We start from the raw sequence: 235,345 nt of genomic DNA on the forward strand, positions 1-235,345 counted from the left end.
GAATGGGTGCGATTATTCGCAAATGGAAGAAACACAAAATAACTGTCAATCTCCCTCGGCCTGGGGCTCCATGCAAGATTCTTTGTCAGTGGGCAAACGTACAAAATCAACAGGGGATCAAATACTTTTTTCCCTCACTGTATCGGATGAACCGTTTAGAAATTATAGAAGCTTTTGTACATGGTCCCCCCCATTTTCGGCCATCAAAAAACATTGGACAGTTTAACATAATGTAGAATAATGTAATCATTGTTAATATTTGGTAGCATATCCTTTGCATGCAATGACTGCTTGAAGTCTGCGATGCATCGACATCACCAGACGCTGGGTATCTTCCCTGGTGATGCTCTGCCAGGCCTGTACTGCAGCCATCTTCAGTTCCTGCATGTTTCGGGGACTTATTGCCTTCAGTCTCCTCTTCAGCATGTAAAATGCATGTTCAATTGGATTCAGATCCGGTCATTGACTCTGCCAGTCAAGGATTTTCCACTTTTTGGCCATCAAAAACCCCTTCGTTGCTCTACCAGTATGTTTAGGGTCATTGTCTTGTTGCATGATGAAGCGCCATCCAATGAGTTTGGAGGCATTTGGTTTTATCTGAGCAGATAAAATATTTCTGTAGAATTCAGAATTCATTGTTCTACTTCTGTCTGCAGTCACATGATCGATGAAGACAAGTGAGCCTGTTCCACTGGCAGCCATACAGGCCCAAGCCATAACACCCCATCCACCATGTTTCACAGATGAGGTGGTATGCTTTGGATCATGGGGATTTCTTTTTTTTCTCCACACTTTCCTCTTTCCATCATTCTGGTACATGTTAATCTTTGTCTCATCTGTCCACAATACTTTTTTCCAGAACTCTTGGGGCTCTTTTAGGTGCTTTTTAGCAAACTGTAATCTCGCCTTTCTGTTCTTCAGGCTTATCAGTGGTTTGCATCTTGTAGTGTACCCTCTGTAGTCCTGCTGGTGTAGTCTTCTACGTATGGTAGACTTTGACACATCTACACCTGCATCCAGGAGAGTGTTTTTGATCTGTTGGGCTGTTGTCAGGGGGGTTTTCTTCACCATAGAGAGTATTCTCCGGTCATCCACTACAGTGGTCTTCCTCGGTCTACTGGGTCTTTTGACATAATTGAGTTCACTGGTTGATTTTTTCTTGTTAATGATGAACCAAACTGTTGACTTGGGCATGGCCAGGGTTTTTGCAATGTTCCTGATTGATTGATTTTCATTTCTGAGCCTTATAACGGCCAGCTTCATTTGCATCGACCCGGCTGTCTTCCTCATGTTGTCACACCCCAATAACAACCTCCAAAGGCAATAGCAAAGTCTAGAATCAATACTATTCATCAACAGCTCTCCTGCATTCACTAACGACACAAATGAATACACCTGCCTAACGACACACATCTGTGAAGCCAATTTAACAAATACTTGTAGTACCTTAAAATGGGGGGACCATGTACAAAAGGTGCTGTCATTTCTAAACGGTTCATCCGATATGTATGAAAATACCCTCAAATTAAAGCTGACAGTCTGCACTTCACCCTCATTGTCATTGTATCCTTTCAAACTCAAAGTGCTAGAGTACAGAACCAAAATAACAAAAAAATGGTCACTGTCCGATGAATTATGGAGCTCACTGTATATTAGTGTTCTATTTTTAATTCATTCTTTACAAATGTTCAAATTGTTCTTCCACTTTGACATTACAGAGTATTTTGTGTAGATTGTTGACAATTAAATCCATTTGAATCCCACTTTGTAACACAACAAAATGTAAAAAAAGTCAAGGGGTGTGAATACTTTCTGAAGGATAGATAGATCTGGGAGAAATATGTAATATCCGGAATCCAGAACTGCTCTGCCAGTCAAGACAGAAACCAAATAAATCAAAGAAATGGAGTGGCGCTGGTCTTTCATAACAGAGCCTCTCAAATGAAAACATCCATCTTGAACGTACAGTGAAAAATTATTGTTGCCCCTCAAACAGCTTTACTCAAGGTCATGAATATAGCACAGTATGTTGTTTGCCTGGTAATCTGAATATGACTAACGAAACAGCTAGACAGAGATGACCAAAAAATAAACATAAATCTGCCATCTGAAGTACCCAGGGCAGGATATGAGGAATGTGATGAAACATCAGTAATACAATGCGTTTACTGTAACTTGCCCAACTATACCCAACGCAAAATTAGTGTATCCCATCTGATGAGTCAGAGTTTGTGTGTTTCCCCAGGTAACACAATGGTCTGTGCAATAACACCAAAACGGACCTGTAAAAAAACCATCCCGTTGGCATCTAATTAAAGGGCCTCACCTATTGAGGTCTGTTTTCATTTCTTTCCTTTTGAAAATTGTTTTTATGAAAATACCTCCCTCCCCAGCATTCCCACTTCCACAGCTCCTTCCCAAGACAAACACAGCCCCCCATAGCAGAATGCTCCATTAATCACTATAACAGAGGCGACACACTGAGGGCCTTCTGAAACCATGCCAAAACACATTCCCTTAATCAGGGGGAAAACAGCACAGATTGAAATCCTATCATGTGCATATGTGAAGCCATCCACCACACAATAATGCCCAATCACTACAAAAAACAACACAGGTTCCCCCCAAGCCCACTACTATACAATGCTATTCCGAGACCCCTTGCCCCAAGAAGGTGAACTGTAGGCCACGTCCAAACCTCCTCTCAACTAGAAGCAGAACAATGGGACGGATGCTGTTTCCACAGTCAGACTAGCTGGAGCTTCACCACACCTTTAGGAAGTATCACAGACCAAGGCAACAATAAGTACAGCTAAGTAAATAAAGACTACCCCGAAATTGGACTTGGGAACTCCAGGGGTGAGAAAGAAACACTGTGTGTTAAGACATTCAGAGTTCCAACAAACATTAGCAAGTTCCTCTCCCAACGGTAATGGAGGTTTGGGGGTTAAAGGGAATTTACATTAATTCACTTTTTATATTATACTGAAACTCCTAAAATCTGTTTAGACTTCAGAGTGCAAGAGTGTTTCAAGGCAGAATGAGGTCTAGAAATAAAAGCCCTCCCATTTATCATCTGATTCAGACCACAGAACCCCCCAAAAACTGTAATACTGTAACTGCATTGTCTTAAACAGACCTCCCCTGTTGCCTGACATTGAAGAGAATGGCCTGCAAATCAATACAAGGGAAAACAAGGGATGGGATTACACATGAATTCATTCATGAATGATGTGGTAATGTAAACCATACAAGACCGCTGCAAATGTTGCCACTGTTGCATTAGACCCAGACGAGTTGAGACTAAACCAAACTCTGCGAGTTCACCACAGATCTGAGGATGGCCTCTTGGTGCTGACAGACAACAGGAAGTTGTGATGTCCCAACCGACGCAGCCAGCGGGGTCCGGGAAACCAGGATTAGCGCCACAGCCTGCCACAAACATGTGTTTGTGCTCATAAAATGCCGCGTCATTCCTCTGAATTGATTATGGCAAAGTGGTCTCTGCATTTTTACCATGCCCCTTTGATGGTTTCAGCACTGCGTTCTTTCTGTGTTCTCTGACCCTTTCCGATGCAGTGGTAACACGTGTGAGCTGGTTTCTCTTGGCCTAATGGTTGGCATACTTGTCAAATACATTTTCGGTGAGGACTAGGATGTTTTTGACAGATCTTGGACCAAATCCATCATGTACAAGTCCAGTTCAGACTGCAGTCTAATATTTTCTTGAAAACTGTTTCACCCAATGGCATGCCTGTCAGATACAAGTAAAGACGGACACAGGCATTTCATTGTTCTACTCGTCTGTTTTTCTAAATCTTTCTTTAAAATCCTAATTGAACTAGAAATACCACAACACCCCCTGGTGGCTCTCCTGGGGGCAATTCGAGAGGGCACAGACGGAAGGGGTTAAAATTAGATTTTGCAGACTTTGCTCACAGCCGCCATTAAAAGCCATTACAATGAATTGGTTAAAACCCAACCCCCCCCAACGTATAACTCGTGGCTGCAAAAGGTTTGGGAACTGAATGAGACGGAAGAAATAACACATTCACTTAGATTATAAAGCCCTACATTTATTAAAAGTTGGAGCCCAATAATGGGACTATTAATATGCCATTTAGCAGACGCTTTTATCCAAAGCGATTTACAGTCATGCGTGCATACATTTTTGTGTATGGGTGGTCCCGGGGATCGAACCCACTACCCTGGCGTTACAAGCGCCGTGCTCTACCAGCTGAGCTACAGAGGACCATGAAATAAAGCCCCCCCCCCCCTGCTCTTTTTGTTTATAATAATGATTATCTCTGGCTGGAAATGTTTTATGATTTCTGTTATGTTAATTTACCACCTTATATATTTTCACTTATTTTACCATGTACCATGAACTGTACCAATCTGTACTCATATTTGTCTATATTAATCTGCTTTTTGAAAAAAAAAAAGTAGAATCCTAATTGAACTATGTCCATCTCATCTCTCTAATGCACAACACATGAATGGAAAGGAACCTAAATAGAATGGGATCTTTGTTTTAGTTTATTTTTAAGAGCATTCAGTCTTGAAATGAGCATGCTCTACAGTACATTTGTAGAACACATGCATATCATGCTCTGTTTTTCTGCATTCCCTTTAGCTTGTTGTCATTTTGTCATATCCAGCTCATTCTATCCTGAGCAACAATGGCCTAGTATTTAGACAAAGCTATTTGATGGAATTCAATACTTGTAAAACTATTATTTACCACATTTGTCAGTAGCTTGTTTTACATGATGACTACAGCCTGTGAATAAGTTGTTTCTCTCACTTAAAACAGTGTACATTAAGTTTAATCAATCTATGGGTGACTAGGACATGAGTTAGTGGAAGTGCAGCTGTTTATACACATACAGTAAGTACATTGTGCTCTGAGAGGGATGTCTTCAGCTTGAAGTTTCCTGCACACGTTTCCTCTCTGAAAATCCTTTACTTCTTTAAAAAAGACATCTCCTGTCCTGTAGACACACAAAATGTTTATTGTAAATCTTATGATAACACACTGGGCTGTTTCAACAAGCTAGCAAACACCCTTTCCTGTTATCCCCTGAAGAAAATGATTGAAATACTTTAACCTGAGTTGGGCTTCAACAAGCATCCGGTTTGAACTTGAGAGTGCATGTGAAGATGTTACATCCAATCAACAAACTGAGAACCAGTGTCTCTTGCTCTATCAGTGACATATGGGTCAGTCAGAGCAGCATCTATAGAATTACTAGGTCACAAGGTCACAAGGTCATGTTTTAGCACTTATCCTGCAGTGAAGTCCTGTGGTTCATCTCAACATCTCTGGACTTATGCAACCAACAAAAAACTTGTGCTTCTCCAACCTCATGTCACTGCCTTTAGAATAATTTCTGGTCAATATTGTGATGGTTCGAGTTATGGAAGCAGAAACATACTTTAATATGAATCTATTGGACCTATGGAATTATTATTTTGAGACCACATTACTATATATTTTGTGTTTAATTGCCATAGTGATTTTGAGTTTACAAAGAGAGAAGAATCAAATGTGCAAAAAGGGGTTCACTCTGTCATCACCAGAGGGCAGTCACTGACAAGAAGTAATGCAGTCACAGGACGCAGCACAAAGTACACTGCAGAAAAGAACAACAACGAGGCTATATACAAGGAGTACCAGTACCGAGTCAATGTGCAGGGGTACAAGGTAGTTAAGGTAATTGAGGTAATACAGTATGTACATGTAGGTAGGGGTAAAAGTGACTAGGCAATCAGGATATATAATAAACAGAGTAGCAGCAGTGTATGTGAAGAGTGTGAAAGTGTTTCTATGTATGAGTGTGTGTGCGTGTGTGTGTGTGCGTGTGTGCGTGCGTGTGTGCGTGCGTGTGTGTGTGGCGTCAATATGCATGTGTGTGTGAGTGTATGTTATGTGTCAGTGTAGTATGTCAATAAACACCATTGCATACATTTTATATGTACATGTATTTATAACTAAACTCCTTACATAAATGTACAATCCAGTGGCCCAATAATATAGAAGTAACTCTGACACCTCCTGTAATTACACATTGTACAAACCTATAGAATGCACTTATCAAGGTCCATACAGAGGGATATCAGCTGATGAGTTGGTTTCAGTAGGGGAAAAAACATATATGTAGATTTATTTAATGAAGATTCTGTTTGCTATTCTGCACTGGAATAACTTGTACACCACATAGGCCAACTGTAAAGCAATTCAGCTTGTATTGTAATATACACTCAGCACTTCAGAACTGTCAATGGCTCTGTAAGTGCCTTTGCTGAAGGCATCAGTGTTTTATGCACAAATTGCCAAACATACTATAGGGTGCACAGTATCTCATTCCCTGGTAGATGGTGCCCTCTTGAGGAGACTACCTGGCAGTTGTTAGGGCTGGATTTAACCTCTGGTAGGCCACTAACTGGAGTTCTGTGTCCATCCACAAGGGAGCAGTGGCTGTCAATTATCTCAGCTCAAATATCCTTCCACCAGAGCCTGGGGAAATAAGCAATTTTTTGGTTACAGTCAGTCAAGGCACCTGACCTGTGTCAATGTGGCTTTACTTTGTTTCGAGTTTTTTGCCTATTTAGTGTATGGTCAATGAGATTCAGAAGCCATACTTCACTTTGAAATATGAAATAAAATTCCTGTAAATGCAGTAGACCCAAATGGACAGATCTCTCTATCTGTAGCATATGTCCTCTGATTTTTTTTACATAAACCAAATATTTGCATTGCAAGGCACTGGCATGGTCATGGCTTCTTGATCACCTTTCCCACCCACCCAAAAAGGAAAACATGTCTCCTGTTCAATATCTGTTTCCTACCTTTAACACACAAAAAAGCACACTGGAGGTCAACCTTTATCTCCTTTGGGTTTATTTGACACTAGATGACTCCAACTGTCTGACTCCAACTGTCTGTTGTGAAAAAACTATTATCAGTCATATATAAAAACATCAAATGCTTTAAAATAAATAAATAGGCCTATTTGTAGGCCTAGTAAAGTACATGTGTTAATAGTAGGCCTGAGACTAGGCTTATGTTAGACAATTGTACTTCGATTCGTTTGGATTGTTTTACGATAGATATTGCAATTGATTTTAGACTTATTATGCCATCTCTTATGTAAAATAGGGACGGATAACAACTAAGATCATGCCTAATATATTGGCACGCACGGGCGTAAGACCACATTGTCGTTGAGCGGGTGTCATAGGTTAAACCGGAATTAGCTGTGAAGTGCGACCTTGAAGTGTCGAAGTGCGAACTAAAAGGAATGTGAAAAGTTCGCCTTGCTACAGGAGAAAGTCTCATCATACTTTCTACCTATTTTGCAAGTGAATATCTTTAACAAATACGATCAGCTTCCGAAAGCGTGAAACGTGTCTGGGGACATGGGAGACGTTGCCTTCCCATATTAGCAGGTTTAGCCCCAAATACATTATTCAACCAAAGTAAAGGAGAGTGTGGCGGTTGTGTTGGACCATCACCTGAACTGTAAATGAGGGTTTGGCCCGCGGGTGGTTTTATTTGTCCCACCAAGTTTTCAGAGCATAAAAAAAAAAAAATGGTTTTTTTTTGTTAGAATTTTCATTTTTGGACTCTAAAAACACCAGGAGATCAGCTCCAAGTTATTTTAATTTTAGAAATCTGTTCCCAAGTATTCCCATGCATTATATTATTATATATGTCATCATATAAGTCGCTCTGGATAAGAGCGTCTGCTAAATGACTAAAATGTAAATGTAAATGTAATTTTGTTCTGGCCCCCTAACCATCTGCTTAAGAAAAAAATAGGCCTGTGGCTGAATCTAGTTGATGATCCCTGCTGTAAATAGCCCCGTGTAAATAGCCCCGTGTAGCTCAGTTGGTATAATAATATGCAATTTAGCAGACGCTTTTATCCAAAGCGACTTACAGTCATGTGCCCATACATTTTTACGTATGGGTGGTCCCGGGGATCGAACCCACTACCCTGGCGTTACAAGTGCCATGCTCTAGCAATTGAGCTACAGAGGACCACATAGCTCAGTTGGTAGAGCATGGCGCTTGCAACGCCAGGGTTGTGGGTTCGATTCCCACGGGGGGCCAGTGTGAGATTTTTTTTTTTTATGCACTCACTAACTGTAAGAGCGTCTAATAAATGTTTAATGCTGTTTGTTTTATTATTCTCTGACACAAAACAGAATGACATCAACACAATCAAGAAATTGACATCTACAATTGCACGTTATATAATAGCCTATATAATAGCCACGTTATATAATATAATAGCCTACAAATAGCCTAGCTTATTATAGCACAGTAATAGTCCTGTATTAAAATAAGGCCAAGGCTGTCACATCTTTATTTCTAATAAAGAATAATGTATGCAACTTAATAGGCCTAAATAAAAAATATTGTTGAAAATAGAAAATATATTGCAAGCACACTTAAATTGGCCTGAGAGATATGTATAAGGCCTAACGTGTTCAGAAGCATATCCATTTAAGCATATTGTTTGTTGCAATTCACTTTTGCGATTATATTTTGATTCATGGCGCCAATATTTCAGAGTTGGGAGTGGAGTTTGCTCTTTTTGGGGTGATGCGTAAAACAGGCGCTAGAGGACAGTGGGTTTGGCAGCATTATTGACTCGTCATTTGAATGCAAATCTTCGGGATTTGAAGACTCTTCTGACGTCAGGAAGGAAGACCTTAGTATACCTTTACCACCACCACCACCTTGACAACAGAGCCACATCCTGTGAGAAAGTATCACGTCAGGAACTACTTCGCAATTCATTTTGGGGAGCACCATTGGACTACACACAACAGAACCACAGCAAGAGGATTGTTATTAACATTTTTTGACGCAGTTGCAGGGCAACTATGTCCACTTGAAAGTCACTTTTGTCTTTTTTTTTCAAATCATGCATGTGGGATACCTTTTGGATAAAGAAGGCAGCATGTATCACCAAGGACCTGTAAGACGATCGGGCATCAACATCCCACCACAGAACTTTGTTTCCACGCCACAATATTCCGACTTTACTGGATACCATCATGTGCCAAACATGGATACGCACGCACAGTCTTCGGGGGCTTGGGGAGCTCCTTATGGCGCACCGAGAGAGGACTGGGGCGCCTATAGTCTGGGGCCTCCTAACACTATTCCTACGCCCATGAACAACTCCTCGCCAGGACAAGTTTCCTATTGCTCACCTGAATATAATCCCATGCACGCGCCAGGGTCAGCAGTATTGCAATCACCTCCAGATAATATTTCTGTTGCTCAACTTTCCCCGGATAGAGAAAGGCGCAATTCTTCTTACCAGTGGATGAGCAAAACGGTACAATCATCTTCCACGGGTGAGTAAGGTCACAAGCTTGAGCCAATAAATGCATGACACTGTTAAAATCATTCGTGCAAGAGCACAGCATCAACTCATGCCAAACTACATCTTCATATTTTGCTAAGAAGAGACGAAATTGTTGTGTTTTTCTCTTGTGCTGTGAAATATGCTGGTGTTGGCTCATAAAAGTTGTGCAAGTGCAACAGGTAGTATTTAGAGAATTGATACAGTATAAAAAATAATTGCATAATTTAAGTGATAAAGCTCACCGTAAAAACGAATAACCTCATGCATAATGCGTAATGAGTGCATTTTGGTCGAATTTAGGAGAGATTCGTAAGGAATAAAAGGAAGCACTAACATTACATTATCTAATCATGTTTTAAATTAGATGTCACCAAAAGTACGCAGTTGCATGTAAAATGTTTGTATTAGGCACATTTTGAAAACTGTAAATTGCAACTTCAAAACAGAAGCGAAAGGAGGAAAATGATAGGCTCTAGATCGAATTTGTCGAATTCATTATTGACAATGCAACTGTAGGCCTACAATTGCGATACTAGTCTGATAAACTATTATATTAATTAAAACGTTAACATCTTAGTTATTTTCTGATACAGGCCTATAGCCTTATGGAGGAAACGATGAAGGTGTCAAGATCAGAAACGGCGCCAGGCGCACTTGTAATGCTAATTTCTCAACTCCCGTAAACTAGATGTGAGGTCTACTTTTCCTGCTACATTGTCTCAGGTTTTGAGGTTATCCGTCATATTCAGGCTGCGGCCTCGTTTAACACCTCATTTTACTTTGATATGCACCAAAGTGTCTTCATCGGCTCCCATTCTTCGCGTTCTATTGCCGGAAAGGGTGACGTTTTTCACAGCAAATAAAGAAAGGTCTTTGACGAATATAAACAAAGCTTTATAACTTGGCAATAAACCACAACATCTCTTAATTCTCTAGACATTAAATATGTAGAAAATATAACTCTTTACTTTAGGCCTATATTTCTCAATTAGACTGTTATAGTAACATAAACCTAAATTAACTCGTAGATGTCGTTTGATAGCTTATTAACTTGGCTATAAAACGAACCACTGTAATATCCAGAAAATATTTTAGCCTAGATGTATTGTTTTGTATTTTTATTATTAGGCTAGCTTATCAAACGTGTTGTCAAGTATTTAATTATAGGAGGCTATCCCTGGCCTTGTCAAACGTATCAAGCATGACCTATATATATAACTATGAATATCAACATGTTTCAATGTTGTTCAAAACGACTAATATTATTGTCTACCTGATAAAAGTTTATGTATTTATAGTATATTGATCAACAAAAGCAACCTGATCCATGCTAGATAAATGTCTGAGATAGTATTGCCTTGTCACTCCTTTGAGTGTCCTGTGTTGCTTCTTAACACATCAATGGAGTTTAGGTAATATCTCTGAGACTCTTTGTTCTGCAGTTTGTTCAAAAAGTGAGATCAAAAGATCAGTTGCGCAATTTGCATATCTACCAACAAAGCAACACAATCTAGATTAACATGATAGCCACCACTTCAGTTGATAGAGCCTAAAGATGTTTCATACAAATTTTGAGATGTATTAGATAAACGAAGCATAAAGTTTAATAGGCATTTTGATAATTAACCTGTTGATTATCTTATTTCTCTAGTATTAAGCCCACTTGCTATAAATACTCAAAATTACTGCTTTAAAGGTGAATTTAAAACAAGAATGAACTTCGGAGTTTAAATAGCCTATTGCCCCTGTATTTATCAATAATTTGAAAACCATTAAAATTGCATTATTACTTTGCATCATATTCTATGTTCATTGTGACTAACCTATTTAAAAATTAGGCCTATGAAGCATATTGAATTCTCATAACTTCTCATAATTTCAGGCAAAACAAGAACGAAGGAGAAATACAGAGTGGTTTACACCGATCACCAGAGACTGGAACTGGAGAAGGAGTTCCATTTTAATCGTTACATCACTATCAGAAGAAAGTCAGAACTTGCAGGGAACCTTGGCCTTTCAGAACGACAGGTAGGTCTATACCGATGAATGATAGAGCATTAGGGCCCTAGACTTGACAAATTAAATGATGAATCAAATATAAAACGAAATACAAATTTTGACACATTTTTCTTTTACATTTACAGGTGAAGATTTGGTTTCAAAATCGCAGAGCCAAGGAAAGGAAATTAATCAAAAAGAAAATGGGATCTGATGGCAGCGGAGGATCAGTGCACAGTGACCCCGGTTCAGTCAGTCCTCAGCCGGTACCAGGCTCACTCAGTCCGTCGGATATTCACGGCTCTCTCTACCCACCCCCCGGAATGAACACCATGCCATCTATTAGGAACATACAGCAAGTTACTGTCACTCAGTAGAATTGAATTTGGACCATCCAACATAACTGAGCACTCCGACACGCTGAAAGGACAGTTCCGCAAGACTTGGCTCCCAATGGATTATTCAGACGTCCTGAAGCACATGTTGTGGATTACGAGAAGTCGAGAAACAAGATGATTTATAATTGCAAAGAAATGCTGGAGGCTCTTCAAATATACATTTTATAGAATAGTTCTAATAATAAAATAAAAACATACAAAAATCAACTTATGGTTCAGAAATGTAGGCTTAATGCTTAACTTGTTTGTTTGTGTCTGAGTTATTGAGATAGGCAATATCCTTTTTTATATGTGATTAGGTGTATAAGTGTTTGTTAATAAAATGAGAAATCAGGTAGGCAATACATTTTATTTTAAGTTTAACTGGACAGAAAATGCATATTATTCATTTGGAGCTTCTGTTTGACAAACTTTTTGCATTTCCTGCTCCAATTTGATTGCAAAGCACACTTCCTTAACCTTTTTCTACAGGGACAAGTGAGGCAGGTTTTAAGAGTGATACGGGTAGAACGTTTGTCTGATGGCAACGTTCAAAATGTAAATAAAATGTGTTTTTTACAATAACGTTATACCGTTTTCTACTTATTTCATTGACTGGAAAAGCATACTTTTGCAAAATTACAGGAATGTGAGTGTGCAAAGGCCTACTGTTTTCTAAAACACTATTGTTGATGTATATATTTGATATTTCACAACCATACAAATTATTTATCAAGAGCTTAATTCATTAAGCGATTACAGTGTACATGCTCTTAAATTGTTTATTACCCTTCTATTTCGTTTTCCAAACTATAAGGATGGGATTAAAGTAAATTCTGACTGCCCAGCATGTGTCAAAGGCAATATTTGATGATGATCTGTTATTGGCAGAGAGGTTTGGAACTCTCTTTCTTATTGGTCTATTAAGTAATTTACAGCCTGGTGATGTCACCAGGCAGGCCAAAACTCCATCCCACCAAAACAGGCTGGTTTCCCCTCCCCACTCAGACCACTCCCAGACAGTCCTAGAAAAATTCTGTCTTGAGAATATGCTCTTTGCTAAGGAGCAATTTTTGTTTCTTTTTGACCATTTTAATTGAAAACAATCACAGTAAGGTACTTAATTGTTACCCAGAAATTATTTGATATTGAGATTTAAAAAATGGCTGCAATGGGCCTCTAAAATTGTCAAAAATAAACATAAATTGCTTCTTAGCAAAGAGCAATTTCTCATGCAAGAATTTTGCTAGGACTATTTGGGAGTGGTCTGAGTAGGGAGGGGAAAACTGAAAACGAGCTATTATAGATGCAGTAAAAAGGTCAATGGAACTCTGCCAAAACAATGGAATTGCCATGGAAACGCATGGAGGATAAGATACTGTGGGGGAAAGATCCCGAGTCTCCTCATTGCCCCCCAGCAAAATTAGCCCACATTTAGGCTATTGTTTATATGTGTATCTCACACTATGTTGAGGTAAAAATCTGAGTATAATGCTTGTATGGATGTCAACCCCAATACATGTTAATGTCATCGTCACCAATCAACTGCATTACAGTTAAAAATGACTGACTACCACCACCGATTTCTCTATACTAGCTATGCTATCAGCTTATACGAGCGGGAGTTAGCATTTGTCACTTCTTCTAAACCTGAAAAGGGACTACTTCTAAATGTTATGCAGCGAAAGCAACCAAATACATCAAAATCAGACTTTAGTAACCACATTGTGGAACTGTTACAATACATCAATCATGGCATATTTGATGAATATCCACTTTGTTAGATCAGATTTGTTGAATGTGCACCAATCCAGCATCCCAATGGGCACACACTGGTTGAATCAATGTTGTTTCCACGTCATTTCAACGAAATTAAGTTGAAACAACATGGAATAGACGTTGAATTGACGTCTGTGCCCAGTGCAGTCCTTTCCTACTTCTATCTCCCACAGTCTGCGTTCCATTGACCTCTTTACTGCATCTATTGGCAGAGAGGTTTGGAACTCTCTTTCTTACAGATGTCACCAGGCAGGTCAAAACTCCATCCCACCAAAACAGGCTGAAATTCCAGGCAGTCTTTTCAAACAGCTCTTACACTAAAATGGCATTATCATAATTTTCACAATTTCACAGTATTATTCCAACCTCATAGTGTGGAAATATAAATAAAACACAGGAAAATCAAATTTTTGAGTGCACTGGGCCTTTAACAATTAAATTGTTTTGTGAAGCTTACATTCAATTGCCACTCCCATGTTGCAATTAGTGGCTGATTTAAGATGAAATCGTCAACCTTGTTATGGTCAACCCTGTTACTTCATTTGGCAGTTAATAGGCACATACTATAGTCATATTTTATTTAACCTCTTGTTTTTTGTGAAGTTGAACATGTGCTCTTTATGACAAAAAGAAAAGGTACCAAATTGGTGGAATGGCCCAGGGGCAATATGGGCATATGCCTAATCTATTTCCATGAAACACTATGAACACTATGTGAGTGTGTAGCAGAGGTGTCATGCCCATAGGGGGCACAGGGGCATGTGCCCCCTCTGATTTGCCCTGTTTAAATACAGTGCCTTCAGAAAGTATTCACACCCCTTGACTTTTTCCCCCCAAAACTGTGTTACAGCCTGAAGTTAAAATTGATAAAATGTTGATTTTGTGTCACTGGCCTACACACAATACCCCATAATGTCAAAGTGGAATAATGTTTTTAGAAATGTTAACAAATAAATAAAAAATGAAAAGCTGAAATGTCTTGAGTCAATAAGTATTCAACCCCTTTGTTATGGCAAGCCTAAATAAGTTCAAAAGTAAAAATGTGCTTAACAAGTCACATAATAAGTTGCATAGAATCACTCTGTGTGCAATAATAGTGTTTAACATGAGTTTTGAATGACTACTTAATCTCTGTACCCCACACATAAAATGATCTGTAAGGTCCCTCAGTCGAGCAGTGAATTTCAAACACAGATTCAACCACAAAGACCAGGGAGGTTTTCCAATGCCCCGCAAAGGGCACCTATTGGTAGATGGGCGATACAGGCGTCCTTCCTAACTCAGTTGCTGGAGAGGAAGGAAACCACTCAGGGATTTCACCATGAGGCCAATGGTGACTTTAAAACAGTTACATAGTTTAATGGCTGTGATAGGAGAAAACTGAGGATGGATCAACAACATTGTAGTTACTCCACAATACAGGAAAGGAAGACCCAGAGTTACCTTTGCTGCAGAGGATAAGTTTATTAGAGTTAACTGCACCTCAGATTGCAGCCCAAATATATGCATCACAGAGTTCAAGTAATAGAAAAATCTCAACATCAACTGTTCAGAGGAGACTGCATGAATCAGGCCTTCATGGTCAAATTGCTGCAAAGAAACCACTACTAAAGGACACCAATAAGAAGAAGAGACTTGCTTGGGCCACGAAATATGAGCAATGGACATTAGACCGGTGTAAATCTGTCCTTTGGTCTGATGAGTCCAAATTTGAGATTTTTGGTTCCAACCGCTGTGTCTTTGTGAGACTGAGAGTAGGTGAACGGATGATCTCCGCATGTGTGGTTCCCACATGAAGCATGTAGGAGAAGGTGTGATGTTGTGGGAGTGCTTTGCTGGTGACACTGCCAGTGATTTATTTAGAATTCAAGGCACACTTAACCAGCATGGCTACCACAGCATTCTGGAGCGATACGCCAGCCCATCTGGTGTGCGCTTAGTGGGACTATCATTTGTTTTTTAACACTACAATGACCCAACACACCTCCAGGCTGTAGAAGGGCTATTGGACCAAGAAGGAGAGTGATGGAGTGCTGCATCAGATGACCTGGCCTCCACAATCACCCAACCTCAACCCAATTGAAATGGTTTGGGATGAGTTGGACCGCAGAGTGAAGGAAAAGCAGCCAACAAGTGCTCAGCATATGTGGGAACTCCTTCAAGACTGTTGGAAAAGCATTGCAGGTGAAGCTGGTTGAGAGAATGCCAAGAGTGTGTAAAGCTGTCATCAAGGCAAAGGATGGCTACTTTGTTGGTTACTACATGATTCCATAAATGTTATTTCATAGTTTTTATGTCTTCACTATTATTCTACAATGTAGAAAATAGTACAAATAAAGAAAAACCTTTGAATGAGTAGGTGTGTCCAAACTTTTGACTGGCACTGTATATATATATATATACAGTGGGGGGAACAAGTATTTGATACACTGCCGATTTTGCAGGTTTTCCTACTTACAAAGCATGCAGAGGTCTGTAATTTTTATCATAGGTACACTTCAACTGTGAGAGACGGAATCTAAAACAAAAATCCAGAAAATCACATTGTATGATTTTTAAGTAATTAATTTGCATTTTATTGCATGACATAAGTATTTGATACATCAGAAAAGCAGAACTTAATATTTGGTACAGAAACCTTTGTTTGCAATTACAGAGATCATACGTTTCCTGTAGCTCTTGACCAGGTTTGCACACACTGCAGCAGGGATTTTGGCCCACTCCTCCATACAGACCTTTTCCAGATCCTTCAGGTTTCGGGGTTGTCGCTGGGCAATACGGACTTTCAGCTCCCTCCAAAGATTTTCTATTGGGTTCAGGTCTGGAGACTGGCTAGGCCACTCCAGGACCTTGAGATGCTTCTTACGGAGCCACTCCTTAGTTGCCCTGGCTGTGTGTTTCGGGTCGTTGTCATGCTGGAAGACCCAGCCACGACCCATCTTCAATGCTCTTATGTATGGGTGGTATGCACGCACGACTTACAGTCATGCGTGCATACATTTTTGTGTATGGGTGGTCCTCTGTAGCTCAGCTGGTAGAGCACGGCGCTTGTAACGCCAAGGTAGTGGGTTCGATCCCCGGGACCACCCATACACAAAAATGTATGCACGCATGACTGTAAGTCGCTTTGGATAAAAGCGTCTGCTAAATGGCATATTATTTTATTATTTACTCTTACTGAGGGAAGGAGGTTGTTGGCCAAGATCTCGCGATACATGGCCCCATCCATCCTCCCCTCAATACAGTGCAGTCATCCTGTCCCCTTTGCAGAAAAGCATCCCTAAAGAATGATGTTTCCACCTCCATGCTTCACGGTTGGGATGGTGTTCTTGGGGTTGTACTTATCCTTCTTCTTCCTCCAAACACGGCGAGTGGAGTTTAGACCAAAAAGCAATATTTTTGTCTCATCAGACCACATTACCTTCTCCCATTCCTCCTCTGGATCCTCCATATGGTCATTGGGAAACTTCAGACGGGCCTGGACATGTGCTGGCTTGAGCAGGGGGACCTTGCGTGCGCTGCAGGATTTTAATCCATGACGGCGTAGTGTGTTACTAATGGTTTTCTTTGAGACTGTGGTCCCAGCTCTTTTCAGGTCACTGATCCCTCACCTTCCTCATGATCATTGATGCCCCACGAGGTGAGATCTTGCATGGAGCCCCAGACCGAGGGTGATTGACCGTCATCTTGAACTTCTTCCATTTTCTAATAATTGCGCCAACAGTTGTTGCCTTCTCACCAAGCTGCTTGCCTATTGTCCTGTAGCCCATCCCAGCCTTGTGCAGGTCTACAATTTTATCCCTGATGTCCTTACACAGCTCTCTGGTCTTGGCCATTGTGGAGAGGTTGGAGTCTGTTTGATTGAGTGTGTGGACAGGTGTCTTTTATACAGGTAACGAGTTCAAACAGGTGCAGTTAATACAGGTAATGAGTGGAGAACAGGAGGGCTTCTTAAAGAAAAACTAACAGGTCTGTGAGAGCCGGAATTCTTACTGGTTGGTAGGTGATTAAATACTTATGTCATGCAATAAAATGCAAATTAATTACTTAAAAATCATACAATGTGATTTTCTGGATTTTTGTTTTAGATTCCGTCTCTCACAGTTGAAGTATACCTATGATAAAAATTACAGACCTCTACATGCTTTGTAAGTAGGAAAACCTGCAAAATCGGCAGTGTATCAAATACTTGTTCTCCCCACTGTATATATATATATATATATATATATATATATATATATATATATATATATATATATATATATATACTACCAGTACAGTTGAAAAATATATGGCAAATAGAAATCTAATATGGATGGTGTTAAGAGATAGATGGGTGGTGTTGAATGGAGTTGAAGGATGGGACTAATAACAACTAACAACAACTAATAACAACAAGATAACTAATGTAAAGCATACTGTGTCCATAATAAGTATATAGGTTATAGGTTGAGAGCTTTTGTGAAAGAGCACAGTTAGAAAGATATGGCATATAGAAGCAAACCGGATGGACATCATGAAAATGATCGGAGAGGTTGAGGGTAGAGGAAGTTCAGGAGTAAAAACAAACAAAATAGAATATTTGTAAAATTGACTGTGTCCATAAAATGTATATAGTATATATAAGCTGGAAGTAGAGGCCTAAGCATTGTTGTTCACTAGATTACTCCAATTAGGGAAGGGGTGGTGGGGTTGGAAAGTAATAAAGGGAAATATATATTTTTAAAGGATATGTATATATATATGTATGCATATGTATTTATATGTATGTATGTGTATATGTATGTATGTGTATATGTATGTGTATATTTACATTTTACATTTACGTCATTTAGCAGACGCTCTTATCCAGAGCGACTTACAAATTGGTGCATTCAACTTATGATAGCCAGTGGGACAACCACTTTTTTTTATGGGGGGGGGGGGGGGTAGAAGGATTACTTTTACACTATTCCAGGTATTCCTTAAAGAGGTGGGGTTTCAAGTTTCCACCATTGGGGTGCCAGAGCAGCGAATAGCTTTGACTGGGCTGAGCGGGAACTGTGCTTCCGTAGAGGTAGGTGGGCTAGCAGGCCAGAGGTGGATGAATGTAGTGCCCTCGTTTGGGTGTAGGGTCTGATCAGAGCCTGAAGGTAAGGAGGTGCCATTCCCCTCACAGCTCCGTAGGCAAGCACCATGGTCTTGTAGTAGATGCGAGCCTCAACTGGAAGCCAGCGGAGGAGCGGGGTGACATGAGAGAAAATGGGAAGGTTGAACACCAGACGGGCTGCAGCGTTCTGGATAAGTTGTAGGGGTTTAATGGCACAGGCAGGGAGCCCAGCAAACAGCGAATTGCAGTAATCTAGACGGGAGATGACAAGTGCCTGGATTAGGACCTGTGCCGCTTTCTGTGTAAGGTAGGGTCGTACTCTGCGAATGTTGTAGAGCATGAACCTGCAGGATCGGGTCACCGCTTTGACGCCAAGGTTCTTTGCACTCTGGGAGGAGGACACAATGGAGTTGTCAACCGTGATGGCGAGATCATGGAGCGGGCAGTCCTTCCCCGGGAGGAAGAGCAGCTCCATCTTGCCGAGGTTCAGCTTGAGGTGGTGATCCAACATCCACACTGATATGTCTGCCAGACATGCAGAGATGCGATTCGCCACCTGGTTATCAGAAGGGGGAAAGGAGAAAATTAATTGTGTGTCGTCTGCGTAGCAATGATAGGAGAGACCATGTGAGGATATGACAGAGCCAAGTGACTTGGTGTATAGAGAGAATAGGAGAGGGCCTAGAACTGAGCCCTGGGGGACACCAATGGTGAGAGCACGTGGTGCGGAGACAGATTCTCGCCACGCCACCTGGTAGGAGCGACCTGTCAGGTAGGACGCAATCCAAGAGGAACTTATCAAGGCGTCAAGCTCATTGATGAACTCTCCAATGGAACCTGGAGGGCGATAAATGATAAAGATGTTAAGCTTGAATGGGCTAGTGACTGTGACAGCATGGAATTCAAATGAGGAGATAGACAGATGGGTCAGGGGGAAAAGAGAGAATGTCCACTTAGGAGAGATGAGGATTCCTGTGCCACCGCCGCGCTGACCAGATGCTCTCGGGGTATGCAAGAACACATGATCAGACGAGGAAAGAGCAGTAGGAGTAGCAGTGTTTTCTGTGGTAATCCATGTTTCCGTCAGCGCCAAGTCGAGGGACTGGAGGGTAGCATAGGCTGAGATTAACTCTGCCTTGTTGGCTGCAGAACGGCAGTTCCAGAGGCTGCCGGAGACCTGGAACTCCACGTGGGTCGTGCACGCAGGGACCACCAGATTAGAGTGGCAGCAGCCACGCGGTGTGAAGCGTTTGTATGGCCTGTGCAGAGAGGAGAGAACAGGGATAGACAGACACATAGTTGACAGGCTACAGAAAAGGCTACAATAATGCAAAGGAGATCGGAATGAAATTAACTAAACATCTGGGAAAGTGAGAGAGCGGAGCCTCCCTCACTTACGTTTCACTGAAACACTCAAATATAACTCTCCCAACTTCCACTTTAGAAATTATAATTGTTGTAAACTACATTGGTTCAATGTTTTCTAGGAATAGACTCTAACTTAGTTTATTCAGCTAGCTAACTTGGTACAGTATTCTTCCGTGAAAACCGCCCAGGGCACCGTATCCTACGCCATAGCTAACTAGCATGCTAGGTTCCAATAACACGGTTTAGCACCAATACTCGGTTACAACAAACTACCAATAGTGTGTTAACACGCTAAACAGATCATTTGTGTCCGTGTCTAATGTTGTGTAAAGTTATTGGGGTTAGTTTATATATATATATATATATATATATATATATATATATATATATATATATATATATATATATATATATATATATTTGCGAGAAAAAAACAACATATGAGGGATTGGAATTGATGCAGACAATTACATTGATGGAAGTTACAATCTATTTGCAATATTAAAGCTGATCTACCCCCTAAAAAAATATATTAAAAAAAATAAATGTTGGTAGCGGTGCACTGAATAATTATAGCTAGTTGGCTAAGCTCTGATCAGCATGGATCTCCGAAAATGGCTGAGCACTTCCAAGAGCAAATAAACTGAGGACCACCATGTCGAGAGAAATGCCAAGCTCACCACCCAGCCTGCAGGCCTGACCACCGAGGTTGATGAGCCAAGAATCAAATGCCCACCCCCCACAAAGCCTGCTGACCAACAAGATTGAGAAGAGCCAGGGCCTAGCAACATCAGCAACAAGCACCTGCACATCCGTTACCCCAGCAACTAGCACCTGACGACCTGTTGAATCTAACCAAAACGGAACCAGTGGAAGCAGAGTTTGTTGTGGCTTGCACATTCTTGCAAAGTGAAATCGCAACCACAGCCAGCAACAACAAATGGACCCCACTCAGTGTTCTTCAAAGATACAGCAAGCCTTTGTCAGCAATATCGACTGTGCTGTTGGCACTGAAACATGATTAACATTTTTGGGGCATCTACAGCAATGTGCGAAAATTCGTTCTCCACCCTGAAGAACATATTCCGTGAACACAGACTCTGAACACATCAAAGAAAAGCCCAGCTTGGCCAGCTGGCATTTGAGAGGGACCTGACAAGTAAACTTCTCTGGGAAGGAGAATGTAATCAGAAACTTCTCATAAGGTTCAACACAGCATCGAGGAGGCTGCAACTCGTCTAAATGGTAAGCTACAACCTTTTTTAATGTAACCTTTTTGAATGTAATGTATAGTTTAGGCCTTTGCTTTTTACTTCAATGCATATTTTAGATGTATCTGTGATTCTTAATGTCATTACTTCATTTTGCGGGTCTAATTTCTATTCATAGATATTTAGCTTTGCATTATTTGATTGGTATAGGGACAATGACCAATGTAGCCTAATTGGTTGTGCTGTGAGGTGAACCCTGGCACAGTGCTCCTGTTGTCCTGCTTGTCCACTCCGGTGGTGCTGAAATTGGCAGTGCATCTTACATTATCCTTTCACCGTGCTGACTGGCGGTAGCCTTCTGTCCATAGTCCTGAATCGATGGTTATGGTGTGTGCTGTTTTAATTAGTGCATCTTGGGCTACCAGTCTTTGTGAGGCTTCTGTTCAACATGGCGTGCTTTCTTGTGGCAAAATGACAGTTGTGTGTATATGGATGCATTTCAGATAGGCCTCCATTTTGTTACATTTTGTATGTCGCACTAGTAGGACCAATACCGTGTGTAGCCTACTAAAATAAGTAGGCAAATGTTCACTCTGTTATCATTCATTTCCATTACACAGTCGTTGTGTGGTAGGCTACTGTAAAACCGATGTCAATACTATGAAAACGACACATAGCCTACTTTTTCACCCCCTCCCTGCTCTCTTGCTATAGAGTGTGTGTGTGAAACTCTCCCACACAGAAAATATTGCGCACCTGGAGAGGTGGCGGCTTGGTTACGTTCAATGCGAAGATAGCATAGTTTCACATATTTGACAGCAATATAGCCTATAGTTCTAATTATTTAAGTTTAAATCTGTACTGTGCATAAATCGCTCTGCCATTTCCTGGTTGCTAAAATTGTAATAGTTCGCCTAATTTCAGTTTATGTGACAAAACAAGCATGTATAGTGTAGAGAATCATTGTACCATCTAAACCGCTGTGAAATATGTTTTCCATAACCCAAAATATTGTATTTTCAGCTGTTTGAAGCTGGTGTACAAAACTGAAAGTAAAAGACACAAAAACGAAAATGTAAGAAGGGGAAGAATAGAAATAGCGCACATAGAACATATCTACTGCTTCATAAACTTGCTTTCAATTAGAATGATATATCTATAACTCACATTTCTATGTGAATTTGGTGGGTCGCAGAAAAAGTTACATATTACAGCTTTAAACTATGAAGCCTGCAAGAATCTTTGATAGCCTAGTGGTTGGTGCTCATTCTGTCGAGTTGATCTGTGCGTGTTGGTAGTCGCAAATTATGTGTAGGCCTACCGCAGCTACAGCTGCATTTCAGATACACATGTATGTCATAGTGGGGCACATACAGTGGGGGAAAAAAGTATTTAGTCAGCCACCAATTGTGCAAGTTCTCCCACTTAAAAATGTAAGAGAGGCCTGCAATTTTCATCATAGGTACACGTCAACTATGACAGACAAAATGAGAAGAAAAAAATCCAGAAAATCACATTGTAGGATTTTTAATGAATTTATTTGCAAATTATGGTGGAAAATAAGTATTTGGTCAATAACAAAAGTTTCTCAATACTTTGTTATATACCCTTTGTTGGCAATGACACAGGTCAAACGTTTTCTGTATGTCTTCACAAGGTTTTCACACACTGTTGCTGGTATTTTGGCCCATTCCTCCATGCAGATCTCCTCTAGAGCAGTGATGTTTTGGGGCTGTCGCTGGGCAACACGGACTTTCAACTCCCTCCAAAGATTTTCTATGGGGTTGAGATCTGGAGACTGGCTAGGCCACTCCAGGACCTTGAAATGCTTCTTACGAAGCCACTCCTTCGTTGCCCGGGCGGTGTGTTTGGGATCATTGTCATGCTGAAAGACCCAGCCACGTTTCATCTTCAATGCCCTTGCTGATGGAAGGAGGTTTTCACTCAAAATCTCACGATACATGGCCCCATTCATTCTTTCCTTTACACGGATCAGTCGTCCTGGTCCCTTTGCAGAAAAACAGCCCCAAAGCATGATGTTTCCACCCCCATGCTTCACAGTAGGTATGGTGTTCTTTGGATGCAACTCAGCATTCTTTGTCCTCCAAACACGACGAGTTGAGTTTTTACCAAAAAGTTCTATTTTGGTTTCATCTGACCATATGACATTCTCCCAATCCTCTTCTGGATCATCCAAATGCACTCTAGCAAACTTCAGACGGGCCTGGACATGTACTGGCTTAAGCAGGGGGACACGTCTGGCACTGCAGGATTTGAGTCCCTGGCGACGTAGTGTGTTACTGATGGTAGGCTTTGTTACTTTGGTCCCAGCTCTCTGCAGGTCATTCACTAGGTCCCCCCGTGTGGTTCTGGGATTTTTGCTCACCGTTCTTGTGATCATTTTGACCCAACGGGGTGAGATCTTGCGTGGAGCCCCAGATCGAGGGAGATTATCAGTGGTCTTGTATGTCTTCCATTTCCTAATAATTGCTCCCACAGTTGATTTCTTCAAACCAAGCTGCTTACCTATTGGAGATTCAGTCTTCCCAGCCTGGTGCAGGTCTACAATTTTGTTTCTGGTGTCCTTTGACAGCTCTTTGGTCTTGGCCATAGTGGAGTTTGGAGTGTGACTGTTTGAGGTTGTGGACAGGTGTCTTTTATACTGATAACAAGTTCAAACAGGTGCCATTAATACAGGTAACGAGTGGAGGACAGAGGAGCCTCTTAAAGAAGAAGTTATAGGTCTGTGAGAGCCAGAAATCTTGCTTGTTTGTAGGTGACCAAATACTTATTTTCCACCATAATTTGCAAATAAATTCATAAAAAATCCTACAATGTGATTATCTGGATTATTTTTCTCATTTTGTCTGTCATAGTTGACGTGTACCTATGATGAAAATTACAGGCCTCTCTCATCTTTTTAAGTGGGAGAACTTGCACAATTGGTGGCTGACTAAATACTTTTTTCCCCCACTGTATCTTTCTTGTGTTATTCTGGGTGCTTTCGTAAATTCAATCTGGAGTGTCAGAGGGCGCTCATAGTGTGCTCTGGGCATTTGTAAATTCAGAGCGTTGTCAGATTGTCCATTCGTAAATTCAGAGCATTTTGCTCTCGGGGTGTTAAGAGCGCACACTGGACGCTCTGGCGGAGGAGTAGGGTTGATCCGAGCGTTCTGACCTCACAACGGCAGTCAAGCAACGTTGGCTAACTTGCTAGCTACTTCCAGACACAAATGAGAGAACACCTCACTCACTCTGACCATTTTACTCCCCCTAGCAGAGCTGGTTTGGCTTTCATGTTATCCAGAGCGTTGGTGACTGTAACTGTGCTGCTGGCAGCAATTTAATTACGCTTTTTTTGCTAACAACACCGGCAATATTCAATGGGTATTGAGCCTTGTAAATGCATCAGTTATTCTGCGCTCTGGCACACTCAGACGAGAGTGCGCTGAAATCGGAGTAGACAGCCAGAATTAATTTACGAATGCACCCCCTATAAAACGACAGTTGTTGATGTGTAAGGCTACATTTCAGATACATTTTTGTACACTTGAACAGTAGTTGGAGGACCAATCTACCTTGTTTTAATAGGGCTCTAAAGCAATACTAGTTGTGTCCCCCCATGGATTTAAAATGCCCTCTCAGGAATGACATCCTGGAGCAGAGCCTGCAAAAAGCAATTTCAAGCCATCAATCAAGTAGCTAGCTTGTCTAACTATCTTAGCTGGCATGCCTGCTGGCAAGGTTGGTAGACTTCAGAAAGCAAGCAATTACTAAATGTACTGAATAAAACTTACATTCCTTTCAATCTTTTATGCAGATTTTAGAAATGATGCAGAGAAGCATATTTCGTTTCTTTAAAGGCCCAGTGCAGTCAAAAACATGATTTCCTTGTGTTTTATATATACTGAACAAAAATATAAATGCAACATGCAACAATTTCAAGGATTTTACTGAGTTACTGTTCATATAAGGAAATCAGTCAATTGAAAAAAAAACATTAGGCCTTAATCTATGGATTTCACATGATTGGGAATACAGATATAAATATGTTGGTCACAGATACCGTTAAAAAAACGTAGAGGCAAGGATCAGAAAACCAGTCAGTATCTGGTGTGACCACCATTTGCCTCATGCAGCACGACACATCTCCTTCGCATAGAGTTGATCAGGCTGAGGAATGATGTCCCAGTCCTCTTCAATGGCTGTGCGAAGTTTCTGGATATTGGCAGGAACTGGAACATGCTGTCGTACATGTCGATCCAGAGCATCCCAAACATGCTCAATGGGTGACATATCTGGTGAGTATGCAGGCCATGGAAGAACTCTGACATTTTCAGCTTCCAGGAATTGTGTACAGATCCTTGCGACATGGGGCTGTGCGTTATCATGCTGAAACATGAGGTGATGGTGGCGGATGAATGGCACGACAATGGGCCAGGATCGCGTCACGATATCTCGGTGTATTCCAATTGCCATCGATAAAATTCAATTGTGTTCATTGTCTGTAGCTTATGCCTGCCCATACCATAACCCCACCGCCACCATGGGGCACTCTGTTCACAACATTGACATCAGCAAACCGCTCTCCTGACAAATTCTCTAAAATTACGTTGGAGGCGGCTTATGGTCGAGAAATGAACATTCCATTTTCTGGCAACATCTCTGGTGGACATTCCTGGAGTCAGCATGCCAATTGCACACTCCCTCAAAACTTGAGACATCTGTGGCATTGGGTTGTGTGACAAAAATCCATATTTTAGAATGGCCTTTTATTGTCCCCAGCACAAGGTGCACATGTGTAATGATCATGCTGTTTAATCAACTTATTGATATGCCACACCTGTCAGGTGGATGGATTACCTTGGCAAAGGAGAAATGCTCACTAACAGGGATGTAAAGAAAATTGTGCACCAAATCTGAGATAAATATGCTTTTTGTGCGTATGGAATGTTTCTGGGATTTTTTATTTCAGCTCATGAAACATGGGACCAACACTTTACATGTTGTGTTTATCTTTTTGTTCAGTGTATATTTCCACACTGTGAGGTTGGAATAATAGTGTGAAATTGAGAAAATTATTATAATTTTAGTGTAAGAGCTCTTTGAAAAGATCACCTGAAATTTCAGCCTGTTTTGGTGGGTTGGAGTTTTGGCCTGCCTGGTGACATCACCAGGCGTAAATGAGTTAACCAGACCAATAAGAAAGAGAGTTCCAACCATCTCTGCCAATAACAGCTAGTTTTTAGTTTAACCCTCCCCACTCAGACCACTCCCAGACAGTCCTAGCAAAAATTTAGCTTGAGAGAAATTGCTCTTTGCTAAGAAGCTATTTTTGTTTCTTTTTGACCATTTTAATTGAAAACAATCACAGTAAGGTACTTAATTGTTACCCAGAAATGATTTGATATTGAGATAAATATGGCTGCTTTGGACCTTTCAAAAAATAATCAACACTCAGGAGGATGCAGATAGCTGAAGAAGTATGCTTAGATATGCAGAAAAATTAACATATTTTGAACATAGAATTCAGCATAATGATTATGTCTCTAGAGTGCAGGAAAAATATGTTTCAGGGTTTTGGAAAATGCTAAATTCTCCAACTTCCGGACTGGGGGCTTACATACTTTGTACCCCCAGATTTTTGGGTGCATGACGCCCCTGATGTGTAGCCTGCTATTGATATCTGTATTATTAATTAGGGAAGCCTATTTTATTCTATTCTTTCAAAATGATAAGCTTAGGTGATATTAAATTATATCCATCACTTTTCCATACACACTGTGGCACTCCAACACAGGGCTTATGAGAATGGGCGCCGAGGCTGAGTTCGGTCAAATCATGACTTCTGTGATCTTCAGGTCGGAAAGTCGAAGCTCTAGAAAGAGGCCCGAGTTCCCGAGTTGGAATTCCGAGTTGGATGACGGTTCATAAGATTTTCCCCAGTCGGAACTCGTTTTTTTCCCAAGTTCCCAGTTGTTTTGAACACACTGAAGTCGGATGTCGGAGATTTCAGTGTTTCCAGTTCCGAGTTCCCAGTATTTTTGAACGCGACATTACTGGTTGTTGACGTCATGCTGGCAGCGACGAAGACGTCATGAGCGTTTTACCACCCAACATGGCGGATTTTGATACCATCTATGAGTTAGACGAGGAAGATGAACGTGTAGTGAGTGAAGAACACCTTGTTAGATATTGCCCAGAACCTGTGATTATGCGAGGGGCCGGGCACATCACCGTGTAAGCAATTCAAAGCGCAGTCATCATGATTCGTTATGTTGTCCTGCCTCATCAGCTCGCTAGCTAGCCTGCCAACAAAAATGCCTGCTATGAAATACAATTTACTACTAGGCCGTGGCAATAACAGTCAACTGTGTGGTCTTATAGTAGGACAAAACTGTTACCTTTGTCTTTATTGATGAGGCTATGGTGATCTATTGCGTACCTGCTATTCCTGCTTTATAGTTTACTAGCTAGTTCGCATAACTATAGTTGTGCGAACTAGCTAGCTAACGCTTTAGCTAGCTACACTGGTTGTCAGCAAACTAGCCTGACAAGGCATCTGCTGTAACAAAAATGACAAGCCAACATGACAACTACTGTAACTAGTGAATATTTTGACAGGGCTGGCTTATTCAAATGGTGGTGATGAACCAATAGTATTTCCAGCAAGCTTGCTAGCTACCATCCATAGATGTATCATTCTGTGTTAAGATACTCCCTGCTTAAAGCTAGAATCAATTTTGAACTTGGCTATAAATGTATGATATAGCGTTACCCATTAATTATTGAAGAATTTAACTTATAAATGCCTCATGAGTTTAGTTCAACTGTTGTACGCCATCAGAACGCAAAATAAGCTTTGTTTGTAAACAATGTAGCTAAATGTAAACAAACACTGTATAGCCGCAAACATGGTTAAAACTGTAATTTTGATATCATGGATGGTCAGTCCTTGCATCCATAGCTCTGTCTATGCATTTGAGAGTGCTTACATTTCCCCAGGCCCATCCCTCAGCTTTTTACCAAAATAGAGGTGGTGTACCTGCTTTGTTATTGTTTTAACTGCGGATTCTAGCTTTAACAGCTATGGACACAACAAAACATTATTACTTTGCCAAATGATAACGCAATAATAGTCAAGTATACTTCCTCTAGTGTCTACAACGGCATTATGCATATGATGTGTCCTTGTCATCCTATTGAATTGTCTCAACAGGGGAAGCTATTCACATAATGAAACAAATTACAGCTTATTCAGGAAATTCATTTTTTGTTTGTTTTGCTGTCTAGACATTGTAAAGTGTTAGGTACTAGGTCTACATTTGTATAGGTATTTATATTTATTTGTAGAGAGTTCAAAGCGTTTGTTATTCCGTCCCCATTAAAAACCTTGCCAGGTTTCCCTTGTGACAGCCAACAGTCACAGTACAGTACTTTTATAAATGTCCAATGGAAAGTTTGTTTCATCTCTTTACCATTTGTATGTTTCTTTTTGACAGGTTTGGCTTAAGCAACAAATTTGACACAGAGTTTCCCTCAGTTCTCACGGGAAAGGTACAGTAGCCCAATTCATTAGTATCGTCTCATGCACTTCTCCAAAGCAATGTTTTGTGCTTGCCAAATGATTTGGATTGGGATGCGAATTAAGCAATTTAAGCTATTATGGTGGCTCCATTGTTCTATTTGCCCTTTGACAAATCAGACCATCCCTGAATTACCTCTGTCAAGTTTCTTAAGTGCTTTTGATCTGATGGAGCAACACACCACGGTGCATCCAAAGCTGAAGTGAAGGTCTGTCAATGAGTAAGCCGTCTTTGGAGCCCAGTTGGTCAGGGGTCCAGTGTTTCGGAGGACACAGCTCCAGGTGATAAAATAATGAAATAAAGACTGTGCCATGCACAAGAAAGGGCAGCTTCCTGGGTCAGACACTGCAACACAAGAAGGCTGAAGGGATAAGAGCAGGCCGAGGGAAGTGCAGGGCAATAAAAAGTCTCTCCAGTATTGTGGCCCATGGTGACATGATGGAAGAGGTCACAATTATGATGATTGAAGGGTGCAGATCAGCAGGCCCTTATTCCTATTCTGTTTGCAAAGAGACCTTTGCATCCTGTCATAAAAGATTACGACCCCAGTTTTATGGTGTACAGACCCAGAGAGGAATTAGCATCCATTCATGTTGTTTGTATGGCCGCTGCCACAGGCACTGAGCTTATCTCTCCCTTTAGTCCCTCTCTGCCGTGAATAGACAAGAGATTGGTTAGCAAGTTGCAGTCGTACTAGTGAGAGATCCGATCTCTGGATAGCATCTCCAAATATCTAGGCCACCTGTTTGTTTTCTAAGGCTGTTTGATCCTGTAGACTACAGTACAGGTTTTTCCTTTTAAAAAAATTTGTGGAATTTTGCAGGAAATGGTTGCCTTTCTCCTACTTTCCCTTTCAGAAGTCTGTTTTTGGTTCATATTGCTGAGCAATTAGTGCTTTTTGAGGTCGTTTCGATTCAAACAAAATAATCACGGTTTACGATTTTGGTTTTAAACATGAAATGCACTATGCATTATGTGGGTTGAATGCTGCAACAACACAGAATAAAACAATTATAAAGTCCCATGATGGTAGTGACTGCCCATTACTGCTTATCACTTATTAACCAGCATTTATTCACATTACTTTACTTTAATAAAATATTTTATTTATTTGATTACTTTATTATTTCATTCCAAGTCATCATCTCATCTCTAAAGAGCTGCTGCCTATGCTGTCTGACAATATCAACATTTTTGTAGTTCTTCAAAGTATACTGAACAAAAAAGTGTTAGTCCCATGAGCTGAAATAAAAGATCCCAGAAATGTTTCAAACGCACAAAAAGCTTATTTCTCAAAAATGTTGTGCACAAATTTGTTTACATCCCTGTTAGTGAGCATTTCTCCTTTGCCAAGATAATCCATCCACCTGACAGGTGTGGCATATCAAGAAGCTGATTAAACAGCATGATCATTACACAGGTGCACTGATCATTACACAGGTGCACCTTGTGCTGGAGACAATAAAAGGCCACTCTAAAATGTGCAGGTATGTCACACAACACAATGCCACAAGTTTTGAGGGAGCGTGCAATTGGCATGCTGACTGCAGGAATGTCCACCAGAGCTGTTGCCAGAGAATTTAATGTTAATTTCTCTACCATTTCTCTACTAACGTCGTTTTAGAGAATTTGGCAGTCTGTCCAACCGGCCTCACAACCGCAGACCACGTGTAACCACGCCAGCCCAGGACCTCCACATCCGGCTTCTTCACCTGTGGGATTGTCTGAAACCAGCCACCCGGACAGCTGATGAAACTTTGGGTTTGCATAACCGAATAATTTCTGCACAAACTGTCAGAAACCGTCTCAATTAAGCTCATCTGCGTGCTCGTCGTCCTCACCGGGGTCGTGACCTGACTGCAGTTGCTCACCTTCGATGGCCACTAGCACGCTGGAGAAGTGTGCTCTTCACCGATGAATCCCGGTTTCAACTGTACCGGGCAGATGGCATGTTGGTGAGCGGTTTGCTGATGTCAACGTTGTGAACAGAGTGCCCCATGATGGCGGAGGGGTTATGGTATGGGCAGGCATAAGCTATGGACAACAACCACTATTGCATTTTATCGATGGCAATTGGAATGCACAGAGAGACTGTGATGAGATCCTGAGGCCCATTGTCGTGCCATTCTGTTTCAGCATGATTCGGAAAGTATTCAGATCCCTTGACTTTTTCCACATTTTGTGACATAGCCTTATTCTAAAATGGATTCAATTGTTTTTTCCCCTCATCAATCTACACACAATACCCCATAATGACAAAGCAAAAACAGGTTTTTAGACATTTCTGCAAATTTATAAAAAATATCAAAACTTAAATATCACATTTACAGAAGTATTCAGACACTTTACTCAGTACTTTGTTGAAGCCCCTTTGGCACCTTTGGGTATGACGTTACAAGCTTGGCACACCTGTATTTGAGGAGTTTCTTCCATTCCTCTCTGCAGATCCTCTCAAGCTATGTCAGGTTGGATGGGGAGCGTCGCTGCACAGCTATTCTCAGGTCTCTCCAGAGATGTTCGTTTGGGTTCAAGTCTGGGCTCTGGCTGGGCCACTCAAGGACATTCAGAGACTTGTCCCGAAGCCACTCCTGCGTTGTCTTGGCTGTGTGCTTTGAGTTGTTGTCCTGTTAGAAGGTAAACCTTCGCCCCCAGTTTGAGGTCCTGAGCGCTCTGGAGAAGGTTTTCATCAAGGATCTCTCTATACTTTTCTGCGCTAAACTATGAAGAATATTGGCCTGTTGGAAACTCCCTACTACATCGCACAGTTCGGGCTTGATCTGATTTAGCTCTAGAGAAACTGCGCATCGAGCTCACAGAAAAACCCTGAATGAAATAGAATTCCAATAATTTAACCGATATCAGTCAATTAGTCATTTAATAACTGACATTTTGGTTAATTGCTCAGCACTATTGCTTCAGATGAAAAACTATTTTAAGCTCAAATGATTGAAAACAATTATGAGCTGATTTGTCTCGGAGAGAATGACCAATTACAAAATTTCAACCACATTTCCTCTGTCTGACTCTTCCTATCCATGTCTTCCTCCCTTCTCCCCCTTCTCCAGGTGGCTCCAGAGGAGTTTAAAACCAGCATCAGCAGAGTGAACGCTTGTTTGAAGAAGAACTTGCCTGTCAATGTGAAGTGGCTTCTTTGCGGCTGCCTGTGCTGTTGCTGTACGGTGGGCTTCAGTCTGTGGCCCGTTATATGCCTCAACAAGAGAGTAAGTCTCAATCAGCTCTCGTGTGATGTGTGCTGCACAGTCCCACTACCTAAGTCCGCAGGCCCACTCATTACTCATGGGCTAGTTTACAAATCCAGCCGTATTGGTCTTAAGGGGGCAATAGGGCAATAATAACCTGTGTGTAAAAATTGTACATTGCACCACTGAAGGCCAGTCCAGCTGAAGGGTACGTCACTGAAAGGTGGTGCCTCGACCCAGTGTTATTCTAAAGTGGAAATTACAAGCTGGTAAAAGTACGAGTTCAGTCCATAAACATGTATCTTTGTCTCATAATACTGTGGTTGCTGTTATTATCATTTGTAAAAGAGTGTGAAGTCAAGGTAATTACTAGAAAATATTTCAATCTTGCATGTGCATATGTGCTCCTTTACCAACAGGCAAACAGATCTATTCAGAAGTTGTTGGAATGGGAAAACAACCGACTATATCACAAGGTAAGAACAAATTGCATATTAGCACTTGTCTGAAAGACCATAACAGTTATGTCATTTGTGAAGGGTTAAAGATGCAATCGTTAATGGTGAAACAGCGATGTCCATTTGCGATATTACAACAAAGACGTTACTGCAAACAACGAACACTGTTTTTTCCTTCTCTGACATCACACGCGCGATAGAAGAGCACAATATGTACTGCAATATTTTTGGCCATGCTGGAGGACGCTCCCTCAGCTCGGAAACAAAAACAATAACAGCGGGGTGGGGCGGTCAGTGGCACTGTTTCCCCCTACTGCGCATTCCGTCTTTAAGCGATGTTAAAGTAGCAGGGTTAAAGTCCGGAGACTGAGATGGCCATTGCAAAATGTTGATTTTTGTGGTCAATTAACCATTTCTTTGTGAATTCTGATTAGTGCTTGGGGTTACTGTTTTGCTGGAAGATCGACTTGTGGCCAAGTTTCAGCCTCCTGGCAGAGGCAACCAGGTTTCTGGCTAAAATGTCCTGGCACTGGGTAAAGTTCATGATGCCGTTGACCTTAACAAGGGCCCCAGGACCAGTGGAAGCAAAACAACCCCATAACATCAACGATCCACAACCATTTCTTACAGTCGGTATGAGGTCATTTTCTTCATATGCTTCTGTTTTTCAACACCAAACCCACCACTGGTGTGCATGGCCAAAGAGCTCTTTTTTTTTTTGTCATCTGACCATAGCACCGGTTCTAATCCAAGTGCCAATGCCGTTTATCAAACCCCCAGGTGCTATGGTCAGATGACATGAAAATACAGTGGTGGGTTTGGCGTTGAAAAACGGAAGCATATGCAAAAAAGAACCTCATACATACTGTAAAATGTGGTGGTGGTGCATCAAAATCCACAAAGAAATGGTTAATTGACCACAAAATCAACATTTTGCAATGGCCATCAGTCTCCGGACTTGAACCCTGCTACTTTAACATAGCTTAAAGATGGAATGCGCAGTAGGTGGAAACAGTGCCACTGACTGCCCCACCCCGCTGTTATTGTTTTTGTTTCCGAGCTGAGGGTTGAATTGAAGAGGGCAGTCCATAAGCGCAGACGAAGGATATGAAGGATCTGGAAAGATTCTGTATGGAGGAATGGTCTAAGATCCGTCCCAATGTGTTCTCCAATCTCATATAACATTTTAGAAAAAGGCACAGTGCCGTTATCCTCGCAAGGGAAGGGTGCAGGAGAATTGAAAACCGCGGCCTATATTCTGACCCCTATCTTTTTTTAGATGTTTTTGTATTACGTGTTAAACAAATCTATTTCATTGAGCAATCGTATAAGTATAAAATAATATAATCTTCCAATTTTTGGACCATACAATATCACTCAGTATTTGTATTATGTTTTATAAACCTTTATCAAGGTTGCCAATAATTATGGACCACACTGTAGTTTTAAAGCCTTTCCTAAATTCCCCTCACACTAGGGGATATCTCAGACAGATTTGTTAACCAGACGGGATGTGGGTGTCTGTGCGGTGTTAAGTCTGTCCTTACTTTCACCTCTTCTATTTAGCTGGGCCTGCACTGGAAACTCAGCAAAAGGAAATGTGAAAGCAGCAATATGATGGAATATGTAAGTATGATGCATTCATGCTCCCCTAAAGCAGAATATGATTCTTGCCAACATATTATGGAGTATTACAAATCGCAAATCGCAACAGACGCAAAATATATGGTCATTTATGCAATGTACAATAGAGCAGTGCCTACTGGAAAAAGAGCGTCTGCTAAATGACTTAAATGTAAATGGAAAGATTCATTTCTGAAAGAAAAGTGTAAAATGAAATGAATTAACTTTTCCCTCCACAGGTAATTCTTATAGAATTCTTACCCAAATATCCTATATTCCGACCGGACTGAGCTGAGGAGGCTGTTGGGAGACCTGCAGTGTGGGCCCTTGACTCCAATCCGTAGTGCCTTGTATATATGTTGGAATGAGGGTCTGCACCGGTGTCTAGAGATGTCCCTTACAACTCCCAGTACCCTGTACAATAGAAATTGCAACACTGTCACTTTGCTTTAGAGCAGATTTTGCACAGTTCCTTTCGAAGTATAAAAATGCCCCCTTTTGTTGTGTAATACAACTAGTGATTGCACAAAAATATATTGTTGAAAAGTGCATTTATCCCAAAGAGCCAACATCAATCGAGCCTATGTATCATATCAGTATTGCTTTGGAAAGAATTGGACACCACCTAGAGCATCATTGCCTTATGTAAAACAATAAACCATTTTATATATAAGACCGGAGGAGACGAGCATTTTGTAGCCCACCAAGTTCAAATTCTGGTTATTGGGGTTACTTTCCTCAATTCAATTCTTCTTTTTAACAAAAAGTAGATGGGATGCTTGATTTGCCTAACGTACTATTTAACAGCATCATGTGTTTCTTTACTTTGGAAATGACCCTCTGTACAGGAGAAGTTACAAAACCAACCTGTAAATATGTTAGGAGAAACTGTACAGTGGTATGCTGTTGTTTACGTTGTTATTTAGATCTTTGATTTGTTTTTGCCAAGATAATGCTGTACCATAGTTTTGTTTATGAAAGATGTCTCTTACCAGTTTATATGGACCTGTTTACCTAGTAAGCCATATCATTTACAATGTATGTGATGCCAGAGTTAGGACAGAAAATTGCACTTAAACTTGTCAGGATTTCAGAGGATGGTCAAACTGAGGTTAGGAGTAATTTTACAATGACACTAGTGATGCATGTTATTTGTGTGGTTTTGCCAACTAAGGAGAAAAAGGTAAAAGTGTCATCCAGTTTAGCGTGAGATGGCTACTTATCTTTATGATGTACTGTTGGAAACAAAGACTCCAACTTGGTACTACCATGTCAAATTTTTCGTCAATCTTTTTATTGCAGCTTTGTTCATTTTATCATTTTGTATTTTCCTATAATGTGTTTTGTCCTTGTTGTTAAAAAACACATACAGCCTAGAGAACATTACATATTGAAATAAATGTTTCCTTAGTTATTCATTTTGTTCAGAGTTAGGGCTCTATTCAATCCGCATCGCTGAAGTTCAGCTTTACAGCGTGATTGAAATTTAAAGGCAATGTTTCCACTTTAGTGGAGACAGCATTCACAGTAACACTGCATATGCCAGCTCAATCTGAAATGACCTTTGAATTTCTATCGCGGAATATGTAACCCTTCAGCTTTACATATTGAAGAGAGGCCTTAGTGTTGTGTCCTTCACTTGTAGCTGAGAGTTTTGCTGCGTTATAGTGCCACTGGAATGTTCGATGAACCACAGTCAGAGAACTGGTGTACTGGTTGACATATGCTCACTTGTATTGTGGAGTATTGGCCCTGTTACAGAGTACTTGTAAATGTTTGTCATGACAACTCAATCCCTATGGAAAGCTAAAATAAATTGTTGATTTTGAATTTTCTCCCAGAGTTTTTTTTTATTTTTTATTTTTATTTATTTATTTATTTATTTTTTTTATTTTTTTATTTTGTCATTTAGCAGACGCTCTTATCCAGAGCGACTTACAGGAGCAATTAGGGTTAAGTGCCTTGCTCAAGGGCACATCGACAGATTTTTCACCTAGTCGGCTCAGGGATTAGAACCAGCAACCTTTCGGTTACTGGCACAACGCTCTTACCCACTAAGCTACCTACCTTACTGCCATATGGTAAATTCAGTATCATTTGTTATACAGATCATCTTATTTCATCTGTGGTAATGTACTTTACCCACAGCCTGCTACTGAAACCTGGCTGTTTGTCATGTTTAACAAGGTGCTGAATCGTTAACTTAAGATGGCCTGTAATTACTTGACACATTTGGAATACTATTACCATAAATAGCTAGCACATTTAGGGCATGGAACTGTGGCCCCTGAGTTTGTGGCCAAAATCTAATAGGTTACTATATCACAACCCCCATACATACACTGGAGTGGTGGGCTTCGTTGTAATGAGTAGAGGTTTGTTTTATAGACCCCCTTTGTTCTTGGCTTTATTGTTCACATTGTCCTGTTGGAAGTTGGGATGAGGGAATAAGGTCTAGAGCACTCAACTCTGGACCTCAAAGCCAGTCCCACTTCATCTTTTCATTGTTGCTCTCTAATCAGGGACTGATTTAGACCTGGGACACCAGGTGAGTGCAATTCATTACCAGGTAGAACAGAAAACAAGCAGGCGCCGGACCTCATAGGGTAAGAGTTTAATACCCCTGGTCTACAGGATCAAGGGAAGTTGGCTTACTTTACTCTACCCCTACTGTATTAAGCACCCCTCCAATCTAACGGAGTACCACTTTGGGTTATGTAACTTGTAGCATCCTTTGCAAAAGCATAATATTGATGTCAAAGATCATACACAATCAATTGAGGGGAGTTTGACCATGAAGAGGTGGAGATGGGTGAATGGGTCTCTCCTTCCCTGTCCTCCAGAGGGCAGACTGACACACCACGATGGGAGAGGAGCTGTGAGTGTTATGTAGTGTACAGCTGGTCTAACCATTTTGGATTCATGTAATTCAACTCTTGGTTTAATCTCTGTCACATCTCGGCTAAATTGTCTTTTTGAATAAAACCCTTATACATTTCCAATTTTCCTGATACCAGTATGAGACGAAGAAGTGTGGGCCAATATTCACCCACAAACATAAATAATAAATAATAATATGCCATTTAGCAGACGCTTTTATCCAAAGCGACTTACAGTCATGCGTGCATACATTTTTTTTTTGTGTATGGGTGGTCCCGGGGATTGAACCCACTACCTTGGCGTTACAAGCGCCGTGCTCTACCAGCTGAGCTACAGAGGACCACATGATTTATATGCTATCACATATTGAGTGTTGAAGTTAATTGATTGTACTTGCAATCACATTATTATGTAACAAATGCATCACATTACTTGTGGGGAAAGAGAGGGATTGATTTTGCTATGGTCCAGCGGCATTATCTAACCAAGAATGTTGGTCTCATTTCAACTGAAACGCTTGCATTTTAGGTATTCAATGATCGAAAGCTAAGGGAATAACTGTTTCTGTCAGTGTCTCCGTATGCTTGCACAACAGCTGTTTCTCAACATCCTCTGCAGGTGCCAGCAACCACCCATAACTCCTGATTATGTTTTCATTAGGTTGCAGCAGGGGCGATGTGTTCAATAGGGCGATATGGGCGACGCACTGCCAAACGGGAAAAGGAAGGGATTTTTTTTCTAATCAATTATATCACGGCAACAGTAGTTATCAGTGTTGTAATCTAGACGTCTGATCTGCCACAGTGCCACTAAATGTCCAATCAGGCTAAAGTCGTGCTTCAAATGCCCCCCCCCCCCCCCTTTTGGGGCGATTTCAGTCAGGTTGAAAATCGCCCAAAAGTCTGTCATAGACTCCCTTGTAAAATCTATTTTTTTCAAATATCAGAGCTTTCAATACAATCTCTATGGGTTTCTGAGGGCTTGCACTTACGCGCTTTCGTCATACGTAACATAATCATGAACGTAACTAAGAAAAGAGCGGGTAGCCTCATCAATCAATTCACTACTACTGTGAAAATGGCTAGGCTTCAGTGCAACTCGATTGTGTCTTTGAAAGAAGTTCCTTTTTGTCGGCGAACAAATGAAGATAAATTGGCAACGAAACAATTAGGACCTCCCAGACCAAATTTAATAATTCAACAGGTTTCTACTAAAGGGGGGAAGTCCTACACCCGAGGATTTTCCAAAAATTGGTACGAACGAAAAACCTGGCTAGCAGGCTGCGATGTAGCTAATGCAGTCTTCTGCTACCCCCTGCTTACTCTTTCACCCTGAAGGCGGCACGGCAGACAGCACCGCTTGGACAGCGACTGGTGTGTAACGGACATGCACCATCTTTCAGGAAAGATTAAGAAACATGAGCTGTCAAAGACCCACATGGATAGCTGTTTGAGATTGTCTGCTTTGGGGAGAGTGAACATTCCCACTCAACTGGATGAGGGATACAGGCTAGCTGTCCGCCGCCACAACGATGAGGTTAGTGTTGATAATCACAAGTTTACTGGAGAACTGAAACTGACAAGGCTGACAAGATAGGACCCTTTTGTCCATTGTTATTGGATAGGAACAGAACTTATAACCAGCTCCTGACCTAAATAGATCTTAGCACAACATTTTACTCAACATATCATATTCCATATTCACTATAACAAATATATTTACTACGACATTAGCAAGAACCGCCACATCCTCAGCCGGCTAATCCAGTGTGTGAAGTTTTGCGGAGTGTTTGAGTTAGCTTTGCGAGGCAAAGATGAAACTGAGGGCTCCACCAACCCTGGTAAGCCAACACTTTTGAGATCAGTCAATAAATGCTTCTGGTATTGACTTATATGCTGCCCCTGTCTTCATGTTGTTGCTGGACATATATTTTTTAAAATGTGTGTAGGTCACCTAAATCATCAGAAAAATTGCCCCCCCTGAGAATTTTTTCAGGAGCCGCCACTGGGTTGCAGTAATGATACGAAACAAGAGACAAGTATAAGCAATTTATTTTTCAATATAGATATTAATATAACCGTTTCTAACCAACCATTTCATCCCTTATATTTTTGACTGAGCTGAAATTGAGGCCCTGACCCTTGCTGGAAATCCAGGGATGATTTAAAGCTGTCATGGAGTCCTCTGCTGCTTGCTCTGTGACTCCACCGTCCTCATTTCCATTCTTCCTAAAGCTCTCCTGTGGCCACACGCCTGGCCCACTCCCCCTCATGCCACTCCAGATGACTGATATCCCCCCCAGCCACAGTACAGCCAACAGTAAAGCAAGGCCCATTGAGAGGATAGCATGACAGGCACTAGGCCCCAGAGCCTGTGGAGGAACAGACATGGAGGAATATACTTGTTTTTTTAAAGTGCTGGACTTTAAAACACACTCAATCCCATGCTTTAAGTGCTTTGTAAATATTATGTATAAAATACAAAAGACACAGATATTATTTGAGGTTTTAGAACATTATGAAACTGGGGATGGTCCATTACACAGGATAAAATGCCTACACTTCTCTTAAATATTAAACTATACAGAGGGCTTCCATCACATTCACAGTGTTTTATGACACCCTGAAAAGAATAGTGGAATTAAATCTAAAACTCCAACTAAGGCCAGCAGCTCTGATCTCCTCCTGGCTCTTCCTGTGAACATTATAACTAAATTGTGCTAAATAACATTGAACAGATCGTCCCTCCGCTTTCTCATTGGTAAGAAAATGAGGTGGGAGCTTTAAGAAAAAAATAAGGTTGTGGCAATTAAGGCAAGTGTTCGAACTTTGATTTGTCCTTCAACATGTACAAGGCACCCACATTAATCAAAGACATTCGGTATGAGGCATTGCACAAAAATGTAAGAGATTATTACAGTACAGTTAGGAAATAAATCATTCATAAAAACCAGAAGCCACTAGAACATCCTAGTATATATATGGATAAAACAACACAGTATCTGTTATAATCTAAAGGCTGAAGGTGTTGGAGAGGATGGGTACATGTGACTTTGGCATCTTTCTACATAGTCAACTGTCACCCTTTCCTAATCAATTTGGTATATTAAATCAATTTTCTTATTTAACTGTGGAATTATAGAGATATGTTTCATAGCCTAAAATAGGCCCTTTTCACATGAAATTTGAAATCTACAAATATATCCCATCATTAACAAATATGGGGGGGGAAACAAATGGGCATTGAACAGGTAAGCAAAATCTGCTAAAAACTAATGTTTAAAGCGTTCAAGACAGGGTAAAAACAAGAATTCCAAAACAGTAAAGATCCTTCCAGTTTACCCTTAAAGATGGAATCCGCAGTAGGGAAAAACAGCGCCACTGGCCACCCCACCACCGCTGTTATTGTTTTTGTTGTCAAGCTAAGGAGTGTCGAGCAGCATGGTAAACAATATTGCAGTACATGCCATTCTATCGAGCGTGCAATGATGTACGAGGGGAAAAAAACAGTGTTTGTTGTTTTTAGTAACTTCGTTGTAATATCGCAGATATACACTCACCTGGACAGTTTATTAGGTACACCCGTCTAGTACCGGGTCAGAGCCCCCTTTGCCTCTAGAACAGCCGGAATTCTTCGGGGCATTCTACAAGGTGTCGGAAACATTCCACCGGGATGTTGATCCATGCTGACGCAATGGCATCATGCAGTTGCTGCAGATTGGACGGCGGTACATGCATGCTGTGAACAGGCCGTTCCATCTAATCCCAAAGATGGTCTATTGTGTTGAGGTCTGGGGACTGTGCAGGCCACTGAAGTAAACTGAGCGTTCTGAGATGCCATTCTGCACACCACTGTTGTACTGCGACGTTATTTTTGTCTGTTTGTGGCCCACCTGTTAGCTTGCACGATTCTTGCCATTCTCCTTCGACCTCTCATCAACAAGCTGTTTTCTCCCACAGGACTGCGGCTGATTGGATGTTTTTTGTTTGTCACACCATTCTTGGTAAACCCTAGACATTGTCGTGCGTGAAAAGCCCAGGAGGGCGGCTGTTTTTGAGATACTGGATCCGGCGTGCCTGGCACCGACGATCATACCACGCTCAAATGTCACTTGTTTTGCCCATTCTAACGTCCAATCGAACAGTAACTGAATGCCTCGATGCCTGTCTGCCTGCTTTATATAGCAAACCACAGCTACATGACTCAATTTGTGAACGGGGTGGTGTACCTAATAAACTGGCCAGTGTGTGTGTGTGTGTATACATACATACATACATATACACACAGACATATATACATGGATGTGGCTGTTTCGACCATTAAGGATTCCAACTTTTAATAGTTCATTGATTGTCAATTCATCCTTCACCCTGATAAACCCAATTTGTTCAGCCAGACAATCAATGGCCCTTTTGAGTAACAACAACAATAACCAAAGCAGTGAAACAAATCAAATGTGAAATTCAGTCACACTAGTCAGCTAGAGCAATGTGCAAATTGACAATCTATATTACAATCCACATCAGAAGAGATTATCTAGTGAAATTAACAATAAATCGGAGAAGTAACCATCTTTCCAAGAATGTCACAAATGAGATTCTAGGGTGTTGTGTGCAGAGATGACAAGAGGCTCAGTGGAGACAGGAGCAAGGCAGGGTGTGCGTCTGTGTGTGTGTGTGTGTGTGTGTGTGTGTGTGTGTGTGTATCTTTGTGTGTGTGTGTATCTACACCAGGCTCCCCGGCCAGGACACCACAGTCAGTGGAGACAGGAGTAAGGCAGAGTGTGTGTGTGTGTGTGTGTGTGTGTGTGTGTGTATCTACACCAGGCTCCCCGGCCAGGACACCACAGTCAGTGTGACTTTATTCTTCTGCAGCTTGAGCATGGGTATGAGGGATGAGTTGTTCATGCCCACCGTGGTGGCTCCGTTCACAGCTACAATCTCATCACCACACCTGGAGACAACACAGAGGGACAGTCCGTAAACATGGGGCACAGAGATGGGCACAATACATGTAACACAATGACCTACCCTCCACCATAATCATTCTCCTAACAGCTGTGCAGTAAGGTCTAAATATGATGGCCTTCTACAGGGGAATCACATCTAATGAGCACTGGATACCAGGCTGGCTCCATCTCTGCTCTCAGTTTAATTAAATGGTAACACCAGGTATTTCTGTTAAATCCTGTCCTTGGGGAGGCAAGTTTGCACAAAAGGGAGTACATGCCTTATCAAAGAACAGGGCAGACTTACCAAAACATAACCCCCTTCTCACTGCTCCTACACTTCTTCAACCTCCCAGATAGTAACCACATGTGTTTTCTCACTGAGGTTTATGATAATAAACTAGCACTGCCAGTGTGAAGCAACTCACTTGAGGCGTCCGTCGAGGTGGGTGGGTGTACCAGGCACGATGGTCTTGATGAAGAAGGGCTGCTGTCCATGGCTCTCCTCGTAGCCGCCCACAATGCTGAAGCCCCAGCTCTCCTGATTGGTCTTCAGCAACACAATGTCACGGCACCAGTGCATGTGACTGTAAGGAAGAGGAGAGGAAGTTACACTCAAAAGTGTCTGTGTGATTTCATAAGCACAAATGTAAGACCTCCATGTTTTAAATGGCCGCCTGAAACAAGTGATAGGGTACTTTTCCGATGCAACAGACTAGCTGTACTCATGACACAGATGGATTTGAAGGAATGCAAAGTTGAGGTCATGCAAACTTGAGGCGAGTTATTTTCCAACCAATGATTAGTGTGTGTGCTTACCTGGGCAGGCCCAGCCAGCGGGTCCACTGTGGGGCCCAGTTGGCGTCATCCTCCCTTGGGTTCTCCACAGATTCCATGGCATCCTTGGTGGCCTCCCCCTCGTCCTCTGGCTCCTCTGAGATGGTCTGGATGACCCTGAGGACCACTTGGGCCTGAGCCGTCTGAGCCTTCAGCACCGACACCGCCTCATTGTAGGTCAGCTGGGTCAGATCCACGCCGTTGATGCTCAGCAGGACATCCCCTGGGCAACAGAAACCAGAACCATGTCAAGAAAACCTAGCCTCTGCATGCAAAGCTGGCCTTACTTCAAAAGGTCTTCCCGTTAAATGTGCAAGAGGTATGCATTGTCTACCCCTTCACTAACAGAATTATCCCCTTAGGCATTTAAATCTGAACATTAGCCATGCTACATGGGGTCAACGTATGGAATGAAAACGGTAATGTCCTATCAAAACCATGACTGATAATGGTCACTGGTTTGGTGGTTGTATGAAAGCATTTATCCCAAGTGTACCTTTTTTGATAGTGCCGTCTCGGTGTAGGCAGCCGACAGGCTGGACACTGGTGATGTAGACGGGCAGGCGACTGCGGCAGTCCCTCCCCCCAGCGATGGTGATGCCCAGGGAGAGTCTTGGATCCTTCTTCAGACTCACCGTCTTCTCCTGGCTGGAGAAGCCCCCTGGAGGATCCTGGGAAACACCAGGAAGAACACTTCATTTGCTTTCCATTGATGAGGAGCAGTAGGCTATTTAGATTTACTTCCTGTTCTTAAGACCAAAACGACTTCTTAAGAATTATTTCTGGTCATCATAGAAAAGACTGCCATCAAAGAAAACTAGCACTATATGCCTAACTCGGCATTCCTTCTCGGCTATGCTGCCCATCATCTTCCCCTCTCCATTTCCTAGAACTGAGAAGGATCTTTTGACCTAATTGATTCCTCGTGAAACCGCTTGTCCAAACCAATGTAAGCAGCAACATCTCAGATGCAGCTGCGGACTCAAACCCAGAGGATCGACACTCGGCTCTCTGGTGCACGTGTCGAAATCCACAGCTCCTTATTGTTTTGCTCTGGAGTCTGTAAACCTTCAGAGGGGGCTGGGGAGGGGAGGAGGAGCGCCCTCCCTCTTCCTCCCCCCAGCAGGGAACCCTTCACCCCCAGCAACACTCAAAGCCTGGGCTCTGCAGGTGAAAGCTAACCATCACCGGCTTTGATCCTCTGCCACCCGAAGCTATAAACAAACAAAACGTGGTAGTGGCCCCGCAGCGGCAGAGGGAGGCAGCACTCTGGGCCTTTTGATCAGGAGTGAGCAGGCCCCAGAGAAGGGCTTTTATCTCTGGACCAGGGACACGTGTCGGTCTGCTCCCAAGGCCCCTTTCACCTCTGTCTGAGTGAGGATGGCTTCTGTGGACGTGCTAGGTAGCCTGGACTGGTGACAGAGGGCTGGGATGGGACTGATCGATCGTGGTGCCATGATTACATTATGTAAACATGACAGGCTTTTAGGATCATGTGTGCACACACTAACATTACATTACATTTGAGTCATTTAGCAGACGCTCTTATCCAGAGCGACTTACAGTTAGTGAGTGCATACATTTTTCATACTAACATACACTAACTGAGATATACAGCAGTTTGTAGTAAGTTCTAAACATCGGGGGAGGAGATTGTTTACCTTCGTGTAGGTGGAGGGGCGTCTGAAATTCTGGGGTTCTGGAGCCCTCCTGGCCACTCGGCCCTCCCCCGCTCCACCGCTGCCCCCCTCCTCCTGGGGCTCCGGCTGCCTCATCACCACAAAGTTCACCCGCACCTCACTGGCCTGCAGACACACACATTATACACACACATACTTCGGGCCTCACATTCATTACACAGCCAGCAAATATACCCTGGGAACCTCTGCTAACATGAAAGTCAATGTTTCCGTAAGAGATTATAATGAATCCTATTTCCATAATGTCTCGTGCTTTGGTCTGCATGGAATAGCCGTGCTGTAACTTGTCTACTATAGAAGACATACCTGTATGATCTGTGCTGCGCTCTCTGGGGTGCCGTGTCTCAGGTCCTGCCCGTTGATTGCCAGCACCTTGTCATTGTTGCATAGTTTCCCGTCCTTGGCCGCCAGCCCCCCCGCCAGCAGGTCCAGAATGAAGATCCCCGTCTCGTCCGACTTGCGGATCAGTTTGATGCCCAGCGGCTCCGAGCGGTCCCTCTTCACCAGCGTCACCTGGATCACCGTACCCTGGCTGTGAGCGGTGCCGTGGGGACTGTGAGTGGGAGGGGAGGCGGTGGCCGTGATGGTGGAGGGGGGCGTGTGGTGCTCGAGGCCAGGGCGTTGCGGGTGACGGGGGTTGAAGCCCTTCTCCTGCATGACGATGAGTCTGAGCAGAGGGCATGGCCGCCGCAGCGCGGAGATGGCCCGGCCGTGTGGGATAGACGCCAGGCTGACGTCATTCACCTAGAAACACAACACCACACGGTCAGCAACACTGTCAATGATACAGCAGCCCTCTGGAACACTGCAGGTGGACTAAATATACACAGAGTATTGACAGCTGTGGGAAGTGACTGGTCCCTGCCTTGATGGATAGCCAAATTAAAATACTTTCTCCTGATCAAGATATAATTATGTAGAACAATACATCATAGGATGGAGGTGTAACTCTAGTTCCTTTTAAACTGGTATTGATTGTTTGGCCTCATGGAATCACCGTTTTTAACAATAAGAAAATCAATAGAAGTAGACATACAACTTTGAAAAGAGTAAGAGCTGTGCCTCCATCTTTGACATGTACAGCCAAAAACCACAGGTACCTCGACTCATGTTGGTCGATGCATTGTATTGATGCATTGTATTGAGGCATTGTATCGACCTTTGGTAGAGTAGGTGTAAATAATTGGACCCATTTTAGACCAATTCCAGCTTTACAAACCTAATCTGAGAGAAGCCCTTCTTAAAATCAATACATCGACTCAGGGGGAAGCGAGGGATTCAATTTCAACAAATTAGGAATTCAATCTCCGCTCTGTCACACATATCTCTTTACAGCCACTAGCTGTCCACAAAGGACCCCAAAAAGTGAGCAGTTATACAGTGGGGAAAAAAAGTATTTAGTCAGCCACCAATTGTGCAAGTTCTCCCACTTAAAAAGATGAGAGAGGCCTGTAATTTTCATCATAGGTACACGTCAACTATGACAGACAAAATGAGAAAAAAAAAATCCTGAGAATCACATTGTAGGATTTTTTATGAATTTATTTGCAAATTATGGTGGAAAATAAGTATTTGGTCAATAACAAAAGTTTCTCAATACTTTGTTATATACCCTTTGTTGGCAATGACACAGGTCAAACGTTTTCTGTAAGTCTTCACAAGGTTTTCACACACTGTTGCTGGTATTTTGGCCCATTCCTCCATGCAGATCTCCTCTAGAGCAGTGATGTCTTGGGGCTGTCGCTGGGCAACACGGACTTTCAACTCCCTCCAAAGATTTTCTATGGGGTTGAGATCTGGAGACTGGCTAGGCCACTCCAGGACCTTGAAATGCTTCTTACGAAGCCACTCCTTCGTTGCCCGGGCAGTGTGTTTGGGATCATTGTCATGCTGAAAGACCCAGCCACGTTTCATCTTCAATGCCCTTGCTGATGGAAGGAGGTTTTCACTCAAAATCTCACGATACATGGCCCCATTCATTCTTTCCTTTACACGGATCAGTCGTCCTGGTCCCTTTGCAGAAAAACAGCCCCAAAGCATGATGTTTCCACCCCCATGCTTCACAGTAGATATGGTGTTCTTTGGATGCAACTCAGCATTCTTTGTCCTCCAAACACGACGAGTTTAGTTTTTACCAAAAAGTTATATTTTGGTTTCATCTGACCATATGACATTCTCCCAATCCTCTTCTGGATCATCCAAATGCACTCTAGCAAACTTCAGACGGGCCTGGACATGTACTGGCTTAAGCAGGGGGACACGTCTGGCACTGCAGGATTTGAGTCCCTGGCGGCGTAGTGTGTTACTGATGGTAGGCTTTGTTACTTTGGTCCCAGCTCTCTGCAGGTCATTCACTAGGTCCCCCCGTGTGGTTCTGGGATTTTTGCTCACCGTTCTTGTGATCATTTTGACCCCACGGGGTGAGATCTTGCGTGGAGCCCCAGATCGAGGGAGATTATCAGTGGTCTTGTATGTCTTCCATTTCCTAATAATTGCTCCCACAGTTGATTTCTTCAAACCAAGCTGCTTACCTATTGGAGATTCAGTCTTCCCAGCCTGGTGCAGGTCTACAATTTTCCTACAATGTGATTTTCTGGATTTTTTTCCCTCAATTTGTCTGTCATAGTTGACGTGTACATATGATGAAAATTACAGGCCTCTCTCATCTTTTTAAGTGGGAGAACTTGCACAATTGGTGGCTGACTAAATACTTTTTTTCCCCACTGTATTACTGCTACCAAGGCAGCCAGTAGAGGTGAGATGAGTGTTTTCATTCCAAATGTGTGATTGGTCAGCCCAGAGGAAGAGATGGGCTCAGGCACCCCTGCCATACAGCTGGGGGAGGAGAAATCCAAGGAGGAGAGAGGGAGCAGGATTGTGGGAAGAAAGGAAGCTGTATCTTTGTGAAAGCCCTTTCAAAGATATACTATCTCTGTACCCTAGTTCTACCCTCTGGATGGAAACCAGGTTTGAGTTTATTTTGGATTTTTACAGGAACAGTGCACATTAAATCAAAGTTTCAGTAAATGTCCCTGGGCAAGTTATTTAAAGCAATTACAATACAGACAGACAAATAGCACATGCAGAGCAACATAGGACAAGCAACACGGAGCACGCAGACAGACAGAGCAACATGGAGCACGCAGACCATCAAGCGAGTGGACTCATGTGTTGAGACTTCACCAGACACCCTCACCACTAGCATTTCATCTTGCTTAGCCTTTTGGCTAATTTACAACCAGGACCATAGCCAAAAGGTCACTAGACTACGTGTCATAATCAGCCCTTTCTGTCCAAGAAAAAGAAAACATTGAAGAAAACTAGACAGAGCCTGTCTGCAATCATGTGAACTTTGGCCTTCCAGAAGATGGGGCTCGGCCTGAAGGGGCTCGGCCTGAAACAGTGTTTCATGGGCCTGCTTGGACAACAGAGCTCTGCCACGCCTGTTACCATGGAGCCAGAGACCCGTTCATCCCGAATATCTGCTTCCCCACCAACAAATGCCTCTATTTACTGAGGATCATGGGAACCAAAGGGAATAGGGTGTTTGTGTGGAATATCCTGACTGCATAGGTCAAAGCTTCTCATAAAGCACAATCTTCACAAAGTGCAGCCATTACCATCGTCAAGGTGGTCATTTGAAAGTATACGGCTACAGCACTAAAGCTACATAAGAGGATGGGAAGGAGGGTAGAGGACTGAACATATTTTTCAGGTGACCTATCCCTCTATTATTTGCAGTGAAGAACCTGTCTCACCTCCAGAATGTGGTCCCCTGGGGCCAGCCTGCCGTCACGGGCCGCCAGTGAGTCACGGATGATCTCCTGGATGACTATGTTCCCCAGGGGCGTGTCCTTTCCTCCCACAATACGCAGGCCCAACTCCTGCTCTTCCCGAAACATCTCCACCACATTGGCCTCGGCCACCAGGCTGGACCGCAGGGGGGTCTCTGTGGGGGGAGAGAAGGGGGCAGACAAGGGCATGATGATTTTGGAGGTACATGTTTACATAAACAGAGACAAACAACCTGACGCGCGCACACACACACACCGAGATTCATATATGCTCAAACATATATCAATGGTCCATGGTTGCCTGTTATTGTGTGTGCAATGCCAACACACACCCCTGGTTCTGATTCATGTAGGGCGAGTGGCAACCTATTCCCCAAGAATCACTCATGATGAGCTAATCATTTCTGTGATAACAATCACCAGTATTGCCAGGTAACTTTGTTTTGATGGACTTTGTTCCACAGTACTGGATTACAAAATGTCAGGAGGGGTTCTAAGTCTAGACCAGACAGAGGTTAGGTTGATACCAGAGGAGGCTGGTGGGAGGAGCTATAGGAGGACAGGCTCATTGTAATGGCTGGACTAGAATGAAAGGAACGGAGTCAAACACATGGTTTCCATATCTGGTTGATACACGTTCTGAAGGTTCAGACGAGGTTTTGGCCTGAGTGTCTGAAATCCTAAGCCCCCAGCTAAATGATCAGCACTCCTCTTCTCCAGGTCTGGCAACGCTCTTGCCAGGGATGGCCACATCAAAGGGGCTTTGGGTTTTCCCTAAAGTTAACACAGCTGACAGACTGTTTCCTGTCCCGTCCTTTCCCCGGGTGCTTTCCCATTCTTAAAAAGTATCGTCTTTTTTCAATGGGAGCTCACTGCTATTCACTTAGACTGACAGACTATCATTATCATCCACCTATAATCAGACTTCAGACATAGTGACGTTAGTGTGACGTCTATCTGGTTTGTGTTGCGGGCGGAGTAGGACGTGAGTGACGTGTGACATCTTACCGTCCTCACTCTCTTCGAAGGCAGGGTTGATGAGGCCAGGCTCGGGCAGGACGCCCCGGGTGGGGGTACGGGTGTGTTTGGTATCAACGCCCGACTCCCCCTCACCCCTGTTCCCCTTAAGCTCATTCCAGGGGGGTCTCTTCCTCCTCTCTGCCTCCTCCCTCAGCCTTCTGAAAACAGGACATCTGAAAGAGGGAGGAGAGGGAGAAAGAAGGAGAGAGAGGAAAAGAGTGAGAGAGTTAGATCAACAATCCTCCTTTTAATTAACCCTCATGACATTCATCCAAAGCTGTCCATGAAGGTAACCTAAAATATCGTGAGTGAGCACACACCACCTACATTTCTTTAGATTCTGTGTGACCAGCAAAAAAGGGAGTTCGATCAATGTTCATTCATTTGTTTCAGTGAGGAGGAGGAAAATTCTAAAAAGCTAGAGGTGTGGGAAATGGGAATGAATAGATTGAGTGACTGGTGAGGGAGTCAGAGAGAGTGAGACTATGAGAAGAGGAGAAGAGCTATGCAGATGAGGAGGCTTTTTTACTGCATTGCAGGGAGACTGAGGGGGGGACAGGTCGAGTGTGATTAAGTCAGAGAGAGAGCTACTGCTGCTGGTCCTGCTGTCTGAACTCTGCCTCCTGTCTGTTTGCACTGGACGGATGGCAGCAGCATGACCAGCTATCACAACATAACCTTTACCCACTACTGACTGCGTCATAGCTGCTAGCTAACCACTAAGACGATAAGCACCATACCACATTGGCCACGTGAGGAAAGGGAAGGCTAATCCACAAATTACAAAGATCTCGGGGATATGACATTTGAGACTGAACCTCTCCTTTGAGTCCAGGCACTATGTAATAAAAGCTATTTCATGGGAGACTCTAAACCTGATTGACTTATGTTCTGTGAATCCATGTTAGGTTAACATTTGACCCATTAACTCAAAATGTATTGCTAAATTCAGGCATAGGAAAATAAATAGACCAGCCAAATATAAACTACAGCAAACAGACAGGTACTATTTTGGCTTACTTACTCTTGTTGCAAAGCAGACATTTTAAGCTCAACTAAACTTTCCCATCTCCATCTCCCTCTTCCCCGGCCCATCACCCCGGTGCCCCGGCCATAACCCTCTTTACCTGTTGTGCAGGTGGGGCTGCAGCTCGCAGCGCTGCATCTGCTGCTGGCACTCAGCTTGGTGTGGGCAGAGCACGGTCAGCTTGTCCAGCAGGTTCCTGACCAGCAGGCTGGAGGGCCGGCACTGGTGAAGCTGCAGCTGCTGGCGGTCCACGGGACAGAAGTCCTGCTCCTTCAGGAAGCTGCTGAGGCACTGGAAGCAGTAGGTGTGTCCGCACGGCGTGTCCATGGGCTGCAGCAGGGGCTGCAGACAGATGTGGCACACCAGCTCGTCATCTACCTCATCCTGGTACTCGTACAGGTGGTTCTCGTGGCCCCCCTCGTGCTGCTGGCCACACTCCTTGCACATCTTTGCCCATGTCAGGCCAGCACTGCTGCTGCCACTGGGGACCATGGGCTCAGTCATGGCCACAGGCTGGAGTACCTAGCTAGCAAGTCCAACTTCCTTTGTTCCACTGTCCTACTTCCTCTGTGCCCCCCTCTCCCTGAAAGGATATGCTTCGTTTATTTCATAAGGGGGCAAACATTCCAAAGTTAAGGTGAGGTTGAAACCCTGATCCACCGCGTGTCCTCTCCTCCTCATGTCTTCATCCTGGATTTCTGTTGAGGGGAGCACAAAAGAGGTCTGCCGTTAGAGTTGGGACTTTTCCTACTCATATCGACTGGCTCAACAGGAAATGACAAATCCACAGAGCGGCAACAATATGGAGGCCGCAGCAGCTGTTTCCTCTCAGACGGTTTCCTGAGGGATTGAAGGAATTCTCCTTTCGGCTACGTGTCACTGTGCGCTTCATTAAAATGGGTAAACCCCCATGAAATGAGCTGAGAAAGGGCCAAAAATGACTAAAAGTAAAAACCGTGCTAATGGGAAGGAACAGACATGGCACTAGAAGAAAATGAGAACTGAATGAACTGGGCAGAAATGCAATCCCCATCACTAATGACCCCCTCAGCAGAGGTTCCTATCTCTCTGTGAGGCATCTAATCTCTCCACTAATTCCCTGTCTTTAGCAGAGGCTGACTATAAATGCATTCTTCGCTTTTAGCAACATACTCTACACATGTGCAAAGAAAAGGAGCTGATTTGTAAGCTTCAATCAAAACTCTTGTCAAATGTATCGTAAAACCAGCAAACTGCAGCACAAACAAACAAGTATACATGAGTGTGGCGTGAACATCTCACAAAGTACACTGAGGAGGAGTATCTAACCAACATTACTGATGCAAATACTGAGCTGTTTGCGTGCCACCTTTTCTCATTCCCCTTTGTCACATGATAAAAACCCAGCCAACAGAATGATGTACACAGACCAGCTTCCCTGCATTCACTCACCAGTCCCTGCACTACTCTCTGACCCCAGTCGAGCGGTCAGCAAGGCAAAAGAGCAGACTGATTCTGTATCTTGTTTGTCATTAGCTTTGTTCCACCTACCTGAGAAGCTGATATCAGCTTTGCCAGGGGCCCCAGCCAGGCGGCAGCCACCGCATGCAAACAAGAAACTCAGAGCCAACAGCTGTGCTAGCTGCCTGCAGACTGACTGAAACCAGAGCTCTACATCCCCGACACACAGTCAGAGGATCTGTGTGTGTGTGTGTGTGTGTGTGTGTGTGCCCAGCACTGCACCGGCTGTGTGGCAAACTGAGGGGGAGTGGTGTGACTAGGCTGGGGGGGTGGGGGGGGACTCAGACTGCTGATGTTGCACTAGCGCAGGCAAAACACTGAGGCCAAACCCAAGGCTGAGCAATTACACCAAGGCAGTAGTGTACACACACACACACACACACAACCTGAGGTCAAACAGGACAGCCCACTCTCTCACCGCCTTTCTTTCTCGTTACTCAAGTGATCTTGTAATGGATAAGGGTCACGGAGCCCCACTTCTTTGGGAATTCACATGACCAGACTCAATGGCTCTACAAATATTCAATCTGATCTGAGATTACTTCAGAAGATGGATGATGAAGTCAAGTGTGTCCCATAATTGGAATTCTGTGTAAAACAAAACAAACACTTGACTGGAGTAGATGGAATGCCTCCTTATCAGCACATGCATGTTTAGACTTGCCTGGCCGAAACAGAGATTAGCCTAAATAAAATTCCTCCTAATCTTTGGTATGCATATTTGTCATAGCATAAAAGCACATAGTCTATAAATGTTTAATAGGAGAGAGCTGGACAGAGAATGTGGCGGAGTGGAAGGGTCCTTTGAGTTTCATTGAGGATGCAGCATGGGTAGTTATTAAAGGCAGTGGGCTGCTGAGGAGCCAGGCAGGCAGGGACCTTGGATGTGAGACTAGCGACCATACAGCATCCCCTGATTAATTCTACTGCCTTTACACGTCCCCTGGTTCTACGTAGGCCTTTCCTTGGTTCTTCTTTCAGAGGATAGCTTTATTAAGTCTGTTCAACTACTTATCGCCTAAAAGGGCATGTTCACATGTATAACCCATTTAATGTTCCATTGACCTTTAATGTTTAATTATATTAATCAATGTTTCATATCATATAACAAAGACATGAATCATATATTTTAATCAATGGTTTCTAATGCCTGGAGGAAATAACTAGGAGGAAACTGCTTTGAAAATAATTCCCAGTGGTATTGATGTCTTCAGTCAATCATTATCCCGGGCTAAACATGCTTTGATAGCAGTGGTATGCAATGCTATACATTGTAACGTTGGCAACGTTGCATTGTTAAGTACTGAACTTTTCATGTGTAGTTCTGGTATAAGGCGTGTTCTAAAGATGACAAGGTGACCTTAACGGGGGAAATACCTCAACATCAATGTGTAATCATGTGACATTCAAAGCTTTCTAGGAAAAATGTCTTGGCTCAACATGAAAGATTAGCCTTCCATGTGCAGGTGGCATTGGAACAGTCACTCATAGACAGGTGAGCTTTTAAGTCAAACAGGACTGCCAGCTGTTCACTTACTGTGGTTATGACAGACAATAACCTCACCTCACCAATGTTTCCATTGTGTCTCCACAACAGCAGAGGTGAGTCACATTTTCCGCACACCCTCGTTAAAAGTGAAGGCAGGTAAATCCATGAGGCAGACAGAAAAGAGAGATGTATTAGATCAGCTAAAAGGGGGGTGTCCTGACTGATTTGACTGTCCGTTATGATTGACTGAAAGTGAAAATACAGGGAACGCCAAAACAGTATACTTGCCCCCTAAAGTTCACATTGCTTCATAATCTACCCACTCCCTTTCTACACCAGACAGTTGTATGATTGCTAGCCAACCTGAAGCCTTGAGCATGGTACCCATTGGTGCCACAGTCTCCACTACAGAAACCCATCCAGGCTAAAGTCACAGGCTGTAATCCTCCCACTGTTCAGCAGCAGACCACTGTCAGAAAAGTACACACCACAATGGGCTCCAGAAACAAGGCATCAACTTCTGATCAGGAATATCCATCAATGAATAGAGATATGGCCTCCATAGTCATTGGTCACATAAAGCTCCTTAGGTCTGCTATTCAATACAGAGAGAACGAAGAAGAAAAGCAGTAATTATGATCCATTATTTAAAGGAACGTACCTCTTCCAAACCAAGTACCCCTATAGCCTATGTCATTTGACACAAACAACCTCTTGATTTAGGCTCTTGGGAACATGACACCAGTTTCCCATGGAGCAGAGCTCACCACTAACAATAAAACAGTCATTAGCCAATAGTCACTACCACCTCAAGATCAAATAGGACTGTCTGAACTTGACATGCACATCCAAGCAATATACACTCAGTGGCCAGTTTATTAGGTACACGAAAATGGTTCGCTCCTACAGACAGTGAATCATGTGGCTGTGGCTTGCTATATAAAGCAGGCAGATAGGCATCAAGGTATTCAGTTACTGTTCGATTGAACGTTAGAATGGGCAAAACGAGTGACCCAAGTGACTTTGAGCGTGGTATGATCGTCGGGACTAGGCGCGCCTGTTCCAGTATCTCAGAAACGTCCGGCCTCCTGGCCTCTAGGGTTTACCGAGAATGGTGCGACAAACAAAAACCGTCCAGTCAGCGGCAAGTCTGTGGGCGAAAACAGCTCGTTGATGGGAGGTCGAAGGAGAATAGCAAGAATCGTGCAAGGTAACAGGCAGGCCACAAACAGGCAAATAACGGCGCAGAACGGCATCTCGGAATGCACAACTCGTTGGTCCGTGTCACAGATGGGGTATTGCAGCAGACGACCACACCGGGTTCCACTCCTATCAGCTAAAAACAAGAAGAAGCTGGTCCATTGGGCACGTGATCACCAACACTGGACAATTGAGGAGTGGAAAACGTTGCCTGGTCCGACGAATCCCGGTTCCTGTTGCATCATGCTGATTTCAGAGCCAGGATTTGGCATAAGCAGCATGAGTCCATGGCCCCATCCTGCTTGGTGTCAACAGTACAGGCTGGTGGCGGTGGTGTAATTGTGTGGGGAATGTTTTCCTTGCACACATTAGGTCCCTTGACACTAATTGAGTAATGTTTCCATGCCCCGAAGAATTCAGGCTGTTCTGGAGGCAAAGGGGGGTCCGACCTGGTACTAGATGGCTGTACCTAGTAAACTGACCACTGAGCATATATTGGTTGTATGAGCAAATCTTCTGTTACCTCTCTATTCATATGATGTGCCATTGCAATACTCAGTATAATTTCAATAATCACTGTCAATGACATGGCTTTGTACTATAGAATAAAACCTAATCATATTCTATAATTCTACATCATTCACCAGAAAGTGCCCACTTCTAATGCCCGACACACAGGCTTTAGCACTATGGTGTTACTGTAGAAAAGAGGCCATCATTGAGGGCTGGTCTATTCCTTGGTCAGAAACCATAAATAATCCAATGTCCCCACTGACACTGACAGCTGATGACGAGGTTAACAACCGAGCAAACTTTCCCCCTTCATTCAAATATGCATTGCACACATGCGCGGTAAATCCATTGAGTGTCACTCCTCCTATACATTTTATGGCATATTACTTTGTTTACTCACGTCACTGGAAAATAATGCTGAGAATTCCGCACTCTAAAAACAAACTTCTTGACCATATTACTTCTCACCTTCAACAACACAACCTGAGATATGTTAGGCTTTAATTGGTTGGAATGTGTTAGACTAAACTGTATCTTCATACACTTATGTTAATGGTAGGCTGTATAAAATGTGTGAAAATACACCTAAAAAGTGTAACACTATTTGACGAGAGAATAGAATATACAGGAGCCGAGCCATCGAGATGGCCGAGACTGAAACTCGTCTTCTTACCTGTGTGAAGGGCTTTTTCCGGAATAATAAAACAAATACGGTCGTGAACTCGTGCTATGACTAAAGTAGCCTATAGTATCGACAAACTCCGATAATAAAGCGAGAAACGATTAATATAATCGTATACGTTACATGTCTGGGTGAATAATACAGCTCATTCTTCACAGGGCGCCGACTCAGTTGTTGTTAGACGTACAGGTAATATTCCTAACTTCGAACAACAAAACAACTATCCTAGAATCTGACGTCTCTAGAGGAAGTCCATGCAGGTGATATTCAAACTAGGCAGGTTACTTTCCAACACCCCACGTGGATTGCGTGATTCACTGCATAGGCATTCATTCATCCTTTAATTATTGAACACTTGGCCTATATGTGTCATCATCTGCATTTCACGATATTTTACAATGGGCAGTCCCTTCTTCAGTTTCGGTTTTTACATAGTAGCAGCCTACACTACCGGTCAAAGGTTTTAGAACACCTACTCATTCAATGGTTTTTCTTAATTTTTTACTTTGTAGAAAATTAGCGAAGACATCAAAACTATGAAATAACACATATGGAATCATGTAGTAACCTAAAAAGTGTTAATCAAATCAAAATATAAAGATTCTTCAAATAGCCACGCTTTGCCTTGATGACAGATTTACACACTCTTGGCATTCTCTCAACCAGCTTCATGAGGTAGTCACCTGGAATGCATTTCAATCAACAGGTGTGCCTTCTTAAAAGTTAATTTGTGGAATTTATTTCCTTAATGCATTTGAGCCAATCAGTTGTGTTGTGACAAGGTAGGGGGGTATACAGAGGTCCATATTATGGCAAGAACAGCTCAAATAAGCAAATAGAAATGACAGTCCATCATTACTTTAAGACATGAAGGTCAATCAATACAGAACATTTCAAGAACTTTAAACGTTTCTTCAAGTGCAGTCGCAAAAACCATCAAGCGCAATGATGAAACTGGCTCTCATGAGGACCACCACAGGAATGGAAGACCCAGAGTTACCTCTGCTACAGAGGATAAGTTAATTTGAGTTACCAGCCTCAGAAATTGCAGCCAAAATAAATGCTTCACAGAGTTCAAGTAACAGACACATCTCAACATCAACTGTTCAGAGGAGACTGTGTGAATCAGGCCTTCATTGTCGAATTGCTGCAAAGAAACCACTACTAAAGGACCACAATAAGAAGAAGAGACCTGCTTGGGCCAAGAAACACCAGCAATGGACATTAGACCAGTGGAAATCTGTCCCTTGGTCTGGTGTCCAAATTTGAGATTTTTGGTTCCAACCGCCTTGTCTTTGTGAGACGTGGTGTGAGTGAACGGATGATCTCCGCATGTGTATTTCCCACCGTAAAGCATGGAGGAGGAGGTGTTATGGTGTGGGGGTGCTTTGCTGGTGACACTGTCTGTGATTTATTTAGAATTCAAGGCACACTTTACCAGCATGGCTACCACAGCATTCTGCAGCAATATGCCATCCCATCTGGTTTGTGCTTAGTGGGACTATCATTTGTTTTTCAACAGGACAATGACCCAACACACCTCCAGGCTGTGTAAGGGCTATTTTACCAAGGAGAGTGATGGAGTGCTGCATCAGATGACCTGGCCTCCACAATCCCCTGACCTCAACCAAATTGAGATGGTTTGGGATGAGTCGGACCGCAGAGTGAAGGAAAAGCAGCCAACAAGTGCTCAGCATATGTGGGAACTCCTTCAAGACTGTTGGAAAAGCTTTCCAGGTGAAGCTGGTTGAGAAAATGCCAAGAGCAAAGGGTGGCTATTTAAAGAATCTCAAATATAAAATATATTTTGATTTGTTTAACACTTTATTTGGTTACTACATGATTCCATATGTATTATTTCATAGTTTTGATGTCTTCGCTATTATTCTACAATGTAGAAAATAGTCAAAATAAAGAAAAACCCTTGAATGAGTAGGTGTTCTAAAACTTTTGACCGGTAGTGCTATACTGTAGCCTATGAAGTAATAAACACATTTTGGCAAATATTTTATTTTAACTAGCAAAATAAACAGGTAATGTTAAATTAAAAGTGAAGACTATTTTATGTTAAATTAAAAGTGAATACCATTTTTCTGCTAGTAGCCTACCATGTAATTATCAATTAAGGATGAATTGAGGATGAATGATCAATTGAGGATGCTTAAAGACTCCAGAGTTTGTGTAACAGTTTTATGAGAGAAAATTGTAACTATGTGCATTTCAATTGTAATTACATTATCAGTTTCTCTCAACTCTCCTTGCATTAGATGGTGAGAAAAGTGACACACAATACAGTATTTGTAAGCTATGTTTTCCCTTCAGTTTCTCCCTTCCCTGATTTATTGGTAAGACTTATATTGAATACAAAGGAGCCATCTGAATGGTGCCCAATAAAGTAATAATACTTGCTTTGGGACCCTACCAGTTAAAAGGCTTTTGACACATGAACAGTGTTAGCTTCATACCCCCTGCAGGATGGAAGGGAAGTCTCTGCATCATAAAACCTCTCTGTTAGGGCCTGTTCCCCTGTGATTTATAGGCTTGCTAAGGAAAAGCTACAGCCAAAGACTGACATGTTGTGCCCACTGGATGTGTAACAACGCTTCTATCCAGGAAATGTCTACATTTTAGTCATTTAGCAGACGCTCTTATCCAGAGCGACTTACAGGAGCAATTAGGGTTAAGTGCCTTGCTTAAGGGCACAGACAAATTTTTCACCTAGTCAGCTCAGGGATTAGAACCAGCGACCTCTCGGTTACTGGCACAACGCTCTTACCCATTAAGCTACCTGCCGCCGTCTAGTGTCCTACTTCTCTCAAACCTTAATTCACTGTCAATATCATGTATTTCTGAACAGTTTTATGATAACATCACAGCCTCCTCAGAAAACATTTATAACACTGTTATTAATTGTAGCGTAGATCATTTTTTGTTTCTTACCACCAACAGATCCAATGGAAGAGACCTAGATATCTAAATATTTAGAGATTTACGTGATAGGGTACAATTGCAATATCCAGGAGCAGGAGGTATTCAATTGTAAGTCACTGTGAAGACCACCGGAATTGAACAGAGCCCCTTGTTAAGACTGTCACATTGCTTGAATCTAATGAGCTTTGATGAGTAAGAGTGACACCATGTGGTCAATTGTAGCATGACTAACACAAGTTAATGACCAAGTGTTGCTGTTTTGCACTGAACCAAGGAAGGGTACCTCTCTAAAGGATATTTTGGTTGAACATAGGATATTTTGGTTGAACATTTGGTCTTTTTGAAGGTGTTATACATTTTCACAAGTTACTGCGAGACTGAAAGTTGTTATGCACAAATTACTGCATGACTGCAAGGTGTTATGAGGACTAAATGGCAATCTTATTTTATTTGAATGAATTCATCTGTTTTGCTGCTATTAAAAAGCTCTATGATGAACCACACCAAAACCCACGGGACAATAAATCTGGCATGGCAGCTGACGGGAAATGGTGGAAGTAAAGAGAAGGTGGTAAGGAGGGAAGAAAAAAGAAAGAGACAAGATAAACAATGCAACACATCCTCTCTCTCTCACAGAAATTAGCCACGGCCCTCTGTTTGAGCTAGGGGGCCCACAAACAAGAATGAAGCTGTTTGTCTTTCCTGAGATCGGTAAACATCCTCAACACAAACACTTTCTTGGCCGCACCGCCAGCGAGAGAGGAGAAGCTCACACCGTCAGGTAGGGCAGCTGCACTCTCACTCCACCAGGGCCTTTGATGTCTTTAGGACAAAGCTGATCATTAAGGGCCCTTACATCTTAATCCTTTTAAGTGGAGCTTGGCTGTTATAAATTGATACGCCACGTCTGTAATGGGATACTGTACGTCTTTTAAACGGGCCAAATAGAGTACACAGAGCACAAGTCTATCTGGTTCTGTCAGTTACTGTTAAATGGTGTTACATATGGAGTTAAGGGAGATTTGTAGGCTGGCCTTAGTGGCCTATGAATTTGCCTTTAGATTAGGGCAGTAAAATGCAATGTGTACTGTTGTATTCAGAAATGTACGCTCCGAAGGAAAGAAGATGGTAGAATGTGAGTGATTCTGTCTCTAGACTGTTTTACACATAGGAGGATGTCTGCACACACACACACACACACACACACAGACCTAGGCACAGGTGCAGGGAATATCTCTCTATTGCTTAACTGTTGCTAGGGGGAAACTGAGGGCACATTAACTTCACATGCAGCCCCCTACCCCCGCTCCTCCTCCCCTACCCCTGGGCTAGACAGCAAGGCATCTGTTTCAGGCCACAGCTTGCACCCCCGACCCCAGGCTCTGTCTGGCCTCCACATGCAGGCCCTAAATCAGTGACCACAGAGAGACTACAGAGGTCACCCCCCCTCACCCCCCACATGGCCATATTGTGACGTTCAAGTGTCGCTTCAGACTTGTGGTGTGTGGAGTCGGCTCCTGACTCGTGGACCGTGAGACAGAAATACTGCCTTCATTTCCTTGTTCTTGACATTTTTCGACGTCTGTTTGTGTGTTTCTCCTCCAGCTTTATGAAGACCTATAGAAAACAATGTAGTCATTGTTCATGCAGAGAGGTTAACCTATACTGTGGAAAGTTGTGTGCATACCGTGTTAAGCATAATCCTTTTGGTGCACAGAGCCCCTAAAGAATTTGCTGTTACAGTGTGTGTGTTATGAGAGAGAGAGAGAGAGAGAGAGAGAGAGAGAGAGAGAGAGAGAGAGAGAGAGAGAGAGAGAGAGAGAGAGAGAGATGTGTAAAACCTCACTCTCCCTTAATTTGACCAGTGACCCAGGAGTATGCCCTGTGTAATTGTTTGCTGTCCTCAGAGCCTGCTGAGGGGCCCTTAGAGTGCTTGTTTGTACCTGTCATGTCGCTCTGCTCGTCCGCCCAGCATGTCACTCTGTTACCCCTCAGAGATTGCTATCAAGTAATATCCCTCTCCTCCTCTCCTCCTCCCTTCTCAATGCAGCCTCCCTCACAGCACTGTGTTGACCTGAACTGCCCACGCCGCTCCTAGTGGCACTTTGACCTTTTCCTCCTCTTATCAATATGAAGGGCTTGCCTGGATAAGGTAAGCAGTCCCTCCTAAGGAATGAGGGTGCTGCCCTTTCCAAACTAAATAGACTCCTTCTCCGTATTTATTTGGACAGTGAAGCTAAAACGTTTAATTTGGCTCTATACTCCAGCATTTTGGGTTTGAGATCAAATGTTTCATATGTGGCGACTGTACAGAATGTTGTTGATCCATTTGCAGTTTGTTTTGGTTGTGTTTCGGATTATGTTGGGCCAAATATAAATTAATGGTAAATAATGTCATTAATGAGAAAGTTACAGAGGCATACATTTCATACCCCCCCAAAGATGTTGGGAGGATATGATCTTTGTGCCTCTGTAACTTTCTCACTCATCATTATTCCCTAATCATTCATGATTATCTGTAATAATGGTAGCATCCAGTAGTGTTCAGAAACATATTATATTCTTATTTACAAAAAAAAATGTGACTCACAAATGACACAATACATTATTTACCATTAATTTCTATTGGACACAACATAATCCGAAACACAACCAAAACAAACTGCAAATGCATCCAACAATGTAGTCATTGCGTGCTAGGAATATGGGACCAAATACTAAACTTTTGACTACTTTAATACACTATAAGTGAATTTGTCCAAATACTTACGACACCTTCAAATGGGGGGACTAGATACATAAAGTGCTTTCATTTCTAAACGGTAAAACAGATATGTACGAAAATACCCTTAAATAAAAGATGACATTCTGTACTGTCACCTCATACAAAATGTTTGATCTCAACTCCAAAATGAAGTAAGTAGCCTTGAGCCGGAATGGCTCATAGGAGCAGGAGCCTATCTCCTGTTTCTTTAGCTTGAGGCAGCTTGATGTACAAGTACACCCCCTGGACAGGACACTAGTCTATCGCAGGGCCTTACCCCAAATCTCCTTAATGCTGAGTGCCAAGCAGATGCATCTGGTCCCATTCTTTGTCTTTGATATGACTCGTGCCGGGGATCGAACTCCCATCCTTCCAATCTCAGGGAGGACACTCTAACCACCAGGCCAAATAAATACAGAGGGGAGAGTAGTTGGGCCTATATTTCATGTTATCTGAGAGGCTATCTTAGACCGGTAAGTCTGGTTGTATATTTAAGCAATAAGGCCTGAGGGGGTGTGGTATATGGCCAATGTACCATGGCTAAGGGTTGTTCTTATGCACGACGCAACGCGGAGTGCTAGGACACAGCCCTTAGCTGTGGTATATTGGCCATATATCACAAACCCCCGAGGTGCCTTATTGCTATTATAAACTGGTTACCAACGTAATTAGAGCAGTAAAAATACATGTTATGTCATACCCATGGTATACGGTCTGATATATCACGGCTTTCAGCCAATCAGCATTCAGGGCTCGAACCACCCAGTTTATAATTTACATTCTATAAGTACAATTAGAGCTTTTGACATGTCTCTCACTTTGACCATGCAGATTCAAGGAAGACCCAGACGTGATCTGCCCTACCATGCCTCTCTACCAGATGAACTCAATGCATTTTATGCATGCTTTGACAATAACAACACCTTGCCGTGCGCGAGGGCCCCCACCGACCCAGAGGACAGTGTGATCTCGCTCTCCGAGGTCGATGTGAGTAAGGTCTTTAATCAGGTTAACACTCGCAAGGCCACGGGGCCGATCGGTATTCCAGGGCGCGTTCTCAGAGCATGAGCAGAACAGCTGGCAGGCATATTCACGGTCATTTTCAACCTCTCCTTGTCCCAGTCTGTAATCCCCACAATAACTCTAAGGCTTCATGCCACAATGACTACCGCCCTGTAGCACTCACATCTGTAATCATGAAGTGCTTTGAAGGCTGGTTATGGCACACATCAACTCCATCATCCCAGACACTCTAGACCCATAGACGACGCAATCTCAATTGCACCACACTGCCCTCACCCACCTAGATAAGAGGAATACATATGCTAGAAGGCTGTTCATTGACTACAGCTCAGCGTTCAACACCATTGTCCCCTCCAAGCTCGTCACCAAGCTTAGGACCCTGGGACTGAACACCTTCCTCTGCAACTGGATCCTGGACTTCCTGACGGGCCACCCCTAGGTTGTGAGGGTAGGCAACAACACATCCGCCATGCTGACCCTCAACACGGGGGACCCACAGGGGTGTGTGCTTAGTCCCCTCCTGTACTACCTTTTCACCCACGACTGCGTGGCCATGCACGACTCCAACACCATCATCAAGTTTGCTGACGACATGACGATGCTAGGCCTGATTACCAGCGACGATGAGACAGCCTACAGGGAGGAGGTCAGTGACCTGGCAGTGTGGTGCCGGGTCATTAACCTCTCCCTCAACGTCAGTAAGACCAAGGACCTGATCGTGGACTACAGAAAATGTGGGGGGAGCGAGCACGCCCCCATCCACATTGACAGGGCTGCAGTGGAGCGGGTCGAGAGCACGCCCCCATCCACATTGACAGGGCTGCAGTGGAGCGGGTCGAGAGCCTCAAGTTCCTCGGTGTCCAAATCACTAAGGACTTAAAATGGTCCACATACACTTGCACAGTCGTGAAGAAGGAGTGACAGCGCCTCTTCCCCCTAAGGAGGTTGAAAAGGTTTGGCATGGGCCCTCAAATCCTCAAAAGGCTCTACAGCTGTACCATTGAGAGCATCTTGACTGGCTGCATCACTGCTTGGTATGGCAACAGCACCGCCCTGGATCGCATGGCGCTACAGAGGGTGGTGCGGACAGCCCAGTATATCACTGGGGCCGAGCTCCCTGCTATCCAGGACCACTATATCAGGCGGTGTGAAAGGAAGGCCTGGAAAATCGTTAGACTCCAGCCAACCAAGCCATACACTGTTCTCTCTGCTTCCGCATGACAAGCGGTACCGGTGCATCAGTCTGACAACAACAGGCTCCTGAACAGCTTCTATCTCCATGCCATAAGATTGCTAAATAGCTAACTAAATAGCTAACAAAATGGCTACACAGACTATATGAGTTGACCCTATATATTTGTTTTTTTGCATTGTCTCTATGCACACTCTCAGGACTCTAAACACACACACATACATACACACTTACACACACACACACACACCTAACATGCACACACATTTATACTGACTCTACACACACGCACACACACACACACACACACTCACATACAATCATCTTATTCGCTGCTGTTACTCTGTTTATCATATATCCTGATGCCTCACCTTACCCCTATACATATCTACCTCTATCACTCCAATATCCCTGCACATTGTAAATATGGTATTGGAACTGACCCTGGAACTGACGCTGTATATACACTACCATTCAAAATGTTGGGGTCACTTAGAAATGTCCTTGTTTTCCATGAAAACATACATGAATTGAGTTTGAATAGGAAATATAGCAAAATGCATAGGAAATGTAGTCATTGACAAGGTTAAAAATAATGAATTTTAATATAAATAATAATTGTGTCCTTCAAACTTTGCTTTTGTCAAGGAATTCTCCATTTGCAGCAATTACAGCCTTGCAGACCTTTGGCATTCTAGTTGTCAATTTGTTGAGGTAATCTGAAGAGATTTCACCCCATGCTTCCTGAAGCACCTCCCACAAGTTGGATTGGCTTGATGGGCACTTCTTACGTACCATACGGTCAAGCTGCTCCCACAACAGCTCAATAGGGTTGAGATCCGGTGACTGTGCTGGCCACTCCATTATAGACAGAATACCAGCTGACTTCTTCTTCCCTAAATAGTTATTGCATAGTTTGGAGCTGTGCTTTCGGTCATTGTCCTGTTGTAGGAGGAAATTGTCTCCAATCAAGCACCGTACACAGGGTATGGCATGGCGTTGCGAAATGGAGTGATAGCCTTCCTTCTTCAAGATCCCTTTTACCCTGTACAAATTTCCCACTTTACCACCACCAAAGCACCCCCAGACCATCACATTGCCTCCACCATGCTTGACAGATGGCATCAAGCACTCCTCCAGCATATTTTCATTTGGTCTGCGTCTCACATTTACATTACATTTACGTCGTTAATTTTTGGGGGGGGGGGGGGGGGGGGGTAAGGGGGGGGTAGAAGGATTACTTTATCCTATCCCAGGTATTCCTTAAAGAGGTGAGTTTCAAGTGTCTCCGGAAGGTGGTGAGTGACTCCGCTGTCCTGGCATCGTGAGGGAGCTTGTTCCACCATTGGGGTGCCAGAGCAGCGAACAGTTTTGACTGGGCTGAGCGGGAACTGTGCTTCCGCAGAGGTAGGGGGGGCAGCAGGCCAGAGGTGGATGAACGCAATGCCCTCATTTGGGTGTAGGGACTGATCAGAGCCTGAAGATACGGAGGTGCCGTTCCCCTCACAGCTCCGTAGGCAAGCACCATGGTCTTGTAGCAGATGCGAGCTTCAACTGGAAGCCAGTGGAGTGTGCGGAGGAGCAGGGTGACGTGAGAGAACTTGGGAAGGTTGAACACCAGAATGGCTGCGGCATTCTGGATGAGTTGTAGGGGTTTAATGGCACAGGCAGGGAGCCCAGCCAACAGCGAGTTGCAGTAATCCAGACGGGAGATGACAAGTGACTGGATTAGGACCTGTGCCGCTTCCTGTGTAAGGCAGAGTCGTACTCTCCGAATGTTGTAGAGCATGAACCTACAGGATCGGGTCAACACCGGGTGTTGTCCAGGTTCACGCCAAGGCTCTTCGCACTCTGGGAGGAGGACACAACGGAGTTGTCAACCGTGATGGCGAGATCATGGAACGGGCAGTCCTTCCCCGGGAGGAAGAGCAGCTCCGTCTTGCCAAGGTTCAGCTTGAGGTGGTGATCCGTCATCCACACTGATATGTCTGACAGAGATGCAGAGATGCGATTCGCCACCTGGTTATCAGAAGGGGGAAAGGAGAAGATTAGTTGTGTGTCGTCTGCGTAGCAATGATAGGAGAGGCCATGTGAGGATATGACAGAGCCAAGTGACTTGGTGTATAGCGAGAATAGGAGAGGGCCTAGAACTGAGCCCTGGGGGACACCAGTGGTGAGAGCACGTGGTGCGGAGACAGCTTCTCGCCACGCCACTTGGTAGGAGCGACCGGTCAGGTAGGACGCAATCCAAGAGTGAGCCGCGCCGGAGATGCCCAGCTCGGAGAGGGTGGAGAGGAGGATCTGATGGTTCACAGTATCAAAGGCAGCAGACAGGTCTAGAAGGACAAGAGAGAGAGTTAGCTTTAGCTGTGCGGAGAGCCTCCGTGACACAGAGAAGAGCAGTCTCAGTTGAATGACCAGTCTTGAAACCTGACTGGTTTGGATCAAGAAGGTCATTCTGAGAGAGATAGCAAGAGAGTTGGCTAAAGACGGCACGCTCAAGAGTTTTGGAGAGAAAAGAAAGAAGGGATACTGGTCTGTAGTTGTTGACATCAGAGGGATCGAGTGTTGGTTTTTTGAGAAGGGGTGCAACTCTCGCTCTCTTGAAGACAGAAGGGACATAGCCAGCGGTCAAGGATGAGTTGATGAGCAAGGTGAGGTAAGGGAGAAGGTCACCGGAGATGGTCTGGAGAAGAGAGGAGGGGATAGGGTCAAGCGGGCAGGTTGTTGGGCGGCCGGCCGTCATAAGTCGCAAGATTTTATCTGGAGAGAGAGGGGAGAAAGAAGTCAAAGCATAGGGTAGGGCAGTGTGAGCAGGACCAGCAGTGTCATTTGACTTAACTAACGAGGATTGGATGTCGTCAACCTTCTTTTCAAAATGGTTGACGAAGTCATCCACAGAGAGGGAGGGGGGGGGGGGGGGGAGGAGGATTCAGCAGGGAGGAGAAGGTGGCAAAGAGCTTCCTAGGGTTAGAGGCAGATGCTTGGAATTTAGAGTGGTAGAAAGTGGCTTTAGCAGCAGAACAGATGAAGAAAATGTAGAGAGGAGGGAGTGAAAAGATGCCAGGTCCGCAGGGAGTCTAGTTTTCCTCCATTTCCGCTCGGCTGCCCGGAGCCCTGTTCTGTGAGCTCGCAATGAGTCATCAAGCCACGGAGCTGGAGGGGAGGACCGAGCCGGCCATAGAGAGTCAAAGGATGCAGAAAGGGAGGAGAGGAGGGTTGAGGAGGCAGAATCAGGAGATTGGAGGGAGAAGGATTGAGCAGAGGGAAGAGATGATAGGATGGAAGAGGAGAGAGTAGCGGGAGAGAGAGAGCGAAGGTTGCGATGGCGCATTACCATCTGAGTAGGGGCAGAGTGAGTAGTGTTGGAGGAGAGCGAGAGAGAAAAGGATACAAAGTAGTGGTCGGAGACATGGAGGGGAGTTGCAGTGAGATTAGTAGAAGAACAGCATCTAGTAAAGATGAGGTCAAGCGTATTGCCTGCCTTGTGAGTAGGGGGGGACGGTGAGAGGGTGAGGTCAAAAGAGGAGAGGAGTGGAAAGAAGGAGGCAGAGAGAAATGAGTCAAAGGTAGACGTATGGAGGTTGAAGTCCCCCAGAACTGTGAGGGGTGAGCCATCCTCAGGAAAGGAACTTATCAAGGCGTCAAGCTCATTGATGAACTCTCCAAGGGAACCTGGAGGGCAATAAATGACAAGGATGTTAAGCTTAAATGGGCTAGTGACTGTGACAGCATGGAATTCAAATGAGGAGATAGACAGATGGGTCAGGGGAAAAATAGAGAATGTCCACTTGGGAGAGATGAGGATTCCTGTGCCACCACCCCGCTGACCAGATGCTCTCGGGGTATGCGAGAACACATGGTCAGACGAGGAGAGAGCAGTAGGAGTAGCAGTGTTTTCAGTGGTAATCCATGTTTCCGTCAGCGCCAAGAAGTCGAGGGACTGGAGGGTAGCATAGGCTGAGATGAACTCTGCCTTGTTGGCAGCAGAACGGCAGTTCCAGAGGCTGCCTGAGACATGGAACTCCACGTGGGTGGTCCACCAGGTTAGAGAGGCAGCAGCCACGTGGTGTGAGGCGTTTGTATAGCCTGTGCGGAGAGGAGAGAACATGGATAGACAGAGGCATAGTTGACAGGCTACAGAAAATGGCTACAATAATGCAAAGGAGATCGGAATGAAATGAACTAAACATCTGGGAAAGGAGAGAGCGGGGCCTCCCTCACCACAACACCCAAATATAACTCTCCCAACTTCCACCTCAGAAACTATAATTGTTGTAAACTACACCGGTTCAATGTTTTCTAGGAATAGACTAACTTAGTTTATTCAGCTAGCTAACTTGGTACAGTATTCTTCCGTGAAAATCGTCCAGGGCACCTAGTCATAAGACGCCACAGCCAGCTAGCATGCCGGACTCCAACAACACGGTTTAGCACCAATACTCAACAAACCACCAGTGTGTCAACACGCCAAGCAGATCATTCGTGTCCGTGTCTAACGTTGTGGGTTAGTCCCGACAGCTTGAGCGAGTCCGTCATCAACTTATTCAGCCAGTTAGTTAGCTAGAATAGTTAGCATACTAGCTAGCCATTGCTTTCAGTCAAAGAAGAAACCCCTCCTTTCACGGCACAAACACACAGAGAGAGCCAAGCTAACGTTAACTAGTCACCCATGTTCCGAATTCCCTTGAACGACTCTGGCTACCAATATGTAAAAACAAAACACAAATGTAGGTTATAACTTACCCCTAGCAGCTACTGTTAGCTAGCCAAGTGCAAAGCTAGCCACTGAATTGACTCAGCCAGTTCGCGTCTGTTCGCTAGGTCGTTCCAGCTATTGTTTACTAGTAGCTATCCAGGTAGCAACAAGCTAGCTAAATTTCAAGCACAGTAGCCACTTACTACCTAACGTTAACGCTTCAGACAATGAGGTTAGAAAACAGATGAATGGTAGGCATTGTTGTATGTAATTATTGTAGGCAGCCAGCTGGCGTAATTACAGGCACTCTCAGGCGTGAAACAACTATCCACCGTTGCTAATAGTTGCCAGTAGCTACCCGCTAGCTAGTCCAGGTAGTGGGTTAGCTAGCTAGCTTAGCTAGCTAGCTTCGTGCTTCACCGGGCTCAGCCGAATACAATACTAACCTACAATAATTACATACAACAACCCACGATAACTACCTACAATACCTAACTACAATCTAAATACATAGTTTAAGCTTTACTCGACAAAGCCCAAACTATGTATAAAGCCAAGCTTACCTTCCGCCAGAGAGAGACACAACCTCACCCGACGACCTCCTGCTCCACAAATAGTCTTCTTTGTGATCCAAACACCTCAAACTTTGATTCGTCTGTCCATAACACTTTTTTCCAATCTTCCTCTGTCCAGTGCCTGTGTTCTTTTGCCTATCTTAATCTTTTATTTTTATTGGCCAGTCTGAGAAATTGCTTTTTCTTTGCAACTCTGCCTAGAAGGTCAGCATCCCGGAGTCGCCTCTTCACTGTTGACGTTGAGACTGGTGTTTTGCGGGTACTATTTAATGAAGCTGCCAGTTGAGGACCTGTGAGGCGTCTGTTTCTCAAACTAGACACTCTAATGTATTTGTCCTTTTGCTCAGTTGTGCACCGGGGCCTCCCACTCCTCTTTCTATTCTGGTTAGAGCCAGTTTGCGCTGTTCTGTGAAGGGAGTAGTACACAGCGTTGTACGAGATCTTCAGTTTCTTGGCAATTTCTCGCATGGAATAGCCTTAATTTCTCAGAACAAGAATAGACTGACGAGTTTCAGAAGAAAGTAATTTGTTTCTGGCCATTTTGAGCCTGTAATCGAACCCACAATTGCTGATGCTCCAGATACTCATCTAGTCTCAAGAAGGCCAGTTTTATTGCTTCTTTAATCAGCACAACAGTTTTCAGCTGTGCTAACATAATTGCAAAAGGGTTTTCTAATGATCAATTAGCCTTTTAAAATGATAAACTTGGATTAGCAAACACAACGTGCCATTGGAACTCAGGACTGATGGTTGCTGATAATGGGCCTCTGTACGCCTATGTAGATATTCCATTAAAAATCAGCAGTTTCCAGCTACAATAGCCATTTACAACATTAACAATGTCTACACTGTATTTCTGATCAATTTGATGTTATTTTAATGGACAAAAAAAAAGATTTTCTTTCGAAAACAAGAACATTTCTAAGTGACCCCAAACCTTTTAACGGTAGTGTAGCTTCTTACTTTCTCGTGATCTTCTTATTTCTTATTTTTATTTCTCATGTATTTTTGTTCTACCTTATGTTATTTTTAGTCCTACGTTGATATTAATTACTGCATTGCTGGGTTTAGAGCATGCAAGAAAGGCATTTCACTTTCCTTGTGCACGTGACATTAAAACTTGAAACTTGAACTGTGACACGGCTATTGACCCAAGAGGTATTCAACCATTCAACCAAGTCATGACCCATGGGTTTATTCAATCATTTAGGTCATGTTGTATGTGGTTGACCTCCTAAATGCTCTTAGAAAGGCATAAAGGTTATCGATATTACTTGACCAGTACCCGTGTGTGAAAAAGACATTTCATCATGTTTTCATTCCTTTTCTCCTCAGTCTTACAAGGCACACAAGGGGTTAAATAGTTACCTTTTCCCAGTAAGATCACAACAGTCCATCTGGCTACCGTTGCGTGTATTTATGGGCGTGCAGACCGCACAGTCAGACAGGAAGGACTTGTGTCCAAAGTCACGACGTAGTCCTGACCTGAATGAAGGAAATGGTCACGCTGCTCAAGACAAAGCAGGTTGGGAAGAGAGTCTGAGGGGCTGGGCGGTCGAGCTCTAACAATGGGGGCTGCGCACTCAGACTGTGGGCCACACAAAGGCCAGGGTAGCCCCCTCCTCCCCGCTCACACATTGCAATAGAGCTGGCATTTCACACTGGCCTGTGAACAGCCATTCAAACAAACTACTGTTTAACCTGACCTCTGGCCTACACAGAAATCAAGATGAGTCTGGCGTGATGCATTTAGTAAGGTCACCTCATCGACGACCCCCCTTTCCTCCCACCCCCGCAGCCTATACCCTCTACACTATCTTTGCTAAATCAAATCAAAGTTTATTGGTGTGCACAGGACATGGTACAGTGAAATGCGTACTTGCTAACTCTCCTCAACAATGCGGTACAATATCAATTTAAATCAAGGATCAAATGCCAAATGCTATGTCAAATTATGATGACTGTTATATACAATTAGTAAAGTGAGAAGTGACTTGGTATAGCAGCTTAAATCAATAGCAATAATAAAAAGTAACAGAAGTGGTGACCGTGGTGACCGTGGTGTGTGTGTGTGTGTGTGTGTGTGTGTGTGTGTGTGTGTGTGTGTGTGTGTGTGTGTGTGTGTGTGTGTGTGTGTGAGTCAGTGCAAATAGTCTCTTAAGGTGCAGGCGTGTAGACCACTAAGGTTTAGCTGTTCAGCAGTCTGCTGGCCTGTTGGTAGAAGCTGTCTCGGAGCCTGTTGGTCCGAGACCCAATGTTCCGATATTGTTTGCCAGTTGGTAACGGAGTGAACAGTCCATGCCTCAAGTGACTGGAGTCCTTGACGATCATCTGGGCATTCCTCACACACCGCCTGGTGTAAATGTCCTGGAGGGCAGGGAGCTCGCCCCAGTGATGTATTGGGCCGTCCGCATCACCCTCTGTAAAGCCTTGCGGTTGATCACGGTGCAGTTGCCATACCAGGCGGTGATGCAGCCATAATAATTAATAATTTGGGGGTGCTTGTATTTGTCTTGTACAAGGGTGTAATGAAAATGTATTTCTTGCATATCCCAACTTCACCGGAGACACCGGCAGGGAGTGGTGTCACGGCCATGGTCACCATTGTCCAGCGCCCCCTAGCCAGACAATATGCTCTAAATAGGGCTCCGACGGGCCACGCCCTTCTTTCGTGGTTGTGGCTCCGGAACTGACACGGCCACTCATTTTTAGCATACACATTTCAACAACATGATGGTTATCGTGGTTCCAAACATTGAATAGGTACAAAAATCTCCGGGGTGTACCATTAATTCAAAAGATTAGAAATCGCCTTAAAAAAAAAAAATATATATATATATATATATATATATATATATATGAAAAAAAAGTCAAGGGTGCAAGACTGTGTAGTGTAAATACCGGAGTTAGGAGGCAAACAAACGACTCATCCCATACAGCATTGAGGTCTGTGTTGTCCAGTCACAAAGCAGATGCAAGTAACATGATCTGTTGGTGAGCACATGATGCCGCTCGATAGCTGCTGTATTGTCCAATCACGGGGCAGATGCAAGTGACATGACCTGTTGGTGAACACACTTGTTCGCTCACGGATTACGTGACTTGTATCTGCTCTGTGATTGGACGACACAGAGCCAAGGCTCATGGTTAGTGTCGATTTTGGTGCTCTTTTCACTAGAAACTGACAGTAAAAACACGACTTCTCAACACAGAGGTTGAAACATTCATAACCAATGGGCACTACATCAACGTATGAATTGTCTTGCAATCTCGGGAGAAAATAAAACGTCTACGTTGCACAATAATATCACTATCGCTAATATTTATTATCACATCGGGTGATTGCATTGATAAATGACTTCCTGGAACCGCTTGGTGGACTCAGAGAAGCCAATTGTCATGGTAACTGAGTATCAGACAGGCAAAGAGTGAGATACTATACCTTATTCATTGAGTATAAAAGTATTGACTGCAGAGTATTTAATGAGAGCTCATCTGAATATGGCATCTACACAGGCATGTACAGTATGTACTCAACAGGGCAGCCTTACATAGCTTGAGGTAAGTGTGAGGGGGCCAATTGCACCCTAGGGAATGAGAGGCACCGCCAGACCCCTCGTCTGGGTCAACTGCCCTTTGGCCAGGGCTGTGGAGAGACCACAAGCCCCCTCTCCTCTCAATGGACTGCTCCTCCCCTCTCTACCTGTCCACGGCATGGATCATAGATAGATAATGGAGGAGATGGCTGCCGTTTTACGGGCTCCTAACCAATTGTGCTATTGTGTGTGTTTTTTATTTTATTTGTAACTTATTTTGCACATAATGTTTCTGCCACCATCTCTTATGACCGAAAATAGCTTCTGGATATCAGGACAGGGATTACTCACCTCGTACTGGAAGAATATTTTTTCTTTAATGAGTCGGACGTGAAGGATTTACTTCAGACACCCGAAAAGGCCCAAATTCCCGTCATTCGCAGGAGAAAGAGACAGAGATATCGGGACGTAGGTCGGGGTGTCTTGTAAGGATCCGACGGCGAGTGGGTCATCTGCCTCTACCATCAGTCCTATTAGCCAACGTACAATCATTGGATAACAAAATAGACGAGCTATGATCACGAATATCCTACCAACGAGACATTAAAAACTGTAATATCTTATTTTTCACAGAGTGGCTGAATGACGACATGGATAACATACAGCTAGCAGGGTTTAAACTGCATCAGCAAGATAGAACAGCTGCCTCCGGTAAGACAAGGGGTGGCGGTCTGTGTATATTTGTAAACAACAGCTGGTGCACGAAATCTAATATTAAGGAAGTCTCTAGGTTTTGCTCACCTGAGATAGAGTATCTCATGATAAGCTGTAGACCACACTATTTACCAAGAGAATTTTCATCTATATTTTTTGTAGCTGTCTATTCACCACCACAAACTGATACTGGCACTAAGACCGCACTCAATGAGCTGTGTAAGGCCATAAGCAAACAGGAAAACGCTCATCCAGAGGCGGCGCTCCTAGTGGCCGGGGACTTTAATGCTGGGAAACTTAAATCAGTTTTACCTAATTTCTACCAGCATGTTAAATGTGCAACCAGAGAAGAAAATAAAACTGGATTACAGGCAACATCCGCACTGAGCTAAAGGGTTGAGCTGCCGCTTTCAAGGAGCGGGACTCTAACCCGGACGCTTATAAGAAATCCCGCTATGCCCTCCGACGAACCATCAAACAGGAAAAGCATCAATACAGGACTAAGATTGAATTGTACTACACTGGCTCCGACGCTCGTCGGATGTGGCAGGGCTTGCAAACTACTATGAGGCAAGCAACACTGAAGCATGCATGAGAGCATCAGCTGTTCCGGACAACTGTGTGATCATGCTCTCCGTAGCCGATGTGAGTAAAACCTTTAAACAGGTCAACATTCAAAAGGCCGCAGGGCCAGACAGATTACCAGGACGTGTACTCCGAGCATGCACTGACCAACTTGCAAGTGTCTTCACTGACATTTTCAACCTGTCCCTGACTGAGTCTGTAATACCAACATGTTTCAAGCAGACCACCATAGTCCCTGTGACCAAGAACACTAAGGTAACCTGCCTAAATGACTACCGACCCGTAGCACTCACATCTGTAGCCATGAAGTGCTTTGAAAGGCTGGTCATGGCTCACATCAACACCATTAACCCAGAAACCCTAGACACTCTCCAATTTGTATATCGCCCCAACAGATCCACAGATGATGCAATCTCTACTGCACTCCACACTCCGCCCTTTCCCACCTGGACAAAAGGAACACCTACGTGAGAATGCTATTCATTGACTACAGCTCAGCGTTCAACACCATAGTGCCCTCAAAGCTCATCACTAAGCTAAGGACCCTGGGACTAAACACCTCCCTCTGCAACTCGATCCTGGACTTCCTGATGGGCCACCCCCAGGTGGTAAGGGTAGGTAACAACACATCTGCCACACTGATCCTCAACACGGGGGCCCCTCAGGGGTGCGTGCTCAGTCCCCTCCTGTACTCCCTGTTCACCCATGACTGCATGGCCAGGCACGACTCCAACACCATCATTAAATTTGCCGACGACACAACAGTGGTAGGCCTGATCACCGACAACGATGAGACAGCCTATAGGGAGGAGGTCAGAGACCTGGCCGTGTGGTGCCAGGATAACAACCTCTCCCTCACCGTGATCAAGACAAAGGAGATGATTGTGGACTACAGGAAAAGGAGGACCGAGCATGCCCCCACTCTCATTGACAGGGCTGTAGTGGAGCAGGTTGAGAGCTTCAAGTTCCTTGGTGTTCACATCACCAACAAATCATCATGGTCCAAACACACCAAGACAGTCGTGAAGAGGGCATGACAAAGCCTATTCCCCCTCAGGAGACTGAAAAGATTTGGCATGGGTCCTCAGATCATCAAAAAGTTATACAGCTGCACCATCGAGAGCATCCTGACTGGTTGCCTGGTATGGCAACTGCTTGGCCTCCGACCGCAAGGCACTACAGAGGGTAGTGCGTACTGCCCAGTACATCACTGGGGCCAAGCTTCCAGCCATCCAGGACCTCTATACCAGGCGGTGTCAGAGGAAGGACCTAAAAATTGTCAAAGACTCCAGCCACCCTAGTCATAGACTGTTCTCTCTGCTATCGCACGGCAAGCGGTACCGGAGCGCCAAGTCTAGGTCCAAAAGGCTTCTTAAAAACTTCTACCCCCAAGCCATAAGACTCCTGAACAGCTACCCCATCCCCACCCACCCCCTCTTTTACGCTGCTGCCACTCTCTGTTTATTATCTATGCATTGTCACTAACTCTACCTACATGTACATATTACCTCAATTGCCTCGACTAATTTATCAATTTTTTACTTAACACTTATTTTTCTTAAAACTGCATTGTTGGTTAAGGGCTTGTAATTAAGCATTTCACTGTAAGGTCTACACCTGTTGTATTCGGCGCATGTGACAAATAACATTTGATTTGATTTGATTTGATAAAGGTGTGAGGCGGGATATCAAACAGGCCTGTGCCTTTGATGTGGATGGAAACACAAACACTGATTTGACCTGAGTCGTAACATCTTATTTGTCCCCTTTAGTCATTCATGGTCTCCTTTGTTGAATGTCTGTGCCTTCACAGGGCTTTCTTCCATGGGCCGGTTGTACACTAGCCATGGTGGCTCTGAGAGGGCTCTGACCTGCTAGGTCAAGGAGGTCTGGGGCAATGCCATCTGGCTTCATGTTCCTTAGATTTTATATTGATTTAATGATCGTACATATGAAGATAGCAGGACATCAGCTGCCAGCTGCCTTTTAGTTCTACCCCTACCCAGCCTCCTCTTCACAGATAGACAATGGGCCTCTTCATCTGCATCCTTGAAGACACAGCCAAGTCTCAGAGTGTAGTGAGTTACACAGTAATACATAATATCTAGTATTTTTCAAAGCATAGATATGAATTATTTTGCCTAATATGCGAATGGACACGTTTTGCCACCAGGAGATGGAAAAAACTGTTTGGCATGTCATTTCTCCCTGAATATTACCTAAACAAAAGAAAATTCTGGAAAGTCAGCCAAGGTTTTATTAGATTTTGAAAAGCTATTAGACTGTGCTGGTCTGGTTGATGTAAAATGTCACATATTTGAATGTGCAGTGTGCAGTAATAAATATAAAGAACACTTTGTTCATCACTACTGAATTGCTGTGCTGTGTGGGTCATTGCTAATAGTTAGTGGTAAGCTTTCACAGTTAACCCATTACTGAAACCATTAATTTCAAAAGTGGGCTTCTGTGCATAACAACTCTCTCCTTCCTGTGAAGTGGGTCAGAGAGTGTGTCCTGACTCCTGAGTCTTTCTACTGTAGGCCGGAGGTGTCGACACAGTGCATAAGTTATACTTATCCCTCATTTCTCCCACCATTTCATCCCCCACCCAACCACACCCCTCCATCCCCACCCCATCCTCTCTCTCCCCTCATCCCACATCCTCCCCTCCCTTCCCAACACAGGCCTGTGATGTGGCTGTCCCAGATAATGAGGTGCGAATTGTATTGCAGTAGTCTCTGGGCATGGCACCAGTCTGTGAGGAGGAGGGGGAACCCCAGTCTGCCTGGTGCAATTCCCCAGCAACATCCCAAATCACAGTTGCAGTTCCTCCAGCACTACCACTTCAAAGTGGGAGATCAGGGGTAGATTTGCGCATGACATGCCAGGGCATGACAATGCCCCACCCAGCCTCCTCCTGCTGCTATGTGCCAGGCCCTGGGACGTGGAGACGGTGGACAAAAAGAGGCTGGTGGCTCTCAGAGTGGAGAAAATACTTATTCAGGGAGAGGGCTGGGCAAGCAGGAAGGCAATAGGTGTAGACATACAGGACAGAGCCAGTGCTCTATCCCTATCCCATACAAAGGGCTGTGGGTGATGACATTGTGAGTGAGGGGGAAATAAGGGACACCAGATGACACGGCGGTCCAGGCATCGGAGACTGTGTGGCAACACATACACTGGGTGTCCTGTGAAATCACTCAGGCACTAATTGATAAGATGCAGCACACACACTTCACACCACTTATCTTTCAAGAAAGCCAGCCCATTATCTTGTATTAGGAACCACATGCATATGACAGTGAGATCAAAGGGGTCTTTCCTAGCACTTTCAAAGGAAGCACTGGGTCATTTATTGCTCTTGGGACCAGGGAAAATTCTCATTCCCACTCTGACATTCTTCAGTTAGAGCAAGGTGACACAGTTAAGAGGAGAACCTCTGAAACTGAGCGCCTTCCCACGCCTAGACGTCATTTGAGTGCGAAAATATTTCAAGCATGACTCCTATCGATCTCCAACAAAGGCACTTACCGCCTGTAGAAATTAAAAGAGTTTATGTTGACTTCATAAAGGCCTTTGGATACTTGTTATCGGTTCCCTACTTAATGATATGAGCCAATTATACACTACATGACCAAAAGTATGTGGACACCTGCTCGTTGAACATCTCATTCCAAAATCATGGGCATGAATATGGAGTTGGTCCCCCCTTTGCTGCTATAACAGCCTCTACTCTTCTGGGAAGGCTTTCCACTAGATGTTGGAACATTGCTGCGGGGACTTGCCTCCATTCAGCCACAAGAGCATTAGTGAGGTCAGGCACTGATGTTGGGCGATTCCAATTCATAACAAAGGTGTTTGATGGAGTTGAGGTCAGGACTCTGTGCAGGCTAGTCAAGTTCTTCCACACCGATCTCGACAAACCATTTCTGTATGGACCTTGCTTTGTACACAGGGGCTTTGTCATGCTGAAACAGGAAAGGGCCTTCACCAAACTGTTGCCACAAAGTTGGAAGGACAGAATCGTCTAGAATGTCATTGTATGCTGTAGAGTCAAGTTTTCCCCTCACTGGAACTAAGGGACCTAGCCCGAACCATGAAAAACAGCCCCAGACCATTATTCCTCCTCCACCAAACTTTACAGTTCTCCTGGCATCTGCCAAACCCAGATTAGTCTGTCGGACTGCCAGATGAAGAAGCATGATTCATCACTCCAGAGAACACGTTTCCACTGCTCCAGAGTCCAATGGCGGCGAGCTTTACACCACTCCAGCTGACGCTTGGCATTGCGCATGGTGATCTTAGGCTTGTGTGTGGCTGCTCGGCCATGGAAACCCATTTCATGAAGCTCCAGAAGAACAGTTCTTGGAACTCGGTAGTGAGTGTTGCAACTGAAGACAGATGATTTTTACATGCTACACGCTTCAGCACTCGGCGGTCCCGTTCTGTGAGCTTGTGTGGCCTACCACTCCGCGGTTGAGCCATTGTTGCTCCTAGAAGTTTCCACTTCACAATAACAGCACTTACAGATGACAGGGGCAGCTCTAGCAGGGCAGAAATTTGACAAACTGCCTTGTTGGAAAGGTGGCATCCTATGACGGTGCCATGTTGAAAGTCACTGAGCTCTTCAGTAAGGCCATTCTACTGCCAATGTTTGTCTATATAGATTTCATGGCTGTGTGCTCGATTTTACACACCTGTCAGCAAAGGGTGTGGCTGAAATAGCCGAATCCACCAATTTCAAGAGGTGTCCACATACTTTTGTATATATAGTGTATTTCTCTATCTACGATGTTTCCATAGCAATATGAACAAGTGAACCATTTTACTTAAATTGATCATTCATAATCTAGGTTTATCCTCTTTGCCCCCATTTTCATCAAGATTAGTAGCTCAGCATTTAACGGTAAACAGCATTCCCACTCACCCACACACCCAACCACACCCTGCCCCACCCCCCGTGAAGACCCAGAGCGAGGAGGAGCAAGAGGGGGACAAACCTCTTTTGGACAGGCTGTCATTTCCTCTGGAGGGTTCTGTTATTCCAGTAGCCTTTGTGAATGAGCCAAGTGGCCCAGCCACCGACAGGAGGTGGGCTCTTCACAGGCAGCTGAGGTTGTCAGCCCAGCAGGGGAGGGAGGTGCTCCTAGCAGGTAGACACAGGCAGAAAACAAACATGGACCTTAACAGGAAAGGAACTACAAGACCCTGCTGGTAAATAGGAGAGAGAGATAGATGAGGGAGGGTGGGGGTATATGTATGGCCCAACTAAATATGAAAATGGGAATGTCTTGCACAATCATGAACTTTTCACCTTCAATTACATTTACATTTTTACATTTTAGTCATTTAGCAGACGCTCTTATCCAGAACGACTTACAGGAGCAATTAGGGTTAAGTGCCTTGCTCAAGGGCACATCGACAGATTTTTCACCTAGTCGGCTCAGGGATTAGAACCAGCGACCTTTCGATTACTGGCCCAATGCTTTTAACCACTAAGCTTTCCTACCTAAACCCAAATAAGAATTAATGTAGAAAGTAATCTCATGATATTTCTATGACATGCATGGTCAACACATAAGGAGAGGGTTATTCATAAAACTTCCACCACAGCAAAATTGGTACCATCCAATTATACTGTACTAGATTATATTGATGCATGCCATACTCAGAATATAAGAGAGTAAACTGTTAATAATCTCATGGATTTTCTGGAGTTTTGGGAATGGCCTCCTGTCACCAGAAAAATATTTTATCATATAGGATTGTATGCTCTGAGTGCGCCATCTTGTGACAAAAACAAAGAACAGGGTACTGTGCTTTTGGGACCGGGGATAGAACCATGCAACCTGTCATCTGGTGCAAGTGACACACTGCATTGAGTTCCACTGCATAAGGTTACTGGGTTTAGATCACCCCCTAGTGGTCTATTAAATAAATACATGAATTGATCATTGGTGGAAGATGAACGCTTTCCACTAGTTACCACAGCCACAAATTCAAAATTGGCTATATCTTAAAAATTGTTGAAAACAAAAATGTGCTTTTTGGTCTTCATTTAAGGTTAGGGTTAGGCATACGATTAGCAGTGTGGTTAAGGTTATAGTTAAGTTTAAAATCACATTTTAAGAAGATAAATTGTAGAAATAGGTGGGGTTTATGACTTTGTGGCTGTGTTAACTAGTCACTAGCAAACTGAACCCCTTCATGAATCTTATTTGTTTCCTGTGAACAATGGAGTTTGTGGCTCACTTAACCCTAAAAGCAACAACAGGGGACATTTCTGACCCCAAATTGGAAATGATGGCAAAAATACACTTTCTGTCAAACAGTAACACATTTTCTTCAATTAACATTTTGTAACACAAGTAAATGGTTTCAATTCCCCAAAATATGCATATATTTAAAAATCTTCACACATTTATATAAAAATGTATGTTTCAAAATATACGTTTTTGTATGTTTTTAACAGATACTACCATGGCCACTTGTAATGAAAATTCATTCAAAGTGCGGTTGCTGTGACACTCAAGAGGCTGAGAAATTGGCTATTGAGCTAATCTGACATACCAGGTACGACCTAAAATGGCCACCGATATGGTCACTGATATAGTCAATTTAGGCAATATGGATGCCGGTGCCATCAGACTTTATACTTTGGAATGCCATGGGCTATCAACTCAGTTCCAATTGCATCTACACTGAACAAAAGTATAAAGCAACATGTAAAGTGTTGGTCCCATGTTTCATGAGCTGAAATAAAACATCCCAGAAATGTTCCATACGGTCAAAAAAGCTTATTTCTCTCAAATTTTGTGCACAAATTTGTGTACATCCCTGTTAGTGAGAGTTTCTCATTAGCCAAGATAATCCATCCACCTGACAGGTGTGGCATTTCAAGAAGCTGAATAAGCAGCATGATCATTACACAGGTGCACCTTGTGCTGGGGACAATTAAAGGCCACTCTAAAATGGGCAGTTTTGTCACACAACACAATACCACAGATGTCTCAAGTTTTGAGGGAGCGTGCAATTGGCATGCTGACTGCAGGAATGTCCACCAGAGCTGTTGCCAGAGAATTTAATGTTCATTTCTTTACCATAAGCTGCCTCCAACGTCGTTTTAGAGATTTTGGAAGTATGTCTAACCAGTCTCACAACTGCAGACCACGTGTAACCACGCCAGCCCAGGACCTCCACATCCGGCTTCTTCACCTGTGGGATCGTCTGAGGGGGGTGGGGGTGGTGCTGAGGAGTAAATGATTGGTGAAGAAGCCGGATGTGGAGGTCCTGGGCTGGTGAGGAGTAAATGATTGGCTGGGCCTAGCTCCCCAGTGGGTGGGCCTGGCTGCCAAGTGGGTGGGCCTATGCCCTCCAAGGCCCACCCATGGCTGCACCCCTGCCCAGTCATGTGAAATCCATAGATTAGGGCCTAATGAATTGACTGATTTCCTTATATGAACTGTAACTCAGTAAAATATTTGAAATTGTTGCATGTTGCGTTTAAATTTTTGTTCAGTATAAAATATAGTCTCTCAACTTGGTGTGAAAGTTACAGACGCACAAATATCATCATACCCCCAAGACATGCTAACTTCTCACCATTACAATAATAGGGGAGGTTAGCATTTTTGGGGTATGATATTTATGCTTCTGTAACTTTCTCACTCATCATTATTCACGATTCATTCAGGATTATCTGTAATCATGATAGCATCCACATTAACGTAGAAGTTTTTTGAAACATATTACATTTTTATTTACAATACAAGTGACTCCGCATCCAACAAATGTGTATAGTCACAAGCTTGAGGTAGTCATTGCGTGCTATGAATATGGAACCAAATACTTAACCTTTCACTACTTTAATACACATATAAGTGAATTTGTCTCAATACTTTTGGTCCCCTAAAATGGGGGGACTATCTATGTACAAAAAGTGCTGTAATTTCTAAACGGTTCACCCGATATGGATGAAAATACCCTCAAATTAAAGCTGACAGTCTGCATTGTACCATTTCAAATCCAAAGTGCTGGAGTACAGAGCCAAACAACAAAAGATGTGTCATTGTCCTAATACTTTTGGAGCTCACTGTATACCTTTCCAGGATACATACATCTACCTCTGTGCCAATAAGACATTACATCTATGATCCTCTTGGCTTGACATATTTTAGGGCCATACTAGGGGCAGTTAACTTTGACCTACTACCACGTGCTCATGTTTTCATGGCTTTTTAATTCATACAAGATAGTAAAGTAGCCTACAGTAGGCGACATGTTCGTGCTGCGGGTTGACTCATAAAGCGCATAACCGGGGCTGGCGGGTTTAGGGTAATTAAATATTGTGTGGATGAAGGGCGGGTTGTCATTCTATCGATTTATGACATTATTCTGGTGAGCAAGGGTTTATTTAGTCTTCTAGGGCCAGATATAATAACAGATGAGAAGCTGCATGTTACTAGGCTATAGACAAGTTGACTAACAAATAGCCTACAAAAATGTCGGAAATTATAAGCGGAAACATATCTACAGTAAATCAGGCAACAGGCAAAACATCGTTTCGCCGTCTCTGACTGTAGCCTACAGAGCATTTTCTAAATTAGCGGGTTAGGGTCGGGTGCAGGCCTTAGATTTTCACTTTATCACATATAGGCGGTTGCGGATGGGTTATTAGCCATTGCGGGTGAACGAACACCTGACCCGCGCACCACTAGTAGCCTACATGTATACATTAATAGCTACCAGGGGACAACATTTTTCCTGGAAAGAGAACCTTAGATGTCCCCACGCCTCCCGTGTCCAGTGTACTCAGCACCACCTCCCCTCAGAGCAACGTGACAGGATACCGGATGACTGTGCCTGTGGGGCTTGCTTTCAATCATCATTTAGATAAACAAGCCCTGCTGCTGGTCCTACATACAATATAGATCTACCGATGAGGTAGCAGAATCGGCTAAGACAAGTTTGTTACATACATATCTAGAGTAATAATGGCAACAGTTAAACCAGATGACAGACTGACAAGATCTCAGGGCTTCATGTGCGTTGGTTTTGCGGGAGTTTTCAGTAAAACTGTTACGTCGCCCCTGGAGGTGGTGAAAATTAAGAGTCAAGTGGGCACATTTCACTGTAAAAAAGGCTTTCTCCACAGCTTTCTTTTTGTCTACCAGAATGAAGGCATACGAGGATTTTGGAAAGGGAACCTCGTCTCCTGTCTCCGCCTGTTTCCTTACAGTGCCGTCCATTTGGCAACATACAAACAGTGAGTGAATAAGCAATTTGGTGTGTTGTTTCTGAGTTATGATAACATTAATCTTAGACAAGTAGCTAGTTTGCTACTAGCTAACTATAACGTTACAGCTAGCTAACAGTATAGCTAATTTAATTACCATGCTAGTTAGCGATAACCAACCAGGCTGATAGGGCATGTTTGGAACAAAAAGCAGCACGTCTTTTTACTGGGTTGACATTTTTGCAAATACATTTTATGAATACTTCGACGTCGTCTGCGGAACTGGTATAGCTAGCTAGTTAGTTAGTAAATAAAGAAATAAAGCTAGCTAGTGTCACACATTTCCATCCAACTCACTTCCGTTTCTCTAAAGATTCCTGTTGGACACGCCTTCTATCATTGTCCAATCAGACGGCTCTTAAAACTCAGCCGAGTATGGTGTCACTTCATAGCTAAACAAATTGATAAGTAGGCATGCCTAACTTCTCGATTTTTATGGTCACATTCGACCATGCCATGATAGCTGAGGAGTTCTGGTACATAGTGTTTTCTATTCTAGCGTTGACAGTAAGACCTCACGCGTCAGTGCATGTGCACATGTAAACACGACCCCTGCCCCGCACGCCAGGGAAATGTTCTGTACATCGTGTTCCACGCAGGGCTTCCAAGAAGAGGGCAGCTCCTCTCCTTCCTTGACTTTCAGTAAATATATATTAAATCAAGTTTGTCAGATTAATAAACAGCCATAAAGTATCAGATTAGATTTACTGCAGCTCTACTTCGACACCATCTTAATTTTCTGACGTATGATGGTGGATTCTCAATGGTTTAATTTGCATGGTATGTTTACTCTCTATGAAAAATTACAACTGTTCTTGAATTAGATACTCAGTCTGTTACAGTTAGTATGTTTACTCTCAGAAAAATTTGAACTGTTCTTGAATTAGATGCTCAGTCTATTACAGTTATGTAACATACAGTTACTTACTGCTAGAATTTCCAGAAGCCATAATCATACATAATAATAATAGTATTCACTAGCTGTACCTGTCTCATGAATAACGTATGCATTGATTAAAGTAAATATATTTTCAAAATAGGTTCCTTTATAAAGATAATTAAGAACCAAAACATTGACCTCTGTGTTCTTGACTTTCCAGGATTGTTCACCTCCACATGGATGAATTGGGCTACATCTCTCAGTGGAGGGCAATTTTTGCTGGTGGGCTAGCTGGTATAAGTGCTGCGCTGGCCACGTACCCTCTGGAGGTGGCAGAGACTCGCCTCATAGCTCAGAACTGCAGAGAGCCTACCTACAGGGGGGTGGTCCACACGCTTTCTAAGATATACCAGACCGAAGGCCTTCGAGCACTCTACAGGGGCTTCTCTCTCACAATCCTAGGTACACACTTATGTCTGTATACTACAGAAATGTGGATTAAGATATTCCTAAGAAAAGCCACACAATGATTTAGGATAACTCTATATAAAGTTTGTCCAGTCTGCTTACTTGTGAAACACCCTTTCTTACAGCTTATAGAGCTTTCATTGTTGTTTGAAATTTGGAACAGCCAAACAGAGAATATTTATATCATGATGATATGTTGTTCTATTAGGCAGTGTTGACATAGCTAGTAACTGTGGATCTATTCTGCTACAGGTGCATTTCCCTTCTCTATTGGTTGCTATGCAGTCTACATCAACTTGGACAAGCTGTGGCAGGAGCCCCAATTCCGGTTCACTCCCCTACAGAACTTCATCAATGGCTGCATAGCTGCAGGAGTGGCCCAAACACTCTCCTACCCCTTTGAAACTGTGAAAAGGAAAATGCAGGTAAGCGCACTCAACTCATTGGGCCATTTTATGAGACACAACTAATTTGGTAATACCACATCCATCCATAGGGTGGTGCATTTGTACACATTTGTACCGGTATCTCTGACCAGTACATACCGGTAGTAAAACACTTGTCCTTACACAGCAAAACACTTGCCCTTGATAAAGTAGCCTACGAGTGCATGCGTTTTTTTCTACTTTCTAAACAAAATGCAACATAGAAGCTTAGAAATTAGCCAAAAAAGATAGTCACGCTTTGAAAGTTTTACACTAAGATGAATAATACAGTTTCTTCATAGACTTTAAACTACAATAACTGACCATAGTTATTGGCAAATACCATACATTGGGCTGATGTATGAGTTAATGTCTCCCCTAACATGTCCTTCTCTGTATGAATGAGAGGACACATAGGGTTCAATAGGACTTCTATGAAGGACGGAATACTACATCCGTTTTTATCAATGTATTATTAGTGACCACAAGGTGCTGCGGCAGCTGAGAATGTGAATGCTGTTCAGGGTCTGCCTGCGCTCTAGATAAGTTCTCTAAATATAGCTGACAGCTATCACACAGTGAACAAGCACAGTCTCACTCCAATTGAGAAGCCCATAAAACAAACTGCACCTCTCTTTAATGCCCTCTGCCTAGTTTCAGACACACAGAATTAAGAAATATATTTTTTGTTCCCGTTTTGTATAGAAGTTTATTAGATTTTTTTGGCCAAAACAAGAACTTCAATTAGAGACGGATGACACGACCCACAAGCAACATTTTTTAAGGAAGCTTAAAGCATGGGTGCAGTTCTTGTTTCACCAGCCAGCCAGTAGCATTTCCTTAACAAACTCAGCCTTTGAGATCTGTCAAGGCCTCGTCACTGGAAGTGTGTTGTCTTTGGGGGATGGTTATTCTCATGGATTAAAGTGCCCTCTAACATGCGAATGCATCCAAGGTGGAGCCAGTCAAGTGGTTCATGCTTGACAAAAGGAAAGCACAGTTTGTTTTGGGACATGTAAGATACTGATGTCCTGTCTGTGAGAGTACTGAGACCACACCCACATTTGCTCAGTTAATTTGGTTTCACTTATATCAAATTGGTGAGTGAAGAGTCATCGTAATGAATGACTTCTGTGCTGCAGTCAGGATATAGCTAGTCATGTGGCATCCAAGTTATAAATGTCCCTTAGCACAGAACCCCGGTTTGAGCAATTATCGTAAATGTCAGGAATTTCCATTCATAAAAATCATTCCATTCATTCCATAGTCTCTCTCCCTACATAAAAAAATACTAAAATGTTATAGTAAACTGTAGTATACTGTAGAATACTATACTACACACTTGTATCCCTCATCACGTAGTGCTTTCTTTCACATTTTTAGATTGATTGGACTGCTAGATAGCGTTGTCGTTGCAGAAATTAAGTCAAACGGATTTAAGTTTTTCTGCATTAAAATCACCAGCTACTAGGAGCACTGCCTTTGGATGAGCATTTTCTTGTTGGTTTATGGCCCTATATTGCTAATTGAGTGCAGTCTTAGCTATACATCTCAGCGCCATTCTTTATACTACAGTCATGTCCACAAAAACACTACAGTAAATACTACAGTATACTACGGTCGTGTCCACAAAAACACTACAGTAAATACTACAGTATACTACAGTCATGTCCGCAAAAACACTACAGTAAATACTACAGTATACTACAGTCGTGTCCACAAAAACACTACAGTAAATACTACAGTATACTACGGTCGTGTCCACAAAAACACTACAGTAAATACTACAGTATACTACAGTCATGTCCGCAAAAACACTACAGTAAATACTACAGTATACTACGGTCATGTCCGCAAAACACTACAGTAAACACTACAGTAAAGTCTGCAAAAACACTACAGTGAATACTATAGTATAAAAATATAGTAATACTACAGTATTTAGACCATAGTATTTTTTTCATGTGGGTCATTACTTGGATCACACACGCTTATGAGTTTGTCCCAAATATCTGTCATTAATTGATCCTAAATGCATTTATTTTATACTGGTGCTCTCTAGGGTCACTTTCCTAGTAACTGGTCTAACTGGAAACCTCTCTCATTACATAACTGTCATGACTCATCTAATCAGGAATTTTTGTCCTCCTCTCTCTCGCCAGGCCCAGAATCCTCGCCTCCCCCATTATGGCGGCGCTGATGTCCACTTCACTGGAATGCTGGACTGCTTCAGGCAGGTGATCAGAAGCAAGGGCATCCTGACACTGTGGAGTGGCATCACAGCTAACATGGTCAAGGTAGGACCACCTAAGTCATGTTCCCATAATTTTTGTTATACATTAGCCTATTACCATAATGATTTATTGCGCTCTACCCCCAACCCTCTACCAGTCCTCCTCAGTCTTGTCAGCTGTAGATATAGTGCAGTAATAGATATAGTAATATACAGCCAATGCACATTTATCAAACCAATACCATTTTTTATATCAGTGTGAAACAGTAGAATGGCCCAGTCCTTGGGAGAGGACCTTGAGAGAGATGTGCTTTGTGGGTAATTTATAACAGGGTTATTACAAGCTGGCAGATGTGGGTCTGATCCTTGAACAGCATGCACTGCTCTCATCTTTCATCTCCAAATGGCTTTTCATGATGGCAGTGGAGTTGTTTCTTTTATTGGTGTAAAATCTCCTCTCATGAACAGTCTACCAAGTAAATAGTGTACTTTGTGGACAGGAAGATCATAACCAGGTCCTACTACCAGGGCAGATTTTAACCTACCTCTTCACATTTTATACAGAGACACTTCAAAAGCAATTGATCTATTGAGCCCACTGACATCTTCCCTGTTTGTCCTCCTCAGATTGTCCCCTACTTTGGCCTTCTCTTCAGCTGCTTTGAGATGTGCAAGCAGGTCTGTCTGTACCGCAACGGGTACATTGTGTCTCCATTGAGCTATAAGTTGGCACCAGGCGTGGACCAGAGCATGGGCCCTACTGAGGTGGAAGAGGTGAAGCGGTACCTGAAGAATAGGAACTTTCAGTCACAGCAAGGAAGTCGCTGGTGAAACTGGTGTAACAACAAATCCTGCACAAGGGGATGATGACCATTAGTATAGGAAAGTGTCTGAACTATCAAAAAGAGTCAGGAATATTTGTTGGAATTCAATACTTTGAAGATGACAATTTGGTTGATGTCAGGTCTGATTTCAGAATCAGAGGTACATCTATTGATAGACATTAATCATGCTGTATTGTATTTTAAAGTTGCAATGCAATCATAGGAATTGCACTTTTATACTTGACACATGGAATATTTTTTTTACTGTATGTTCAGAGCAAGGTTATGGTATTTTCTAACGTTGTTATACAGTTTTTTTTTTACTGTATTTGATACTATTCCACTCATTCCGCTCCAGCCATTACCAGGAGCCCGTCTTCCCCCATGAAGGTGCCACCAACGTTCTGTGTAATATGGTCTTGGCCTTACATAAATGTCATGAAGTGGAACACAAAACACACACCTGTTATAAGATGACATTAGCTTACTAATGCCAATTAATGCTTTTCATTATGTTCATTCTGTTATCATGACTATTTTAACAGACTTGGGTATATCATATTTATGTGCCTTAAGGTTTCCTTATTTATTATAAGGCTTATTTCACTGACTGTTTTAATTATGCCTGGTAGTTATGTAATTATTCACACAAAGGATCTGATTGAGTCCCAGCCACTAATCAGTCACTAACTTTCATAGCACATACTGTATGTATCATTGTGTGTTGTGAATCTAGCAATAAGATTGTAACTGAAGCACACCAATGTGCTTCACCAATGTGCAGGTTAGGTGTATACGGTATGTAATACATTTGATTGATGAAACTATGCAAATCTATAATTAATTATTTTAGATTGAGATGATTGAGAATCATTGAAGTGAAATGTACTTGAACAGTCATTGTAATGGTTGATATTGACTGTGGCTGACGTGTGTACTGTACACAATTAGAGAAGTGAAAGAGGCAGGCCAAGAGAAGCTGACGTGCGGGCACCCTGACAAAACTACACTATTTACACTGAGGGAAAAAAGAATTTGATCCCCTGCTGATTTTGTACGTTTGCCCACTGACAAAGAAATGATCAGTCTATAATTTTAATGGTAGGTTTATTTGAACAGTGAGAGACAGAATAACAACAACAAAATCCAGTAAAACACATGTCAAAAATGTTATAAATTGATTTGCATTTTAATGAGGGAAATAAGTATTTGACCCCCTCTCAATCAGAAAGATTTCTGGCTCCCAGGTGTCTTTTAAACAGGTAACGAGCTGAGATTAGGAGCGCACTCTTAAAGGGAGTGCTCCTAATCTCAGTTTGTTACCTGTATAAAAGACACCTGTCCACAGAAGCAATCAATCAATCAGATTCCAAACTCTCCACCATGGCAAAGACCAAAGAGCTCTCCAAGGATGTCAGGGACAAGATTGTAGACCTACACAAGGCTGGAATGGGCTACAAGACCATCGCCAAGCAGCTTGGTGAGAAGGTGACAACAGTTGGTGCGATTATTCGCAAATGGAAGAAACACAAAATAACTGTCAATCTCCCTCGGCCTGGGGCTCCATGCAAGATCTCACCTCGTGGAGTTGCAATGATCATGAGTACGGTGAGGAATCAGCCCAGAACTACACGGGAGGATCTTATCAATGATCTCAAGGCAGCTGGGACCATAGTCACCAAGAAAACAATTGGTAACACACTACGCCGTGAAGGACTGAAATCCTGCAGTGCCCGCAAGGTCCCCCTGCTCAAGAAAGCACATATACAGGCCCGTCTGAAGTTTGCCAATGAACATCTGAATGATTCAGAGGAGAACTGGGTGAAAGTGTTGTGGTCAAATGAGACCAAAATCGAGCTCTTTGGCATCAACTCAACTCGCCGTGTTTGGAGGAGGAGGAATGCTGCCTATGACCCCAAGAACACCATCCCCACCGTCAAACATGGAGGTGGAAACATTATGCTTTGGGGGTGTTTTTCTGCTAAGGGGACAGGACAACTTCACCGCATCAAAGGGACGATTGACGGGGCCATGTACCATCAAATCTTGGGTGAGAACCTCCAGGGCATTGAAAATGGGTCGTGGATGGGTATTCCAGCATGACAATGACCCAAAACACACAGCCAAGGCAACAAAGGAGTGGCTCAAGAAGAAGCACATTAAGGTCCTGGACTGGCCTAGCCAGTCTCCAGACCTTAATCCCATAGAAAATCTGTGGAGGGAGCTGAAGGTTCGAGTTGCCAAACGTCAGGGTCGAAACCTTAATGACTTAGAGAAGATCTGCAAAGAGGAGTGGGACAAAATCCCTCCTGAGATGTGTGCAAACCTGGTGGCCAACTACAAGAAACGTCTGGCCTCTGTGATTGCCAACAAAGGTTTTGCCACCAAGTACTAAGTCATGTTTTGCAGAGGGGTCAAATACTTATTTCCCTCATTAAAATGCAAATCAATTTATAACATTTTTGACACGCGTTTGTCTGGATTTTTTTGTTGTTATTCTGTCTCTCACTGTTCAAATAAACCTACCATTAAAATTATAGACTGATCATGTCTTTGTCAGTGGGCAAACGTACAAAATCAGCAGGGGATCAAATACTTTTTTCCCTTACTGTATACAAAAGTATGTGAACACCCCTTCAAATTAGTGGATTCGGCTGTTGAGCGCACAGCCATGAAATCTCCATAGACAAACACTGGCAGTGACTTTCAACGTGGCACCGTCATAGGATGCCACCTTTCCAACAAGTCAGTTAGTCAAATTTCTGCCCTGCTAGAGCTGCCCCGATCAACTGTTAGTGCTGTTATTGTGAAGTGGAAACGTCTAGGAGCAACAACGGCTTAGCCACGAAGTGGTAGGCCAAATCAACATGCGCGCCGAGCCAACATGCGGGTCGAGAGCTTCAAGTTCCTCGGTGTCCACATCACTAAGGATCTAGCATGGTCCACACACACCTGAGAACGCCTCTTCCCCCTCAGGAGGCGTTGGTATGGTAAATGCTTGGCATCCGACTGCAAGGCGCTACAGAGGGTAGTGCGTTCGGCCCAGTACTTCACTGGGGCCGAGCTCCCTGCCATCCAGGACCTCTATAATAATAATAATAATAATAATATGCCATTTAGCAGACGCTTTTATCCAAAGCGACTTACAGTCATGCGTGCATACATTTTGTGTATGGGTGGTCCCGGGGATCGAACCCACTACCTTGGCGTTACAAGCGCCGTGCTCTACCAGCTGAGCTACAGACCTCTATACCAGGCGGTGTCAAAGGAAGGCCCTAAAAATTGTCAAAGCCACCCAAGTCATAGACTGTTGTCTCTGCTACTGCACGGCAAGCGGTACCAATGCACCAAGTCTGGAACCAACAGGACCCTGAACAGCTTCTACCCCCAAGCCATATGACTGCTAAATAGTTAGTCCGGGTAGGTATTTGGTTAAAGTTCAACTTTTTGGGCAACCCCACAAAATTCACATAGAAATGTGAGTTATAGATCTATCATACTCATTGAAAGCAAGTCTAAGAAGCGGTAAATCTGTTCTATGTGAGATATTTCTATGCTTCCCGTTCTTAAGTTTCGTTTTTGTATCATTTACTTTGGTTTTGTACACCAGTTTCAAACAGCTGAAAATACAATATTTTTGGTTATGGGAAAATATATTTCAGATGGTACAATGATTCTCTACATTGCTTGTTTTGTCACATAAACTGATATTAGGCAAACTATTAGAATTTTTGCAACCAGGTAATTGCGGAGCGATTTCTGCATAGTGCATCTTTAACTGCATTGACCCTTTTTGTACTAACTTTTTGGACTCATGCTGACCAGACCGCTCGCGTGCGTCTGCGTGCATGTTGATTTTGTCCACCCACACCAGATGAGATCAGGACACGCTGGATGAAATATCAAAACGAACTCTGAACCAACTATATTAATTTGGGGCCAGGTCGAAAAGCATTAAACATTTGTCAATTTAGCTAGCTAGCTTGCTGTTGCTAGCTAATTTGTCCTGGGATATAAACATTGGATTGTTATTTTACCTGAAATGCACAAGGTCCTCTACTCCAACAATGAATCCACAGATAAAAGGGTAAACCAAGTTCGTTTCTAGTAATCTCTCCTCCTTCAGGCTTCTTCTTATTATTTGGACTTTATATGGCGGTTGGCAACCAACTTTAAGGTGCATTACCACCACCACTGGACGAGTGTGGACATCAATTCATCTTTCGATTACCCACGTGGGTATATGCTCCTAAAAATCAATGAGGAGATGGGAGAGGCGGGACTTGCAGCGCGTCAAGTGCAGTGTTGGCAATTTAGCGACTTTGTCGCTATAGTTAGCGAGTTTTCAGACCCCTCTAGCAACAAATTTTTTTTAAAGCGACTAGCGACAAATCTAGCGACTTTTTCTGGTGTTATTGGAGACTTTTGGAGACTCTGACGTGAAAGCACATATCGTTCTTACTCTTCTCAACGAGCAGCGGGTGCTGCCGTGGGCCCCACCCAGGCCCCACCCCCATCCCAAAGCACTCACAGGCGGCCCAGTCCTTGCGCAGCAGTCCCTCCCAGCTACAGTCAGAGCAGGAGATGTTCACCCCTCCGCGTCCAGACTGCAAATGAATCACGCATGAGGGAAGCCGCCGCTGGCTGATCCCGCCCTGGCTTACATTCAGGGCGGGAAGTAAATGTAGGGTGTTTTTTACTCACTTTTTGTCTCTCCCACAACGTTATTCCTATCTCCTACAGCGTCCATCACAATTACATGCACATGGCCAATTATGCAAATTAGGTGAAGCCGTCATTTAGCGACTTTAAGGACAACCAATAGCTACTTTCCTTACTGAGGAGTTGACAACACAAGCGTCACAAATAGAACCAAGTTCTATTTTAGTGCCTGGCTACTATGCAGACGCTCGTTGACGTGCGCGATCAGTGTGGATGCAATGATTGAATAACATGTATGTGTACATTTATTTTGCGACGCGAGCGGTGTGGTCAGCATGTCATCGCATACGGTGCTGGTACTGTTTTATTATCTATCCTGTTGCCTAGTTACTTTTATTCCTAAATATATGTACACATCTACCTCAATTACCACGTACCCCTGCACATCAACTCAGTACTGGTACCCTGTGTATATAGCCACGTTATCGTTACTCATTGTGTATTTATTATTACTTTTATTATTATGTGTTATTACTTTTCTGTTATTTCTCTATTTTCTTTCTCTGCATTGTTGGGAAGGGCCTGTAAGTATTTCACTGTTAGTCTACGCCTGTTGTTTACGAAGCATGTGACGATTAAAATGTTATTTTAATTAAATTCCTTTGCTAAACAAGGTGTGGCTTTTCTGAATATGGGTTGACAATGTATGAATGACATCACAACTGTTGTTCGGACTTATACAAAGGATCTGAATGGAGCAATTGCTCCATCATTATCATATTTGGCAGGACACTACATTCAGGAGAACGTCTCTGATGGAAATGCTGAATACAGATTACAGATTGACTGTACACATGTAGTTCTTTCATGATTTCTATCTCAAAGGCTCTGAGCGGTGCACTCTACCGAGAAACCCCTAGTCTGGTGACTGTAACCTGATCTGCTAGTTCCCCTAGTCCCAGCTGACCCCACCACTACCACCTTACTACAGTAGGCTAATGTCATACAAGAAAGACAGCAACATTTTATTTTCCCAAAATATGTAAGTTGTTAAATGGATATTTGAGGAGCAGATGCATTCTTTTTTTGTCCCAAGGAAGTTTGATCACAGGACTGACTATCATTATCCTTATTTTCACTTAACTGTAGGACACAAGATAAGTTGTGTCAATATCATAATAATATAACATCATTATGCCAATTATATCAATTATAATATTATCATTATCATCTGCTTGACCATGGTATTTAATCTAAAAGGAATTTTATCTCAAATCAAATTGTATTGGTCACATACACATATTTAGCAGATGTTATTGCAGGTGTAGCGAAATGCTTGTGTTCCTAGCTCCAACAGTGCAGTAGTATCTAACAATTCACAACAATAAACACAAATCTAAAAGTAAAATAATGGAATTAAGAAATATAAAGATCTTGTGATCCTCTTGTGAGAAATTGCAGAGTCAAGGACATTTTAACCTGGTAGTGAATGGGATGACCTTTTCCCCCCTATATCTAAGTGCCCTCTCACAGCCGATCATTAACTCAGAGTAGACAGGAATTTCAGCCAAAGATGGTGGATCACTCAGGCCGTTTACCATTGAAAAAATTGTCAGTTCCTGTCTACTTAAGGGGGTGGCTCTCCCATAGACACCAATGCAGTTGCAGCTGGGTCTGGTATACTCAGGCTGCTTTTACACAGGCAGCCCGATTCTGATATTTTTTCCACTAATTGGACTTTTAACCAATCAGAGCTGATCTGATTGTTGAAAATACCAATTAGTGAAAAAAAATATCAGAATTGGGCTGCCTGTGTAAACACAGCCTTCCTCTTGTGTCTCTGTTTCAGCTACTCCAAGCTGCCATGCTTTTCACATGACCTTGGGTCCAGAACTCACCAACCAAAAGCTTGGTTGGTAAGGCATAATCAAGGTGTGTCATTCACAACCATGTAGGCCTACTTAACCAACAACCTATTGAATGACATCAACTCAAAATTAGCTATTTTAAACCTTGGATATAACTTTCATGTTATCACATTTAATATTATAGGCCAGTCTTTCATGTATGATATTAATTAAATTTTTATTTTGAAATAAATAAATACTCTTGAGCACGGGCGAACAACACAGCTGAATTCATGAAGACGGGACAAATCTCTCAGGCTAGGGGACGTTCATAAAAACATAGTCTCCGCCCACTAAATCCACCAGCGCACCAATGGCATACCGCCTTTCAGCTCCCGCTTTGTCTCGCGAACATAGAGGCATTAAATCCGCTCTCAATTAAACGAATCGGCCATTTCGACTGAGCCGGCATATCTCAGCAGTCCTTGGCTGAAGGGGAAGGTTTCCTTGTATCAACGTCCTCGATAACAACAAAAAATGAATGAGACCGTCATCTCGTTCGGTAAGGACTTCTTGGCTGGTGGTATTTCCGCTGCCATCTCCAAAACAGCTGTAGCCCCTATTGAAAGAATCAAGCTTCTACTTCAGGTAAGTTTGACTGGCTTTTCAGAAATTAACTGTTAGTTTCTAGCTACAGTCCAGTACTAACGTTAACACGGATGAGAGGGGTTCGTTTGGTACTAACAGTAACTGGCTAAGTTACTAACGTAACTCCTCGCCATATCTTTTTTTGGGGGTGCTTTTTTAAACTGGGTTACCTAGCTATCTACTGTAGCTTACTTAGCTAATGACATTTCATTGGTGCCTTGCAAGGTTGAAAGGATGCGAGTAACTCGTTCATTTTGGTTCCTCGTCGCGTGTGATCAACTTGGAACTGTCAGTTCAGCAGCAAACCGGTGTCCGAGTCTTGTTTGGGAATTTGGCTAACGTTAACTAGCTAACTAACTCTTAGTTTGCTTGCTGCAAATGACTAACGTCATTGTTGTATAAGTTTAAAGACTCCGTATATGTGTTATGCTCATTGGCATCCCTACTAGCTAGTTACTTTGTTCACTAGCTAGCTTGGACATTGAACATCGTTGTGTCCTCTGACATCAAGTATTACGTAACTAGCAGTTACTAGGCCCGAGAAGTTGCCAAGGTCGCAACAAGGGGAGGCTTCATCCTGTGTTTAGCTGAGGCCTAGCGAGAACCAATCTAGTGAGGAGGAGGCGGGTCCTTCTACATTGTGAATGGAACGTTGAAAGGCGAAGTGCTTGGTGATGCTGACTAACGTTACCTAGCTAACTTCTTGTCTACATGATTTTAGCCACTGTTAGCCATGTATCCACAATGTTGCCAACATTGAATTACTATGAATAGTGTTGTTAGGGGTGTTGGCTTATTTAGTTGGCTAAGGAAATTGAATGCTGTTGAGACACTTTTATTGATAAAGTAGGCCATGTCCTCTGTATCTTTGTCATTAAACTGCCGTTTCCTTTTCCCTTTGAAGTTTTATAAATATATTGTATAAAGACTGAGCATTGGCTTTTGATGTGTTTGTGAATACAGGTGCAACATGCTAGCAAACAGATCACCGTTGACAAGCAGTACAAGGGTATCATGGATTGCGTCGTCCGTATCCCCAAGGAGCAGGGCTTCCTGTCATTCTGGAGAGGCAACTTGGCCAATGTCATCAGATACTTCCCCACCCAGGCCCTCAACTTTGCATTCAAGGACAAATACAAGCAAATCTTCCTGGATGGCGTGGACAAGAAACAGTTCTGGAGATACTTCGCTGGTAACCTGGCCTCTGGCGGTGCTGCTGGCGCTACCTCCCTGTGTTTTGTGTACCCCCTCGACTTTGCCAGAACCCGACTGGCTGCTGATGTCGGTAAGGCCGGTGCTGGGCGTGAGTTCAACGGCCTGGGTGACTGCTTGAAGAAGATCTACAAGGCTGACGGTCTGAAGGGCCTGTACCAGGGCTTCTCAGTGTCGGTCCAGGGCATCATCATCTACAGAGCTTCATACTTCGGCGTCTATGACACAGCCAAGGGTGAGTCCATGGACTGCTCTGAGCACAGGCCTCAATCCTCATGTCTGAGTAGAACTGCAAGTGTCTGTTTCACAAAGAATCTTAAAGCCTGCTTTAATCCACTTGCATTTTCTCTGTAGGTATGCTGCCAGATCCCAAGAATGCAAGCATCTTGGTCAGCTGGGCCATCGCTCAGTCTGTGACTGCAGTTGCCGGTCTTACATCCTACCCCTTCGATACTGTCCGTCGTCGTATGATGATGCAGTCTGGACGTAAAGGAGGTAATTGTCAACTTTTGAACACTTGTCTGTATTTTAGTATCAAGTTGTATATTCACCATCATGCTGTCCACCAACAGTGGGCTACTGCTTGTGCTTACCATTCAGCCAAGGCAAAGGTATGACCTGTTTTGCTTGTTTTGCAGGTGACATCATGTACACTGGCACCATTGACTGCTGGAAGAAGATTGCGAGGGATGAGGGTGGCAAGGCCTTCTTCAAAGGAGCCTGGTCCAACGTTCTCCGAGGCATGGGAGGTGCCTTCGTGCTGGTGTTGTACGATGAGTTGAAGAAGGTCCTCTAAACTGTTTTTAGATGTCTCCCAAAAAATGTTTAAACTGTAACATAACTTGTACATTTGGAAGGACTGTCAAATTCCGCCTTATTTATAGGGACCAACTAGTATGTTTGTGCTAGTTGTACTGGAGAAATCTGTTTTGTGCTTTTTATTTTGCCCAATGTTTGTTTCTGTTTGCCCCTCACCAGAATGTAATTCCCATTTTAAAAAAAGTTACAATGCCAGGTCTTCAAATGTCAACCTGTTTCATCCAGATGGTCTGTTTCTAGTCAATACTGTAAAAATAAAGGCAACCTACTGAATGAACCTACAATGAGCTTTTCACTTGGTTTGTGTGTTTCCTTGGCAGTAGCAACACTGAATGGCATGTAGTGTTACTCCTGGCTTCTCCCTGGTGTGGTTTCTCTTGAGAGCCAGCTGGTGTCTTATTCGTTGAGGTGTAACTTTAAGAGCTGGGTTGTCCTTGACAGTTGTGGTTGGGCTCCAGCCAAAGTCAGCTGACTGGAACTTGGACTGGGTGGGTGTAATCTATACAAGCTGGTGAGAAGGTACTAAACAGGGACGGTGTGAAAGAAACAACTACAGACGGTCTTGTGGCTTGTTTTTACCTGACGCAAAATGCATGTTTGAGCACAATTTACTCATTCATATAAACGAAGTAACTGACATCTGGTGCTGAGAGGAATGCTAGGATTACCTGTTGCAAAGTGGATTACTTCAGGCTTCTAAATTTACTCTATCTCTCAAGCCGCTTCCGTCTCGAACTGGTGAGTTGCTGGACCGTTACCTGTATGTGGGGCCAACTAGATAAAACCACAATCCTGCTCAAAGATCTCGATGTTGAACCTGTGCGTTTGACTGGGTGCCAATCCACATTGCTCCAGTTAATAGACTGCAGAGAAGCAAACTCAACCCTCCATTTTAGAGAAGTTAGCTGGAAAACTTATGTTGGGTGAATGTTGAAATAAAGTACTATTAGGAAATAGTCTGTGTGTGCTGACATGTTACCTCTGAGACTTGATCCTGCACTAGTGACATGGCTGAGATTCCTCCAGATACATGATCGTGGCAGCAAAAAAAGAAGGAATGGGAGCCTTTCCAAGCTCATGTCATCAAGAAGAGTGAGGATGCGCCTTACACTTTTCACAACTACACCGTTAAGACTTCGGTACATCAGTGCTGGCTGCAATATATCAGGTTGTAATCCCTGTCCTTGGGTTACCTTCACCAGCCAATGTCAACTACCAGAGTAGGCAGGCCTATGTCGTCATGAGCTCTTTGTAGACCTAGTATTGTCTACGACGCTCTACAATGGAGGACACTCTTAATTTAGCTCTCAATGCCTTTATCAGATTACACATGATTTACCCAGCAGGATATGGAGTATCTGTAATCGTCCTTGGGCTGTGTGGGAGTTATAGGAAGTAATCATTGCTTTAGTGACACACCAGAATTGATCCTGACTGGTGATCTACCCAAATCGTTAGTAACTTGTCATGTTTCAGCATGCCGTTTCCACCTCTGCATCATTACAGCTGAATTAGGAGGCATTCAAGTAGATTTGTGGCTTAGGTAACACCCATTTGAGGTCATTGGCGAGAGCTCAGACGAGCACGCTTTCAGTAGTACCACAACTTTGAACTGTTTAGTAGACTTTAGTGTCTTAAGGTGTATTGCAACTTGAAAGATATAAAACTGCACTAAGGCCAATATTACAATAACTCACAGTATGGGCTGTTTTTATGTAAAATGTTGATTTTTGCAGTGTAAGTTATTATTTACAGGTGAAACTGGTTTGATCTGCCCTTAACTGGTGACAAGCTAATGTCAAAGAACAGATCCTGCTGATGGATCACATGGCTTTAGCAGATTACTCATCACCACTGGGGGCATGCGTGGCATGCCCTGCTGCGGTTTCATAATCCTGACCTGTTGAATGACGTCATTTACACACCCCCAGCCACGTCTCAGCTCGTCACTGATATGAAAGGAATGTGATTATGGAACCGCAGCATTGGTTTCAAATCAGATCAGTGACTTTGATTTTTTTTTATATAGCCAATTAGCTGCATCACTACAGCACCTTAGACTTAAGTATATACCTACTAAAAAAATACATTTGAGAGAAACACCGGAAAAGAGCCAGGGGTTGCTCATTTAGACTATACTTAGTTCATATTTTAAATATATTCCATATTTAAAATGGCACTTTGAATGTTTAACATCACATAGGATCTGAATGTCTTTTTATACACTGTTTTACCACCACCAGTATGGTTACCTGCCAGCTCATAGAAATGCAGAGAGTGTCATGTGGTGAATCTGTTATTTGCATTTTATCTATTCCCTTTACACACCGTTAGCATAGCACCAAAGAGTGGGTCACCAACAACAAAATAGTAAATGATGGAGCAAAAGCATTCCTTGACATTTTCACACTTTATTTCTATGATAAATATGTAGTGCTCAAGAAATGACATTCCATGAGAGCATTATTAATTTTTTAAAACATGATTTCTATCATTTGTTTACAAAGTCTCATATGACAACAAAACATAAACAATTGTCCTTTGTTTTTTGATTATGATGAAGTAAGAGGTGTCTTATTAAGAAAGGTATAGTCAGTGTGTAACAGATACCCAGGATTTTAACTTGTGTCCACAACTATATTTTGCAGCCAAGAAGCTTACCACATTTTAAAAAACATGCAAACTTTGGTTGGCCTGGTGATCAGTGGCCTCCTTCAGGTTTCTGGGAAGCTTTACTTGTACAACTGTTATTGTAGCCATAACAAGTAATTGTTTTCATGGGTCAGCCTGTCCTTAGGCCAGACCAGTGCCCAGTTCAGGCCGCACATCCTGAACAGTCTCAGGTCTCTGTTTGGCACTACACTTGCAATTTGTGGTTAATTAAACAAAATACAGCACAAGCTTGGATCCACCAAGGAAAAAAAGTGTCATTATGGTCGTAATATCAAATGAACTTGATGGGAAAACATTAGGATATTTGGGGAAAACAACCAAAGAGATGTTATCCCCCCTGTATGTGAATGTACACATTGACTTATATGGTATTACAGCCTCTGCCTAACCGAGGTAAAATTAGTTTTATATTGGATATTCGGGTTTTCTCTCCTCAATAGCTATTGAACCAAGCATGCCATGATTATGAAGATGGTATATTCTGAATCGGGTGGATGGAGAACAATCCGCTTTTGTAATATTTTATTTTAAAAAATAAAAATAAAAACTATTTGGACTATTTTGTATATGTCCATTACATGAAATCCAAATAAAAATCAATTTAAATTACAGGTTGTAATGCAACAAAATAGGAAAAACGCCAAGGGGGATGAATACTTTTGCAAGGCACTGTATAATGTTCATAGTCATGGAATGCGTTGTGTAAAAAAGAATATGCACTATACATACAAAAGTATGTAGACATCTCTTCAAATTTGTGGATTAATTGCTGACAGGTGTATAAAATCGAACACACAGCCATGCAATCTCCATAGAGAAACATTGGCAATAGAATGGCCTTACTGAAGAGCTCAGTGACTTTCAACGTAGCACTGTCATAGGGTGCCACCTTTCCAGCAGGTCAGTTCGTCAAATTGTTTTACATTTTTTTTGCAAATGTATTCTAAATTCCCCACAGATCTGGGGAAGAGTACCAAAACATTTCTGCAGCATTGAAGGACCCCAAGAACACAGTGGCCTCCATCATTCTTAAATGGAAGAAGTTTGGAACCACCAAGACTCTTCCTAGAGCTGGCCGCCCGGCCAAACTGAGCAATCGGGGGAGAAGGGCCTTGGTCAGGGAGGTGACCAAGAACCCGATGGTCACTCTGACAGAGCTCTAGAGTTCCTCTGTGAAGATGGGAAAACCTTCCAGAAGGACAACCATCTCTGCAGCACTCCACCAATCAGGCCTTTATGGTAGAGTGGCCAGACAGAAACCACTCCTCAGTAAAAGGCACATGACAGCCCGCTTGGTGTTTGTCAAAAGGCACATAAAGAAACCAAGATTGAACTCTTTGGCCTGAATGCCAAGCGTCACGTCTGGAGGAAACCTGGCACCATCCCTACGGTGAAGCATGGTGGTGGCAGCATTATGCTGTGTGGATGTTTTTCAGCGGCAGGGACTGGGAATCTAGTCAGGATCGAGGCAAAGATGAACGGAGGAAAGTACAGAGAGATCCTTGATGAAAACCTGCTCCAGAGTGCTCAGGACCTCAGACTGGGAAGAAGGTTCACCTTCCAACAGGACAACGACCCTAAGCACACAGCCAAGACAACGCAGGAGTGGCTTCGGGACAAGTCTCTGAATGTCCTTGAGTGGCCCAGCAAGAGCCCAGACTTGAACCCGATCTAACATCTCTGGAGAGACCTAAAAATAGCTGTGCAGCAACCCTCCCCATCCAGCCTGACAGAGCTTGAGAGGATCTGCAGAGAAGAATGGGAGAAACTCCCCAAATACAGGTGTTCCAAGCTTGTAGTGTCATACCCAAGAAGACTAGATTCTGTAATTGCTGCCAAAGGTGCTTCAACAAAGTACTGAGTAAAGGGTCCGAATACTTATGTAAATGTGATATTTCTGTTTTTGTTATGTAATACATTAGCAAAAATTTAAGTTTTTGCTTTGTCATTATTGGATAATGTGTGTAGATTGATGAGGGGAAAAAACAATTTAATCAATTTTAGAATAATGCTGTAACGTAACAAAATGTGGAAAAAGTCAAGGGGTCTGAATACTTTCCAAAGGCACTGTGTGTATGTATGTGTATATATACAGTAGCAGTCAAAAGTTTGGACACACCTACTCATTCCAGGGTTTTTCTTTATTTTTAATATTTTCTACATCGTAGAATAATAGTGAAGACATCAAAACTATGAAATAACACATATGTAATCATGTAGTACCCAAAAAAGTGTTAAACAAATCAAAATATATTATTTCTTTCAGATTCTTCAAATAGCCATCCTTTGCCTTGATGACAGCTTGGCACACTCTTGGCATTCTCTCAACCAGCTTCATGAGGTAGTCACCTGGAATGCATGTCAATTAACAGGCGTACCATGTTAAAAGTTAATTTGTGGAATTTCTTTCCTTCTTAATGCGTTTCAGCCAATCAGTTGTGTTGTGACAAGGTAGGGGTGGTATACATAAGATAGCCCTATTTAGTAAAATACCAAGTCTATGGCAAGAACAGCTCACATAAGCAAAGAGAAACTACAGTCCATCATTACTTTAAGACATGAAGGTCAGTCAATCCAAAGTTTCTTCAAGTGCAGTCGCACAAACCATCAAGTGCTATGATGAAACTGGCTCTCATGAGGACCGCCACAGGAAAGGAAGACCCAGAGTTACCTCTGCTGCAGAGGATAAGTTCATTAGAGTTACCAGCCTCAGAAATTGCAGCCCAAATAAATGCTTCACAGAGTTCAAGTAACAGACACATCTCAACATTAACTGTTCAGAGGAGACTGTGTGAATCAGGCCTTCATGGTCGAATTGCTGCAAAGAAACCACTACTAAAGGACACCAATAAGAAGAAGAGACTTGCTTGGACCAAAAAACACGAGCAATGGACCATAGACCGGTGGAAATTTGTCCTTTGGTCTGGAGTCCAAATTTGAGATTTTTGGTTCCAACCACCGTGGCTTTGTGAGAAATGGTGTGGGTGAACGGATGACCTCCGCATGTGTATTTCCCACCGTAAAGCATGGAGGAGGTGTTATGGTGTGGGGGTGCTTTGCTGGTGACACTGTCTGTGATTTATTTAGAATTCAAGGCACACTTAACCAGCATGGCTACCACAGCATTCTGCAGTGATACACCATCCCATCTAGTTTGGGCTTAGTGGGACTATGATTTGTTTTTCAACAGGACAATGGGCTATCTTACCAAGAAGGTGAGTGATGGAGTGCTGCCTCCACAATCCCCCGACCTCAACCAAATTGAGATGGTTTGGGATGAGTCGGACTGCAGAGTGAAGGAAAAGCAGCCAAGAAGTGCTGAGCATATGTGGGAACTCCTTCAAGACTGTTGGAAAAGCATTCCAGGTGAAGCTGGTTGAGAGAATGCCAAGAGGGTGCAAAGCTGTCATCAAGGCAAAGGGTGGCTACTTTGAAGAATATCAAATTTAAAATATATTTTGATTTGTTTAACTATTTTTTGGTTACTACATGATTCCATATGTGTTATTTCATAGTTTTGATGTCTTCACTATTATTCTACAATGTAGACATTTTTAAAAATTAAGAAAATCCCTTGAATGAGTAGGTGCTCTAAAACTTTTGACTGGTAGTATATATATATATATATTGTATATAAAAACAAGGATTTTTGTCCATCCTCTTCTGATACAGAATATATCATTATCATGGCACGCATTGTGTAAGAGCAATAGAAGATTGAAATACAATTTCTTGTTTTTTCACCAAAAAAAAGGTGTGGTTGGTTCTCCATCCACCCCTGATATAGAATATACCATCTTCGTAGTCATAGCATGCTTGGTTCAATAGTTATTGACGAGAGAAAACCGAATATCCAATATAAAATCAATTTTCCCTCGGTCTCTGACCTAGAGGTCCAGATTTTTATGGCAGAATTTAAGCACTCACCCAGGGGATCACTGGATTAAGCCCCAGTCCATCTGTTCCAAGCTTGTGGGAGGCTAAAATAATACTGGTGGTTAAAAAGAAGTGAAACATATTGAGCGGGGGAAAATGTGACCTTTAATCTTTTAGTTTTGTTGTTTTCCATTCGCCTCTGGAAACAGGTGGCGCGTGCTACATCAGACTTTTACCTTCGTCAGTCATTTTAAATTATTTTCGAATTTTAACAAACGTAGGCAAGCACAGTTGATCCAACTATGGCCTATAGATGGCATGCCATAATCAGTTGCAGATACCCAAATACTAAAAACCATCATTCTGACCAATCAGAGCCCTCCTCTGGGTGCACTGGGTTGTTTTTCTTAATGTTTTTTTCAAGACAAGCGAGTTGAAATTGGCCTTTGCCGTAACTCCATGAATGAATGTTTTTGTAGATAAAGATCTACATTTTAAGTTTGAAAAGCTACACGATTGGAAACTTCATAGTGGAAGGAATGTGACTGGTGTCTTGCAAAGATAGAAAATGTACCTGTGGCGCTTCTCCATCGCCATGATTCTTGGGCTTGTTTGGTATTTTTCGGACTGCGGACAGGTAGTGGCTCAAATCGTTTTGTGTTTACTATTTTGCCCATCAACCCCTAATTTCTTAATAAAGACCGGACGGGAAAGCGCCACTCAAACAGACGATGTGGCTGAAGACAACTCATTTCAGGTAATTTAAGTAGTCCGATGCATTTCATACGATTGACTGTTCAATTGCAGGTGTTATTTTTTCGTCTGTCTTAGAGATCATCATCATCGCTACAATGTAACGCTCGTCATGAGATTCAATGTAACATGGCGTGAGCCATGCACGTTACTTTTGTTTACACAATGACCCAATGAAACAACCTTATGAATCATGTCAGTGAAAAGTTATTAATACCACCAAACATTTTAATATTTCAACTGATTGTCAGTCTGTGATCTATTACAAATCGTTAGACCATGAACGATAACTGTTGTCAAGTAGTTGCACTAAACGTATTAATTACACTAAACGTATTAATTAAAATGATAATGAAATGTTTTTGACATGGACCTCCTCATGCCCTATATATAGCTGGTGGAAAATTTGGAAGGGAAAATAAGGTGAGAGTTGAATATACACATTGGCGATGAAAGATGTGCAATGACAACAACCGATAAATAATGGTGTTGCCATACGCAAAGGTGAAGCGCCACCTTCCAGGCACATTACTCTTTGTAGTTTAGCCGGTTTCTTGCTGTGTAAACATGCTATAAGGACTTGTGCCATCTTTCTACTTGGCTTAATCTAGATGGTATGGAATGAATGATGTCAAAACACTATAATCCCTTCTGAATTGTTTTACAGCAAACACTAAAGGATGAACATTTCGGTTGTGATGTGACTGATACAACAAGCACTGAAGCTGAAACATCACAGGAGACACAGTTTCCCAGTGTGAAGAGGTCTCTTCAGCAAGGTGTGTAATTGTGCTCTGCATGAGCTGAGGTCTTTACAGAATTTGCCATTATAGAACATTTTTGTCAATCAGCCTGTCTGGCTTTCTGCCAGGGTGAGAGATTTGTAAAGCAATGTCTATTATTAAGATCTCTTAATAACAAGACAAGGACGAATGACGGAAACATTTTGTGCCGAGATTCTTCCCTTTACCTTAGTGTATGTGGTCAGCCAAATGTAGGACTGTGTTCTGTGCCAGTTGAATAAGACAGCAAATGCGGCTGCAGACATATCTGATGTTACATGATCTGGGAGGGGCTTGGGTATCAAAGATGTTGGGGGAATAGACACACAAAAAGAACACCCTTTCAATGTGCTATGCTTTGGAATATGGAAAGCGGGGGTTGTTTTACCAAGTGGTTGTGCATGAAAGAGGAAATGGAACGACTTGGTTTGCATATTTTGTATAAGGCATACTCAGACAGGTTTGGACTGTTTTCTGTCAGGAAGTGGTTTTGACAATCCTGCTAAGATGAACACAGCTCACTTCAAACCGCACAATATGTAGCCTAGCTTATCGCTTGCAATACTCAGGGCTCTTTTAAATGTTTGTTATTTTTGTCCATGGCAGCTGTCTTGCTTTTGTGTTGATTTTGAATGTGTGTTCTCAGTGTTTGAGTGTGCCTACGCCCAGCTAGTCCTGCCCTGGTACTGCGTCCCTGAGCCCTGTGACAGTCAACTCCTGCACCAGGTGCTGTGGAGGGAGTTTGATCAAGTCATCAATCAAGTCATCAGCAGAGGCAAAGACTTTGATGTCTGTGCAGCAAGTGTGGGCTGCATTCGCATCCTGACCCAGCACCTCCATAATGCCAAACAGTCTGATAGGTAATGCGGCTCTCCTGAAGTCACTAGTAGAATACATATTAAGTTGCCGTTCTCCAGCTATATCACTTGCCTGTACTGTTGAAGTGGTTTATGTACCGTAATTTTCGGACTATAAACCGCGCCTTTTTTCCCATTTTTCGACCCTGCGGCTTATATAACGGTGCGGCTAATCTATGGATTTTTACAGCTAACGGCCACTAGAAGACCTCCTAAATCTATGGATTTTACAGGTTACAGTCCACCAACTTTAACTCTATGGGCTCTATGACCGGTCCGCGCCCCCCACCTTTAAGCGGCGGGCTCCAGCAGGAAAAGCTGGAGGCCGGAAAAGAGTGAGACGGGTAGCGCGCAAAAGTAAAAGTGGAACCGAGAGTGGTACGAGAGACAGAACGAGAGCAAGACAGACAGACAGACATTACGAGAGCGAGACAGTTTGTCTCTTTCCCGACAATCCACTCTGTGCACGAACCCTTACATATAGTAATTAAACATTAAAACACCTGCGGCTTATAGTCCAGTGCGGCTTATATATGTACACATCATTCAATATCATTAAATTTAGCTGCTGCGGCTTATACTCCGGTGCGCCTTATAGTGCGGAAAATACGGTATATTTTATTGTTTAGGATAAATCATTATCAATCGAAGTTCTGAACTTCAACTTTTTATTGGGTGTAATGCATGTTTTTGATAGATTTCATGTGACCTAGCTAGGGAACTATGTAAGTTTTCACATGTTGGAACAATGACCTGTATTGAGGTGATATAATTTCTCACTAATACATTTGTAATGCTCTGTCCTAATGTCATTTATCTACATAGTCATTAGTCCAAAAATTGTGTTTTTATTGACTTTGTCTCTGTCTGTTTTGCTCGCTCTCTTTCAGAGAACCATTGTTTAGCTCTAGAGGACAGGAGGTTGAAGTTCTAAGAGTGTTCTCTCAAGCACTGGTGCAAAACTTTTTCCCTCAGTCCCTTTGGGGGCTGGCAGTCAGCCACTGTGCCTTAAATGAGATTGTTGCCTTAAAAGGTAAGCCCCACAACATAGGCCTATCAGTGCCTCAGGTATTCTCTCATCGCTCAACTTTTTGAAAACGAGAACAAATTAGCATCAAACAATTCAGTCATGGATAGAGATTAGAAATACTGCACATACTGTGCTGCAACTAAAATAAGGGCTCTCCTTAGAGGAAAGCTAACACCGTGTGTTATCATTGAAACCTACAGATAATGGTCAGTGGCCTTCAGTGGCTCTGATCACAGGAGTCCGTGAAATGGGTTGAACAATTAAATGTATGGCTTAGTAATAGTAAGGGATTTTACTGTTTACATTCACTTCTATATTCTGCATCTGTAACCTCTATTGGATCTCAATAATGTTCAATGAGTCTTGAAAGTTATCACCAGTTTTTTTTGCCTGTTAGACATGGATAATGGTGGATACTGGAGGTGGCCATTAGTATAAAAGCGAAACAAGTGGAAAGTGTCTCAGTAATTCTGAGACTAAGTGTGTTTGTGTTTTCCCTATGTATGTTGAACATGGCTTTGTCCTACCATGTGACTTTACTCTGTATAGCCCATCACATTGACTTTGTCATCCATGCCCCCAGTGCTGGACCTGCTGGTGCGGTGGCTCTCAGACCCTGACAACCTCAACCAGCTGGTTGTGAGTCAGCTGGATGGAGTGACCCCCATGAGCTCTGTGGAGGAGCTGTGTGATTCTGACTCTATCAGGGCAACTCCAGCCTCCCTGGAGAGCCAGGCCAGTGGAGCGTGAGTGACCCTTTTCTTACCAGGCTGCCTCTCTTTTCTTTAGTAGACACGCTTCAGTGCTGTTAGGGTGTTGTGCCTGAGAACAAGGATAAATCAATTGTGCTTTGGTTTTGTTTAGTGGCCATTTTAGAACACCGGAAGAAACCGAGAATGCTCAAACCGGTGACGGCAAGTCCAAAAAGAAAGGTGTGGGTGTGTCTATTTGAAACAATAACTAAGCTAAATTGAAACGGAGTGTGTTTGGCACAAACAACATTAACTGGACCAAAACAAAGTTTATTTAGTTTGTGTCCAGTTGATTCTGTTTGTGCCATGATTTTTATTTTAATTTTTGTATGTTTGTTTTGTTTCCCCTTTGTCTTAAGGTTATTGCAGTTTGCAGTCAACTTGTGACATAATAAAGGCCATGAAAATGTGGAAACATAGCTAACCGGATATGTGTTGTTTTTCCAGCCAACAAATTGAAGGAAGGCTGGTCTAAATTCCTTGACAAGATGAAATCGAAGAAAGCTAAAAGGAAGACAATGAAGAAAAAGGAGCAGGTGCTGGTGGTCAGAGCCAAGTCCATCCAGGATTGTCCGTCAAACGAAATTGAAGGGAGTAGCCGGGAGGGCTCCATCCAGAGCCAGCAGGACTCCGACAGCGTAAGGACACTGCACCAGATAGAGCAAGTCTGCAGTCAGCACAACACTATTCACTCTTCTCAAATATTTTTAAATATAAAATGTTATAGATTTTAAAAATTGTATTTTATATCTTCCAGACAGTACATGTTTTGCCATCTATCCAATAGAAGATAATAAACAAAAAAACACATATTTCTGGATGCCCTCTATGATTCACCCCAAACATTGCTCTATTTATAGTGAGGTTGAAACGTAACACGGCTGACGTTTTATTTTGTAATTGGTTTGGTTCACCAGGTGGATGGTGATCTGGAGAGCTACTTGACCAGCGTTCAAGAAGACATGATGGAATTCAAGCTGTCATATGAGATGTGGCGGGTTGGCCATTGGGCTGTCAGCGTCCCTCGTGTGAGTCACAAATCACACACAAGTCACTGTGGAATGCAACTACTGCTAAATATGAAACTGAGCTTTGTGAAGACATGTCCTTGGTCGTTCTATTATCTGTTCATGTTTGCGCCAGAATTGTGTGTAAAGTAAGATGTTACTGTCTGTAGATGGAGAGGGAAAATGAGGAGATGTGTTTCACAGTTCACCTGGAGGAGAGGGACAACCCTGAGAACCTTCACTGGGATGTGAGGAAGACCCAGACAGACATTATCCATTTCCGCAACCTATGGCAGGTTAGAGACGGATGAAGAGGGAGATTGTATTGTTGCAATTGTGTTCCACAAGGTACCACTTTACTATGTAACCTCATGGCCATTGAAATTAGGTAAAGCCACTATGCTGTTTGGTATTGAATTCAATGTAAACGGTTTTTGAGAAATGGTACCAATGCATCCAGTTATATATTTGTAGAAGAAGTGTTACCCTTCTTTTTCTGTGTCTCGTGATGACAAATAAAGCAACGTTGTTGTCAAAACAGACTGCTGTAGGAGTTTGAAATGCATCAGATACTGCACTGTTTAATTTAATTTAACTGGCATAAACGATATCTGACATTTTATGGGATGTTGCACAATTAGATAGACTATTAGCATTTGCAATGTTTTTGAGTGTACAGTCTCTTTTGACACAAGTCTCTTTTGCATCCTCAATATGGAGCCATATCATATAATTATATCACACATCATCATTCTTAAATATCTTTCTTTGTAATTTTTCTCTGGTTTGTATATATTTTTATTTTCTTTAGGACTCTGCTAATTTACCCTCCCTATCCGTGTTAGAAGCGAGCACTGAGAGTAACAGCGAGGATTTTAGAGAAGAAGCCAGAACGTCCCTTAAGCTCTTCTTACAGGTACACTGGCACACTTCAGACACAAGCAGAAATGCACATGGTATGATAAAAAAAAAAAGAATATCTTAATCCCCATGCCCTCTCCAGGAGCTGGTGTCTGATGCTCTGATGGGCCACACTCAGCCAGTGTTTCAGTTCCTGTGTCCTCTGGACAAGCTGCTGAGTGAAGAGGAGCATGTGGGGGGAGTGTGGGGCCTCCTCAGTGGTCTGGCCTACTTCCTGACTCCAGGCCGAGAGGAAGATGAGGTAGGCATTTTAAAATCATGTTGAGCAGGCCTGCAAGGTCATCTTGTATCATGTCACCACAAATGGCAAATAATGCCCTCTGCTGGTGCATTAAGAAATCACAGCAGCTGTGAATCTTCAGCAGTCAGTCCGTATTTGTAAAGGTATTGCAATGCACATTGAATTTTTCAGGACACGCACAACACTCTTCAAAGAGGGACCAAACCAGATGATTCCAACACAACCGAGGCTGCAGACCCAACTGCAACTGAGAAGCTGGATGAAAACATTGGCGATACAAGGGATGGCCTGGCCCGAGTCCATTCTATCATCTTCCAATGTGATGATTCTCCTTCAGAACCCAGTTCCATTGAGTGCTGCAGAGGTAAAGCGATGGTACCAGTAGAGAAATCAGACTCTTTGGTTAATGCAGACAAAACAGAGGACAAAATAGAGGAATCGGAGAACCCCGTAACTTCTCACCTAAAGATGATGATCAAAGAGCTATCCAGATCAGAGGAGTGTCTGGCCCAAACGAAATCAGACAACCCTGAAGACCAGAGTGACTCTGTATGTAGGCCGCGACATTCCAGTCAAAATGGAGGCTCGCAATGTTACCTCACTGACAGTCCGTCATGGCGTCATTTAGTTGGAAAGTCGGATAAAATGGAGAAACTCACTTTCAAAATGTCAGGAGGGATCCACAGGAGTAAAGGAAAGGACATGGGGAGTCAGTCAAAATTAGAAGACTCACAGTGTTTGAAAAAGGACCAATCCAGCTGGGAGCAAATGGAAGCAACCAAAGCCATTTTTGATTTGTTGAAAGCAATATCTGGTTAGTTCTCACTTCCTAATTTGTTAGAAATTGTAATGTTAGATGTTTATATTTTAATCAGAGTCACCTATACTAGTGTGTAATAATCAGCGCCCTACTTTTCCCTCCAGGTAATTCCATCCTCCTGAACATATTTGATGCGATTCTGAAACCCGTCATGCCGATATTGAAAAAGTAAGAGGTGAAATATTCTCCCATTTTCCACTGCAGTCCTGGTTCGTCATACTGACAGAATAATAGGATGACCTACATTTGGCCTTTTGAGAATCCCAGCATTAACTTTTGATAATCTCTTTTAGGAAAGTGAACAGCTTCTTGAATAAGATTAACCCAACGGAAGCCCAGATGGCCTCCTATATCGACAACCTATGTGAGAAACAGTGGCCTGAGGGCTCGCCAGAGGTGACCAAACCCAAACCCAATCGCAGCAGTGAGGAGAAGAATGAGACCAAAGACCGAGCTCACCACCTCATCAATGCCAGATGTACAGGATCTACCCTGTTTTTCACTCTCATCAGCACAGCTTCTAGAGTTATGCTTTTCATTCTAAGACGGAAATGCGTGAAGTGTCACAGTTCACTAACATCATGTTCTCATTATAGATTCAAACTATTTAATCTTGAAGAAGACCGATATGGAGACCGTGTTTAAGCTCTTCCAGGACTGTGAAGAAAACAAGAAGCTGGTCTATGTGAGTATCTAGCCTCTTGAGTTTCTGTGGAGAGCACTGGAAGAGAGAACTCTGGTGTCAATATGTCAATGTCCTCTCATCAATGTTGCAGTGCTGGCTCTCTATTTGATGTCTGTCAAATGTCATAAAAATAGATGTCTAGACTTTCTTGTACAGTTTGTAGAAACATTGACTCAACTTTTGCTTCACTTTATTTTCAATAGATGCTGCTTTCATTCCTATTGAGAGAGCTTCTGCCGGGGGAGGAGGCTCTTAACGTGAGTGCCGTAACCCTGCAGAAAGTCAACGGCAACTAACTCATTTTAAGATGTTCTCAGGTGAATCATGCTTTTAAATGAACTTTAGTTCAGTGAACTGTAGTTCTGATGTTTTAGAAAATTAAACTATTTATTTGATTGGTTGTCATGCCTTACAACAGTCCCATTTAAGTATTTAAGTCTACACTTGGTTGGAGTATTATAATAAAGAACGCTAATGATACATTTCCAGGAAAGTATATTTTACCTCATGCATTAAACATGCTGTGAATCATGCCTATTATTTCAAATGTATCATATGTTGACTATTAAATAAGTTGATAATGTGTTATGTATTTGGCAACATCAGCACACTAACGTGAAGTTATTTAAGTTAAAATATCCTCTACCAGTGTAGAAAATAGAAACATTTGCTATCGAGATGGTAACGATGTACTCCATTGTCAAACTCAGAGGGGGCATAAATGTACTTTTATTTCGATGGTTTGAGTTGATTTCACTGGTAGGGACACACAGAGCACTTTGAATAAAATGTTTTGTCCTAAAGGTTTTTGAGCACTTTGAGCACTTTCATAGTTGAAAGATGTGTGGGGAGATGTGTTTAAACAAGAAGCATTTGATGAAAGCTGTTCATATTTTATGGCATTGGGTTCTGGGAATTTCTAGTAATTACACACACATGCCTTTTTTTCTAAAAGAAAGCTTGCAAAGACACAATGTGACAATTGGGTGTTGATGTTCAAAAATTAAGTGCCTTATTAATAAAGCAATTTTATATAAATTAGATTTTCCTTGCTTCTTTGGCTGCATTTACACAGGCAGCCCAATTCTGATCTTTTTTCACTAATTGGCCTTTTGACCAATCAGATCAGCTCTGAAAAAGAGCTGATATGAAAATATCTGATATGATTGGTTGTAAGACCAATTCATGGCAAAAATATCAGAATTGGGCTGCCTGTGTAAATGCAGCCTCAGACATATGCCTGTTATGCTTTAGATTGTGTGGTAGGTATATTCTCTCTTCTGAATATGGATTCTTCCAGTCCTGCCATATGGGATTAATTAGTTTTAACGACTTTCTCTATGTTGAGCATTTTTACTGTTCACAGACAACAACAAAAAATATAATTAGTTTGCTAGTTAGACTTTAAAGTAATTATTCAGAGTTTCCAGATGTCTATGAAATAGAACCTTACAATATGAGTGAAATGTAAATAGTTTTCCTTCACCAAAAATGTTAAAGTAGGTTAAAAGGCAGCTTTTCAGTGTTGGAATGGCGTGGACGTACCCCAACAACAGAATGGTGTGGGCGTATACCGGTCATAAGAAATATTAACGCATGTAGACCGCTGATTGGCCAGCTCATCCTCCTCAGGAGGATGACATCATCCTCTGAGTAAATAGCAAGCATTTATTTAAACTGTCTGTTTCAGATACAAGTTTGAGGTAGGGTCTTTCTAAAGTGTTTTTTCTCTCCAATTTATGCTTTGGCCACATATGAGTATAGGATGAGTCAACAACATTATTTGGGTATGAGTTAACACAATTTAAACTTTTAAAAGTAAGATTTTCACTGGACAGTTTTTTTTAAAGCCCCCATGCAGTCTTTTTAAATGTACTTTTAAATCATCACTGTATGTCCATGAAAATAACTCCAAATATATAATTTATCTTATTAACTTTAAATATATTTACATACACAACCCTGCCTTTGAATGGCTGGTCATGGCTCACATCAACACCATTATCCCAGAAACCCTAGACCCACTCCAATTTGCATACCGCCCCAACAGATCCACAGATGATGCAATCTCTTTTGCACTCCACAATGCCCTTTCCCACCTGGACAAGAGGAACACGTACGTGAGAATGCTATTCATTGACTACAGCTCAGCATTCAACACCATAGTGCCCTCAAAGCTCATCACTAAGCTAAGGATCCTGGGACTAAACACCTCCCTCTGCAACTGGATCCTGGACTTCCTGATGGGCCGCCCCCAGGTGGTAAGGGTAGGTAACAACACATCTGCCACACTGATCCTCAACACGGGGGCCCCTCAGGGGTGCATGCTCAGTAACCCTCCTGTACTCCCTGTTCACCCATGACTGCATGGCCAGGCACGATTCCAACACCATCATTAAGTTTGCCGACGACACAACAGTGGTAGGCCTGATCACCAACAACGATGAGACAGCCTACAGGGAGGAGGTCAGACACCTGGCCGTGTGGTGGCAGGATAACAACCTCTCCCTCAACGTGACCAAGACAAAGGAGATGATTGTGGACTACAGGATTTTTTAAAATCATCGACAGGGCTGTAGTGGAACAGGTTGAGAGCTTCAAGTTCCTTGGTGTCCACATCACCAACGAACTATCATGGTCCAAACACACCAAGACAGTTGTGAAGAGGGCACGACAAAGCCTATTCCCCCTCAGGAGACTGAAAAGATTTGGCATGGGTCCTCAGATCCTCAAAAAATTATACAGCTGCACCATCGAGAGCATCCTGACTGGTTGCATCACCGCCTGGTATGGCAACTGCTCGGCCTCCGACCGCAAGGCACTACAGAATGTAGTGCGTATGGCCCAGTACATCACTGGGGCCAAGCTTCCTGCCATCCAGGACCTCTATACCAGGCGGTGTCAGAGGAAGGCCCTCAAAATTGTCAAAGACTCCAGCCACCCTAGTCATAGACTGTTCTCTCTGCTACCTTACGGAAAGCGGTACCGGAGTGCCAAGTCTAGGTCCAAAAGACTTCTCAACAGCTTCTACCCCCAAGCCATAAGACTGCTGAAAAGCTAATCATGGCTACCCAGACTATTTGTGGTCCTCTGCAGCTCAGCTGGTAGAGCACGGCGCTTGTAACGCTAAGGTAGTGGGTTCGATCCCCGGGACCACCCATACACAAAAAAAAAATGTATGCACGCATGACTGTAAGTCGCTTTGGATAAAAGCGTCTGCTAAATGGCATATTATTAATATTATTATTTGCACTGCCCCCCACCCCATCTTTTTACGCTGCTGCTACTCTGTTAATTATTTATGCATAGTCACTTTAACTCTACCCACATGTACATATTACCTCAACTACCTCAACTAGCCGGTGCCCCCGCACATTGACTCTGCACCGATACCCCCCTGTATATATAGCCTCCCTACTGTTATTTTACTTCTGCTCTTTTTTTCTCAACACTTTTTTGTTGTTGTTTTATTTTACTTTTCTATAAAAAAATAAATGCATTGTTGGTTAAGGGCTGTAAGTAAGCATTTCACTGTAATGTCTACACCTGTTGTATTCGGCGCATGTGGCCAATACATTTTGATTTGATTTGATTTGATTGGCGGATAGGATCGTCTAGACCAGGGTTTCCCAAACTCTGTCCTGGGCCCCCACCTGCATGCAAGTTTTGGTTTTTGCCCTAGCGCTACACAGCTGATTCAAATAACCAACTCATCAAGCTTGGATTCTTTTAATCAGCTTTGTAGTGCTAGGGCAAAAACCAAAACGTGCACCCAGGAGTGGTCACAGGACCGAGTTTGGGAAACCCTGCTCTGAGTTTGGGAAACCTTTTTTGGTTACTGTACCCCAAATCACATTTGCTCTGTCTGGAGAACCCACAAAGTACCACCTCATGTGCATTTTACCAGTAGGCCTATGGTCACTCTTATGAGTTTTCCCAAGTACCCCTTGTGGATAGCACAAGTACCCCAGGTTGGGAACCACTGCTCTAAAGCCTACCCCGCTTACCCCATCAAAGAAGGAGGATACATATGCAAATAAAAGATGACTGGTCATTGGTCAGAATAATCAGATCAGATTGTGATGTCATGCTGTGGACCAAAAACTACACCCCACCGGAACCGGCTGAAATTCCAGGTGTTTTTTATCTCTCAAAAAGCTCTTACACTAAAAGGGCATTATCAAAATGTTCACAATTTCATAGTGTTATTTCGACCTCATAGTGTGGAAAAACAGGAAATCACGGTGTTGACTGCACTGCCCCTTTAAAGCTATGCCTAATGATGATACCCAAGAGTAATATTGATCTAGCAACTCTATTCAAGCCAGTCAGTGTTGTTTTGAATATCTTTTTTTAAAAATTAGTAGGTATTTGAAAATACAACAAATACTTCTGTCTTATACAGCTTCTTTATTTGATAGCACGTACTGTAGGCCTCAGAGTATCATCGTGTTTAGTGCTCCTTTGCTCTGCTGAATGCTATTCCTCAGTTTCCCTCCAACACAGTAGGTGGCAGCATTGTTGGTGGCGCGCTCACCAGTGTGTCTGTTTAATCGAAGATGGCTGCGCCCTGAGCATTCGTTACAACGTGAAGGTGCTTCTGCTTTGAACATTGAATAACGGACAGGTATGGTACAAGTTACAATTTGTTACTTACATTTAAGTTTTTCTATTTCGTCATCTCTTTTTAATGTGTAGATTTATTTAGCTAGCTTGTTTCAGTCGTGCGATTGCTAGTTAGTTCCTATTCTGCAATGTAGCCAGCACGAGCTGACACCAACTTGCAAAGGGTATTAACTAAATGTATGAGTGTCTTTGCACTAATGCTCAAACCAGTATTTCCCACGTTATGCGTCTTTCTATTGTTACAGGCTTTGGTTTTTCCATTTATGTTTTCAGGTTGGGCGCACCGATTCGTATCACTTCGTTGCCATCTCGTTAGTGGGAAGGTGTTTCACCTGTGCTGGCCCAGGTGCTATTTAAGAGTGGCTGGCCAGTGCACCAGTTGTCTTGAGAGATGTGGAGGGTCAACACCTTTTTAAGTTGGCTCTCCCTATTTGATTTCTAGAAAAACATTCCTTTGTCTGATCTTCCCTTTTTTCCCGTTTTGCTCCACTTTTTTGGTTTGTTCCTGTCTTAAGTTTGGTGTGGGTTTTAATTTTGTTTGCCTGTTAGTAGGCCCATTTAGTGGGCGCCAGTGGCGGCTCCTGAAAAAATTCTCAGGGGGGGCAATTTTTCTGATGATTTAGGTGACCTACACACATTTTAAAAAAGATATGTCCAGCAACAACATGAAGACAGGGGCAGCATATAAGTCAATACCAGAAGCATTTATTGACTGATCTCAAAAGTGTTGGCTTACAAAAGCAAAATAAGTTATCACAGTAAAAATAATCAAGGGTGTTCTTTCACATTCCTCAACACTGCATAAACAATATGCATTTCCATAAAACACCTCATCTAATTGTGCCACAAAGTTGACAAGTCCAAGAAAAATACCAGGGTTGGTGGAGCCCTCAGTTTCATCTTTGCCTCGCAAAGCTAACTCAAACACTCCGCAAAACTTCACACACTGGATTAGCCGGCTGAGGATGTGGCGGTTCTTGCTAACCTCATCGTTGTGGCGGCGGACAGCTAGCCTGTATCCCTCATCCAGTTGAGTGGCAATGTTCACTCTCCCCAAAGCAGACAATCTCAAACAGCTATCCATGTGGGTCTTTGACAGCTCATGTTTCTTAATCTTTTCTGAAAGATGGTGCATGTCCGTTACACCAGTCGCTGTCCAAGCGGTGCTGTCTGCCGTGCCGCCTTCAGGGTGAAAGAGTAAGCAGGGGTAGCAGAAGACTGCATTAGCTACATCGCAGCCTGCTAGCCAGGTTTTTCATTCGTACCAATTTTTGGAAAAGCCTCGGGTGTAGGACTTTCCCCCTTTAGTAGAAACCTGTTGAATTATTAAATTTGGTCTGGGAGGTCCTAATTGTTTCGTTGCCAATTTATCTTGATTTGTTCGCCGACAAAAAGGAACTTCTTTCAAAGAGACAATCGAGTTGCACTGAACGCTAGCCATCTTGACAGTAGTACGTGAATTGATTGACGCTGCTACCCGCTCTTTTCTTAGTTACGTTCATGGTTATGTTACGTATGACGAAAGCGCGTAAGTGCAAGCCCTCCCGGAACCCATAGAGATTGTATTGAAAGCTCTGATATTTGAAAAAAATAGATTTTACATGAGAGTCTATGAGAGACTTCTGGGGTGATTTTCAACCTGACTGAAATCGCCCCAAAAGGGGCGGGGCCATTTGAAGCACGACTTTAGCCTGATTGGACATTTAGTGGCAAATCAGACGTCTAGATTAGAACACTGATAACTACTGTTGCCGTGATATAATTGATTAGAAAAAAAATCCCTTCCTTTTCCCGTTTGGCAGTGCGTCGCCCATATCGCCCTAATGAGCACACCGCCCCTGGTGGGCGCTCATAGCGGATATCTTTTAGGTTCCAGTTGTTGCTATTCAACTTTCAGTGGACACCCCCATGAGTGTCTTTTCAGAACCCCTCCTAAAACCCCACCTGTTTCATTTTGGTGGTTGTCAGTGACTCTTTGTTAGTCCCTCCCTTCTGTTTGAGCGACATTATTTGGTTTTCTTGCGGGGGAACGTAACACTATGGTTGGTATCTTGTGCAGGCCATGGAATTGCAGGACCACAGTGTTTCAGTTGACAGTGGTCCACAAATGCATTGGTGAGTAGCTAGGTAGCCCATTCATAGACGCTAACTACCTAACATGCTGACCAGACTACCTGCGTTGTGTGCGCGAACATTGCAAAATAAATGTACACGTTATTCATTCATTTCATCCAAACTGCTTGCGCGTCAATGGGCGTCTGCGTAGCCACACTCTAAAAGAGGAAGAGGTTCTAAAGAGGATCGAGGTCCAAACTCAATCCAGTTGTTCATCAATGAGGTTTAATGGCGGTTGCATTACCCCCACCAACTATACAGGGGTATAAATACCTTATACTTTGTGTGGAAAAGTGGCGTTAACAAAAACAAATAACCTACCATCTAACCCTACACTCAATTATAAACCTACCACCCTATTCCACTATTTAAACCAATCTAGTCCTACCTCAGGCCAACGGCCTGGAAGGATGGGACACCACCACTCAACACACCCTGTAACTCTTCTGTCAAACCTTGTACACCCAAATACTTCTATGCAGCTGCCACCACAACATCTATTTTCTGCGACTTACGATCCATCCCTGCGGTACAGTTGATAACCATTGCTATGAACGCTAAAAGCCAATCTTACTGAAGCATATATCACTCATTGCTCTATCCCTCTGTACTCGCACATATCTATTACTCACATGAATCCTCTCAGGATCCCTTCCCCTTGACCCATCTTCCTATACTTTCTTCATTGCCTCAGCATACGACACTACTAACCCTGGTAAACTCAACCTGCCTCTCGCACCGGACATTTCTGATCCCCAGCCACACATACTGCTTCTTTCCCCAATACTACACATTCTGTTGACTCATGCCCTTCTGCACACTTCTCACACCTAGGAACCTCCCTCCTACACTCCCATAAGCTTGACACCTGTAACAATGTAATGGATTTGGGACAAAAGCTAATACGGGATAACTGAAATATCCTAACATCACTTTGTCTGGCAAAGACTCAACATCAAAACTCAAAAGAACAGAATAACTCTTCTGTTTCACAACTCGCGCCACCCTTTCTGCGTCGCACCAAACGACGAGCTTCACAAACACTGGGAATCTTTCCCTTCTGTTGGTCTACTTTCACATTTACCGCTACCCCAGTAATCACGCCTTTCAATGGCACCCTTTTGAGAGCAAAACAAGTTACAGCTATTGTCCCCATTCGTGTGGTGCGGAGCGCCTGCTCCCTCTGACTGGCAGAAATGCAAACAATTATCACAAGACCACTTTGGGTTACCTTCACCGATTCCACAGCACCGAACGCCGTTTTCACCCACCCTGAAACCACATATGGATCAGCCAAAAAGCAGGTGTCCACTTTATCAAAAAATGTCTATCCTACCATCAGACTCCAAGAACTTCACCACACCTTCCACCTCCAGTAATTCGCCCTCATTCACTTCCATTTTGCCTCCAGACCTCGATCCGGTGTACAGCTCACTCTTTCTACCATTCTTCAACAAACCATCTCCCTTTTTCCTCCGTCTTCAACCGATTTCAAGCTCACCCTCCTTCACTCTCTTCGACCTTCTCCATTCCTCCTCCGTATTCCAAGTTTACGTCTCCTTATGATGATATTGCACTTCTCCTAACATAGATCTCGCTCTTGCCCTCTCAATGGACCTTGCCCTTTCTGGTGTTTTGGTTAATTGCTCCTCCAGTCCAGTTGGTGGCGGTAATGCACATTAAAGTTGGTTGCCAACTGCTATGTAAAATCCAGAGGAAGAAAAAGAAAGACAAACACATCTTTTATTTATTATTAACCCATCCACCATCCCCCTCTTCGGAGGACACATATCTTGTTTGTTTTTTACAGCTTTTCTGCTACATATGCATACACATTTTACATACATGGTACTTTTATACAAAGCAATCACATAACAATAATACATTACCAAAGATAAAATAAATAAATTAGGCCACTAATCTATGGATTTCACATCACTGGGAATACAGATATGCATCTGTTGGTCACAGATACCTTAAAAAAATGGTAGGGGCATGGATCAGAAACCAGTCAGTATCTGGTTTGACCACCATTTGCCTCATGCGGCGCGACACATCTCCTTTGCAAAGAGTTGATTGTGGCCTGTGGAATGTTGTCCCACTCCTCTTCAATGACTGTGCAAAGTTGCTGGATATTGGCGGGAACTGGAACACGCTCTCGATCCAGAGCATCCCAAACATGCTCAATGGGTGACATGTCTGGTGAGTATGCAGGCCATGGAAGAACTGGGACATTTTCAGCATCCAAGAATTGTGTACAGATCCTTGCGACATGGGGCCATGCATTATCATGCTGAAATATGAGGTGATGGCGGCAGATTTACATTTACGTCATTTAGCAGACGCTCTTATCCAGAGCGACTTACAAATTGGATGAATCGCACAACAATGGGCCTCAGGATCTCGTCACGTTATCTCTGCATTCAAATTGTCATCGATAAAATGCAATTGTGTTCATTGTCCGAAGCTTTTGCCAGCCCATACCATAACCCCACCGCCACCATGGGCCACTCTGTTTACAACTTTGACATAAAAAAACTGCTCCCCCACACAACTCCGACTGCATCTGCACGGTACAGTTGAAAACGGGATTCATCCATGAAGAGCAAACTTCTCCAGCATGCCAGTGGCCATTGAAGGTGAGCATTTTCCCGCTGAAGTTGATTACGATGCCAAAATGCAGTCAGGTCAAGACCCTGGTGAGGACAACGAGCGCACAGAGGTGCTTCCCTGCAACGATTTCTAACAGTTTGTGCAGAAATTCTTCGGTTGTGCAAACCCACAGCTTCATTATCTGGCCAGGTAGCTGGTTTCAGACGAGCCCACAGGTGAAGAAGCCGGATGTGGAGGTCCCAGGTTGGCGTGGTTACACATGGTCGGCTGTTGTAAGGCCGGTTAGCTGTACTGCCAAATTCTCTCAAACGACTTTGGAGGTGGCTTATGGTAGAGAAATGAACATTAAATTATTTGTTAACAGCTCTGGTGGATATTCCTGCAGTCAGCATTCCAATTGCATTCTCCCTGATAACTTGAGACATCTGTGGCATTGTATTGTGACAACTGCATATTTTGTTGTCCCCAGCACAAGGAACACCTGTGTACTAAACCGTCTCCGACGCTCGTCGGATGTGGCAGGGCTTGCAAACTATTACAGACTACAAAGGGAAGGACAGCCGCGAGCTGCCCAGTGACACGAGCCTACCAGACGAGCTAAATGACTTATATGCACGCTTCGAGGCAAGCAACACTGAAGCATGCTTGAGGGCACCAGCTGTTCCGGACGACTGTGTGATCACGCTCTCCGTAGCCGATGTGAGTAGGACCTTTTTAAACAGGTCAACATTCACAAGGCCGCAGGGCCAAACAGATTACCAGGACGTGTACTCTGAGCATGTGCTGACCAACTGGCAAACCTGTCCCTGACCGAGTCTGTAATACCAACATGCTTCAAGCAGACCTCCATAGTCCCTGTGAAGAAGAACACTAAGGTAACCTGCCTAAATGACTATCGACCCGTAGCACTCACGTTTGTAGCCATGACTTGCTTTGAAAGGCTGGTCATGGCTCACATCAACACCATTGTCCCAGAAACCCTAGACCCACTCCAATTTGCATACCGCCCCAACAGATCCACAGATGACACAATCTCTATTGCACTCCACACTGCCCTTTCCCACCTGAACAAAAGGAACACCTACGTGAGAATGCAATTCATTGACTACAGCTCAGCGTTCAACACCATAGTGCCCTCAAAGCTCATCACTAAGCCAAGGACCCTGGGACTAAACACCTCCCTCTGCAACTGGATCCTGGACTTCCTGACGGGCCACCCCAGGTGGTAAGGGTAGGTAACAACACATCTGCCACGCTGATCCTCAACACGGGGGCCCCTCGGGTGCGTGCTCAGTCCCCTCTTGTACTCCCTGTTCACCCAATGAACTGTCACGGTCCAAACACACTAAGACAGTCGTGAAGAGGGCACAACAACGTCTATTGCCCCTCAAGAGACTTGCCATGGATCTTCAGATCCACAAAGTTATACAGCTGCACCATCGAGAGCATCCTGACTGGTTGCATTACCTCGTCTAACCTGTGCCCCTGCACATTGACTCTGTATCGGTACCCCCTGTATATAACCTCGTTACTGTTATTTTATTGTTGCTCTTTCATTATTTATTATTTTTCTATTTTTGTTATTTTTTTATTGTTTACTTCCGTTTATTTAGTAAATACTTAACAATGCAGTTAAGAAAAAAGCGTTAAGGGCTTGTAAGTAAGCATTTCACTGTAAGGTCTACACCTGTTGTATTCGGCGCATGTGACAAATACAATTTGATTTGTAATGATCATGCTGTTTGATCAGCTTCTTGATATGCCACACCTGTCAGGTGGATGGATTATCTTGGCAAGGAGAAATTATAGGAGAAATGCTCACTAACAAGGATGTAAACACATTTCTGCAGAACATTTTTGAGAAATAAGCTTTTTGTGCGTATGGAACATTTCTAGGATCTTTTATTTCAGCTCATGAAACATGGGACCAACACTTTACATGTTGTGTTAATATTTTTGTTCAGTGTAATATAGTTAGTTCACAGTTGGTTTTGGTATTTTAACCTGCGTGTCATGAACGCTTCTAGTTGGGATAGACCAAATGTACATGCGGAGGCGGTTTGGTCAGCATGTTGGCGCCTATTGATTTAAGTATCTATTTCCTGGTGGACTTAAGTTTGCGGTATGTGTTGGAAACATAAGGAACGTATCTTGAAAAATAATTGTCAAAAAACAAAAGGTTCAATCACTACATACACAACATAGTGTTGGGATGATTGATGCTGGAGCTACGATGCAGTTTTCAAAGCACTACTGATCCAACACAATGTATCGATGCTCGTTTCATAGTAACATCATGTTATCAATGACATCCGAAGCGTCGTTTGATCACGTGGTTTTCAAACAGCGTTGCAAAATACGAGATCCCCACGGAAAGGGCCAGCGTTCCGGTTTAGAAGCATGGTTTCGACTGCTCCTACTGTTTTGCTTCGGTACTGCAGTTTCACTGACGCCTGGCCCAGAAAGACAATTTCCATAGATGCCACATAGAGAAGTTATATTTGAAAATTCCTATAAGACAATAATCATCACCTTTGTGCACAAAACATCCATTGAATTAGTCAAATTGTCACGGAGGCAGATATTTTTGTTTAATCACTCACAGCCGAAGATGCTAACGTTTTATATTCATACAATGTCTGCCATATTTTTGGATGACTTCATCGCTGCTCACACTGCTCCCATTGCTCACTAAATGCTAGTGTGCATGTGATGTTGGTCCTTATAAACCGGATGCAACCCATATCTACAGTAGATGGTCCATGAATCGGTGTACGAGGTGAGTAGATTACTCTGCATCCAAGATGTCCGACCATTGTTTTCAGTCTCTGGTTCTTATTATACCTCTAGTGGATCAATCAATACAATTTATACTGAGCAAAAAAAGAAACTTAACAATTTCACTGATTTTTTTTTTTTTAATAGATTTTTTAAATTTTAATTTTTTCTCTCGGAGTTACAGTTCATATAAAGAAATCAGTCAATTGAAATAAATTAATTAGGTCTTAATCTATGGATTTCACATGACTGGGCAGGGACGCAGCCATGGGTGGGCCTGTGAGGGCATAGGCCCACCCACTGGGGGAGCCTGCAGGTGAAGAAGCCAGATGTGGAGGTCCTGGGCTGGCGTGGTTACATGTGGTCTGCGGTTGTGAGGTCGGTTGGACATACTGCCAAATTCTCCAAAATGACGGAGGCTGCTTATGGTAAAGAAATGAATGTTCAATTCTCTGGCAACAGCTCTGGTGGACATTCCTGCAGTCACCATGCCAATTGCATGCTCCCTCAACTTGAGACATCTGTGGCATTGTGTTGTGTGACACAACTGCACATTTTAGTGGCCTTTTATTGTCCCCAGCACAAGGTGCACCTATGTAATTATCATGCGGTTTAATCAGCTTCTTGATATGCCACACCTGTCAGGTGGATGGATTATCTTGACAAAGGATAAAATGCTCACCTCTCTGTTAACAAATGTGTGCACAACATTTGAGAGATATAAGCTTTTTGTGTATGGAACATTTCTGGGGTCTTTTTATTTCAGCTCAAACATGGGACCAGCACTTTACATGTTGAGTTTATATTTTTGTTCAGTGTGTTTATAAAGCCCTTTTTACGTCAGCAGATGTCACAAAGTGCTTATACAGAAACCCAGCCTAAAACCCCAAGAGTAAGCAATGCAGATGTAGAAGCACAGTGGCTAGTAAACCTAGGACGAAACCTAGAGGGACCAGGCTCTGAGGGGTGGCCAGTCCTCTTCTGGCTGTGCCGGTGGAGATTATAGGAGTACATTGCCATTAAGACGAGATCGTTCATCAAGATGTTCAAACGTTCATAGATGACCAGCAGGGTCAAATAATAATCAGTGGTTATAGTGTGCAACAGGTCAGCACCTCAGGAGTGAATGTAATTTGGCTTTTCATAGCCGAACATTGAGGTCGAGACAGCAGGTGCGGTAGAGGGGGAGAGATGGTCGAAACAGCAGGACCGGGATAAGGTAGGAGGTCCGGTGAACAGGTCAGGATTCCATAGTCGTAGGCAGAACAGCAGAAACTGGATCAGCAGCACGACCAGGTGGACTGGGGACGGGGACACCCAGGAGTCGTCAGGCCAGGTAGTCCTGTGGCATGGTCCTAGGGCTCAGGTCCTCCGGGAGGGGAGAGAGCGAGAGATAGGAGAATTAGAGGGAGCATACTTAAGATCACACAGGACACCAGATAGGACAGACTGAATGTAGCCCCCCGGCACATAGACTATTGCGGCATAGATACAGGGGACTGAGACGGGAGGTCGGGGAACACTGTGGCCCCGGCCGACGATACCCCCGGACAGGGCCAACCAAGCAGGATATACTCCATTTAAAGTAGTCAACTGGGTGGGGATGACTGCTTTTAAAATGGCGATCGCGTCAATGATAACACAGAAAGCAGTATGGTGGATGCCTATTGGAAATTAGCTTTTTCCTGCTTCTCCGCTCATTCTCATCAGTGTAGATGAGGGGAAGCCTGATGTGCACCCATAGTTATAATATCTGATCAGGACTCCTTGGGCTTGTTCAGGTAATAGAAACATGCACAGCATTGCAGATGGAAATGTAAACTGCTGGAGCAGCCCCTGGAGGAGACCCCGCCCCATGTGGTTGTCTCACTTAAGAGACATCTTAAGATTTGTTGCTCTGTATAAGAGCATATGCTAAATTACTAAAATGTCAAGTCAATATTTTAAGCTTGGGCTTGTTAGCGTGATCTATAGCCTTGTCTAGACATTGCCCGTTAACATTTTGTGAGGATTTCTCCAAAACTTTACTTCTGGAGTGCTTTGTCTGGCATCCAGACTACCTGACACTTTTTGACTTAACTGCAATCGATATTCAGCTCTGGGACTGGAGAATTTGAACTTGGTCCGAATGCTAATGTGTGACAAGGCAAACCGAATAATTATCTTTTAACTTGACATCTTAACACAGTCATATCAGGATAGTATCACAATAGCAAATAGTTACAGCATATGCTAGATGTGTTCACTTGTTTTTGAAATGGCTGGTTTGTTGTTTAGATAGATCAGGCCATCTGTGTCAAAATCCAGATTTCTTAGTTGACAGTGAAACCACTGATTTGGAGTTTAAATGTATAGACCTTGACAGCTCTGGTCGTCACTGTTTAAACTCCGATGCAAGCCGGATGTCTGGGGATAACATGGCATGCACTGCAGTGAATTGTAATGTACTCAAGGATGTCCCAAATTGTTTCAGTTCCCACTTCCCAATCAGTTGCAATATGGCTTTGACAAAACAAATATTGTCACTGACACCTAGGCAAGTTGCCTCAGTTTCCTGAAGTTATCATTCTGGTAGTCTGCCAAATTCAGAGACCAAAATGGCAGGCTGTCAAAATAAGGTTCATGCTTGTTGAGGTGGGAGGGACCATATAAAATACTAATCTCGTCACAATATTGTTGTCGCTTATCTCTGTTTTCACCTTAACCCTAAAAAGTACTCGGCTAAATCAGGCTTTGATGGATTTCAGTTTGAAATGTGCTGCTTAGGCTATTTGTGCCTTCAAATAGGCTATTGTCTGAAAAATGGGTTGCACTTGGAACAAACTTGTAAGCAGCTGGGGTTGGTGCCCTTGCATTTGATGTGCTAGTTTGTAGAAATATAGCCTAGCCTGCAATCTACCAACTACAGAGTTCAAGGGGAATTTACCAGAGGGATTGCTTTGAAATGTGTGTTTTGTCCCTATTTTTCTCTGTGAGCTATTATCAGCTTTAATCAGGATTTATGTTCTCTTCTGCATTTTGTCAATGTTCGTATCTGTATTGATCACAAGATCTCCTTGTGCGTTTTGATGGACTAAACAATCTTAATCTCATCTAGACCTATGGTGTGATTAATTGGGGTTCTATTGACTTTTGTGGTAACAATTCATGGCTCTGCATAACGTCACAATGTTTGACTTGCAAAGCTTTTTGCTCTGAGGACAAATGAAACTTGTCCCTCTCTCTGCCTTTGACTGATTTGGTCTACTATGCTTAGAGGGTACAGGCCAAGTTCACATTCCTTTGTGTGTTATTTGCAGAAATATCTTCAAATGATGTGCCAATTTGGCTGTTCCATAATAGAGATTATTGCACTCCTTTTTTATCAATGTTTGGCCAGAAAAAACGTAAGTTAATTCCTAATTTGGTTATGATTATCCAGCCTCAAGTATTTTAGCATGCTCATCAATGGTAGGTTGACTAGCAGTAGTTGCAGAAATAGCAATATGTAACACCTTCAAATAGTGCATCAGCTGCCTATTTCTAAAATAGAGAATATTTAGTCAGAGGTATGATTTCGGAATGCAGTTCTGTGAAATGTGTTGTCAGTTGTTGCTGTTATCTAGGTCAGTGCTTCAAGAGCCCTCTGCGCTTGGCCTTCTGATGAACAATTTCATTTTGAGAGGGAACTGCTGTTTTCATTATTCATACTCAGGCTGGAGTTGTGGTGTATTAATGTAGTGGTTCCCAACCAGGGGTACTAGGACCCCTGGACGTACTTGGCCTATCCACAGGGGGTACTTGAAGACTCCATGAGACCATAGGCTTACTGGTAAAATGCACGTGAGGGGTTACTTCAGGGGTACTCCAGGCAGAGCAATTTAAATTCAGTGAGTGGTACAGTAACCGAAAAAGGTTGTGAACCACTGCATTAAAGCATGACACCTAATTTCCTCACACTACAAATGTATACTGAACAAAAATATAAACACAACATGTAAAGTGTTGGTTTCATGAGCTAAAATAAAATATCCCAGACATTTTCCATACACACAAAAAGTTTTTTTCTATCAAATGTTGTCCACAAATTTGTTTACATTCCTGTTAGTGAGCATTTCTCCTTTGCCAAGATAAGCCATCCACCTGACAGGTGTGGCATATCAAGAAGCTGATTAAACAGCATGATCATTATACAGGTGCACCTTGTGCTTGGGACAATAAAAGGCCGCTCTAAAATGTTGCAGTTTTGTCACACAACACAATGCCACAGATGTCTCAAGTTGAGGGAGCATGCAATTGGCATGCTGACTGCAGGAATGTCCACCAGAGCTGTTGCCAGATAATTTAATGTTAATTTCTCTACCATAAGCCAATGTCGTTTTAGAGAATATGGCAGTACGTTCAACTGGCCTCACAACCGCAGACCACGTGTAACCATGCCAGCCCAGGACCTCCACATCTGGCTTCTTCACCTACAGGATCATCTGAGACCAGCCACCCGGACAGCTGATGAAACTGAGGAGTATTTATGTCTGTAATAAAGCCCTTTTGTGGGGGAAAACTCATTCTGATTGGCTGGGCCTGGCACCCCAGTGTGTGGGCCTGGCTCCCAAGTGAGTGGGCCTATGCCCACCCATGGCTGCACCTCTGCCCAGTCATGTGAAATCCATAGATTAGGGCCTAATGAATTTATTTCGATTGATTGATTTCCTTATATGAATTGCAACTCAGTAAAATCGTAGAAATTGTTGCATGCTGCGTTTTTATTTTTCAGTATAATTCTCAAATTGGAGTTCTAACCTCACATTCGCTGTCATTCCTAATTATTTTATAATATGTTGTACCATAATTCCACATCTTGCCTTGCACTTCACTGGCTGGTCAATGTGTGTTGGCATTTGTGTATCTCAGGTTGAATATCATTCTAAGGCCGTTTGTCAGTTTCAGCACTCATGCACTCATGCTTTTTCCCACCTGAAATTGGGTAGATTACCGTGCTCGTCGACGCATGCTGGACTCCTCTCGATTTTCCGACTTGTTCACAAATCGATTTAAACTACTACATGATTCTTTAACAGTGGAGTTGCACGTTAGATGAGTAGCATGAAATTGACTGCCGAAATGTAGTGGCGGACGTGAGTGACATTTTAAAGGCAAGGGGTAGAGTCAAATTCTTAAAACCAAAAGGATATTTGTTGCCCCAAAGTAAGCCAACCAGCTTAACGCCGTTAACATTTTTACAAAGCCCCACAATTACTTTTCACTTAAACAACCCCAGCTACACTACATAGAAACACAACTTCTTATTGGAGAAGTTTCTGCTACTTTGAAACACAAAAGCGCTCCGCTTTATCTTTTCCATTGTCTGCTCTTTTTCTCTTGTTGATCTAATTGGTTACCCTTTGTTGCCCAAACTGAATAGTTTTTGGGTCTCCTCCACACCTTTTGAAGCTGTAACATTTATTGAATGCGGGTCTCACCCAATATCACCTGGCTAAACCTTAAAATTCCCTACTTGTCTCTTGACTACACCCGTTGATCTCTGGGTTTTACAGCTGTGGTCATTTCCAAGTGGGGATTACAGTCTACATGCTTGATATTTATGTGTTCTGCCTCCTTCCGCGGAGCAGGGCCACTCTCCCCACCACTAACGACTGGTAATTTGGTAAATGCATTTGAAGGTGGAATAAAAAATAAAAAAACTCACTGTGGAGTGACGATGCCTCCACCTCTGCTGCTGCTGGTGGGGGCTATGCTATCCTACCGATCCTTGACTTCGGCGATGTCATTTACAAAATAGCCTCCAACACTCTACTCAGCAAATTGGATGTAGTCTATCACCATCCGTTTTGTCACCAAAGTCCCATATACTACCCACCACTGTGACCTGTACGCTCTTGTTGGCTGGTCCTCACTACATATTCGTCGCCAAACCCACTGGCTCCAGGCGATCTATAAATCACTACTAGGCAAATCCCCGCCTTATCTTAGCTCATTGGTCACCATAGCAACACCCACCCGTAGTATGTGCTCCAGCAGGTATATCTCACTGGTCATCCCCAAAGCTAACACCTACTTTGGCCGCCATTCCTTCCAGTTCTCTTCTGCCAATGACTGGAACGAACTGCAAAAATCTCTGAAGCTGGAGACTCTTATCTCCCTCACTAACTTTAAGCATCAGTTGTCAGAGCACCTTACCGATCACTGCACCTGTACACAGCCCATCTGAAATTAGCCCACCCAACTACCTCATCCCCATATTGTTATTTATTTTGCTCATTTGCACCCCAGTATCTCTATTTGCACATCATCTCTTGCACATCTATCATTCCAGTGTTAATACTATTGTAATTATTTTGCACTATAGCCTATTTATTGCCTTACCTCCATAACTTGCTACATTTGCACACACTGTATATACACTGCTCAAAAAAATAAAGGGAACACTTAAACAACACAATGTAACTCCAAGTCAATCACACTTCTGTGAAATCAAACTGTCCACTTAGGAAGCAACACTGATTGACAATACATTTCACATGCTGTTGTGCAAATGGAATAGACAACAGGTGGAAATTATAGGCAATTAGCAAGACACCCCCAATAAAGAAGTGGTTCTGCAGGTGGTGACCACAGACCACTTCTCAGTTCCTATGCTTCCTGGCTGATGTTTTGGTCACTTTTGAATGCTGGCGGTGCTTTCACTCTAGTGGTAGCATGAGACGGAGTCTACAACCCACACAAGTGGCTCAGGTAGTGCAGCTCATCCAGGATGGCACATCAATGCGAGCTGTGGCAAGAAGGTTTGCTGTGTCTGTCAGCGTAGTGTCCAGAGCATGGAGGCGCTACCAGGAGACAGGCCAGTACATCAGGAGACGTGGAGGAGGCCGTAGGAGGGCAAAAACCCAGCAGCAGGACCGCTACCTCCGCCTTTGTGCAAGGAGGAGCAGGAGGAGCACTGCCAGAGCCCTGCAAAATGACCTCCAGCAGGCCACAAATGTGCATGTGTCTGCTCAAACGGTCAGAAACCGACTCCATGAGGGTGGTATGAGGGCCCGACGTCCACAGGTGCGGGTTGTGCTTACAGCCCAACACCGTGCAGGACGTTTGGCATTTGCCAGAGAACACCAAGATTGGCAAATTCACCACTGGCGCCCTGTGCTCTTCACAGATGAAAGCAGGTTCACACTGAGCACGTGTGACAGACGTGACAGAGTCTGGAGACGCCGTGGAGAACATTCTGCTGCCTGCAACATCCTCCAGCATGACCGGTTTGGCGGTGGGTCAGTCATGGTGTGGGGTGGCATTTCTTTGGGGGGCCGCACAGCCCTCCATGTGCTCGCCAGAGGTAGCCTGACTGCCATTAGGTACCGAGATGAGATCCTCAGACCCCTTGTGAGACCATATGCTAGTGCGGTTGGCCCTGGGTTCCTCCTAATGCAAGACAATGCTAGACCTCATGTGGCTGGAGTGTGTCAGCAGTTCCTGCAAGAGGAAGGCATTGATGCTATGGACTGGCCCGCCCGTTCCCCAGACCTGAATCCAATTGAGCACATCTGGGACATCATGTCTCGCTCCATCCACCAACGCCACGTTGCACCACAGACTGTCCAGGAGTTGGCGGATGCTTTAGTCCAGGTCTGGGAGGAGATCCCTCAGGAGACCATCCGCCACCTCATCAGGAGCATGCCCAGGCGTTGTAGGGAGGTCATACAGGCACGTGGAGGCCACACACACTACTGAGCCTCATTTTGACTTGTTTTAAGGACATTACATCAAAGTTGGATCAGCCTGTAGTGTGGTTTTCCACTTTAATTTTGAGGGTGACTCCAAATCCAGACCTCCATGGGTTGTGTGATTTTGTTGTCAGCACATTCAACTATGTAAAGGAAAAAAGTATTTAATAAGATTATTTCATTCATTCAGATCTAGGATGTGTTGTTTAAGTGTTCCCTTAATTTTTTTGAGCAGTGTATTTTCTGTTGTATTTTTGACTTTGTTTTGTTTTACCCCATATGTAACTCTGTTTTTATCGCACTGCTTTGCTTTATCTTGGCCAGGTCGCAGTTGTAAATGAGAACTTGTTCTCAACTGGCTTACCTGCTTAAATAAAGGTGAAATAAAAAATAAATAACAAAAATGCAGAAATCAGTATAGAAAGAAATGGTGGCTATGAGTCATACAGGCTACTATGGTTCTATACTATACAGTGAGGGGAAAAAGGTATTTGATCCCCTGCTGATTTTGTACGTTTGCCCACTGACAAAGAAATGATCAGTCTATAATTTTAATGGTAGGTTTATTTGAACAGTGAGAGACAGAATAACAACAAAAAAATCCAGAAAAAAACGCATGTCAAAAATGTTATAAATTGATTTGCATGTTAATGAGGGAAATAAGTATTTGACCCCCTCTCAATCAGAAAGACTTCTGGCTCCCAGGTGTATTTTATACAGGTAACGAGCTGAGATTAGGAGCACACTCTTAAAGGGAGTGCTCCTAATCTCTGCTTGTTACCTGTATAAAAGACACCTGTCCACAGAAGCAATCAATCAATCAGATTCCAAACTCTCCACCATGGCCATGATCAAAGAGCTCTCCAAGGATGTCAGGGACAAGATTGTAGACCTACACAAGGCTGGAATGGGCTACAAGACCATCGCCAAGCAGCTTGGTGAGAAGTTGACAACAGTTGGTGCGATTATTGGCAAATGGAAGAAACACAAAAGAACTGTCAATCTCCCTCGGCCTGGGGCTCCATGCAAGATCTCACCTCGTGGAGTTGCAATGATCATGAGAATGGTGAGGAATCAGCCCAGAACTACATGGGAGGATCTTGTCAATGATCTCAAGGCAGCTGGGACCATAGTCACCAAGAAAACAATTGGTAACACTACGCCGTGAAGGACTGAAATCCTGCAGCGCCCGCAAGGTCCCCCTGCTCAAGAAAGCACATATACAGGCCCGTCTGAAGTTTGCCAATGAACATCTGAATGATTCAGAGGAGATCTGGGTGAAAGTGTTGTGGTCAGATGAGACTAAAATCGAGCTCTTTGGCATCAACTCAACTCGCCGTGTTTGGAGGAGGAGGAATGCTGCCTATGACCCCAAGAACACCATCCCCACCGTCAAACATGGAGGTGGAAACATTATGCTTTGGGGGTGTTTTTCTGCTAAGGGGACAGGACAACTTCACCGCATCAAAGGGATGATGGACGGGGCCATGTACCGTCAAATCTTGGGTGAGAACCTCCTTCCCTCAGCCAGGGCATTGAAAATGGGTCAAGGATGGGTATTCCAGCATGACAATGACCCAAAACACACGGCCAAGGCAACAAAGGAGTGGCTCAAGAAGAAGCACATTAAGGTCCTGGAGTGGCCTAGCCAGTCTCCAGACCTTAATCCCATAGAAAATCTGTGGAGGGAGCTGAAGGTTCGAGTTGCCAAACGTCAGCCTCGAAACCTTAATGACTTGGAGAAGATCTGCAAAGAGGAGTGGAACAAAATCCCTCCTGAGATTTGTGCAAACCTGGTGGCCAACTACAAGAAACGTCTGACCTCTGTGATTGCCAACAAGGGTTTTGCCACCAAGTACTAAGTCATGTTTTGCAGTGGGGTCAAATACTTATTTCCCTCATTAAAATGCAAATTAATTTATAACATTTTGACATGCGTTTTTCTGGATTTTGTTGTTGTTGTTCTGTCTCTCACTGTTCAAATAAACCTACCATTAAAATTATAGACTGATCATGTCTTTGTCAGTGGGCAAACGTACAAAATCAGCAGGGGATCAAATACTTTTTTCCCTCACTGTACACTGCTCTGGTAGTGGTATCAGTTTACATGCAGTGGAGACATTTTGAATGCACCCCATGTTTAATCTTAGAACCCCTAAATCCAGCCAGGATCAAGAGTCCTCATCCCAAGGCCTAGATTTTCATTCAGACACTCACTGATCCACATCACAAACGCCCTCCAGGAGACCAGGTGACTCACGCAGGGAGATCAAAGGCAAATATTTAATTACTTGACTGCTAAGAAATAGAATACCAGGGCTTAGCCCAGGGGTGTCTTCTATCGATTAGACTGATATTTTAAAGAACCCAACATGTTTGTAAATTAGTTGTGTCAAAGTGAAGTCTTTGGGGGGTGGTTGATAGCCTTAGTTTCTAACTCTGTAGTCTCTGTTTCTCCTTACAGACGGGCGGATAGAGAGCGTTTGATACAGACCACGATGTCCAAGATCTCCAAGGCCGCTAAGGCCGTGAAGAAGGTGGACATGGGGGGTGTGATCCGGGCTATCGTGAGGTCAGGGCAGGCGGCCCCCGGACCCCCTCTGGGTCCTGTCCTGGGACAGGTAAACTCACTTTTCAGACTCCTATTCTATTTTCTCCAAAAGAGAAACAGAAAGTGTCAAGTTCTTTACGTGTCTTCTTGAATGTCTTGGAGTGTCAGGCTCTTGTGCATCATCGGTTGGCGGATGCGCTGGAAAATATACTTGGAAGTTCCTGACAAAAATAAATGGTGTTGGTGCCTTTTTGAGAGCTGAGCCATGACGAATGTTGAAGAGCTCAGGAAAAGATGCCTTCGTGTGGTAAAGAGCGTAGTAATGAGGTGAGACGAGTTGCATCCAGGCAAGGCAGAGCTGTATGTTTGTCTAAAGGTACCCTCTTTTAGAATTGTTTCGTATGCCATATGTCAGTGTTGCGGTGTCGGGGCTCCGTGCAAGTGTGTTTTTCTTTGCCTCCGTCTTTGCTGCCTTGCTCCATCAAGCGCTGAGTGTGTATGTGGTAGGCTAAACTGTAAATAAATGCCAGTCGGCAGCCGCTTTGCTTTAGGCACCAGCCTTTGGCCCCAATCTTCCCTCTCTCCTTGTTTTTTTTCCTTCCTCTCCTCTGACTAACCACCCCTGACAGGGGGAGCGCAAAGAGGTAGGTTCCCTGTCGGCCGCAGGGCATATTTAAACAAACGACAGCAATAAAAGGGTGAACGGTAGACAAAAGGGAGGACCTGACAGCTTTGGTGGGGGAGAAATAATTACAGTCCAGAGTGAAATTAGCACACCTCAATACAGGAGAATGAAGAGGGAGAGGAAAGAAGAGCGGGGCTACTCTCTCTTCAGGACCTCAGGAAAATACTGAGGATAGTACATTGGGCTTAACAGGTGTAACAAATTCAAGGAAGTAGTCATTTGCTGAAGCTGCTGCCGATGTAGTTACTGCTTTTATATAAGAAATATGAGACCAGTTGCCCGACGGGGAGTGCATCCAGAATGCGTAGTGTTTGAAATCGAGAGTGCGTGAGGGAGCGAGAGATGAAAGAGCGCGAGACTGAGAAGCCGACTCCCGGCGTACTCTAGTTCACATCCCTGCTGATTCTCTCAGAACTACAGAGAAACTCCCTGGAGGAAGGACTTTGCTTTTAACTGTGTGTGTGTGTGTGTGTCAGGGTTGGGCTCAGTTCAGAATTTTATGGAATGGGTTTTAGGAGTATAAGTAGACGCAACATACTACAAAAACAACATACTACACTTCCACACCTCATCCCCAGGGGGCAGCAGCAACCAACCAGGTTAAGGGCTGTGCTCTGCTAGGAAGGCTTGATATGCACATCAGCTACTGCCAATTAGGGTGATTGACAGTCAGTGTCCCAGCTGGAAAAGCTGCAAGGCTGCCATGAGGCCTTTGGTTTGTTTTTGAGTCTTTTAGTTTGGGCATGCCTTTTGGTATTTTTTTCCTTTTTGAATCTGTTTGATCCACCATCTGAACAAATCATAATCTGCTTGGACTGGCTGACAAAGAGGTCAAGAGAGACCGAGCTGGTTGTGGGCCAAGGTAAGGCAGCTGTCTCCGGGGTACATGCATTCAACATCTGGTCGCGTACGCTTACTTGTCACATTAATGGACACATCAGGTCAGATTACAGAACCGTTAGGCAAGCCTATAACCCCTAGACTTAGCGAGTACAGTGTTCACAGTTGGCTGTCTAATCGGTTTCATAACACTCCCATTCAACTAGAGTTGAAATTCTAATTGAATTGGCGACCCCGCAGGATATAGAATTTCAGTTTGAGTGACATGAAGTAGAATTTAATTCAGTGCAATTCAAATAAATTCCACTCAGTCATAGAACATGAGTTTCATTGAATCTGATGGGTCACACTTCCGGATACCAAAGAATATATCACTTTTCTCTGGAAACAATGTTCATATACTGTTTTTTAAACTTTGTGCTTAGAATAGCCAATTATTTTTCCACCAACCATTTTCATTTGTTTGGCTTCTGGGAAATGTCATTTTCCCCATATTGAACAAAATTGAAGGGATTAATGGAATGTAATGACCCTGTAAACCAAGTATAAAGCTGTCTAAGCTATTAGCATTTAGACAAATGGGTCCCAATTTCAATTATTAGTAGCATGAATGGTTAGAGGGGATGCAGACTGGGTGCAGAGTGCATTAGGAACCACTGATGGAGATTTAATAGACCCTTTCCTATCCTAATAACAGCACTTCCTCTCTCACACACATACACACCCTAGCACATTTGCAGGCTCCCCTGTTGAAACATTCGAGCCAGACCAGCAGACAAATGGCTGGCTGAAGGAACACTGCATGCCTACCAGGGCTGGTGCTGCTGGTCTAATTGTGATAAATGATAGCTTTTCCTCTGTCACTCTCTGTCCACATAGCACATGCTGCACTGCCTGCCTCAGATGTGTGGAGCGCTTCGCCCCCAGCAGCTCCCTGCCCATAACATTGGCTTGCATTTTCAACAAAGAAATTCGTTTTTGACGGAATATGTAAAAGGAAAACAGATTTGCTTTGATGCAGTGGATGTTTTGAAAGTTGGGGACAGCTAGTATGTCCCCTAACTGTGAATGATCAGCCTCTGATGCTGTTTTCTCCACTTGTGGTGACAGGCTGCCAATACCCTCCCACACATGGTCAATAAAGTGTCAGAGCCTGGGAGAATGAAAACTTTATTACAGTTTGGAAGCTGTCCTGGAGGTGTAGCGGATAACAGCTGTGGAAGAGTTTTTACAGTATACACACTGACAAACACCACAGCATTATGTCTAAGTCCCATATGATACAGATAATGTCTGTGTGGAACCAGTACTGAGGATTGTAGATCCTTGAAAAACAATGCACTTCTTCGCTGTACATCTCTCACCCCCTTCACGCCGCCCCAGCCCTCTCTCTCCCCCTGATACCAAAGTATTACAGGCTGCCGGCACCCAGGGGATGGATAAATCATCCCTTTAACCAAAGTGAGCTTATTGGATGAGTTACTGCTGTGATTGCCTGGGTGATTACATGTGGTTTTTAGTTTGTCCGTCTCAGTGCGAGGCCAACAGTCTTCACTCTTCAGTGCTAAATGCTTCCCTGACTGGGGAGCTCTGATAGCTTGACGGCTGAAGCCGAGCTCTCTCTCTGGACAGTTTCTAGAGTTCTTGGGAGATGGAGGGGCCCAGGGAGGTCTCCGTGTGATCCAGACTGACGTGGGACAGGGAGTAGCTGTGGGAGCGAGACGGTGTGTGGTAGTGAGAGGGCGGCCAAGGGGTGCTTTTACCTGTGGCTTGGACCTCTGTCTGCTCTGAGCTCTGCGTTGCCAGGGTGGATTCCCCCCCCGCCTCTGCTCCGTCCCCAGCCCCCATCCCCCTGTCCCCACCCTGCTTGTGCCTCTCCCAGGCTGAGCTCAGCTTCACAGCCAGGGCCAGTAGGTTCTTCCCCAGGAACACTGTAGAGACCCGGGGGTCCCTGTACCACAGCATGCCCGTTCCCCTGAGGGCCAGTGTGAACACGTTGATGGTGACCAGGCTGAGCCAGGGGTATAGGGCCTCCTTACGGGGCCCCCTCTGTCCCGGCAGGGCGGCGGCCCCCAGTTCTGTGAGGGCCACGCAGGGCAGTAGCAGCAGCAGGGCGTAGCAGTAGAAGAACACCAGGCCTTCGGCCCACAGGGGCACCCTTAGGTCAGTGGCCCCTGTGTGGGCTTCCCACAGCCCGGCCTGCAGGTCCAGAACATCCAGCAGGTCCACCACCACCCAGAGCAGCCTCCCCCGCACCTCCTGCTTCCTCCGCAGGGGCGTCATGTTGTCAGCCCCAGTAAGGATGAGGAACAGGGAGGGAAGGCAGATAGACAGCAGCAGGGTGAGTGTCTTCCTGGCCAGGGGGTCGGGTGGCCGACGTTCCGTCCGGTAGTTCTGGCAGACGAAGAAGAGTTTGAGCTGGAGCAGGGACAGGAAGAGGAACCAGAGGGCGTTGGCGAAGCCGCGGCGGGGGGAGGGCGCCTCCGACACCACGCCCGCCGACACGATGCGTAGAACCAGCAGGAAGCCCAGGTCACCTAGCAACACGGCGGCGCACGGCCACACGCCGGGCCCGGCCTTGCCGCGGGCTCCCAGCATGCTCTGCTCCAGCAGGTAGAGGTCGACCACTGCCATGGTGCTCACCGTGACCAGGGTTGATACGCACACCTGGGGCGTAGGCACCATGCCTGGTAGAGAAACACAGAAACATGACAAGTCAAGAAAAAATGTACTATGTTCAGAAGAACGGTTTTATTCCCATCTAGACTTCATTCACCAATGTGAATTTCACTTGCATGATAGACAATCTTTCTTCAAGACGCTTGCTTACCTAACAGTGTTGCCAGTCATACTTTCTTGCTTGTTGCCATGGATGAAGATAATTTTGATGCCAATTCAGCAGTGAGTCTTTTCCATCTTTCAGTCAGGGACCGTTCTTCCCTGACCATGCATGCTGTAAATTTTCTCAGTCCTCTGCAGATATTTTATTTAAATGGGGCTCTTCAGCAATGAAAGTTTTAGGCCTGCCCGGCACCTTGTCTAAAACTCAGAATTACCCTGGTTCTCTGCTGTGGCATTTTGCTTGCGTGCCCTTACCTTATTCATTATTAATGAATTGTGTTGAAGTGCAGCCAGGCAGGCAGCTTGTCTACTTGTTTTCTTTCCTGTTTAGTCGGCCTCATTGTTGCTGCCTGCTGCAATCTTAAGTCGGCGGAAAATTGCCTTCTCATTTGGGCAGAATATTAATAACGCTTCTCTTAAGATTTTGAGATGTTTTTTGAATGTAATTGCTTGCTTGTGTGTTCATGAACATGTGTTTGTCACTGTGCGCATGTCCCTGCGTGCAAGCCATTCTAATGGGCTAATCTGCCCATTTACGGAATACTAATGTGTACATTTTTTGCGCCAGGCCATATTTTAACAGTGGACATTATAAAACCCCAGTATTGATTGTGAGTGAGAAATGATCAGACTTTACGTGCCTCTCCTTAACGTATTGAGGCTAAGAGGCTGTAGCGTATGGTTCTCAGAGCAGACCGAGCCAGGGGAGCTGAGGAGCAGTGTCAGCCATCTGCCTAGCACCACCGAGGGTGTCAACCACTCCACGGGATTGATGGCATTTTAATATGAAATCTTTACCACCTCAGATATGCCATAATGGCAACACTAGAGTCTGATCGAGCGACACGATTGCGGGCTCTGCAGCCATCGAGGAACAGATGAACAGATCTACTTCTTAATAACGTGTGCTAACGTGTGCTTCTGATTGACGACAGGCATCTATCTATTCGATGCAGCCCTCATCTGAGCCCTGTCATCCACGGAGAGACTGTCGTCCACGGAGAGACTGTCAGTGTCTGCAGGAGAGGCTTGTGGGAGAGGGGATTGAAAGTAAGAGATTGATTGCTCTTGGCTGTCTACATGCCTAATAAAGTATTACTACATGATGGTAATAGTTCATAAATGAACTCAGCCTGGCGAGGAGGAGAGATGAGCGCGGGATGGAAGGGCAAGTGAGGATGAGGAAGCTGCAGACAGAATTTGATGATGCAGGGCGCTAAAAAAGACATGGCATCTTACGCTAACTCTGGGATCAGAAGAAATGAAATGCATTAATACTTCTTCTGGAACAGTTGAGTGAGGAAACAACCTAGACTGACTAATCCTCCTAGGGGCATGGTGAGGAGAGCGAAGAGGGGCATGAACGTCAGAATCACTATTATCTGATTATCATACGGAGGGAGGATATGCAGGATATGCACACTGCAGTCCGTGGAGGGAGAAAGGTAGTCTGCCACCCCAGACAATGTGTTTTTGCCTTTCTCATTCCCACCACGCCTCTTGGCAATTCCGTATAAGTCTGAAATTGTACCCTGGAACCCCGGCGTTCCTCTGTCAGCCTTTGTTTGTGTCGTGACAGCTTGTCAACACACATCATTGATTCTGTTCTGAGTGAGCGGTCCGGATGACAGCTGTGTGTGTCCATTCTGCTCATCAATAATGACATATTCATCATCCCTATGATTAGAAAACGGTGCTGTAGCTGACAGGCTGATTCAGGCTTTTCCACTGCAAGTGTAAGGAAAGGGCCTGTAAAGGTGGACAGGTAAAAAAAAATTGTTTGGGATTTCTCAGCCCAAGATGTGATAGGACAAAACATTACTTATTTATTGTGTGGGGGAGAAAGGAGTGTTTTCCCTAATTACCCAGGATAATCTGTTATGGCTCTCAAATTGCCTCCCCCCCCCCCCCCCCACACACACACACACACACACACACACAGAAGGCTAGCATTTTGAAATCAGGCTCGCCTCATTTGTCACTTCTGTTTTTCTCTCTAATATTGGAGGTCTACCAGGTGCGCTGGGCTACAGGTAAAAGGAATATGAATTGCTCTAGACCTGTAATTCATCTATAAAAACATGCTCTGTGGGATGTTTGTCTTACTACAAACTAAATCAAATGTGAGTTTACAGAGCAGGAGGGACGATATCACAGTCTAGCCTAAGTTGTACAAGCAAGGGGTATATAAGTGAGACCGAGAGGGCTGCTTGTTAGAGAGAAAGAGATGATTTGGTATATGCAATTAAACTGAATGAATGTATGGGGGTAAAACCTGTATAATTCTAATGGAATAGTAATGGAAAATCCTGTCTAATCCAGGTGACTGAGTTGCCCTTGAGCAGTAACATCGGATGTCTCATGAGGCATTTGTAAACCTGTGGGATCAGCTATTATAGGATATTACATGTGTATGGGGATGAATATGTATTGGAGCATATCCTCCAAATGGTTTTTTTCCCATGATCATTTCAACAGATCCGTTTTAAATCCCCTCTATGGGGGATTTTGTCTTCCATTATGTTGATGGAGCCCCCCAAATTGAACCTAGTCACAAAATGTGATGCACCACCTGTTACATTAATTACCCTTTATTAATAGATGCATACATAATTCAACTCTTTTGAAAGTGGGGGATAGTTACCCAAAGCATGCGTTCTTGGTTTGCCGCTCCACCTGGCTTGATTGAGATCCACGTCGCCTATTAGTAGAAATCGAATGGTCCCTGGATGAACGTGAAGGTCCAAACTGTGATTCCACAATTGTTCCTTACATCGGTTGCTTTGTGTTTGTTATATATTACTGCGTGTCTGTCTGTCCGAAAATATTTGAATAGGCTTCCGCTCTGCTATGATGATCTTATCCTGATAAAATAGGGAAAAAGTAATTGCCCTTCGTCCATCTTCGAGTTTGTCCAAATTAAGCAAGTTCAGATTTAAACAGTCAAGCCCCTTTTCTTTCTTCTGAGTCGGTCAAATAAGCTTGTCATTTTGCAGAATTATTCCATGGTCACCACGGGTGCAGAATTCTCATTCTCTTGGTATGTCCGTCTTGGATTTGACACCTCGGGTCTGGCAGCCGAAGATCCAGTGAGTCACGAAGGAGCCGTGCGGGCTTGTTGGCTGTGCTCTGAGCTGTCGAAGTCGCTCAGAAGTGGACTACTGCTTGACGCGGAATCATTATCAGGAATAGACAACACAAAAATATCCACATAAGAAGTATCGACTGTAAAGCAAACCTTGAGGACACAAGAGGCATGAATAAACTCACTGAGCCACTAGAGTTTGATTGCGGTGTTCATTTGTAGGCAGGTTACGTGCTCTCGGCTCCCCCACTTCCCTGCTCACTCTCCCTGCTCAGCTCTCCTCTGCCACCTCCTCCTTTTTACCATCAGCTCAGCTGTATAACTTGAAGATCCAGACTGGAATGCATGAATATTTAGGAGCCCACAGTTATGTCCATCGGTTATGGTAATCATCATGATGCCACTTTGCTGAAATTATAACTAGCATAATTGCTTTGTATTACATAGAAGTAGGTTATGGCTTTGATTGCCCTGCCAGTGAAATATCAGATATACAGAATGCACCCTCACTGAAATGTCACTCAAATATATGGAAGCAAGTAGAGCAAGAGATGCCTGTGGACACATTTCAAAACCATCCTGTCTTTTGTTGAACTGTAAATTGAAAACGGTCCCAGTCGGCTGCCGTATAGCCTAAGGGTTTCCAAATGGACGAATTTTGAGTTTTAGTGTTTGAGAGATTTGTTTTGATGGTTAAGGAGCGTATGTTTGCATCACCTTGTCATTATGTCCTGTTACGTTAAGTGCATAGGCATATCAATCTCCACCTTCTCAGCAGCACATCTGAATTCGAAGGCTCTTATTTTCCCCTCTGCCTTTATTCTCTCTGTGTGTGCGGGTCATCTCTGAGTGAGAGCTTTAATCAGACAAGTGGGAAAGGGGAAGGAGAGTCATATATTTCTTGTCACAATCAGCTACGCGCTCCACTGGCTTCCAGAGATTTTCCATTCCCTGGGTTGAATTTGGGTTTTTTCCTCTATCCTTCTACTCTCCCGTTCTCTTTCCTTATGCCCTCCAGTTCCATTCACTCTACCTCTCCTCTCTCTCGCTCCTTCCGCACTCTCTCCCTTTTCCTTTGGTTCCCTGTGGGTGTGGTTGAAGGTCACTCTGCACTGGCTCTTTCAGCGTGGAGTGCACGGACGGACGGAGGGAGGGAGGGAGAGAGAGAAGGCATCCTGTCCACAGCACTGTGCAGTCATCACTTCCCCTCCTATACATGAGTGGGGAAGGATGTGGGGTAAGAGACCGTCCAAGAATGCTAAGGACTGATTGGTCCCAAGCTGATGACCACCAGTGGCAGAGGCCAACCATTACCGGGCCAGAATACTCAGTCTCTCTCTCCATCTGCTTTCACGTTTCCTTTCCGCCACATGTATCAGAGCTTTGCCCTCCGCTGCTTTTCATGCACTGCTCTACCTACCACACTCTGAATAATTGAGTTTAATGTGGCAATTGGAGTGCTTTCTATACTGAACAAAAAATATAAACGGAACAAGCAACCATTTCAACGATTTTACTGAGTTACAGTTCATATAATGAAATCAGTCATTTGAAATAAATTCATTAGGCCCTAATCTATGGATGTCACATGACTGGGCAGGGGCGCAGCCATGGATGGGCCTGGGAGTGCATGGGCCCACACACGGGGGAGCCATGTGTTTATTACAGACAGAAATCCTCCTCAGTTTTGTCAGCTGTCCGGGTGGCTGGTCTCCGACGATCCCGCAGATGAAGAAGCCGGATGTGGAGGTCTTGGGCTGGCGTGGTTACACGTGGTCTCCGGTTGAGGCCAGTTGGACGTACTGCCAAATTCTCTAAAATGATGTTTGGAGGTGACTTACGGTAGAGAAATGAACATTCATTTCCCTGGCAACAGCTCTGGTGGATATTCCTGCAGTCAGCATGCCAATTGCATGCTCCCGCAAAACGTGAGACATCTGTGTTGTGTGACACAACTGCACATTTTAGTGGCCTTTTATTGTCCCCAGTACAAGGTGCACCTGTGTAATGATCATGCTGTTTAATCCGCTTCTTGATATGCCACACCTGTCAGCTGGATGGATTATCTTGGAAAAGGAGAAATGATCATTAACAGGGATGTAAACAAATTTGTGAAGAACATTTGAGGGACATAAGCTTTTTGTGTGTATGGAACATTTCTGGGATCTTTTATTTCAGCTCATGAAACATGGGACCAACACTTTACATGTTGTCAAAAAGGAGGACCAAGGCACTTTTCATATAATTAATTAAAATGCCTTTATTTGTATGGCATGTTCAATGGAAACAAAGATTAAAAACTCATACTGCTACTATAGTGCTACTAATACTACTGTACTGCTACTGTACTACTATTGTTACTAATGCTACTGGTACTACTGCTACTACTGTGTAGTAGTAGTACTAGACTCCAGTGCAACACTATCAAATCAATAGCCCAGTTACTGCCTCACCCACTTGCTCCTCCAGAGTTCCTGATGCGTGTTGTTCATGCCTCCAGTACACCATTGAGCCTGCTGCTACCTCTTCACATGATTAATCATTATGAGGCACAACACTATCGCGCGCGCGAAGAGAACTTAATGGAGTTCAAAATACCATATTTTCTTTGCTATGATGTAATCACCTTTTTTCCCTGCACTGCTTGCTAATCTGATTGTGCAGGTTCTCTGTAGTGTATAAACTGTCCTAGACCAGGCCAGCATACACCCTTAGAGCAGAGCTATGTTGCTGGATGATGCTCACCCATTTCGCTTGTTATGGAGATGAGCCCTTTGGGAGTTTGGCCGGCACTGTCCGTAGCCATTTTTGTATTTTAGTATGATATTATGTCAGAGTTAACTGTGACTCAGAGGACCTGAGCTGACCTGCTATTCTCTGTGGCAGACTGCTGTGTGCCCACTTTCCCTACCCTCTGTGCTGGGACAAAGGCGTGGCGTGTGGGGGTAAGACTGGTCAACCCAATCAGCCGAATGACGTCCTAATGGGGATGAGAGTGATAAAATGCCAACATGGCAGCAGATTAAATTAACAAGGTAATGAATGAGTATTTCCCACTGGAGAGTTTAATTAACCCCTTTCACAGCTCACACCCCTCTGTAACTCCTCCCCTATCCCACCCAGCCACCACACCGCCGCTGCCTGCCAGGGCAATGTATCCCTTGTCCTTTCTGTGTGCCTGGGGCAATGAATCCTGCCCCAAGGCCCCCTCCTATGTCTGTGTCCTCTATCTGCATGTTTATCTCTATCTTGACCGGACGACACCTGTGACCACACAAAGCAGAGCCTTACTCATCAGGCTCTTTTCATGTCAGGGTAAATCCATTTGACACCACCCCTTTTGATTTGAATGAAACCTATACATATTCACCCATTGTAGAAATGCTCAAAGTGACTTTTTGAATCTGAATGCCAAAATATTGAATAAAGTTGCTCAAAGTTGACCTATTTTGCATACCATAACATGAGACATCCATGTCTTCATCACTGGAAAAGATTAAAGGTTGAGTTTGATATAATTGAAAAGCTTACAAACAGGGTTGTTTACAAACAAGGTTGTTTGATAGATGTACTAAAATGGGAATGTAAGCTTGTAACTTAAAAATTGTACCGCAAAGATGGTTGGAGGCCCACACATCAGAATGTTGATTTGAATGGGAATATCCATTTTAAATTATACTGTCAATCCTCCATAGGAAACCTATTGATATCATAGAAATATAGATCATTGAATAGACATGACCAATTAAGTTGACATTCGACGGTGGGTGGACCGGCAGCCGCCTTTGTGGTAGTAATTAAAGTAAACATTACAATTTCAATGGTGTACCAGCTAAATTGCATTGGTCTGAAGGGATTGGTCCTTTCTATGAATTCTGTTTTTATGATTGAAATGACACCTACCCTGTATTCAAGAACTTGTCTCAACCGATGGGGGCACAACACAAAAACCTCAGATGTGAAATAGTCTAAGCTACAACATGTGAATATGAAAATTGACATTAAAGGTTAAAAAATGTCATGTTTATTTAACATTTTTTTCAATAAATTGTGATATCAAACTCAACTTAATTTTTTCCAATGATGAAGACATGGATGTCTGGTCGTAGGGTGTGATCTGTAAAATGGGTCAACTTTGAGCACCTCGATCTCCTGAATGTTTTGGCGTTCAGGTCTAAAAAATCACTTTCTGGCCACTTCTACCATTGGCAAACCCCTATGGAATTTGTTTTTTAGGATACATTTTTGTTGCAAAATGGATGCTGTCAAAGTGATTGAATTCAAATGGATTTACCCATCAACAATTTGTTTCTGAAAGATAAAATATTAATATGACATATTAGGACATTCACTGCATCTGATAATGTTGTCAGACTCAAATTAGGTTAGAGGACACACACACCCATATATATATATATGAGGATCTCCTGTGGTGCCTCTACTTCTGTATCTCCCGTTGTTTACCTTGGTCAAATGAACCTTTTCATTGTTAAAATATTGATCATGCTGAACACTGTTCACACCGAACACTTATCTTCCTCCCAGCCGTCTCTTCGCTTTCTCTCTTTCAATCTGTCCATACACACTCAGCCACTATCTATCTGTCTCGCTCATGTCAGTGCTCGCTAGATCTTGTTCAAAAGACTTAGTGAAGCTGAAAGGCCAATCACATTAACAAGAGGTGTGACCGAAAGAGTGGGTATAATATGGTTGTGTGAGGATCAAATCAGACGGACACTTCCAACATTTTAATTGCATATGCCTAATTGTTTATCATAACCCTCGGATCTGGAAATAAATCGGAGCAATTACGCACTGCTGTCGCTGTGGCGTTTGACGGCTGAAATACCGCCGTAGATTAGCAGTTAATCCTGATGCACAAACAGGATCTCAGAAACTCTTTGAAGATGAGGGAGTTAAATATCCCTTCCACTCGACAATGTGTAGGCCCGCCTTGGGTGATGGGCTGCAGCCATTTTGCGCTCTGGAGCCTAATCAGTCATGGTGCAGGAGGAGAGGATTTAGCCGGCTGCTCGTTTCGTACTGTGGGATGATTAGATGTTCAGACGGAGTGGAGCAGGGCCTGTGTTGGCTATTTGGCCAGCGTGCAAATGCTCAGCGTCTCTTCCGCGGCCATCACAGTCTCTCTCCCTCTCTCTGCTATAAATGTCATGGGAAGTGAGGGAGCCAAGTGAACCTTGCTTTCATGGCATGCCAGCCTCCACTGCCAGTTTAAAGAGCCTCATTACAATTACCAACATGGCTCAATCCCAATAATGACTTCAATTCGGCTATTAGAAAGTACCGGGGCGAGAAGGAGACTAGCTCACCCTGTCATCGTCAAACGCCCCACTGACTGGCACCTCATGCAATGTCATAATTAAAATGATTGCCTGATATAATTTGCTTTGCCTACTTTCACTGTCTGCAATGTCATTGTCTGGTCAGTCAGTTTGCCTGTAACTTTCCAGAAGTATGTCTGCTGCAGAGTGAGCGGAGCGTGCTCAATTTGACTGGAGCGAGAATCTCATAGGCTGGAGCATCAGCCTTCTCGCCCGCTCCAATTTCGCTCCAGTATCGCTCACTTTATGAGCTCAGGGCATGCCCGGCCCAGCATGCATTTGTAGTCTACTTGTGTGCTGCTAAAGCCCTTTTCTTTAGCTACTGACATGGAGGTGACACTCACCACCTTGCGGAGACATTTGAAACCCCACCTCTTTAAGGAATACCTGGGATAGGATAAAGTAATCCTTCTACCCCCCCCCCCCCCCCCCCCCCCCCCTTTACTCCAACCCACCCCCCCATCACAAAAAAAAATGAAAAGAAAAAAAAAACATTGTAAAGTGGTTATCCCACTGGCTATAAGGTGAATGCACCTATTTGTAAGTCGCTCTGGATAAGAGCGTCTGCTAAATGACGTAAATGTAAATGAGTTCGCTAAATATTTTCATAAAGAAACTGAGAGCACACGGGTGCAAAATCAAAGTGACTTACAATGATGAGGAGCAAGCGAGGAAGTGGGGTGATGTAGTGTCCACAACTAAAAAATCATTGTGGAATCTGAAAAGACACGTATCCCGAAAGCATGATTGTGCACTTTCTACGTGCACATGCTAAAGGAAAGGAACAAGGTGGGTAGATAACTTAAGTGTCATTGTAGCAAAGTATTTGTAAACAAAAAATCAGATCTCTTAAACGTTTCGGTCATTTTCGTTCTATTATCTATACAATAGGCCACAATTGATTTTGTCCCAATAGGTCTGGCATATTCTCATATTCAACGAGCTTTCCGTTTTGATTGGGTTATTTTGTCTAAAAGCCTATAGGCCTACCTATAGAAAGATAAACTCTGCATCTCTTCCCAGTCTGGCAAGAGTGGGCAAAATGGTGTTTAGCATCCCCAGGTTACTTGCTCAAGTGTGGAGAGGATATTCTCCGCTGCTGTCCGGCTCTTCAGGCACCATCGCATGAGCCTGAAGCCACAGACTGGCCAAACTCGTGTTTCTAAAAATAAATTCTAAAAATGAATTCAAAGGCACTAATTTGTATTTAATTCTAAGAAATTCACTGCCTATATCCGCAATTTGTAGACTAATGATTTAATACAACGAAATGTTTTAAATGCTGAGCCCTTTATGTCCCTGCCAGCCTAGTGTGTCGCACTCGCAAATGCTTCAGTGTATTTCGTTGTCGGCTATAGCCTTGAAATAATATAGCATAAATAATTCGTTTTCGTTCTTCTAGGCTCCATGTCTGGCTCCTGACCGATTTAGTGTGTATATGCTGTTTAATATGACATGTAGGCTATTTAAAATGATGTTCGCTTCTTACGTTCACCTTTTCATGTTTATTAAAATACTTTTCATTCAAATCCATTTGGTTTGAATACTTAAAAACCAATTGGTAGGTCCAGGTAGTCACAAAATAAATTGGTTAAATTGTGATTTTAATGAATGGAGCGAATTTGGAGCAGCAGTTCTTTCTTGTGAGCGCAGAGTGGGTTTTAGCCGAGCGGTAGGACAGCACGTGGAACGACGCGCAAGCACCACTCCATGAGCGGGATTTCCAACTGCTGAACTCCGCTCACATGCTCTGGTCTGCTCTGCATATCGCTCTCACTCCTTCTCTTGCGGCATCTCTCGCCATCTCTCCATCTCTGCATCTCTCTATATCTGCATCTCTCTATCTCTGCATCTAACACCATGGGACAGCATCTCTGCGGGTCTGTGGCCTAAGCATAAATGCCATCTGTCTGACTGCGTACATGTACCTCTGTCTGTGCTTAAGCACTTTATAACCACATTAGACCCATCTCCTCTAGTCTCTGCTAGTCGGTGTGGCTTTTCATGTCATTGTTCCTTGGCCCTAGAGTCTCTGACAGATCATTATCTGCCGGGGGAGAAAAGAAGAAAGATTGGGTAGCCTGGATGCCTGAGGGTTTGCTTCGACTTGCTCCCCAACATCCCAGCCTTTATATTCATCCATGTTTAATTAGACATTTTCTCTCCATCCTTCCCTCCTCCCCATTTGTTAATTTAGCTCTGTTGTTTTTTTATAGGGGGAGGGAAGCGAAGCTGGAGGGGGGGAAGAGGGGCGAAGATGGCAGTGAGGTTGACATGGGATTCCTGTTAATCAAATCAGAGGGAGAGGCTCCAGGGACTTTATGGTTTTTCATTTCATTAGTGTGAGATTATCATTCAAGTGGACATCATCTGCTCTGAAACCAGATCAGCCGTGACAAAGTTGTAACTTCATTCAGGTTTTTTTTTTTTTTAAGGCTGAGAAGATGCGTAGAGGCAGTAAGATGGATGAATGGATGTATTGACAGATCGCTGGATGAATCGATTCACATTTATTAGGTGTTTTTGTCTTTCTTCTTCACATAGGGTGAAGCTAAAAATAGTTTTTCTGCTCCTTTAGTCCCAAATAAAGGTCCTACTCCTCCTCCTGTCATTGAATAATGTCTGCTGGGATGAATGGGTTTTCATACGAGACATTATTAAGATCTGCAGGCAGTGTTCAACACGGTCCATCACGGCAGCACAGCAGCTCCATTAAACTGTAAAAATCTGTTTCTTGTTCCTCGCATACTCTGAAATGAACATTTCAATCAGACCTTGTGTGTTGCCCTAGGATAAGGGTGGCGGGTGGTCAGTTTAAATTTCAGCAGCGGTAATTAGATTGATCGATAGTCATTGCCTCCCAATGCAACTCTGAGGAATGGCTTATTGTGCTGTGTGTGTGGAGGTAGGCTAGGGGAGAGTGTGTGTGTGTGTGTAGAGGTAGGCAGGCTAGGAGAGAGAGTGTGTGTGGAGGTAGGCAGGCTAGGAGAGAGAGTGTGTGTGTGGAGGTAGGCAGGCTAGGAGAGAGAGAGTGTGTGTGGAGGTAGGCAGGCTAGGAGAGAGAGAGTGTGTGTGGAGGTAGGCAGGCTAGGAGAGAGAGTGTGTGTGGAGGTAGGCAGGCTAGGAGAGAGAGTGTGTGTGGAGGTAGGCAGGCTAGGAGAGAGAGTGTGTGTGTGGAGGTAGGCAGGCTAGGAGAGAGAGTGTGTGTGTGGAGGTAGGCAGGCTAGGAGAGAGAGTGTGTGGAGGTAGGCAGGCTAGGAGAGAGAGTGTGTGTGGAGGTAGGCAGGCTAGGAGAGAGAGTGTGTGTGGAGGTAGGCAGGCTAGGAGAGAGAGTGTGTATGGAGGTAGGCAGGCTAGGAGAGAGAGTGTGTGTGTGGAGGTAGGCAGGCTAGGAGAGAGAGTGTGTGTGGAGGTAGGCTAGGGGAGAGAGCGTGTGGAGGTAGGCTAGGGGAGAGAGCGTGTGTGGAGGTAGGCTAGGAGAGAGTGAGTGTGTGGAGGTAGGCTAGGAGAGGGAGTGAGTGTGTGGAGGTAGGCTAGGAGAGAGAGTGAGTGTGTGGAGGTAGGCTAGGAGAGAGAGTGAGTGTGTGGAGGTAGGCTAGGAGAGAGAGTGAGTGTGTGGAGGTAGGCTAGGAGAGAGAGTGAGTGTGTGGAGGTAGGCTAGGGGAGAGAGTGTGTGTGGAGGTAGGCTAGGGGAGAGAGCGTGTGGAGGTAGGCTAGGGGAGAGAGCGTGTGTGGAGGTAGGCTAGGAGAGAGTGAGTGTGTGGAGGTAGGCTAGGAGAGAGTGAGTGTGTGGAGGTAGGCTAGGAAAGAGAGTGAGTGTGTGGAGGTAGGCTAGGAGAGAGAGTGAGTGTGTGGAGGTAGGCTAGGAGAGAGAGTGAGTGTGTAGGTAGGCTAGGAGAGAGAGTGAGTGTGTGGAGGTAGGCTAGGAGAGAGAGTGTGTGTGGAGGTAGGCAGGCTAGGAGAGAGAGAGTGTGTGGAGGTAGGCAGGCTAGGAGAGAGAGAGTGTGTGGAGGTAGGCAGGCTAGGAGAGAGAGTGTGTGTGGAGGTAGGCAGGCTAGGAGAGAGAGAGTGTGTGGAGGTAGGCAGGCTAGGAGAGAGAGTGTGTGTGGAGGTAGGAAGGCTAGGAGAGAGAGAGTGTGTGGAGGTAGGCAGGCTAGGAGAGAGAGAGTGTGGAGGTAGGCAGGCTAGGAGAGAAAGAGAGTGTGTGGAGGTAGGCAGGCTAGGAGAGAGAGAGTGTGTGGAGGTAGGCAGGCTAGGAGAGAGAGAGTGTGTGGAGGTAGGCAGGCTAGGAGAGAGAGAGTGTGTGGAGGTAGGCTAGGAGAGGGAGCTTGTGTGTGTGGAGGTAGGCTAGGAGAGGGAGAGTGTGTGGAGGTAGGCTAGGAGAGAGAGGGTGTGGAGGTAGGCTAGGAGAGAGAGTGTGTGTGGAGGTAGGCTAGGGGAGAGAGTGTGTGTGTGGAGGTAGGCTAGGAGAGAGAGAGAGTGTGGAGGCAGGCTAGGAGAGTGTGTGGAGGTAGGCTAGGAGAGAGAGAGTGTGTGGAGGTAGACTAGGAGAGAGAGACTGTGTGGAGGTAGGCTAGGAGAGAGAGTGTGTGTGGAGGTAGGCTAGGAGAGAGAGAGTGTGTGTGTGGAGGTAGGCTAGGAGAGAGAGTGTGTGTGTGTGTGGAGGTAGGCTAGGAGAGAGAGTGTGTGTGTGTGTGGAGGTAGGCTAGGAGAGAGAGTGTGTGTGTGGAGGTAGGCTAGGAGAGAGAGTGTGTGGAGGTAGGCTAGGAGAGAGAGTGTGTGTGGAGGTAGGCTAGGAGAGAGTGTGTGTGTGTGTGTGGAGGTAGGCTGAGAGAGAGAGTGTGTGGAGGTAGGCTAGGAGAGAGAGTGTGTGTGTGTGGAGGCAGGCTAGGAGAGGGAGCGTGTGGAGGTAGGCTAGGGGAGAGGAATAGCGGTGACGTGCGTTGACTTAATGTCACCCATCCATTTCGCTTTCTCTCTGTTTGGCCTGGCAGGCACTGGAAACAGGAGGCTCATTTATCACAGGGTCTCCCAGGCACCGGCCAAGCACATGCATTCTGTCATACCCTGACAGACACACACACGTGCGCCTTAACACACACAGTTGAGTACACAACCAACACAAACACATAAACAACAACCCACACACACTACAGAAACAATGACTCAACCGCACACAACCACACTTGCAGATGCTCTCACTCCCCGGGGCAGCCATGCGTGTACATACACTCAGCCCGCTCTGAAAGCCCTGTGATTGATTGACAGACCCAGGCTAGTCATTGGTATTCCAGCAGCGAGCTGCATCCACTATAAGTGACACTCAGATAGATGTTTGCAGCTCCAGACTCCTCATCCATTTAAAAAATGTTTTGCCTGTCTGTCTGTCTTCACTGTATTCTCTCCTGCTGTCTCCATCAGAAGGGCATCCCCATCGGCCAGTTCTGCAAGGACTTCAACGAGAAGACCAAAGAGCTCAAGGAAGGAATCCCTCTGCCCATCAAGATCCACGTTAAAGTTAGTAGTTTTTTTTTTTTACCTCACTTAGGGCCTGCACCCTTCTCAGTGTACCCACCCCTGCCCCTGCAGCTTGCCCTTTCAGAAATCCTGCCTGATTTCACTGGCTGCATACCATTACCCAAGAACCTCCATTATTCATATTGTTACACTGAAGTATGCTTTTCCATTTGCATTCATTAAGCAGTATCCAGGGGGATGTAAAAGTCGCACAGAATTTAGAGCATATAAAAGGATGGAATCATCGTAAAGAGGCTGTTATAAAAAATAAATGTTACTCATGGGCTCCATCTGCTGGTCACTACCAGCATCTCCTCACTACACATCTCCTTTTGTGTACAGTAGAATTTCCCTTGCCATGTCGATCTCCAGAGTATTGTTTATCATTCATGCACTTTGTTTGGCTTTATATAATTTACATTTAAGTCATTTAGCAGACGCTCTTATCCAGAGCGACTTACAAATATAATACACTATATATACAAAAGCATGTGGACACCCCTTCAAATTAGTGGATTCAGCTATTTCAGCCACACCCGTTTTCTGACAGGTGTATAAAATCGAGCACACAGCTATGCAATCTCCATAGACAAACATTGGCAGTAGAATGACCTTACTGAAGAGCTCAGTGACTTTCAACGTGGCACCGTCATAGGATGCCACCTTTCCAACAAGTCAGTTCAAATTTCTGCCCTGCTAGAGCTGCCCCGGTCAGCTGTTATTGTGAAGTGAAAACGTCTAGGAGCAACAACGGCTCAGCCGTGAAGTGGTAGGCCACACAAGCTCACAGAAGGGGACTGCCGAGTGCTGAAGCGTGTAGTGCGTATAAATCGTCTGTCCTCGGTTGCAACACTCACTACCGAGTTCCAAACTGCCTCTGGAAGACCGTCAGCACAACAACTGTTCGTCGGGAGCTTCATGAAATGGGTTTCCATGGCCGAGCAGCCGCACACAAGCCTAAGATCACCATGCGCAATGCCAAGCGTCGGCTGGAGTGGTGTAAAGCTCGCCGCCATTGGACTCTGGAGCAGTGGAAGCGCGTTCTCTGGATTGATTAATCACGCTTCACCCTCTGGCAGTCACAGACGATTCTGTTTTTGGCGGATGCCAGGAGAACGCTACCTGCCCCAATGCATAGTGCCAACTGTAAAGTTTGGTGGAGGAGGAATAATGGTCTGAGGCTGTTTTCATGGCTCAGGCTAGGCCCCTTAGTTCCAGTGAAGGGAAATCTTAACGTTACACCATACAATGACATTCTAGATGATTCTGTGCTTCCAACTTTGTGGCAACAGTTTGGGTAGGCCCTTTCCTGTTTCATCATGACAAAGCCCCTATGTACAAAGTAAGGTCCATACAGAAATGGTTTGTCGAGATTGGTTTGGAAGAACTTGACTGGGCTGCACGGAGCCCTGACCTCAACCCCATCGAACACCTTTGGGACAAAATGGAACGCTGACTGCGAGCCAGGCCTAATCGCCCAACGTTAGTGCCCGACCTCACTAATGATCTTGTGGCTGAATTGAAGCAAGTACCCGCAGCAATGTTCCAACATCTAGTGGAAAGCCTTCCCCAAAAAGTGGAGGCTGTTATAGCAGCAAAGGGGGTACCAACTTCCTATTAATTCCCATGATTTTGGAATGAGATGTTCGACAAGCAGGTGTCCACATACGTTTGGCCATGTAGTGTATATGCATGAATGTGATGAGCTTCACCCTCTAATGCGATCTCAGACAGACCTGGTTTAGCTAGTGTAGTGGAAGTGTCTCTCCCTGGCGTGCCACAGTGCTGTTGGAACCTTTGCAGCCTTGATCTGTCTTGTGTTCCTTCATTTCTCTCTCCCCGTCTGACTCATCCTGTTCAACAAAAAGAAAAGTAGCAAATCTTCTTATTTTACAAAGTCACCATCCCTAAATCGAGAGTAATGCTTGGATGTATCATGTCCAGCAGATCGATGCCAGGAGCATTGGGCCTTCCCAACTAATGGCTATTTCATAGGTGGTGACAAATGGTATCATTTCACTGTGAAATCACTAAAGATAGATCATTTCATTGACAAGTTAATGCAGAACCGAGGTTGAGAGCAACTTTCCACTTCATAAAGCGTCCATTCCACTTTGATCACACCTTGATTGATGGATTAAAACACATCTAGAACTCTGTCCCTCGCTATCTCTCCCTCCCTGCAGCCTGACAGGACGTATGACCTGAAGATTGGCCAACCCACAGTGTCCTACTTCCTCAAGCAGGCGGCTGGCATCCAGAAAGGAGCCAGTAAAACAGGTAAGGTTTGGACCATGTTGACTGGTGCCGCTCTGTTCCTCCGTTTACTCCATTGCTGTTCTGTACTGGAGGGACAGACAGACAGAGGTCTCCCACAGGGCGTTAAGGCTGAGATTGGATGTCTTTGATTGACGATATATTTATGATCGACGGGGAACTTTAAGCCAGGCAATTACAGGCCGGAAGGTAGTGGGAAAGGTGGTGGGCTAAGGAAAGAGAGTGATGGATTTCCACCATCTGCGCTGGCTACTCCCTCTCTCCCTTCGATTGCTCCTTCGTTTCCCCCCCACTCTCTGTTCTCCTTTTTGCTCCCGAGCTTTTCTGTCTTCCACCCTCTGCTCCCCTCGGTTTCTTGTCTATCTTTCCCCCTCAGTTTCTTCATCTTATTCCCATTCTGGACTCAATCTCTTTCTCCATCTCTAGGCCATGAGATAGCTGGGATGGTGTCTGTAAGGGCTGTGTATGAGATCGCTCAGGTCAAGGCCCAGGACGAGGCCTTCAAGATGCAGAACGCTTCCATAGAGACGGTCGTCAAGAGCATCATCGGCTCGGCTCGCTCGTTGGGCATTGAGATCGTCAACGAGTAAGACCCTCCTCTCTCTCTCAAAGTGCCCAGTGTCCTTAGATGTCATAAATGGGATTCAGCACTGACGCACACACATTAATAATATTGGTGCAATACATAGCAATGAAAAACTATATGGTCATACTCTATAGAGCCCCACAGTGGAGGTGTCATATTACCCATAAAACCTAGCGGTCAAACAGGGAAATGGTTTCAATCATTTTTCCACCATTCATTTTTCCCATAGGGAATTTTAGAAACACTTAAAAAAGAAGGGCTGTGTTTCGTGTAGGCTTATCCTGGCATGACGTTTTTATAACCATGTAAATCTCTCTCGGACAAGGTGACTTTTATCTATATTTAAAGGCTCTATTTTACTCTCTGATTCGAAAATGCTAATTAGCATCAAAGTAGACATCATGAAAGACTTCAAATCCCTACAAGCTCCTGCATCTCTAGCTGACACCTTTGCTAACAGGTATTGTGTCAATTTAAAAGTTGCACAAGACAGTTTACAAATTTGTCAATTTAAAGAAATGTAGCCAATTTATGAATTACTGAATTTAGCTAACATTTGATAGATAATCCAGAGATTCTTACCTTTGCCTGGATTCGGCAGTCTCGTCCAGATCATCATGGCATTTGTAGTTCCTTATGATGGCCACATTAGCAGCTAATTAGCATTTCATTTTTGTGGGGTAAATACATGCGACTATATTGATAAAAGTCGCCTTGTCCTAGAGAGATTTACATGGTTATCAAAACGTCACGCCAGGGTAAGCCTGTATGAAACACAGCCCTTATTTATAAATGATTCTAAAAATCCACTATGGGAAAAATAAATGGTGGAAAAAACGATTGGAACCATTTCCTTGTATGACCGCTAAGTTTTATGGGTATTATGACTCATACTGTGGTACTCACTTGTACTCTCATATGTATTGATAGATTGGAAATACAGTGGGGGAAAAAAGTATTTAGTCAGCCACCAATTGTGCAAGTTCTCCCACTTAAAAAGATGAGAGAGGCCTGTCATTTTCATCATAGGTACACATCAACTATGACAGACAAACTGATAATTTTTTTCTCCAGAAAATCACATTGTAGGATTTTTAATGAATTTATTTGCAAATTATGGTGGAAAATAAGTATTTGGTCACCTACAAACAAGCAAGATTTCTGGCTCTCACAGACCTGTAACTTCTTCTTTAAGAGGCTCCTCTGTCCTCCACTCGTTACCTGTATTAATGGCACCTGTTTGAACTTGTTATCAGTATAAAAGACACCTGTCCACAACCTCAAACAGTCACACTCCAAACTCCACTATGGCCAAGACCAAAGAGCTGTCAAAGGACACCAGAAACACAATTGTAGACCTGCACCAGGCTGGGAAGACTGAATCTGCAATAGGTACGCAGCTTGGTTTGAAGAAATCAACTGTGGGAGCAATTATTAGGAAATGGAAGACATACAAGACCACTGATAATCTCCCTCGATCTGGGGCTCCACGCAAGATCTCACCCCGTGGGGTCAAAATGATCACAAGAACGGTGAGCAAAAATCCCAGAACCACACGGGGGGACCTAGTGAATGACCTGCAGAGAGCTGGGACCAAAGTAACAAAGCCTACCATCAGTAACACACTACGCCGCCAGGGACTCAAATCCTGCAGTGCCAGAGGTCACTGCTTAAGCCAGTACATGTCCAGGCCCGTCTGAAGTTTACTAGAGTGCATTTGGATGATCCAGAAGAGGATTGGGAGAATGTCATATGGTCAGATGAAACCAAAATATAACTTTTTGGTAAACACTCAACTCGTCGTGTTTGGAGGACAAAGAATGCTGAGTTGCATCCAAAGAACACCATACCTACTGTGAAGCATGGGGGTGGAAACATCATGCTTTGGGGCTGTTATTCTGCAAAGGGAACAGGACGACTGATCCGTGTAAAGGAAAGAATGAATGGGGCCATGTATCGTGAGATTTTGAGTGAAAACCTCCTTCCATCAGCAAGGGCATTGAAGATGAAACGTGGCTGCGTCTTTCAGCATGACAATGATCCCAAACACACCGCCCGGGCAACGAAGGAGTGGCTTCGTAAGAAGCATTTCAAGGTCCTGGAGTGGCCTAGCCAGTCTCCAGATCTCAACCCCATAGAAAATCTTTGGAGGGAGTTGAAAGTCCGTGTTGCCCAGCGACAGCCCCAAAACATCACTGCTCTAGAGGAGATCTGCATGGAGGAATGGGCCAAAATACCAGCAACAGTGTGTGAAAACCTTGTGAAGACTTACAGAAAACGTTTGACCTGTGTCATTGCCAACAAAGGGTATATTACAAAGTATTGAGAAACTTTTGTTATTGACCAAATACTTATTTTCCACCATAATTTGCAAATAAATTCATTAAAAATCCTACAATGTGATTTTCTGGATTTTTTTCCCTCATTTTGTCTGTCATAGTTGACGTGTACCTATGATGAAAATTACAGGCCTCTCTCATCTTTTTAAGTGGGAGAACTTGCACAATTGGTGGCTGACTAAATACTTTTTTTCCCCACTGTAAGTGTCGTTGTCGTCATTGGCATTGTTATGGTTCTGTTGTGACTCGCCATTATTCCGTTATGACTACTTTATCACTGATGCAATAGTTATGCCATTTCATTCACATTTTCTTATTTTTCTCCCCCTCTCATCCCACCTTCAGTTTATCGGCAGAGGAGTACAAGACTTTCCTGAAGGAGAAGGAGGAAAGGTTGAGAGCAGAGGCAGTAGCTGCAGAAGAGGCAGCATCCGTGAAGAAGAAATGAGATCCCCCCCCTATCCTACCTATGTATTTATACTGACTCTGTACCATACACATACCACTCACATACACACATTCTGTCATAACTGTCATTTTGCTCTGTGTATTTCTAAGCAAAATAAACTTTTGTTATAATGAATGATTTTAAGTGTATGAGTGGATTTATGCCAGTTTTCTCAACAAGATTCATGTTTTGTCTCCAGAGTTGAATTATTTGTTTTAAGGAACGCATGTCCTCTCTCTATTGCCATCAAATCAAGCCCAAGCCACTGTATTAAAGGAATTTGTTATACAAATTGCTGCATCTTCTTTCGCTTGCAATCTATCAAAACTGAGTGTGTGTGGCTAATGACATTCTGGCTGTGCTTCTAGAACCATATATTTGCATTCCCACCACAGCTTTGTACTCTTAACATGTTTGATGAGGGTTTCAAGAAAGGAAGAGGACATTTTATGTGACACTTTAGTAAAAGTACACCTCATTGTAACCTCAGTATCAGCAGCAGCTGGGTAAATGAGTTCAAGTTTTTAAACGTGCACTACTTTTCCTGGCCACAAGATGACAGGAGATCGCTAAACTGCTCCATCTTCTCTGCTGCGCTCACATCCAGGAGGCTCACTGCAGTGACTGGTCTGGTGCTGGAACAAAATGTTCGGTTGCAGGGAACCAGCATGGTATGGCAGGGCTTTGTCTCTCCAGGTTCGGTTTTTAAGGTGTTACAAATCTCATATTTGTACCCTGTTCCTGCAGCTCTGCTTCTGAGATTAGATTTGAGGGACCTGGGGGATGACTTTATTCTATATGTCAAAGGAGACGAGAGGGGGCAGGATTAATTTACACAGTAACATGGCAATGCCCATCAGTCATCTGATGATTTTACCCAAATGTACCCTCCATGATGTGAAGAGCACAGAGCTTGCACTGGGTACTAGTCAGTGATTGATAGTACGTGATTTATCCACCTGCTGTATAATTAGGTTCTGAAGCGTTATTTCTTCATAACTGTCCATTACACTCACTCTCTCCCTCTCTCCCATCTGAATTGGAGGCTGAGGAAAGAGGGGGCTGCTTGAATCAGAGCTCTGACAGGAATGCCTATATATGGAGTCTGACACCATCACAGGCACTGTCAGAGTAGCAGGTACATTGAGTGTGGGCAGCTGCTATTTGTAAAGAGGAGGGGGTCCTATTGTGTCTCTCTCAACGTCAGCGCAAGCACGCCTGCTTAAGTGGGAGGCCATCTGCGTGGTGAGAGAGCGAGCGCCTCGGTGTGGAGCGTGTGCATCAGTCTGAGTCAGATAGTGTCTCATACTGTCTCCTCGTGTGTGTGCGTCAGTGCTGTTGCTGAGCGGAGCTCACTCCAGGGGAAGAAACAGACGAGAGAGGAAGGAGGAATGGGGGTGATGATGATGATCGTAGGGAGGAGGAGGAGGACTGACAGTGAAGACCGAGATCCAACCGCTTTAAGTGCACTTTAATATAAATGCATTTGTTTGACAACCAAATACAATTATCAGCAACACAAGAACACTGATCCACAATGTTCATTCTTCAATATATTATCATGTATATAGTCCATCTTAAACAATAGAAATGTCTCTGATATGTACAGACTGATGTATTCATACAAATGTACAAATGTGTACAACCCTTCAAAAAAAACTGCATGTGCATATATCCACAGACATAATGCTTTATGCATTGAACATCAATTATTTTTTTCAATATTACACATACAATAATATACCTACACATATGTTAAACTTAGCATTTAATAGCTAGAACGTAGGAATCAATCCTTTACTTGACCGTAGACAACTCTACGTTAGCATGTCGACACCATGGGAATAGTACCATTCTCAACCCGTGTCGCTTAGGAGGAACTGAATAGAAATAGCACCCCATCACACTATTTTCAGGTCATTTTTTAAAACAAAACTTCCATTTTTTTCCAACCCCTCTCAAAAAAGAAGAATCACATAGTCGTTCACATAGTTGTATTGTGTCTCACTACACGGTAACTCCATTCGAGCTATGATGTGACTGTCTGTCCATTGGTTAATGGACATGGAGAAAGAGTTCAGATAGAGTTCAGCAGGCCATGGCCATGCCAGGCACACAGGAGCCGCTATAAACTGCTAGCATTGCAAATATTCATGCCGCAAGAAAATCCAGCATAGCTGCCCTTCAAGCCAAGCCCAAGAGAACGGTGACCTAAAGAGCCCACATTCAGAGTCTAATGTACAATGTGCTGGTCCTGTACACAACAGAACCACACACAGTTGTTGAGTAACTTCCAGACGATTTCCATTTGGCAACACCTTCTGGTAAATGCCGGAAACCTTCGTCATACGTTCCTGCTTGTGGACATTCCAAGATCTCTTGTCTTCACGTTTTGTATTGTATTTTCTTTGCACATCACATTGATACACAAGTTTGTAATGGAGAAATAACATGAAGTCAAATGTTTTAAAATGTGCAGCCGCAAACTCAAAGCTCAAAGTGTCTGAAGTATTAGGTTAGTTTGACTACAGTATTTGTACGTTTTGACATGGCCTTTAAGGCTATGACAAGAGAGGAAGACCAGAAGGTCAGAGTAGAACTATGTGTCTCTCTGGAAACTGAATATTGAGAATGTGAGAGAGGAAATCTTGTCCCCTTTTGTCAGCTACTGTCAGCAGTTGTACCAGGTCAGTAGAGATTTTGTGAACATAGACTTTCACCACATTTGTGATTTGGGTTTGCGTTGCTGCATTACAAGCAATAATGCTCTTAAGTAATTTCCCTATTGAAATATCAAGGAATGTATTCTTATTTTTTTGTTCACAACAGGTTTTTCACTATGAGTGAATACAAATGCGCGTCTGGAAGTTAAACGGCGCTTTACAAGGTCAGAGGTTTTGTTACGTCTCTGTCTGATCAAATCTTAAGCTCATGTTACAGAAAAGCTGTGAGGCACCAAATGGACCCAAAACTCAGTCAGTGGTGGGTCCATTCGGTTGGTAAATGTTGCACCATTATGTATATATTGCACCATTTGTTGAAATAGAAATGCAGGAAGTAATAAATGAACAAAAATATGAAGTCAATCTTTGTTCTCAGTAGTATACATTATGTATATATTTATACACTTAAATCATTTTTACTTTTCAGTAAAATAGCTCCACAAAATATGACAATATGCCATACTTAATGAAGTAAGTCACAGACTTATTTTAGAACGGAGGAACACTTCCACTCCCATCTGAAAAACACAAGAGAGAAAGAGAAAGGGACATTAGTCTGGTATGTTCAGGGTTAACACATATTCATCCATTTATCAAACAGAGAAAGACAGTAGAACAAGTGAACTAGATGATTCTCACCTTTGTGGAAGCACTGTGGCGGCTGGTGACACTGGAGTTGATACAACTCAGGTTGTTGACCCAAGCCGGGGGCGATCGAGGCACCTGCCCCAAACATGGGTTCCAGGGCGGCCAGCTCCTCCAGGAGGGACTGAGCGCAAGGCACGGCGGGTGTAGAGGGGTCGACGGGCGTGGAGGGGGCGGAGGTGGGGGAGGCAGTGAGTCGCAGGGGAGGGGATGCTGGGATGGAGGAGCAGGAGGATAGAGGTGATGACGCCACCTCGATCTCCATAGGCTCCTCTGCCAGCCCCTCCACTTCTGCCATCGCCCCAGCCTCGCCGGCCAACGTCACCCCGCACCCGGCCGTGGGGTTACAGTACGCCGATTGGACGCTACAGAAGTGGCTGACCCCCTCAAGGTGGGAGGGTGAGTGCCAGCACACTGGGTTGGGGGGAGAGGGCGGGTGGATGGAGGGGGTGGGGGAGAGGGGCGGAGGGGTGGAGAAGTCCTGGAGAAGGGCTTCTAAGATGCTCTCTTCAAACAGAGAGTCATCATCATGGAATATGGGGAAGTCCAGGCCTCTCCACGCTTTAACAGGGTAAAACTCTCCCAGCATGTGGATAGAGTCAACACCAGCGGTGTCTTGGGATGGGGAGAGGGAGGGGGAGGGAGGGGAGGAGGAGGGGGACATGGAAGGAGGGGATAGCTTGGATAAGAGAGGATCCAGGTAGAATCCCTCTGCTAAGGAGCTGATATGCTGAGCCAAGAGGGAGATTTCGGCTCTCTCCTTCTCCCTCTCTCTCTCCAGGGAGAAGAAAGAGAGACAGGGCTGTTTACCAGGGGAGGCCTCTGGGGTGAGGAGGCCCTCGAGGGGGTAGTGAAGGGGCCCTAAAGGGACATCTACATACAGGGGTCCCCGAACCTCAGGCAGGGTCATCACTGTGCAGTCCCCATCACCAGGGCTGTCAGGGGTGGGGGGTAGTTTCTCATAGAGAGAGCCACTGCAGGGATCACCAGGGAAGAACAGGTCGGTGGAGGGGCCAGTGAGGCACAGGGAGGAGGGAGGAGCAGGACTGGAGGCTGTGGTGGGTGGGGCGGGTGGGGCGGAGGGGGAGAGGGAGGTGGCAATGGAGGTGGTGGCTGTAGCTGTGGTGGTGGAGGGAGGGGGTGTGGTAGTGCCAGTGGGGTCGAAGCTAAAGAGGGGCTCGCCGGACAGGAAGCTTCCCCCGCCCAGCTGGGGTGTGTAGGGGGGCGTGCACACAAACTCTTTGGTCTGCTGCTCCTGGGAGGTGGGCACTGGGGGGAGGGGCAGGGGAAAGGCAGGCAGCGGAGGTTCGAGCTGGAAGGAGGGGGGCAGGAGAATGTTCTGAGTGAGGAAGTCCAGGTCTGCTACCGTGGCAACGGTAACCGGGGTGGGGGAGGAGGCAGCAGATGGGCTTTGGACAGGGGCAGGCATCTGCTGCTGCTGCTGGAAGAAGCTCTCCTCCTCAATAGAGGAAATACTAGAGCGAGGGTCGCCCTCCACTTGCATGGGCTCAGTGGTGGCGCCACCTGTCTCATCGGAGGAGCCCACACTGGACACAGTCATGCTGAAGTCAAAGGACTGGGCTGAGAGGCCACTGCTGCTGGGGGTGAAGACTTGGTCTGGGCTGGACAGGCTCAGGCTGTCCTGGCGGGAGGTACTGGTACTCAGTACCAGGGTCAGCTGGGTCTGCTCTGTGCTCAGCTGCTGTCTCACCGACCACGCCTCCGCCTCACTGAGAGAGAAACAGAAAGAGAGAGAGATGGAGATAGTTAGTAAGATTCCCTTGTGCTTATTGCAATCAGTCATGTCCTTTATATCTATTGACGATGTGTCATGATGATCTGTCATAGGGTAGAGCTAGTACCTAAGGATGTAGTTGTTGCTGCTGATGGGGCTGTCTCCTGCCTCCAGCTGCAGTACCATGTAGAGCCAGACCCAGGACTGGTCTGCAGACTCCACCCGTACCACCATCTCAGATCTACCTTCTCCTCCCTCTCTCACTATGGGGGGAAAAAAGAGGGAACATCGACATCAGACATCATGGTGTAAGTGGATACAGTATAATTGTGTGGTTGTTGTGTGGTATCACTGAATTGGTACTTACACAGGCTGCAATGCTGAGCAGAGGCGTGTGACAGGTCCTGTGGGTGGAGGAGGCTGTACCAGGAGCGAGACCTCAGGGCTGACACATCAAGGCCTAGGTAAACACTGACACTGCAGGGAAGATGGAGAGAAGACATGGTAAGTTTATGCTATTTCATAACTATAGTATCACTCAGAAGATCTAATGCAACAGTTGGGGCTGCCTTGTTAGTGGGTGTGACCTCACCTGTCCTGTGCGTTCTGGAGCCTCATGTCTCGGCTGTGTTGAGACTGGAACGAGGCTAGGAAGAAGTTGTTCTCCGCAGCAGGAGGGATCAGAGCAGGAACCTGGTCCCCCCCAGGGCCAGAGCGGGTGGGGATGGCCTCCAAAGGGGAACAGAAGCACATCCAAACGAGGTTGGATGTCCAGTAGGAGCTAGGGGTGGTAGAGGAGGAGGGAGGGGACAGGCAGCGCGCCCGGATCAGAACCAGCTTGTTCCCAGCACTCTGCCTGCGCACCGACTTCGAAGTGTTGAAACGACAACGGAATAGACGATCTGAGAGAAAGAAGAGGCAAGGAGGGATTGTGAATATCAAAAATGATCTGAGTGATATAAATGCAAGCCATTGGTAACGCTTTTCTGTACCATTGGAAATATAGAGGCGTGTCTTACCTGTGTCAGGTGACGTAGGAGGGGCCAGGTTGGTCCTCATGATGAAGTGGTCAGTAGGGTCAATGATATCATACACACTGTCACCCTGGGCAACCAAATCCACCTGAAAGATAGAGAAAGAGGAGTTCATATTAAGCATATTGTCATTAAATTTGTATTAACTTACTAGCTTGATATTTAGACATGATATGGTCTCCCGTGGACTCACCATGGAGTGGCCGAGGTGCTCTGAGACGCTGTCTGACAGGTAGAGCAGCTTGCCTTCCCCGGTCAACAGGAGCAGAAACCCAGGTATCTCCTGCACCAGCTCTGACAACTCGTGGAAAGACAGGAACCTCGCGCTTTCCTCGAGACTGCCAGCAGATCCCGATTCTAAAAACAAAATATTATGAAAAAAATATATATATATGTTTCTGTCATCATAGCATCATAACACCAATGCAACGGTTCTGCTCCCTGCAATAGCTATAGAACAAGCGCATTAGATTTCAGTACCACGGACAGCGATATACGTGTTTCAGAACTGGATAGCAACACACAGTTCTAAAGGGGTTTTTCACGCCAGAACTTCAAGCAAAACACGATAATGTTCCATTATATGTATTCCTAAACAACATAATTCACATGTAGACATGAAGTTCATCAACTGTTTCTTTCGACAAGACATATGGCACCTGTTGATTCAACGCATAAAGTTCACCGTAGCATGCCACTAGCTCAGACAGATTGAAGCAACAGTCCGTCAGTATATGTTTCATTGACATTTTTGTTGTTGTTGCTATGTATAAACAGGTAGGCTATGGATTATACACTGAGTTTGAACTTGTCGATTATAAACTAAATCGGGGCTTACCTTGAGAGAAGAAGACCGATTTCCTGGTGTACATGCTGGCAAGGGACATGATATGTAGGTATGAGAGTCGTGCCTTGTCCGCATCGGAGATGGGAAGCAAGTCCTTCAGGTTCCGAATCTCCGCGTTGATTTGGTCCCTCCGAGCCTTTGACGCTCCCTTGGTTGATCGATACATTGTAGCCGGTTATAGTGGTTGACTAAATTCCGTGCAGTTGAAATTGAAACTCAACGGAGTAGTTTTGACCGTTGCGTCAGATGAGGTCTGGGTATATTTCCCTCAAGATGAGGTGTCAGAGATAGGCTAGTAGTAATAACCTTGTCTTAGTACTATTGGACTTTCATCTCAGCTCGTTCCAGAGTAAGGCTTCAGACCTTCTCCTATCAGTTCTTTTTTCCTCTTCGGTTCCGCCACAGCGTCCAGCAAGGTTGCTGGCTAGCCGTAGAATGTATCTCCCCCCGTTCAGAGTGTGAGTGATTCGGCGGCTGTAGTAGCCGTCTCTCGCCCAGATGTCCGGATCCCGTAAATCTGGTGGAGGGACTCTGCTCTCGAGTAAGTTATATAGGCTGGGATTCCGGTGATGAAGGGGGGCTCCCAACGCGCCAACACCGACGTAGTAGGGAGAGGGGGGGCTAGAGGGAAGTGTGGACGAGGGGGATTCAATGTTAGCAATGGTGAAATTCTCTACCTCTGCCTGCTCCCCCTCCCGCTCATACCCTCTCCTTTTGGTGACTCTTTTCTGACGTCAGCCCTTCCCTCTACCCAGTGATGACGTTGGTTTGATTTCGGGAGCTCCGGCGACGCAAAAAGCCCGATTTGGACAAAACCGAGGAATGGGCGGAGACAAACGTAAAACGTAGACGGAGTCACCGGACCACCGTGTACTGGGGGGAGGGGAGACTGTGTGTTTCTATGTCTGGCACCCGAGGAACAATTTATCCTCTCTGAAAATTAATAATTCCTAATATAGTGTAGGCTATGTTATCAGTAGCCTACATGATGCAAATGGGTATGTGACTAGCCAAACTGGCTCATAATATGTTTCTGTAATTACGAGATTATGAAGGATGCGATGCATTTCGTAAAACCGTCCATCGTCGATCTCTAGGGTAACACATGCAGATGCATGCCAACGTTATCCATTAAATACGTTCCAGCGAAAAGATAGTCTAGCATGGGTGGAAGTCTGCTTGAGGGAGAAACGCGGGGCCGAGTTACAGCACCAAATTCAGTCGCTTTTTATGAATGGAATCTACCATTCTGACTGTAATTCAGTTGTCAGGCAGCGCAGTGCCTCCAGGGCTAACGCGCAAAGACAAGGGAGAGGGTGTCGGTAATCCTAAAGAGCATACTGTAGGAGAGACATAGGCTAATCGCGCTGTATAGCCTATATCTTACATAAACTGCAACATCCTTCCTTATAAGGCAATTTGAGCGGAATGTGTAGCTAAGGGTGATGCTGAGCTATGTCTAGTCTATGCATCGAAACCTGGCTGGTTGTGGGTCTTCTGGTTGAAAACCTTAGGCTATGTGTGAATTGCAGCCAAACGGGGATTTATTTGTGAAATAAACATTTTCACAGGTTACAGTTTTATCTTATTTACAAGCACCCATGTTTGTATTCTGCAGAGTTTATTGGCTTTGATGAGATACATATCCCAACAAGGTGATCAGAGCCTAACCCGTTCTCTATGGGCTTTTCAGTTAGAACAGATAAGACTAGAGTTTGATCTTGCCCAAAATACATCCTCTTCAATTAAACTATCATATAAAACGTCGCCTAAATCCAAGTCTTGGAAGGCTTGGGGATGGAGGCTGTGCAGCAGTCATTCTTATCTACGTGTAAAAATCTGTGACAGACGACAGTCGGATCCAGTAAATTGTGGAAGCTCAATTTGAGATGAAATTTGATGTTTTCTGAAATGATTTGAAAGGAACTGTATGAAGGTATGTTGCAACAATTTTGCCATGTTGTTCTTACTACGTGTTAAAGTTGAGCAAATAGTCTATGTGATACTTGAAGCATACAAACTGTTTTGTAGTCTTACATATATTTTATTGGATACTCGAAGTGTACACACGCACATACACACACACACACACACGCACACTTGTTGCAAACAGTGCTTGAGTGCGGAGATGAATCTCGTCGTTTCTATAAATAGCTCTCACCCGTGAATGACACATGCACTCAGTGGCGCACCCCAGCTTACATCTCCAATTGTCCCCATTTTTACTCAGTTTCTTCCTGTTTTTAGACAGATGTTTTTGTTTGAGGCTCAAAATAGACATATATTTACGAGCCATACGTGTCACGCGTCTAACATGTTGCATGTCCACAAACTTTCACGATTTCACGGACTGCCAACTCCCTAAGGGCGAGTTTCTCATTAATGTGGTCCATTTGGAAATATGCCATCACACAACAAAGCAACCTTCCCTCTCCCCACAAACGCTTTAGAGCGACCGCTATATATTTCAGCACCATGGACAGCGACAGAGCTGTTTAAGCACTCCGTGGAGATTCACTGCTCTCTAATAGCATTTATTATGCCTAAACATGAAAAGAAACACGAGCATGATCCTCTTTATGTATTCATAAACAGCAATGTTCACATAAAGCGATGAAGTTCATCAAATGTTGCGTTCTGCAAGGCATATGTACGATCCAATGAATCTGCATTACATCATTGGTCCTCTCTATTCATACCTTGCCTTCCCCTATTAGACTATTGACCTGTGTTGTTGTATTGTGGATAAAATCACAGACAGTTCTCTGAATGAAGATAACTACAACCACTATGTTCAGCGCTGGGTAGAGTGAAAAGTGATTTTTCTCCCATGTAAGTTGTTACGGTGGTAGGCGTAGGTGTCTCGCATCCAGAAATGTTTGAGAAATGTTTGAAGAATCTATGCTCTGGTCTTTTGGCTACTATGGATTTTTCCTCCAATATAAGATCTTAGGAAGTCATTTTTGGATCACAACTATCCAAAACACATTTAATAGCTATTTCTATCCCACAATTCACCCATAATAGTAGTAATCTCTATGCATGTGCTCTCAGAGTTAAAGTACACATAGGCCTACACTCAAAGTTGTTTTTTCCGCCCGGCAGTCCAAGAAGCACTTAAAGTGTCCCACACACTGTGTTGGCTCAGCAGTGGCCCAGACAAATGGCCATCATTTCCATTATTGTGCTTGTCATTATAATGGCAGCCATTATGAGATGGGCCTTTGTAGGTATCACTGGTGGGTGGGAGACGTGAACCAGAGACAGAAGAGGAAGCGAGACACTTCACTCGCTCCATTCTTCTGGTTCATACAGTCAATGAACTACGCAGACCAGACCAGCTGCTAATGCATTGGTGCCCATGGGAGAGCCACCCCTTAAGCAGACCGGAACTATGACATTTTTATCAATGGTAAACAGCCTGAGTGGGACATCTTCACCATCTTTGACGGGAACATGGCTGTGGCCAGGCAGTTGTGAGAGGGGAAGAGGGTCACAGGGATGACTGGCCTGTCTCTTTGAGCGGACTTCCATTAGGCCATCTCATTTTCTCAATGACAGACAGTGATGCCTCCACATTGACACACTAACACATAAATAATGCACACCTGCATAACAAACGCATAACTTCTAGATAAATAACAAGTTGTAGCCTAGGTGTTGGTTACATGAACTGCAGTCCTACACTGACATGTTTAAAGGGCCAAATGGTTTGGCTTCACCCATGTCAACAGGTGTCTCTCAGCAGTTTGCACAGTGTAAATATAATATGGAGAATGTGTTGATTATCTGATGGAAAGCAAACAGTATGTACTGCAATCTCTCTGGTCATCTGACCTAAGGAAATAGTTTGTAGCTCACCTGTCTTCTCAGAATTATTGTTTAACCAAGTATTTTTTTTAATCTAACCATGAAACCTGGGAGAAATGTTATGTTTTGGTATGAATTGTTAGATAACAGTAGTTGTTAGAAAAGCAATTACTCTTACTGCCATCGATTATTGTTACTGAAATAGAGATAGAGATATCTATAGAGCTAGAGAGTTATCTTTATACCAAATTGAAATTATAGTGCATTATGTCTCACCTTCTCTGGGAAAGGAGAGTATTTTGAGGAAAAACACTTACCAGACGCTTTAATCCAAGGCCACTTACAGTCATGCGTGCATACATTTTACGTATGGGTGATCCCGGGAATCGAACCCACTACTCTGGCATTACAATAGCCATCCTCTACCAACTGAGCTACAAAGGACCACATACATTTTTTTGGGGGGGGGGGGAAGACAATATGCACCTCTCATAGCATAGGTGAAGGATACTCGTCCTTTTCCTTAAGACTCTTTCTTTTCACTGGTGTTTATTTTTACACCCAGAGAATCAAGTTCTGCGCTCCGCTTCTTGAAAGAAAGGAGCTAATCTGTCGCCTAGCAACACCTCCCACTCATGCGTCGAAGCGCGAGCGAGAGAAGACTTTGGAGAGAGGGAAGGAAGGAGTGTTGATGAAAGAGACTGAGGGACGTACATAGAGGTTTAGGGCTACAGATATTAAGATCAGGTATGATGAGTTGGAATATTGACGTAGGACAACCTGAGTCTAATAGGACAGAAGACAGCGAGATGGCTGGACAATCTGAGACATGCGTGGTAGCCAGAGCGTGTGTGTGGTTATTAGCCAGTGTGACACCATACGCTTTTATCGTACAATGCTATAGCTTCAAGTAGGCTTTGTTTGTGCATGCTTTCACATGTATAGCATGCAGGTATAGTTGTTTCACACATCTTCTGCATGTTTGTCTGGTGTGAATGCATCCAGATTCATAGACAGTACTAACCAGCAGAAGTGAAGCGAACAAACGCCCACACACACCCACTCTCTGCTTCCAATCCCCCATCCTCCCTCAGCCCCCCTCTCTGCCTCTGTTGATGATGACGCTATCAGAGCCTGTAACCTTGTACTTTTTTCTTTTTTCTAGTACTCAGTTTATTTTTAGAACTTTGGTCTCAGAAGAGGGGGAGCAGTCGACTAGTGCTGGGGGTGTCAAGCTCACCCTCTCTACCCCCTCCCCTGATGTTATTTGGACTATTCGAACCCACAGGGAATCACAAGGACAATAGTTCTGATTATATAGTTTGAATGAAAAGATAGAGAGGTATTTTCCATTCTTCATTCTTCCACCATCATAAAGCGTCTTATAAATAATACTTTCTTGATGCATTTCATGGTAAAAATGGGTGTAAGCATGATTAGTCAACATTATTACATTCTATAAAGACCATCAATATGATTGTTAGCATTGGGATGAGCACTGACATAAATGAGCAAAAATGTTCCCCTGTATTGTGATTTAATTGATCATGTGCAATCCACATTGTGTTATAATATGTAATATGAAATGTATATGTACATATTATGTAAAAGCATCACACTGTTACATACCACCACAGACCATAGAAATATATTTCTATATATTTCTATGCCACAGACATTCTCATCCTCTCTGTCTCTCTTTCTCCATTTTTAGTAAGTTGGTGCTGATGCTGGGTTGCTATGGTGTTGTGATGTAGATTTGTGACATCATCAGAGACCTCCTAGCAGCAGTTATTTTTCCATTCACCCTCTGTCAGTCTTTCTCTCTCTATCTTGCACTTATTTTGGACAATAGGTTAGGAATGGATAGACATGCAGTGGACCAGAGATGATTGTGTACTTTCTTATTGACAAGAAATCAGATTTTCATTAAATAGTGCAAGAGAGTTGGGAGGAGGGGGGACAAAAAGGGGAAGACAATTAACATTTCCTTAATGTTTTTTCTTCCATTTCCTGTAAAAAAAATGTTTGAAGTTAGGCAAAGACAAATAATCAATATTGGCGATATGTTGCAGAATTGTTAATGGGGGAGTGATTGTATGTAGTCAGAGAGGAACCAGTACAGACAGGGGAAAAGAGCGAGTGAGGAAGGAAGAGAGGTACTAAAGTGCCCTTAATTTTGGCTTTAGAATGAAGATCCCATCTATCCTTTATTTATTTGGGTTCGATTTCTTCCACTGAGCCTCTCTCTAAGCATGTGTACTCCTTTTGGTTCATTGACCAGATTCTTTTTCAATTTGTCATAATTTTGGATAACAATAGTGCAGTGAATGCAGTGATAACCACATTGCTATTTGTCCAGTTCAATCACACACTTACTCATTCACACAGAACATTCTGTATTTTTAGCAGGTTGCCATTTATTCCCCCCCTCTCTCTTTCTCTTTCTCCCTGGTTCATTGATGTTGCCCTGATCAGATGCATGAATGGACTGAGTCAATTACCTGTCATCCCCCTGCTCTCCTCCCTGTTGACAAAAATCACAGTACCCACATGCTCTCCTATGAGCTTAACATTGCATATAGGCATCTTATAATGATGACTTACCCTTTAACTCGTTCTATCCATCAGCACCCTTCTCTCTCCAACCTGCTTATCATTGCCATTATGTTTTATAACTGATATTATGGTGGAAGTGATCAAACCTGAGAAATAATCACTTTAGAGTTGGATACTAATTTGGCCATTGATCATGGCAAGGATGTTGGTGTTGTGTTGTGTTTGTACAACAGCCAATATGGGCATTTACAACACTGTCAAAGGGTATCAGAATCGTTTGGCAGAACTAAGGGGTGTCCAGTTGGTGCGTGGGAGACTGGCATTCGTTCATTCTGGAGAGGTGCGCCTCTCATCCCTATTGATAGACTACTGATTTGTGTAGGCAACGTGCAAATTACAAAAAAGTTGCATCATCTTTTTAGTGACATTTTTAACATGGTCTCCAAATCCATGGTGAAATTTCCAGGGGGAATATATGGACATCCAAGCCAGCGATTTGTTGAGGTATCAACTGTACGTTTGCACTCCGTCAAAATGCACTTCAGCTTCCTTTCAATTACATAGCTTTCATAACAATTTTTTCTTTTCTGTTATGTCTTCCTGTATAGCGGAACATTCTTTGAGCTCGAGCCCTTTTGCTCCATACGCCCACATGTCCATAGCAACACGTTGTCGTATCTTAGTAACCACGTTTACGCACCTAGTAAAGAAATGGAAGGTGGGGTAAATATGGAATGGGTTATTATTCAAAGAGACCACTATGAAGGTTGGAAGTATTTGCAACATTTAATATCTGACCATGTGAGGGAAAGGGAGAAAAGTTATGAAAACCTTTTCTCAAACCAGTGAGAAAACAAGAGAGATGCAGAAATGTGTGGGAATAAAACTAAACATCCACTCACAGGTCCCTAGTTACATAACTGTATGGATCTCAAATTCACTGGTGTATTGTAGAATCTTAGGGGGTACTTTTTTAAAATAGAGATTCTATATGTAATTCTATGGTCTTTTTCTCCATCTAGCTGGTTCCAATCCCCTACACTGGACAGCTGTGCACATGGCCTTTTAATGCATTGGTCCATTAACTTCATTGAGATATTCAACAGTGTTCAGGATGTTACACTGACCTCGTGTAATTAACATATCCAGCAATTAAATCACTAATTGGATAAAGGTGATGAGCTAATCGGTAACAAATTAGGGAGATGACTTGTTGTTAATGTTATTTGTAAGCCCTAGGATATGTGGTATCTAGAGGTCAATTCAATTCTCTACAAACGAATAGCGCAATTACCTCTCACCAACTGGTCTATCATAGAGCCTGTTTCTCTATTTGACCTCACAGATCCATTCATGGCTGCCTAACTTCATGAGGTTTGGGTACAGATGAAGGCACGTCTACTAAATAAGTGAATGCCCATTCAATTCATCCGGATTCAAATTCATGAAGCATTTTTTGATTTGGTAACATTTATTTACCTGGTTGTTATTTTTAGATAACTATTCGTGATCGTTGTTAGCTATTTGTGTATTGTTGTCATTTTGGGTATCTCTATATAGTATCACTCTCTCTATATATATACAGGGGCATAGACCCCAAAATAGAATCAACATTTCCTGTCCCACCCCCCTACTCATTCGGAGTTGTTTGTTTGTGTTGTCATATGTAACAACTATTATTGATGACACTCACGGATTCCACAGCACTCTCCTGATTTTATTAATGGACTCATTTCAATGATAGGGCAGGGGCTGAGGGCAATGACACTAATTTACCTAGACTGAGTTCCCTTCCTCCCCTATTGATACAAATATTCACAACCACAGTGGTTAAAGAGAGAATGAGAGTGAAATAAGTTGTGTTATCCAATTAAGTTGAAAGGCTTTGTTCTATTTTGCTTCTGAGGGTTTGTGCACAGAAGATGGTATCTTAGCAATTATGCATAGTTGGAGTTTATGTATTTACCCTGGGTACAGAGCAGGTTATGTGAGTTATAGGGCACTCAAGAATTTACAACATGACAGGCTTCTCCTAGATCTTCCCTTGGATGTCATCTCTGGGCTAGTGATTATATTAGGGTCATTCCACAAAATTAAATAAGATCAAAAATTGACATTTTATTTCACCTAATTTTAATAAAGAGCACATGTTCAACTTAATAAAAAACACGCTAAGCCATCTCAAGAGAAAAAATAAAAAAGACTATAGTGCCAAAAACAGTAACAGGGTTGATCGTAACAGGGTTGATGATTATTTAATCTTAAATCAGCCATAAATCCCCTTGTTACAGGAGGAATGGAAGCTCGTTGCGTGAAACGCTCAGTTTTCCACCACAAAACACCAGAAAATGGCCAAAACAATTCGATCCAGCTCACCTGCTTTTACACTATGATTTGACTATTAGATGTTCAATGTTTCTTTAGAAAAAATGTTTAAAAGGAATAGTTTTATCATATTAAAATGAGAGTTCAGTTCACGTAACAGGGTTAACCTTAAAATGAGGGACATTTTTTTTCTTCTTTTTTACCTTGTGTGTGTATCCATAGTGCCTCTAATCACATCTTCAGAAATGACTTTGTCAAAGCACAATTTCTACTTAAAATATCAAAGGGACTCAAAAGGGACCCATTTCGTGGAACAACCCATTACCGTCCCATTGACTGCCACCCCCACACCCGGCCCAGCCCACGGTGGAAGGCTTGCCCAGGAAAATAAGATCATATCTGGGTGGAAGTGCCAAAGAGAGGCCCACTGTTCCGCTCCCTACTGCCACCTCAAACACTGCTCCCGTCTGCATACACACTCATACCCTGGCACACACACACACACTCACACTCTTATTACGCATACATAAACAAACACCCTCGCACATACACATGCCCTTGTGCGTACACACACACAACATAGTGCCATCCTCCCCCGTGCCCACTGTGCGGGTACAGTACAGTCTGATCCCATTTCACTCAGGTCATTTCCTTGTCTCAGTGCCAACAGGAAATGCCATGGGATTTGTACCACTCTGTTCCTCCCCTGTAACCCACACACTCCTCCCACATACACCACTCTCCCCTCCTCCATACCCGGCAACACCATCATGTTGTTAACTATGATCTGACCACTAAGCCCTCAGCTAAGGCTAACATACTGATGCCATATGTTTGGTGTGTGTTAATGTACACTACGTGGCCAAAAGTATGTGGACACCTGCTTGTCAAACATCTCATTCCAAAATCATGGGCATTAGTATGGAGTTGGTCCCCCCCTTTGCTGCTATAACAGCCTCCACTCTTCTGGGAAGGCTTTTCACTAGATGTTGGAACATTGCTGCGGGGACTTCCATTCAGCCACAAGAGCATTAGTGAGGTCGGGCACTGATATTGGGCGATTAGGCCTGGCTCGCAGCCCCAGACCATTATTCCTCATCCACCAAACTTTACAGTTGGCACTATGCATTGGGGCAGGTAGCGTTCTCCTGGCATCTGCCAAATCCAGATTCGCCTGTCGGATGGTGAAGCATGATTCATCACTCCAGAGAACGCGTTTCCACTGCTCCAAAGTTAAGACAAAATTAGAGCCTGCAGAACTTGCTTTTTGGAGTGTGGTGTCAAAAAAGCAGAGCATCTCTTTATTATGGACAGACCTCTCCCCATCTTTACAATCATTGAATCTATATGTTTTGACCATGACAGTTTGCAATCTAAGGTAACGCCAAGTAATTTAGTCTCCTCAACTTGTTCAACAGCCACACCATTCATTACCAGATTCAGCTGAGGTCTAGAACTTAGGGAATGATTTGTACCAAATACAATGCTCTTAGTTTTAGAGATGTTCAGGACCATTACTGGCCAACCTTTCCAAAACAGACTGCAACTCTTTGTTAAGGGGTTCAGTGACTTCATTAGCTGTGGTTGCTGATGTGTATATGGTTGAATCATCAGCATACATGGACACACATGCTTTGTTTAATGCCAGTGGCAGGTCCTAGAGAGCTGCCCTGCTGTACACCACACTTGTTTGACATTAGAGACGCTTCCATTAAAGAAAACCCTTTGAGTTCTATTAGATAGATAGCTCTGAATCCACGATATGGCAGAGGTTGAAAAGCAACAGGTTATGGTCAATAACATCAAAGGCTGCACTGAAATATAACAGTACAGCTCCCACAATCTTCTTATTATCAATTTCTTTCCACCAATCATCTGTCATTTGTGTCAGTGCAGTACACGTTGAGTGCCCTTCTCTATAAGCATGCTGAAAGTCTGTTATTAATGTGTTTACAAATAAATAGCATTGTATTTCATCAAACACCATTTTTCCAACAGTTTGCTAAGAGCTGACAGCAAGCTTATAGGTCTGCTGTTAGAACCAGTAAAGGCCGCTTTACCACTTTTAGGTAGTCGGAACTACTTTGGCTACCCTGCAGGCCTGAGGACAAATAGGAGTGGTAATAGAGTCAGCTACCATCCTCAGCAGCTTTCCATCTAAATTGTCAATGCCAGGAGGTTTGTCATTATTAATCGATAACAATACTTTTTCTAACTCTCCCATACTAACTTTACAAATTTCAAACTTGCAATGCTTTTCTTTCATTATTTGTTTTTTTTATGCATGAATACGATGGCTCACTGTTCATTGCTTGCATTTCCTGCCTAAGTTTGCCCACTTTACCAATTAAAATAATTGGCAACATCAAATGGTTTTGTGATGAATAAGTCAACTGATTCGATGAAAGATGGAATTGAATTTGTCTTTCTGCCCCTAATTTCATTTAAAGTACTCTAACCAATTACAGCCCTCTAACCAATTGTACTATTATGGGTGTTTTTCCACGTTATTTGTAATTTATTTTGTACATAATGTTTCTGCCATCGTCTCTTATAACCAAAAATAGCTTCTGGATATCAGGACAGCGATTACTCACATCGTATTGGACGAATAATTTTTCTTCAATGAGGCGGCCGCGAAGGATATCCTACAGACACCCGACAAGGCCTAAATCCCCGTCATTCGCATGAGGAAGAGACGGAGATATCGTGGACGTAGGTCGGGGTGCCTTGTAAGGATCCGACGGCGAGCGAGTAAACTGCCGCTCCCATCAATCCTATTAGCCAATCTTCAATCATTGGAAAATAAATTGGATGACCTAAGATTACGGTTATCCTACCAACGGGACATTAAAAACTGTAATATCTTATGTTTCACCGAGTCGTGGCTGAACGACGACATGGATAACATACAGCTAGCGGGCTATACGCTACATCGGCAGGATAGAACGGCTGACTCCGGTAAGACAAGGGGTGGCGGTCTGTGTATATTTGTAAACAACAGCTGGTGCACAAAATCAAATACTAAGGAAGTCTCGAGGTTTTGCTCGCCTGAGGTAGAGTATCTTATGATAAGCTGTAGACCACACTATTTACCAAGAGAGTTGTCATCTATATTTTTCATAGCTGTCTATTTACCACCACAAACCAATGCTGGCATTAAGATTGCACTGAATGAGCTGTATAAGGCCATAAGTCAACAGGAAAACGCTCATCCAGAGGCAGCGCTCCTAGTGGCCGGGGACTTTAATGCAGGGAAACTTAAATCCGTTCTACCTCATTTCTACCAGCATGTTAAATGTGCAACCAGAGAAAAAAAAATTATAGACCACCTTTACTCCACACACAGAGACGCATACAAAGCTCTCCCTCGCCCTCCATTTGGCAAATCTGACCATAACTCTATCCTCCTGATTCCTGCTTATAAGCAAAAACTAAAGCAGGAAGCACCAGTGACTCGGTTAATAAAAAAGTGGTCAGATGACGCAGATGCTAAGCTACAGGGCTGTTTTGCTAGCACAGACTGGAACATGTTCCGGGATTCTTCAGATAGCATTGAGGAGTACACCACATCAGTCACTGGCTTCATCAATAAGTGCATCGATGATGTCGTCCCCACAGTGACCGTACGTACATACTCCAACCAGAAGCCATGGATTACAGGAAACATCCGCACTGAGCTAAAGGGTAGAGCTGCCGCTTTCAAGGAGCGGGACTCTAACCCGGACGCTTATAAGAAATCCCACTATGCCCTCCGACGAACCATCAAACAGGCAAAGAGTCAATACAGGACTATGATTGAATCGTACTACACCGGCTCTGACGCTAGTCGGATGTGGCAGGGCTTGAAAACTATTACAGACTACAAAGGGAAGCACAGCCGCGAGCTTCCCAGTGACACAAGCCTACCAGACGAGCTAAACCACTTCTATGCTCGCTTCGAGGCAAGCAACACTGAAGCGTGCATGAGAGCACCAGCTGTTCCGGATGACTATGTGATCACGCTCTCCGTAGCCGATGTGAGTAAGACTTTCAACATTCACAAGGCCGCAGGGCCAGACGGATTACCAGGACGTGTACTCCGAGCATGTGCTGACCAACTGGCAAGTGTCTTCACTGACATTTTCAACATGTCCCTGACTGAGTCTGTAATACCAACATGTTTCAAGCAGACCACCATAGGACACTAAGATAACTTGCCTAAATGACTAAATTTGCATACTGCCCCAACAGATCCACAGATGATGCAATCTCTATTGCACTCCACACTGCCCTTTCCCACCTGGACAAGAGGAACACCTATGTGAGAATGCTATTCATTGACTACAGCTCAGCATTCAACACCATAGTGCCCTCAAAGCTCATCACTAAGCTAAGGATCCTGGGACTAAACACCTCCCTCTGCAACTGGATCCTGGACTTCCTGACGGGCCGCCCCCAGGTGGTAAGGGTAGGTAACAACACATCTGCCACACTGATCCTCAACACGGGGGCCCCTCAGGGGTGCGTGCTCAGTCCCCTCCTGTACTCCATGTTCACCCATGACTGCATGGCCAGGCACGACTCCAACACCATCATTAAGTTTGCTGACGACACAACAGTGGTAGGCCTGATCACCAACAACGATGAGACAGCCTATAGGGAGGAGGTCAGAAACCTGGCCGTGTGGTGCCAGAATAACAACCTCTCCCTCAACGTGACCAAGACAAAGGAGATGATTGTGGACTACAGGAAAAGAAAGAGGACTGAGCACGCCCCCATTCTCATCGACAGGGCTGTAGTGGAACAGGTTGAGAGCTTCAAGTTCCTTGGTGTCCACATCACCAACGAACTATCATGGTCCAAACACACCAAGACAGTTGTGAAGAGGGCACGACAAAGCCTATTCCCCCTCAGGAGACTGAAAAGATTCGGCATGGGTCCTCAGATCCTCAAAAAATTCTACAGCTGCACCATCGAGAGCATCCTGACTGGCTGCATCACCGCCTGGTATGGCAACTACTTGGCCTCCAACCACAAGACACTACAGAGGGTAGTGCGTACGGCCCAGTACATCACTGGGGCCAAGCTTCCTGCCATCCAGGACCTCTATACCAGGCGGTGTCAGAGGAAGGCCCTCAAAATTGTCAAAGTCTCCAGCCACCCTAGTCATAGACTGTTCTCTCTGCTACCGCACGGCAAGCGGTACCAGAGTGCCAAGTCTAGGTCAAAAAGACTTCTCAACAGCTTCTACCCCCAAGCCATAAGACTCCTGAACAGCTAATCATGGCTACCCAGACTATTTGCACTGCCCCCCCACCCCATCTTTTTACGCTGCTGCTACTCTGTTAATTATTTATGCATAGTCACTTTAACTCTACCCACATGTACATATTACTTCAACTACCTCAACTAGCCGGTGCCCCCGCACATTGACTCTGCACCAGTACCCCCCTGTATATATAGCCTCCCTACTGTTATTTTATTTTACTTCTGCTCTTTTTTTCTCAACACTGTTTTGTTGTTGTTTTATTTAACTTTTTTATAAAAAAATAAATGCACTGTTGGTTAAGGGCTGTAAGTAAGCATTTCACTGTAATGTCTGCACCTGTTGTATTCGGCGCATGTGGCCAATAAAATTTGATTTGATTTGATTTGATTTGTTTTGATCCATCATTCTTTAGATCATTGATCTTGGCTTCATAATTCAGTTTCTTCTTTTTGTTGAGTTTAGTTACATAATTTCTCAATTTGCAGTAAGTCAGCCAGTCAGCTGTGCAGCCAGACTTATTAACCACTCCTTTTGCCCCATCTCTTTCAACCATACAGTTTTTAAAAGGTGCATGTTTATCAATAATTGGAAGAAGCAATTTCATAAATTCATCAAGTGCAGTGTTTGGATGCTCCTTATTAATCACATCAGACCAACAAATATTTTTAACATCATCCACATAAGAGTCACAGCAAAATATTTTGTAAGATCTCTTATACACTATTTTAGGCCCAGCTTTTGGAGCTTTGGATTTCCTGGATATAGCCACTATATTGTGATCACTACATCCAATGGGTACGGATACAGTTTTAGAACAAAGTTCTACAGTATTAGTAAAAATGTGATAGATACATGTGGATTATCTTGTTCCTGTAGTGTTTGTAAACACCCTGGTAGGTTGATTAATAACCTGAACCAGATTATAGGCACTGGTTAGAGTGAGAAGCTTCCTCTTGAGCGGACAGCTTGATGAAAACCAGTCAATATTCAGGTCCACCAAAAAAGTAGACCTCTCTGTCTACATCACATACACTATCAAGCATTTCACACATATTATTTAGATACTGACTGTTAGCACTTGGTGGCCTATAGCAACACCCTAAAAGAAAAGGCTTTAGATGTGCCAAGTGAACCTGCAACCACAACACTTCAATAACACTTGACATAAGACCTTCTCTAAGCATTACAGGGATATGGCTCTGAATATATATACAGCAACACCTCCCCCATAAGCATTCCTATCTCTTCTACAAATGTTATATCCTTGTATTGCTACTGCTGTATCATCAAATGAATTATCTAAGTCTCAGAAATGGCTAATATATGAATGTTATCTAATGTTAGCAAGTTATTGATTTCATGAACCTTATTTCTAAGGCCACATATACAGTTGAAGTCGTAAGTTTACATACACTTATGTTGGAGTCATTAAAACTCGTTTTTCAACCACTCCACAAATGTCTTGTTAACAAACTATAGTTTTGGCAAGTCGGTTAGGATATCTACTTTGTGCATGACACAAGTAATTTTTCCAACTATTGTTTACAGACAGATTATTTCACTTATAATTCACTGTATCACAATTCCAGTGGGTCAGAAGTTTACATACACTAAGTTGACGGTGCCTTTAAACAGCTTGGAAAATTCCAGAAAATTATGTCATGGCTTTAGAAGCTTCTGATAGGCTAATTGACATAATTTGAGTCAATTGGAGGTGTACCTGTGGATGTATTTCAAGGCCTACCTTCAAACTCAGTGCCTCTTTGCTTGACATCATGGGAAAATCTAAAGAAATCAGCCACAACCTCAGAAAAACAATTGTAGGCCTCCACAAGTCTGGTTCATCCTTGCGAGCAATTTCCAAATGCCTGAAGGTACCACGTTCATCTGTACAAGCAATAGTACGCAAGTATAAACACCATGGGATCACGCAGCCATCATACCGCTCAGGAAGGAGACGCGTTCTGTCTCCTAGAGATGAACATACTTTGTTGTGAAAATTGCAGATCAATACCAGAACAACAGCAAAGGACCTTGTGAAGATGCTGGAGGAAACAGGTACAAGAGTATCTATATCCACAGTACAACGAGTCCTACATCGACATAACCTAAAAGTCCACTCAGCAAGGAAGAAGCCACTGCTCCAAAACCGCCATAAAAAAGCCAGACTACGGTTTGCAACTGCACATGGGGACAAAGATCGTACTATTTGGAGAAATGTCCTCTGGTCTGATTAAACAAAAATAGAACTGTTTGGCCATAATGACCATCGTTATGTTTGGAGGAAAAAGGGGGATTCTTGCAAGCCGAAGAACACCATCCCAACCGTGAAGCACGGGGAAGGCAGCATCATGCTATAGGGGTGCTTTGCTGCAGGAGGGACTGGTGCACTTCACAAAATAGATGGCATCATGAGGAAGGAAAATGATGTGGATATATTGAAGCAACATCTCAAGACATTAGTCAGGAAGTTAAAGCTTGGTCGCAAATGGGTCTTCCAAATGGACAATGACCACAAGCATACTTCCAAAGTTGTGGCAAAATGGCTTAAGGACAACAAAGTCAAGGTATTGGAGTGGCCATCACAAAGCCCTGACCTCAATCCTATAGAACATTTGTGGGCAGAACTGAAAAAGTGTGTGCTTGCAAGGAGGCCTACAAACCTGACTCAGTTACACCAGCTCTGTCAGGAGGAATGGGCCAAAATTCACCCAACTTATTGTGGGAAGCTTGTGGAAGGCTACCCGAAACGTTTGACCCAAGTTAAACAATTTAAAGGCAATGCTACCAAATACTAATTGAGTGTACGTAAACTTCTGACCCACTGGGAATGTGATGAAAGAAATAAAAGCTGAAATAAATCATTCTCTCTACTATTATTCTGACATTTCACATTCTTAAAATAAAGTGGTGATCCTAACTGACCTAAGACAGGGAATTTTTACTAGGATTAAATGTCAGGAATTGTGAAAATATGAGTTGAAAAGTATTTGGATAAGGTGTATGTAAACTTCCGACTTCAACTGTATTAATATGGGCTATTTTCAGCCCTTTCCTGGGTAGCTTGTCAGAGATAGACACAATACTAAAAAGAGCAAACAAAGCAAGATAAAAAATATATACAGTACCAGTCAAAAGTTTGGACACCTACTCTTTCCAGGGTTTTTCTTTATTTTTACTATTTTCTACATTGTATAATAATAGTGAAGACATCAAAACTATGAAATAACACATATGGAATCATGTAGTAACCAAAAAAGTGTTAAACAAATAAAAATAGATGTTATATTTGAGACTCAAGGTTAACTCTGCTGCAGAGGATAAGTTCATCAGAGTTACCAGCCTCAGAAATTGCAGCCCAAATAAATGCTTCACAGAGTTCAAGTAACAGACACATCTCAAAATCAACTGTTCAGAGGGGACTGTGTGAATCAGGCCTTCATGGTCGAATTTCTGCAAAGAAACCACTACTAAAGGACACCAATAATAAGAAGAGATCTGCTTGAGCCAAGAAACACGAGCAATGGACATTAGACCGGTGGAAATGTGTCCTTTGGTCTGGAGTCCAAATTTGAGATTTTTGGTTCCAACCGCCGTGTCTTTGTGAGACATGGTGTGGGTGAATGGATGATCTCCGCATGTGTATTTCCCACCGTAAAGCATGGAGGAGGAGGTGTTACGGTGTGGGAGTGCTTTCCTGGTGACACTGTCTGTGATTTATTTAGAATTCAAGGCACACTTAACCAGCATGGCTACCACAGCATTCTACAGCGATACGCAATCCCATCTGGTTTGGTCTTAGTGGGACTGTCATTTCTTTTTCAACAGGACAATGACCCAACACACCTCCAGCCTGTGTAAGGGCTATTTTACCAAGAAGGAGAGTGATGGAGTGCTGCATCAGATGACCTGGCCTCCACAATCCCACGACCTCAACCCAATTGAGATGGTTTGGGATGAGTCGGACCACAGAGTGAAGGAAAAGCAGCCAACAAGTGCTCAGCATATGTGGGAACACCTTCAAGACTGTTGGAAAAGCATTCCAGGTGAAGCTGATTTAGAGAATGCCAAGAGTGTGCAAAGCTGTCATCAAGGCAAAGGGTGGCTATTTAAAGATTCTCAAATATAAAATATACTTTGATTTGTTTAACACTTTTTTGGTTACTACATGATTCAATGTGTTATTTCATAGTTTTGATGTCTTCACTATTATTCTACAATGTAAAAAATAGTAAAAATAAAGAAAAACCCTTGAATGAGTAGGTGTGTCCAAACGTTTGACTGGTATTGTACATTCAACCATTTAATTAATTCAACCATCAATCCATTAATCAATTGGTGTGTGTGTGTGTGTGTGTGTGTGCTGTGGGGTTGTGGCAACCGAGGACAGACGATTTTTACGGGCTACGCGCTTCAGAACTCAACGGTCCTGTTCTGTGAGCTTGTTTGGCCTACCACTTTGCGGCTGAGCCGTTGTTGCTCCTAGACGTTTCCACTTCACAATAACAGCACTTACAGTTGACCGGGGAAGCTCTAGCAGGGCAGAAATTTGACGAACTGACTTGTTGGAAAGGTGGCATCCTATGACGGTGCTACGTTGAAAGTCACTGAGCTCTTCAGTACGGGCAACTCTACTGGCAATGTTTGTCTATGGAGATTGCATGTATGTGTGCTCGATTTTATACACCTGTCAGCAACGGGTGGGGCTGAAAAAGCCGAATCCACTAATTTGAAGGGTTGTCCATATACTTTTGGCCATATAGCGTATGTCTGCATGTTATACACTACATGTGGTTAATATTTGTTTTACATGTTAGTGTGTGTATCCATAGTGCCTCGGCAGCTCTCATGCCTAAGAGTTCATTGATAGGAAGAGGAAAGGCAGGTTCAGTAATCAGGTTACAAAACCAGCAGATTCCATCACCTCGGGTTGTTACGATTCCTGTCTCAGCCTGGGAGAGAGATCTGTGTGTCACACTGCCCCCTTGTGGCTGTACTGGCTATAGACTTCACCCTGGGCTCCTTGTGGCTGTACTGGCTACGGACTTCACTCTGGGCTGATTGCGTAAGACTGCGTGGCGTATGAGTCATCACCCTTGAGTGAGGATAGAGGGAAGGAGTGTGTGTGTGTCAAGGTGGAGGCTGGCTGGGCAGAGTGAGCAGCAGCGGAGGCGATGGACGATGGCATTAGGGCTTTCCCCTGTTTTTTTGTGGGACTGGAGAAGAATCACTACCTAAGCAATATGGCTTTAGTCACCCAGGGGAGAGGGAGAACACACTGCTCTGGCTGTTCGATTAGTACACCAGGTTGCCTGGTTAATGAGTCTTAAGTGAATATTGACCCATATAATACAGCTGATTTCTCAGTGGTTGTCACACAAGAAGCCCAGGCATGTTCTGCAGCTGTGGAAAGACAGAGTGCCACTGGCACTGGAGCACAGTGGACCTGGCGGGGTACATTCAGAAAGGTCAACTAGCTACGACCATAGCACACTGTGGGGGAAATGAGGACATAGTGGTTGAAGGAAAAGGAGAAACAGGAGTTGAAGAAGTCGGAGAGAAATGGGACTATATTAAGAAGGGTGACACGGTGAAATAATATGCACAAAAAGCTATGGTTAACACATTATTAAAATGTATATAGTTTTATTTTGTATCAGCTTCCTGGTCAAAAAGTACAACAAAATCTGTAATGTTACAAAACTACAAATGGTGAGTGAGTGAGTGAGAGCTTCAACACTAGGACTAGGTATGATTCAGGAGAGGGATGGATGCGGGAGCGACAGGGCAGATGAAGAGGTTTGATATGAGTGGTTATTGAGTCGTGTCCTTGGATGATAAGGAAAACTGTCATAAAGGAATGTGAATAGCATGAAAACATAGGAGTGAGAATGAGTCTGTTCAAAACAAGGGAATGACAGAGTCAGGATGAGAATGATTATGATACAATGATAACATAATGTTTTTTGCATCTCTCTATATCTTCAATTGGAGGGTGTTTATAAAACATATCAGGGGTTGGTACCAAAGGTTACTAGGGTAATTCTCCCTATTTGGCTCGAAGGACCATGAAAAATGGGCAATGTGGAGCGGTTGAGAATGATACTCTAGGAGGCAGGGAGCAAACATGTACAGTATGTCAATACTACTTCTGTGTGTCCTATTTCTCCTCTCTTGTGTCTATACTGTGTGTGTGTGTGTGTGTGTGTGTGTGTGTGTCCCCCTTTGTCTCTGTCTCTGACTCTCTCTCCTCCCTCTAGAAGGCATAAGGCCCTACGTAGATGGACAGTCGCAGGGCCGAACTGGTCTGGTAGCTCAGGAGGGGGTTGACTGACACCATCTCCAGGTCCAATGTGTACTCCAGGGGTCCCGTCACGGCCCGGGCTAAAACCAGCATGGCGCTGATGTTGTTGATTTGCTGAGGGAGACACAGAGATGATAGAGAGGTTAGTCAGAGTCAGTCACACTGCATAAGGCAGAAAAAGTGGGGGTTCATTTTACAAATTTCTCCTAGTCTAAAAAGTCAAGAAACTTATCTAAGTATTGTTATGATGCAAGGTCTCAAAACTGCAATATAATATGTTTCTAGACCTCCACTGTCATCATAAATTCACTAGTCTATCGTCATACACTACCAGTCAAAAGTTTGGACACACCTACTCATTCAGGGGTTTTTCTTTATTTTTACTATTTTCTACATTGTAGAATAATAGTGAAGACATCAAAACTATGAAATAACACATATGGAATCATGTATTAACCAAAAAAGTGTTAAACAAATACAAATATATTTTATATTTGGTATTCTTCAAATAACCAGCATGGCTACCACAGCATTCTACAAGGATACGCCATCCCATCTGGTTTGGGCTTAGTGGGACTATCATTTGTTTTTCAACAGGACAATGACCCCACACACCTCCAGACTGTGTATGGGCTATTTTACCAAGAAGGAGAGTGATGGAGTGCTGCATCAGATGACCTGGCCTCCACAATCTCCCGACCTCAACCCAAATAAGATGGTTTGGGATGAATTGGACGGCAGAGTGAAGGAAAAGCAGCCAACAAGTGCACAGTATATGTAGGAACTCCTTCAAGACTGTTGGAAAAGCATTCCAGGTGAAGCTGGTTGAGAGAATGCCAAGAGTGTGCCAAGCTGTCATCAAGGCAAAGGGTGGCTATTTGAAGAATCTCAAATATAAAATATATTTTGATTTGTTTAACACTTTTTTGGTTACTACATGATTCCATATGTGTTATTTCATAGTTTTGATGTCTTCACTATTATTCTACAATGTAGAAAATAGTGAAAATAAAGAAAAACCCTTGAATGAGTAGGTGTCCAAACTTTTGACTGGTACTGTATATTCACAAGGTGGATGGGAGGGTGACCCAGGCTGGTGCTATGCAAGGGTTGTTACACTATAGCTGTGCTCACTCTGATGTAGAAGTCTCTATTGTCGTCTCCAGAGCGGATACGGAAGGTGTTGTATGCTCCGGGGTAGACGCTGGTGGCCTGGATCTGGAAGATGTCTGAGGGGACGGAGCGCTCCGACGTGATGCTCATGTAGCGGTGGACGATAGAGAAGGGTAGGTCTCGACAGGCTGGCTTGGTCACAGGACAAACACAACGACTAGACACACAGGAGAGAAAAGTAGCAGGTTTTAGTCCTCTGGAGAGAGACTGTATATGAGTTGTGTCATAGTGGAAGTCACTTCCTGAAAATTGACCTCATTAACTCATTTGACCTCTTGACTTAATGATTAACTTTTGATTCTGTTTCATTTAAATTAAAACGGAATATTTGATCATAAATTTTTATATTTAGTGATGAATATGTCCTCTTCTGTGCTCATGCCTCTAGATAAAATGTTCAAAAGAGTAGTTAATAACTCAACCACTAGAGGGGTATATTGCAATACAGAAGGAGCATGGTGAACTATCCTCAAACCAAGACGAATTACATACAACTGTATTTGAACAGTGGCCATTTCCCCAAGTATTTTTCTGAAACTTTTTTCATACAGCCAAAACAAGCTGAGGGAAACAAACCACTGTCTACACATGTTATCAATTTAACACTTGTTTCACTCTTCTAACAGCATTCTAATTGTACTGGAACACGTTCACTATTCTAACAGCATTCTAATTGTACTGGAACACGTTCAACTGAAAAGGGCACAGAATTGGAGAGAGATATGGAAAAAGTAATTGGAGCAATCTCAGAAATAATGTGAGCTGTGAGAGAGGCTGATGATATGGGCAGAGGTTGATAATGGGAAAAATATGTTGAGTCCCTGTGTGTGTGTGTGTGTGTGTGTGTGTGTGTGTGTGTGTGTGTGTGTGTGTGTGTGTGTGTGTGTGTGTGTGTGTGTGTGTGTGTGTGTGTGTGTGTGTGTGTGTGTGTGTGTGTGTGTGTGTGTGAGTGTGTGTGTGTGTGTGTGTGTGTGTGTGTGTGTGTGTGCGTGTGCGCGCGCGCGCGTGTGTATATATGTGTGTGTGCATGTGTTTTAATAAATGTTCACTCACTTGTCAGTTACTTGGACGTAAGGGTCCTGGCAGCGGTTGGTGTCCACACACTGATAGGCACCGTGGATATTCACACAGTTTTGTCCTTCAGTACACTGGTGCTCTCCAGTCTCACACTCATTTATATCTGGGGAGGAGAGGGATAGAGAAAAGGTTTGGAAAGGGAAGGTTAGAATACAATAGGACAGAATCAAAATGAATAGAATCAAAGAGAATACTTCATTGTCCACTAACGAGGACAACGAAAGAACACACAGGTACAATTAGCTGACATTGAAGTGAAGGATGGGTAAAAGGTGTTCAAAAACAATGAGAAGGAGAACAGATGGAGAGGGTGCTTACCCTGGCATAGTCGTGTGCCCAGCAGCTGGTAGCCTTCTGGGCACTGACAGGAGAACTTCCCGGGTTCATTGACACATTGGAACTGGCACAGGTAACTGGAGTAGCTGCACTCATCTATGTCTGCAGAACACAGGAGGGAGAGAGAGGGGAACGACGTTTAAGATCGTAGCACAGCTGTTTTAACCAAGAAACAGACAGAGAGCTTTTAAAAATGCAAGAAATAAAGAGATGGGGGTTTTTTTTCAGATCGTATCACTGCTATTTTAATGGCATTATAGAGACAGACAGACAAACAGATCCTCTCACCATTGCAGGTGAAGCCGTCAGGCCCCAGCTCGTAGCCCTGGTCACAGCGACAGAGGAAGGTACCGTAGGTGTTATAACACCTCTGCTGACAGGGGGCGCCCATGTCACACTCATTCACATCTGGAAGGCGAGGGAGAAGTCTATCAGTATATATATTTTCTAACATCAGTCTGGACAGTGTGGGACTCTGTGTGCTTTTGGCTGGTTGTGGCTATTCGTTTTACCATGACTCTATGTGTATACTGTATGCGGTATTGCCTGCGTGTGTGCGTGCGTGCGTGCATGCGTGACTGCGTGCGTGCGCATGTGTGTGTGTGTCTGACCATGCCTTACCAATACAGGAGCGGTTGTTGCCGGCCAGCTGGAAGCCTGGTTCACACTGACAGGAGAAGGAGCCGGGGACGTTGACACAGCGATGCTGACAGTACCTGTACCTGCACTCGTCAATGTCTAACAACACAGATGGAAGGAGAGCATTCAGAAACAGTTCCAGAGAGAAAGAGGAGATTCCTTTGACCAACCAGGTTGTTATGGTAAAGGAGAATTTGATCCAAAGCACTTTCCTGGTTAAATAGAGGTCAAATAACATGCTACAATGACTAAGCTGAACCACAACAATGCAGTGAGACCGCAAACAGTGAGTTGGTGTGACTCAGGCTGGTGGGTAGGCTGGTTAGAGGGAGTCCTATGGGGAGTACTATACACGCTTAGAAAAAAAGGTGCTATCTAGAACCTAAAAGGGTTCTTCGGCTGTCCCCATAGGAGAACCCTTTGAAGAACCCTTTTTGGTTCCAGGTAGAATCCTTTCCCCAGAGAGTTCTACATGGAACCCAAAATAGTTCTACCTGGAACCAAAAAGGGTTATCCTATGGAGACAGCCAAATAACCCTTTTAGAACCATTTTTAAGAGTGTAGGATGACTTACCAATGCACTCGGTGCCAACCTTGCGGTAACCATCAGGACACTGGCAGGTGAAGGCTCCAGGTGTGTTGATGCACTGCTGGCTGGGCTGGCAGTCGTGTTCATCTCTCTCACACTCATTCACGTCTGTGTGATATGCCAATAAAACATGGTAAGTTAATACAGTTAATGCACCAACAGCTGAGAATTCCCCACATTGTTGAATCATTATTCCTGTCTCATGCATTCCCCATCAACAACACCTACCACCCCGACCCCCAGGACAACAGGACAAGCAGCTCTCTCACCACTCTCGGTCCCATAAAACTAAGCGCAGCTGTCCTCATGTGAAATCTCCACATTCCAGTACCAGCTATCCACCCCCCACAGACAAATACTCACACCCAACCACACAGACTCCACACAACCCCCCAACACACACACCTGTTACAGCCACCTATCCCACAATAGTCTGCAATCATCCAGACTATATGGTCATTGCCCAATAACAAACATGCACGCAGACACGCACACATGCACACACGCACGCACGCACACGCACACGCACACACACACACAATTATCCCTCCCCCTGTCTCACCCTCCAGCCGGTACTCACCCACACAGCTGTCTCCCTGGGGTTCGTAGCCCAGAGGACAGGGGTTGAAGGGCTCTCTGGCAGTGCTCTCCAGGTTGGTCCCAGGCTGGCTGGGGGGGTCCGGGGCTGGGATGACTGAGGCAGAGCGGGGGAGGCACAGGTAGCCCCCGTAGTGGTTGAAGCACTTCATCTCACCCTTACAGGCCTCCGGAATGGTCTCACATTCATTTATGTCTGACGGGAGAGAGGGAGAGACAGTGAGAGCGTGAAGGAAAAGGACTGAAAGACAAGAGTGGTTTCAAGTTGTAATGCTCTCACTCAGGGCATGGACATGGGGACATGAGGATAAACGAAAGCCTTTACCTTTGCAGTGCTGAGTCTGAGAGTCCCATTGATACCCATCTGTGCATTCCTACAGATAGCAGGAGAGAGAGAGAGAGAGTCTCATGTACTGTATCATCCAAATCACCTTTCATGTAAAGCTATTATGTGCACTTTAAATCACGGCTGTCCACTGTCACACCAACAGGATGAGAGGGGAGAGGAAATTATGTTACATAGTCATGAGCACAGAGAACAGGGGAAAGTAAAAGGGGGAGACTTCAGAGGACAGCGAAGGTCAACAGAGAAGAGAAGAGCAGCTGCAGTAGAAAAAGGGGTCAAATCATCAGTCTGGTGCATGGTGGGAGGGGGACGAAAAGATGGAAAGGGAGGAGACAGGGATTTGGAGAGTGAGAGAAGGAGGGTCCTGGTTTGCGTGCCAAAATACCCATCCTTACCGTGTAGGTGTCACTTTCTGTAGGTGGCTGTGAAATAGCACTGCGGAGGAACACAGAGACACACAGGATCGACACACACACGCCCCGCATGCTCACGTACTGACTGGCAGATAGGACAGGATCACACACGTTAACACACAACACACACTGGCACAGCCGGCGGGTCAGACAGGTAGCGGCGCCTCAGGTCAGGATGAGAGAAGCCGACGACTTGTTGTGGTGCTTAGAGCAGCTCAATGGTATCTGTAGAGAGAGAAAAGAGAGAGAGAGAGAGAGAGAGAGAGAGAGAGAGAGAGAGAGAGAGAGAGAGAGAGAGAGAGAGAGAGAGAGAGAGAGAGAGAGAGAGAGAGAGAGAGAGAGAATTAGATACTCAGGAGATTCATTAACCTGGTTTGAGAAGACTTCAGAAAGAGATAGACTCAACAACCTAAGTTGTAAATCACCCACTTCATAAACTTCTAATAACACTGTGCTGTGTGTTGCCAGGCTCAGAGCAGAAGTCAAGTCACACAAGTCACATGTGACTCAGACGTCAGTCATTATTTGCTAATCGAACATCTTTCCCCCTGAATCCCCACCAGTATGATGGAGAGGAAGTCCGTCTCACCCTGCTGGTGAAAGGTAAATGTAAGGATGTACTCCATCCATCAGCTACAAATATAGAAAAGTCAACAGCGCGGAAATGCTTTCATTATAGCTCTCCACAGACAGCCATCTATTTCCCCAGACAGGCCCACTGTAACTGGGACTAGGAATGCACACACACATACGCTGCACGCACGCATACCCACACACAAACGGAAACGCACATACACACACACAAGCCCGCTGGGACTTCACATTGAAAACCTGTGGAGGCTGAACCTACAGTATACCAGAGTGGGCCACTAAACACAGTAAACCTGTAAGAGCTTCTAAATCTCAGGGTATTATCTGTCAATTTCAATACATCACTTTCCGTTTTCCCTGACGCCGCAGGCTCTGACACTGGTTTCTGCTTTGTTCACCCATCTACATCACTGTTTTTAGTACCACATTGTTGTCTTTCTCTGAGTCTGGCATCATTCATCATCATGGCTAGTGTGTTATTCACTGAAGTACTGCATGTGGAGGTGGAAGTACAACTGTTTAAGTAGATCATGTACCTAGACAAATAAATCCTCTATTCCAGCTCCCCATTTCTGAGTAACCGTTGTTTGTACAAAACCGCCAGAAGAGGCTCCAGACAGAATAGATGAAGAGGAACGTTATAATCATTGCTTTCTTTATGCGTACACACACAAAACCGTATGGTCAGACTGAGTGCTGCAACACTCAACCACTTGTCGCACCCCATGCATGCGAATGCACGCACGCACACACACACACACGCACGCACGCACACGCTCACACACCCACACATTTTAAATACTTTATTGAATCCACCAATCAAATTACATCACGAAGGACTCAACCATTTCAAGGGTAATTGACACAAGGACACTCACGGGAACAAAAAGCGCTTTCTCCTCCACACAGCTATGCTGCCCATAACCGCCGAAACAGAGAAGTACCTAGCCACATCTACTGTACACACACACACACACAAACCTCAAAGGTCATGTTGGGTATTATGTTAATTAACAAACAAGAAGCCAAAGAGTGACGTGCTTACCACACATAAATACTGTCTCACATCACACTCCAAATGTAGCCTTACCTTCGCTCAGAAGCACCAAAACCAACAGCAAATGTTCCACAAAGTTCCCAGGACAAGTACCCACGCAGTACACACAATGCACCTATCACACAACTTCACAATCTTTCATACACTCACAAAAGTCTTATAGTGGGCCTTGCATCATATCATCTTCAATAGGTCTGCATCATATTCAGGAAGATTTACACACACTTTCCCCTTGGACAATTATATACAGCCACGATATGCGGACACGTCAGAATCCTTGTTGGCACTGTGGTACTCTTATAGCCGGGGAGGGGGGGTGGGGTGGGGTGGGGGGTGGGGGGGTGGTTCTGACCTAAAACCACCAAAAAACAAACTGTCCGCCAGTTGAGAGTCCACTCACTTAGTCACCCAGGACTGTGGGCAGCAGAGAGAAGTGGGTAGGTACTGCCCCGCCACCTCTGAACAGTGAGCACCAAGTGGTGTTTGGACCTCTGGAATGCCCGTGGCAAGGATGTGGGCTGCAGTTCCCAGTAGGGATACCCTGCCATCAGTGTTTCCCAGAGTATCAGGTTCTGGGAAAGCCCCCCATGGTTCATGTAGAACCACAGCTGCTGCCAACCCTACAGCCTCTGGTCTCTGACTGGGAGGATGGTTCATCACTCTGACAGTCCTCCAAAGGTCAACCACTGGTCTGTTCATTGTTTGTGGTTATGGTTACGACAAGCGTTGGTGAAGAAATATATGATTTCATTGAAATGGAGTTATAGTTGTATTACTAAAGGAAAATGGGAAGCATGACTAACTTGTTATTTGACAGAAGTGTAGCACCATGTAGTTTACATTTTTTCACAGAAATATATATATACAGTGGGGGGAAAAAGTATTTAGTCAGCCACCAATTGTGCAAGTTCTCCCACTTAAAAAGATGAGAGAGGCCTGTAATTTTCATCATAGGTACATGTCAACTATGACAGACAAATTGAGATTTTTTTTCTCCAGAAAATCCCATTGTAGGATTTTTTATGAATTTATTTGCAAATTATGGTGGAAAATAAGTATTTGGTCAATAACAAAAGTTTCTCAATACTTTGTAATATACCCTTTGTTGGCAATGACACAGGTCAAACGTTTTCTGTAAAAGTCTTCACAAGGTTTTCACACACTGTTGCTGGTATTTTGGCCCATTCCTCCATGCAGATCTCCTCTAGAGCAGTGATGTTTTGGGGCTGTCGCTGGGCAAGACGGACTTTCAACTCCCTCCAAAGATTTTCTATGGGGTTGAGATCTGGAGACTGGCTAGGCCACTCCAGGACCTTGAAATGCTTCTTACGAAGCCACTCCTTCGTTGCCCGGGCGGTGTGTTTGGGATCATTGTCATGCTGAAAGACCCAGCCACGTTTCATCTTCAATGCCCTTGCTGATGGAAGGAGGTTTTCACTCAAAATCTCACGATACATGGCCCCATTCATTCTTTCCTTTACACGGATCAGTCGTCCTGGTCCCTTTGCAGAAAAACAGCCCCAAAGCATGATGTTTCCACCCCCATGCTTCACAGTAGGTATGGTGTTCTTTGGATGCAACTCAGCATTCTTTGTCCTCCAAACACGACGAGTTGAGTTTTTACCAAAAAGTTATATTTTGGTTTCATCTGACCATATGACATTCTCCCAATCCTCTTCTGGATCATCCAAATGCACTCTAGCAAACTTCAGACGGGCCTGGACATGTACTGGCTTAACCCTCCCGTTGTCCTAGGGTCAAAATGACCCACCACTGTGTTTGACCAACTTTATTTAATTTTTACATTTTTGGGATCATTTGTGAGAAGGAGGCAGTGATACTTTCTTTAAAGGGGGACACGTCTGGCACTACAGGATTTGAGTCCCTGGCGGCGTAGTGTGTTACTGATGGTAGGCTTTGTTACTTTGGTCCCAGCTCTCTGCAGGTCATTCACTAGGTCCGCCCGTGTGGTTCTGGGATTTTTGCTCACCGTTCTTGTGATCATTTTGACCCCACGGGGTGAGATCTTGCGTGGAGCCCCAGATCGAGGGAGATTATCAGTGGTCTTGTATGTCTTCCATTTCCTATTAATTGCTCCCACAGTTGATTTCTTCAAACCAAGCTGCTTCCCTACTGCAGATTCAGTCTTCCCAGCCTGCTGCAGGTCTACAATTTTGTTTCTGGTGTCCTTTGACAGCTCTTTGGTCTTGTCCATAGTGGAGTTTGGAGTGTGACTGTTTGAGGTTGTGGACAGGTGTCTTTTATACTGATAACAAGTTCAAACAGGTGCCATTAATACAGGTAACGAGTGGAGGACAGAGGAGCCTCTTAAAGAAGAAGTTACAGGTCTGTGAGAGCCAGAAATCTTGCTTGTTTGTAGGTGACCAAATACTCATTTTCCACCATAATTTGCAAATAAATTCATAAAAAATCCTACAATGTGATTTTCTGGATTTTTTTTCTCAATTTGTCTGTCATAGTTGACGTGTACCTATGATGAAAATTACAAGCCTCTCTCATCTTTTTAAGTGGGAGAACTTGCACAATTGGTGGCTGACTAAATACTTTTTTCCCCACTGTATATATATATATATATATATATATATACAGTGAGGGAAAAAAGTACATGTATATAAACACACTACCAGTCAAAAGTTTGGACACACCTACTCATTCAAGTGTTTTTCTTTATTTTTTACAATTTGTTACATTGTAGAATAATAGTGAAGACATCAAAACTATGAAATAACACATATGGAATCATGTAGTAAACAAAAAAGTGCTAAACAAATCAAAATATATTTTATATTTGAGATTCTTCAAATAGCCACCTTTTGCCTTGATGACAGCTTTGCACACTCTTGGCATTCTCTCAACCAGCTTCATGAGGTAGTCACCTGGAATGCCTTTGAATTAACAGGTGTGCCTTCTTAAAAGTTAATTTGTGGAATTTCTTTCCTTCTTAATGCGTTTGAGCCAATCAGTTGTGTTGTGACAAGGTGTGGGGGGGGGGGGGGGGTATACAGAAGATAGCCCTATTTGGTGAAAGACCAAGTCCATATTATAGCAAGAACAGCTCAAATAAGCAAAGAGAAACAACAGTCCATAATTACTTTAAGAAATGAAGGTCAGTTAATACTGAACATTTCAAAAACGTTGAAAGTTTCTTAATGTGCAGTCGCAAAAACCATCAAGCGAAATGATGAAACTGGCTCTCATGAGGACAGCCACAGGAATGGAAGACCCAGAGTTACCTCTGCAGTTCATTAGAGTTACCCGCCTCAGAAATTGCAGCCCAAATAAATGCTTCACAGAGTTCAAGTAACAGACACATCTCAACATCAACTGTTCAAAGGAGACTGTGTGAATCAGGTCTGCAAAGAAACCACTACTAAAGGACACCAATAAGAAGACACTTGCTTGGGCCAAGAAACACAAGCAATGGCCATTAGACCGGTGGAAATGTCCTTTGGTCTGGAGTCCGAATTTGAGATTTGAGATTTTTGGTTCTGACCGCCGTAGCTTTGTAAGACGCGGTGTGGGTGAACGGATGATCTCCGCATGTGTATTTCCCACCGTAAAGCATGGAGGAGAAGGTGTAGTCCCCTGTAGCTCAGTTGGTAGAGCATGGCGCTTGCAATGCCAGGGTTGTGGGTTCGTTTCCCACGGGGGGGCAGTATGAAAATGTATGCACTCACTAACTGTAAGTTGCTCTGGATAAGAGTGTCTACTAAATGACTAAAATGTGTTATGGTGTGGGGATGCTTTGCTGGTGACACTGTCTGTGATTTATTTAGAATTCAAGGCACACTTAACCAGCATGGCTACCACAGCATTGTGCGGCGATACTCCATCCCATCTGGTTTGGGCTTAGTGGGACTATGATTTGTTTTTCAACAGGACAATGACCCAACACACCTCCAGGCCGTGTAAGGGATATTTTACCAAGAAGGAGAGTGATGTAGTGCTGCATCAGATGACCTGGCCTCCACAATCCCCCAACCTCAACCCAATTGAGATGGTTTGGAAAGAGTCGGACCACAGAGTGAAGGAAAAGCAGCCAACAAGTGCTCAGCATATGTGGGAACTCCTTCAAGATTGTTCGAAAAGCATTCCAGGTGAAGCTGGTTGAGAGAATGCCAAGAGTGTACAAAGCTGTCATCAAGGCAAAGGGTGGCTACCTTGAAGAATCTCAAATATAAAATATATTTTGATTTGTTTAACACTTTTTTGGTTACTACATGATTCCATATGTGTTATTTCATAGTCATTATTCTACAAAGTAGAAAATGGTAAAAAATTAAGAAATACCAGTGAATGAGTAGGTGTGTCCAAACTTTTGACTGGTACTGTATATATATATATATACACAGTTGAAGTCGGAAGTTTACATACACCTTAGCCAAATACATTTAAACTCAGTTTTTCACAATTCCTGACATTTAATCCTAGTAAAAATTCCCTGTCTTAGGTCAGTTAGTTTCACCACTTTATTTTAAGAATGTGAAATGTCAGAATAATAGTAGAGAGAATGATTTATTTCAGCTTTTATTTCTTTCATCACATTCCCAGTGGGTCAGAAGTTTACATACACTCAATTAGTATTTGGTAGCATTGCCTTTAAATTGTTTAACTTGGGTCAGATGTTTAGGGTAGCCTTCCACAAGCTTCCCACAATACGTTGGGTGAATTTTGGCCCATTCCTCCTGACAGAGCTGGTGTAACTGAGTCAGGTTTGTAGGCCTCCTTGCTCGCACACGCTTTTTCAGTTCTGCCCACACATTTTCTGTAGGATTGAGGTCAGGGCTTTGTGATGGCCACTCCAATACCTTGACTTTGTTGTCCTTAAGCCATTTTGCCACAACTTTGGAAGTATGCTTGGGGTGATTGTCCATTTGGAAGACCCATTTGCGACCAAGCTTTAACTTCCTGACTGATGTCTTGAGATGTTGCTTCAATATATCCACATAATTTTCCTTCCTCATGATGCCATCTATTTTGTGAAGTGCACCAGTCCCTCCTGCAGCAAAGCACCCCTACAGCATGATGCTGCCTTCCCCGTGCTTCACGGTTGGGATGGTGTTCTTCGGCTTGCAAGAATCCCCCTTTTTCCTCCAAACATAACGGTGGTCATTATGGCCAAACAGTTCTATTTTTGTTTCATCAGACCAGAGGACATTTCTCCAAAACTTCGATCTTTGTCCCCATGTGCAGTTGCAAACCGTAGTCGGGCTTTTTTATGGTGGTTTTGGAGCAGTGGCTTCTTCCTTGCTGAGTGGCCTTTCAGGTTATGTCGATATAGGACTTGTTTTACTGTGGATGTAGATACTTTTGTACCTGATTCCTCCAGAATCTTCACAAGGTCCTTTGCTGTTGTTCTGGGATTGATTTGCACTTTTTGCACCAAAGTACGTTCATCTCTAGGAGACAGAACGCGTCTCCTTCCTAAGCAGTATGACGGCTGCGTGGTCCCATGGTTTTTATGCTTGCGTACTATTGTTTGTACAGATGAACGTGGTACCTTCAGGCGTTTGGAAATTGCTCCCAATGATGAACCAGACTTGTGGAGGTCTACAATTTTTTCTCTGAGGTCTTGGCTGATTTCTTTTGATTTTCCCATGATGTCAAGCAAAGAGGCACTGAGTTTGAAGGTAGCCCTTGAAATATATCCACAGGTACACCTCCAATTGACTCAAGCTGTTTAAAGGCACCGTCAACTTAGTGTATGTAAACTTCTGACCCACTGGAATTGTGATACAGTGAATTATTATATATATATATATATATATATATATATATATAATTATATAAGTTAAATAATCTGTCTGTTAACAATTGTTGGAAAAATTACTTGTGTCATGCACAAAGTAAATGTCCTAACCGACTTGCCAAAAGTATAGTTTGTTAACAATACATTTGTGGAGTGGTTGAAAAACGAGTTTTAATGACTCCAACCTAAGTGTATGTAAACTTCCGACTTCAACTGTATATATATATATATATATATATATATATATATATATATATATATATATATATATATATATATATATATATGGCCTTGTCTTTACTTGGATTGAACAGGGAATTCAGCGACTCTTGGGGGACAATGTGATGTCTTTAATAGGCCCAGGTTACTGGCATCAGTAGTATGTTAACTCGTGCAACAGGAGGCACCACTCTCCCTGAATCCACACCGTCAGCTGAATGACTAAGCAAAATATCCGCAGGGTCATGAAGAAATGACCTCATGGGGACTAGGCAAAACACACAGCGAGACCACACACACAGTTATACACACATACAACTACATCTACACACACACACACCAGTGGGAGAGCCAACCAGAGATGGTCCTGTCTTGAGATGTGCATACTGTACATCGCCAGCTTTGTTCCGTTCTGCTCAGTAGTGCATGGATCTGCTCTCTCTAACATGGTGGCCCGGTGGGCTCAAGCTGTGCTCTGTTCCCCTCACTGCACTGAACCTGCCACCCAGAGGCCAGAACTTCTTACATGAGAGTGGGGAGTTTGGTCCTCTGGGGTGCAACTCTCTGACCCTCCTTGGCACGCCTCTGTACTTTCCCCTGAATCACTCGTCAGACCAGCCTTATCTAGGCCTATGAACGGATCATTCTTTCTGTCAAATGTTAGTTATTAAGAGTACATAAACGCAGTGATAAAATGGGGCCCTGCTCTGCACAGAAGTGGTATCTATGTAAGGGAATAGGAAGGCAATGTCCTGCACTGTGATGGTGTGTGTGTGTGTGTGTGTGTGTGTGTGTGTGTGTGTGTGTGTGTGTGTGTGTGTGTGTGTGTGTGTGTATATGTATGTATGTATGTATGTATGTACAGTGGGGAAAAAAAGTATTTAGTCAGCCACCAATTGTGCAAGTTCTCCCACTTAAAAAGATGAGAGAGGCCTGTAATTTTCATCATAGGTACACGTCAACTATGACAGACAGAATGAGAAAAAAGAATCCAGAAAATCACATTGTAGGATTTTTAATGAATTTATTTGCAAATTATGGTGGAAAATAAGTATTTGGTCAATAACAAAAGTTTCTCAATACTTTGGTATATACCCTTTGTTGGCAATGACACAGGTCAAACGTTTTCTGTAAGTCTTCACAAGGTTTTCACACACTGTTGCTGGTATTTTGGCCCATTCCTCCATGCAGATCTCCTCTAGAGCAGTGATGTTTTGGGGCTGTCGCTGGGCAACACGGACTTTCAACTCCCTCCAAAGATTTTCTATGGGGTTGAGATCTGGAGACTGGCTAGGCCACTCCAGGACCTTTAAATGCTTCTTACGAAGCCACTCCTTCGTTGCCCGGGCGGTGTGTTTGGGATCATTGTCATGCTGAAAGACCCAGCCACGTTTCATCTTCAATGCCCTTGTTGATGGAAGGAGGTTTTCACTCAAAATCTCACAATACATGGCCCCATTCATTCTTTCCTTTACACGGATCAGTCGTCCTGGTCCCTTTGCAGAAAAACAGCCCCAAAGCATGATGTTTCCACCCCCATGCTTCACAGTAGGTATGGTGTTCTTTGGATGCAACTCAGCATTCTTTGTCCTCCAAACACGACGAGTTGAGTTTTTACCAAAAAGTTATATTTTGGTTTCATCTGACCATATAACATTCTCCCAATCCTCTTCTGGATCATCCAAATGCACTCTAGCAAACTTCAGACGGGCCTGGACATGTACTGGCTTAAGCAGGGGGACACGTCTGGCACTGCAGGATTTGAGTCCCTGGCGGCGTAATGTGTTACTGATGGTAGGCTTTGTTACTTTGGTCCCAGCTCTCTGCAGGTCATTCACTAGGTCCCCCCGTGTGGTTCTGGGATTTTTGCTCACCGTTCTTGTGATCATTTTGACCCCACGGGGTGAGATCTTGCATGGAGCCCCAGATCGAGGGAGATTATCAGTGGTCTTGTATGTCTTCCATTTCCTAATAATTGCTCCCACAGTTGATTTCTTCAAACCAAGCTGCTTACCTATTGCAGATTCAGTCTTCCCAGCCTGGTGCAGGTCTACAATTTTGTTTCTGGTGTCCTTTGACAGCTCTTTGGTCTTGGCCATAGTGGAGTTTGGAGTGTGACTGTTTGAGGTTGTGGACAGGTGTCTTTTATACTGATAACAAGTTCAAACAGGTGCCATTAATACAGGTAACGAGTGGAGGACAGAGGAGCCTCTTAAAGAAGAAGTTACAGGTCTGTGAGAGCCAGAAATCTTGCTTGTTTGTAGGTGACCAAATACTTATTTTCCACCATAATTTGCAAATAAATTCATAAAAAATCCTACAATGTGATTTTCTGGATTTTTTTTTCTCAATTTGTCTGTCATAGTTGACGTGTACCTATGATGAAAATTACAGGCCTCTCTCATCTTTTTAAGTGGGAGAACTTGCACAATTGGTGGCTGACTAAATACTTTTTTTCCCCACTGTATGTACAGTTGAAGTCGGAAGTTTACATACACTTAGGTTGGAGTCATTAAAACTCGTTTTTCAACCATTCCACAAATTTCTTGTTAACAAACTATAGTTTTGGCAAGTCAGTTAGTACATCTACTTTGTGCATGAGACACGTAATCTTTCCAACAATTGTTTACAGACAGATTATTTCACTTATATTTCACTGTATCACAATTCCAGTGGGTCAGAAGTTTACATACACTAAGTTGACTGTGCCTTTAAACAGCTTGGAAAATTCCAGAAAATGATGTCATGGCTTTAGAAGCTTCTGATAGGCTAATTGACATCATTTGAGTCAATTGGAAGTGTACCTGTGAATGTATTTCAAGGCCTACCTTCAAACTCAGTGTCTCTTTGCTTGACATCATGGGAAAATCAAAATAAATCAGCCAAGACCTCAGAAAACATTGTAGACCTCTACAAGTATGGTTCATCCTGAAGGTACCATGTTCACCTGTACAAACAATAGTACGCAAGCATAAACACCATGGGACCACGCAGCCGTCATACCGCTTAGGAAGGAGACGCGTTCTGTCTCCTAGAGATGAACGTACTTTGGTGCGAAAAGTGCAAATCAATCCCAGAACAACAGCAAAGGACCTTGTGAAGATGCTGGAGGAAACGGGTACAAAAGTATCTATATCCACAGTAAAACGAGTCCTATATCGATATAACCTGAAAGGCCACTCAGCAAGGAAGAAGCCACTGCTCCAAAACCGCCATAAAAAAGACAGACTACGGTTTGCAACTGCACATGGGGACAAAGATCGTACTTTTTGGAGAAATGTCCTCTGGTCTGATGAAACAAAAATAGAACTGTTTGGCCATAATGACCATCGTTATGTTTGGAGGAAAAAGGGGGTCGCTTGCAATCCGAAGAACACCATCCCAACTGTGAAGCACGGGGGTGGCAGCATCATGCTGTGGGGGTGCATTGCTGCAGGAGGGACTGGTGCACTTCACAAAATAGATGGCATCATGAGGAAGGAAAATTATGTGGATATATTGAAGCAACATCTCAAGACATCAGTCAGGAAGGTAAAGCTTGGTCGCAAATGGGTCTCCAAACGGACAATGACCCCAAGCATACTTCCAAAGTTGTGGCAAAATGGCTTAAGGACAACAAAGTCAAGGTATTGGAGTGGCCATCACAAAGCCCTGACCTCAATCCTATAGAAAATGTGTGGGCAGAACTGAAAAAGCGTGTGCGAGCAAGGAGGCCTACAAACCTGACTATATTACACCAGCTCTGTCAGGAGGAATGGGCCAAAATTCACCCAACTTATTGTGGGAAGCTTGTGGAAGGCTACCCGAAACGTTTGACCCAAGTTAAACAATTTAAAGGCAATGCTACCAAATACTAATTGAGTGTATGTAAACTTCTGACCCACTGGGAATGTGATGAAAGAAATAAAAGCTGAAATAAATAATTCTCTCTACTATTATTCTGACATTTCACATTCTTAAAATAAAGTGGTGATCCTAACTGACCTAAAACAGGGAATTTTTACTAGGATTAAATGTCAGGAATTGTGAAAAACTGAGTTTAAATGTATTTGGCTAAGGTGTATGTCAACTTCTGACTTCAACTGTATGTATGTGTGTGTGTGTCTGTCTGTGTGTGTGTGTGTGTGTGTGTGTGTGTGTGTGTGTGTGTGTGTGTGTGTGTGTGTGTGTGTGTGTGTGTGTGTGTGTGTGTGTTTGTGTGTGTGTGTGTGTATAGGAGTGAGGGTGTATACAGTGTGTGTTTAGTGCCATTGGGTGGCACCTGTCTCTCTAGTTTGATGTGGTTGTCTGGTTGTCCCTTGGTTTGGCCATATGGTAAGGTAGGGCTGTTTGCTCCTCCTCCCACTTAAGCAAGTCTTTCCGAATAACAAATCCTGAACTTAGGGTTTCATCTTAGCTGACCATGTGTCTAGCAGGCTTTTTCATGCAAAAGGTTTGCAGGAGATATTAATAGACTTTGTGATTGTGACATTAAATAGTTGTGAAATAGTAGTTGGATCTGTATGAGAATTTTGCAATACATTTCCATTTACAAATACACATACTATCTTACACATGCTCTCTGTCCCTCCCTCCCACTCCCTCTCTAACACACATAGCACACACACAAGCGCAGGGTCTTGCCACCTCAGCTCTTGTAAGGATTCAACTGTAGCTGTGGAGGTTGAGAGGAGAGCAATGGTTTAACTGTGACGTGTCCACCCCCTCCAGGAGCAAACACACACACTTTGTGACACACATACACACACACTTGGTTACTCACTCGCAAACACTCTCATAGACACACACACACACCCCTCTCTCTTTCAAACCCACACACAGTCATTGTAAAACATGGTGCACTCACAGACAAGTCTTCTTTCTTTGTGTGAAATCCTCTTCTTCCTATTATCTTCAGGTCCCTAGTTTGTGTCCTTGTTGACCTGTGCCCGATGTGCTGTTCTAGTCCCCTGGCGGTGGTAGTCCCTGGTGTGTTGTGAGTGTGGAGAGCTAAAGTGGTCCCTCTGTCTGTCCTGCTCCTGCATCTATGGCCCTGAGAAAGTGAGTGGGGAGATCGACAGCTGGAGCAGCTGAATGCGTGCAGGGGAGGGAGAGAAAAAGAGAGAGGGAGAGAGAAGGACAGCCCATTCCTACCCCCGCTCTGGCCCCCTGCACTGCCATCCTCCACCCTCCCACTGACCCCCCTCCCTGACCCCTCTGGATGCAAATTCCTGGTCTGACGCCCAAATTCCAAAATTCCAAATCTGTCCAAATCACAGGCGGAACAACAACTTGCATAGATTCACACACATACTCCCACTTACACCCACCTCCCCCCTGTGCCCCCACTCACTGGTCACGCAACGCACCTGGTTTCATTTCAAATCACCCCCACAACTCGCTCCCCCACTCCCCATTTACCCCCCATCTATCTATCGTTACCGCCCCCATCTTTTTCTCTCTTTCTGTACAGCCACTTAGTTTCCTTCACTCCCGTCCAATCTGACACAGACGGATATTTATAGCTTGGGAGAGAAGTTGGTGGAATGTGGACAAAAATTTTAGCAGAGGAGAGAGGGAAAGAGACAAGCCCTCTTGGAAAAGGGGTTAGCTTTTCTAACTATCGGTAAATATTTAAACTGGAGGTCCTTTCTGGATGATATACAGAGAGACAGACATGTTTATATGTAAAAGCATGGAAAGAAGCTCTGAAGTAATCATCATCCATTTCTTCAAGAGGTTTTGTTATAACTACAGTACTACTGCTTTGACAACACATTATTTCTTCTGACAATTACATGAAAGCTGTGTACTTCAGGACAGCTCTACTACTGTATACAGACAGAGAAATATGTTAATCCTTTTTACAATATTATTATCTTAGTGTCTAAATTGTTAGTTATAATTTCAAATTCCTAGTTGACATGGAAATGAGCAGTGTCATTATTGTCATTGCACATACCTAATCATGGGTTGTTATGTGTGTGGGGGGTGACAGCTGTCATCACAGATGAGACATCACTGTCAGAAATCCCAACCCTCCCCCAGCTCTGACAAATTGCGTCCCCCTCCCGTTGCTGCTACCCAACCCCCAGTGGCCACACACAGACACACTGCATACAATTCACTACTGTCTTCTCATTTCATAATCCACTCTAATTCACTTAGGCTTAATTTACTATGCAGATGTATTCCCAATATAGTCATTACCCATATTCATTCATCCATACTGGGATGTATGAGATTCTAACCATTTTATTGGCATGTTAAAGCTGTGAAAGATCTAAGTGTTATATTGGACAAAATGGGTCTCAACCCCTGCAGCTGCCGTTAGGTTTTAATCGTAGTATTTTGCATCTGATATTGTAACATAAACAAGCACTCACAACACATGCCCAAACACACACCCTATCTCCTACACAGATCTGCAATACAATCAGCACAGAGACACCGTCAGTATATAATGAGTTGACTTTATTTACAATAAAAATGATGTGATATACATGATGACATTGCAAAGTAGGTCGTCAGAAGAGACCGAGGGGAAAAAAACAGCATAACGGCATGAAGGACGGAGAAATGTGGGAACTGGCATTAGAGGAGGAAGACATCTGACAGACGGAGCGGAGGATTTACATGACGATTGCAGAGGAAAGGAGGGAAAGAAGACACGACTCCAATAGAAAGATGACAGAAAGTTCCGAGTAGATAGTTGAGCAAGGAAACATCTCAGTCATGGTACATTTTGAGGATGCAGCTTTTTATCACTCCCATGTACCTGTCCCACACTTCCTGGTGTCTGTGAGAGAGGAAGAGAGAAGGAGAATAGAGAAGGCTCAAAACAAATTCTCATTATGAGAGCTGGCCAAGGTTCATAATATGGAGTGATCGTTGTTCATTCAGTTTAATGAGAGGCCTATGTTTTAATATGGTTGTCCGATGAATATGTCTTTGTTGAGTGTGTCGTGGTGCAGGGTTGTGTAAACCGTTAACTACATTCCAGAATGGCTGTGCGAGAAACAAGGTAACTATAGTTTAAAGAAACATGGAGGGAGATGCAGTGACACCCACTGGTGACAACTAGGATGTGAATATGAAGAAAAATATACAACTGCAGCCTATGTGACCTTGATGGCCTTGATGAGACAGACAGCATAATATGTATAACAACTATATTATACTCACTTGAATGTGTCGAGTATGTGTGCAGAGTTAGTGTAGTGAGTGAGGTAGAGCCTCATGTCTCCTGCTGTCCATTTGTCTGACCGACACGGCTCAATAAACTGGCAGGGAGGGAGGGAGGAACGGAGGGGGAGAGATGACATCACAGTCTCATGGGTAGCACAAATGTCTGTAGACCTTATTGGCCTCATAAGCCAGAGCCAGTGTTGAATATAGAGATGAAAGATTTACTACGACACTACTAATGATTTATAAATGTACCTTTTCCACCAGGTCAATGAAGAAGTCTCTGACGTCTTTTGTGTTGGTTAGTTTGGCAGCAATGTTGACAAGGCCTCTGGAGAGATTCTATGGACGAAAATAGAGAGAAGAGTTTGTTTCAAATAATTATCAAATAATTACAAGGTTTTTGATACTGCAGTTTAGAAATAATTCAAACTGTTTGTGAACAGTTTGAATTAGACAATTTATGTGCACATTTGACCCTATATAACCATGGTTACCACACTTTCTATTGACTGATTTACAGATGTTTGTAGTAGGCTGGACTGGACATCACCTCCTATGAAACTGGGTGGTCTGTTGTTGCTATAGCAGCCATGTTGGATAAACACAAGCATGTGTCGTCACTCACCTTGAAGTTGGCTTCCATCTCATTAAACGCTTTGGTCTTCCCCCGGAGAGCTGTGCACACCAAACTGAGTGGAGCAGAGGGGACAAGAGAAACAGGAACAAGAGCAAATATTATCATTCATAATAATACAACACACACAATGTACACACACAATATGAAGAGAAAAAATCTTAATGTGAATTCTTGACAGGAACTCAAAGAAAACCAATCATTAACATACAAATCAGGCAATCAATAACAAATGAACCACACTCTCATACCTCTTGTGCTGGTCAAGCAGATCCTTGTCAGTGATTAAAATCTTCAGTTCTTTTAGATCTTGTAAGAACTCCTTCTCAAGATCCACGTCCATGTCTTCCACCATGTTATCTGAGAAGACAAACTACTTCAGACATTTGATATTGCCATATTATATTACAGTGCTGTGATTGTATAATTGTTTGCAGAACTTCAATTAATGCAGGCCTCATAACGAATCAGGACTGATTGCACTGCACATCTGATAGATCAGGGATTCACCCAATGCTCCCACGGTCCAGTTGCTGATGAGCTGCCCTGCACAGAAGGCAAAGTCCTGGAATGTAAGATAGTGCAGCTTCCTCTTCCCCGTCTCAAAGCGATTGTTGGCAAAGAAAACGATGGCAGCGTAATCCCTGAGAAGAGGAGACATAAAGAGTTTTATAAAACCATAAAAAGTGTAAAAAAGAAATGGAGACAAGATTATATCACATTGAATTGTAAATTCCACTCTATTCTACTGTTACCTGGCCAGGTTGTCAGAGAGAAGGAAGTGCTGACGAATGTTCTCCACCAGGGGTCCCTTCAGTTCCTCCACAACTTTGAATACACGCTTGAAGTTATCAAACTAGGAGAAAAAGGTGATAATTCAGAAAATAGCAGTGTCTAGAGCTCTGTTGAGCTCATAGAATCTGTACAGGCAGGACAGTCTCACCAATGTTACAGGTCTGAGATATAGTGATTGTTATTGGGAGAGTCCCTCTTAGGATTCTGCTACCTGCCGCCTGCAGCTCTTCAGTGTGACGCTAGTCTTTGCACTGACGTCATCAAGGTCCTTCTTGGTCCCCTTTGAGAGTTTCTTCCCAAGGACTTCTCGCACAAACACGCTGTCGAACGCATAGTACCTTTACACAGGGAATGAGGAGAGAGACAGACTGACAGATTAGGCGACGTTTAAGGCAGAGGGAGATAAGATATAAAGATGTGTATCAGGAGTTGGTAGAGCACCTCTCTATGAGCATGGCCTGGCGATGAGGTGGGATCTGGAACAACAGCTGATTGGCCAGTTTGGCAGGGCTGTGCAGGAGGCGCTCACACATCTGGAAGGTTCTGTACTGATCCATGGTGTCACTGTGCAGAACCTCAGCACTGGCTTCACACCCCTCCAATACCCCTCCCTCCATACGAACCTTCACTGCATCATTCACTGAGGATGGGGCAGAAAAGAAACAGGATTCACGGTTTATGTCATAGATAATTTGATTAAGTAACTTTGATGGATGTCTGTGTATAGTATAGCTATATGTGTGTGAGTTGGTGAATGTTGTGGGCCAAACCTGTGTAGCCATCCAGCCATAACTGATAGACTTCCTCGTCCATAATGGTGGTGTTAACCACAAACACATCGAGTTCCACTGACATCTATAAGGAAACAAGAAAAATTGTTTTAATTAGCTTCAAAGTTTTAATTTCACTTGTCACAATACCTGTCGAATATCATTAACCATAAATATTGTACTAAGTTATTAAGTCAAGGTAGCTAGCCACTTATTATATTAACTACATACATTATCTGACTAAACAAGAAGATACTTAGCTACCCTTTTAAATTATGGTTCCAATATTCTATATTGTTATACTACAAGCTTTTTAACTAGGAGTAATAATCCATAGCCTGTCCAGAATTTGTAAATTAACGTTGGCTAACATGGCTAGCTAGCTGACCAGTGATTATCACCCAAGATAAAACAGGTTAAATATGAATTATTATCTAAAAACATAACGGATAATAACCTCCTATAAAATATATATTTACTGCAGGAGACATTTCCATCCGTTGCTAATGCTGTAGCGAGGCCCAACACAGGACAGAAAAGACCTGTCAACAACAGACCAAAGCACTTCCGTGTTTTGTCACGCAGATGGAGTCGGAGAGGGGAGGGGAGGGGGGGGGGGGGGGGGGGTTGTACTTCTTCTTTGGTGGAGTTTAACGGCGGTTGGCATCCAATATTTGCAGTACCGCCCCCAAAGGAACTATAGTACATACCTTCAACGTTCCCTCAAAAAAAAATCGGTACTGAGCAAATTTCAGGTCTGCTGAGAGAAAATTCTGTTCAACTTCCAGCGCACTTTTACTGTGAACACTGAGGCTGTACCCACTTTAAGTTACAGTTTTAACAGTGGCCAAGTAGGCTATTGTGGCTATTTGATCATAATGTAGGCCTACCAGAGTGGCCTACCATTAAAAAAACAATGGAGAAAATGCATCCCATAACATTTTAACATGGAAATAGCTGTTATATCATTCAGCCTGCAGTAGTAGCACATGTGTGGTGTTCAATGTAGGCCTACATTCCATGAGACTTTTGAAAAAAAACATGCAGGTTTTGACATTAACCTGTGTATCCACTTGTCCTTCAGACAAGGAAGTGACATAACATGTTTTTGTGTTGTTTGATGCAAGAAACCACTTTACAAAATAAAATGCATTATTATTCCCATACCATTATTACAGAGAATCAGACAAATTATGCTACCCTCTGCCTATTGGCTTATACAAGCCTGTCTCAAAATACAACACTGCCCCTTTAAGACAAAAAAAATGTATTTACCTGACAAGCTTTTCAAAGATGTACACGTTTTGTCCTCTTGTAGGAAACAATCACTCCCCTATTGCTGACTACAAATTATCTATAACTGAGCTAATAACTCACTAACTAGCAAAGGATATGAACAAAATGTGCACACATGGCTACATGCAGCTCTTGCTTCGATCTCAAAACAAGCCCATGATTAACACCACAGCTGTAAATACAGTCCAGATCAAAGTAAATGGCACAGATCCATATATGGCAATTGTCTATTTGCATATAGGCCTACTGCAGTTCTGATTGGTTATGCCGCACCTGTCTGTGTAGAGTACAGGCTGAGTCATGCACAATAGAATCCTACTCCGATGTGTTCTGCCTACAACAAAATCTCTTGCATAGTTTGTTTTGTTTCTGTATGTTACATTGAAGGTAGCTAATTTTGTGTTGACTCGATCACAATTGCCACAGTAAAGGGAAACATTGATAGTGTTATCTAACTAACAGGGAAAACTCTAGAAAGTTGAGTGAAGTTCAATCTTATGCTTCTCTCTGTGGGCTGATAGTTCTTCTGAGCTCTGCCCGGCAGTCCTGAATGCACATGCACAGCTTAGAGGGAACATTGCATCATTTACACTTTGTGATACAAAATGGGAAAATGGGAAACTAAAATAAAATACAAATATATGTTTAATTACCCTACCAACTAACCCTACACTGTTTTCACTACCTTGACCTTACCTGCTCCTGCACCATGCCAACGGCTTGGGAGAACGGGACACCACCACTCAACACACCCTGTAACTCTTCTGAAGTCAAATCTGGTATACCCAAATACTTCTCTGCAGCTGCCACCACGACATCTATTTTCTGTGATTTATGTTCCATTTCTGCGGTACAATTGACAACCATTGCTATGAACGCTAAGAAGCCAACCTTACTGAAGCATACTGTATATCACTCATTGGCCTATCCCTCTGTGCTGGCACAGATCTACTATTCACAGGAATCCTCTCAGAATCCCTCACCCTTGACCCATCCTCCTCTACTTTCTTCTCTGCCTCAGCATATGACATCTTCTGCACTACTCTAGCCACCTCAACCTGCCTCTCTCGCACCGGACACTTCCGATCCCCAGCAACATGGGCACCCTACAGTTGACACACACAACTTTATCCACCGAAACTACACAATCTTCTATCTCATGCCCTCCTGCACACTTCCCACATCTTGGAAAGAGCTTCTGGATATCAGAGCAGCGATTACTCACCTCGAACCGAACAAAGATTTTTTCTTTAACGAGTCGGATGCAAAGGATTTACTGCTGATACCATACCAGGCCCAAATCTCCGTCATTCACATGAAGAAGAGACGCCGATACAGGGGACGCAGATCCGGGTGCCTTGTGAGAATTATTTGGCGAGTGGGTAACCCGCCTCTACCATCCATCCTATTGGCCAACTTGCAATCATTGGAGAATAAACTGGATGAGCTCCATTCGAAACTATCCTACCAACGGGACATTAAAAACGGTAATATCTTATGTTTCACCGAGTCGTCGCTGAACTACGACATGGATAATATACAGTTGGCTGAGTTTTCCTTGCATCGGCAAGACAGAACAGGGGTGGTGTGTCTATTTGTCAATCTAATATTAAAGAAGTCACAAGGTTTTGCTCACCTGAGATAGAGTATCTCATGATAAACTGTAGACCACACTCTTTACCAAGAGTTTTCATCTACAGTGAGGGAAAAAAGTATTTGATCCCCTGCTGATTTTGTACGTTTGCCCACTGACAAAGAAATGATCAGTCTATCATTTTAATGGTAGGTTTATTTGAACAGTGAGAGACAGAATAACAACAAAAGAATCCAGAAAAACGCATGTCAAAAATGTTATAAATTGATTTGCGTTTTAATGAGGGAAATAAGTATTTGACCCCTCAGCAAAACATGACTTAGTACTTGGTGGCAAAACCCTTGTTGGCAATCACAGAAGTCAGACGTTTCTTGTAGTTGGCCACCAGGTTTGCACACATCTCAGGAGGGATTTTGTCCCACTCCTCTTTGCAGATCTTCTCCAAGTCATTAATGTTTCAAGCCTGACGTTTGGCAAATCGAACCTTCAGCTCCCTCCACAGATTTTCTATGGGATTAAGGTTTGGAGACTGGCTAGGCCACTCCAGGACCTTAATGTGCTTCTTCTTGAGCCACTCCTTTGTTGCCTTGGCCGTGTGTTTTGGGTCATTGTCATGCTGGAATACCCATCCACGACCCATTTTCAATGCCCTGGCTGAGGGAAGGAGGTTCTCACCCAAGATTTCACGGTACATGGCGTCGTCCATCATCCCTTTGATGCGGTAAATTTGTCCTGTCCCCTTAGCAGAAAAACACCCCCAAAGCATAATGTTTCCACCTCCATGTTTGACGGTGGGGATGGTGTTCTTGGGGTCATAGGCAGCATTCCTCCTCCTCCAAACACGGCGAGTTGAGTTGATGCCAAAGAGCTCGATTTTGGTCTCATCTGACCACAACACTTTCACCCAGTTCTCCTCTGAATCATTCAGATGTTCATTGGCAAACATCAGACGGGCCTGTATATGTGCTTTCTTGAGCAGGGGGACCTTGCGGGCGCTGCAGGATTTCAGTCCTTCATGGCGTAGTGTGTTACCAATTGTTTTCTTGGTGACTATGGTCCCAGCTGCCTTGATATCATTGACAAGATCCTCCCGTGTAGTTCTGGGCTGATTCCTCACCATTCTCATGATCATTGCAACTCCACGAGGTGAGATCTTGCATGGAGCCCCAGGCCGAGGGAGATTGACAGTTCTTTTGTGTTTCTTCCATTTGCGAATAATCGCACCAACTGTTGTCACCTTTTCAACAAGCTGCTTGGCGATGGTCTTGTAACCCATTAGGAGCACTCCCTTTAAGAGTGTGCTCCTAATGTCAGCTCGTTACCTGTATAAAAGACACCTGGGAGCCAGAAATCTTTCTGATTGAGAGGGGGTCAAATACTTATTTCCCTCATTAAAATGCAAATCAATTTATAACATTTTTGACATGCTTTTTTCTGGATTTGTTTGTTGTTATTCTGTCTCTCACTGTTCAAAGAAACATGCCATTAAAATTATAGACTGATCATTTCTTTGTCAGTGGGCAAACGTACAAAATCAGCAGGGCATCAAATACTTTTTTCCCTCACTGTATATATTTTGTAGCTGTCTATTTACCACCCCAAACCGATGCTGGCACTAAGACTGCACTCAAGGAGCTGTATAAGGCCATAAGCAAACAAGAAAATGCTCATCCAGAGTTTTACCTCATTTCTACCAGCATGTCACATGTGCAACCAGAGGAAAAAAAACACAAGACCACCTTTACTCCACACACAGAGACGCATACAAAGCTCTCCCAACGTCATCAATGATCGTGGACTACAGGAAAAGGAGGGCCGAGCACGCCCCCATTTTCATCGACGGGCTGTATATGGAGCAGGTTGAGAGTTTCAAGTTCCTTGGTGTCCACATCACCAACAAACTATCATGCTCCAAACACACCAAGACAGTCGTGAAGAGGGCACGACAATACCTATTCCCCCTCAGGAGAATGAAAATATTTGGTATGGGTCCTCAGATCCTCAAAAAGTTATACAGCTGCACCATCGAGAGCATCCTGACTGGTTGCATCACCGCCTGGTATGGCAACTGCTCGGCATCCGACCGCAAGGCGCTACAGAGGGTATTGCATGCGGCCCAGTATATCACTGGGGCCAAGCGTCCTGCCATCCAGGACCCTTATACCAGGCGATGTCAGAGGAACACCCTAGTCATAGACTGTTCTCTCTGCTACCGCACAGAAAGCGGTACCGGAGCGCCAAGTCTAGGTCCAAAAGGCTCCTTAACAGCTTCTACCCCCAAGCCATAAGACTGCTGAACTGCTAATCAAATGGCTACCCGGACTATTTGCATTGACACCCCCTTTTTTTACGCTGCTGCTACTCTCTGTTTATTATCTATGCATAGTCACTTTACCCCTACTTACATGTACATATTACCTCAATTACCTCGACTAACCTGTACCTCCCTGCATTGACTAGGTACCGGTACCCCCTTTATATATAGCCTCGTTGTTGTTATTTTATTGGATTCCTTTTTTTTTACTTTAGTTTATTTAGTAAATATTTTCTTAATAATAATAATAATAATATGCCATTTAGCAGACGCTTTTATCCAAAGCGACTTACAGTCATGTGCGCATACGTTTTTACGTATTCTTAACTCTTATTTATTGTTGGTTAAGTGCTTGTAAGTTAGCATTTCACAGTAAGGTCTACACCTGTTGTATTCGGCACTTGTGACAAATAACATTTTATTAGATTTTGCGTGGCTGCTGTGTTTTCAAACTTTCCATGTGTGGTCTTGGTCGGCAGTGATGACGGTAAGGAATTTCAGTTAGGCTTACATTTTGCCTTTCACTTTGAGCTGTGTCTTTGGTGTAGCTACCTAAGTTCTTCGTACAGTTGAAGTCGGAAGTTTACATACACCTTAGCCAAATACATTTAAACTCTGTTTTTCACAATTCCTGACATTTAATCCTAGTAAAAATTCCCTTTCTTAGGTCAGTCTGTCACAACTTCCGCCGAGGCTGCCTCCCCTCCTTGTTCGGGCAGGTTTCGACGTTCGTCGTCACCGGCTTACTGGCTACTGCCGATCCCATTCTCATCACTCCACTTGTCATGTCTTGTCTTGTCAATCACACACACCTGGTGCTCATTCCCCTAATTAGTATGTGTATAAGTGTTCCCTCTGTTGCCCTTGTCTTTGTGAGCGATTGCTTCATTGTGAGAGCGAGTGGAGTGTTTTACCTCCTGCGCCTGACTCCTTCATTCACACCTCATCACACAGTCAGGATCACCATTTTATTTTAAGAATGTGAAATATCAGAATAATAGTAGAGAGAATTATTTATTTCAGCTTTTATTTCTTTCATCACATTCCCAGTCGATCAGAAGTTTACATACACTCAATTAGTATTTGGTAGCATTGCCTTTAAATTGTTTAACTTGGGTCAAACGTTTCGGGTAGCCTTCCACAAGCTTCCCACAATAAGTTGGGTGAATTTTGGCCCATTCCTCCTGACAGAGCTGGTGTAACTGAGTCAGGTTTGTAGGCCTCCTTGCTCGCACCCGCTTTTTCAGTTCTGCCCACACATTTTCTATAGGATTGAGGTCAGGGCTTTGTGATGGCCACTCCAATACCTTGACTTTGTTGTCCTTAAGCCATTTTGTCACAACTTTGGAAGTATGCTTGGGGTCATTGTCCATTTGGAAGAACATTTGCGACCAAGCTTTAACTTCCTGACTGATGTCTTGAGATGTTACTTCAGTATATCCACATAATTGTCCTTCCTCTGTCACACCCTGGTTCTGGGACTCATTATGTTGAGCCAGGGTGTGTGCAGTCTATGTGTTTATGTTCTATGTTGGGTGTCTAGGTTGTTGTTTTCTATGTTTGGTCAATGACTCCCAATCGGAGGTAACGAGTGTCAGCTGTCGGCTCGTTATCTCTGATTGGGAGCCATATTTATACTGTGTGTTTTCACCTTGGGGTTGTGGGTTTATGTTCCAGGTTCAGTATTTTGTCACTGTTGGACTTCACTATCGTCTTTTGTTTTGTAGTTACGTGCTTTCTTTATTAAAGTCATCATGTTCACTCAACGCGCTGCGTATTGGTCCGCTTCCTCATACGATCGTGACAGAAAAACCCACCAAAGAAAGACCAAGCAGCGTGTCCAGGAGCAAGGAGACTGGACATGGGAGGAGGCACCGGGCAAGGAGATAGAGAGGCTGGCGATGGCCCAGGTGGGCACATCGTGGTCCTGGGAGGACATGCTCGGAGGCAAGGGACCTTGGGGAAGGATCAAGGCCCTGGCGAGAGAGGAGCAACGGCGGCAGCAGGGCCATCGTCGGAGGGTCGTGAGTCAACCCCAGAAAATTTTTAGGGGGGGGCACACGGCATGGACGACGGGGCTGACGGAGGAGAAAAGGGGGAGTATCCAGGAGGCCACCAGGCCAGGGGTACACCGCCCTGTACGTCCTGTGCGGATGCCTCACACAGAGTGTGTGAGGGTAGGCATTCAGCCAGGACGGGTGGTGTCCGCTGTTCGCTCCAGGCCTCCTATCCGTCTCCACAGCCCGGTCCGGCCTGTTCCTGCCACCCGCACCAAGTCTACGGTGTGCGTCGCCAGCCCGGTCCGGCCTGTTCCTGCCACCCGCACCAAGTCTACGGTGTGCGTCGCCAGCCCGGTCCGGCCTGTTCCTGCCACCCGCACCAAGTCTACGGTGTGCGTCGCCAGCCCGGTCCGGCCTGTTCCTGCCACCCGCACCAAGTCTACGGTGCGCGTCGCCAGCCCGGTCCGGCCTGTTCCTGCCACCCGCACCAAGTCTACGGTGCGCGTCGCCAGCCCGGTCCGGCCTGTTCCTGCCACCCGCACCAAGTCTACGGTGCGCGTCGCCAGCCCGGTCCGGCCTGTTCCTGCCACCCGCACCAAGTCTACGGTGCGCGTCGCCAGCCCGGTCCGGCCTGTTCCTGCCACCCGCACCAAGTCTACGGTGCGCGTCGCCAGCCCGGTCCGGCCTGTTCCTGCCACCCGCACCAAGTCTACGGTGCGCGTCGCCCGGCCAGAGTCTGCCGTCTGCCCAACGGCGCCTGAACTGCCCGTCTGCCCAACGGCGCCTGAACTGCCCGTCTGCCCAACGGCGCCTGAACTGCCCGTCTGCCCAACGGCGCCTGAACTGCCCGTCTGCCCAGCGGCGCCTGAACTGCCCGTCTGCCCAACGGCGCCTGAACTGCCCGTCTGCCCAACGGCGCTTGAACTGCCCGTCTGCCCAACGGCGCCTGAACTGCCTGTCTGCCCAACGCCGTCTGAACTGTCCGTCTGCCAAGCGCTGCATAAGCCGCCCGTCTGCCATGAGCCGTCAGAGCCGTCCGCCAGACCGGAGCTGCTAAAGCCTTCCGCCAGACAGGATCAGCCAGAGCCTTCCGCCAGACAGGATCAGCCAGAGCCTTCCGCCAGACAGGATCAGCCAGAGCCTTCCGCCAGACAGGATCAGCCAGAGCCTTCCGCCAGACAGGATCAGCCAGAGCCTTCCGCCAGACAGGATCAGCCAGAGCCTTCCGCCAGACCGGATCAGCCAGAGCCTTCCGCCAGACAGGATCAGCCAGAGCCGTCGGCCAGACAGGATCAGCCAGATCCGTCGGCCAGCCATGAGCAGCCAGATCCGTCAGCCAGCCATGAGCAGCCAGATCCGTCGGCCAGCCATGAGCAGCCAGATCCGTCAGCCAGCCATGAGCAGCCAGATCCGTCAGCCAGCCATGAGCAGCCAGATCCGTCGGCCAGCCATGAGCAGCCAGATCCGTCGGCCAGCCATGAGCAGCCAGATCCGTCGGCCAGCCATGAGCAGCCAGATCCGTCAGTCAGCCATGAGCAGCCAGATCCGTCAGCCAGCCATGAGCAGCCAGATCCTTCAGCCAGCCAAGAGCCGTCCAGCCAGGATCCGCCAGAGCCAGCCAGCCAGGATCCGCCATTGAGTCAGGTGCTGCCCCTTATCCTGGTGCTGCCCCTTAGTCCGGTACTGCCCCTTAGTCCGGTGCTGCCCCTTAGTCTGGTGCTGCCCCTTAGTCCGGTGCTGCCCCTTATCCTGGTGCTGCCCCTTAGTCCGGTACTGCCCCTTAGTCCGGTGCTGTCCCTTAGTCCGGTGCTGCCCCTTAGCCTGGTGCTGCCCCTTAGTCCGGTGCTGGCCCTTAATCTAGTGGGGTTAAGGTGGAGGGTGGTCATTTGGAGGAGGCTACGTAAGCGGGTAGTGACTATGGTGGGGTGGTGGTCTAGGCCGGAGCCAGAACCGCCACCGAGGAGGTATGCCCGCCCAGCCCTCCCCTGTTTGGGGGTTTTGAGGCGCGGTCGCAGTCCGCGCCTTTAGGGGGGGGTACTGTCACACCCTGGTTCTGGGACTCATTATGTTGAGCCAGGGTGTGTGCAGTCTATGTGTTTATGTTCTATGTTGGGTGTCTAGGTTGTTGTTTTCTATGTTTGGTCAATGACTCCCAATCGGAGGTAACGAGTGTCAGCTGTCGGCTCGTTATCTCTGATTGGGAGCCATATTTATACTGTGTGTTTTCACCTTGGGGTTGTGGGTTTATGTTCCAGGTTCAGTATTTTGTCACTGTTGGACTTCACTATCGTCTTTTGTTTTGTAGTTACGTGCTTTCTTTATTAAAGTCATCATGTTCACTCAACGCGCTGCGTATTGGTCTGCTCCCTTTATAGACGATCGTGACATCCTCATGATGCTACAGTGAGGGAAAAAAGTATTTGATCCCCTGCTGATTTAGTATGTTTGCCCACTAACAAAGAAATGATCAGTCTATAATTTTAATGTTAGGTTTATTTTAACAGTGAGAGACAGAATAACAACAAAAAAATCCAGAAAAACACATGTCAAAAATGTTATAAATTGATTTGCATTTTAATGAGGGAAATAAGTATTTGACCCCCTCTCAATCAGAAAGATTTCTGGCTCCCAGGTGTCTTTTATACAGGTAACGAGCTGAGATTAGGAGCACACTCTTAAAGGGAGTGCTCCTAACCTCAGCTTGTTATCTGTATAAAAGACATCTGTCAACAGAAGCAATCAATCAGTCAGATTCCAAACTCTCCACCATGGCCAAGACCAAAGAGCTCTCCAAGGATGTCAGGGACAAGATTGTAAACCTACACAAGGCTGGAATGGGCTACAAGACCATCACCAAGCAGATTGGTGAGAAGGTGACAACAGTTGGTGCGATTATTCGCAAATGGAAGAAACACAAAATAACTGTCAATCTCCCTCGGCCTGGGGCTCCATGCAAGATCTCACCTCGTGGAGTTGCAATGATCATGAGAACGTTGAGGAAGCAGCCCAGAACTACACGGGAGGATCTTGCCAATGATCTCAAGGCAGCTGGGACCATAGTCACCAAGAAAACAATTGGTAACACACTACGCCGTGAAGGACTGAAATCCTGCAGCGCCCGCAAGGTCCCCCTGCTCAAGAAAGCACATATACAGGCCCGTCTGAAGTTTGCCACTAAACATCTGAAGGATTCAGAGAACTGGGTGAAAGTGTTGTGGTCAGATGAGACCAACATCAAGCTCTTTGGCATCAACTCAACTCGCCGTGTTTGGAGGAGGAGGAATGCTGCCTATGACCCCAAGAACACCATCCCCACCGTCAAACATGGAGGTGGAAACATTATGCTTTGGGGGTGTTTTTCTGCTAAGGGGACAGGACAACTTCACCGCATCAAAGGGATGATGGACGGTACCATGTACCATCAAATCTTGGGTGAGAACCTACTTCCCTCAGCCAGGGCATTGAAAATGGGTCGTGGATGGGTATTCCAGCATGACAATGACCCAAAATGCACGGCCAAGGCAACAAAGGAGTGGCTCAAGAAGAGGCACATTAAAGTCCTGGAGTGGCCTAGCCAGTCTCCAGACCTTAATCCCATAGAAAATCTGTGGAGGGAGCTGAAGGTTCGAGTTGCCAAACGTCAGCCTCGAAACCTTAATGACTTGGAGAAGATCTGCAAAGAGGAGTGGGACAAAATCCCTCCTGAGATGTGTGCAAACCTGGTGGCCAACTACAAGAAATGTCTGACCTCTGTGATTGCCAACAAGGGTTTTGCCACCAAGTACTAAGTCATGTTTTGCAGAGGGGTCAAATACTTATTTCCCTCATTAAAATGCAAATCAATTTATAACATTTTTGACATGCGTTTTTCAGGATTTTGTTGTTGTTATTCTGTCTCTCACTGTTCAAATAAACCTACCATTAAACTTATAGACTGATCATGTCTTTGTCAGTGGGCAAACGTACAAAATCAGCAGGGGATCAAATACTTTTTTCCCTCACTGTATCTATTTTGTGAAGTGCACCAGTCCCTTCTGCAGCAAAGCACACCCACAGCATGATGCTACCACCCCCGTGCTTCACGGTTGGGATGGTGTTCTTCGGCTTGCAAGCTCCCCATTTTTCCTCCAAATATAACGATGGACATTATGGCAGTGGGTCAAATACTTATCTCCCTCATTAAAATGCAAATCAATTTATAACATTTTTGACATGCGTTTCTCTGGATTTTTGTTGTTGTTATTCTGTCTCTCACTGTTCAAATAAACCTACCATTAAAAGTATAGACTTTATATGTCCCATTATGATGTATGTGAGTGCACAGGCAGCGCCATTGAGACCATCTCCATTTTGAAGTAGTACATTTTCTTTTTCTACTACTTTTATGAGTTGGCAGACAAACTGAAAGGGTGCATACTGCCAGCTAGAGTGTGTTGTTTTAATGGGTATAAAGCCACGGTTGGTGATTTACGGCCAGCTGCAGTTATGGAATGTTTGCTCACAAGCATAATTAATTGGCTGATTCCTCCTGATGACCCAGATGGACTCATTTAATCCTTCCTTCACCCACAGGACGGCCCACCCAGTTGACTACTTTAAAATGGTGGTAGCCCTCAATGGCAATGTCCATGCTAAAACGGATTTTATCCATTTAGAGTCCTCTATCTAACTCGATGGTGGTAAATTTCCACTTTCCAATTGGTTAGGAACGCCCATTACTCAATCAAATTTAAAAAATAAAATAAAAAATAAAATAAGGAAAATCAGATTTAGTTATTTTCCCATAATAAACACAAATAAAATGGTAAAGAGTAGAGAGCTATTATGAGGAATTGTGGTGTGTGTGTGTGTGTGGGCATGCGCTCTTTCCCCACAGAGATTAATCGGAATAAATCCCACCAAATCCCTCTCCTCACCCCTCCCATCCTCCTTTTGCTGTTTCTGTCTGGGTCCTTTCAAAATTACAAAAGAGAAAAACGACATAGTCAACTGTCTTTTTGTTTTACACCTCTCACTGCAAACCAGCCAACCCCCTCACTCTCCCAGTTCCAGCCCTTCTATTAGCTAACCTCACAGTGCCCTGATTCCATCCCAAGCGCTCCCCAGTCCTGGCTAACACCCTATATTGTTATGGCCTCACTGAAACAATAGAGTAGGAAGTGGAGGGCGGAAGGATGTGGCCGAATGCCTCAGTTTAAACCATAGAAAAGCCTGTTCTCACACTTTCTGTCTGTGTATATGAAATTGTGCACACTGTAACTGTGATACAGTTCTTGTTATGCGTCAAAGTGTGATGCTGATGCTTTTGCATCATATTCTGCTGTGTGTGTGTGTGTGTGTGTGTGTGTGTGTGTGTGTGTGTGTGTGTGTGTGTGTGTGTGAGGGGTGCAGAGTCGGGGGAAGTCTTTAAATATTTTAAAATGTATATTAAAAAAACGATAGACTACAAAGATACAATGATATATAGCCTATTTGTTGTGTGTATTTTATAGATTTGGTATATTCATAGATTTGAACACAAATGTGATAGGCTACAGACTAAAGAAAATTAGTATGCCTATAAACACATGCATTCAAATTGCATGTGTGATGTCATTTCTTTCCACTGGATACAATACGTAAGCTATTCTTTTACAGTAAAGGAAGACCAAACGGAAAGGGAGAGGGGGAGAGGGCTTCAGAAGAGGGGGCATTCCTACGGCCGCCTCCTTCACAACCACCATCAGACAACTAGATTTGAACGCTCATAAAGACATATTGTTGGATAATAGTCAGCAAGAAACTGTTTTACTGTATATTTTGACCTTCAATCTCTTCCACAGAAGTGGTCTGTATCGATTTCGTACATTTTTATTGTGTTTATCCATGTTGTGTTTGAAAAGCCTCGCCTATGGATGATTGCTTGACACTTCTATTACTTTTTATGCGAGGGGAGAGCAAAAAGGAAAATCCCATTATTTTCAAATGTGCATCATTTTCTGAAATTCACTGAGTGGAGAGAAAAACCGAGTGTGAGAGAGGAGACATCCGCTTGATAAGTGACAGTGAAGAAGGCGGACATTGTTATCCTCCACACACCACGCAATAGGATGAGCAGGAATCGGGATTCATATTTCTTTGAGTGACTTCAAAGCCTTATGGTTTGTTTGTTTTTCTTCGGTGAATTTCAAATGACTGCCTCTCATGGGTTCATAATCAAAAGGAATGAATGTTATGCCATGAACAAATCCTCCAAACAGAGGGAATACAACATTTGCTCCGACAGAACGAACGCAGATGCTCTTCAGCACCTCATTTCTGATAAGAAGACATGAAGATCTCAGTGAAAGAACATTGACATATCTTTGTCCAAGGTTTTCCGATGTAGGATTACGAGCCAGCTATACAATAAAAACGAAATAACGGATTGGAAAAGCACGAAAACCTCACCCTGCCGACAGTAACAAAGGAAAAGAAAGGGAAAACGGGACAGTAACGCACACTCCTTTCATAAAGGCCTCTAATCGCAGATTATCATGTGAGATTTGAGAGTGATGGATTGACATTTGATCAAACAAATATTGCCATTGTTGCTTGGTTTTATTATAGCAAGAGCGACCTTGTTCAGGTAATTTTATAGCTCAAAGAAAAACGTCAATGTGATCATGTGAAGCATGTGCACTGTTCCCATTATCCATAAGCAAAGCCAAGAATTGCTGTTGGCCTACATTTGCTTCAATGGTGGGATAGAGACAGTTGATAGTCACAATTCAGGGCAGACTAAAAAGCTTGCTATACATGCCCCATTGTAGAGCATCCCAGGAATTAAAGGCTACAGTTATTTGTACCCTCAACTGCCTGTAATCAGAAAAGGCAATTTTTTCTCAGGTTATTGAATTACCATCAGCTAAAACAATATGGGGAGTGACAGTGAGATTTACAACAGAGAGTTGTCAAAGATGTCTGACGAGGATTTACTCGCCTGCTCTAAAGAAGAGCTGGTGAGGCGACTGCGTAAAGAGGAGTCTGAAAAGATCTCTGCTCTTATCCAGCGTGGACGGCTAATAAAAGAAGTCAACAAACAATTACAGGGCCACCTGCTTGAGATCAGGGAGCTGAAAACCATCAACCAGCGTCTCCAGGAAGAAAACACAGAACTGCGTGACTTGTGCTGTTTTCTTGATGATGACCGACTAAAGGTGAAGAAGCTGGCACGGGAATGGCAGCTGTTCGGTCACCACGCAGCCAAAGTGATGCGTGAGGATCTGGGCGGCTACTTGAAAAAGCTGTCCGACCTAGAGCGCATGCAGGACGGATTAGTGAAGGAGAATCTGGACCTGAAAGAACTCTGTCTAGTCCTGGAGGAGGAGTGTGTCAGCAGGAGTGACTCCAGTCCCGGTGGATCCACTGAGCTCAACCTGCCGTGCATGGTGTCCCGATACCTGGGAGATGGAAGTTCAAGCACTGGGAGCGTTGGTAGTCCGGACCAGCTCCACCTGGTGTGCTCACCTGATGACTGAAGATGGAACACAGCTGGATACTTTCACTGATTAGTGAAAGAGCACGATACAGAGAAATATGGGTGGAGGAAATATGTTGACATAGTAGGAATATAATTGTTTACAGCATTCATTGCTAGAACACAAACTTTGTTGGAATAGTTTTAAGAAGAAAGCATATTAAACAAAATACAGCAACATCTCCAGAATGGCAGCCAGTCAGGTGTGGCTTCAGCACCTGCTGCTGTCCAAACGAAAACTTGAAAAATACGTTTTTTTCCTGGAAAGATGACAAGCCTACAGAGACATTAGACACTAAACATCAAGCTTTTTTGGAATGATATAATTTGTCCATTTTTATTTTATTCAACCAATCTTTTTAGAGGTTATCCTCTTTTCAGTGATTGAGACTGTATATGGTTAACAGTAGAAGGTGTTGTTGGAAGGAGGTTGAGTTAGGATGTTATCTCATGCACTGGACTGTACTGGGAGTGGACTATTTTGTACCGCATTGCACTGGACAAAGCTACCATGGATCCCTGTAGATTCATATCTCAATACAGATTTGAGCCATACTAGTACATGATATCCAAAACCATTGAATAATTTGAAGGATGAGTGTTTTGTGAGAGACCTTTAAATAACATTGAAATAATGTAGATGCTGCATTCTGTCCCTCAGGTCAGGATTGGAGTGCTGTGTGTATGAAATCACAAACTAACAATGAAATTGTGTGTTATCAGCGCTGTCTTGGCTGCCCTTCAGTTTTACACTGAAATTGCACGAGATACATAGTTAGTGTGCTACAGTAATTTAGGCTGTACAATACACTAAACTTGGCACTGCTGGTTTGTTTCTTACACCTGCACCTATGAACTGAACTCACTCAAAACTGAACTGCCCCAGGCTGTTCTCAACCAACCACTTTTGTATCAAAATGGAAGCTCTAGACTGGAGTTTACAGGATGGTGGATTTATAGATGCTGGCAACTAGGCGAGACACTTTTCTGTTCTTTATTGCATTATTATTGTTATGATTATTATAATTATTACAACTGCTTCACATTTTCTGTATAAGTTGCCAATAGTCAGGATCCCAATATAACTCATGTTTTGTGGTAATTCTGTCGAGATACTCTCTCATTGTCTTCATCAACTTGACCTATCAATATTACTTAATTAGCAAATACACATTTTTGTTTTATGCATATAGAACATGCTCCTGGATTAGATAAGATTTGCTTTGTTGTTGGCTGTGATTGGTGGGCTGCTCGTAGTGCATTGAAGAGATTTAAATACACTGGCTGAGACACTCAATCGTGTTGTGACCTTTCTTTGTGTGTGCAGGAACACGTTCATTTTACATGGTGTAACATGAGTGATTGATTGATCTCTTGACCTGTTTGTCCCAGACTGCAGTTGATTGATGTTCCTGTCCATGTCATACAGCCTGACATTGTGGATATTCATCAGTTTTATTGTTGGACCTGTTTGCACAGCAAGGAGATCTGGAGTGGACAGTAACACTTTCATCAACTTAGTGATACACAGAGAGCTCCTTTGACAGAGGAACACACATAGGCACTCTCTCTATTTTCTAACCCCCATTGCTATCATATGCTCTCTGGGCCTCGTGTGAGTGAGTGACTCACTTCATTTGCGGAAAGTACAGTAACAAGAGAACTCTGTGTTCAGGAATCAGGGTCATGGTTAATAGATCTCCATTTACCAGACTCTCATTATGATCTACTCCTTTACTTTCCCGGACTCCCTCTTACTGTAAACATGCTTTCCCATTCAATCAAACCCACGTCCCATTGTGACCTCATTTTCTTCTCTCTCATTACTTTTATACTAGGTACATCTGAAATGTTAATTTGTGTTCTTTTCATCTGTTTGTATGTGTCAGTGATACAGTTCTTTGCTTTTTACAAGGACAACCAGAGAGGAATGGCCAGTTTCCCCCTCCCTTTCCTCCCCAGCATCCATTACTCCCTTCCGTAAGGTTGCTAGGCAGCAACATCAAAAAGGAAACAGGACCTATTCAAAATGCAACAACTAACTAATGGGCTTAACACTAAGGAGTATTCTTTAACGCTTTCGTACTATTTTAAAGCATAGAATTTGCTTGACTTTTTAACATACTGATGCAAATATCACATTGTCATCAAACATACTTGAACATCACCAAATCAACATCTGTAACTTTGTCTTTATCGTCTCTTTATTGTACAGCTTTGTAAGATCGCATCAAAATGAAGGCACTGCCCACTAAACCCACAGTCAAAAGAGACACATTATCAAAAATATACTACACTCTCAACAATAAATACATGTCTATATATTCTATATTTACTCCCATGGTCCTGCCTTAGTTGTCTTGAAAATGTTCCCAGAATAATGCGGTTTTGCATAAATTAAATACATTCTATTGTACTAAAGATACAATATGAGAACTAGCTGTATACATTTTTTATATAAAGATAGCTAGCATACATGAGAAAGTTTACATAACTTGGCATGCGCGTATGATTATCCTAAAACAAAACCAACGTGTTTATTACCATGTACTACTATGTTGTTACAGGTATTAAAGTCCAGTGTTCATTCAGTAAATTGATGTGGTCCCTACATTTCAAATGCAGAAATATCCCCATTATTGCCAAAGTGCACAAAGTTAATGCATTTTTGTTTGCACATTTGCACAATTCTACCTCTTGGGTTTTGATCATAACACATATAGATTGTTAGAAGTTATATGCATCAGGGAAAACAAACAATGGTGTAACAATACAAACCTTTAAATATGAGTCATTCGCATCACCATAATGCTTCTTGTGAGTGTCAGTGTGTTAGCTTTTGTGTGTCACGCCATGTCGTTGTCATAATCGTCATCATCATTGTCGTCATCTTCATAACCGTCAAGTGTTGTCACTCAGTCTTTCCTAACATGGAAGCCTGTTAAATCACAGTGTGAGGATGGTAGGCGAGTTTAGGGAGTGATCTGATTGGTCCCCACTGCTGCTGCTACGGCGATGGGCAATACTACAGGGCTGGGGGTTTCGAGACTGCTGGGCCACATCATGTTGAGAGGAAGATGACATAGGCGGTAGAGCCTGGGATGAAATAGTGGAACTGGAGTCTAGAGAGCCAGAGGGATAATTGAAGACCAGACTAGCTGTAAATGGAGTAAGAGATGGAGTAGAAATAAGAATTGGGGTGTGAAGGGACTCAGATTCCATGGGGCCGGCAGACGAGGTCACAGGACGAGCAGGGATAATAATTTTGGGTTTGGGCTTCTCAGTCTTTGATTGGCTCTTTGCTGAGGACCCTGGTAGGTCCTCAGGCTCGATTTTGATTCCTAATGAGGGAAGCTCTGAGCTCGGGTCAGAATCAGAGTCCTGGATCTTGCAAATAGGGCTGTGGGCCTCTATGACAAACTCTAGCTTTTCTTTCTCCTTCTGTAGTTGAGCAATCTCCTTCTGCAGACGGGACTTTTTAACTTCCAACTCGTCTGTCTCCTAAAAGAGGTAAAAGGAAAGAGAAAAGGTTAGGGTTGTATTGTCAATCTATTTATTTTTTCAATTGGCACAAAAACCCAGTAGTTAAAACATCTTATGTGTCTGATAAACAGGTGATATGATTTACAAACGTAAAAAATATATGTTAATAAGCCTCTTCAAATTAAATTCAACTTACGCTTTGCAGAGTGTCTGTCAGCTCACGTCGGCGGTTACGACACTTGGCAGCTGCCTGTTTGTTCCGCTCCCTCCTTATTCTGCGTCTTGCCAACTCCTCTGGGGACAACTAAAGTGAAAGAAAGACATTTGATGACTATGAAAAAAGTACCAATAAGTTTCACAAAAATGTACTACAACTTGAAAGACGTCTAGCTCAACTCAATTGAAGGGGACTGCACTAAATAGCAGACGACGAAAATATGTTTAGAGTGGTGAAATACTACCACCTTGTGTATAAATTGAGTCACTACATTCAAACTTTCACAACGGCATTTCGTAATGTCTGAGCCTTTTGTCACACACTTCCTCCAATTTCATTTAACATTTTGTCCAGTTCTTTGTTTCTGTTCATCAAATTTTTCCCACCCCTGTATTATGATGAGTCACTCAGACCCCCGTTGTGACTCAGGTTTGAGTCATATGACTTGCCCCGGTGAGTCACATGATAGCCCATTTCCTGTCCCATCAAGTTCACTCAACCACACATTCTGGAAGTGTAACTGAGAGCCAACAGGTATAAAAAGCATCTACCCTCAAGGATAACAAAACGTACTACTAGTAGTAGTTAAGCAATTTGATAATTACTTGATGTGTTGCCATCTTGGCTCAAAGTCAAACAGGTTGATAAAAGCTCTCATATTTTCTAGCACTTAGCCTATTAAGTCACACTAACATCAAATTAGTGGCGTATCTCAAACAATGATTAAGCAGGTCAGTGTACATAACTGTTCCAAAGTACATAGGCCTAGGTGTCAACCAAAACAGATGTGGTCAACCTCTGCATCATCTGGAATTTCAAAATGTTCACAACAAATCTATCCCATTCAAAAGAGAGCTCTCAGGAATATTTGTTTCTGTAATTTTGTTTTCATCCTATCAGACAAGACGGGTGTGGTAATGTCTCACTGCCATGTCAGAAGTATAAGTCAGTCACAGACACTACAGGATATTACACACTACTGACACACTGACTCAACCATCTGTCTCTACACCTCTGTGAAGTCTCTAGTTGCCATTTTCCATGCCCCTCTCAGTCCCAACGGAGCACAGTTTCTGTATACAGTGTAGCACTATTAGTAAGACAACAACTACACGGAAAAGAGCCTATTAGTGCTGAGCGATTAACCGAAATGTTGCATTTTTTAAACAACTAATTGACCGAAGTCGGTTCAATTATTTTAATTCCATTTCGTAAAAAAAAATTCTGTGAGCTGGATGTGCGGTTTCTGTATAGTTAAATCAGATGAAGCCTGAACTGTGCGATGTAGTAGGGAGTTGTATTTTCCAAAAGGCAAATGTTCTACAATTTAGCTCAGAAAATGTTGTAATTAACTACAATGACCATAATCCATTGTGCTCCTGCTTAAACTTGTCTGGTCTGAGCAGAGCTGAGACTGAGAGAAGAGAGAATGCGTGATCGAGAGGTATATTAAAGTAAAGTCATGTGAATAAATGATGGTTAATAAGTGATAAGCAGTAATGGGCAGTCACTACCATCATGGGACTTTTATTAATGGTTTTATTCAGTGTTGTTACAGCATTCAGCCCACATAATGCATAGTGCATTTAATGTCTAAAAAAATTATCGAAACCTAAATCAAAAACAGTGATTATTTTTTTATAATCTAATTGAAACCGAACCGATTTCAAAAAGCACTAATCGCTCAGCACTAGGGCCTACTAAACTATACCTCTTCAAAGACAACCACCTCTTCGAAATGTATGTTGTGATAAGTGACCTTACGATTCATCTGCATTTTGGTCAAATATCCACCCACATCCTGGTACAATGCCTACCTACCTTTTTAAATAAGAGTTTTACACTCTACTGGCTAAAGACGAAACATATTCTTACATGTTCATCGTTCCTACGTCTGGTCGTGCTTCCGGAACTTGCCGCTGCCCTTATGACCCCTGGTCTGTAAAGGTGTGGTTGGGAAGGTGAGGGGTTGAAGGACCTCATTCCTGCTACAGGTGGGTAAGGAGGACGTGGAGGCCGTGAGGGGCCAGGTGGACCGATGAGGGAGGGCTGGACCAACCACTGGAGGTCTTGGTTGGAAGTGATGTCGTTGAGACTGGGAACAAACTGACTGCCTCCTGCCACAGTGAACTTCTGAAGAGAAAGAAAGAAAGAAAGAAAGAAAGAAAGAAAGAAAGAAAGAAAGAAAGAAAGAAAGAAAGAAAGAAAGAAAGAAAGAAAGAAAGAAAGATAGTGTAAGGAGATGATGGAAAAGCAGAGGGATTTACAGCAAAACTATTATTTTGAACCAGATATTTGACATGGACATATGCATGTATCAGGATATAAAAGGCAACAATTTTGACAGACTGATAATTCAAAATAAATTGGTAAATACATCCATCATGTGTATCAATTCAACACAAGACCACAATCAGACAATGGTAATCAGACTTACACCATGGCTATAATACAACTATTAGCCTACTACATTTCTTATGTCACTATTATTCCGTTAGTACTCTATTATTACTACATTCTGCAATTAATATTATTAAGCAATATGATAATTTTTGGGTGGAAAACTTTAAACAAAAATGAGCATTTATTACTCTTATTGAAGTTTATCAACGTAGACCAATGTGTGTGCCGCCTACCTGATCTTGTTGAGTAGTTGAGGTGCTGGTGCCCTGGGATACAGCACTCGATCCGGTGTGGGGGGACCCAGAGTCGATGTTGGGGTACGTAGAGCTGTCTCCTCGGCCCAAGTCCCCAAAGTTCCGATACATCTTTGATTGTAAACTGCTATCCCGATGAGTGCAAAGTAATCCACCAGATGAGTTTTATGAAGAGCAAGCGATGAAGTGTTCGGGTAAAGTGTCACGTTCACTATTCAAACATAGGGCAAACCCTCCTTATTTCTGGAAGTTGGTAGGATCCGAAAAGATGTATCCTGAAAGGGGAAAAAGGAAACTGCTAATGAAAAGCTTGTTCTTGTGTATGACTAAATTCTCTCAAATTAATTTAAATTACTCCTTACTTACATTGATCATTCCAGTTGGACTGAAAAGTATAGAGTGATCGTGGAATTATAAACACCCAAACCGATACTATAGTTTTTCTACGCCCCTCCCAATTTACTGGAAATGGTGTTGTCTGTTTTTCGGCGTGTAACTGGCCACGTGCGAATGACGTAAGTGCCCATTTATGGTGAGTTTCCTCCAGCAAGTGTTCCCGGGAATCCTCCTAGACAGTTTGGTTGTTTAAATCAAATCAAATTGTATTGGTCACATACACATATTTAGCAGATGTTATTGCGGGTGTAGCGAAATGGTTGTGTTCCTATCTCCAACAGTGCAGTAGTATCTAACAATTCACAACAATACACACAAATCGAAAAGTAAAAGAATGGAATTAAGAAATATATCAATATTAGGACTAGCAATGTTGGAGTGGCATTGACTAAAATACAGTAGAATACAGTATATACATATTAAATGAGTAAAGCAGTATGTAAACACTTTTAAAGTGACTAGTGTTCCATTATTAAAGTGACCAGTGATTCCATGTCTATGTACATAGGGCAGCAGCCTCTAAGGTGCAGGGTTGAGTAACCGGCTAGTGATGGCTATTTAACAGTCTGATGGCCTTGAGATAGAAGCTGTTTTTCAGTCTCTCGGTCCCAGCTTTGATGCACCTGTACTGACCTCGCCTTCTGGATGATAGCGGGGTGAACAGGTCGTGGCTCGGGTGGTTGATGTCCTTGATAATATTTTTGGCCTCCCTGTGACATCGGGTGCTGTATGTGTCCTGGAGGGCAGGCAGTGTGCCCCCGGTGATGCGTTTGGCAGACCGCACCATCTGGAGAGCCCTGCGGTTGCGGAAGGTGCAGTTACCGTACCATGCGGTGATACAGCCCGACAGGATGCTCTCAATTGTGCATCTGTAAAAGTTTGAGGGTCTTAGGGGCCAAGCCGAATTTCTTCAGCTCCTGAACCAACAAAACCGACGCGTGCGCAACTATAGGGCAAACAGATGGGGTTGGCTTAGATTTTTGACAACATGTAAACTATATTTCGTCTCCAATGTTAATTGAAAACATAAATACATTTGCACAATGAGCACTTGTCTCAAATACATCGTTACAGTTTATGGTTAGCTAGCTAGCAAATTTGAGCCATATTAGCATTAAATCAGTCAAAACACAACATGGTATCAAGAACATGATGACACTAGCTTCAATGACACACTTACGATTCCCCACATGGCAGTTTCTTGTCATTGTTTGGCAGCTATCTGGCCATCCAGAATCACAACAACTAACGGACATCTACCCCACTGAAGCATGTGCATCGTTTTCGTGATGTTGTCAGCTAACCCATGACAGGGGCAGAAAGCATGCTCTCTTTGAATTTTACACGTTTCTGCCCCATGCTTTGCATACACTTTCTTTTCCAGACCACATCAATCTAGACAATGCTGCCTGACCCCGTGTAGCTCAGTTGATAGAGCATGGCGCTTGCAACGCCAGGGTTGTGGGTTCGATTCCCACGGGGGCCAGTATGAAAATTGTATGCACTCACTAACTGTAAGTCGCTCTGGATAAGAGCGTCTGCTGAATGACTAAAATGTAAAATGTGAGTCATCTGAATGACACTATGGCTGCGTTTAGACAGGCAGCTTAATTCGGATATTTTTTTCGATCAGCTCTGAAAAAGCTGTGATGTGATTGGTCAAAATACCAATTAGTGGGTTGCCTGTGTGAACGCAGCCTGTTGCTGAATTATTTCTCCATCTGTTTCAACTGTTTTTGGCAGTGCCAGTAGCTGGCGGTTTTCTATGGAGACTACTGTCAAAAGCTTCCATAAAAATGCTTAAATCCTAAATCTAGTATTGGCTGCGATATCACTGAACCGCTGCAGTCCCTGCTCTCCGTTATGGTTCTATTGGGGTTGAGTTCCCGACATGGTTGACTCATCTGTTGTGAATAACTACTAAGCATTATCGAAGCCAATACATAGCCTACTGTAGGATTCAGTTGCTATTTGTACCAGGTTGTATTTTAGGATATAGAGTAAAATCGGATTTCACTGTGCTCAAAATAAGGCTAAAACTATTAGCAGCATGCATTAGGATAAATTGACAAAAATGTAAGATACAGTGAATAATGACTGTTGCATCATCATTATAATTTGAGCCATTTTGCTCTTAGTGTTGTTTTTGTCACTTGTCACCACCAGCACTATCACAATGCGTGAAAGTGAAAGATTTTCACTTCAGCATCGCGTTTTTGTCTTATGTATACTGTGACCTAATACTACTGCCACTTCCTTCTTTTCGGGTTTACTTTGCCTGTATTATTTCCTTTTGTTAATGGGGAGACACGTGCACTTCTCTCTCTGTGGCATACTATATGAATGACACCTCATCGGAGTGTTGAATGAGAATATAGGGGGAGGTGAAGATGACTTAATGCCTCTGGAATGCCGTGATGACACACCCTTTCTGTCTCTATATGACATGCCACCAATTGACTCAGACATGCATCATTGATGCATCACAAACGTAGACTACATGTACATGCAGAGGTAGCTACACATCGTACAACCATGCACACCCACAACCCACCACTTACACATGCAGATGCATTTTATAAGTCTTCATGTTTTTTTCGTAGGCCACATCACACACACCTACTCATCCACTCCCCCATAACACACACGCAATCTCCTACCATACACACATCTAATAAGGATGATTAATTTCCGTCTTTTTGGTGTATCTTCGAAAAATAATGTTTTGTTGATATGTTGTTCATTTGATTATGTATCAGATTACAAGTAATAACTTTCCCTATTTAATTTTTTATTTTTCACAATTAACAAATTTATTTAATTAGTCACCATGAGTCACTGTTTCTTCCAAAAGACAACATGGGCTACCTTCTATAAAACTAAAGTTAGCCAGAGGAATAGTACACTGTAATTTGGTTTTATGTAAACCAACACTGTGTTTACAATGGGGTTTTGTTATATATATTTGTTCTATTTCTTAGGTGACAAATAAGCCTAGAAGCAGCAAATAGCCTACTAATTGAATCAAGCAGTGTCAAACTGAAGTAATGTTCCTCTGCTCAACAATTCTTGATAAATGAGCATACTTGTTTCTGTATCCAAGCTCAAGATGACAATCCACCTCTTCAAGGACATAGGGTTCTGCTACTACCATAGACATTACATTACATTACATTTGTCATTTAGCAGACGCTCTTATCCAGAGCGACTTACAGGAGCAATTAGGGTTAAGTGCCTTGCTCAAGGGCACATCGACAGATTTTTCACCTAGTCGGCTCGGGGATTAGAACCAGCGACCTTTCGGTTACTGGCACAACGCTCTTAACCACTAAGCTACCTGCCGCCCTAATTAGTGAAAAAAAAGGATCAGATTTGGGCTGCCTAATTAGACACTCAGGAGGTAGCTGGTTCTGTTCTGATGGATCTTGGCCATAGTTATATAAATATCTCTATATGGCTGCGTTTACACAGGCAGCCCAAATCTGATCCTTTTTCCCCCCTAATTGGTATTTTGACTAATCAGATAATCTCTGAAAAATATGGGGGAGGGGGGGTAGAAGGATTATTTTTATACTATTCCAGGTATTCCTTAAAGAGGTAGGGTTTCAAGTGTCTCCGGAAGGTGGTCAGTGACTCCGCTGTCCTGGCGTCGTGGTGGAGCTTGTTCCACCATTGGGGTGCCAGAGCAGCGAATAGCTTTGACAGGGTTGAGCGGGAACTGTGCTTCCGTAGAGGTAGGGGGGCTAGCAGGCCAGAGGTGGATGAACATAGTGCCCTAGTTTGGGTGTAGGGTCTGATCAGAGCCTGAAGGTAAGGAGGTGCCATTCCCCTCACAGCTCCGTAGGCAAGCACCATGGTCTTGTAGTAGATGCGAGCCTCAACTGGAAGCCAGTGGAGTGTGCGGAGGAGCAGGGTGACATGAGAGAACTTGGATAAATTGTAGGGGTTTAATGGCACAGGCAGGGAGCCCAGCCAACAGAGAGTTGCAGTAATCCAGACGGGAGAAGACAAGTGCCTGGATTAGGACCTATGCCGCTTTCTGTGTAGCATATATATACACATTAGAATATGTGTATTCATGTCATGATACTCTAAATGTTTGACATGGTAAAGACTACAACAATAGGCGATATGCACAGGCGAGCATGACGTATTTCCGGTTAAATCTCAGGATGGATGTAAACTTCCGGTTATCGTAGAATGCTGTGCTACCGTATGCTAGCATTGAATGCTTGTCGTCAAAAACATCCGAAACGGTTAATTTTCGTCGTTGTTGTTGTTTATCTTAATGTTTATGTTAATGTTTTTACTTGTAATACTTCGTCTTGACTTATAACACGATGACGTGTAAACGTACGAAAGTGTCCTTTCAAAAACGGGATGACAGCTCTTCCAGCCATCACTGCTGTGTGCCGCAATGTACAGTGTCTGCCAGATGCAATTCTTCTGTTAGTTTTTTTACTATATATTTATTTATTTTTACCACTTGGCTATACTGTCTCCCACCACTTACCTATTGTCTTGTGCCATTTACCTACCTTCAAACAGTATTGGCAGAGCAGTAGGTGAGTGGTGCAACATTGTAGCCTAGTACCAATAACAACAGTAGAGTGAAGGTTTTGCTCCTAATTCCTCTTGAAAAGTAGAAACATCAAGTACAAAAGCAAGGAAGTTGGGCCATATGTTTATAAAGAAAGAAGTAAAGATGACAGGACAGTTTTGAGTAGACCATCAGCAGTTTGAAGAATAGCTGAGTGGAATATGTTACTGTCATTGCAGTCATCAAGTCAGGAAAAAGTAGTCATCTCATTATTGTTTACATTTCAAACCAAACTCCAATTTGTTTACAACAGACCCAACAACAAAGCATGGCAATTCCCACTCAGCTACCCTGGTCTGTATTAGGCTACCACTGTTCAGCTATCGTGAAAACCACTAAAGTTCTAAAGTGTTCTCTTAGCAATGGCAATCAAAGCTGTGGTAACATTAAACGAGTAAAACATGTGTTGAACGGAACCTTGAACAAGTTCAACAGACTTTGAACGTGTCACTTAATCTAGTCCTACTCTCAGCTGGTGTGGTGGCTTTAGTTTCTTGATTGAGCGGTAGCAGTGGGCTCTCACAGAGATCTCATTTGTAGCCCTGTTTTTACCTGATACTTTCATAAAAGTACAAACACATGAAGTGAGAGGTATATACACATGATTAAACTTTATTTAAAGCATGATTAACCTGAAGAAGGACGGAGTCATGACTTAAAACACCAAAGCAAGGCTTCTAACTCAGGCTAGCTAGCGTTAGCATATTACCTTCAAAGTTGCAAAGAAAAGAAGAAACGTAAAATTTGAAGCCTTTATCCAGTTTGCTACGTGGTGTCGTACTGGATGTCCGGACGACCATCCGTATATCATTAACAGATACTTTAGGCAACTCCAGCAAACACCTTGTAAACTTCATCTCTGCCATCATAACGGTCTACTGTCACTGTAATGTTTTTTTCCGGTAACCGGAAATGACCAAGCATCCTTACGCCAATGCGGAAGTGATGCGTGCATAGAGCCTATCCTTGTTTACATAGGCCAAGGTTGAAGGAGCTGATGAATATCAACATTTCATGAAAACCAATCATTGCATAGGCTGAATCTTCATTGGTCGTCACTAGTTACCACAGCCACAAAGTCATATTTAAGGCTAAACCCTACCTATTTCTACATTTGATCTTCTTAAAATCTGATTTTAAACCTAACCTTAACCTTAACCACACTGCTAATCTTATGCCTAACCCTAACCTTAAATTAAGACAAAAAGCTAATTTTTGTTTTTATGACATTTTAAGATATAGCTAATTTGGACTTTGTGGCTGTGGTAACTACTGACAACCATCTTTATGGTTGTGCCTAGAGGGAGTACAGCTACAACCGGAAGATACTTTTCGTAGCAGGTTAGGAGAGCCAATTTATGCTTGATCCGAAAATGTGGTCGGAGACTCTGTATGGAGGAGGTGACGCAATCGCGGGGCCTCCGGAGGCCAAATTGAGCTCAGTCCCACATCGCTGTGGGCCTCCCAAATGTTGTAACAATGCAGAGGGCTCTGTATAGCTCCGCATTGACATGATTGGTTGATGGTAGGTGGGGGCGGGAGGTCCTGTATAAACACAAACTCACTTCCTTGACAATTTCCTCCACAACAGCTCTGCGCTGTGCCGCAAAGCGCAAGAAGTATGAATCAATCAATCAATCAAATGTATTTATAAAGCCCTTTTTACATCAGCAGAAACCCAGCCTAAAACCCCAAACAGCAAGCAATGCAGATGTGGCTAGGAAAAACTCCCTAGAAAGGCAGGAACCTAGGAAGAAACCTAGAGAGGAACCAGGCTCTGAGGGGTGGCCAGTCCTCTTCTGGCTGTGCCGGGTGGAGATTATAAGAGTACATAGCCATTTAATGCCAGATTGTTCTTCAAGATGTTCAAACGTTCATAGTTGACCAGCAGGGTCAAATAATAATCACGGGTTGTAGAGGGTGCAACAGTTCAGTACCTCAGGAGTAAATGTCAGTTGGCTTTTCATAGCCGAGCATTCAGAGGTCGAGACAGCAGGTGCGGTAGAGAGAGAGAGAGAGTCGAAAATAGTAGGTCCGGGACAAGGTAGCACGTCTGGTGAACAGGTCAGGGTTCCCTAGCCGCAGGCAGAACAGTTTAAACTGGAGCAGCAACATGACCAGGTGGA

The 235,345-nt window shown here is 43.7% G+C and overlaps 13 protein-coding genes across 15 annotated transcripts; 7 read left to right on the forward strand and 6 right to left on the reverse strand.

Annotated features, from left to right (window-relative positions):
* Positions 1–8,939: 8,939 nt before the first annotated feature.
* On the forward strand, positions 8,940–11,764 carry LOC311107535 (homeobox protein CDX-1-like; the record flags this gene model as incomplete). The annotated part of the gene is made up of 3 exons (XM_084150043.1): positions 8,940–9,378; positions 11,272–11,417; positions 11,534–11,764. The coding sequence occupies 3 exons, from the start codon at positions 8,940–8,942 to the stop codon at positions 11,762–11,764; spliced, it is 816 nt and encodes a 271-aa protein (XP_084006169.1).
* Positions 11,765–27,304: 15,540 nt separating this feature from the next.
* On the forward strand, positions 27,305–35,913 carry LOC311107814 (cysteine-rich hydrophobic domain-containing protein 2-like). Its single transcript, XM_084150371.1, has 6 exons — positions 27,305–27,451; positions 28,714–28,768; positions 31,863–32,018; positions 32,417–32,473; positions 34,022–34,081; positions 34,318–35,913. Exons 1-6 carry the CDS (start codon positions 27,309–27,311, stop codon positions 34,366–34,368), a joined length of 522 nt encoding a protein of 173 aa, XP_084006497.1. The 5' UTR covers positions 27,305–27,308; the 3' UTR covers positions 34,369–35,913.
* Positions 35,914–41,277: 5,364 nt separating this feature from the next.
* On the reverse strand, positions 41,278–55,859 carry LOC311107285 (ligand of Numb protein X 2-like). Its single transcript, XM_084149769.1, has 10 exons — positions 55,660–55,859; positions 50,385–50,982; positions 49,246–49,430; positions 48,202–48,392; positions 44,750–45,187; positions 44,405–44,548; positions 43,240–43,414; positions 42,726–42,966; positions 42,335–42,493; positions 41,278–41,911 (listed from the first exon to the last, which is right to left on the reverse strand). Exons 2-10 carry the CDS (start codon positions 50,786–50,788, stop codon positions 41,776–41,778), a joined length of 2,073 nt encoding a protein of 690 aa, XP_084005895.1. The 5' UTR covers positions 50,789–50,982; positions 55,660–55,859; the 3' UTR covers positions 41,278–41,775.
* Positions 55,860–82,538: 26,679 nt separating this feature from the next.
* Positions 82,539–88,639, forward strand: LOC311107863 (solute carrier family 25 member 43-like). The gene is made up of 5 exons (XM_084150433.1): positions 82,539–82,952; positions 84,083–84,324; positions 84,583–84,755; positions 86,918–87,052; positions 87,616–88,639. The coding sequence occupies exons 1-5, from the start codon at positions 82,681–82,683 to the stop codon at positions 87,817–87,819; spliced, it is 1,026 nt and encodes a 341-aa protein (XP_084006559.1). The 5' UTR covers positions 82,539–82,680; the 3' UTR covers positions 87,820–88,639.
* Positions 88,640–94,765: 6,126 nt separating this feature from the next.
* Positions 94,766–97,284, forward strand: LOC311107910 (ADP/ATP translocase 2-like). The gene is made up of 4 exons (XM_084150510.1): positions 94,766–94,969; positions 95,933–96,416; positions 96,536–96,676; positions 96,820–97,284. The coding sequence occupies exons 1-4, from the start codon at positions 94,859–94,861 to the stop codon at positions 96,975–96,977; spliced, it is 894 nt and encodes a 297-aa protein (XP_084006636.1). The 5' UTR covers positions 94,766–94,858; the 3' UTR covers positions 96,978–97,284.
* A 6,269-nt stretch (positions 97,285–103,553) lies between these two features.
* LOC311107552 (uncharacterized protein) lies at positions 103,554–112,346 on the forward strand. The gene is made up of 16 exons (XM_084150059.1): positions 103,554–104,306; positions 104,970–105,081; positions 105,731–105,944; positions 106,832–106,974; positions 107,555–107,717; positions 107,836–107,903; positions 108,171–108,361; positions 108,641–108,751; positions 108,901–109,026; positions 109,542–109,646; positions 109,734–109,892; positions 110,064–110,706; positions 110,817–110,880; positions 111,006–111,190; positions 111,309–111,397; positions 111,601–112,346. Exons 1-16 carry the CDS (start codon positions 104,118–104,120, stop codon positions 111,691–111,693), a joined length of 2,655 nt encoding a protein of 884 aa, XP_084006185.1. The 5' UTR covers positions 103,554–104,117; the 3' UTR covers positions 111,694–112,346.
* A 3,592-nt stretch (positions 112,347–115,938) lies between these two features.
* Positions 115,939–157,893, forward strand: LOC311107840 (large ribosomal subunit protein uL11m-like). The gene is made up of 6 exons (XM_084150406.1): positions 115,939–116,024; positions 133,709–133,865; positions 152,010–152,105; positions 154,292–154,385; positions 154,809–154,968; positions 157,653–157,893. The coding sequence occupies exons 2-6, from the start codon at positions 133,743–133,745 to the stop codon at positions 157,753–157,755; spliced, it is 576 nt and encodes a 191-aa protein (XP_084006532.1). The 5' UTR covers positions 115,939–116,024; positions 133,709–133,742; the 3' UTR covers positions 157,756–157,893.
* Positions 136,956–138,005, reverse strand: LOC311107839 (transmembrane protein 121-like; the record flags this gene model as incomplete). Its single annotated transcript, XM_084150405.1, has 1 exon — positions 136,956–138,005. The coding sequence occupies one exon, from the start codon at positions 138,003–138,005 to the stop codon at positions 136,956–136,958; it is 1,050 nt and encodes a 349-aa protein (XP_084006531.1).
* Positions 157,894–160,967: 3,074 nt separating the features above from the next.
* LOC311107480 (neuronal PAS domain-containing protein 4A-like) lies at positions 160,968–164,905 on the reverse strand (the record flags this gene model as incomplete). The annotated part of the gene is made up of 8 exons (XM_084149975.1): positions 160,968–160,996; positions 161,118–162,853; positions 162,986–163,121; positions 163,226–163,335; positions 163,451–163,760; positions 163,878–163,980; positions 164,086–164,249; positions 164,731–164,905. The coding sequence occupies 8 exons, from the start codon at positions 164,903–164,905 to the stop codon at positions 160,968–160,970; spliced, it is 2,763 nt and encodes a 920-aa protein (XP_084006101.1).
* A 19,395-nt stretch (positions 164,906–184,300) lies between these two features.
* Positions 184,301–202,872, reverse strand: LOC311107403 (EGF-containing fibulin-like extracellular matrix protein 2). Its single transcript, XM_084149892.1, has 11 exons — positions 202,642–202,872; positions 190,141–190,383; positions 189,725–189,773; positions 189,383–189,595; positions 188,788–188,910; positions 188,196–188,312; positions 187,863–187,982; positions 187,557–187,676; positions 187,215–187,341; positions 186,123–186,318; positions 184,301–185,102 (listed from the first exon to the last, which is right to left on the reverse strand). Exons 2-11 carry the CDS (start codon positions 190,228–190,230, stop codon positions 184,941–184,943), a joined length of 1,317 nt encoding a protein of 438 aa, XP_084006018.1. The 5' UTR covers positions 190,231–190,383; positions 202,642–202,872; the 3' UTR covers positions 184,301–184,940.
* Positions 202,873–204,227: 1,355 nt separating this feature from the next.
* LOC311107727 (acidic fibroblast growth factor intracellular-binding protein B-like) lies at positions 204,228–207,757 on the reverse strand. Of its 2 annotated transcripts, none has more exons than XM_084150244.1 (11): positions 207,622–207,757; positions 207,165–207,249; positions 206,836–207,034; positions 206,606–206,732; positions 206,355–206,455; positions 206,110–206,243; positions 205,851–205,959; positions 205,591–205,654; positions 205,218–205,304; positions 204,960–205,057; positions 204,228–204,573 (listed from the first exon to the last, which is right to left on the reverse strand). In XM_084150244.1, the coding sequence occupies exons 2-11, from the start codon at positions 207,247–207,249 to the stop codon at positions 204,504–204,506; spliced, it is 1,074 nt and encodes a 357-aa protein (XP_084006370.1). In that variant the 5' UTR covers positions 207,622–207,757; the 3' UTR covers positions 204,228–204,503. The 2 variants fall into 2 exon arrangements, with proteins under 2 accessions (XP_084006370.1, XP_084006369.1); XM_084150243.1 differs by having other exon boundaries at positions 207,644–207,754.
* A 12,366-nt stretch (positions 207,758–220,123) lies between these two features.
* On the forward strand, positions 220,124–223,163 carry LOC311107570 (coiled-coil domain-containing protein 85B-like). The gene has a single exon (XM_084150076.1). It carries the CDS (start codon positions 221,265–221,267, stop codon positions 221,865–221,867), a length of 603 nt encoding a protein of 200 aa, XP_084006202.1. The 5' UTR covers positions 220,124–221,264; the 3' UTR covers positions 221,868–223,163.
* Positions 223,164–224,052: 889 nt separating this feature from the next.
* Positions 224,053–228,633, reverse strand: LOC311108001 (fos-related antigen 1-like). 2 transcript variants are annotated; one of them, XM_084150634.1, is made up of 5 exons: positions 228,590–228,633; positions 228,203–228,498; positions 227,442–227,699; positions 225,546–225,653; positions 224,053–225,367 (listed from the first exon to the last, which is right to left on the reverse strand). In XM_084150634.1, the coding sequence occupies exons 2-5, from the start codon at positions 228,332–228,334 to the stop codon at positions 224,813–224,815; spliced, it is 1,053 nt and encodes a 350-aa protein (XP_084006760.1). In that variant the 5' UTR covers positions 228,335–228,498; positions 228,590–228,633; the 3' UTR covers positions 224,053–224,812. The 2 variants fall into 2 exon arrangements, with proteins under 2 accessions (XP_084006760.1, XP_084006761.1); XM_084150635.1 differs by lacking the exon at positions 228,590–228,633 and having other exon boundaries at positions 227,442–227,696; positions 228,203–228,416.
* Between the last annotated feature and the right edge of the window lie 6,712 nt (positions 228,634–235,345).

Source organism: Coregonus lavaretus, assembly GCF_964263955.1.
Source record: "Coregonus lavaretus genome assembly, chromosome: 32".
NCBI classification, from domain to species: Eukaryota; Metazoa; Chordata; class Actinopteri; order Salmoniformes; family Salmonidae; genus Coregonus; species Coregonus lavaretus.

Bases quoted from the DNA above. Each gene is read 5' to 3' on its own strand.
- LOC311107814 (XM_084150371.1), top strand. From the start codon at position 27,309: ATGAGCGTTTTACCACCCAACATGGCGGATTTTGATACCATCTATGAG. The intron at 27,452-28,713 runs GTAAGCAATTCA...TCTTTTTGACAG, and splicing joins GGGGCCGGGCACATCACCGT to GTTTGGCTTAAGCAACAAAT. The intron at 28,769-31,862 runs GTACAGTAGCCC...CCCCTTCTCCAG, and splicing joins CCTCAGTTCTCACGGGAAAG to GTGGCTCCAGAGGAGTTTAA.
- LOC311107285 (XM_084149769.1), bottom strand. From the start codon at position 50,788: ATGACTGAGCCCATGGTCCCCAGTGGCAGCAGCAGTGCTGGCCTGACA. The intron at 48,393-49,245 runs GTAAGATGTCAC...CTCCCCCCACAG, and splicing joins CTTCGAAGAGAGTGAGGACG to AGACCCCCCTGCGGTCCAGC. The intron at 43,415-44,404 runs GTAAACAATCTC...GGTGTTTCCCAG, and splicing joins GCCCCTCCACCTACACGAAG to GATCCTCCAGGGGGCTTCTC.
- LOC311107863 (XM_084150433.1), top strand. From the start codon at position 82,681: ATGGCAACAGTTAAACCAGATGACAGACTGACAAGATCTCAGGGCTTC. The intron at 82,953-84,082 runs GTGAGTGAATAA...TTGACTTTCCAG, and splicing joins CATTTGGCAACATACAAACA to GATTGTTCACCTCCACATGG. The intron at 84,756-86,917 runs GTAAGCGCACTC...CTCTCTCGCCAG, and splicing joins CTGTGAAAAGGAAAATGCAG to GCCCAGAATCCTCGCCTCCC.
- LOC311107910 (XM_084150510.1), top strand. From the start codon at position 94,859: ATGAATGAGACCGTCATCTCGTTCGGTAAGGACTTCTTGGCTGGTGGT. The intron at 94,970-95,932 runs GTAAGTTTGACT...TTGTGAATACAG, and splicing joins GAATCAAGCTTCTACTTCAG to GTGCAACATGCTAGCAAACA. The intron at 96,417-96,535 runs GTGAGTCCATGG...TTTTCTCTGTAG, and splicing joins CGTCTATGACACAGCCAAGG to GTATGCTGCCAGATCCCAAG.
- LOC311107552 (XM_084150059.1), top strand. From the start codon at position 104,118: ATGTACCTGTGGCGCTTCTCCATCGCCATGATTCTTGGGCTTGTTTGG. The intron at 106,975-107,554 runs GTAAGCCCCACA...CCATGCCCCCAG, and splicing joins TGAGATTGTTGCCTTAAAAG to TGCTGGACCTGCTGGTGCGG. The intron at 107,718-107,835 runs GTGAGTGACCCT...GGTTTTGTTTAG, and splicing joins GAGAGCCAGGCCAGTGGAGC to TGGCCATTTTAGAACACCGG.
- LOC311107840 (XM_084150406.1), top strand. From the start codon at position 133,743: ATGTCCAAGATCTCCAAGGCCGCTAAGGCCGTGAAGAAGGTGGACATG. The intron at 152,106-154,291 runs GTTAGTAGTTTT...CCCTCCCTGCAG, and splicing joins CCATCAAGATCCACGTTAAA to CCTGACAGGACGTATGACCT. The intron at 154,969-157,652 runs GTAAGACCCTCC...TCCCACCTTCAG, and splicing joins GGCATTGAGATCGTCAACGA to TTTATCGGCAGAGGAGTACA.
- LOC311107403 (XM_084149892.1), bottom strand. From the start codon at position 190,230: ATGCGGGGCGTGTGTGTGTCGATCCTGTGTGTCTCTGTGTTCCTCCGC. The intron at 189,774-190,140 runs GTAAGGATGGGT...TGCTATCTGTAG, and splicing joins CAGAAAGTGACACCTACACG to GAATGCACAGATGGGTATCA. The intron at 187,983-188,195 runs GTAAGGCATGGT...CTCGCCTTCCAG, and splicing joins CAACAACCGCTCCTGTATTG to ATGTGAATGAGTGTGACATG.
- LOC311107727 (XM_084150243.1), bottom strand. The intron at 207,035-207,164 runs GTTTGGCCCACA...CCCCATCCTCAG, and splicing joins ATGGCTGGATGGCTACACAG to TGAATGATGCAGTGAAGGTT. The intron at 205,305-205,590 runs GTGAGTGACGAC...TTTCGTCCATAG, and splicing joins AGATGGAAGCCAACTTCAAG to AATCTCTCCAGAGGCCTTGT.
- LOC311107570 (XM_084150076.1), top strand. From the start codon at position 221,265: ATGGGGAGTGACAGTGAGATTTACAACAGAGAGTTGTCAAAGATGTCT.
- LOC311108001 (XM_084150634.1), bottom strand. From the start codon at position 228,334: ATGTATCGGAACTTTGGGGACTTGGGCCGAGGAGACAGCTCTACGTAC. The intron at 227,700-228,202 runs GTAGGCGGCACA...CTTTCTCTTCAG, and splicing joins CAACTACTCAACAAGATCAG to AAGTTCACTGTGGCAGGAGG. The intron at 225,654-227,441 runs GTAAGAATATGT...CTTTCACTTTAG, and splicing joins GACGTAGGAACGATGAACAT to TTGTCCCCAGAGGAGTTGGC.